Source organism: Taudactylus pleione, unplaced genomic scaffold (genome assembly GCF_031769625.1).
Source record: "Taudactylus pleione unplaced genomic scaffold, aTauple2 ptg002591l, whole genome shotgun sequence".
Classification (NCBI taxonomy): domain Eukaryota; kingdom Metazoa; phylum Chordata; class Amphibia; order Anura; family Myobatrachidae; genus Taudactylus; species Taudactylus pleione.
In genome coordinates, this window is record NW_028286970.1 from 1 (window position 1) to 212500 (window position 212500).

At 45.4% G+C, this 212500-nt stretch overlaps 3 protein-coding genes and 1 pseudogene across 5 annotated transcripts; 1 reads left to right on the forward strand and 3 right to left on the reverse strand.

Annotated features, from left to right (window-relative positions):
- Positions 1-35312: 35312 nt before the first annotated feature.
- Positions 35313-35431, reverse strand: LOC148431245 (5S ribosomal RNA; annotated as a pseudogene).
- Positions 35432-46120: 10689 nt separating this feature from the next.
- On the reverse strand, positions 46121-113826 carry LOC148431246 (uncharacterized). Of its 3 annotated transcripts, none has more exons than XM_088466161.1 (7): positions 113591-113826; positions 108776-108923; positions 105478-105669; positions 104298-104376; positions 104083-104180; positions 103698-103947; positions 46121-48380 (listed from the first exon to the last, which is right to left on the reverse strand). In XM_088466161.1, exons 2-7 carry the CDS (start codon positions 108851-108853, stop codon positions 47824-47826), a joined length of 1254 nt encoding a protein of 417 aa, XP_088322287.1. In that variant the 5' UTR covers positions 108854-108923; positions 113591-113826; the 3' UTR covers positions 46121-47823. The 3 variants fall into 3 exon arrangements, with proteins under 3 accessions (XP_088322287.1, XP_088322285.1, XP_088322286.1); XM_088466159.1 differs by having other exon boundaries at positions 46121-48383; positions 113591-113825; XM_088466160.1 differs by lacking the exon at positions 113591-113826 and adding an exon at positions 113321-113371 and having other exon boundaries at positions 46121-48383.
- A 153-nt stretch (positions 113827-113979) lies between these two features.
- LOC148431247 (uncharacterized) lies at positions 113980-187028 on the forward strand. The gene is made up of 7 exons (XM_088466167.1): positions 113980-114066; positions 115479-115527; positions 122876-122952; positions 123068-123165; positions 123295-123691; positions 131411-132634; positions 184345-187028. The coding sequence occupies exons 3-7, from the start codon at positions 122919-122921 to the stop codon at positions 185208-185210; spliced, it is 2619 nt and encodes an 872-aa protein (XP_088322293.1). The 5' UTR covers positions 113980-114066; positions 115479-115527; positions 122876-122918; the 3' UTR covers positions 185211-187028.
- On the reverse strand, positions 157850-168262 carry LOC148431248 (uncharacterized). The gene is made up of 2 exons (XM_088466158.1): positions 167980-168262; positions 157850-160494 (listed from the first exon to the last, which is right to left on the reverse strand). The coding sequence occupies exons 1-2, from the start codon at positions 168260-168262 to the stop codon at positions 159077-159079; spliced, it is 1701 nt and encodes a 566-aa protein (XP_088322284.1). The 3' UTR covers positions 157850-159076.
- Positions 187029-212500: the final 25472 nt, after the last annotated feature.

Genomic DNA, 212500 nt, shown 5'->3' on the forward strand with positions numbered 1-212500 from the left:
GCTGACCGGCTCGGCTCTGGATTTGGGCCTCCCCACTCTGGGAGTGTTCAGACTCGCAGCTGGATAACTATACAGACTTTGTATCTTCATTCAGGAGGATTTTCGATGAACCTGGATGCACAGTGTCAGCATCGTCCAGCATCATGACCCTGAGACAAGGAACCCGTCCTGTCAGCCAATATGCCGTACAGTTTCAAATCTTGGGATCAGAGCTTAAGTGGAATGAGGAGGCCCTCACCTCAGCCTTTTGGCATGGCCTTTCCGACCGATTAAATGATCTGATTACCCGTGAGCTCCCTACCAACTTGAATGATATGATCTCACTCTGCAACAAAATTGACCTACGCTTCAGAGAACGTCAGGCTGAAAAGCACAGAAGTGACCGGCAAAGATCATTTACGTTTCCCTTGCCTACCCGTCCACCCCATCCTCCTATAGATGAGGAGCCCATCTCTCCAAGGAGGAACGTCAGAGAAGGATGCTAAAAAACCTCTGTCTGTACTGCGGAGATTCGGGTCACCTGGTGGCCTCCTGGAAGTCGGGAAACGCCCGTTCCTAACTGACCTCGGGGACATCAAGTTAGGAGTTATGTGCCCGTCCCCAAATACTGAAGAATTCAAGATTTCCTTAGCTTTGGATCTCAAGTCCAAACCTGTCTTCGTCTCTGCTCTATTAGACTCTGGAGCAGCTGGAAACTTCATGACTTCCAGCCTAGTTGATAAACTACAGATTCCTTGTTCATCTCTCAAGCACGCAATCTCCCTGACTTCTGTAGATGGACGTCCTCTAGCTAAAGGAGTGGTCACCAAGGAAACTCAACCCGTATTAGTTTGTGTTGGGGAACTCCACTCAGAGTCTTTCAAGTTCTTAGTGATACCAGAGGCTTCTCAAGAAATCATCTTAGGACTTCCCTGGTTACACCAACAAAATCCCAGGATAGACTGGTGTTCAATGCAGATTCTTTCATGGGGAACTGACTGTCAGAAATCCTGTCTTCCCAAAATACTACCTGTAAGAAAGACAGCTTCGTTACCATCTCCAGCTATACCCGAGGAGTACCAGATGTTCTCTGATGTTTTTTCAGAGCAACAGGCGAACTTCTTACCTCCCCACAGAGAATGGGACTGTCCTATCGAGCTGCTGCCTGACAAGATGCCACCCCGTGGTCGCACCTACCCTCTATCAGTGCCTGAGACTCAAGCCATGTCAGAGTGCATCCAGGACAACCTAGCAAAGGGGTTTATTCGACCTTCCATCTCTCCCACTGGAGCCAGCTTCTTTTTCGTTGGCAAGAAAGACGGAGGCCTAAGACCTTGTATAGATTACTGGGGCCTCAATGATATAACGATTAAGAATTGGTATCCTCTTCCCCTGATCACAGAATTGTTTGACAGAGTTAAAGGGTCCATCATATTCTCAAAGCTGGATCTGAGAGGGGCTTATAATCTCATCCGCATTCGTGCTGGCGATGAATGGAAAACCGCCTTTAATACTCGAGATGGACACTTTGAATACCTTGTGATTCCCTTTGGGTTGTGCAATGCCCCTGCCGTGTTTCAGGGCTTTGTTAACGAGATTTCCCGGGACCTGTTGTACGTCTCGGTTGTAGTTTACCTAGACGATATATTGATTTTTTTCATCTTCTGTAACAAAACATCATGAACATGTGAAGGAAGTATTGTCCCATCTGAGAAAGAACCACCTTTATTGCAAACTGGATAAATGTGTCTTTGGGGTTCCCAGAGTGCCATTCCTTGGTTACGTCATCTCTGGCTCCAGTCTAGAAATGGACCCCAAGAAGGTGCAGGCGATTTTGGATTGGTCCTGTCCTCAAACTTTGAAAGCCATCCAGAGATGGCTTGGGTTTGCCAACTACTATAGACGTTTCATTAAAGGATTTTCATAATTATTGGCTCCCATTACCGTGTTGACCCGAAAAGACGCTAACCCTGCCCTATGGTCACCTGAGGCAGAGGCTGCCTTCCAACTTTTAAAACAGGCATTTATTTCAGCTCCAGTCTTACGACAACCAGATCTGGATAGGCTGTTTCTAGTGGAAGTGGATGCGTCATCTGAGGCCGTGGGTGCAGTTCTTTCCCAGTCATTATATATGTCATTTTAATTCTTTATCATTTCATTAACACTTATTGATTTATCTTTACACATCTTTTCTACATACTTCACTATCACCTTTTTCCCTTTTTCGTGTGATGCCCTGGGGATGGCCCTTGGTTGGAATTTTTTTGGGGTGCCTTGCTTCTCGGATGTGAGCCCCTTAATATTAGGGACGCCAGTATAGAGGAGCCTTGACGATTGGACTGGCGCTTATTCATATATTTGCAAATATGTGTAACCAATACCTCTAAATCTCTATTATTATGTAGGATTTAAGTATTGTTTTTGCTGCAGTGTGCTGGGGGGCAAATCTCTCTTTTTTTCTGTGTTCAGATTAAACCCCGCCCTTTACAAGCAGCTGTGTTATGCAATTAAGCTGATCTGAGCAACTACCATTTTTCTTTGTAAATTTGGAGAGGCATGAAGGCAGTCAGCATTAGGAGGAGGTGCTGATGCTTATAGTGCCATGTGGAGGTTTTTTTGGGGTACCTCCAAGGTAAGTTAGCTCTCAGCTTACATATGTACTGTTATCATGCAGTACATCAATTGTAATTATATGACCCAGAGTGGGTGCTACCATTATGTAGCAATAATTATTTTGGGGTGAGCGTTTGGGAGTGGGGCCCCCGGGGGGGTTCTGACTGGGCCTTTCTCATGGCATCACCACTTAATTCACATAGAATACTTTTATCACTTCTCTATTTGTTTGTACATTATATATGTCATTTTAATTCTTTATCATTTCATTAACACTTATTGATTTATCTTTACACATCTTTTCTACATACTTCACTATCACCTTTTTCCCTTTTTCGTGTGATGCCCTGGGGATGGCCCTTGGTTGGAATTTTTTTGGGGTGCCTTGCTTCTCGGACGCGAGCCCCTTAATATTAGGGATGCCAGTATAGAGGAGCCTTGACGATTGGCCTGGCGCTTATTCATATATTTGCAAATATGTGTAACCAATACCTCTAAATCTCTATTATTATGTAGGATTTAAGTATTGTTTTTGCTGCAGTGTGCTGGAGGGCAAATCTCTCTTTTTTTCTGTGTTCAGATTAAACCCCGCCCTTTACAAGCACCTGTGTTATGCAATTAAGCTGATCTGAGCAACTACCATTTTTCTTTCCCAGTCACCACCTGGGACTCGGGAAGCAAAAGAGGAAAAATTCTTCAACGGGGTGGTACCTTCCCAGGCAGTAAGTCTATAGCACAATCCCATTCTCGGTGAGAGGGTAGCGTCTCTGCTGCTTTTTTACTGAACCCATCTCTAAAGGATTGATAAGGAACTGGAAGTTGATCTTATGGAGATACGACTGAGCTGCGAATGGCACGGTGAGGAGGCTGAACCGATGATAAACAGAACCCATGGCATTGAGAACCCTATGACAGTATTTGAGGTTCATTCCAATCTAAGACGGGAGCATGCTTGCGGAGCCAGGGGAGATCTAGAATGACTGGACTCTCGGCTGACGGGAGAATGTAGAATGTTATCAACTCTCGATGAAGAGCCCCTATTTGCATGGTGTCTTCCGTCATCTCTGAGTGAATGGTAGCCGTAGGAAGTTTGTTCCCATCTACTCCGATGATGGAAAGGGGTTATTTTGGAGGCATGCTAGCAATACCCAACTCTTGGACCTTTTTTGCCGTAATGAAATTGCCATCGGCACCCGAATCTAAGAAGGCCTTGACTACTTCAGAGGAGTTTCCCATGGCCAGGGTTACGTCGATGGAAAACTGAGGAGTAACTTTGTTTTTTGGGGTGTATTTCAACGCACCTAAACTGACCACCCCTTGATCATATAGGCCTTCTCGTTTCCTGGACACTTTGGACAGCCAGAGAGAAGATGTCCTGATTCACCACAGTATAAACAAAGCTTATTTTTGAACCTCCTTTTTCTTTCTGCAGCAGGGAGGTGAGATTTCCCAATCTGCATGGGTTCTTCTGGAGTCTCAGTAGGTGCTGTGAATCGTGGGGCCAGCTTAAAAGTGAAGCGACAAGACTGTTCTCTTTCTTGCGCCCTCTCTCTGTGGCAAAGGTCTACTCGGATACACAAGGAGATCAAGTCGTCCAAGGAAGTTGGCAACTCCCTAGATGCAAGAACATCTTTAATTTTCTACGACAGTCCCTGCATACAGTAAATGCGGCAACCAAGGCTTCATTGTTCCACCCCAACTCTGAAGCAAGGGTTCAAAACTGCACAGAATACTGTCCCGCAGATTGGTTTTTCCCTGCTTCAGCTGCAAGATGGCCGAGTCTGCGGAGGATTCTCGCCCAGGCTCATCGAAGACCTTCCGGAAGGCTCTCGGAAACTCGGCACTGTTGTTGACGAGTGGATCATTTCTTTCCCACAATGGAGAGGCCCAAGCCAATGCTTGACCTGACAACAGCGAGATCATATAAGGCACTTTTGTCCTATCTGAAGGGAAACTTGCTGTATGGACTTCAAACTGGATCGAGCACTGGTTCAGGAATCCACGACAGCCAGTCAGATCCCCATCATACTTTGTTGGATTCGGAATCCATATTGGTGCGGAAGCCCCTGCGGCTGGTGCCGTAGTAGATGGACCCGGTAGTACAGGAGGTGCTTGAGCGACACCGACTTGCTGCATCAGGGTCCGTAAACACTGCATAATCTGAGCCTGGTCTTGTTGTTGTTTCTCGACTCTAGCAAGTAAGTTCTCGAGCAGGTCTCGTGGTGACAGGTTACCAGTTGCATCCATTTTTTAGGCCAGAGTATTCTGTCACAATTCTCGCATGGATTATGGATGCGGCCTGTATTTAGGGAGTTGGCTAGCCCTATGCCTGAGGCGCGGAGTCTAATGTGCCAGCGGTATTCACCAGGGACCCTCGCAAGAAGGTATGGAGTTGGCTGCGTCCGACACACAGGATAGGTTCCCTTATACAGGTGCTGGCAAACTCTGGACGCAGTGGAGGAGACGTATAGCTAAGTCGACGGGGCCGGGTCAGAACCAAACGGACTAGACGGTACCAGGGAGTAGGCGTAAACATGTCACAGGGGATAGCCGAGGTCAAAACCAGATATCAGATGCAGTACCAGGGGTCAGGTAAAATCAGGGTCACAAAACGAAGACAAGGTCAGGAACAGGTCACGGAATATCACAGGAACACTGGAGTATGGGAAATGAGGCTATACTCTGGCACCTATGTGCTGCCAGAGACTCCCTCTTATAGGGTAGAACTTGAATTCTTGCGCCAAATGTGATTAGCATTTGGCACACCTGCCCCTTTATATCTAGAACAGGATGGCACGCGCGCTACCTAGGAGAGCCGCGGCCACCTGTCAGCCGCTGGGGGGAGCCGGTGACACTGGTCTGTCAGGCAGCGGGCGAGGAGTCCAAGGCGCCCGCTGCCTGACAGACCAGTGTCGCCGGACCCGGTAAGTGCACCCTGGAGTCCGGCGCACTGTGACAATCCTTTTGCACCATCCTCATTCTGAGGAGACTAAATAACTATGTCAGTGTCAGACCATTTTCCATGGGAATAGTGAATTGGATCCTCTCTACTATCGGCCAAGAGGAACTCCTCACACCCATAGACCTGCAGGACACTTCCTCTTATGTTGTAGTTTAGCACAGGAAGTGACTCAGGTGCTGGATCAGGGACACCATTACCATCTCACCGGGCTTCCTTTTGGCCTGGCAACTTCTCTATGAACCTTTACAGAAATGCTGATGCAGAGATAAGAGATCTGGGGCCCAGGTGTGGCCACATCTATACATCATCCTGGTTGTAGGAGAATCAGAACATGTGATAGACACCAAGAACATACAGGTGATGACCTTATTGCAGAAACATGGCCGAATCGTGACCAGGATAGAAAGTCAGCTTGTTCCCTCACAGCAAATACGTCTGGGAGCACAAATACCATAGCGTACACAGTAACTCTGTCAGAGGAAAGGTGTCTCACACAACAGCACTTAGTGCATGATGTACGGATTCATCACTGGTCACCAATGAGGAGAGTGCTGCAATTATCGGGAATGTTCTCAGCCATAGGAATAGTTCCTTGGGCTAGATGGCACATGCACAGTCTCCAGCTGGGATTGGTTACTCTGTGGTATCACAAACAGGCTGTCATCACCTACCAGGAGATCTCTAATCTGGTGACAAGACCCAGGACTGAGGACACCGCAGTGGCGGAACTGTGGGAGACAATGGAGTCAGTTGCCGCCTGGCGCTAGCCCTGAAAGGGGCACCTCCTCCATTGTCCCCCACTCCATTGTTCCCAGTTCTATTGTCCGCCGCAGCCGTTCCGTTTTCCTGCAACAGAGAGGAGCCGCTGAGCTGAAGCTAATTGGCGCTCCTTCTCCGTGAGCTGTGTGATCTGGGTCGCGGTCCGCGGAGGACTTGTACCATGTGACCGTGACCCTGCCCGACTGAGGAGGGAAGTGGATAGATCCCCTTCAGTTTTGGTACCCTGAGATCAGAGATACAGTGCGGCTGGGACCAGGTGTATATACAAACTGAGCGTCGGCTGTCACTGGGGAGTGGAGAGGACTGGGAGTCAGTGCGTGAGCGTGGAGCCGGCGGCTGTCACTGGGCAGTGGATGGGAGTCAGGAAGGCAGAGCTAGCGGATAAGGATAAGCAGCAGTGGCTGAAAAACATAGTAAGCTGTGCTGGGGGAGGGGAAAGGGGAGCATTCCATATTTACATTTAAAGAGCAAGATAGTGTAAATACAGTCAGATGCACCTTCAGGTTTTAAATGGGGGGTGGACTCCAACATTTACCTTGCCTCCGGGCAACTGGTACAAAGTTACGCCACTGGGACACCAGGTATGTCACTCTCAGATCCATGGGCAACATGGATGACAGATTCCAGCTCATGTAACTAATATAACACAAAGGACTTGGTCACAGAAAGAAAGGAGACTCCAGGTAAATGTACTAGAAATGAGAGCTGTATGGGATGCAGTTCAGCAATTTCATTCATAGTTACTGGGAAAGTATTTACAGAGAAGATAACAGGGATGCCAGGAATGTTACAGCCAAGGAGGCACCAGAAGCAGAACTGTGATGTTGGAAGTAGAAAAACTAATACCTTGGGCAGAAGAAAATCTTCGACCTCTTCCAGTATTCCATGTCTCAGGTACAGAGGATACAGTGGCAAATTGCCTGAGCCATAACCAGGAGAATGGTGACTGCTTCAGGAATTCTTCCAAAAAGGTTCTGTCTTCTACAGGTGGACAATATGGGAACAACCCAGAATGCCAAAATACCAGTATTCTCTCAGCACAACGTTCCTAGGAGTGAGTAGATGCATGGACAAAGCCATGGAAGGTTCATCTAGCCTATATCTTTTCCTCTCATTTATCGCCAGCAGTAAGGGACTGGCCTTATATACACACACACGGTACACGTATCATCAGTAAGTGCTTTCTTACATGCTAATTTGGTTACAGGAGAATTATATGTTGTCTCCAGGTGGTGATGAGTATCCGCCTGTCTGTAAGATCCTTTGTGGTCCCATGGGCTCTCAGTCTAGCACTGGGTACTTTAATGGAGTGATTCTGGATCTCCTCATGAGAAGGATGACACTGATGGTGGCTAATTGCAGCTGCCAGGAGAATTACAGGCACTGTGGGAATAAAGGAACCTTAGCTAATGTCTATAATTATACAGTGTCTGTAATCACCATCCCAGCTTCTCTCCCCAGGTGCTGTCTATATATCACATTACCCAGGAGAGTTACAGGCACTATGGGAATAAAGGAACCTTATCTAATGTCTATAATTACACAGTGTCTGTAATCACCATCCCAGCTTCTGTCCCCAGGTGCTGTCTATATATCACATTACCCAGGAGAGTCTTCTACCGTCTTACCCACAGCCAGTGAGGAGCAGAGTGAGGAGACATCAGTCACTGGGCTAAGTGTGAGCGATTAATATGTGTCCTCCCAGGACAGAGTGTCCTAAGTATACAGAGTATTTATTGGTGATTCCCTAGGGACCTCAGAAAGTTTGTGCCCCATTCCCTGTAATCAGACGGATACAAGAAATGTGCACATAAGTTACCAGGGGTAACAATAGGCCCCTATACTGGGGCAGAGGTAACTTCTGGGACAAAGGAAGCTCAGCCCTCAGTGACTGAATGTAGCAGAGGCTGCTGGATGACCTCACTAGTCATTACCACTTGGATGTATTATCCTCTGCTCGGTCTCAGTGTGCGACATGTTCTCCATGTAATAAATGTATTATTATTATGCAGCATTTACATTTTTCTTTGTGACCATTGCTATTGTATTGTCTTGGTGCGTCCCATGGTCTGGGCTCCCAAGGAGGACTGAAGGCGAAAAACAGTGATTTATGTACCTGATAATTCCTATTCCCCTAAGCACTCCATGGTGGCCCAGTGTTCCCACCCATCTTGGTTCATATTATATATATTTCAGAGACAGTTTGTGAAGTTTCTCAAAGACACAGTGTGTCACATGACCTGGGTATAAACTTACCCATTGAGGTTCATGGGATTATTCCAGTGGCAGGAGCTGGTCCAGGTATGGCAGTGAGAAGCAAGTAACCCACACAATGTTTTGGATGCAGTGAGGAAACAAGGATATGTGTAACACTGTTCAGCAGAGTCTGGGTGGTCCTGAGGTCTGCATACTAGCAGCTATCTGGTGTAAGCTTGTCCTGCAGGTCTGATACACTAATAAGCAGTTCATTGGCCAGTGCACTAAATTGTAGCCAAGAACAGAGCCAGGTTTGGAACAACATATAAGCAGGAGGATTAGAGCAGAGGTGAATAGTCTCACACAAGCCGGAATCAGTGTATCGGCAGCAGGAAGATCGGAGAAGAAGTGAGTAGCCACACACCAGCTGGGATCTGTAGTAGGTAGTCACACCAGCTGGGATCTGTACATTGTATCCGCAGGCAGAGCAGAGGCAAGAAATCAACACAAGGGGGGGGGGACAGAGCAGAAGTGGGTAGTCAAACACCAGCTGGGATTTATACACAGTATGAGCAGGAGCAGCAGAAGATGGTAATCAAACAAGCAAGGAGTGGAATACTTTATCACCTAGCATTGTGTGCAGGAATAGCTTTGATAGCACTAGCAATCACCTAGAATCAGCTGCTAGGTCTGCCCCTACTTTACAGTGTCAGAGGATGCAGATCTAAGGGCATTAGGACTAGCAGACCACTTGCACATGCACAGATGAACTTCCATAATGCTGGGGACTCAAAATACACCTGTCACACATCTACTCAACCAAGATACTTTAACAGCTTCTCATACTGCTGAAATGGTATAGTTTACACAAAACATATGTAACATGACATGAAATGAGGAGCCGCATTATAGGCCTAAATGTGCAATTCAGAATGCAGATTCCTGATGATCAGGAATCTGTGCAGATGCCAGACCCGTTATGCGCAGATGCAGAATGTGTCTGGGGGCCCGCATGGAGACTGCCAGCAGAATGTCATTGATTGACACTCTGCTGCGGTTTGTGGGTGGGGAGGGGGCGTCAACAGCCTCCGTTACCCAAAACTGAGTTGTGTCACCACTATTGGGGGGAGGGAAGAGGCCAGGATCTCCATAGCCTGATTGAAATTCTCTGGCCTCTTCCTCGCTGCTGCGATGGCCGGCTGCATGACTCTATTAGCAGGCCGATCGTTGCAGAGTATCTGATGCTGCATTTGACAACGCAGCTTGGATAGGTAATGCGGCAGGAGGCGTGATGCTTGCTTGTGAGCAGCTTTGCAATTCCGTCCGCCCTTATACCATCCTATTGGGTGTGTTTTTATAAACTTGTCTCTAGCTAAGTTAGATGGAACTTAACCCACTGTAAGAGCTGCCATGGAGAACATCAATGAAAAGTACTTTTCAGGTACATAACTTGCTGTTTTCTCTAACATCCACTTGGAGGACTCTGGATACTATGGGGAAGAGACATCAGGAGTATGAGAGTTTCCAGTTAATATAAAGTGACCATGCTCCTGTTTCCACACTCCGTACCTCATAGTATCCAGTGTCCATCAGAGGGAGAGAAGGATTCATAATGCAAGTGCAAAAATCCAATGTTTCATTATATGACCTGTGTGCATCTAATACACCAATATTCTTCTAGATAATCTCAATCAGTGGAACTGAAATTACTAAGTATTATTTTATTATTTTTGTGGATTATTTAGAGTGAAAATCTGACTAATATGAAGGCAGAATATACAGAGGGAGAAGAAGAGACGTATGTGACTGATATGAAGGCAGAAGATATAGAGGGAGAAGAAGAGACGTATGTGACTTATTTGAAAGCAGAAGATATAGACAGAGAAGAGACGTATGTGACTGATATGAAGGCAGAAGATACAGAGGGAGAAGAAGAGACGTTTGTGACTGATATGAAGGCAGAAGATACAGAGGGAGAAGAAGAGACGTATGTGACTGATATGAAGGCAGAAGATATAGAGGGAGAAGAAGAGACGTATGTGACTTATATGAAAGCAGAAGATATAGACAGAGAAGAGACGTATGTGACTGATATGAAGGCAGAAGATACAGAGGGAGAAGAAGAGACGTTTGTGACTGATATGAAGACAGAAGATACAGAGGGAGAAGAAGAGACGTATGTGACTGATATGAAGGCAGAAGATATAGAGGGAGAAGAAGAGACGTATGTGACTGATATGAAAGCAGAAGATCCAGAGGGAAAAGAAGAGACATATGTGACTGATATGAAGGTAGAAGATATAGAGGGAGAAGAAGAGATGTATGTGACTAATATAAAGGTAGAAGATATAGAGGGAGAAGAGACTTATGTGATGGGTGATCAGCAGTGTAAGGAGGAGGAAATCCCTACAGATATCAGCACAGGTGAGTAGTAAACACTAATTACAAAAGAGTATCAAATATTCTCTCCATACACCATGATGACAGTGTTCATCTTAATGTTAACCAGTGTCTGTTATATGTGGAGTGTTTGTTTGTACTCTCTATGTGGCTTTGCTTTCCCAGTTCAAAATATACTTCTATGCTAATCATTCAGTATGTACAATAATCTCTTTCTACACCCTCTTCTGCCCCTATTAGACTCCTGCTCTCCTCCTCACATCATGTCACTGTGTGTTACCAGCCCAGAGATCTGACCAGTCTCCTTCCCACACTCTCTGGTATATCTCATACATCAGGAGCCATCAATCCCTATTATACTCCTGCTCTCCCCCTCACATCATGTAACTGTGTGTTTCCAGCCCAGAGATTTGACCAGTCTCCTCCCCACACTCTCTGGTGTATCTCTTACATCAGGAGCCATCAGCCCCTATTATACTCCTGCTCTCCCCCTCACATACTGTCACTGTGTGTTACCAGCCCAGAGATCTGACCAGTCTCCTCCTCACACTCTCTGGTGTATCTCATACATCAGTGTAGGGGACGTAGCTATAATGATTAAATCACTGGTCAGTGTGATGAAACCCCATGTAACATAATCCTACTGACTTGCTTCTGTTCCCTGCTCTGCCTTTCTGCTTTTTTTCCTCTTTCTGCTGTTGCCCATCTGTGCTCTTCACCATTCTCCTACCCGTCCTGCTGCCTCTCCTCCTCTATGCCCTGCGCCATTCCCCTACCCTGTCCTGCTGCCTGCCCCGCACAGTGCCATGCGCCATTCCCCTATCCTGTCCTGATGCCTCCCTCGCTCTGTGCACTCCACCATTCCCTACTCTGTCCTACTGCCTCCCCCCTCTGCGCCCTGCACCATTCCCTTACCCTGTCCTGCTGCCTCCCATGCTCTATGCCCTTCACCATTCCCCTACCCTGTCCTGCTGCCTCCCCTGCTCTGTGCCCTGCACCATTCCCCTACCCTGTCCTGCTGCCTCCCCCGCTCTGTGCCCTGCACCATTCCCCTACCCTGTCCTGCTGCCTCCCCAGCTGTGCCCTGCACCATTCCCCTACCCTGTCCTGCTGCCTCCCTGCTCTGTGCCCTGTACCATTCCCCTACTCTCTCCTGCTGCCTCCCCCGTTCTGTGCCCTGCACCATTCCCCTACCCTATCCTGCTGCCTCCCCCGCTCTGTGCCCTGAACCATTCCCCTACGCTGTCCTGCTGCCTCCCCCGCTCTGTGCCATCATTCTGTGTAGCTCTGTCCTATCGCTCTCCTTCCCTCTCAGCGGTTATATACAGTGACTCATTACCCTAAGTTAGTAACATGACTCTGTTGGGGCTACTCTCCCTGAGGATGACCAGAGGACCATATAGAGGCTGCTTTTGCTACATATATATCCACCTGGAGAACTTTGTGTAGTGTGGACGCAGTTGTTGGTAATTAGCCCACAAGTTTCCCGTGTGTATGTGTGAGAGCGTTCTAGATGGGTTTTGTGGTTCACCAACGTCACTGACTAATGAGGCTTCCTGCTCTGTGATGATGGCTAGGGAACGTTACCCAGCAAAGTCTGCATTTGGGGCGGAGATATACATTGGTGATGTGCTATCTGCCTGTCCCTTGGGCTGGGTCTCTGGCATATGCTGATAATGTGGGTGTGGTATTTTATCTGTTTAAAGAGAATCTTATTTGTTGGTTCATTTCTAAATGAAATAATGTGGTCATAGCTCATACCTGCAAATTAAACAAATAAACGCTTTATTTATTATAGTAACATGGTGGAGTGATGGTTAGCATTACTGCCACACAGCACTGAGTTCAATTCCCAGCCAAGGTGCTTTGTGGAGTTTGTATGTGTTTCTTCCAAAAATCATACTGGTAGGTTAATTGGCTTCTGACACAAATTAATCATAATGTGAGTGCGAGTAGATATGGTGGGAATATAGATTGTAAGCTCCATTGGTGCAGGGACTGATGCGAATGTCTAAATATTCTTTGTAAAGTTCTGCTCAGTATGTCTGTGCTATATAAAGATCTCTTACTAATAATACAGTTATTGTATTTCCAGCAGATGGACGCACAAGCAGGAATACCTTGGAGAGAGATCTCATCTTGACTACAGATATTAAAACAGAAGATAACTTAACACAGGAATCTCCAAGAGATAATCCCGTTACACTAAATTTACATCCAGTACCTCACAGTGCAGCTATATCATCTGATTTTTATAATTATCAGGATTGGTCTCCTGATACCTCAGCTTTTGTTACAAATAGTGCAGCTCATACACCTGATAAATTATTTCCATGTTCTGAGTGTGGGAAATGTTTTAAACATAAATCATATTTTGTTACACATCAGAGAAGTCACACAGATGAGAAACCATTTTCATGCTCTGAGTGTAGGAAATGTTTAAAGATAAATCCAACCTTATTGCACATCAGAGAAGTCACACAGGTGAGAGGCCATTTTTATGCTCTGTGTGTGGGAAATATTTTACACGGAAATCACATCTAGTTACACATAAGAGAAATCACACAGGTGAGAAACCATTTTCATGCTCTGAGTGTGGGAAATGTTTTAAAGATAAATCAAATCTTGTTACACATCAGAGAAGTCACACAGGTGAGAAACCATTTCCATGCTCTGAGTGTGGGAAATGTTTTACAGTGAAATCACATCTTGTTAAGCATCAGAAAAGTCACACAGGGGAGAAGCCATTTTTATGCTCTGAGTGTGGGAAATGTTTTGCACATAAAGCAAATCTAATTACACATCAGAGAAGTCACACAGGTGAGAAACCATTTTCATGCTCTGAGTGTGGGAATTGTTTTAAAAATAAATCACATCTTGTTACACATCAAAGAAGTCACACAGGTGAGAAACCATTTTCATGCTCTGAGTGTGGGAAATGTTTTACATTGAAATCACATCTTGTTAAGCATCAGAAAAGTCACACAGGGGAGAAGCCATTTTTATGCTCTGAGTGTGGGAAATGTTTTACACATAAACCAAATCTAATTACACATCAGAGAAGTCACACAGGTGAGAAACCATTTTCATGCTCTGAGTGTGGGAAATGTTTTACACAGAAATCAGATCTTGTTAAACATCAGAGAAGTCACACAGGGGAGAAACCGTTTCCATGTTCTGAGTGTGGAAAATGTTTCACACAGAAATCAGATCTTGTTACACATCAAAGAAGTCACACAGGTGAGAAACCATTTCCATGTTCTCAGTGTGGGAAATGTTTTACCCAGAAATCACAGCTTGTTATACATCCAAGAAGTCACACAGGTGAGAAACCATTTCCATGTTCTCAGTGTGGGAAATGTTTTACCCAGAAATCACAGCTTGTTATACATCAGAGAAGTCACACAGGTGAGAGGCCATTTTCATGCTCTGAGTGTGGGAAATGTTTTACATTGAAATCACAGCTTGTTACACATCAGAGAAGTCACACAGGTGAGAGGCCATTTCCATGCTGTCTGTGGGAAATATTTTACACGGAAATCATATCTTGTCACACATAAAAGATCACATAGGTGAGAAACCAATTCCATGCTCTAAGTCACACCTTAGCAGACATGAGATTTCACACAAGAGAAAAGCATTTATATGAGCTGACACAAAACAGGGTTGCAGGAACACTCCAGTCACGCAGTATTTAACATTTGAAATGATCCATCTGCAGATAATTGGTATGTGTGCCATTAATATAAAAAGAGGAGAAATGTACGTGCTAGGGAAATTTTAACAATAAATAATGAATGTAGGGTTTGCTAAAGATGCAAGACAAATATATCATATTTTAGTATGAACTGTCCCAGGGGCAGTGACAGATTTCACTATCGAGGTTATTTGGATGTTGCTACAAGCCGCTGTTGCAGCTTACCTTCTTGCTCCCCAGCTGTCACTCCCCATCCGGGATGCCGTGTTCTTCTGCCTGCAGCTTCAGACAGCCTCCTCTGTTGCCAGGCAACATAGATGCCGAACTAAGATGGTGCTTGCTGGGAGATCAGGACACTGGGCAGCCGCACATACTTCTGGAACCACTGGATGACGGCCATTGGCTCAGCTGTTGGCCATTAGTTAATCTTCAGCCTTGCTTGCTATTGGTGCAATATCATTGAAAAATGTGCCAGTCCAGCGCCATCTTGCCGGTTATAGCGTACCCTTAGCACGTGTACTCCAGTTCTGTCAAGTCGGACTTTTGATCATGAGACTCTTCTGCATGGCTATGACTCCTGTGGAACATCTATTTGTTCACTCGCAGTTGTCATCTAGAGCAGTGTCACCCACGTGTAAGACCAGACGGCAACCTAAGTACAAGTGAGCATTTCCAGCTCTAAGGGAATATTCATATCAAAACAAGGGGGTGGAAAGGGACGGGTTGTCTTGAGTGGTGCATTGTTATCAAGTAAAATATAACCTTTACTAAGTCAAATATAAGGGAATGGGGAAAGGGGTAATAGGTCACACAATGCCTATTGTGATTGCAAGACTACCCTGGTTATAATGACATGTTTATTTTAGTATCGTATAGTCACATTCAGGGGTGCTACTCAGGGATATATCACTACTACATTACACATCAAGAAAATCCCAATACCAGATTATAGATTACAATCAGTATAATATAGTGTGTGTATACCTCTTGGTACAATAGATATTAGATTATAGCTACTTAATAGTCATGTTTGTTATCTTCATATATAAACTCCATCATATGGAGATCAATATACTGTAATAAACACATTTAATCTAGCATATTCTCCGTGTTTCTTATTGAATGTGCATGCCTGGAAAGGCCCATGCTACATATTTGTGTGTTATTTGAATGAGATTTATAACACAGGTCTTCAAAATTTAAGGTATTGAAAGCTTTTTTAATAATACTTTTTTATTCTTAATTATACTGTGTACATCAAGAAATAGTTTATTAAAAAAAATTAGCACATCACATTTACCTATAAGGGGTTTACAAACATTTTTAAGAAAAAACAAGAAGTTTAATTGTTTTTGACATTTATTGTGAAATGTGATGTGTAGATGATATCACTGTTTTTGTCTTAATTACATAATAAAATAACAATAAAATCAAGCAATAATAGAAACAAAACCATACTTATTGAAAAAATCGTTAATATCTTGTTTTTTTTGTCTTCAAACTTCATTTTGTCGCTTTTCGCTTATAAGCTTATAAGTTGTTGTGTGTGCAATGTACCTTTAGACAGTATGGGGTTTAGGCCCTTTGTAAATTTCAGCTCCAGGCACATGTGGACCTTACTGAATAACATGATGTGATATGCAAAATCGGGAGTCATTTTCGTGTTCAGAAGCCAAAAATCTATACATATCACATAAATTTGTTAAAAAAGCTTTTTCATTGCGGACTTGTGTTATTAATCTGGCGATCGCAGACCTGTGTCACTGTAACACTTGTGTCCTCTATACTGTGTCACTGTAACACTTGTGTCCTCTATACTGTGTCACTGTAACACTTGTCTCTATACTGTGTCACTGTAACACTTGTCTCCTCTATAATGTGTCACTGTAACACTTGTGTCCTCTATACTGTGTCACTGTAACACTTGTGCCCTCTATACTGTGTCACTGTAACACTTGTGCCCTCTATACTGTGCCACTGTAACACTTGTGCCCTATATACTGTGTCACTGTAACACTTGTGTCCTCTATACTGTGTCACTGTAATACTTGTGTCCTCTATACTATGTCACTGTAACACTTGTGTCCTCTATACTATGTCATTGTAACACTCGTGTCCTCTATACTATGTCACTGTAACACTTGTGTCCTCTATACTATGTCACTGTAACACTCGTGTCCTCTATACTGTCACTGTAACACTTGTGTCCTCTATACTATGTCACTGTAACACTTGTGTCCTCTATACGATGGGCCTGAGTCAGAGCCGCTCGTAAGCGGCCGCTCGTTCGTTCTGAGCGATGTTTGCCCAACTGCGCATGCGTACGGATCGTAATACGCATGTGCGAACCAGTCAGTGCGGCCGAAAATCGTTTGTTCGCTAAATAGCGAGTGCCTGCTATTTTGAGTGACAGGAGAGAAGGTGCTATGTGGGTGGTAACAGGGGAAGGTGCTTGAAAACGGGGAGTGGAGAAACGAACGCAGGCGTGCTTAAATGTCAAAACGGGTGTTTTAAGGGTGTGCATAATTAAAACAGCAGCGTCATTGACCACGTCACTGGGTTATTTTATAGCCAGAACTGCTCGCAAAATTGTGGTAGCAAAAACCAACCACAAGAATAGCGAGCAGTTCATACGCTGGTGGATGTACTCGATTAATCTAATAAATAGCGGACATGACGTAGGATGTGAGCGGCCAGGGGATGTTTTGTACCAAAAAACGACCGCAAGTTTTGTTCGCTCGTTCAGACATAGAGGCGTGAACAGACCGCAAAGAGCGAACGGTTCATTTGAATAGCCACCCCTTTTTTCTGAACAAACGACCCCAAATAACGACCGGCTCTGAATCAGGCCCTAAATGTCCAATTTTTATTGTGGTTATTGTATAGGAACGCCAAAGAAGAGCAGTAAAAAAAAATCCACACCAACAAAGGAAACGATTACAAGAAAGAAACATGCAATGACACCATCAGAAACTGAAGGTAAATAACATTATTTACTTTGCTTTAAAAAATGTTGAACATTATACATAAAATGATTAAATTATATATATAAAAAAATATATACACAGGAGAAAAGAGAAAAAGAAGAATTTCTTTTGTTGAGGAAGAATATGACAGTGAAAGTGAACCAAGGACAGCGGACGCGGCAATGACCATATTGGACACAGGTATGCATGTTTAACCAAAATGTACAATGTATTTACTTAGTAGAAACATTGAATAATTATTGATTATAATTTTTAAGCTATAAAACTTAAAGGAGAGTTTTGTTCATTATGGTTGTGCTTGAAATAGTCAGTCAGAATTACAATGCAAACATTACCACACATTATTGTTGATATTATATGTCTCACCCTCTCATTACTCTAACCCTTATTTTCTAGTGTTAGTCGATGGTGCCCAAGTGCGCATGCGCACGACGGAGGAGGCTCCGTCGTGCGCATGCGCGAGACCCGAATAACAACGGCCAAGCTGTCGTTATGGGTCTTGCACCAAAGTGCTGTCGATGTTGATTGAGAGCACGCCCCCTTTGGTGGGCGTGGCTGCCCAGACAGAGGCGTTCCCATGGGAACGCCTACCATCTGGGTCCGGCCCCACTGACATCACTAGTGATGTCAGTGGGAGTGCTTTTGGCTCTGATAGAGCCAAAATCACTCCTGAGCCTGCGGCAGCGATACCCTACTGCAGGGTCTCGTTTCAAGCCCGATGGTTGTGATGGTCTTGACCATCGCGACCATCATTTTGGCCGCTCGCTATAGCTGTGGGTGGTCACCCACAGCTATGCGAGCGGCCAGGAGGCCGCTCTAAAAAACCAGAGGGCTGGCCCTGATTCAGAGCGAGCGCTCTGTCAGAGCATCCGGCTCTGAATCAGGGCCTCTGTCCCTTAGTGCCTAAATCCAACCCTACCCCCAACTACATTAGTTAATTGGAGTGGGGAGCATTTATTACATTTAAGTCTTAGAAAGTTCATTCACGATCTAAAGAAAATTGCATTCTGGATATATATATATAAATTGGATATAAATATGTAAAAACTCGATATGGTTAACTTTTAATCTTCGTCGTGGTTAGTTCATCCAAAACAAGACAGATGTTCTATTCCCATAAAAGTATCTTTCATTGCTAAGACAATTTTGTCAATTAAAGACTTGTGGATAAAATGTAACTGTGAAACGGGGAAGCTGTGCACTCGAACACTTTGCTCCAAATGTACTAAGCTCTGGAAAGTGATTAGCTGGACAGTGATAAACTACCAGCCAATAAGCTCCTAACTATCATTTTTCTAACACAGCCTGAAACATGACAGTTAGCAGCTGAGTTGTTGGCTGTTTATCACTTTCCAGTGTATAACTTTTCACAGCTTAGTACATCTGTCCCTCAGGGACAAGCACAGTGAGAATAGTATTCTTGTTTACTATTAAATGATTGCAGCATGATGCAAGATTATATAATATACTGGACTTCAACTAAGGTACAGGAAAATACTGTTTTCTTATTTTCAGTAGATTGTAAAAGTGTATGAGAACTCCTGTTATCTGTTGTGCTTACACCCAGCAGTATATTTTTTTTAATGAACGCTTATGATTAACTCTGGTGAATATCCACAATATTTTTTGGGAAATCACAAAGCTGTCTCATCAATGAAAAAGACTTATGGAAATAGAACATCTAGATTGTATGTGAGTACAGTACACATTTGTATAAATTAAACTTAAAATACCTGAGAACACCTATTGCATAGTGAGTGGAGTACACCACTTTTTTATTCATCAACTCTTCATTGTGGGATTCTGCAAGAACTGATGATTACATAAAGGGAATCTGATTTAGTACATATTTAGTACACACTCCACTAGTGATTTTTCTTGGGTTATCAATATTCATAACAGAATATGATTTTATGACATTGGTAAAACATTAATATGTTGGAATCGTAAAGCAGAAAACACAGAAAGAACAGTTCCTTCTGACCAGGAAGAAACCGTAGGTGAAAGAGCAGCCAGGACTATAACCACAGTACAAGATTTTCTTGACACAGGTATGTCTGTTTCAAAATAATCAAAGACTATCTAACTTTCATTCACTGTACTGTTCTACATCGACATAATCACTACATACCGTTGTTATAATGTAATGTTATAAAATTTTCATTTTTGAAATTGTTTATTTTTTCTATTAATCAACATAAAAAAATATATATATATATTTTTTTTTAAATATACTGTATGTATATATATATATATATATATATATAAAATTGTTTTTTATAATTGCAGGAGGACAAAGTACAATAGATAGTAACATAGATACTGCATCTGGAGCATCATCCTCACCAAACTTGCAATCAAATGAAGAAAATGCACCTCAAAGAGAGACTATTAGTAGGGACCCAATAAATATTATACATAAAAAAAGTAAGAAGTTTTTATTTTTTAATATCTTTGCGTTTATTTACATAATTTTAAATTTGTTATATTAATACTGCAATAATAGAGCATCGTGAATGGAAGGAACAGAAAATAAGAGAAGATCACAAATGGTTTGAACAAAGGAGAAGAGAAGATCGGGAATGGTTTGAACAAAGGAGAAGAGAAGATCGGGAATGGTTTGAATAAAGGAGAAGATCAAGAATGGATAGAAGAACAAAGGACAGAAGATCTGGTATGGATGGAACAACATTTTAACAGCCTGGCGCAGAGCATGAACCAGATTTCAAATATACAGCTAAATCACTCATGCAGTTGGAAAATGGTAGGCCAGTACTTTGGTCAAATGACTACAATGATTGATGTGCTTTTTAGTCATCTCCAACAGATGGACAGCCACTTTATCCATATGGTAGTGTGACAGCATCAAGGCAACACAAACACAAGATTGATTGCCAACCAACTGTAGCTGTTGACGGACAATATCAAAAGAAGATCCTCTGAAGTAGATCCACATCTACAAACTGAACAGGTTGTAATGCCATCAACATACAGTGTAGTCCAGCAAATACATGAAGAAAATAGAGAGCTTCAGATGAGGATGGAAATGGAACGGATGCAATTCTCAAGCCAGGAAGAACAGGACCCGGAACCAAGAACTGATGAACCATGATTTTTAAAAGTAAAATAGATTTTTGATTGTAACCCTATAAATATATTGATTTTTTGTCAGGGGTTGAGGATGTGTTTTGTTACACTCCTTTTTTTTGGTGGGGTAAAAGATGTTTTGTTGGGGGTATTTTTTTTTTGAGTTAGACTGGGCGTAAGGGTGCGCAGGACCCTGGTGCGCAGGACTCTGTGATGACAGCACAAGGATATCGGGCTGAGAGTAGGACTTGGGGACCAGGTGCTGGTTGTTTTTTCTTTCTGGAAGATTGAAGTTTCATGCCATGTTTGTTTTCCTCTGCCGTTGTGTCCAGGAGAAGTGGGGCGGCATGAAGGGACCAGCCTGCCACTAGACGTGGAGGAACCAACGAGGCTGGCATAGAGCTGAAAAGGCGGTGGACAGACGGTAAGCGCAATATATTCTCTGGGGCTTCCCCCACAACATTTTGTTTTAAAATAAATACTTGAATAAAAAAGGGATAGTCATCATCCCAGCTTAAGGGATGCTCACTGTAATTACCATTACTAGAATACAAACAGTGGCCCTAATTCTACAAGTAACACAAGTGCAACTCTGCAGTCAGACGATTCTTGCATTCTTCGTATATACATCTTAGTTACAGTGCACGTATGCAAACTAGTCACTAAAATAGGGAATGTGATTGCAATGTATACACAGGCCCACCTGGAAGTGATTGACACCAAGTATCATTGGTGGGTGGTGTGGGAGTGTGGTCAAGCAAGTGCAGGCGTGTCACTGTATATGAATAAAGTTGCAGGGGTATGTATAATTTATCCATTGCAAACCTATATGCAGCCTGAGCAATCACTGTGTGAAGGGGGAGGATTTATGTTGTGCTGCGTCTCTAAGTATTGAGCCAAGTGTATTGTGATGGCATTCATTTCAAAAACTTTTCAGCGTGCGTGTGCAGGATTGCTATCTGTGCTGAATCAAGCCCAGTGTCAGCTACCCAGCTACAGAATGCAAAACATAGGCATGCAGAAGGTAAGTTTCAGAGGTTAAGGGAGTGTTAGGTCTAGGCACAACCGGTGCGTTAGGGCTAAGTTGCGGGAGGGGGATTTTAGGTTGAGGCACCACCAAGAGGGACTTGGGGTTAGGCACCCACGACAAGGGGGTTAGGCACCACAGTGGGGGAGTTAGGTACCATAGGGGGGAGGTTAGGCACCACTAAGGGAGGGTTCCAGTTAGGAGTTGGGGGAGAAGGGGAGGGTTAGTATACTTTCCATGCCCAGTCAGGATCTTCAGAGTTTGTGATTGCAACATCAGTATTTTGTGAGATACTTACCAGCCGTCAGAATTTCATACACAAAGCTATAGAAAATAGTTGGCTAAATATTTATTATACGAAAGAAGAACTGTTTCAATAATTTAGGACTGTGTGTTATTGTTTTAAATAACATATTGGAGTATAGTTAGATTTTAATCTTATTTTTTTTTCATAGCTAATAGAGGAATTTGAACTAGTGAAAATGGATTTAAAAAATACAAGTCAATAAATAAAAAACATTTATACAAATACAATAACAAAATTATACAAAGAAAAACATGTAATGTATTGTTTAATTTGTCTTAAGCAAAGTATTTCTTTTTTATTTGCATCAATACGAAATAATGTATATTTCATATTTTTTAGCTTGTAAATAAACTAAAATGTTATGTTGATTTGCTAAATTTATGTTGATTTGCTTTGTGAATAAAACATGGCTTGCATTATTTTTTTAACTTTAAATAAAAAATAATAAACATAAGTCTTTATTGTATTTTTTATCAAGATATGTAATATCGACTTGCCATATAAAATTAAACATGCGTGTGTTTGTGTATACAAACACAAATGCAGGTCCGTTTATAGGGGCAGGTGACCCGTGCAATTACAAAGGGCGCTCCGCTCCTACCCCTGCTTACAGGAACGCTGGCCTCTGAAGCTACCGGAGGCTAAAGAAGCATTTACTTCAGAGAACAGCAGCATTCCCAGTAGTGCACTGCGAGGGTGAAATCATTGTTACCCACGCGGTGCAGAGCCTACCCTGCACACCAGATGGATAAAGTTAGATCAAGACAGAGGCGCAAGGCAGCAGCAGCAGTAGCGGCGCTCGGAGGTTGGAGAAGACAAAGTGGTCAGGTAAGTAATACTAAGTAGGCTGGGGGCGCGGCATATGGGGCACTACTATATGTGAAAAAAACAACGGGACAATGCATAAGTGGCACTGCAAAAGGGTCAAAGCTACAGGAGGCAGTGCATAAGGGCCAAAAATATAGGAGGTACTGCATAAGGGCCACAAATACAGGAGGCGCTGCACAAGGGCCACAAATACAGGAGGCGCTGCATAAGGGGCATAAATACAGGAGGCACTGCATAAGGGCCACAAATACACGGGGGCACTATTGCCTGAGAGCCAGTGGGGGGGGCAGCCTGTGAGCTGAAGGGTTGGAATGGCAAGGGAGGGGACTGGAGTGACACATGTAGGAGCTGAAGTGTGTATTAGGTGAACCTTGCTCTTTCAATGTATTTTATGTGGTTCTGGATTTCAAAACATTTAATTTACCTGCTGTTAAATTTTTTTTGTGACGGCTTCCACAATTGCTATATTGGACTCCACCAGGGATATTTAAAGAAGGCACTGGGACACGCTATCGATGGTTAATGGAGTGCACCCTTATCTGTGTGTGTATATATATATATATATATATATATGTGTGTATTAAAAATGCCCACAGCAGAAAAGCAGGCCTACTACATATTTGCTTCTAAAGCTAGAGGCAGGACTAAAGACAGACGTCTATATTCAAAGGTCTGTCTAGATCTAGATGCCAGAACCCCGACGGATGGCTTCCAGAATGAAGGTAAGCAAAACTATAGTAGCTGTTAGCTATGGGGAGGGTTAGTTTTAGGCCCCCCATGAGGTTTAAGATTAGGCTAGGGGAAGGGGGGGATTATGTTTAGACATCCCCCTTGTAGGGTTAGGATACGTATCCCGTATATACAGTATGTGATTACAGGAAGCGTGTTTAAAAACTTTGATTAAAAACAAACAAACAAGGGTATAGTTAGGTATGAAAATGGGATTTTGTTAGCATTCTCTATTTGGTTTCTCGGTATATTATCTATCTAACTTGCCCTCTAATAAGGGACAGGTATGGTCGTTGTAAACGGGATGGCCGGCTATTTTTAGATGGTGTATGAAGGCAGAACTCGTGCATTCGCCTGGGGTTAGCCATCTACATTGCTGTCTGTTACATGGCGGATCTGGACAATTACGGGACTTAGCGAGACTCATCTGACTGATGTGACTTCTTGGTTGGCTTTTGTCGGTATTGTGACAGTGAAGGGAGATTGTTTACTTACTATGTATTGTGATCGGTATTGTCATAGTTATGGATGTTTATATGGGAAGTGGGCTTCAGACTGCACACCTTGAACATATATATATAATTGGAGGTTCTACCTGTGGAGACAATTGATATATGCACAAAAAAAAGAAGTACAGGTGCTCAACTCCAAATTAACTGTATATAAATACATTTTTGCAATGAATAGTTTTTTGGCATAATCTTGGCCAAGGTTATGGGCCTATCCACCGCTGCCGGGTAGGTCCCTAACATACTAGGATTCAAATCCACAGCGCAGGACACCCCCAAACTGGCCCAGCAAAGCCACCCCAGGGCACCGCCATAGTAAGAAAAGTGCAGTGTAAAAGAGATAGTTAAGAGCAGCCTAGGCTGCATATAAAGAATGAAAATAAAAAGTGAAGTACATATATAATAAACAGTGAAGGGTTAAAATGTGTTATAACACATTTTAACCCTTCACTGTTTGTTTACAACACACTATGGGCCTGATTCAGCAAAGGACACAGATGCGAATTTGCACGCACCCAGTTGTTTTGCACTGCGCATGCGTATGAGTGGCAGTGCACCCGCGCAAACTGCCCAATGCAATTGGATACCGATCGCAGTGAGCACGCAGTCTCATTGTACATTGATTGACAGGAAGTGACCGTTCGACCATTACAGGCACATTAATAATTAAGCCCCTGCGATGGAAGATGCAGCCTGAGCTCTTACTGCGTGCAGGAAGTTTAGCAATTCTGCGAGAGGGTCAGGTCAACCACTATTGTGTGCATGGGTCCGATGTAGAGACAAACTTCTAAACGGAAATCCCAGTGAAAAAATTGAATATATAAAAATCATGATACAAAGATCAGTAAATGATGAGATAATAAGTGAAGAAGAATCCAAATATGTAATTAAGTAAAATCCAGTTCTCCCAGTAATTTATATCTTACCAAAGATACATAAGGATCAACAAAACCCACCGGGATGCCCCATTATTGCGGGAACTGACTCAGTTTCCTCTAACCTATCACACTTCTTCGATTCATTTTTACAACCAGAAGTTATCAAACTAAAATCCTATGTAAAGGATACAATGGATGTAATTAGAAAAATATAGGGAATTAATCTTATGGAAGAAGCTTTTTTGGTTACAGCAGATGTAAGTGCAATGTACACCATTATTGACCATGAGGCAGGAGTTAAGGGTGTAGAATATGCATTGAGAAAGAATCCACTTTTTAATGATAAAAAGATAAATTTTATTAAAGAAGCCATTCATTCCAGCTATTCATTCCAGCTATTCATTTTACAAAATAACTATTTCTGGTTTGATGGACAGTTCTATTTACAACTTAGGGGGACTGCTATGGGCACCCGTTTTGCACAATCTTATGCCAATTTATTTATGGGATGGTGGGAGGAGTCAACAATATGGGAAAATAATGATTTTATTCACAATATAGTTTTATGGGTTAGATATATCGATGATATATTTTTTATCTGGAACGGGACAGAAGACAACCTTCTTTTATTTTGTGACATTTTAAAAAACTCTTAATATTAATTTAGTTTTTAACAAGAATAAATATGAGATTAATTTTTTAGACTTAATAATTTATAAAGGAGATAAATTAAACACCAAAAATTACAGTTTACAAACTGACAGTAACGCCACATACACATATACACCACCAGTAATCATCACCCGCATTGGCTAAACAATTTCCCAAAGAGCCAGGTTCAGAGAATTAGAAGAAATTGTACCAACGAAAATGTATTCCAACAAGCAGAACTCAAAAATAAGTTCATTGTAAAAAGATATGATACAAAATCAATTGAAGAAAAGATTGAAGAGATGAAAAAAATCCCCCAGAGAAATTTGCTGGAATGCAGAAAACAACAATCGCAAAATAATCATCCAAGACTCCTTTTCGTGTCCACTTTCAACAATCAGTATCATTCAGTGAACAGATTTTTAAAAAACATTGGCATATTTTAACCTTTTAAAAGATATTATTACCCCTGTACCTGCTTTCACATAAAGAAAAGCGTAAAATATGAAAAATAAATTGTGAAAAGTGCAATCCCAGAAAAAAGGAGCAATAGAGTAAAAACCACTGGATTCCATTGATGTGGAAAGTGCATCCCATGTAGGACCCATCAACATCAAAAATGTAAGGAGACCTATTCATCAACAACCACGATAGGTTTTTAAAATACGGGATTTCATTACCTGTGAAAGCACTAATTGTATATACATTATAGAATGCATTTGTAATCTCCAATATATTTGAAAAACAAAAAGAAAATTAAAAGATAGATGGGGGAACATGAGCAGTATTAAAAGAGGGTACGAAAATTACACACTATCTAAACATTTTAAATTAAAACATGCATTTTCTACGTCAGGTATCAAACATATTATAGGTATTAAAAAAGTTGAGGGAAACTGGAGAATAAAAAAAATCAGATATCTGTCTAGCCAAAACGGAAATAAAAACCATATATGAGCTGAGGACCCTGGAACATTTAGGGTTAAACAGCGATTTTGAGCTTAAATGGTTTTTATAAATTCATGAATTATCTTATCGGCTTCTTGTTTTTTTTAAATATTTTTTACTCATACTTATAAGTATGTAATCGTATGTAATGCTAGATGATTGTTCTCTATAGTAGATATGGAATTCACTATGACAAATGTATTCTTCTTTTATATATCATTTAAATGTTTATTTTTAAACCATGGTGATGTAATTTTAATGTGGGAGGTTTTTATTATCTATCCCATTTCTTATAGAAAAGTGTTGTCTCCTAAGTACATTACCCATCCTGTCTAAATAGATGGAAGGTCTTCCGCCCATACTGCCCATGTGACTTGATGGGCGTGATGCCACACACATGCGTGATACATTCCAGGCGTGTGGACATCACGTGAGCGGAACGATCCACGTGTTCACAAAACGCTCAATGGCGATGACGCACTTTAGATTATGTATTTCCGGTGCTCCACGACATGGTGGAAGCGTTTCAAGTGTTGGAACGCACTCGGTGGTAAAGATTCGATCGAGAATTATGGCCACTATTAGATTCTCCATTTTTAGGAATAGAGAACGGGAGCTTTAGCACTTATTCCTTTCATACCAAATTGGTTAATACTTGATTAGAATAAGTGGTTTCTCACCTGTGTGACTTCTCTGATGTGTAACAAAACTTAATTTCTGTGTAAAACATTTCCCACACTCAGAACATGAAAATGGTTTTTCACTTGTGTGACTTCTCACATGTGTGACAACAGATGATTTCTCTGTAAAACATTTCCCACACTCAGAACATGAAAATGGTTTTGCCCCTGTGTGACTTCTCTGATGTGTAATTAGATATGATTTCTTTGTAAAACATTTCCCACATTCAGAACATGGAAATGGTTTCTCACCTGTGTGACTTCTCTCATGTGTAACAAGTTGTGATTTCATTGTAAAACATTTCCCACACTCAGAACATGGAAATAGTTTCTCACCTGTGTGACTTCTCTCATGTCTAACAAGTTGTGATTTCCGTGTAAAACATTTCCCACACTCAGAACATGGAAATGGTTTCTCACCTGTGTGATGTCTCTCATGTGTAATTAGATGTGATTTCTTTGTAAAACATTTCCCACACTCAGAACATGGAAATAGTTTCGCACCTGTGTGACTTATCTGATGTCTAACAAGAGCTGATTTGGACGTAAAACATTTTCCACAATCAGAAGTGACTTCATCACTGCTATGATCTGTACTATGTGCAACAATATGTGAGTAACCAGAAGTACATTCTTCAAAAATAGAGGGATCAGATGGTATATCTGCACTAAGAAGTGATGGATGTATATTTAGTGTTATGTAATTTTCTTCCGGAGATCCTTGTGTGTGGTTATCTTCTAATTTAAAATCTGGAGACAAAACGAGATGTCCCTCTGAGGTCTTCCTTGTATTCTCTCCACCTGGTAGAAATAAAATAGTTATCCAAGTATCCCACAGAAAAGGCATCATTAATATTATTCTCACCCCTATTCCCAGAGGTTTGTGCTTAGTACAACATCATGCAGAACACTCTGGGCTTCTACTGTTCACACTCATACAAATAATATAGGAGAAGAAACAAACCTTACTACATAGAGCAGAACCCTAGGACTCTAGGTTCTTTTTACTATCCCAGGAGCCGGCCAGCCCTAGATAATGCCCAAGGGGGAACTTTCACCCGGTTCCCAAGTTCTAGGCAAAGGGTGATAGATCTATCCCTCACTTTTGACACAAAAGGCAGAAAAAATTCCTTAGTGCTAATAAAAAACGTACAAAATACTAATAGATTAAGGATGTAATATATCCTATATATAAATTTAATAGAAAATTGTATATTAGTCTATAGGGAAAAAAATAGCAGCTAAGTAAAATGAGGAGTAGTGATAGTCCCACAAAAAGTAAAAAAAAAGATGAAAACTGTGCTAATAAAGATATACGAACCCTGCGAGGCTGGCACTCTGTGTGGTTTCAATCATATATCTTGCTGTGGTGCCTTCCTAGAGTGTCTGCCCACTCAATATATAGATTCGGAGGTATAGGCGGCACTTATCCAGACTTGTAATAAGTATAAAATACGACCTTTCTTTCCAACTTTTCGGAGGGAGTACCTCCATCTTAAGATGGAGGTACTCCTTCCAAAACGTTGTAAATAATGGACGTATTATATACTTATTAAAAGTCTGGATGAGTGCCGCCTATACCTCCGAATCTGTGTGTGTGTGTATATATATATATATATATATATATATAAATAAATAACTTTATCTGTCTAGTTATATAGCTCTACCTATTGTAATAAGATTGGGGCAGGAGGTCCCACTCCTGGGGTAGATGCAACCTGCAAACACACAGCAGTTAGGAAACAGTACACGAGTCCAGGGTTTTCCTACAAGCTAGCCTCAGCTAGTTTTTATTGTGCAGTATAAAATGGAAAATATACAAATAAATCCTAGCACTAAACAGATTCCCCCTCTCAAAGTGATAGGGCACAGTATTTAAAAGAGCCAAACTTGACACAGCTTATATGAGCCTCTCACAGCTGCAGGCACTAATTAGCCTGTTCTCAAGTTGAAGGCCGGAAAATCCCAAAACTCTCAAGCATAAACATACATTTCCTGAGGGTTTAAAATACATAGGTCAGAAACCTTGGAGAAATATAATTTGCCATTTAGCACTTTACCAGTGCTTCTGTCACAGTATATCTATTTTACAAGTCGTCCTGAGTGCTGATGTAGATGCTATATATTTATTCCTCTCCTGACTGGGAAAGGTAATTGGAGGTCACCGGGCGCAGTACCGGAGGCAAGCGTGGGTGTGCCAGCATTACCGAGTATCATGCATATGGTAGGGCAGTGAGAAATCAGGAAGCACCCATGTTGTTTGCAAATGAATAATATCAATTTAATAAGAATATACAAAGACAGAAAATATATATTTCAAAAAAATGATTCAAGACTATAAGAACTTCTAGCTTATATAAGCCTCATGAAATACAATAAAAAGCATAGATGCTGGTATCATTGCATTATCTACAAAGATAAAATTGTGAATAGGTATAGTATATAGACCATCTGTTTTTCATCTGGAATTGGTCCTGTGACCAGATGGCTGCAGCCTCTACTCCTGATCACAGATTACTGGACCTTAAGGTATCAGGGATCCCCGCTTACCATCAGTGACCGCTTGTCACTGACTCCAACCACTGCGCAGTGGGTGGGTATATAGCTGCCACCTCCGAACTCCCACCATCGTCGTTTCCGCTTTTCCTTATTTACACTCAGGCTCCTATCTCCAGCACCTGGAACCGCTTCTGCTGCGTATGCGTTAGCTAGCTGCAGCCACACCCCCCGATTGGTGTCGGCTGATTCCTCCTGATCCCACGCAAAGGACCAGGCTCTGCACGGTAGCTGGCAAAGGCCTTGAGCTTTGGATACGTTTGGATCAATCCAGAACAGCCGGAGAACGGAATAGCACTTTTTGCAATTCTGTTGGTCGCAAGATTCAGATGCAGTTGTACGGCAAAGATGTTTATTGCTCACAGTCTTGAAAAAGATCTTCCCTTTAGCTTCACGGGGGTATAGCATACATAGATGATACAGCAGTCTTGATATTCCAAAGATATACAAGGTTGGACATTTTTACCAGGTATGCAGCCTTCTTTTATGCCACTCAAATACACATTGCCACTGGGGTAAGTCCGCCCTGTGGTTTCCAACCAATCACCTTAAGTGCATATCCTGTGCTGGCCACATGCACATTTAACATTGTCCCCTATTGACAAGGGGAAGTTATCACTCCCCTGTGCCCGAGCCTACCTGGTATTTTAGTCGCCACCCAGGAGTCAGCTCATCTAGGGCCGGGGGAGGTTTCCCCCCAAAAGCGTCTTCCAGGAATCTGCTAAGGGACCAAGCCTGCCACCCCTGCCTGAATCTGAGCTTCAGAGGTGGACAAGCAGGGTCCCTAGGCATGGTTTCCTGGCCACAGAGGGGAAGCTCTTTTGGAGCTCGCTGAGAACAATTAGCTGGCTGCATTAGCCAGCTTCCTATGCACCCTCCTCATACCACTTCCAGGCATGAGGCTGCATAGGTGGAACGTTTATTGCTCTGGAAGGGTCTGGAGGATCCAGCAGCCCACTGAGAACTCTGGATTCCTTGGCCATCCAGGGAAATCAAAGGTAAGTGCAATTTTCCTTAAATTATACATTTAAAATCGCTCCCGATCCCCAGCGTGCAGCTGCCATCCACGCTGGGAGCTGTGCTTCCGGCTCCAATCAGTCAGCACACAGCACCGCAGCCTCGCTATGTAGCTGTGGCACCAGGAGCTAAGCTCCCAGCCCCAGCATGGAACACTCAATGGCTCCTTATAGAAGACGCCATGCACCGAGGGGTTAACACTGCCGCGGCCATCTGAGGAGGTCCAGGCAGCGGAAGATCACATAAATACATTTTAATACACACCGGGCACTTAGCGCCAATAATACATTTAAATACTGAGTGCCTAGCACCTATTGTTACATTTAAAAATGGCGCCGCAGCACAGGGGGTTAACCCCTTCTGTGCCATGGCCATGATCCACGTGTGATGTGGGATAACCGGAAGCTGGCACTTGAATAAATTTGAATAGAAGCTAGCTCCTCCCCCTCTATACCCCCTACAGGTCAGACTAAATAAACTGTGCCCGAGGAGAGCTGGAAAATAAATCATAGAGGAGAAGAGAAGCTAGAACATACCTGAACAAATAAACATATATGCAAACAAATCAAGGAAACCTTGAAGAAAACATCTGTCCAAACCTGGAAGAACAATAGCGAATGCAGGTGGAACAGCACTATGTGGGCATCCAGTGTCCCCTGTGGAATCGGAGAAAGGGATTTATCGGTAAGTACCAAAATCCTGTCTTCTCCTTCATCCACTAGGGGACACTGGAGTCTCAGTACAGTGGGGACATCCCAGAGCTCACATCCCGGGCGGGAGAGGGCTAAGAACCCTGCAAAACAGCACGGCCATACTGTGAAGCAGATGCCGCAACTGTGTTAAAACGGGAAACATTTTTGCAAAAGTATGCCGGCCTGACCAAGAGGCCGCCTGACAAAGCTGAGTTAGGGAAACACCGAGGGCAGCCGCGCACGAAGGACCCACCGAGCATGTGATTGAAGTAGGAGGTTGATTCGATGCAGCCAAATAGGCCTGTCTGATAGTCAGACGAATCCATCCTGAAATAGTCTCTTTTGAAGCCGGCCCACCAGGACGCGCCATATCATATCGAACAAACAGCGTATCCGACTTTCTGAGGGATGCAGTCCTATCAACATAAATCCGAAGAGCCCAAACCACGTCTAGGGATCTGGATGCTGAAGAATCGTCTTAATACACCGGAACCACAATCGGTTGGTCGATGTGGAACGCAGACACCTTAGGTAAAAAAGATAACTGTGTACGGAGCTCAGCCCTATCCTCCTGAAAAATGAAGTAAGGTGGACGACAAGAAAGCACCCCTAGCTCCGACACACGCCTAGCAGACGCGAGCGCCAAAAAGAGAACCTCTTTCCAAGTTAAACATTTTAATTCCACAGTCTGTAAAGGTTCTAATAGTGAAGACTGGAGAAAGGAGAGGACTAAGGAACTAATTCAGACCCGCTCGCGAGCGTTGAGCGCTCGCAAGCGGGTCGATGTTGGGCAAGTGCGCATGCGCACGACGGAGGCTGCTCCGTCGTGCGCATGCGCGAGACCCGGATAGCGATGGGCAAGCCGTCGCTCCGGGTCTCGCACCAAAGGGGGCGTGCTGTCGATGGTGACAGCACGCCCCCTTTGGTGGGCGTGCCGGGGGCGTGGCTGCCCAGACGGAGTTGTTCCCATGGGTACGCCTACCGTCTGGGTCCGGCCCCACTGACATCACTAGTGATGTCAGTGGGAGTGCTTTTGGCTCTAATAGAGCCAAAAGTACTCCAGGGCTTGCGGCCAACGAGACCCTACCGCAAGGGTCTCGTCACAAGCCCGATGGTCGCGATGGACGCTCGCTCGCACAAGCTGTGGGTGGTAACCCACAGCTATGCGAGCGGCCAAAAGGCCGCACTATGGAAAAAAAAACCGCCCTGATTCAGAGCGGGCGCTCGTTCAGAGCGTCCGGCTCTGAATCAGGGCCTAAATCCAAATTCCATGGGGCCGTAGGAGGTAAAAACGGAGGTTGCAACCTGCAAACCCCCTGTAGAAATGTCTGGACATCCGGCAATAATGCTAGTCTCCTTTGAAAGAAAATTGACAGAGCCGAAATCTGAACCTTCAAAGATCCCAGACGATGGCCCGCTGATAAACCAGCCTGTAGAAAAAGAAGCCTTGCTATCTTAAATTCTGACGGTGGCGAACTCCTGCGTTCACCCCAAGATACATACGCCTTCCGTATACGCTGATAGTGCTTAGACGTAACTTCCTTTCTAGCCCTCAGCCGAGTAGGAATTACCCTTGAAGGGATACCTCTTCTTCTTAGGATAGGCCTTTCAACAGCCACGCCATCAACTAATCCGCTTTAAGTTCTGATAAACGGACCCTGGTGCAGAAGGTCCTTCTGCAGAGGAAGAGGCCACAGGTCGTCTTATCAGCAGCCAACATGGTTGGAATACCACGCCCGCCTGGGCCAGTGTGGGGCCACCAACAGTACCTTTACCCTTTCTCGTTTGATTTTTTGAAGCTTACGAGAAAGAAGTGGGAGTGGAGGGATAAGGTAAACAAACTGAGACCTCCAAGGAGTTGTAAGAGTATCCACTGTCACCGCCTGTGGGTCTATTGTCTGTGAGCAGTAGAGAGGCCATTGATGGATCAACCTTGACGTCATGAGATCTACCTGAGGAAGACCCCAACGCTGAATCAGTTGTTGAAACACCTGTGGTTTGAGCGTCCATTTCCCCGGATGTCTTGTCGACTGAGGTAGTCGCCTCCCAATTTCTGCTGAAATTGCTACTGCTAATTCCTCTGCCCAGAGAAGAATGCGGCTTACCTCCCTCATGGTGGACTGACTCTTGGTGCCGCCTTGTCTGTTTATGTACGCCACAGCTATGGCATTTGTTGGACTGCACTCTGATTGCATGGCCCTTCAACAGGGGCTGTGCCATCCGAAGAGCATATAACACTGCCCTTATCCTTATGGGCAGTACCGCCTCCGGTCGAGTCCAGCGGCCCTAAAAGTGTCCTCCCCGAGTCACTGCCCTCCATCCTCTCAGACTGCTGTCTGTGGTGAGGAGAATCCATTCCCACATTGCAAACCTCTTGCCTACCAGTAAGTGTGAGGAATTCAGCCACCAATGAGAAATGTTCGAGCCTTGGGTGACAGTTGTACTCGCTGGTAAAGAAAAAAATGGGACCCTGACCACTGAGAGATGAATGGAATGGACGGGTATGGAACTCCAGTCTTGAATGGACTCGAAGGTCGCAAACATATTCCCCAAAGGAGGAATACGCAGGTGTACTAACACCCTGCGATGGCGTAGTATCAACCACACCATGTGTTGGATGGAGCTGTCTTTTTCCTGCGGAAGAAACACCCTCTGCTCCACCATGTCCAAAAACATCCCTAGGAAAAGCAGACACTGAGTAGGCTGTTGGAAATTCAGGATCCATCCCTCCTGCCGTAATTGAGTGACTGACGGAGCCTTGAGACATAGATCGTCCAAGTACGGGACTATAGTGACACCCTGAATCCGAAGAAAGGCCATCATTACAGCCCTGACCTTCGTGAACACTCTTAGTGCTGATGAAAGACCAAAGGGTGAAATTGAAATTGAGTCCCGCACTGCGTGATGAAACCAAATGGGAATGTGGAGATAGGCATGGTGCCGTGACTTGGAAGCGAACAGAGGTTGCTGCGGAAGAGTACTAACCACTGTACAATCACGGCCTCCCTCTCGAGACCTGCAATGACAGACTGCACGGACTCTATCTTGAACCTTAAGTTCCGCAAATAAAGTTGAAATGTTTCAGGTTCAGAATGGGTCTCACTGAACCGTCCGACTTGGGAACTACAACCAAGCTGGAATATAAGCTTTGACCCTGATTGTATAACAGTTTGTCTGCTGACGCCTGAAATTGCAAAAGCGAGCTCCCACCTTGGGGTCCCCCAGGGGAGAAGGTAGTGCGTCATGCCGGAGGCTTAACTGCTGGGAGGAAGATGCAGTGGCTCTACCCCTGCCTCTGGGACCACGGGACATAGCGGGAGCTACTCTGGAACGACCCCTGAATTTCCTTGGGATCCGCAAGGACCGAAAGGACGGTCCAAAGAGGAGTTGCAGATGGGAGATAAGTGGAGTTAGCACCTGTGGCTTTAGAGATCCACTTGTTCTTATCCAAACAGAGCTTCCCCTGTGAATGGAAAAGCTTCCACAGCTCTTTTAACTTCCTCATCCGCCTGCCATTGTCTCAGCCACAGGGCTCTGCGGCTGAGATAGCCAAAGCCGAGGATCTAGAGGAAAGATAATAAATATCTTTTGAAGTCTCCCTGATAAAGGGAAGCAGACTCTGCAATCTGTTCCATTAAAGGAACCAGATCCTCCACCGGAACACCAGTTTTAAGGCCCTCAGCAAGCTGCGTAGCCCAAGCTTCCACAGCATTGTTGACCCAACAACTGACTAGTGCGGGTCAAGTTACAGTGTACCTAGACGTTTGAACTCGGGTTGTCTGGGGATAAAGTCTGCAGCACCTGGTATTCCCAGGCGGACTCTCATCCAAGTACTAACCAGGCTTGACCCTGCTTAGCTACCAAGATCAGATGAGATCTGGCGTGTTCAGGGTGGTGTGGCTGTAGGCTGCCAGACAGATGTGCCCTGAGCTATTCCCTAGGCACACTAAAGTATGGCAGTGGCGAGAACTGCTCCCATACAGGGAGCACCGTCTTTTTAAAAGACATGACATCGACTTCCGGTGGGCGGGGCACCCAGAGTGGCCGCATTTTACTTGGGCTCCAGCCTTATATGCTATAAATGACCCAGGATTGGGTTTCTTTACCCGAATTAATCACCCAAAAGCTGCCTACTACAACGCCACTGCACTACAGAGTGACTTGTTTCAGTTATTGGGTCTGGAGCCAGAATCTATCCACCGGGATCCAAGCCTGAAGAGGTCAGGCGTTCATGACTGCCCCCCGCCATTTTGGGCATGAAAAGCCTGAGAGAAGACTCTCCTTCTCCTGCTAAAGCGGCCATCTCTGCCTTCTCAGGAGTCGCACCGCAGAGATTGCTAGCCCCCTTGAAGACTACACCTGCATGGGATAATTATATGTGGCAGCAGAAGACTGGCAAGCGTTCGCGGACCATCCGTTTTACCCGCTGCTGACGTCCTGGCCTGAAGTGGTTAACACGCGGAGGCGCTGTACCTGTGACCGCTCCCTTGGATTGGCAGTGTGGGTGATCAGGTCGTGCGTTGCGGTCCGGAGCCTCTCCTCTGGTCATTGGCAGCGGTGATCATCGATCCCCTCCGGTACTGCAACATAGCCTGAGGTTACACTTGTTCTAATTAGCGGAGCTTACCTGCCGGATGCGGGCTGAGGTTCCGGGGGGCGATGTCCGGGTGATAGGGATGTGCCTGCTCGGTATATCTCCTAGACCCCACTGCATACTCAGCCGCTGATGGGACAGTCCTTCCGGGTACTTCTGCTGCAAGCTACGCGGCCTGATACCCCCTCCACTGCTGTTCCTGACACGGTGTCTCCCCGAGTGTGACTGTCAATATAGCTGGGGATCTATCTGGCTCCGGTCCTTTGCTGGATGTTGGCAGCTATTTGCTGAAGACCGCTGCACGCCTGGAAACCTGTTTGATGCCCTTGAGATTGCGCGGGCAATGAAGGACCTGTCATAGATCCTGGATCCCCTTTTGCTGCATTTGAAGGAGACGATCTGATCTTAAGTGCCTTGTACCCTGATGTGATAATCGGAGAATACTTACTTGGAAGCTGTCGCTTATCTCTCCCTCCTCCCAGGGACCCCAACCTCTACACAGAAGTCTGATTTCCGGTGTGTGCCAGCAATCCATTGTCTTTCTGGTTGAAGACTACTTGTAATAATTATCCGACCCCCTCTGCTTCTCCCCGACCTCGATTACCTGCTTGGTTGTTAACCCCATCCCTATACCGCGGTCTCTGAGTGCTGAGGAGGCATCGCTGATTCGGACACTGGGCTGCTGATGTCCGGACTTTCTATTTTTGCTGTTCTGGGAAGGTGCGGAGGCCGAGGTGCTCATTTTGCTGCACTTGGCTAATACCCCGGTTGATCCTGGACTTTGTTGTGCCATGCTGAAAGTCTGATAAGTAACACAGCTAAATATTTATACTTGTTTTTCTTTTTGTGAGCTTTTAGTATATTGTACTTTGAACAGTGAAGATATACCTTTGTCTATCATATGTATTATATCTGACCTAACACTAGTACATCGCTGCCATCTGCTGGTCAAAGTGACAAACAACAGTATCTAATTCTAGCCTCTATGCTGATAGGCATTTCATAAATTATCTGTATATCATTGTTGCCACATACTGGCAGCAACGGAAGCAAATTTTGTTAGTTTCATGTTACAGGTACACGGTGTATCATGGAACCTTGGTAGGGCTTCATCATATAGAGGAATGTAGCTCAATTATTCTTGCTCAGATTATAAGACATAGGTATTAGACAGAATGATGTATATTTTTGAATCTTCATAACATGTCTGCAATTTAGGGGTGGTCCGTGCGCATATATGCCTGTACCTTGCTATATCTCTTGCTAATCTAGTGTCCTGCTGAGGAATTTGGAATTCTTCTGACCTTACTAACTGCTAAGGATCTACTTTGAGTAGAATTTTCAATGGATCTCTCACTAGGTTATGGACAGATACGTCCGTAAATCTACTCCCGCTTCACAAGGGTCGACAGGTAAAATGGGCAAAGTGTCTAAGACTCCAGCTAAAGTTATTCCCCCTTCTCCATCACGTAGTGACACTGCTGATATGGAACCTGAGGAAGCTACAAATTTCAGTCATCACTCTCAGGGTCCCTCGTCAGTTGCTGAAACGGCTCAGGAAATTTCTAAAATACTAATGCCTCTAATAGATAAAAAACTGGATTCCCTCCAGTCATCTTTTGACGCTGCACTTGCTAAAATAGATTCCAATACCTCCAGACTCGCTGCCTTAGAGCAGCGAGTTAGTGATGTGGAGGATCGCTCCCATGATATGCAACACACTGTAGATACGCAATTGAACAGCGTTCAATCGCTATTAGTCAAAATTGATGATATGGAAAATCGACTTCGAAGAAGTAATTGAGGTTTATTGGGGTACCTGAGCAAATAACTGGCCAGGCTCTGGTTCAACTGGTAGCCCACAAAATCCCTGCAGCCCTAAATTTGTCGGAAAATTCCATCTTGCCCCACGTAGAGAGGGTCCATAGAATAGGTCCGGAAAGACCAGCGCCTAATTCACGATCTAGACCAGTGATTGCAAAGTATCTAGACTATCGAATGAAGGAAAGGATACTTGCTGAATATAGGAAGATACCCACACTAATGATAGATGGTTATAAGGTGCTCATATTCCAGGATTTTTCAGCAACGGTAACACAGAAAAGACGGGAGTTTTCAGATGTGTGCAAATTATTGTATGAGCGCAACACTAGATTTGCTCTGCTATATCCTGCCAAGCTGAGGGTGGAGGATGGGGGTCAAACATTGTATTTTTCAGACCCTAAGATTGCTAAACATCATTTTGGTGTGGGTATAGACAGGGAGCGCCCGCCGCAACGGTCACCAAATAGATGATTGGATAACTGTTATAACACCAATTTAAGGTACGATTCTAATTTCTAAGCATCCACGATCATCCCTGAGAGTAGATTGTTCATTTACATTTGATGCTAATCTGTTAAACGAGAAACTAATATTGAATGCCATCACGTCTGATTGACATAAAGGAGCATTCCTCGTTCCAGTGAAGTTTTTCTAGTGTACTGATACACGTTTTGTTTGCTACTTTATAAGTGATATTTAGTAGTTCAGGTGTGAATCACAGGTTGCGAGTGATGAACACCACATTGAAATGTTGGAGAGAAAATAAAAGAAAAGGGTGTAAGAGACATTGCGCAGAAATGTATAATGCATTTATTTTTCTATGGTTTTTCATTTTTATTATTTTTATTTAAATTTTTTATTTTGTTGGCTCTCTCTCGTTTTCTCTCTCCCCCCCTGGGGGAATTCGGTGCCGGGGGTTTCGCATTCTTTAAATAAGGTGGTCTCCGCATGCTGGGACGGAGTACCACGTTTTGACTTCATTTTGTTCTTAAACTGTTTTGTCCCACAGCAAGGTATTGGATAAGACATGTCTAACGATATGAATACTGGTAATACTGGGGCACCGGTTTGTTAAGTTGAAATTTTTATCTTGGAATGTTGGGGGTTTGAACTCTACTATTAAGCGCAAAAGAGTAGTAACTCATTTAAAAAAATTTAAGTCAGATGTAGTTTTTCTGCAGGAAACGCATTGGGCAGAGGGAGATATTTCCACTTTGAGGACCCCATGGATAGGGGAATGTATTAAGGCTAGCTGCGGTAGAAAGATCAGGGGGGTGGCCACAATATTTCAAAGGAATCTGCAATATTCTATTATAAATACCATAGCTGATCCTAATGGAAGATTTTTGATTATTGATGTAGAGATTCAGGGTGCCTGTTATACTCTGGTAAATCTGTATGCACCAAATGTTTCACCTCAAGAATTTATGAGAAGTGTGATGGACATCTTGGCACAACGTACTAACTATGCATTGATAGTGGCGGGAGATTTCAATTCAGTAGAGAATCCCTCATTAGACAACCGACTCCTCAATCATCTAATATGACAATATGGAGACAATTCCAATCTTTTAAAGCAAATCATCAACTTACAGATGTTTGGAGGCTATTGAACCCTACAGATAAATCATACACCTTTTACTCTGCTGTCCATAAATCTTGGTCGAGAATTGACTTGTTTCTGGTCTCAGATAGCCTGGTATCTAGAACACAGGAATCCAGATTGCATTCAATTCTAATATCTGACCACGCGCCTATTACAATTTCGTTGAGTGTAACGCAGTCTCCGAGAAACTTGAAACATTGGAGGTTTCCATCTTATTTGTACAAGTCCACTAAATTTAGAGATCACCTACTAGCACAGTGGATGAATTATCAAGACGATAATATAGAGGCATGGGATACACCAACAATTTTTTGGGGTGCATCGAAGGCTGTAATGCGGGGACAGATCATAGCTTTTGTCTCATCCCAGCGAAAGACAGAGGCTGCTGTGTATAAATCAATGTCAGAGGCCCTAACTTTAGCGTTACAAAATTATATAGTAGACCCTACTGATGTATCTCGGGAAACGTATGTTCAGGCGAAACAACTCTTAGAATCACACCTGTTATCCCAAGCTAAAAAGGATGTATTGTTTACTAAGCATAAATTTTACAGATGGGGGAACAAGGCTGGAAAGTTGCTTGCTAACGTGTCTAAGCCCTGGTGTAGAAGAACATATATCACAGCCATTAAAGATCCGCATACCAATGCTTTACTCACAACGAATAATGAAATTATAAATAAGTTTGAAGAGTACTATAAGGACTTATATAGAGATCTTCCTTTTGATCAGTCTCGGTATGAAGCTTTGATCCCCAATGACTTGTTGCCTTTATTAACTATAGAACAGCAGGAGGCACTCTCTGGGAAAATAACTCTAGATGAAATGCTGTCGGCTATTTCACAGTTACAACTCGGGAAATCACCGGGCCCAGATGGTTATTCAAACGAATATTATAAATTATTGCGGCACCAGGTGGCCCCGATTCTAGTGGATTTATTTAATGACATGATAGACAACAATTCTCCATTCCCATATTTTACAAATACAACTACAATATTGATCCCTAAACCTCAAAAGGATGTACAAAAATTAGAATCGTACCGACCTATTAGTTTGTTGAATACTGACGCGAAGTTATTAGCTAAAATTATGGCAAGTCGCTTACAAACTATTTTGACAGAATTACTAACTCCTCATCAACTGGGTTTTGTAAAAGGGCGTCACTCAGTTCGAGGAGTTAGAGCGGCCATTGCTGCAGTGGCAGTATCAGCTGGGACATCTCCAATTACCACTAATACTCTATTAAGTTTAGATACGACAAAGGCATTTGACACAGTGTTATGGCCCCACCTATTTAATGTGTTACAAATGCGTGGGTTCGGCTCTTCATTTATCGGACTGATCAAATATCTTTATTTATCCCCAATGACGTCCCTAATGATAAATGGTTGTACTAGTGCACCTATAGAGATGTTTAGAGGTACTAGACAAGGGTGTCCTCTGTCACCCCTCTTATTCGATCTAGCTATAGATCCGCTGATTAGAATATTGGAGAAGGACGATCTTTTTAAGGGAATAAAGATTGGTTCTAAAACAATAAAATTAACAGCATTTGCAGATGATATAATGCTTTACATTGCAAATCCTCATGACTGCTTAACGCATATACTGGGGCTTTTGAAAAGTTTTGAAGAAATATCAGGGTTCGCGGTGAACATAGGTAAATCGGAGGCACTTTATTTGGGTTCGCGCAATTCATTGCCACGTCTACCTAGTGATGTTCCACTTAAGTGGGCCAAAGACAGGATTACATACTTAGGTATTGTGCTTCCCAGCAATTTGGCAAATTTATATCCTTTTAATTATAGACCCATTATAAAAAAGATTTCGGACGAATTGGATGGCTGGAGGAATATCACTCTGTCATATATGGGTCGCGCGAGCTTAATCAAAATGATTTAATTTCCAAGATTAATGTACATGCTCCAAATCCTACCTTTGCTCATTACAGTTAAGGATCTGAGTCTTTTAAATAAGATATTTAGATCCTTTATATGGAATGGTAAACGGCCTAAGATTAGTTTGTTAAAATTGCAACAAACCAAATTGAATGGAGGAATAAGCTTTCCAGACATTAGATTATACAATAAAGCAGCTATGTTCCGTTATTTGTCGGATTGGATAAATGGATCAGAGAATTATGCCAATACTTCACTTGAGCGAGAGTTCTTAGACCAGTGCCGATTTGATTACATTTCTTCACTCCCCTGATCAGGAACTACCCACCACAATTAAAAATAATCCATTACTGTGGAATACAAAACGAGTTTGGCACTTAATAAGACAAGAGGCAGGCCTTAACTCACACAAATCATTATTTCTTCCTCTCGTAAGAAATCCGCATTTTCAGTCTGGGCAGGCGACATATCCATTCACAATATGGCGAGTGGGTGGCATTCAGAGAATAGGATGTTTGGTAGATAAAGAAGCATGTCGGGTTTTATCTTTTAGCGAAGCTGCAGAAAAGTATAATACTCTGTTGGGGTTCCCCATGGCCTTCCTGCAGGCAAAGCATTATATCAACTCAGTAATCCAGGTGTTTGTGGCGAAAGATTGGAATAATCCAGTAGATGACCTTCTTTCCAAACCTCCAATACTCAAGAAAGCTATTTCTAATTATTATCAATATTTTAAAATAACTTTGGATCACGCATCCAATGGTAGGGGACTTTCGCAGTGGATTCAAAAATTTCCCTTGTATACAGTTGAACAGTTATTGACTGCCCTAAATTATTCTTGTAAATCTTTAACATCAACAATATATGTGGAGATGTTTCTAAACATTTTTCACAGAGCCTATTTGTCTCCGCATAGAAGTTTTTTAATGGGACGTTCGGTTTCTCATTCCTGTTATAGGTGCGGAGAAGATAATGCGGACTTATATCATTGCTTTTGGTCGTGCCCTATAGTCCGAGGATTTTGGTTACGGATCAAGCGATATGCGGAGTCAGCTTTACTCAATTATGTCCCTTTCACTCCAGAGTGGGCTATTTTTGGCATTATACCTGCAGATATAAGGGCTAGCAAAGGAAGCAGAAGACTGTTATTGGCAATTAGCGCGGCTGCTCGTAAAACGTTATTGCAGGAGTGGATTTCGACTTCCTCCCCCTCTTTTGTGTTATTTAAGACAAAATTATACAAAATATTTTAAATGGATTGGGTAGAGGTAGTCTTGGAGAAGGAAAAGAAAGTAGAGAAATTTTTTGATATGTGGGAATCATATATATCTACATTATCCCTCGACATAAGGCGCCAAATATATTATAGTGTGAAGGATACATCTTGGTTTTTACTCCAGACTATTGGGAATAATCCACCAATAGACATCAACTCTACCGCGACATAATGTGTTTACATCAGATGCAGGTGGCTGTGGTTCCTTTGGGGGAGGGGGGGGGGGGAGGATTGGGAGAGAGCTCTTTTTTTTTTTTGCTTGTTTGTTTATATTTGTTTTTGTTTGTATCTGTCAAATGTTGAAAGTTTCAAATATTATCTGATATATAATATGATCTGATAACTAGGATGTATGCAGTGTTTATATGGTGGAATACTGCTATCATAAGCTATATATATGTATATGGTTTTTGATTTGTTTTTAGGTTTTTCTTTCTCCTTAGGTAGACACACTGTTACTATATTATGTCCAAAACAATTATGATCTATATGTCTACTGTACTCTATGTATATCTATATTTTTCGTGACTGTTATTTTGATGTATTTGATTGTGTTTATGTGCGGTGTCTCAATAAAAGAAATTGTTTAAAAAAAAAAAAGTAGGTTTTAAAAAAGACTCCGATTGAAATAATCTGCATCCAGTGTACCCGTTTTCCAATCAGGAAGCCACCATGGGTGTATAAAAGTTCACCCTGTCACGGACCTGGCATTATTGGTGTGTAAGGTCTGTAACTGTGAAAGGGGTCTTACATGGGATGTAGGCATTTACAAATCCCCAGTGCAACCCACCTTCTGCGTTGTGAAAGAAGTTATCAGTCCTATAGAAATATTTCTGTAAATGATATCCCCTTTCCTTTAATAGTGTGTGCATTATTTATTCACGCCCCTGAATGGACACAATCTATTATGTAGTAGTGACAGTGTTTGATAGCCAAGTATAAAGCAGTCATTTAATTTTAATCAAATAATATACTGTAAAATGTGTGAACCATTAATTCAATGTTATAAGATTATTAGGGGTAATTTTACTAAGAATCGAGTTTGTGTGAGTTTAGCCTGTTCTTCAAACTCGCAAATTTACTAAGAAAAAACAGGTGTGTTTTATCAAAACAAACATCAAATCTTGTACGTGTTTTCTAAAATCCCCCAAATACACCATCGCCAAAACTCGCAATTACTTCCCATAGGAAACCATACAACTCGCAAATTTACCAAGAATCGAGTTTGTAAACTCATTAGAGAAAATAACAAACTCACCACTAAATACTTTTCAAATAGACGACCTCCTGAGATGAGTGTTTGGGCGAGTTTGGAAGTGTTCACAGGTGTTTGTAGTTTCACTTATTGGCAACACAATGATGATGCCTATAAAAGTGGCTAAAGCTGCAGCGTACATTAGTCTGGAGAGTTCTGCAGCACTGCCGGGAATATGATGTGGCTGGGATTTATGGGGCTCTACCAGCAGGCTGAAAGCAACCAGGAGCAAGAAACTGAGCAAGCTCAGGAGGTAATGCCGGTTTCCCAAAGCTTGCGCATGGCATGTTTCTTTAGGTGTTTGAACCTGAACGCATTGGCCGATGGTGAGGTCATACAGATGTTCCGGCTGAACCATAACATCTTCCATCTGTATGACCGAGTCAAACTGGACCTAGACCCTGACACAGCACGTTCCCACTATGTCTCAGGCCTGCATAAGCTTCTGGCTGTGTTGCAGTTTCTGGCTACTGGGAATTTTCAGTCTGTTACTGGTAGAGTTCTTGGTATATCCCAGTCCACATTCTCCAGATACTTCACCCAGGTACTGGCCTCATTTAGGACACTTATGGATTCCTGCATCTGCTTCCTTAGCCATGAGACACAGTGGCAAGGTAGCTTTGTATGGCATTGCAGGCATGCCAAATGTCTTGGGTGCTATTGACTGCACACACATTGAACTGAGACCACCTAGGGCCAGGGCACATGAATACCTAAATAGGCACCATGCCCATTCTAACATGCAGGTGGTGTGTGATGCAAAAATTTAAATCATGAGTGTAGTCGGCTACCCTGGCTCATGTCATGATGCCTTCATCCTCAATCAATCATCCCTTCATAATTGTTTTGATGCCGGAGGGATGGTTGCTGGGTCAGTACCTTAGACATTGCCACTTTAGTAATGTTACGCATGTTTAGATCTGTTCACTAAATATATTTTGAATTTATTTACAGGTGATTCTGGGTATGGGTGTCTTCGTTGGCTTCTGACCCCGTTGGCACTTCCAGTTTTTCCTGCTGAGCATAGTTATAATCGAACACATACTGTAAGTCTACTAGATCTGTGATAGAGCATACATTTGGGCTGCTTAAATCTCATTTCCGATGTCTGGATAAATCGGGTGGTCTTTTGTTATACGCTGTTGCTAAAGTTTCAGATATTGTGCTCAGCTGCTGTCTATTGCATAATGTGTTTTCAGCAGCCAATCCCGGCTGATTTTGCTTTAGACAGTGAGCAGGCAGGAGACTCTGGGCCCGATTCTGACCCGCTCATGAGCGCACAGCGCTCGCAAGTGGGTCAATGGTCCCTCACTGCGCATGCTGGAGCTGGCCCCGTGCAGACTGTTCTCCGGAGGTCTGCGATCTCCAAACAGATTAATAACACAGGTCTGCGTTGAAAAAGCTTTTTTAACATACGTATAGATTTTTGGCTTCTGAACACGAAAAATGACTCCCGATTTTGCATATCACATCATGTTTTTCTGCAAGGTCCACATGGGCCTGGAGCTGAAATCTACAAAGGGCCTAAACCCCATACTGTCTAAAGGAACATTGCACCACACAACTACAAGGTGAGCTGGCGAAGGTGGAAACAGATGCAACACAGTTTTGCCCTGTGCCGGCTCATTTTAACCCCTGCCTACTACCACATACACAGTACACACTACACACACACAGTACATACACAGTACACACCACATACAGTACAGTTTAAATTTTTAGGCAATGTCAAAGGATCTAAACTACAAAGAAATAGACAGGGAAATGCTTAATAATGACAGAAACCTTGGCTGCAATATGAGTTTAAAGGTACATTTTTTGAATTCCCATATTGAGCATTTCCTGAATAATCTCGGACACTACAATGAAGAACAGGGTGAACGGTTCCATCAAGAAGTTAAAGATGTAGAAAGAATATACCAGGGTAATTGGGACGTCAGCATGATGGCTGACTACTGCTGGATGATACACAGAGACGACACAGAAAAAGCTTATAAGCAAAAAACAAAGTTTGAAGACAAAAAACCCCCCAAGATATTCACGATTTTTTCAATAATTATGGTTTTATTTCTATTATTGTTTGATTTTATTGTTATTTTATTATGGAATTAAGACAAAAACACAGTGATATCATCTACATTTCGTATTTCCCAATAAATATGTCAAAAACAATTAAACTTCTTGTTTTTTCTTAAAAATGTTTGTAACCCCCTTATAGGTAAATGCGATGTGGTAATTTTTTTTTAATATACTATTTCTTGATGTCCACAGGAGTATAATTAAGAATATAAAAGTATTATTAAAAAAGCTTTCAATACCATAAATTTCGCAGACCTGTGTAATAAATCTCATTCAAATTACACACAAATATGTAGGATGGGCCTATCCAGGCATGCAAGTTCAATAAGAATCACGGAGAATATGCTAGATTACATGTGTTTATTACAGCATATTGATCTCCATATGATGGGAGTTTATATAACAAATATGACTATTAAGTAGCTATAACCTAATATCTATTGTATCAAGAGATATACACACTTACACTATATTATACTACTGATTGTAATCTATATAATACATATACTTACTTGGTAATTATAATAGTGATTCTCACAATATTGTCACATACAGCAGCGCACTAGTTAGTGTATGAGTTAGACACTGGTGACTGAGCACGATTGAGTGTTTTGCTGTGTTTTAACCCAAGCACTTAGGTGGAAATTAATGATTAGTAATAAAAGTGATATTATAGCATTATTGGGACATTGAGCACTGGTATTGGGATTATTTTCTTGTTGTGTAATTTAGTAGTGATATATCCCTGAGTAGCACACCCCTGAAGGCGACTAGACGATACTGAGATAGTCATGTCATTATAACCAGGGTAGTCTTGCAATCACAATAGGCATGGTGTGACCTATTAACCCTTTCTCCATTTCCTTATATTTGAATTAATAAAGGTTATATTTTACTTGATAACAATGAGCCACTCAAGACAACCCCTGTCCCTTTCCCCCCCCCTTTTTTGATATGAATATTCCCTTAGAGCTGGAAATGCTCACTGGTACTTAGGTTGCCGCCTGGTCTTACACACGGGTGACACTGCTCTAGATGACAACTGCAGCGATTGAACAAATAGATGTTCCACAGGAGTCATAGCCATGCAGAAAAGTCTCTCACGATCAAAATTTTGACTGACAGGAACCGGAATACACATGCTAAGGGTACGCTATAACCGGCAAGATGGCGCTGGACTGGAACGTTTTTAAACGATATTGCACCAATAGCAAGCAAGACTGAAGATTAACAAAAGGCTAACAGCTGAGCCAGTGCCCGTCATCCAGTGGTCCCAGAAGTATGTGCGGCTGCCCAGTGTCCTTATCTTCCAGCAGGCGCCATCTTAGTTCTACATCTATGCTGCCTGGCAACACAGGAGGCTGTCTGAAGCTGCGGCGGAAGAATATGGCATCCCGTAAGGGGAGCGAGAAGGTAACAAACCTCGACAGCGGCTTCTGGCAACATTAAATAACCCCCTGACAGCATAGATAGCGAAATCTGTCACTGCCCCTGGGATAGTTCATATTAAAGTATTATACATTTGTATTTCATCTTTAGCAAACCCTATAATCATTATTTATTAAGATTTCCTTAGTGCGTACATTCCTCTTTTTATATAAATGGCACACATCCCAATTATCAGCAGATGGATAATTTAAACTGTTAAAATACTGTGTGTCCAGAGTGTTGCTACAACCCTATTTTGTGTCAGCTCATATAAATGCTTTTCTCTTGTGTAAAATCTCATGTCTACCAAGGTGTGACAGAGCATGGAAATGGTTTCTCACCTATGTGATCTCTGATGTGTAACAAGAGCTGATTTCTGTGTAAAACATTTCCCACACACAGAGCATGGAAATGGTTTCTCACCTGTGTGACATCTTTGATGTGTAATTAGATTTGATTTCTGTGCAAAACATTTCCCACACTCAGAGCATGAAAATGGTTTCTCACCTGTGTGACTTCTATGATGTGTAACAAGATTTGATTTATCTTTAAAACATTTTCCACACACAGAGCATGAAAATGGTTTCTCACCTGTGTGACTTCTCTCATGTGTAATTAGATTTGATTTATTTTTAACACATTTCCCACACACAGAACACGGAAATAATTTATCAGGTGTATGAGCTGCACTATGTGTAACAAAAGCTGGGGTATCAGGAGAACAGTCCGGATAATGATAAAAATTAGATGATATAGCTGCACTGTGAGGTACTGGATGTATATTTAGCATAACGAGATTATCTACTGGAGATTCCTGTGTGATGTTATCTTCTGTTTTAATATCTGTAGACAAGATGAGATCTCCCTCCAAGTCATTCCTGCTTGTGCGTCCATCTACTGGAAATACAATAACTATTATTAATTACAGCTTTTTATATAGCATAGACATACTGAGCAGCACTTTATATAGCACAGACACACTGAGAAGCATTTTATATAGCACAGACACACTGAGCAGCACGTTATATAGCACAAACATACTGAGAAGCACTTTATATAGCACAGACATACTGAGAAGCACTTTATATAGCACAGACATACTGAGAAGCACTTTATATAGCACAGACATACTGAGAAGCACTTTATATAGCAGACATACTGAGAAGCACTTTATATAGCACAGACATACTGAGAAGCACTTTATATAGCACAGACATACTGAGAAGGACTTTATATAGCACAGACACACTGAGAAGCACTTTATATAGCACAGACACACTGAGAAGCACTTTATATAGCACACACATAATGAGAAGCACTTTATACAGCACAGACATACTGAGAAGCACTTTATACAGCACATACATACTGAGAAGCACTTTATATAGCACAGACACACTGAGAAGCACTTTATACAGCACAGGCACACTGAGAAGCACTTTATATAGCACAGACACACTGAGAAGCACTTTATACAGCACAGGCACACTGAGAAGCACTTTATATAGCACAGACACACTGAGAAGCACTTTATATAGCACAGACACATTGAGAAGCACTTTATATAGCACAGACACACTGAGAAGCACATTATATAGCACAGACATACTGAGAAGCACTTTATATAGCACAGACATATTGAGAAGGACTTTATATAGCAAAGACACACTGAGAAGCACTTTATATAGCACAGACACATTAAGAAGCACTTTATATAGCACAGACATACTGAGAAGCACTTTATATAACACAGACATACTGAGAAGCACATTATATAGCACAGACATACTGAGAAGCACTTTATATAAAACAGACATACTGAGAAGGACTTTATATAGCACAGACACATTGAGAAGCACTTTATATAGCACAGACATACTGAGAAGCACTTTATATAACACAGACATACTGAGAAGCACTTTATATAGCACAGACATACTGAGAAGCACTTTATATAACACAGACATACTGAGAAGCATTTTATATAGCACAGACATACTGAGAAGCACTTTATATAACACAGACATACTGAGAAGCACTTTATATAGCACAGACATACTGAGAAGCACTTTATATAGCACAGACATACTGAGAAGCACTTTATATAAAACAGACATACTGAGAAGGACTTTATATAGCACAGACACATTGAGAAGCACTTTATATAGCACAGACATACTGAGAAGCACTTTATATAACACAGACATACTGAGAAGCACTTTATATAGCACAGACATACTGAGAAGCACTTTATATAGCACAGACATACTGAGAAGCACTTTTTATAGCACAGACATACTGAGAAGCACTTTATATAAAACAGACACACTGAGAAGCACTTTATATAGCACAGCAACACTGAGAAGCACTTTATATAGCACAGACATACTGAGAAGCACTTTTTATAGCACAGACATACTGAGAAGCACTTTATATAAAACAGACATACTGAGAAGCACATTATATAGCAAAGACACACTGAGAAGCACTTTATATAGCAAAGACACACTGAGAAGCACTTTATATAGCAGACACACTGAGAAGCACTTTATATAGCACAGACACACTGAGAAGCACTTTATATAGCACAGACACTGAGAAGCACTTTATACAGCACAGACACACTGAGAAGCACTTATATAGCACAGACACTGAGAAGCACTTTATATAGCAGACACACTGAGAAGCACTTTATATAGCACAGACATACTGAGAAGCACTTTATATAGCACAGACACTGAGAAGCACTTTATATAGCACAGACACACTGAGAAGCACTTATATAGCACAGACACTGAGAAGCACTTTATATAGCACAGACACACTGAGAAGCACTTTATATAGCACAGACACTGAGAAGCACTTTATATAGCACAGACACTGAGAAGCACTTTATATAGCACAGACACTGAGAAGCACTTTATATAGCAGACATACTGAGAAGCACATTATATAGCACAGACATACTGAGAAGCACTTTATACAGCACAGATATACTGAGCAGAAATTTACAAAGAATATTTAGTTATTCACATCAGTCCCTGCACCACTGGAGTTTACAATCTATAATCCCTACTGTATCTACCTCGCACTCACATTATGATTAATTTGTGTCAGTAGCCAATTAACCTACCAGTATGATTTTTGGAAGAAACACATACAAACTCCACGAAGCACCTTGGCTGGGAATTGAACTCAGTGCTGTTTGGCAGTAATGCTAACCATCACTCCACCATGTTACTATAATAAATAAAGCGTTTATTTGTTTAAATTGCAGGTAAGAGCTATGACCACATTATAACATTTACAAATGAACCAACAATAAAGACTCACGATGAACAGATAAAATATTGACATAAACTGGCACAAGCACATTATCAGCACATGTCATAGACCAGCACCAGGGACAGGCAGATGGCCCATCACCAATGTATATCTCCCCCTAAATGCAGACTTTCCTGGGTAACGTTCCCTAGCCATCAACACAGAGCAGGAAGCCTCAAAAGCCAGTGACGTTGGTGAACCACAATGCCCGTCTAGACCACCCTCACACATACACACAGGAAACTTGTGGGCTAATTACCAACAACTGCGTCCACACTACAAAAAGTTACCAGGTGGATATATATGTAACAAAAACAGCCTCTATATGGTCTTCTGGTCACCATCAGGGAGAGTAACCCCACCAGAGCCATGCTACTAACTTAGGGTAATGAGTCACTGTATATTACCGCTGAGAGGGAAGGAGAGCGATAGGACAGAGCAACACAGAATGATGGTGGCACAGAGGGGGGAGGCAGCAGGACAGGGTAGGGGAATGGTGCAGGGTACAGAGTGGGGGGAGGCAGCAGGACAAGGTAGGGGAATGGTGCAGGGCACAGAGCGGGTTAGGCAGCAGGACAGGGTAGGGGAATGGCGCAGGGCACAGAGCAGGGGAGGCAGCAGGACAGGGTACGGGAATGGCACAGGGCACAGAGCAGGGGAGGCTGCAGGACAGGGTAGGGGAATGGTGCAGGGCACAGAGCGGTGAAGCAGCAGGACAGGGTAGGGGAATGCTGCAGGGCACAGAGCGGGGGAGGCAGCAGGACATAGAGCGAGGGAGGCTGCAGAACAGGGTAGGGGAATGGTGCAGGGCACAGAGCGGGGGAGGCAGCTGGACATAGAGAGGGGGAAGCTGCAGGACAGGGTAGGGGAATGGTGCAGGGCACAGAGCGGGGAGGCAGCAGGACAGGGTAGGGGAATGGTGCAGGGCACAGAGAGGGGGAGGCAGCAGGACAGAGTAGGGGAATGGCGCAGAGCACAGAGGGGGAGGCAGCAGGACAGAGAAGGGGAATGGAGCAGGCCACAGAGCGGGGGAGGCAGCAGGACAGGGTAGGGGTATGGCGCAGGGCACAGAGCGGGGTAGGCAGCAGGACAGGGTAGGGGAATGGTGCAGGGCACAGAGTGGGGGAGGCAGCAGGACAGGGTAGGGGAATGGTGCAGGGCACAGAGTGGGGGAGGAAGCAGGACAGGGTAGGGGAATGCCGCAGGGCACATAGCGGGGAGGCAGCAAGACAGGGTAGGGGAATTCCGCAGGGCACAGCGGGGGAGGCAGCAGGCCAGGGTAGGGGAATGGTGCAGGGCACAGAGTGGGGGAGGCAGCATGAGAGGGTAGGGGAATGCCGCAGGGCACAGAGCTGGGGAGGCAGCAGGACAGGGTAGGGGAATGCCGCAGGGCACAGAGCGGGGGAGGCAGCAGGACAGGGTAGGGGTATGGCGCAGGGCACATATGGGCAACAGCAGAAGGAGGAAGAAAGCAGAAAAAGTAAAACAGAAGGACAGAGCATGATATAGAGACAGGTCAGCAGATAAAACGCAACAGTACAGAGCATCCAAGCACAGAGACTGGATGGAGCCATTGTGGAATAAAGGGTGTGAGGTTATAGCTCTGTGTGTGATGTTTCAATGGACTGGTAGTTGCATGATATGAGGGGGAGAGCAGGAGCATAAAAGGGGCCGATGGCTCCTGATGTATGAGATACACCAGAGAGTGTGAGGGGGAGGAGACTGGTCAGATCTCTGGGCTGGTAACACACAGTGACATGATGTGAGGGGGAGAACAGGACTATAATAGGGGCTGATAGTTCCTGATGTATGACATACACCAGAGAGTGTGGGGAGAAGACTGCTCAGATCTCTGGGCTGTAACACACAGTGACATGATGTGAGGGGGAGAACAGGAGTATAATAGGGGCTGATGGCTCCTGATGTAAGAGATACACCAGAGAGTGTGAGGGGGAGGAGACTGGTCAGGTCTCTGGGCTGGTAACACACAGTGACATGATGTGAGGGGGAGAGCAGGAATATAATAGGGGCTGATGGCTCCTGATATATGAGATACACCAGAGAATGTGAGGGGGAGGAGACTGGTCAGATCTCTGGGATGGTAACACACAGTGACATGATGTGAGGAGGAGAGCAGGAGTTTAATAGGTACTGATGGCTCCTGATGTATGAGATACAACAGATAGTGTGGGGAGGAGACTGGTCAGATCTCTGGGCTGGCAACACACAGTGACATGATGTGAGGGGGAGAGCAGGATTATAATAGGGGCTGATAGCTCCTGATGTATGAGATACAACAGAGAGTGTGGGGAGAAGACTGGTCAGATCTCTGGGCTGTAACACACAGTGACATGATGTGAGGGGGGGAGAACAGGAGTATAATAGGGGCTGATGGATCCTGATGTAAGAGATACACCAGAGAGTGTGGGGAGGAGACTGGTTAGATCTCTGGGCTGGTAACACACAGTGACATGATGTGAGGGGGGAGAGCAGGAATATAATAGGGGCTGATGGCTCCTGATATATGAGATACACCAGAGAGTGTGAGGGGGAGGAGACTGGTCAGATCTCTGGTCTGGTAACACACAGTGACATGATGTGAGGGGGAGAGCAGGAGTATAATAGGGGTTGATGGCTCCTGATATATGAGATACACCAGAGAGTGTGGGGAGGAGACTGGTCAGATCTCTGGGCTGGTAACACACAGTGACATGATGTGAGGGGGAGAGCAGGAGTATAATAGGGGTTGATGGCTCCTGATGTATGAGATACACAGAGAGTGTGGGGAGGAGACTGGTCAGATCTCTGGGCTGGTAACACACAGTGACATAATTTGAGGGGGAGAGCAGGAGCATAAAAGGGGCCGATGGCTCCTGATGTATGAGATACACCAGAGAGTGTGAGGGGGAGGAGACTGGTCAGATCTCTGGGCTGGTAACACACAGTGACATGATGTGAGGGGGAGAGCAGGAGTATAATAGGGGCTGATAGCTCCTGATGTATGAGATACACCAGAGAGTGTGGGGAGAAGACTGCTCAGATCTCTGGGCTGTAACACACAGTGACATGATGTGAGGGGGAGAACAGGAGTATAATAGGGGCTGATGGCTCCTGATGTAAGAGATACACCAGAGTGTGGGGAGGAGACTGGTTAGATCACTGGGCTGGTAACACACAGTGACATGATGTGAAGGGGAGAGCAGGAATATAATAGGGGCTGATGGCTCCTGATATATGAGATACACCAGAGAGTGTGAGGGGGAGGAGACTGGTCAGATCTCTGGGCTGGTAACACACAGTGACATGATGTGAGGGGGAGAGCAGGAGTATAATAGGGGCTGATGGCTCCTGATGAATGAGATACACCAGAGAGTGTGGGGAGGAGACTGGTAAGATCTCTGGGCTGGTAACACACAGTGACAAGATGTGAGGGGGAGAGCAGCAGTATAATAGGGGCTGATGGCTCCTGATATATGAGATACACAGAGAGTGTGGAGAGGAGACTGGTCAGATCTCTGGGCTGGTAACACACAGTGACATGATGTGAGGGGGAGAGCAGGAGCATAAAAGGGGCCGATGGCTCCTGATGCATGAGATACACCAGAGAGTGTGGGGAGGAGACTGGTTAGATCTCTGGGCTGGTAACACACAGTGACATGATGTGAGGGGGAGAGCAGGAATATAATAGGGGCTGATGGCTCTTGATATATGAGATACACCAGAGAGTGTGAGGGGGAGGAGACTGGTCAGATCTCTGGGCTGGTAACACACAGTGACATGATGTGAGGGGGAGAGCAGGAGTATAATAGGGGCTGATAGCTCCTGATGTATGAGATACACCAGAGAGTGTGGGGAGAAGACTGGTTAGATCTCTGGGCTGGTAAAACACAGTGACATGATGTGAGGGGGAGAGCAGGAATATAATAGGGGCTGATGGATCCTGATATATGAGATACACCAGAGAGTGTGAGGGGGAGGAGACTGGTCAGATCTCTGGGCTGGTAACACACAGTGACATGATGTGAGGGGGAGAGCAGGAGTATGATAGGGGCCGATAGCTCCTGATGTATGAGATACACCAGAGAGTGTGGGGAGAAGACTGGTCAGATCTCTGGGCTGTAACACACAGTGACATGATGTGAGGGGGAGAACAGGAGTATAATAGGGGCTGATGGCTCCTGATGTAAGAGATACACCAGAGAGTGTGGGGAGGAGACTGGTTAGATCTCTGGGCTAGTATCACACAGTGACATGATGTGAGGGGGAGAGCAGGAGTATAATAGGGGCTGATGGCTCCTGATGAATGAGATACACCAGAGAGTGTGGGGAGGAGACTGGTAAGATCTCTGGGCTGGTAACACACAGTGACAAGATGTGAGGGGGAGAGCAGCAGTATAATAGGGGCTGATGGCTCCTGATATATGAGATACACAGAGAGTGTGGAGAGGAGACTGGTCAGATCTCTGGGCTGTAACACACAGTGACATGATGTGAGGGGGAGAACAGGAGTATAATAGGGGCTGATGGCTCCTGATGTAAGAGATACACCAGAGAGTGTGGGGAGGAGACTGGTTAGATCTCTGGGCTAGTATCACACAGTGACATGATGTGAGGGGGAGAGCAGGAATATAATAGGGGCTGGTGGCTCCTGATATATGAGATACACCAGAGAGTGTGAGGGGGAGGAGACTGGTCAGATCTCTGGGCTGGTAACACACAGTGACATGATGTGAGGCGGAGAGCAGGAGTATAATAGGGTCTGATGGCTCCTGATGTATGAGATACACCAGAGAGAGTGGGGAGGAGACTGGTCAGATCTCTGGGCTGGTAACACACAGTGACATGATGTGAGGGGGAGAGCAGGAGTATAATAGGGGCTGATGGCTCCTGATGTATGAGATACACCAGAGAGTGTGGGGAGGAGACTGGTCAGATATCTAGGCTACTAACACACAGTGACATGATGTGAGGGGGACAGCAGGAATATAATAGGGGCTGATGGCTCCTGATATGAGATACACCAGAGAATGTGAGGGGGAGGAGACTGGTCAGATCTCTGGGATGGTAGCACACAGTGACATGTTGTGAGGAGGAGAGCAGGAGTTTAATAGGTACTCATGGCTCCTGATGTATGAGATACAGCAGATAGTGTGGGGAGGAGACTGGTCAGATCTCTGGGCTGGTAACACACAGTTACATGATGTGAGGGGGAGAGCAGGAATATAATAGGGGCTGATGGCTCCTGATATATGAGATACACCAGAGAATGTGAGGGGGAGGAGAATGGTCAGATCTCTGGGATGGTAATACACCGTGACATGATGTGAGGGGGAGAGCAGGAATATAATAGGGGCTGATGGCTCCTGATGTATGAGATACACCAGAGAGTGTGGGGAGGAGACTGGTCAGATCTCTGGGCTGGTAACACACAGTGACATGATGTGAGGGGGACAGCCGGAATATAATAGGGGCTGATGGCTCCTGATATATGAGATACACCAGAGAATGTGAGGGGGAGGAGACTGGTCAGATCTCTGGGATGGTAACACACAGTGACATGATGTGAGGAGGAGAGCAGGAGTATAATAGGGACTGATGGCTCCTGATGTAAGAGATACACCAGATAGTGTGGGGAGGAGACTGGTCAGATCTCTGGGCTGGTAACACACAGTGACATGATGTGAGGGGGAGAGCAGGAGTATAATAGGGGCTGATGGCTCCTGATGTATGAGATACACCAGAGAGTGTGGGGAGGAGACTGGTTAGATCTCTGGGCTGGTAACACACAGTGACATGATGTGAGGGGGGAGAAAAGGAATATAATAGGGGCTGATGGCTCCTGATATATGAGATACACCAGAGAGTGTGAGGGGGAGGAGACTGGTCAGATCTCTGGTCTGGTAACACACAGTGACATGATGTGAGGGGGAGAGCAGGAGTATAATAGGGGCTGATGGCTCCTGATGTATGAGATACACCAGAGAGTGTGGGGAGGAGACTGGTCAGACCTCTGGGCTGGTAACACACAGTGACATGATGTGAGGGGGAGAGCAGGAGTATAATAGGGGCTGATGGCTCCTGATGTATGAGAAACACCAGAGAGTGTGGGGAGGAGACTGGTCAGATCTCTGGGCTGGTAACACACAGTGACATGATGTGAGGGGGAGAACAGGAGTATAATAGGGGCTGATGGCTCCTGATGTAAGAGATACACAAGAGAGTGTGGGGAGGAGACTGGTTAGATCTCTGGGCTAGTATCACACAGTGACATGATGTGAGGGGGAGAGCAGGAATATAATAGGGGCTGGTGGCTCCTGATATATGAGATACACCAGAGAGTGTGAGGGGGATGAGACTGGTCAGATCTCTGGGCTGGTAACACACAGTGACATGATGTGAGGGGGAGAGCAGGAGTATAATAGGGGCTGATGGCTCCTGATGTATGAGATACACCAGAGAGTGTGGGGAGGAGACTGGTAAGATATCTGGGCTGGTAACACACAGTGACATGATGTGAGGGGGAGAGCAGGAGTATAATAGGGGCTGATGGCTCCTGATGTATGAGATACACAGAGAGTGTGGAGAGGAGACTGGTCAGATGTCTGGGCTGGTAACACACAGTGACATGATGTGAGGGGGAGAGCAGGAGCATAAAAGGGGCCGATGGCTCCTGATGCATGAGATACACCAGAGAGTGTGAGGGGGAGGAGACTGGTCAGATCTCTGGGCTGGTAATACACAGTGACATGATGTGAGGAGGAGAGCAGGAGTATAATAGGGGCTGATGGCTCCTGATGTATGAGATACACAGAGAGTGTGGAGAGGAGACTGGTTAGATCTCTGGGCTGGTAACACACAGTGACATGATGTGAGGGGGAGAGCAGGAATATAATAGGGGCTGATGGCTCCTGATATATGAGATACACCAGAGAGTGTGAGGGGGAGGAGACTGGTCAGATCTCTGAGCTGGTAACACACAGTGACATGATGTGAGGGGGAGAGCAGGAGTATAATAGGGGCTGATAGCTCCTGATGTATGAGATACACCAGAGAGTGTGGGGAGAAGACTGGTTAGATCTCTGGGCTGGTAACACACAGTGACATGATGTGAGGGGGAGAGCAGGAATATAATAGGGGCTGATGGCTCCTGATGTATGAGATACACCAGAGAGTGTGGGGAGGAGACTGGTCAGATCTCTGGGCTGGTAACACACAGTGACATGATGTGAGGGGTACAGCAGGAATATAATAGGGGCTGATGGCTCCTGATATATGAGATACACCAGAGAATGTGAGGGGGAGGAGACTGGTCAGATCTCTGGGATGGTAACACACAGTGACATGATGTGAGGAGGAGAGCAGGAGTATAATAGGGACTGATGGCTCCTGATGTAAGAGATACACCAGATAGTGTGGGGAGGAGACTGGTCAGATCTCTGGGCTGGTAACACACAGTGACATGATGTGAGGCGGAGAGCAGGAGTATAATAGGGTCTGATGGCTCCTGATGTATGAGATACACCAGAGAGTGTGGGGAGGAGACTGGTCAGATCTCTGGGCTGGTAACACACAGTGACATGATGTGAGGGGGAGAGCAGGAGTATAATAGGGGCTGATGGCTCCTGATGTATGAGATACACCAGAGAGTGTGGGGAGGAGACTGGTCAGATATCTAGGCTACTAACACACAGTGACATGATGTGAGGGGGACAGCAGGAATATAATAGGGGCTGATGGCTCCTGATATGAGATACACCAGAGAATGTGAGGGGGAGGAGACTGGTCAGATCTCTGGGATGGTAGCACACAGTGACATGTTGTGAGGAGGAGAGCAGGAGTTTAATAGGTACTCATGGCTCCTGATGTATGAGATACAGCAGATAGTGTGGGGAGGAGACTGGTCAGATCTCTGGGCTGGTAACACACAGTTACATGATGTGAGGGGGAGAGCAGGAATATAATAGGGGCTGATGGCTCCTGATATATGAGATACACCAGAGAATGTGAGGGGGAGGAGAATGGTCAGATCTCTGGGATGGTAATACACCGTGACATGATGTGAGGGGGAGAGCAGGAATATAATAGGGGCTGATGGCTCCTGATGTATGAGATACACCAGAGAGTGTGGGGAGGAGACTGGTCAGATCTCTGGGCTGGTAACACACAGTGACATGATGTGAGGGGGACAGCCGGAATATAATAGGGGCTGATGGCTCCTGATATATGAGATACACCAGAGAATGTGAGGGGGAGGAGACTGGTCAGATCTCTGGGATGGTAACACACAGTGACATGATGTGAGGAGGAGAGCAGGAGTATAATAGGGACTGATGGCTCCTGATGTAAGAGATACACCAGATAGTGTGGGGAGGAGACTGGTCAGATCTCTGGGCTGGTAACACACAGTGACATGATGTGAGGGGGAGAGCAGGAGTATAATAGGGGCTGATGGCTCCTGATGTATGAGATACACCAGAGAGTGTGGGGAGGAGACTGGTTAGATCTCTGGGCTGGTAACACACAGTGACATGATGTGAGGGGGGAGAAAAGGAATATAATAGGGGCTGATGGCTCCTGATATATGAGATACACCAGAGAGTGTGAGGGGGAGGAGACTGGTCAGATCTCTGGTCTGGTAACACACAGTGACATGATGTGAGGGGGAGAGCAGGAGTATAATAGGGGCTGATGGCTCCTGATGTATGAGATACACCAGAGAGTGTGGGGAGGAGACTGGTCAGACCTCTGGGCTGGTAACACACAGTGACATGATGTGAGGGGGAGAGCAGGAGTATAATAGGGGCTGATGGCTCCTGATGTATGAGAAACACCAGAGAGTGTGGGGAGGAGACTGGTCAGATCTCTGGGCTGGTAACACACAGTGACATGATGTGAGGGGGAGAGCAGGAGCATAATAGGGGCTGATGGCTCCTGATGCATGAGATACACCAGAGAGTGTGGAGAGGAGACTGGTTAGACTTCTGGGCTGGTAACACACAGTGACATGATGTGAGGGGGAGAGCAGGAATATAATAGGGGCTGATGGCTCCTGATATATGAGATACACCAGAGAATGTGAGGGGGAGGAGAATGGTCAGATCTCTGGGATGGTAACACACAGTGACATGATGTGAAGAGGAGAGCAGGAGTTTAATAGGTACTCATGGCTCCTGAAGTATGAGATATAGCAGATAGTGTGGGGAGGAGACTGGTCAGATCTCTGGGCTGGTAACATACAGTTACATGATGTGAGGGGGAGAGCAGGAATATAATAGGGGCTGATGGCTCCTGATATATGAGATACACCAGAGAATGTGAGGAGGAGGAGAATGGTCAGATCTCTGGGATGGTAACACACAGTGACATGATGTCAGGAGGAGAGCAGGAGTTTAATAGGTACTGATGGCTACTGATGTATGAGATACAGCAGATAGTGTGGGGAGGAGACTGGTCAGATCTCTGGGCTGGTAACACACAATGATATGATGAGAGGGGGAGAGCAGGAGTATAATACGGAAGGATGGCTCCTGATATATGAGATACACCAGAGAATGTGAGGGGGAGGAGACTGGTCAGATCTCTGGGATGGTAGCACACAGTGACATGATGTGAGGAGGAGAGCAGGAGTATAATAGGGACTGATGGCTCCTTAAGTAAGGGATACACCAGATAGTGTAGGGGGGAGACTGGTCAGATCTCTGGGCTGATAACACACAGTGACATGATGTGATGGGGAGAGCAGGAGTATAATAGGGGCTGATGGCTCCTGATGTATGAGATACACCAGAGAGTGTGGGGAACAGACTGGTCAGATCTCTGGGCTGGTAACACACAGTGACATGATGTGAGGGGGAGAGCAGGAGTATAATAGGGGCTGATGGCTCCTGATGTATGAGATACACCAGAGAGTGTGGGGAGGAGACTGGTTAGATCTCTGGGCTGGTAACACACAGTGACATGATGTGAGGGGGGAGAAAAGGAATATAATAGGGGCCGATGGCTCCTGATATATGAGATACACCAGAGAGTGTGAGGGGGAGGAGACTGGTCAGATCTCTGGTCTGGTAACACACAGTGACATGATGTGAGGGGGAGAGCAGGAGTATAATAGGGGCTGATGGCTCCTGATGTATGAGATACACCAGAGAGTGTGGGGAGGAGACTGGTCAGATCTCTGGGCTGGTAACACACAGTGACATGATGTGAGGGGGAGAGCAGGAGTATAATAGGGGCTGATGGCTCCTGATGTATGAGATACACCAGAGAGTGTGGGGAGGAGACTGGTCAGATATCTAGGCTACTAACACACAGTGACATGATGTGAGGGGGACAGCAGGAATATAATAGGGGCTGATGGCTCCTGATATGAGATACACCAGAGAATGTGAGGGGGAGGAGACTGGTCAGATCTCTGGGATGGTAGCACACAGTGACATGTTGTGAGGAGGAGAGCAGGAGTTTAATAGGTACTCATGGCTCCTGATGTATGAGATACAGCAGATAGTGTGGGGAGGAGACTGGTCAGATCTCTGGGCTGGTAACACACAGTTACATGATGTGAGGGGGAGAGCAGGAATATAATAGGGGCTGATGGCTCCTGATATATGAGATACACCAGAGAATGTGAGGAGGAGGAGAATGGTCAGATCTCTGGGATGGTAACACACAGTGACATGATGTGAGGAGGAGAGCAGGAGTTTAATAGGTACTGATGGCTACTGATGTATGAGATACAGCAGATAGTGTGGGGAGGAGACTGGTCAGATCTCTGGGCTGGTAACACACAGTTACATGATGTGAGGGGGAGAGCAGGAATATAATAGGGGCTGATGGCTCCTGATATATGAGATACACCAGAGAATGTGAGGGGGAGGAGAATGGTCAGATCTCTGGGATGGTAATACACCGTGACATGATGTGAGGGGGAGAGCAGGAATATAATAGGGGCTGATGGCTCCTGATGTATGAGATACACCAGAGAGTGTGGGGAGGAGACTGGTCAGATCTCTGGGCTGGTAACACACAGTGACATGATGTGAGGGGGACAGCCGGAATATAATAGGGGCTGATGGCTCCTGATATATGAGATACACCAGAGAATGTGAGGGGGAGGAGACTGGTCAGATCTCTGGGATGGTAACACACAGTGACATGATGTGAGGAGGAGAGCAGGAGTATAATAGGGACTGATGGCTCCTGATGTAAGAGATACACCAGATAGTGTGGGGAGGAGACTGGTCAGATCTCTGGGCTGGTAACACACAGTGACATGATGTGAGGGGGAGAGCAGGAGTATAATAGGGGCTGATGGCTCCTGATGTATGAGATACACCAGAGAGTGTGGGGAGGAGACTGGTTAGATCTCTGGGCTGGTAACACACAGTGACATGATGTGAGGGGGGAGAAAAGGAATATAATAGGGGCTGATGGCTCCTGATATATGAGATACACCAGAGAGTGTGAGGGGGAGGAGACTGGTCAGATCTCTGGTCTGGTAACACACAGTGACATGATGTGAGGGGGAGAGCAGGAGTATAATAGGGGCTGATGGCTCCTGATGTATGAGATACACAAGAGAGTGTGGGGAGGAGACTGGTCAGACCTCTGGGCTGGTAACACACAGTGACATGATGTGAGGGGGAGAGCAGGAGTATAATAGGGGCTGATGGCTCCTGATGTATGAGAAACACCAGAGAGTGTGGGGAGGAGACTGGTCAGATCTCTGGGCTGGTAACACACAGTGACATGATGTGAGGGGGAGAGCAGGAGCATAATAGGGGCTGATGGCTCCTGATGCATGAGATACACCAGAGAGTGTGGAGAGGAGACTGGTTAGACTTCTGGGCTGGTAACACACAGTGACATGATGTGAGGGGGAGAGCAGGAATATAATAGGGGCTGATGGCTCCTGATATATGAGATACACCAGAGAATGTGAGGGGGAGGAGAATGGTCAGATCTCTGGGATGGTAACACACAGTGACATGATGTGAAGAGGAGAGCAGGAGTTTAATAGGTACTCATGGCTCCTGAAGTATGAGATACAGCAGATAGTGTGGGGAGGAGACTGGTCAGATCTCTGGGCTGGTAACATACAGTTACATGATGTGAGGGGGAGAGCAGGAATATAATAGGGGCTGATGGCTCCTGATATATGAGATACACCAGAGAATGTGAGGAGGAGGAGAATGGTCAGATCTCTGGGATGGTAACACACAGTGACATGATGTGAGGAGGAGAGCAGGAGTTTAATAGGTACTGATGGCTACTGATGTATGAGATACAGCAGATAGTGTGGGGAGGAGACTGGTCAGATCTCTGGGCTGGTAACACACAGTTACATGATGTGAGGGGGAGAGCAGGAGTATAATAGGGGCTGATGGCTCCTGATGTATGAGATACACCAGAGAGTGTGGGGAGGAGACTGGTCAGATCTCTGGGCTGGTAACACACAATGATATGATGAGAGGGGGAGAGCAGGAGTATAATACGGAAGGATGGCTCCTGATATATGAGATACACCAGAGAATGTGAGGGGGAGGAGACTGGTCAGATCTCTGGGATGGTAGCACACAGTGACATGATGTGAGGAGGAGAGCAGGAGTATAATAGGGACTGATGGCTCCTTAAGTAAGGGATACACCAGATAGTGTAGGGGGGAGACTGGTCAGATCTCTGGGCTGATAACACACAGTGACATGATGTGATGGGGAGAGCAGGAGTATAATAGGGGCTGATGGCTCCTGATGTATGAGATACACCAGAGAGTGTGGGGAACAGACTGGTCAGATCTCTGGGCTGGTAACACACAGTGACATGATGTGAGGGGGAGAGCAGGAGTATAATAGGGGCTGATGGCTCCTGATGTATGAGATACACCAGAGAGTGTGGGGAGGAGACTGGTTAGATCTCTGGGCTGGTAACACACAGTGACATGATGTGAGGGGGGAGAAAAGGAATATAATAGGGGCCGATGGCTCCTGATATATGAGATACACCAGAGAGTGTGAGGGGGAGGAGACTGGTCAGATCTCTGGTCTGGTAACACACAGTGACATGATGTGAGGGGGAGAGCAGGAGTATAATAGGGGCTGATGGCTCCTGATGTATGAGATACACCAGAGAGTGTGGGGAGGAGACTGGTCAGATCTCTGGGCTGGTAACACACAGTGACATGATGTGAGGGGGAGAGCAGGAGTATAATAGGGGCTGATGGCTCCTGATGTATGAGAAACACCAGAGAGTGTGGGGAGGAGACTGGTCAGATCTCTGGGCTGGTAACACACAGTGACATGATGTGAGGGGGAGAGCAGGAGCATAATAGGGGTTGATGGCTACTGATGCATGAGATACACCAGAGAGTGTGGAGAGGAGACTGGTTAGACTTCTGGGCTGGTAACACACAGTGACATGATGTGAGGGGGAGAGCAGGAGTATAATAGGGGCTGATAGCTCCTGATGTATGAGATACACCAGAGAGTGTGGGGAGAAGACTGGTTAGATCTCTGGGCTGGTAAAACACAGTGACATGATGTGAGGGGGAGAGCAGGAATATAATAGGGGCTGATGGATCCTGATATATGAGATACACCAGAGAGTGTGAGGGGGAGGAGACTGGTCAGATCTCTGGGCTGGTAACACACAGTGACATGATGTGAGGGGGAGAGCAGGAGTATGATAGGGGCCGATAGCTCCTGATGTATGAGATACACCAGAGAGTGTGGGGAGAAGACTGGTCAGATCTCTGGGCTGTAACACACAGTGACATGATGTGAGGGGGAGAACAGGAGTATAATAGGGGCTGATGGCTCCTGATGTAAGAGATACACCAGAGAGTGTGGGGAGGAGACTGGTTAGATCTCTGGGCTAGTATCACACAGTGACATGATGTGAGGGGGAGAGCAGGAATATAATAGGGGCTGGTGGCTCCTGATATATGAGATACACCAGAGAGTGTGAGGGGGATGAGACTGGTCAGATCTCTGGGCTGGTAACACACAGTGACATGATGTGAGGGGGACAGCAGGAGTATAATAGGGGCTGATGGCTCCTGATGTATGAGATACACCAGAGAGTGTGGGGAGGAGACTGGTAAGATATCTGGGCTGGTAACACACAGTGACATGATGTGAGGGGGAGAGCAGGAGTATAATAGGGGCTGATGGCTCCTGATGTATGAGATACACAGAGAGTGTGGAGAGGAGACTGGTCAGATGTCTGGGCTGGTAACACACAGTGACATGATGTGAGGGGGAGAGCAGGAGCATAAAAGGGGCCGATGGCTCCTGATGCATGAGATACACCAGAGAGTGTGAGGGGGAGGAGACTGGTCAGATCTCTGAGCTGGTAAAACACAGTGACATGATGTGAGGGGGAGAGCAGGAGTATAATAGGGGCTGATAGCTCCTGATGTATGAGATACACCAGAGAGTGTGGGGAGAAGACTGGTTAGATCTCTGGGCTGGTAACACACAGTGACATGATGTGAGGAGGAGAGCAGGAGTATAATAGGGACTGATGGCTCCTGATGTAAGAGATACACCAGATAGTGTGGGGAGGAGACTGGTCAGATCTCTGGGCTGGTAACACACAGTGACATGATGTGAGGCGGAGAGCAGGAGTATAATAGGGTCTGATGGCTCCTGATGTATGAGATACACCAGAGAGTGTGGGGAGGAGACTGGTCAGATCTCTGGGCTGGTAACACACAGTGACATGATGTGAGGGGGAGAGCAGGAGTATAATAGGGGCTGATGGCTCCTGATGTATGAGATACACCAGAGAGTGTGGGGAGGAGACTGGTCAGATATCTAGGCTACTAACACACAGTGACATGATGTGAGGGGGACAGCAGGAATATAATAGGGGCTGATGGCTCCTGATATGAGATACACCAGAGAATGTGAGGGGGAGGAGACTGGTCAGATCTCTGGGATGGTAGCACACAGTGACATGTTGTGAGGAGGAGAGCAGGAGTTTAATAGGTACTCATGGCTCCTGATGTATGAGATACAGCAGATAGTGTGGGGAGGAGACTGGTCAGATCTCTGGGCTGGTAACACACAGTTACATGATGTGAGGGGGAGAGCAGGAATATAATAGGGGCTGATGGCTCCTGATATATGAGATACACCAGAGAATGTGAGGGGGAGGAGAATGGTCAGATCTCTGGGATGGTAATACACCGTGACATGATGTGAGGGGGAGAGCAGGAATATAATAGGGGCTGATGGCTCCTGATGTATGAGATACACCAGAGAGAGAGTGTGGGGAGGAGACTGGTCAGATCTCTGGGCTGGTAACACACAGTGACATGATGTGAGGGGGACAGCCGGAATATAATAGGGGCTGATGGCTCCTGATATATGAGATACACCAGAGAATGTGAGGGGGAGGAGACTGGTCAGATCTCTGGGATGGTAACACACAGTGACATGATGTGAGGAGGAGAGCAGGAGTATAATAGGGACTGATGGCTCCTGATGTAAGAGATACACCAGATAGTGTGGGGAGGAGACTGGTCAGATCTCTGGGCTGGTAACACACAGTGACATGATGTGAGGAGGAGAGCAGGAGCATAATAGGGGCTGATGGCTCCTGATGCATGAGATACACCAGAGAGTGTGGAGAGGAGACTGGTTAGACTTCTGGGCTGGTAACACACAGTGACATGATGTGAGGGGGAGAGCAGGAATATAATAGGGGCTGATGGCTCCTGATATATGAGATACACCAGAGAATGTGAGGGGGAGGAGAATGGTCAGATCTCTGGGATGGTAACACACAGTGACATGATGTGAAGAGGAGAGCAGGAGTTTAATAGGTACTCATGGCTCCTGAAGTATGAGATACAGCAGATAGTGTGGGGAGGAGACTGGTCAGATCTCTGGGCTGGTAACATACAGTTACATGATGTGAGGGGGAGAGCAGGAATATAACAGGGGCTGATGGCTCCTGATATATGAGATACACCAGAGAATGTGAGGAGGAGGAGAATGGTCAGATCTCTGGGATGGTAACACACAGTGACATGATGTGAGGAGGAGAGCAGGAGTTTAATAGGTACTGATGGCTACTGATGTATGAGATACAGCAGATAGTGTGGGGAGGAGACTGGTCAGATCTCTGGGCTGGTAACACACAGTTACATGATGTGAGGGGGAGAGCAGGAGTATAATAGGGGCTGATGGCTCCTGATGTATGAGATACACCAGAGAGTGTGGGGAGGAGACTGGTCAGATCTCTGGGCTGGTAACACACAATGATATGATGAGAGGGGGAGAGCAGGAGTATAATACGGAAGGATGGCTCCTGATATATGAGATACACCAGAGAATGTGAGGGGGAGGAGACTGGTCAGATCTCTGGGATGGTAGCACACAGTGACATGATGTGAGGAGGAGAGCAGGAGTATAATAGGGACTGATGGCTCCTTAAGTAAGGGATACACCAGATAGTGTAGGGGGGAGACTGGTCAGATCTCTGGGCTGATAACACACAGTGACATGATGTGATGGGGAGAGCAGGAGTATAATAGGGGCTGATGGCTCCTGATGTATGAGATACACCAGAGAGTGTGGGGAACAGACTGGTCAGATCTCTGGGCTGGTAACACACAGTGACATGATGTGAGGGGGAGAGCAGGAGTATAATAGGGGCTGATGGCTCCTGATGTATGAGATACACCAGAGAGTGTGGGGAACAGACTGGTCAGATCTCTGGGCTGGTAACACACAGTGACATGATGTGAGGGGGAGAGCAGGAGCATAATAGGGGCTGATGGCTCCTGATGCATGAGATACACCAGAGAGTGTGGAGAGGAGACTGGTTAGACTTCTGGGCTGGTAACACACAGTGACATGATGTGAGGGGGAGAGCAGGAATATAATAGGGGCTGATGGCTCCTGATATATGAGATACGCCAGAGAATGTGAGGGGGAGGAGAATGGTCAGATCTCTGGGATGGTAACACACAGTGACATGATGTGAAGAGGAGAGCAGGAGTTTAATAGGTACTCATGGCTCCTGATGTATGAGATACAGCAGATAGTGTGGGGAGGAGACTGGTCAGATCTCTGGGCTGGTAACACACAGTTACATGATGTGAGGGCGAGAGCAGGAATATAATAGGGGCTGATGGCTCCTGATATATGAGATACACCAGAGAATGTGAGGGGGAGGAGAATGGTCAGATCTCTGGGATGGTAACACACAGTGACATGATGTGAGGGGGAGAGCAGGAATATAATAGGGGCTGATGGCTCCTGATGTATGAGATACACCAGAGAGTGTGGGGAGGAGACTGGTCAGATCTCTGGGCTGGTAACACACAGTGACATGATGTGAGGGGGACAGCAGGAATATAATAGGGGCTGATGGCTCCTGATATATGAGATACACCAGAGAATGTGAGGGGGAGGAGACTGGTCAGATCTCTGGGATGGTAACACACAGTGACATGATGTGAGGAGGAGAGCAGGAATATAATAGGGGCTGATGGCTCCTGATATATGAGATACACCAGAGAATGTGAGGGGGAGGAGAATGGTCAGATCTCTGGGATGGTAACACACAGTGACATGATGTGAAGAGGAGAGCAGGAGTTTAATAGGTACTCATGGCTCCTGAAGTATGAGATACAGCAGATAGTGTGGGGAGGAGACTGGTCAGATCTCTGGGCTGGTAACATACAGTTACATGATGTGAGGGGGAGAGCAGGAATATAATAGGGGCTGATGGCTCCTGATATATGAGATACACCAGAGAATGTGAGGAGGAGGAGAATGGTCAGATCTCTGGGATGGTAACACACAGTGACATGATGTGAGGAGGAGAGCAGGAGTTTAATAGGTACTGATGGCTACTGATGTATGAGATACAGCAGATAGTGTGGGGAGGAGACTGGTCAGATCTCTGGGCTGGTAACACACAGTTACATGATGTGAGGGGGAGAGCAGGAGTATAATAGGGGCTGATGGCTCCTGATGTATGAGATACACCAGAGAGTGTGGGGAGGAGACTGGTCAGATCTCTGGGCTGGTAACACACAATGATATGATGAGAGGGGGAGAGCAGGAGTATAATACGGAAGGATGGCTCCTGATATATGAGATACACCAGAGAATGTGAGGGGGAGGAGACTGGTCAGATCTCTGGGATGGTAGCACACAGTGACATGATGTGAGGAGGAGAGCAGGAGTATAATAGGGACTGATGGCTCCTTAAGTAAGGGATACACCAGATAGTGTAGGGGGGAGACTGGTCAGATCTCTGGGCTGATAACACACAGTGACATGATGTGATGGGGAGAGCAGGAGTATAATAGGGGCTGATGGCTCCTGATGTATGAGATACACCAGAGAGTGTGGGGAACAGACTGGTCAGATCTCTGGGCTGGTAACACACAGTGACATGATGTGAGGGGGAGAGCAGGAGTATAATAGGGGCTGATGGCTCCTGATGTATGAGATACACCAGAGAGTGTGGGGAGGAGACTGGTTAGATCTCTGGGCTGGTAACACACAGTGACATGATGTGAGGGGGGAGAAAAGGAATATAATAGGGGCCGATGGCTCCTGATATATGAGATACACCAGAGAGTGTGAGGGGGAGGAGACTGGTCAGATCTCTGGTCTGGTAACACACAGTGACATGATGTGAGGGGGAGAGCAGGAGTATAATAGGGGCTGATGGCTCCTGATGTATGAGATACACCAGAGAGTGTGGGGAGGAGACTGGTCAGATCTCTGGGCTGGTAACACACAGTGACATGATGTGAGGGGGAGAGCAGGAGTATAATAGGGGCTGATGGCTCCTGATGTATGAGAAACACCAGAGAGTGTGGGGAGGAGACTGGTCAGATCTCTGGGCTGGTAACACACAGTGACATGATGTGAGGGGGAGAGCAGGAGCATAATAGGGGTTGATGGCTACTGATGCATGAGATACACCAGAGAGTGTGGAGAGGAGACTGGTTAGACTTCTGGGCTGGTAACACACAGTGACATGATGTGAGGGGGAGAGCAGGAGTATAATAGGGGCTGATAGCTCCTGATGTATGAGATACACCAGAGAGTGTGGGGAGAAGACTGGTTAGATCTCTGGGCTGGTAAAACACAGTGACATGATGTGAGGGGGAGAGCAGGAATATAATAGGGGCTGATGGATCCTGATATATGAGATACACCAGAGAGTGTGAGGGGGAGGAGACTGGTCAGATCTCTGGGCTGGTAACACACAGTGACATGATGTGAGGGGGAGAGCAGGAGTATGATAGGGGCCGATAGCTCCTGATGTATGAGATACACCAGAGAGTGTGGGGAGAAGACTGGTCAGATCTCTGGGCTGTAACACACAGTGACATGATGTGAGGGGGAGAACAGGAGTATAATAGGGGCTGATGGCTCCTGATGTAAGAGATACACCAGAGAGTGTGGGGAGGAGACTGGTTAGATCTCTGGGCTAGTATCACACAGTGACATGATGTGAGGGGGAGAGCAGGAATATAATAGGGGCTGGTGGCTCCTGATATATGAGATACACCAGAGAGTGTGAGGGGGATGAGACTGGTCAGATCTCTGGGCTGGTAACACACAGTGACATGATGTGAGGGGGACAGCAGGAGTATAATAGGGGCTGATGGCTCCTGATGTATGAGATACACCAGAGAGTGTGGGGAGGAGACTGGTAAGATATCTGGGCTGGTAACACACAGTGACATGATGTGAGGGGGAGAGCAGGAGTATAATAGGGGCTGATGGCTCCTGATGTATGAGATACACAGAGAGTGTGGAGAGGAGACTGGTCAGATGTCTGGGCTGGTAACACACAGTGACATGATGTGAGGGGGAGAGCAGGAGCATAAAAGGGGCCGATGGCTCCTGATGCATGAGATACACCAGAGAGTGTGAGGGGGAGGAGACTGGTCAGATCTCTGAGCTGGTAAAACACAGTGACATGATGTGAGGGGGAGAGCAGGAGTATAATAGGGGCTGATAGCTCCTGATGTATGAGATACACCAGAGAGTGTGGGGAGAAGACTGGTTAGATCTCTGGGCTGGTAACACACAGTGACATGATGTGAGGAGGAGAGCAGGAGTATAATAGGGACTGATGGCTCCTGATGTAAGAGATACACCAGATAGTGTGGGGAGGAGACTGGTCAGATCTCTGGGCTGGTAACACACAGTGACATGATGTGAGGCGGAGAGCAGGAGTATAATAGGGTCTGATGGCTCCTGATGTATGAGATACACCAGAGAGTGTGGGGAGGAGACTGGTCAGATCTCTGGGCTGGTAACACACAGTGACATGATGTGAGGGGGAGAGCAGGAGTATAATAGGGGCTGATGGCTCCTGATGTATGAGATACACCAGAGAGTGTGGGGAGGAGACTGGTCAGATATCTAGGCTACTAACACACAGTGACATGATGTGAGGGGGACAGCAGGAATATAATAGGGGCTGATGGCTCCTGATATGAGATACACCAGAGAATGTGAGGGGGAGGAGACTGGTCAGATCTCTGGGATGGTAGCACACAGTGACATGTTGTGAGGAGGAGAGCAGGAGTTTAATAGGTACTCATGGCTCCTGATGTATGAGATACAGCAGATAGTGTGGGGAGGAGACTGGTCAGATCTCTGGGCTGGTAACACACAGTTACATGATGTGAGGGGGAGAGCAGGAATATAATAGGGGCTGATGGCTCCTGATATATGAGATACACCAGAGAATGTGAGGGGGAGGAGAATGGTCAGATCTCTGGGATGGTAATACACCGTGACATGATGTGAGGGGGAGAGCAGGAATATAATAGGGGCTGATGGCTCCTGATGTATGAGATACACCAGAGAGAGAGTGTGGGGAGGAGACTGGTCAGATCTCTGGGCTGGTAACACACAGTGACATGATGTGAGGGGGACAGCCGGAATATAATAGGGGCTGATGGCTCCTGATATATGAGATACACCAGAGAATGTGAGGGGGAGGAGACTGGTCAGATCTCTGGGATGGTAACACACAGTGACATGATGTGAGGAGGAGAGCAGGAGTATAATAGGGACTGATGGCTCCTGATGTAAGAGATACACCAGATAGTGTGGGGAGGAGACTGGTCAGATCTCTGGGCTGGTAACACACAGTGACATGATGTGAGGAGGAGAGCAGGAGCATAATAGGGGCTGATGGCTCCTGATGCATGAGATACACCAGAGAGTGTGGAGAGGAGACTGGTTAGACTTCTGGGCTGGTAACACACAGTGACATGATGTGAGGGGGAGAGCAGGAATATAATAGGGGCTGATGGCTCCTGATATATGAGATACACCAGAGAATGTGAGGGGGAGGAGAATGGTCAGATCTCTGGGATGGTAACACACAGTGACATGATGTGAAGAGGAGAGCAGGAGTTTAATAGGTACTCATGGCTCCTGAAGTATGAGATACAGCAGATAGTGTGGGGAGGAGACTGGTCAGATCTCTGGGCTGGTAACATACAGTTACATGATGTGAGGGGGAGAGCAGGAATATAACAGGGGCTGATGGCTCCTGATATATGAGATACACCAGAGAATGTGAGGAGGAGGAGAATGGTCAGATCTCTGGGATGGTAACACACAGTGACATGATGTGAGGAGGAGAGCAGGAGTTTAATAGGTACTGATGGCTACTGATGTATGAGATACAGCAGATAGTGTGGGGAGGAGACTGGTCAGATCTCTGGGCTGGTAACACACAGTTACATGATGTGAGGGGGAGAGCAGGAGTATAATAGGGGCTGATGGCTCCTGATGTATGAGATACACCAGAGAGTGTGGGGAGGAGACTGGTCAGATCTCTGGGCTGGTAACACACAATGATATGATGAGAGGGGGAGAGCAGGAGTATAATACGGAAGGATGGCTCCTGATATATGAGATACACCAGAGAATGTGAGGGGGAGGAGACTGGTCAGATCTCTGGGATGGTAGCACACAGTGACATGATGTGAGGAGGAGAGCAGGAGTATAATAGGGACTGATGGCTCCTTAAGTAAGGGATACACCAGATAGTGTAGGGGGGAGACTGGTCAGATCTCTGGGCTGATAACACACAGTGACATGATGTGATGGGGAGAGCAGGAGTATAATAGGGGCTGATGGCTCCTGATGTATGAGATACACCAGAGAGTGTGGGGAACAGACTGGTCAGATCTCTGGGCTGGTAACACACAGTGACATGATGTGAGGGGGAGAGCAGGAGTATAATAGGGGCTGATGGCTCCTGATGTATGAGATACACCAGAGAGTGTGGGGAACAGACTGGTCAGATCTCTGGGCTGGTAACACACAGTGACATGATGTGAGGGGGAGAGCAGGAGCATAATAGGGGCTGATGGCTCCTGATGCATGAGATACACCAGAGAGTGTGGAGAGGAGACTGGTTAGACTTCTGGGCTGGTAACACACAGTGACATGATGTGAGGGGGAGAGCAGGAATATAATAGGGGCTGATGGCTCCTGATATATGAGATACGCCAGAGAATGTGAGGGGGAGGAGAATGGTCAGATCTCTGGGATGGTAACACACAGTGACATGATGTGAAGAGGAGAGCAGGAGTTTAATAGGTACTCATGGCTCCTGATGTATGAGATACAGCAGATAGTGTGGGGAGGAGACTGGTCAGATCTCTGGGCTGGTAACACACAGTTACATGATGTGAGGGCGAGAGCAGGAATATAATAGGGGCTGATGGCTCCTGATATATGAGATACACCAGAGAATGTGAGGGGGAGGAGAATGGTCAGATCTCTGGGATGGTAACACACAGTGACATGATGTGAGGGGGAGAGCAGGAATATAATAGGGGCTGATGGCTCCTGATGTATGAGATACACCAGAGAGTGTGGGGAGGAGACTGGTCAGATCTCTGGGCTGGTAACACACAGTGACATGATGTGAGGGGGACAGCAGGAATATAATAGGGGCTGATGGCTCCTGATATATGAGATACACCAGAGAATGTGAGGGGGAGGAGACTGGTCAGATCTCTGGGATGGTAACACACAGTGACATGATGTGAGGAGGAGAGCAGGAGTATAATAGGGACTGATGGCTCCTGATGTAAGAGATACACCAGATAGTGTGGGGAGGAGACTGGTCAGATCTCTGGGCTGGTAACACACAGTGACATGATGTGAGGCGGAGAGCAGGAGTATAATAGGGTCTGATGGCTCCTGATGTATGAGATACACCAGAGAGTGTGGGGAGGAGACTGGTCAGATCTCTGGGCTGGTAACACACAGTGACATGATGTGAGGGGGAGAGCAGGAGTATAATAGGGGCTGATGGCTCCTGATGTATGAGATACACCAGAGAGTGTGGGGAGGAGACTGGTCAGATATCTAGGCTACTAACACACAGTGACATGATGTGAGGGGGACAGCAGGAATATAATAGGGGCTGATGGCTCCTGATATATGAGATACACCAGAGAATGTGAGGGGGAGGAGACTGGTCAGATCTCTGGGATGGTAGCACACAGTGACATGATGTGAGGAGGAGAGCAGGAGTATAATAGGGACTGATGGCTCCTTAAGTAAGAGATACACCAGATAGTGTAGGGAGGAGACTGGTCAGATCTCTGGGCTGATAACACACAGTGACATGATGTGAGGGGGGAGAGCAGGAGTATAATAGGGGCTGATGGCTCCAGATGTATGAGATACACCAGAGAGTGTGGGGAACAGACTGGTCAGATCTCTGGGCTGGTAACACACAGTGACATGATGTGAGGGGGAGAGCAGGAGTATAATAGGGGCTGATGGCTCCTGATGTATGAGATACACCAGAGAGTGTGGGGAGGAGACTGGTTAGATCTTTGGGCTGGTAACACACAGTGACATGATGTGAGGGGGGAGAAAAGGAATATAATAGGGGCTGATGGCTCCTGATATATGAGATACACCAGAGAGTGTGAGGGGGAGGAGACTGGTCAGATCTCTGGTCTGGTAACACACAGTGACATGATGTGAGGGGGAGAGCAGGAGTATAATAGGGGCTGATGGCTCCTGATGTATGAGATACACCAGAGAGTGTGGGGAGGAGACTGGTCAGACGTCTGGGCTGGTAACACACAGTGACATGATGTGAGGGGGAGAGCAGGAGTATAATAGTGGCTGATGGCTCCTGATGTATGAGAAACACCAGAGAATGTGAGGAGGAGGAGAATGGTCAGATCTCTGGGATGGTAACACACAGTGACATGATGTGAGGAGGAGAGCAGGAGTTTAATAGGTACTGATGGCTCCTGATGTATGAGATACAGCAGATAGTGTGGGGAGGAGACTGGTCAGATCTCTGGGCTGGTAACACACAGTTACATGATGTGAGGGGGAGAGCAGGAGTATAATAGGGGCTGATGGCTCCTGATGTATGAGATACACCAGATAGTGTGGGGAGGAGACTGGTCAGATCTCTGGGCTGGTAACACACAGTGACATGATGTGAGGCGGAGAGCAGGAGTATAATAGGGTCTGATGGCTCCTGATGTATGAGATACACCAGAGAGTGTGGGGAGGAGACTGGTCAGATCTCTGGGCTGGTAACACACAGTGACATGATGTGAGGGGGAGAGCAGGAGTATAATAGGGGCTGATGGCTCCTGATGTATGAGATACACCAGAGAGTGTGGGGAGGAGACTGGTCAGATATCTAGGCTACTAACACACAGTGACATGATGTGAGGGGGACAGCAGGAATATAATAGGGGCTGATGGCTCCTGATATATGAGATACACCAGAGAATGTGAGGGGGAGGAGACTGGTTAGATCTCTGGGCTGGTAACACACAGTGACATGATGTGAGGGGGAGAACAGGAGTATAATAGGGGCTGATAGTTCCTGATGTATGAGATACACCAGAGAGTGTGGGGAGAAGACTGCTCAGATCTCTGGGCTGTAACACACAGTGACATGATGTGAGGGGGAGAACAGGAGTATAATAGGGGCTGATGGCTCCTGATGTAAGAGATACACCAGAGAGTGTGAGGGGGAGGAGACTGGTCAGGTCTCTGGGCTGGTAACACACAGTGACATGATGTGAGGGGGAGAGCAGGAATATAATAGGGGCTGATGGCTCCTGATATATGAGATACACCAGAGAGAGAGTGTGGGGAGGAGACTGGTCAGATCTCTGGGCTGGTAACACACAGTGACATGATGTGAGGGGGACAGCCGGAATATAATAGGGGCTGATGGCTCCTGATATATGAGATACACCAGAGAATGTGAGGGGGAGGAGACTGGTCAGATCTCTGGGATGGTAACACACAGTGACATGATGTGAGGAGGAGAGCAGGAGTATAATAGGGACTGATGGCTCCTGATGTAAGAGATACACCAGATAGTGTGGGGAGGAGACTGGTCAGATCTCTGGGCTGGTAACACACAGTGACATGATGTGAGGAGGAGAGCAGGAGCATAATAGGGGCTGATGGCTCCTGATGCATGAGATACACCAGAGAGTGTGGAGAGGAGACTGGTTAGACTTCTGGGCTGGTAACACACAGTGACATGATGTGAGGGGGAGAGCAGGAATATAATAGGGGCTGATGGCTCCTGATATATGAGATACACCAGAGAATGTGAGGGGGAGGAGAATGGTCAGATCTCTGGGATGGTAACACACAGTGACATGATGTGAAGAGGAGAGCAGGAGTTTAATAGGTACTCATGGCTCCTGAAGTATGAGATACAGCAGATAGTGTGGGGAGGAGACTGGTCAGATCTCTGGGCTGGTAACATACAGTTACATGATGTGAGGGGGAGAGCAGGAATATAACAGGGGCTGATGGCTCCTGATATATGAGATACACCAGAGAATGTGAGGAGGAGGAGAATGGTCAGATCTCTGGGATGGTAACACACAGTGACATGATGTGAGGAGGAGAGCAGGAGTTTAATAGGTACTGATGGCTACTGATGTATGAGATACAGCAGATAGTGTGGGGAGGAGACTGGTCAGATCTCTGGGCTGGTAACACACAGTTACATGATGTGAGGGGGAGAGCAGGAGTATAATAGGGGCTGATGGCTCCTGATGTATGAGATACACCAGAGAGTGTGGGGAGGAGACTGGTCAGATCTCTGGGCTGGTAACACACAATGATATGATGAGAGGGGGAGAGCAGGAGTATAATACGGAAGGATGGCTCCTGATATATGAGATACACCAGAGAATGTGAGGGGGAGGAGACTGGTCAGATCTCTGGGATGGTAGCACACAGTGACATGATGTGAGGAGGAGAGCAGGAGTATAATAGGGACTGATGGCTCCTTAAGTAAGGGATACACCAGATAGTGTAGGGGGGAGACTGGTCAGATCTCTGGGCTGATAACACACAGTGACATGATGTGATGGGGAGAGCAGGAGTATAATAGGGGCTGATGGCTCCTGATGTATGAGATACACCAGAGAGTGTGGGGAACAGACTGGTCAGATCTCTGGGCTGGTAACACACAGTGATATGATGTGAGGGGGAGAGCAGGAGTATAATAGGGGCTGATGGCTCCTGATGTATGAGATACACCAGAGAGTGTGGGGAGGAGACTGGTTAGATCTCTGGGCTGGTAACACACAGTGACATGATGTGAGGGGGGAGAAAAGGAATATAATAGGGGCCGATGGCTCCTGATATATGAGATACACCAGAGAGTGTGAGGGGGAGGAGACTGGTCAGATCTCTGGTCTGGTAACACACAGTGACATGATGTGAGGGGGAGAGCAGGAGTATAATAGGGGCTGATAGCTCCTGATGTATGAGATACACCAGAGAGTGTGGGGAGGAGACTGGTCAGATCTCTGGGCTGGTAACACACAGTGACATGATGTGAGGGGGAGAGCAGGAGTATAATAGGGGCTGATGGCTCCTGATGTATGAGAAACACCAGAGAGTGTGGGGAGGAGACTGGTCAGATCTCTGGGCTGGTAACACACAGTGACATGATGTGAGGGGGAGAGCAGGAGCATAATAGGGGCTGATGGCTCCTGATGCATGAGATACACCAGAGAGTGTGGAGAGGAGACTGGTTAGACTTCTGGGCTGGTAACACACAGTGACATGATGTGAGGGGGAGAGCAGGAATATAATAGGGGCTGATGGCTCCTGATATATGAGATACGCCAGAGAATGTGAGGGGGAGGAGAATGGGCAGATCTCTGGGATGGTAACACACAGTGACATGATGTGAAGAGGAGAGCAGGAGTTTAATAGGTACTCATGGCTCCTGATGTATGAGATACAGCAGATAGTGTGGGGAGGAGACTGGTCAGATCTCTGGGCTGGTAACACACAGTTACATGATGTGAGGGGGAGAGCAGGAATATAATAGGGGCTGATGGCTCCTGATATATGAGATACACCAGAGAATGTGAGGGGGAGGAGAATGGTCAGATCTCTGGGATGGTAACACACAGTGACATGATGTGAGGGGGAGAGCAGGAATATAATAGGGGCTGATGGCTCCTGATGTATGAGATACACCAGAGAGTGTGGGGAGGAGACTGGTCAGATCTCTGGGCTGGTAACACACAGTGACATGATGTGAGGGGGACAGCAGGAATATAATAGGGGCTGATGGCTCCTGATATATGAGATACACCAGAGAATGTGAGGGGGAGGAGACTGGTCAGATCTCTGGGATGGTAACACACAGTGACATGATGTGAGGAGGAGAGCAGGAGTATAATAGGGACTGATGGCTCCTGATGTAAGAGATACACCAGATAGTGTGGGGAGGAGACTGGTCAGATCTCTGGGCTGGTAACACACAGTGACATGATGTGAGGCGGAGAGCAGGAGTATAATAGGGTCTGATGGCTCCTGATGTATGAGATACACCAGAGAGTGTGGGGAGGAGACTGGTCAGATCTCTGGGCTGGTAACACACAGTGACATGATGTGAGGGGGAGAGCAGGAGTATAATAGGGGCTGATGGCTCCTGATGTATGAGATACACCAGAGAGTGTGGGGAGGAGACTGGTCAGATATCTAGGCTACTAACACACAGTGACATGATGTGAGGGGGACAGCAGGAATATAATAGGGGCTGATGGCTCCTGATATATGAGATACACCAGAGAATGTGAGGGGGAGGAGACTGGTCAGATCTCTGGGATGGTAGCACACAGTGACATGATGTGAGGAGGAGAGCAGGAGTATAATAGGGACTGATGGCTCCTTAAGTAAGAGATACACCAGATAGTGTAGGGAGGAGACTGGTCAGATCTCTGGGCTGATAACACACAGTGACATGATGTGAGGGGGGAGAGCAGGAGTATAATAGGGGCTGATGGCTCCAGATGTATGAGATACACCAGAGAGTGTGGGGAAAAGACTGGTCAGATCTCTGGGCTGGTAACACACAGTGACATGATGTGAGGGGGAGAGCAGGAGTATAATAGGGGCTGATGGCTCCTGATGTATGAGATACACCAGAGAGTGTGGGGAGGAGACTGGTTAGATCTCTGGGCTGGTAACACACAGTGACATGATGTGAGGGGGGAGAAAAGGAATATAATAGGGGCTGATGGCTCCTGATATATGAGATACACCAGAGAGTGTGAGGGGGAGGAGACTGGTCAGATCTCTGGTCTGGTAACACACAGTGACATGATGTGAGGGGGAGAGCAGGAGTATAATAGGGGCTGATGGCTCCTGATGTATGAGATACACCAGAGAGTGTGGGGAGGAGACTGGTCAGACGTCTGGGCTGGTAACACACAGTGACATGATGTGAGGGGGAGAGCAGGAGTATAATAGGGGCTGATGGCTCCTGATGTATGAGAAACACCAGAGAATGTGAGGAGGAGGAGAATGGTCAGATCTCTGGGATGGTAACACACAGTGACATGATGTGAGGAGGAGAGCAGGAGTTTAATAGGTACTGATGGCTCCTGATGTATGAGATACAGCAGATAGTGTGGGGAGGAGACTGGTCAGATCTCTGGGCTGGTAACACACAGTTACATGATGTGAGGGGGAGAGCAGGAGTATAATAGGGGCTGATGGCTCCTGATGTATGAGATACACCAGATAGTGTGGGGAGGAGACTGGTCAGATCTCTGGGCTGGTAACACACAGTGACATGATGTGAGGCGGAGAGCAGGAGTATAATAGGGTCTGATGGCTCCTGATGTATGAGATACACCAGAGAGTGTGGGGAGGAGACTGGTCAGATCTCTGGGCTGGTAACACACAGTGACATGATGTGAGGGGGAGAGCAGGAGTATAATAGGGGCTGATGGCTCCTGATGTATGAGATACACCAGAGAGTGTGGGGAGGAGACTGGTCAGATATCTAGGCTACTAACACACAGTGACATGATGTGAGGGGGACAGCAGGAATATAATAGGGGCTGATGGCTCCTGATATATGAGATACACCAGAGAATGTGAGGGGGAGGAGACTGGTTAGATCTCTGGGCTGGTAACACACAGTGACATGATGTGAGGGGGAGAACAGGAGTATAATAGGGGCTGATAGTTCCTGATGTATGAGATACACCAGAGAGTGTGGGGAGAAGACTGCTCAGATCTCTGGGCTGTAACACACAGTGACATGATGTGAGGGGGAGAACAGGAGTATAATAGGGGCTGATGGCTCCTGATGTAAGAGATACACCAGAGAGTGTGAGGGGGAGGAGACTGGTCAGGTCTCTGGGCTGGTAACACACAGTGACATGATGTGAGGGGGAGAGCAGGAATATAATAGGGGCTGATGGCTCCTGATATATGAGATACACCAGAGAGTGTGAGGGGGAGGAGACTGGTCAGATCTCTGAGCTGGTAAAACACAGTGACATGATGTGAGGGGGAGAGCAGGAGTATAATAGGGGCTGATAGCTCCTGATGTATGAGATACACCAGAGAGTGTGGGGAGAAGACTGGTTAGATCTCTGGGCTGGTAACACACAGTGACATGATGTGAGGGGGAGAGCAGGAATATAATAGGGGCTGATGGCTCCTGATGTATGAGATACACCAGAGAGTGTGGGGAGGAGACTGGTCAGATCTCTGGGCTGGTAACACACAGTGACATGATGTGAGGGGTACAGCAGGAATATAATAGGGGCTGATGGCTCCTGATATATGAGATACACCAGAGAATGTGAGGGGGAGGAGACTGGTCAGATCTCTGGGATGGTAACACACAGTGACATGATGTGAGGAGGAGAGCAGGAGTATAATAGGGACTGATGGCTCCTGATGTAAGAGATACACCAGATAGTGTGGGGAGGAGACTGGTCAGATCTCTGGGCTGGTAACACACAGTGACATGATGTGAGGCGGAGAGCAGGAGTATAATAGGGTCTGATGGCTCCTGATGTATGAGATACACCAGAGAGTGTGGGGAGGAGACTGGTCAGATCTCTGGGCTGGTAACACACAGTGACATGATGTGAGGGGGAGAGCAGGAGTATAATAGGGGCTGATGGCTCCTGATGTATGAGATACACCAAAGAGTGTGGGGAGGAGACTGGTCAGATATCTAGGCTACTAACACACAGTGACATGATGTGAGGGGGACAGCAGGAATATAATAGGGGCTGATGGCTCCTGATATGAGATACACCAGAGAATGTGAGGGGGAGGAGACTGGTCAGATCTCTGGGATGGTAGCACACAGTGACATGTTGTGAGGAGGAGAGCAGGAGTTTAATAGGTACTCATGGCTCCTGATGTATGAGATACAGCAGATAGTGTGGGGAGGAGACTGGTCAGATCTCTGGGATGGTAATACACCGTGACATGATGTGAGGGGGAGAGCAGGAATATAATAGGGGCTGATGGCTCCTGATGTATGAGATACACCAGAGAGAGAGTGTGGGGAGGAGACTGGTCAGATCTCTGGGCTGGTAACACACAGTGACATGATGTGAGGGGGACAGCCGGAATATAATAGGGGCTGATGGCTCCTGATATATGAGATACACCAGAGAATGTGAGGGGGAGGAGACTGGTCAGATCTCTGGGATGGTAACACACAGTGACATGATGTGAGGAGGAGAGCAGGAGTATAATAGGGACTGATGGCTCCTGATGTAAGAGATACACCAGATAGTGTGGGGAGGAGACTGGTCAGATCTCTGGGCTGGTAACACACAGTGACATGATGTGAGGAGGAGAGCAGGAGCATAATAGGGGCTGATGGCTCCTGATGCATGAGATACACCAGAGAGTGTGGAGAGGAGACTGGTTAGACTTCTGGGCTGGTAACACACAGTGACATGATGTGAGGGGGAGAGCAGGAATATAATAGGGGCTGATGGCTCCTGATATATGAGATACACCAGAGAATGTGAGGGGGAGGAGAATGGTCAGATCTCTGGGATGGTAACACACAGTGACATGATGTGAAGAGGAGAGCAGGAGTTTAATAGGTACTCATGGCTCCTGAAGTATGAGATACAGCAGATAGTGTGGGGAGGAGACTGGTCAGATCTCTGGGCTGGTAACATACAGTTACATGATGTGAGGGGGAGAGCAGGAATATAACAGGGGCTGATGGCTCCTGATATATGAGATACACCAGAGAATGTGAGGAGGAGGAGAATGGTCAGATCTCTGGGATGGTAACACACAGTGACATGATGTGAGGAGGAGAGCAAGAGTTTAATAGGTACTGATGGCTACTGATGTATGAGATACAGCAGATAGTGTGGGGAGGAGACTGGTCAGATCTCTGGGCTGGTAACACACAGTTACATGATGTGAGGGGGAGAGCAGGAGTATAATAGGGGCTGATGGCTCCTGATGTATGAGATACACCAGAGAGTGTGGGGAGGAGACTGGTCAGATCTCTGGGCTGGTAACACACAATGATATGATGAGAGGGGGAGAGCAGGAGTATAATACGGAAGGATGGCTCCTGATATATGAGATACACCAGAGAATGTGAGGGGGAGGAGACTGGTCAGATCTCTGGGATGGTAGCACACAGTGACATGATGTGAGGAGGAGAGCAGGAGTATAATAGGGACTGATGGCTCCTTAAGTAAGGGATACACCAGATAGTGTAGGGGGGAGACTGGTCAGATCTCTGGGCTGATAACACACAGTGACATGATGTGATGGGGAGAGCAGGAGTATAATAGGGGCTGATGGCTCCTGATGTATGAGATACACCAGAGAGTGTGGGGAACAGACTGGTCAGATCTCTGGGCTGGTAACACACAGTGACATGATGTGAGGGGGAGAGCAGGAGTATAATAGGGGCTGATGGCTCCTGATGTATGAGATACACCAGAGAGTGTGAGGGGGAGGAGACTGGTCAGATCTCTGGTCTGGTAACACACAGTGACATGATGTGAGGGGGAGAGCAGGAGTATAATAGGGGCTGATGGCTCCTGATGTATGAGATACACCAGAGAATGTGAGGGGGAGGAGAATGGTCAGATCTCTGGGATGGTAACACACAGTGACATGATGTGAAGAGGAGAGCAGGAGTTTAATAGGTACTCATGGCTCCTGATGTATGAGATACAGCAGATAGTGTGGGGAGGAGACTGGTCAGATCTCTGGGCTGGTAACACACAGTTACATGATGTGAGGGGGAGAGCAGGAATATAATAGGGGCTGATGGCTCCTGATATATGAGATACACCAGAGAATGTGAGGGGGAGGAGAATGGTCAGATCTCTGGGATGGTAACACACAGTGACATGATGTGAGGGGGAGAGCAGGAATATAATAGGGGCTGATGGCTCCTGATGTATGAGATACTCCAGAGAGTGTGGGGAGGAGACTGGTCAGATCTCTGGGCTGGTAACACACAGTGACATGATGTGAGGGGGACAGCAGGAATATAATAGGGGCTGATGGCTCCTGATATATGAGATACACCAGAGAATGTGAGGGGGAGGAGACTGGTCAGATCTCTGGGATGGTAACACACAGTGACATGATGTGAGGAGGAGAGCAGGAGTATAATAGGGACTGATGGCTCCTGATGTAAGAGATACACCAGATAGTGTGGGGAGGAGACTGGTCAGATCTCTGGGCTGGTAACACACAGTGACATGATGTGAGGCGGAGAGCAGGAGTATAATAGGGTCTGATGGCTCCTGATGTATGAGATACACCAGAGAGTGTGGGGAGGAGACTGGTCAGATCTCTGGGCTGGTAACACACAGTGACATGATGTGAGGGGGAGAGCAGGAGTATAATAGGGGCTGATGGCTCCTGATGTATGAGATACACCAGAGAGTGTGGGGAGGAGACTGGTCAGATATCTAGGCTACTAACACACAGTGACATGATGTGAGGGGGACAGCAGGAATATAATAGGGGCTGATGGCTCCTGATATATGAGATACACCAGAGAATGTGAGGGGGAGGAGACTGGTCAGATCTCTGGGATGGTAGCACACAGTGACATGATGTGAGGAGGAGAGCAGGAGTATAATAGGGACTGATGGCTCCTTAAGTAAGAGATACACCAGATAGTGTAGGGAGGAGACTGGTCAGATCTCTGGGCTGATAACACACAGTGACATGATGTGAGAGGGAGAGCAGGAGTATAATAGGGGCTGATGGCTCCTGATGTATGAGATACACCAGAGAGTGTGGGGAGGAGACTGGTTAGATCTCTGGGCTGGTAACACACAGTGACATGATGTGAGGGGGAGAGCAGGAGTATAATAGGGGCTGATGGCTCCTGATGTATGAGATACACCAGAGAGTGTGGGGAGGAGACTGGTTAGATCTCTGGGCTGGTAACACACAGTGACATGATGTGAGGGGGGAGAAAAGGAATATAATAGGGGCTGATGGCTCCTGATATATGAGATACACCAGAGAGTGTGAGGGGGAGGAGACTGGTCAGATCTCTGGTCTGGTAACACACAGTGACATGATGTGAGGGGGAGAGCAGGAGTATAATAGGGGCTGATGGCTCCTGATGTATGAGATACACCAGAGAGTGTGGGGAGGAGACTGGTCAGACGTCTGGGCTGGTAACACACAGTGACATGATGTGAGGGGGAGAGCAGGAGTATAATAGGGGCTGATGGCTCCTGATGTATGAGAAACACCAGAGAATGTGAGGAGGAGGAGAATGGTCAGATCTCTGGGACGGTAACACACAGTGACATGATGTGAGGAGGAGAGCAGGAGTTTAATAGGTACTGATGGCTCCTGATGTATGAGATACAGCAGATAGTGTGGGGAGGAGACTGGTCAGATCTCTGGGCTGGTAACACACAGTTACATGATGTGAGGGGGAGAGCAGGAGTATAATAGGGGCTGATGGCTCCTGATGTATGAGATACACCAGATAGTGTGGGGAGGAGACTGGTCAGATCTCTGGGCTGGTAACACACAGTGACATGATGTGAGGCGGAGAGCAGGAGTATAATAGGGTCTGATGGCTCCTGATGTATGAGATACACCAGAGAGTGTGGGGAGGAGACTGGTCAGATCTCTGGGCTGGTAACACACAGTGACATGATGTGAGGGGGAGAGCAGGAGTATAATAGGGGCTGATGGCTCCTGATGTATGAGATACACCAGAGAGTGTGGGGAGGAGACTGGTCAGATATCTAGGCTACTAACACACAGTGACATGATGTGAGGGGGACAGCAGGAATATAATAGGGGCTGATGGCTCCTGATATATGAGATACACCAGAGAATGTGAGGGGGAGGAGACTGGTCAGATCTCTGGGATGGTAGCACACAGTGACATGATGTGAGGAGGAGAGCAGGAGTATAATAGGGACTGATGGCTCCTTAAGTAAGAGATACACCAGATAGTGTAGGGAGGAGACTGGTCAGATCTCTGGGCTGATAACACACAGTGACATGATGTGATGGGGAGAGCAGGAGTATAATAGGGGCTGATGGCTCCAGATGTATGAGATACACCAGAGAGTGTGGGGAACAGACTGGTCAGATCTCTGGGCTGGTAACACACAGTGACATGATGTGAGGGGGAGAGCAGGAGTATAATAGGGGCTGATGGCTCCTGATGTATGAGATACACCAGAGAGTGTGGGGAGGAGACTGGTTAGATCTCTGGGCTGGTAACACACAGTGAGATGATGTGAGGGGGGAGAAAAGGAATATAATAGGGGCTGATGGCTCCTGATATATGAGATACACCAGAGAGTGTGAGGGGGAGGAGACTGGTCAGATCTCTGGTCTGGTAACACACAGTGACATGATGTGAGGGGGAGAGCAGGAGTATAATAGGGGCTGATGGCTCCTGATGTATGAGATACACCAGAGAGTGTGGGGAGGAGACTGGTCAGACCTCTGGGCTGGTAACACACAGTGACATGATCTGAGGGGGAGAGCAGGAGTATAATAGGGGCTGATGGCTCCTGATGTATGAGAAACACCAGAGAATGTGAGGAGGAGGAGACTGGTCAGATCTCTGGGCTGGTAACACACAGTTACATGATGTGAGGGGGAGAGCAGGAGTATAATAGGGGCTGATGGCTCCTGATGTATGAGATACACCAGAGAGTGTGGGGAGGAGACTGGTCAGATCTCTGGGCTGGTAACACACAATGATATGAGAGGGGGAGAGCAGGAGTATAATACGGAAGGATGGCTCCTGATATATGAGATACACCAGAGAATGTGAGGGGGAGGAGACTGGTCAGATCTCTGGGATGGTAGCACACAGTGACATCATGTGAGGAGGAGAGCAGGAGTATAATAGGGACTGATGGCTCCTTAAGTAAGGGATACACCAGATAGTGTAGGGAGGAGACTGGTCAGATCTCTGGGCTGATAACACACAGTGACATGATGTGATGGGGAGAGCAGGAGTATAATAGGGGCTGATGGCTCCTGATGTATGAGATACACCAGAGAGTGTGGGGAACAGACTGGTCAGATCTCTGGGCTGGTAACACACAGTGACATGTTGTGAGGGGGAGAGCAGGAGTATAATAGGGGCTGATGGCTCCTGATGTATGAGATACACCAGAGAGTGTGGGGAGGAGACTGGTTAGATCTCTGGGCTGGTAACACACAGTGACATGATGTGAGGGGGAGAGCAGGAGTATAATAGGGGCTGATGGCTCCTGATGTATGAGATACACCAGAGAGTGTGGGGAGGAGACTGGTCAGATCTCTGGGCTGGTAACACACAGTGACATGATGTGAGGGGGAGAGCAGGAGTATAATAGGGGCTGATGGCTCCTGATGTATGAGAAACACCAGAGAGTGTGGGGAGGAGACTGGTCAGATCTCTGGGCTGGTAACACACAGTGACATGATGTGAGGGGGAGAGCAGGAGTATAATAGGGGCTGATGGCTCCTGATGTATGAGATACACCAGAGAGTGTGGGGAGGAGACTGGTCAGACCTCTGGGCTGGTAACACACACTGACATGATGTGAGGGAGAGAGCAGGAGTATAATAGGGGCTGATGGCTCCTGATGTATAAGAAACACCAGAGAATGTGAGGGGGAGGAGAATGGTCAGATCTCTGGGATGGTAACACACAGTGACATGATGTGAGGAGGAGAGCAGGAGTTTAATAGGTACTGATGGCTCCTGATGTATGAGATACAGCAGATAGTGTGGGGAGGAGACTGGTCAGATCTCTGGGCTGGTAACACACAGTTACATGATGTGAGGGGGAGAGCAGGAGTATAATAGGGGGTGATGGCTCCTGAAGTATGAGATACACCAGAGAGTGTGGGGAGGAGACTGGTCAGATCTCTGGGCTGGCAACACACAATGATATGACGAGAGTGGGAGAGCAGGAGTATAATACGGAAGGATGGCTCCTGATATATGAGATACACCAGAGAATGTGAGGGGGAGGAGACTGGTCAGATCTCTGGGATGGTAGCACACAGTGACATGATGTGAGGAGGAGAGCAGGAGTATAATAGGGACTGATGGCTACATAAGTAAGGGATACACCAGATAGTGTAGGGAGGAGACTGGTCAGATCTCTGGGCTGATAACACACAGTGACATGATGTGATGGGGAGAGCAGGAGTATAATAGGGGCTGATGGCTCCTCATGTATGAGATACACCAGAGAGTGTGGGGAGGAGAATGGTCAGATCTCTGGGCTGGTAACACTCAGTGACATGAAGTGAGGGCCAGACAAGGAGCATAATAGGGGCTGATGGCTCCTGATGCATGAGATACACCAGAGAGTGTGGGGAGGAGACTGGTAAGATCTCTGGGCTGGTAACACACAGTGACATGATGTGAGGGGGAGAGCAGGAGTATAATAGGGGCTTATGGCTCCTGATATATGAGATACACCAGAGAATGTGAGGGGGAGGAGACTGGTCAGATCTCTGGGATGGTAACACACAGTGACATGATGTGAGGAGGAGAGCAGGAGTATAATAGGGACTGATGGCTCCTGATGTAAGAGATACACCAGATAGTGTGGGGAGGAGACTGGACAGATCTCTGGGCTGGTAACACACAGTGACATGATGTGAGGGGGAGAGCAGGAGTATAATAGGGGCTGATGGCTCCTGATGTATGAGATACACCAGAGATTTTGGGGAGGAGACTGGTCAGATCTCTGGGCTGGTAACACACAGTGACATGATGTGAGGGGGAGAGCAGGAGTATAATAGGGGCTGATGGCTCCTGGTCTATGAGATACACCAGAGTGTGGGGAGGAGACTGGTCAGATTTCTGGGCTGGTAACACACAGTGACATGATGTGAGGGGAGAGCAGGAGTATAATAAGGGCTGAGGCTCCTGATGTATGAGATAAACCAGAGAGTGTGGGAAGGGGACTGGTCAGATCTCTGGGCTGGTAATTCACAGTGACATGATGAGAGGGGGAGAGCAGGAGTATAATAGGGACTGATGGCTCCTTAAGTAAGGGATACACCAGATAGTGTAGGGAGGAGACTGGTCAGATCTCTGGGCTGATAACACACAGTGACATGATGTGATGGGGAGAGCAGGAGTATAATAGGGGCTGATGGCTCCTGATGTATGAGATACACCAGAGAGTGTGGGGAACAGACTGGTCAGATCTCTGGGCTGGTAACACACAGTGACATGATGTGAGGGGGAGAGCAGGAGTATAATAGGGGCTGATGGCTTCTGATGTATGAGATACACCAGAGAGTGTGGGGAGGAGACTGGTTAGATCTCTGGGCTGGTAACACACAGTGACATGATGTGAGGGGGGAGAAAAGGAATATAATAGGGGCAGATGGCTCCTGATATATGATACACCAGAGAGTGTGAGGGGGAGGAGACTGGTCAGATCTCTGGTCTGGTAACACACAGTGACATGATGTGAGGGGGAGAGCAGGAGTATAATAGGGGCTGATGGCTCCTGATGTATGAGATACACCAGAGAGTGTGGGGAGGAGACTGGTCAGATCTCTGGGCTGGTAACACACAGTGACATGATGTGAGGGGGAGAGCAGGAGTATAATAGGGGCTGATGGCTCCTGATGTATGAGAAACACCAGAGAGTGTGGGGAGGAGACTGGTTAGATCTCTGGGCTGGTAACACACAGTGACATGATGTGAGGGGGAGAGCAGGAGCATAATAGGGGCTGATGGCTCCTGATGCATGAGATACACCAGAGAGTGTGGAGAGGAGACTGGTTAGACTTCTGGGCTGGTAACACACAGTGACATGATGTGAGGGGGAGAGCAGGAATATAATAGGGGCTGATGGCTCCTGATATATGAGATACACCAGAGAATGTGAGGGGGAGGAGAATGGTCAGATCTCTGGGATGGTAACACACAGTGACATGATGTGAAGAGGAGAGCAGGAGTTTAATAGGTACTCATGGCTCCTGATGTATGAGATACAGCAGATAGTGTGGGGAGGAGACTGGTCAGATCTCTGGGCTGGTAACACACAGTTACATGATGTGAGGGGGAGAGCAGGAATATAATAGGGGCTGATGGCTCCTGATATATGAGATACACCAGAGAATGTGAGAAGGAGGAGAATGGTCAGATCTCTGGGATGGTAACACACAGTGACATGATGTTAGGAGGAGAGCAGGAGTTTAATAGGTACTGATGGCTCCTGATGTATGAGATACAGCAGATAGTGTGGGGAGGAGACTGGTCAGATCTCTGGGCTGGTAACACACAGTTACATGATGTGAGGGGGAGAGCAGGAGTATAATAGGGGCTGATGGCTCCTGATGTATGAGATACACCAGAGAGTGTGGGGAGGAGACTGGTCAGATCTCTGGGCTGGTAACAGACAATGATATGATGAGAGGGGGAGAGCAGGAGTATAATACGGAAGGATGGCTCCTGATGTATGAGATACACCAGAGAGTGTGGGGAGAAGACTGGTCAGATCTCTGGGCTGGTAACACACAGTGACATGATGTGAGGGGGAGAGCAGGAGTATAATAGGGGCTGATGGCTCCAGATGTATGAGATACACCAGAGAGTGTGGGGAGGAGAATGGTCAGATCTCTGGGCTGGTAACACTCAGTGACATGAAGTGAGGGCCAGACAAGGAGCATAATAGGGGCTGATGGCTCCTGATGCATGAGATACACCAGAGAGTGTGGGGAGGAGACTGGTTAGATCTCTGGGCTGGTAACACACATTGACATGATGTGAGGGGGAGAGCATGAATATAATAGGGGCTGATGGCTCCTGATATATGAGATACACCAGAGAGTGTGAGGGGGAGGAGACTGGTCAGATCTCTGGGCTGGTAACACACAGTGACATGATGTGAGGGGGAGAGCAGGAGTATAATAGGGGTTGATGGCTCCTGATGTATGAGATACACAGAGAGAGTGGGGAGGAGACTGGTCAGATCTCTGGGCTGGTAACACACAGTGACATAATTTGAGGGGGAGAGCAGGAGCATAAAAGGGGCCGATGGCTCCTGATGTATGAGATACACCAGAGAGTGTGAGGGGGAGGAGACTGGTCAGATCTCTGGGTTGTAACACACAGTGACATGATGTGAGGGGGAGAACAGGAGTATAATAGGGGCTGATGGCTCCTGATGTAAGAGATACACCAGAGAGTGTGGGGAGGAGACTGGTTAGATCACTGGGCTGGTAACACACAGTGACATGATGTGAGGGGGAGAGCAGGAACAAAATAGGGGCTGATGGCTCCTGATATATGAGATACACCAGAGAGTGTGAGGGGGAGGAGACTGGTCAGATCTCTGGGCTGGTAACACACAGTGACATGATGTGAGGGGGAGAGCAGGAGTATAATAGGGGCTGATGGCTCCTGATGTATGAGATACACCAGAGAGTGTGGGGAGGAGACTGGTAAGATCTCTGGGCTGGTAACACACAGTGACATGATGTGAGGGGGAGAGCAGGAGTATAATAGGGGCTGATGGCTCCTGATGTATGAGATACACAGAGAGTGTGGGGAGAAGACTGGTTAGATCTCTGGGCTGGTAACACACAGTGACATGATGTGAGGGGGAGAGCAGGAATATAATAGGGGCTGATGGATCCTGATGTATGAGATACACCAGAGAGTGTGGGGAGGAGACTGGTCAGATCTCTGGGCTGGTAACACACAGTGACATGATGTGAGGGGGAGAGCAGGAGTATAATAGGGGCTGATGGCTCCTGATGTATGAGATACACCAGAGAGTGTGGGGAGGAGACTGGTCAGATATCTAGGCTACAAACACACAGTGACATGATGTGAGGGGGAAAGCAGGAATATAATAGGGGCTGATGGCTCCTGATATATGAGATACACCAGAGAATGTGAGGGGGAGGAGACTGGTCAGATCTCTGGGATGGTAGCACACAGTGACATGATGTGAGGAGGAGAGCAGGAGTATAATAGGGACTGATGGCTCCTTATGTAAGAGATACACCAGATAGTGTGGGTAGGAGACTGGTCAGATCTCTGGGCTGATAACACACAGTGACATGATGTGAGGGGGAGAGCAGGAGTATAATAGGGGCTGATGGCTCCTGATGTATGAGATACACCAGAGAGTGTGGGGAACAGACTGGTCAGATCTCTGGGCTGGTAACACACAGTGACATGATGTGAGGGGGAGAGCAGGAGTATAATAGGGGCTGATGGCTCCTGATGTATGAGATACACAGAGAGTGTGGGGAGGAGACTGGTCAGATCTCTGGGCTGGTAACACACAGTGACATGATATGAGGGGGAGAGCAGGAGCATAAAAGGGGCCGATGGCTCCTGATGTATGAGATACACCAGAGAGTGTGAGGGGGAGGAGACTGGTCAGATCTCTGGGCTGGTAACACACAGTGACATGATGTGAGGGGGAGAGCAGGAGTATAATAGGAGCTGATGGATCCTGATATATGAGATACACCAGAGAGTGTGAGGGGGAGGAGACTGGTCAGATCTCTGGGCTGGTAACACACAGTGACATGATGTGAGGGGGAGAGCAGGAGTATGATAGGGGCTGATAGCTCCTGATGTATGAGATACACCAGAGAGTGTGGGGAGAAGACTGGTTAGATCTCTGGGCTGGTAACACACAGTGACATGATGTGAGGGGGAGAGCAGGAGTATAATAGGGGCTGATGGCTTCTGATGTATGAGATACACCAGAGAGTGTGGGGAGGAGACTGGTCAGATCTCTGGGCTGGTAACACACAGTGACATGATGTGAGGGGGAGAGCAGGAGCATAATAGGGGCTGATGGCTCCTGATGCATGAGATACACCAGAGAGTGTGGGGAGGAGACTAGTTAGACCTCTGGGCTGGTAACACACAGTGACATGATGTGAGGGGGAGAGCAGGAATATAATAGGGGCTGATGGCTCCTGATATATGAGATACACCAGAGAATGTGAGGGGGAGGAGACTGGTCAGATCTCTGGGATGGTAACACACAGTGACATGATGTGAGGAGGAGAGCAAGAGTTTAATAGGTACTGATGGCTACTGATGTATGAGATACAGCAGATAGTGTGGGGAGGAGACTGGTCAGATCTCTGGGCTGGTAACACACAGTTACATGATGTGAGGGGGAGAGCAGGAGTATAATAGGGGCTGATGGCTCCTGATGTATGAGATACACCAGAGAGTGTGGGGAGGAGACTGGTCAGATCTCTGGGCTGGTAACACACAATGATATGATGAGAGGGGGAGAGCAGGAGTATAATACGGAAGGATGGCTCCTGATATATGAGATACACCAGAGAATGTGAGGGGGAGGAGACTGGTCAGATCTCTGGGATGGTAGCACACAGTGACATGATGTGAGGAGGAGAGCAGGAGTATAATAGGGACTGATGGCTCCTTAAGTAAGGGATACACCAGATAGTGTAGGGGGGAGACTGGTCAGATCTCTGGGCTGATAACACACAGTGACATGATGTGATGGGGAGAGCAGGAGTATAATAGGGGCTGATGGCTCCTGATGTATGAGATACACCAGAGAGTGTGGGGAACAGACTGGTCAGATCTCTGGGCTGGTAACACACAGTGACATGATGTGAGGGGGAGAGCAGGAGTATAATAGGGGCTGATGGCTCCTGATGTATGAGATACACCAGAGAGTGTGAGGGGGAGGAGACTGGTCAGATCTCTGGTCTGGTAACACACAGTGACATGATGTGAGGGGGAGAGCAGGAGTATAATAGGGGCTGATGGCTCCTGATGTATGAGATACACCAGAGAATGTGAGGGGGAGGAGAATGGTCAGATCTCTGGGATGGTAACACACAGTGACATGATGTGAAGAGGAGAGCAGGAGTTTAATAGGTACTCATGGCTCCTGATGTATGAGATACAGCAGATAGTGTGGGGAGGAGACTGGTCAGATCTCTGGGCTGGTAACACACAGTTACATGATGTGAGGGGGAGAGCAGGAATATAATAGGGGCTGATGGCTCCTGATATATGAGATACACCAGAGAATGTGAGGGGGAGGAGAATGGTCAGATCTCTGGGATGGTAACACACAGTGACATGATGTGAGGGGGAGAGCAGGAATATAATAGGGGCTGATGGCTCCTGATGTATGAGATACTCCAGAGAGTGTGGGGAGGAGACTGGTCAGATCTCTGGGCTGGTAACACACAGTGACATGATGTGAGGGGGACAGCAGGAATATAATAGGGGCTGATGGCTCCTGATATATGAGATACACCAGAGAATGTGAGGGGGAGGAGACTGGTCAGATCTCTGGGATGGTAACACACAGTGACATGATGTGAGGAGGAGAGCAGGAGTATAATAGGGACTGATGGCTCCTGATGTAAGAGATACACCAGATAGTGTGGGGAGGAGACTGGTCAGATCTCTGGGCTGGTAACACACAGTGACATGATGTGAGGCGGAGAGCAGGAGTATAATAGGGTCTGATGGCTCCTGATGTATGAGATACACCAGAGAGTGTGGGGAGGAGACTGGTCAGATCTCTGGGCTGGTAACACACAGTGACATGATGTGAGGGGGAGAGCAGGAGTATAATAGGGGCTGATGGCTCCTGATGTATGAGATACACCAGAGAGTGTGGGGAGGAGACTGGTCAGATATCTAGGCTACTAACACACAGTGACATGATGTGAGGGGGACAGCAGGAATATAATAGGGGCTGATGGCTCCTGATATATGAGATACACCAGAGAATGTGAGGGGGAGGAGACTGGTCAGATCTCTGGGATGGTAGCACACAGTGACATGATGTGAGGAGGAGAGCAGGAGTATAATAGGGACTGATGGCTCCTTAAGTAAGAGATACACCAGATAGTGTAGGGAGGAGACTGGTCAGATCTCTGGGCTGATAACACACAGTGACATGATGTGAGAGGGAGAGCAGGAGTATAATAGGGGCTGATGGCTCCTGATGTATGAGATACACCAGAGAGTGTGGGGAGGAGACTGGTTAGATCTCTGGGCTGGTAACACACAGTGACATGATGTGAGGGGGAGAGCAGGAGTATAATAGGGGCTGATGGCTCCTGATGTATGAGATACACCAGAGAGTGTGGGGAGGAGACTGGTTAGATCTCTGGGCTGGTAACACACAGTGACATGATGTGAGGGGGGAGAAAAGGAATATAATAGGGGCTGATGGCTCCTGATATATGAGATACACCAGAGAGTGTGAGGGGGAGGAGACTGGTCAGATCTCTGGTCTGGTAACACACAGTGACATGATGTGAGGGGGAGAGCAGGAGTATAATAGGGGCTGATGGCTCCTGATGTATGAGATACACCAGAGAGTGTGGGGAGGAGACTGGTCAGACGTCTGGGCTGGTAACACACAGTGACATGATGTGAGGGGGAGAGCAGGAGTATAATAGGGGCTGATGGCTCCTGATGTATGAGAAACACCAGAGAATGTGAGGAGGAGGAGAATGGTCAGATCTCTGGGATGGTAACACACAGTGACATGATGTGAGGAGGAGAGCAGGAGTTTAATAGGTACTGATGGCTCCTGATGTATGAGATACAGCAGATAGTGTGGGGAGGAGACTGGTCAGATCTCTGGGCTGGTAACACACAGTTACATGATGTGAGGGGGAGAGCAGGAGTATAATAGGGGCTGATGGCTCCTGATGTATGAGATACACCAGATAGTGTGGGGAGGAGACTGGTCAGATCTCTGGGCTGGTAACACACAGTGACATGATGTGAGGCGGAGAGCAGGAGTATAATAGGGTCTGATGGCTCCTGATGTATGAGATACACCAGAGAGTGTGGGGAGGAGACTGGTCAGATCTCTGGGCTGGTAACACACAGTGACATGATGTGAGGGGGAGAGCAGGAGTATAATAGGGGCTGATGGCTCCTGATGTATGAGATACACCAGAGAGTGTGGGGAGGAGACTGGTCAGATATCTAGGCTACTAACACACAGTGACATGATGTGAGGGGGACAGCAGGAATATAATAGGGGCTGATGGCTCCTGATATATGAGATACACCAGAGAATGTGAGGGGGAGGAGACTGGTCAGATCTCTGGGATGGTAGCACACAGTGACATGATGTGAGGAGGAGAGCAGGAGTATAATAGGGACTGATGGCTCCTTAAGTAAGAGATACACCAGATAGTGTAGGGAGGAGACTGGTCAGATCTCTGGGCTGATAACACACAGTGACATGATGTGATGGGGAGAGCAGGAGTATAATAGGGGCTGATGGCTCCAGATGTATGAGATACACCAGAGAGTGTGGGGAACAGACTGGTCAGATCTCTGGGCTGGTAACACACAGTGACATGATGTGAGGGGGAGAGCAGGAGTATAATAGGGGCTGATGGCTCCTGATGTATGAGATACACCAGAGAGTGTGGGGAGGAGACTGGTTAGATCTCTGGGCTGGTAACACACAGTGAGATGATGTGAGGGGGGAGAAAAGGAATATAATAGGGGCTGATGGCTCCTGATATATGAGATACACCAGAGAGTGTGAGGGGGAGGAGACTGGTCAGATCTCTGGTCTGGTAACACACAGTGACATGATGTGAGGGGGAGAGCAGGAGTATAATAGGGGCTGATGGCTCCTGATGTATGAGATACACCAGAGAGTGTGGGGAGGAGACTGGTCAGACCTCTGGGCTGGTAACACACAGTGACATGATCTGAGGGGGAGAGCAGGAGTATAATAGGGGCTGATGGCTCCTGATGTATGAGAAACACCAGAGAATGTGAGGAGGAGGAGACTGGTCAGATCTCTGGGCTGGTAACACACAGTTACATGATGTGAGGGGGAGAGCAGGAGTATAATAGGGGCTGATGGCTCCTGATGTATGAGATACACCAGAGAGTGTGGGGAGGAGACTGGTCAGATCTCTGGGCTGGTAACACACAATGATATGAGAGGGGGAGAGCAGGAGTATAATACGGAAGGATGGCTCCTGATATATGAGATACACCAGAGAATGTGAGGGGGAGGAGACTGGTCAGATCTCTGGGATGGTAGCACACAGTGACATCATGTGAGGAGGAGAGCAGGAGTATAATAGGGACTGATGGCTCCTTAAGTAAGGGATACACCAGATAGTGTAGGGAGGAGACTGGTCAGATCTCTGGGCTGATAACACACAGTGACATGATGTGATGGGGAGAGCAGGAGTATAATAGGGGCTGATGGCTCCTGATGTATGAGATACACCAGAGAGTGTGGGGAACAGACTGGTCAGATCTCTGGGCTGGTAACACACAGTGACATGATGTGAGGGGGAGAGCAGGAGTATAATAGGGGCTGATGGCTCCTGATGTATGAGATACACCAGAGAGTGTGGGGAGGAGACTGGTTAGATCTCTGGGCTGGTAACACACAGTGACATGATGTGAGGGGGAGAGCAGGAGTATAATAGGGGCTGATGGCTCCTGATGTATGAGATACACCAGAGAGTGTGGGGAGGAGACTGGTCAGATCTCTGGGCTGGTAACACACAGTGACATGATGTGAGGGGGAGAGCAGGAGTATAATAGGGGCTGATGGCTCCTGATGTATGAGAAACACCAGAGAGTGTGGGGAGGAGACTGGTCAGATCTCTGGGCTGGTAACACACAGTGACATGATGTGAGGGGGAGAGCAGGAGTATAATAGGGGCTGATGGCTCCTGATGTATGAGATACACCAGAGAGTGTGGGGAGGAGACTGGTCAGACCTCTGGGCTGGTAACACACACTGACATGATGTGAGGGAGAGAGCAGGAGTATAATAGGGGCTGATGGCTCCTGATGTATAAGAAACACCAGAGAATGTGAGGGGGAGGAGAATGGTCAGATCTCTGGGATGGTAACACACAGTGACATGATGTGAGGAGGAGAGCAGGAGTTTAATAGGTACTGATGGCTCCTGATGTATGAGATACAGCAGATAGTGTGGGGAGGAGACTGGTCAGATCTCTGGGCTGGTAACACACAGTTACATGATGTGAGGGGGAGAGCAGGAGTATAATAGGGGGTGATGGCTCCTGAAGTATGAGATACACCAGAGAGTGTGGGGAGGAGACTGGTCAGATCTCTGGGCTGGCAACACACAATGATATGACGAGAGTGGGAGAGCAGGAGTATAATACGGAAGGATGGCTCCTGATATATGAGATACACCAGAGAATGTGAGGGGGAGGAGACTGGTCAGATCTCTGGGATGGTAGCACACAGTGACATGATGTGAGGAGGAGAGCAGGAGTATAATAGGGACTGATGGCTACATAAGTAAGGGATACACCAGATAGTGTAGGGAGGAGACTGGTCAGATCTCTGGGCTGATAACACACAGTGACATGATGTGATGGGGAGAGCAGGAGTATAATAGGGGCTGATGGCTCCTCATGTATGAGATACACCAGAGAGTGTGGGGAGGAGAATGGTCAGATCTCTGGGCTGGTAACACTCAGTGACATGAAGTGAGGGCCAGACAAGGAGCATAATAGGGGCTGATGGCTCCTGATGCATGAGATACACCAGAGAGTGTGGGGAGGAGACTGGTAAGATCTCTGGGCTGGTAACACACAGTGACATGATGTGAGGGGGAGAGCAGGAGTATAATAGGGGCTTATGGCTCCTGATATATGAGATACACCAGAGAATGTGAGGGGGAGGAGACTGGTCAGATCTCTGGGATGGTAACACACAGTGACATGATGTGAGGAGGAGAGCAGGAGTATAATAGGGACTGATGGCTCCTGATGTAAGAGATACACCAGATAGTGTGGGGAGGAGACTGGTCAGATCTCTGGGCTGGTAACACACAGTGACATGATGTGAGGGGGAGAGCAGGAGTATAATAGGGGCTGATGGCTCCTGATGTATGAGATACACCAGAGATTTTGGGGAGGAGACTGGTCAGATCTCTGGGCTGGTAACACACAGTGACATGATGTGAGGGGGAGAGCAGGAGTATAATAGGGGCTGATGGCTCCTGGTCTATGAGATACACCAGAGTGTGGGGAGGAGACTGGTCAGATTTCTGGGCTGGTAACACACAGTGACATGATGTGAGGGGAGAGCAGGAGTATAATAAGGGCTGAGGCTCCTGATGTATGAGATAAACCAGAGAGTGTGGGAAGGGGACTGGTCAGATCTCTGGGCTGGTAATTCACAGTGACATGATGAGAGGGGGAGAGCAGGAGTATAATAGGGACTGATGGCTCCTTAAGTAAGGGATACACCAGATAGTGTAGGGAGGAGACTGGTCAGATCTCTGGGCTGATAACACACAGTGACATGATGTGATGGGGAGAGCAGGAGTATAATAGGGGCTGATGGCTCCTGATGTATGAGATACACCAGAGAGTGTGGGGAACAGACTGGTCAGATCTCTGGGCTGGTAACACACAGTGACATGATGTGAGGGGGAGAGCAGGAGTATAATAGGGGCTGATGGCTTCTGATGTATGAGATACACCAGAGAGTGTGGGGAGGAGACTGGTTAGATCTCTGGGCTGGTAACACACAGTGACATGATGTGAGGGGGGAGAAAAGGAATATAATAGGGGCAGATGGCTCCTGATATATGAGATACACCAGAGAGTGTGAGGGGGAGGAGACTGGTCAGATCTCTGGTCTGGTAACACACAGTGACATGATGTGAGGGGGAGAGCAGGAGTATAATAGGGGCTGATGGCTCCTGATGTATGAGATACACCAGAGAGTGTGGGGAGGAGACTGGTCAGATCTCTGGGCTGGTAACACACAGTGACATGATGTGAGGGGGAGAGCAGGAGTATAATAGGGGCTGATGGCTCCTGATGTATGAGAAACACCAGAGAGTGTGGGGAGGAGACTGGTTAGATCTCTGGGCTGGTAACACACAGTGACATGATGTGAGGGGGAGAGCAGGAGCATAATAGGGGCTGATGGCTCCTGATGCATGAGATACACCAGAGAGTGTGGAGAGGAGACTGGTTAGACTTCTGGGCTGGTAACACACAGTGACATGATGTGAGGGGGAGAGCAGGAATATAATAGGGGCTGATGGCTCCTGATATATGAGATACACCAGAGAATGTGAGGGGGAGGAGAATGGTCAGATCTCTGGGATGGTAACACACAGTGACATGATGTGAAGAGGAGAGCAGGAGTTTAATAGGTACTCATGGCTCCTGATGTATGAGATACAGCAGATAGTGTGGGGAGGAGACTGGTCAGATCTCTGGGCTGGTAACACACAGTTACATGATGTGAGGGGGAGAGCAGGAATATAATAGGGGCTGATGGCTCCTGATATATGAGATACACCAGAGAATGTGAGAAGGAGGAGAATGGTCAGATCTCTGGGATGGTAACACACAGTGACATGATGTTAGGAGGAGAGCAGGAGTTTAATAGGTACTGATGGCTCCTGATGTATGAGATACAGCAGATAGTGTGGGGAGGAGACTGGTCAGATCTCTGGGCTGGTAACACACAGTTACATGATGTGAGGGGGAGAGCAGGAGTATAATAGGGGCTGATGGCTCCTGATGTATGAGATACACCAGAGAGTGTGGGGAGGAGACTGGTCAGATCTCTGGGCTGGTAACAGACAATGATATGATGAGAGGGGGAGAGCAGGAGTATAATACGGAAGGATGGCTCCTGATGTATGAGATACACCAGAGAGTGTGGGGAGAAGACTGGTCAGATCTCTGGGCTGGTAACACACAGTGACATGATGTGAGGGGGAGAGCAGGAGTATAATAGGGGCTGATGGCTCCAGATGTATGAGATACACCAGAGAGTGTGGGGAGGAGAATGGTCAGATCTCTGGGCTGGTAACACTCAGTGACATGAAGTGAGGGCCAGACAAGGAGCATAATAGGGGCTGATGGCTCCTGATGCATGAGATACACCAGAGAGTGTGGGGAGGAGACTGGTTAGATCTCTGGGCTGGTAACACACATTGACATGATGTGAGGGGGAGAGCATGAATATAATAGGGGCTGATGGCTCCTGATATATGAGATACACCAGAGAGTGTGAGGGGGAGGAGACTGGTCAGATCTCTGGGCTGGTAACACACAGTGACATGATGTGAGGGGGAGAGCAGGAGTATAATAGGGGTTGATGGCTCCTGATGTATGAGATACACAGAGAGAGTGGGGAGGAGACTGGTCAGATCTCTGGGCTGGTAACACACAGTGACATAATTTGAGGGGGAGAGCAGGAGCATAAAAGGGGCCGATGGCTCCTGATGTATGAGATACACCAGAGAGTGTGAGGGGGAGGAGACTGGTCAGATCTCTGGGTTGTAACACACAGTGACATGATGTGAGGGGGAGAACAGGAGTATAATAGGGGCTGATGGCTCCTGATGTAAGAGATACACCAGAGAGTGTGGGGAGGAGACTGGTTAGATCACTGGGCTGGTAACACACAGTGACATGATGTGAGGGGGAGAGCAGGAACAAAATAGGGGCTGATGGCTCCTGATATATGAGATACACCAGAGAGTGTGAGGGGGAGGAGACTGGTCAGATCTCTGGGCTGGTAACACACAGTGACATGATGTGAGGGGGAGAGCAGGAGTATAATAGGGGCTGATGGCTCCTGATGTATGAGATACACCAGAGAGTGTGGGGAGGAGACTGGTAAGATCTCTGGGCTGGTAACACACAGTGACATGATGTGAGGGGGAGAGCAGGAGTATAATAGGGGCTGATGGCTCCTGATGTATGAGATACACAGAGAGTGTGGGGAGAAGACTGGTTAGATCTCTGGGCTGGTAACACACAGTGACATGATGTGAGGGGGAGAGCAGGAATATAATAGGGGCTGATGGATCCTGATGTATGAGATACACCAGAGAGTGTGGGGAGGAGACTGGTCAGATCTCTGGGCTGGTAACACACAGTGACATGATGTGAGGGGGAGAGCAGGAGTATAATAGGGGCTGATGGCTCCTGATGTATGAGATACACCAGAGAGTGTGGGGAGGAGACTGGTCAGATATCTAGGCTACTAACACACAGTGACATGATGTGAGGGGGAAAGCAGGAATATAATAGGGGCTGATGGCTCCTGATATATGAGATACACCAGAGAATGTGAGGGGGAGGAGACTGGTCAGATCTCTGGGATGGTAGCACACAGTGACATGATGTGAGGAGGAGAGCAGGAGTATAATAGGGACTGATGGCTCCTTATGTAAGAGATACACCAGATAGTGTGGGTAGGAGACTGGTCAGATCTCTGGGCTGATAACACACAGTGACATGATGTGAGGGGGAGAGCAGGAGTATAATAGGGGCTGATGGCTCCTGATGTATGAGATACACCAGAGAGTGTGGGGAACAGACTGGTCAGATCTCTGGGCTGGTAACACACAGTGACATGATGTGAGGGGGAGAGCAGGAGTATAATAGGGGCTGATGGCTCCTGATGTATGAGATACACAGAGAGTGTGGGGAGGAGACTGGTCAGATCTCTGGGCTGGTAACACACAGTGACATGATATGAGGGGGAGAGCAGGAGCATAAAAGGGGCCGATGGCTCCTGATGTATGAGATACACCAGAGAGTGTGAGGGGGAGGAGACTGGTCAGATCTCTGGGCTGGTAACACACAGTGACATGATGTGAGGGGGAGAGCAGGAGTATAATAGGAGCTGATGGATCCTGATATATGAGATACACCAGAGAGTGTGAGGGGGAGGAGACTGGTCAGATCTCTGGGCTGGTAACACACAGTGACATGATGTGAGGGGGAGAGCAGGAGTATGATAGGGGCTGATAGCTCCTGATGTATGAGATACACCAGAGAGTGTGGGGAGAAGACTGGTTAGATCTCTGGGCTGGTAACACACAGTGACATGATGTGAGGGGGAGAGCAGGAGTATAATAGGGGCTGATGGCTTCTGATGTATGAGATACACCAGAGAGTGTGGGGAGGAGACTGGTCAGATCTCTGGGCTGGTAACACACAGTGACATGATGTGAGGGGGAGAGCAGGAGCATAATAGGGGCTGATGGCTCCTGATGCATGAGATACACCAGAGAGTGTGGGGAGGAGACTAGTTAGACCTCTGGGCTGGTAACACACAGTGACATGATGTGAGGGGGAGAGCAGGAATATAATAGGGGCTGATGGCTCCTGATATATGAGATACACCAGAGAATGTGAGGGGGAGGAGACTGGTCAGATCTCTGGGATGGTAACACACAGTGACATGATGTGAGGAGGAGAGCAGGAGTATAATAGGGACTGATGGCTCCTGATGTAAGAGATACACCAGATAGTGTGGGGAGGAGACTGGTCAGATCTCTGGGCTGGTAACACACAGTGACATGATGTGAGGGGGAGAGCAGGAGTATAATAGGGGCTGATGGCTCCTGATGTATGAGATACACCAGAGATTGTGGGGAGGAGACTGGTCAGATCTCTGGGCTGGTAACACACAGTGACATGATGTGAGGGGGAGAGCAGGAGTATAATAGGGGCTGATGGCTCCTGGTGTATGATACACCAGAGTGTGGGGAGGAGACTGGTCAGATTTCTGGGCTGGTAACACACAGTGACATGATGTGAGGGGAGAGCAGGAGTATAATAGGGGCTGAGGCTCCTGATGTATGAGATAAACCAGAGAGTGTGGGAAGGGGACTGGTCAGATCTCTGGGCTGGTAACTCACAGTGACATGATGTGAGGGGGGGAGCAGGAGTATAAGAGGAACTGAGGAGGATGTAGAAGAAGATGATTGTACTGACTGAAATATTATTTATTTATAATTAGCCAATTATAGTGATGTATGCAAGATATGTAGGCATTCCCAAGTTCCATACACATAGGAGTTTACTATCTACATACCTGAACACACAGGTGCATTGTGTCAGAAATCAATTAACAAACTAGTATATTTTTGGATTGGGGAAGGAAAGTCACACAAACCTGGGAGACCATACAAACTCCACACATATAATACACTGGTTAAAACCGAACACTATATCATGGTGCAGAGAGAGAATGTGACTTTTTTCTGTAATAAGTGTTTATTACTCACCTGTGCTGATATCTGTAGGGATTTCCTCCTTCTTACATTGCTGATCACCCCTCACATACGTCTCTTCTTCTCCCTCTATATCTCCTGCCTTATTATCAGTCACATACATCTCTTCTTCTCCCTCTGTATCTTCTGCCTTCATATCAGTCACATATGTCTCTTCTTCTCCCTCTGTATCTTCTGCCTTCATATCAGTCACATATGTCTCTTCTCCATCTATATAATTTTTCTTATTAGTCAGATCTTTACCCTAATTAAATCAGAGAATAAAATAATGCATAATGTCTGATGTCATTACTTGCAATTACACAGTATAATGTCAGTGGATAAGACACACACAGCTTCTGTAAAGATCATACAGCGACAGTCACTAATTCCCATCTACCTGAAGCTCCTGTGGGATCCTGTGATTCTCCTCTATACACCGCTGTGAGTAATGAGGACGGGGACATCTCTGTGGGTTATTTCTGTTACTGGGTCCATCTGTAGAAGACACACAGTGACTGAGTACATTGTATATATGTGATTATCAGATAATGTGTATATAGGAGACCCTCATACATGCTCTCCCCTGTACAATAAGTTACAGAATCCTCCTACCCAGTGATGTGAGGGGCCGGTGATTCTCCATCATCACGTCCTTGTACAGACTCCTGTGTTCCTCTATATACTCACCCTCCTGCATGGAAACATAGACAGTGACATCCTGACACCTTATAGGAACCTGACACACACAGTGATACAGTCATCACCCAGACACATCCCCTGGTGTTATTGTATAATGTCCCATTCCCAGCAGTCACCTCTCTAGTCATCACCCAGACACATCCACCGGTGTTAGTATAATGTCCCATTCCCAGCAGTCACCTCTCCAGTCATCACCCAGGCACATCCCCTGGTGTTACTGTATAATGTCCCATTCCCAACAATCACCTCTCCAGTCATCACCCAGACACATCCCCTGGTGTTACTGTATAATGTCCCATTCCCTGCAGTCACCTCTCCAGTCATTACCCAGGCACATCCCCTGGTGTTACTGTATAATATCCCATTCCCAGCAGTACTCACCTCTCCAGTCATCACCCAGACACATCCCCTGGTGTTACTGTATAATGTCCCTTTCCCAGCAGTCACCTCTCCAGTAATCACCCAGACACATCCCCTGGTGTTACTGTATAATGTCCCATTCCCAGCAGTCACCTCTCTAGTCATCACCCAGACACATCCCCTGGTGTTACTGTATAATGTCCCTTTCCCAGCAGTCACCTCTCCAGTCATCACCCAGACACATCCCCTGGTGTTACTGTATAATGTCCCTTTCCCAGCAGTCACCTCTCCAGTCATCACCCAGACACATCCCCTGGTGTTATTGTATAATGTCCCATTCCCAGCAGTCACCTCTCCAGTCATCACCCAGACATCCCCTGGTGCTACTGTATAATGTCCCATTCCCAGCAGTCACCTCTCCATTCATCACCCAGACTCATCCCCTGGTGTTACTGTATAATGTCCCATTCCCAGCAATCACCTCCCCAGTCATCACCCAGACACATCCCCTGGTGTTATTGTATAATGTCCCATTCCCAGCAGTCACCTCTCTAGTCATCACCCAGACACATCCCCTGGTGTTACTGTATATTTTCCCATTCCCAGCAGTCACCTCTCCAGTCATCACCCAGACACATCCCCTGGTGTTACTGTATAATGTCCCATTCCCAGCAGTCATCACCCAGACACATCCCCTGGTGTTACTGTATAATGTCCCTTTCCCAGCAGTCACCTCTCCAGTCAGCGGCTGAATGATCTTGTTGGTGAGTTCCAGGATCTTCTGGTCATTGTGTCTCTCATGTATCAGTGAGTGAGGTGGAGGCACCGTGATGGGGCTCTGGGTCCTGCTCAGTCCTCCTGACACACGGGGATGGCTGCTGGGTGTCTCACAGTCACCGGATGTCTTCTTCACTACTGTGTAATCCTGTGTATTGGGGAGACAACAATGAAAAGGTAAATTAAACTCCACCTAAATGTGGGTGTTTATTCAGGTGTTAACTTTGCATAATATACAAGAAGACTATTTCACCATATCAAGTCTTGTAACAATCTCCTATATATAGGAAAATGTTGAGTATGTCGTATGCAGATCTGACATATTTGTGTCAGTGACAAAAAGAAAAGAACATACTGCAAGCAATGTACCAAATCCCAACTCCATTGAGGACTGTCGGACTTATAATATATCTGAGACCGGCTACCTGTTGCTCATTTATTACTATAGATATAAGTGATGTCACTGTGACACTCCCAGATCCCCTCACCTCCCCAGTCATTTCCCTGTATTATTACTATAAATATGTGATATCACTGTGACACTCCCAGACCCTCTCACCTCCCCAGTCATGTCCCTGTATTATTACTATAGATATAAGTGATGTCACTGTGACACTCCCAGATCCTCTCACCTCCCCAGTCATGTCCCTGTATTATTACTATAGATATAAGTGATGTCACTGTGACACTCCCAGATCCCCTCACCTCCCCAGTCATGTCCCTGTATTATTACTATAGATATAAGTGATGTCACTGTGACACTCCCAGATCCCCTCACCTCCCCAGTCATGTCCCTGTATTATTACTATAGATATAAGTGATGTCACTGTGACACTCCCAGATCCCCTCACCTCCCCAGTCATGTCCCTGTATTATTACTATAGATATAAGTGATGTCACTGTGACACTCCCAGATCCCCTCACCTCCCCAGTCATGTCCCTGTATTATTACTATAGATATAAGTGATGTCACTGTGACACTCCCAGACCCTCTCACCTCCCCAGTCATGTCCTTGTATTATTACTATAGATATAAGTGATGTCACTGTGACACTCCCAGATCCCCTCACCTCCCCAGTCATGTCCCTGTATTATTACTATAGATATAAGTGATGTCACTGTGACACCCCCAGATCCCCTCACCTCCCCAGTCATGTCCCTGTATTATTACTATAGATATAAGTGATGTCACTGTGACACTCCCAGATCCCCTCACCTCCCCAGTCATGTCCCTGTATTATTACTATAGATATAAGTGATGTCACTGTGACACTCCCAGATCCCCTCACCTCCCCAGTCATGTCCCTGTATTATTACTATAGATATAAGTGATGTCACTGTGACACTCCCAGACCCTCTCACCTCCCCAGTCATATCCCTGTATTATTACTATAGATATAAGTGATGTCACTGTGACTCTCCCAGATCCCCTCACCTCCTCAGTCATGTCCCTGTATTATTACTATAGATATAAGTGATGTCACTGTGACACTCCCAGATCCCCTCACCTCCCCAGTCATGTCACTGTATTATTACTATAGATATAAGTGATGTCACTGTGACTCTCCCAGATCCCCTCACCTCCTCAGTCATGTCCCTGTATTATTACTATAGATATAAGTGATGTCACTGTGACACTCCCAGATCCCCTCACCTCCCCAGTCATGTCACTGTATTATTACTATAGATATAAGTGATGTCACTGTGACACTCCCAGATCCCCTCACCTCCCCAGTCATGTCCCTGTATTATTACTATAGATATAAGTGATATCACTGTGACACTCCCAGATCCCCTCACCTCTCCAGTCATGTCCCTGTATTATTACTATAGATATAAGTGATGTCACTGTGACACTCCCAGATCCCCTCACCTCCCCAGTCATGTCCCTGTATTATTACTATAGATATAAGTGATATAACAGTGACACTCCCAGATCCCCTCACCTCCCCAGTCATGTCCCTGTGTTATTACTATAGATATAAGTGATGTCACTGTGACACTCCCAGATCCCCTCACCTCCGAAGTCATGTCCCTGTATTATTACTATAGATATAAGTGATGTCACTGTGACACTCCCAGATCCCCTCACCTCCCCAGTCATGTCCCTGTATTATTACTATAGATATAAGTGATGTCACTGTGACACTCCCAGATCCTCTCACCTCCCCAGTCATGTCCCTGTATTATTACTATAGATATAAGTGATGTCACTGTGACACTATCAGATCCCCTCACCTCCCCAGTCATGTCCCTGTATTATTACTATAGATATAAGTGATGTCACTGTGACGTTCCCAGATCCCCTCACCTCCCCAGTCATGTCCCTGTATTACTACTATAGATATAAGTGATGTCACTGTGACACTCCCAGATCCCCTCACCTCCCCAGTCATGTCCCTGTATTATTACTATAGATATAAGTGATGTCAGTGTGACACTACCAGATCCCCTCACCTCCCCAGTCATGTCCCTGTATTACTACTATAGATATAAGTGATGTCACTGTGACACTCCCAGATCCCCTCACCTCCCCAGTCATGTCCCTGTATTATTACTATAGATATAAGTGATGTCACTGTGACACTCCCAGATCCCCTCACCTCCCCAGTCATGTCCCTGTATTATTACTATAGATATAAGTGATGTCACTGTGACGCTTCCAGATCCCCTCACCTCCCCAGTCATGTCCCTGTATTATTACTATAGATATAAGTGATGTCACTGTGACACTCCCAGATCCCCTCACCTCCCCAGTCATGTCCCTGTATTATTACTATAGATATAAGTGATGTCACTGTGACACTCCCAGATCCCCTCACCTCCCCAGTCATGTCCCTGTATTATTACTATAGATATAAGTGATGTCACAGTGACACTCCCAGATCCCCTCACCTCCCCAGTCATGTACCTGTATTATTACTATAGATATAAGTGATGTCACTGTGACACTCCCAGATCCTCTCACCACCCTAGTCATGTCCCTGTATTATTACTATAGATATAAGTGATGTCACTGTGACACTCCCAGATCCTCTCACCTCCCCAGCCATGTTCCTGTATTATTACTATAGATATATACGTGATGTCATTGTGATACTCGCAGATCCCCTCCCCAGTCATGTGCCTGTATTATTACTATAGATATAAGTGATGTCACTGTGATACTCGCAGATCCCCTCACCTCCCCAGTCATGTCTCTGTATTACTATAGATATAAGTGATGTCACTGTGAAACCTCCAGGCCCTCTCACCTCCCCAGTCAGCTCGTAGATGATCTCCAGGGTGAGATGTAAGATCCTCTCAGTCCTGTGACTCCCGTCCTTGTCCATCCTCAATAAATCAGTGAGAAAACAGAACGTGTGATGTGTAATAGACTCTGGTTCCTCACAGCTGGACTGTCTAGGAATAAATATAACAGTTATCACAGAGAACACATGTAACACAGTCAGACATGTAACAATAAGTGACCAGTAAGTCTCCCCTCTCCCCCCAGCCATAGAGCCCTGGCCATTGTCTATCAGACGTTCCTGTGACCCAGCCCCATAAGGCTCCTCAGAGGCCATCACACAATGTTGTACTGTATAAGGTTACACCAATGCTTCTGGCCGGGGGTCTTATTCCTCCCAGACACATATCACATGCTCTTTGCATCACTGGATATAAGTTACATCGGTGGAAGGATACTGGGCCTCAATCAGACCCGGTCGCAAGCTCTGAGCACTCTCAACCGGGTCGATGTTTGCCCACTGTGCATGCGCACGTCGGAGCCGGCCGCTCCGGGTCTCACACCAATCATCATCGATACCTTGCCCCGTTTGGGAGGCGTGCCGGGGGGGGGGTGCCCGGCCAAATGGAGGCGTTCCCGACAGAACGCTTGCCGTTTGGGGGCGGCCTCGCTGACATCAGCAATGATGTCAGTGGGGAGCTTCCTGCTCGATCAGAGCAGGAAGCTCCCTGGGACTTCGTCGCAAGCCCCGATGGTCGCGATGGTCCTGACCATCGTGACCATCACCCTGGTCGGTCGCTAGGCTGTGGGTGGTAACCCACAACTTAGCTAGCGACCAAGAGGCTGCACTTCAAGATGCAAGTGGCCACCCTCAATCAGAGCGACCGCTTGCATCTATCGACTGGGTCTGAATGAGACCCACTGTCCTTTATTTTGTATCTGGCCTGCAGTACCTCTCTGTCACCAGAGGTGCTGCTGATGTATTCTGACATTGTTTCCTCACATGCAGATGTTAATATCACTCCCCTGTTTAACTACCTGCATCTGCCTCACAGACTATTTATTCCTGCCCATCACCATGCCCCCTGCTGGTCATTGATTGTTATCCCTGGATTGTATTCCACGGCCTGAACCTGATCTCCTGTCTACTGGACTTTTGCAAACTGCAGCTCCATTGATGTCTGTGAGTCTGTCTCATCTACTCTGCAGCTTTTCGCCTTTGCTTGTATCCAGTCTGTATATCTCCAACCTATAGTATGTGCAGCTAAAGCCAGCTGGGCCTCTGCAAGCTGTCCCTCCTATTACTGCATGTGACTCTGACTCATCTACTCTGCAGCATATGGTTCTTGTTTGTATCCAGCTTTGCAGGCCTCCAAGTTTCTGTTACCACCAGTTCCCGTCCGGTTCATGTATCACTCCTGGCTTCTCTGCATTGTCTGCACTATGGTTTTGTTTCAATAAACATTTTATATTTCACTATGCTCCTGACTCCACAGCTATCATTACAGGTATCCAGTTACATAACAATGGGACAGAAACGGGGGATTTCCAGATAATTTGGATTCTATTTTAATTTCACCCTTGAAAAGGACAATGTCAGACCCCATAATTACATATAATATAAATTACATAAATGACACTATTCACTTTTTTTCCTAGAGACATATTATATACATACATATATACATACATAGAAATAACATCCATGCATAAATAAATACATAATTGCAGAGGGGCTTTGCGGAGGTTTTGCAAAAGATTTTCCTGAAATGCCCCATAACTCTTTTCTGGGACATTACCAATATATATAATTCCTAGCACATATATACGATACATTGTTCCATTATATATAATTCCTAGCACATATATGAGCATTACCCCTATATGCTCCTTATTGCGCCTGTAACTAATAAATTATCTGGTTTCCTAAGCAAAAGACATAAGAAATTCAGCACCCTTGAATCTTTTTTCATCAGCTGTGAGGACCATAGACAGGACCTGGATCGCTCAGAGCAGCTGTGAGGGACACAGGCGGGACCTGGATTGCTCAGAGCAGCTGTGAGGAATACAGAAGGGACATGGATCGCTCAGAGCAGCTGTGAGAAATACAGAAGGGACATGGATCGCTCAAAGCAGCTGTGAGGAACACAAACGTGACCTGGATCGCTCAGAGAAAACTATTCTGGATAATACAAAATGGAGATCTCAGAGAGACAATAATGTTTCTCTCACTACAATGTGGCTGAATCAGAGGTAGGCGCAAAAGAGCCTGTAGCTGGTCTATTTCCGTGTAACACATGTGCCATAGGAGGATTTAGGGATTATTGCACAGGAACAAGAACATTTTTTTCAACATTGATTGAAGAGACTGGCGGGGAGAGACTGGAGGGAAGAAGCTGGAGAGAAGATACTGGAGGGAATATACTTTAAGAAAGAGACCATAGGGAAGAGACAAGAAGAAAAATGCTGGAGAGAAGATACTGGAGAGAAGATATGTACTGGAAGGAAGAAACTGGAATGAAAATACTGAAGGGAAGATACATACTGGAATGAAAATACTGGAATGAAAATACTGAAAGGAAGACACTGGAAGGAAGACACTGGAAGGAAGACACTGGAAGGAAGACACTGGAAGAAAGATACTGGAAGGAAGATACTGGAAGGAAGATGTGCCACCACCGAAATGTTAAACATAAAGAAATAATAAGCAATTTTCGAATTAGGGCCCTGATTCAGAGCCGCTCGTAAGCGGCCGCTCGTTCGTTGTGACCGATGTTCGCACATCTGCGCATGTGTACGGATTTTAATACGCATGCGCGAACCAGTCAGTGCGGCCGAAAATAGTTTGTTCGCTAAATAGCGAATGCCTGCTATTTTGAGTGACAGGAGGAGGCGTATGTGGGTGGTAACAGGGGAAGGTGCTTGAAAACGGGGGTGTGGAATTCAAACGCAGGCGTGCTTAAAGGTCAAAACGGGCGTTTTAAGGGAGTGCATAATTAATACAGCAGCGTCATTGCCCACGTCACTTGGTTTTTTTTTACTCAGAACTGCTCGCAAAATAGAGGTTGAAAAAAACAGCCACAAGAATAGCGAGCAGTTCATACGCTGTTCGGGAACATCGGACCCCCTGACCACTCCCCTCACCACACCCAAATGCTGACCTGAAGTCACTCACTCTGCGATGGCTTTGTATCTGTGAGAGTGATCGCAGAGCAATAGCAATGCTAACTCGCAAATGCATGCGAAGTGCACACCATCGACCGAGCAGCGTACGCTATCGCAAAAGCGATCCATTCTGAATCAGGCCCAGTGTGTGCTGGGACTAGTGTTATCTAGCGTTCCCGCTAGGCTGTTTTAGCGGGGCGCGGCGCCCTGCCCTCCTTCTGGAGGGCAAAAAGCACCCTGCCCTCCAGGAGGAGGGCAAAAGCGCCCTGCCCTCACAGCCTGCGGGAGCCGTTCTCACCCGCGGGATGCAGTGTCCCGCGGGTGGAGAAACATGCGGTGACCCTGTCACCGCCGGAGAATAGACGCCGGGCGCATGCGCCCGGCATCTATTCTCCCTGTCTGCAGGGCTTGGGGGCTGCCCGGCGTGTCCGTAAGTGCCGGGCACGCCCCCAAGAGTGACGAAAAGGGGACGCGTCTTATAGACACGCCCCCTTTTCCGATGACCACGCCCCCTTCTCAGTCGCACGCGCCTTTGGTGCGCGCACGGGCATGCCCTCTCTAGCTCCGGCGCCCTGCCTCCCGCCGGATCTAGAGGGAACACTAGTTATCCACCTCATTTATCACTGTACAGTTACCTCCCCCTATATAATAATAATACCACATATCAGTGTGTGCTGGGAGCTGTGTTATTCCCCTCATATATCACTGTACAGTCCCCTCTCCCTATATAATAATACCACAGCAGTGTGTGCTGGGAGCTGTGTTATTCCCCCTCATATATCACTGTACGTTCCCCTCTCCCCTATATAATAATAATAATAATACCACATATCAGTGTGTGCTGGGAGCTGTGTTATTCCCCCTCATATATCACTGTACGTTCCCCTCTCCCCTATATAATAATAATAATATAACCACATATCAGTATGTGCTGGGAGCTGTGTTATTCCCACTCATATCACTGTACGGTCCCCTCCCCCCTATATAATAATACCACATATCAGTGTGTGCTGAGGGCTGTGTTATTCCCCCTCATCTATCACTATACAATCCCCTCCCCAGGGGAGTTTCTAGAGAGGAGGGGGCCTGTGTGCAGTCTCCGACACGGGCCCCCACCTCTCTATCCAGCAGCGCACTGAGCTGTGCGCGGCCAGCACCAGAGTTATATACTCTGGGCAATAGCGTGAGCCCAAAGTCTATAGAGTTTGCACAGGTCACTGGGAAAATGACCACGGCGGCCATTTTCCAGTCGTTTTTACAGCACCGAACACCCGCACCGATGTTGGACTCCAGAGAGGTAAGTAATACTATGGGTGCAGGGTCTGCGGTGTGGGGCCCCCCTGGACCGAGGGGCCCTGCACCCATTATAGATACATCCCTGCCCCTCTCCCCTATATAATAATACCACATAGTGTTTGCTAGGAGCTGTGTTATTCCTCCTCATATATCACTGTACAGTCCCCTCCCCCCTATATAATAATAATAATACCACATAGTGTTTGCTAGGAGCTGTGTTATTCCTCCTCATATATCACTGTACAGTCCCCTCCCCCCTATATAATAATAATAATACCACATAGTGTTTGCTAGGAGCTGTGTTATTCCTCCTCATATATTACTGTACGGTCCCCTCTCCCCTATATAATAATAATATAATATATAGAGGACACGTTACCTGGATCCGTCTGTCAGGAATGTCTATGACAAAATGGCCTACTAAAGACCAAGTAGCCCGTCCCCTCTGCTCTGTGACTGGGAGACTATAAGAATATGGCCGCCGGTCACCGTACATGAGGACACCATTAGACTGTACAGCTGTTACTCTAGTGATGAAGCTGTGAGCGGCAGGTGCAGGTGGCTTCTAGTTACAGGACGTCCTTCCTACTTTGTGCCGCCTGATTGGCTACTCACTTCTGCCAATCACCGCCCTGAGGGGAAAGAGAGGAGGGCGGTTTCTTAGATAAGAGGGGCGGGGCAGACAGTAGCCATAGCTACACGGAGAGAGAGGGGCGTGGCTATATAGAGGGGCGTGTCTTCTTGTATAACTGCAGCTTCCGGGTGACGGTCCCAGCAGGAAGAAGCAGCAGGTGATGGGACTTATTGTTATCATACAGGGGGAGCAGACTGTGGTGCCTCATTATTATCATACAGGTATGTCAGACACCAGTGTTCTATATAATACAGGTGTAACAGACCCTGGTGTTACTACAATACAGCTGGAGCAGCCTTTAGTGCTGCACTATGTATATACAGGTATAGCAGACGCCAGTGTTGGTATAATACAGGTGGAGCATAACCTTTTGATACTATAATACAGATGGAGCAGACTCTGGTGCTGCATTATCATTCTACAGGTGGTGCAGACCCTGGTGTGGGTATAATACAGGTGGAGCAGAACATGTTGTTACTAATATACAGCTGGAGCAGACTCTGGTGCTGCATTATCATTATACAGGTAACAACAGAAGCAGGAAGTTCTCTCTATATATTTGGGGCACTCACCCTACTAATAATAACACGTAACCTGTAATAGTGTCAGTAAGAAATGACCGAGGTGTTATCCGTATAGCGCAATAAGTCAGGAAATACACAGAAAGTAACAGAAAGAGGATATAAAGCCTGGTCTAACCAGGGCCAATAACCCCTCAGCACTGACCAGCTGTGTGATGGGAGACGTATATAGTGATAATCTGTATCATTTATGGTGAGACATATATATCATTACCCAGTGCTCAGAGGTTTGGGGAATTTATATATATATATATATATATAATCACACTAAGTGTAAGCAGGATGATTCCCTCTGTGTAATAAAGCATCGGCTACAAAAAAGATTATATATAAATGTATGTATATATATATATATATATATATATATATATATATATATATGTGTGTGTGTATATATGTGTATATATATATATATGTGTTTTTAGGTGAGAGATGTATAGGGGCAGCGCACAGTAAATACTGATTCCCTCAGACTGAATTAAGTAGCGTGATAATAAATTATTTGTACATAAATAACGTGCATCTAGTGCAATATGTGATTGTAGGTGTGGTATTTTCCGTAAAGTCACTGATCCTTAATTGAAAGGCGGCAGCAGTCTTCTTGGGGTCCGTTTGGCTAACGGATGGAGTGGTTCTGGAAGAAAGGTTTAAGAAGACAGCCTCTATATATAATCACTTTATTGATTGTAAGGAAATACTACACTATATATACTCTCTCTCCCATGAGCTTGTATAAGCTTTTTATAAGGTGATCCAGCGGACGACATCCCATTTAACCCATCCAGTGTGGACCACTTATTTCTGGACCTCAGATGAGCTTAAAAGATTTTCTCTCTAGTACGCACATTTATTTTTACGAGCACCGGTTACTATTTTATTTTAAATACTACACTCAGGCGCATGTCTTCTTAAACCTTATATATATATATATATATATATATCTCCCTATATCTGTGTGTGTAACCAGCTTTAGTGTTGGGGGCTCTGATCATATGGTAACAACCTGTGTTGATAATATTTTATCTATTTCTCTCCTTGTGCTCCCAACTCAGCCTCTGATGATTGCAGACACCTGAAGTGGACATAAGAACATTCCCACAGGTAAGATTATCAATATCCTGTGATTTATTATTATTCCCATCTCACAGCCGTCTCCTTGTACAGGATATCACACATTAATAAATAACGCAATAAAGAACATTATATTAGTATGGTTCTTTTCTCCCTCACAAAGTCTGGCCTCTGGGTATACGGTAGACGAGGGTGAAACAAGGGACCCGATTGCCAGGTTACCTCACAGATGTGGCCATTAGTACATCCCATACATTTTTAGCCAATTTAAATGCACATGTAGGTAACAATTTCCTCTTGGTTGGCCAATACCACTAATATCATTCTCAATAATACAGATCAGTGGTAGATGGAGCATCAGCTGTAATAACCCTGTAGTTATTAGGGAATAACAGGAGACATGTATTACTAGTGGTGTTATATGGAGATGTGACTAAGGGCTGATTCTCAGTAATACAATAATACAGATCAGTGGTAGATGGAGCATCAGATGTAATAACCCTGTAGTTATTAGGGAATAACAGGGCACATGTATTACTAGTGGTGTTAGATGGAGATGTGACTAAGGTCTGATTCTCAGTAATACAATAATACAGATCAGTGGTAGATGGGGCATCAGATGTAATACCCCTGTAGTTATTAGGGAATAACAGGACACATATATTACTAGTGGTGTTATATGGAGATGTGACTAAGGGCTGATTCTCAGTAATACAAAAATACAGATCAGTGGTAGATGGAGCATCAGCTGTAATATCCCTGTAGTTATTAGGGAATAACAGGACACATGTATTACTAGTGGTGTTAGATGGAGATGTGACTAAGGTCTGATTCTCAGTAATACAATAATACAGATCAGTGGTAGATGGAGCATCAGATGTAATATCCCTGTAGTTATTAGGGAATAACAGGACACATGTATTACTAGTGGTGTTAGATGGAGATGTGACTAAGGACTGATTCTCAGTAATACAATAATACAGATCAGTGGTAGATGGAGCATCAGCTGTAATAACTCTGTAGTTATTAGGGAATAACAGGACACATGTATTACTAGTGGTGTTAGATGGAGATGTGACTAAGGCCTGATTCTCAGTAATACAATAATACAGATCAGTGGTAGATGGAGCATCAGCTGTAATAACCCTGTAGTTATTAGGGAATAACAGGACACATGTATTACTAGTGGTGTTATATGGAGATGTGACTAAGGGCTGATTCTCAGTAATACAATAATACAGATCAGTGGTAGATGGAGCATCAGATGTAATATCCCTGTAGTTATTAGGGAATAACAGGACACATGTATTACTAGTGGTGTTAGATGGAGATGTGACTAAGGACTGATTCTCAGTAATACAATAATACAGATCAGTGGTAGATGGAGCATCAGCTGTAATAACTCTGTAGTTATTAGGGAATAACAGGACACATGTATTACTAGTGGTGTTAGATGGAGATGTGACTAAGGCCTGATTCTCAGTAATACAATAATACAGATCAGTGGTAGATGGAGCATCAGCTGTAATAACCCTGTAGTTATTAGGGAATAACAGGACACATGTATTACTAGTGGTGTTATATGGAGATGTGACTAAGGGCTGATTCTCAGTAATACAATAATACAGATCAGTGGTAGATGGAGCATCAGCTGTAATAACCCTGTAGTTATTAGGGAATAACAGGACACATGTATTACTAGTGGTGTTAGATGGAGATGTGACTAAGGGCTGATTCTCAGTAATACAATAATACAGATCAGTGGTAGATGGGGCATCAGATGTAATACCCCTGTAGTTATTAGGGAATAACAGGACACATATATTACTAGTGGTGTTATATGGAGATGTGACTAAGGGCTGATTCTCAGTAATACAAAAATACAGATCAGTGGTAGATGGAGCATCAGCTGTAATAACCCTGTAGTTATTAGGGAATAACAGGACACATGTATTACTAGTGGTGTTAGATGGAGATGTGACTAAGGGCTGATTCTCAGTAATATAATAATACAGATCAGTGGTAGATGGAGCATCAGATGTAATATCCCTGTAGTTATTAGGGAATAACAGGACACATGTATTACTAGTGGTGTTATATGGAGATGTGACTAAGGTCTGATTCTCTATCATCATATTTCTTAGAGCTGATATAGAGTGATAAAAAGAAACTAACCTTTGTTGCAAAATATAACCCCTCACTTATCACCCGACCACCTACACACACACATACACATATTGCCTCTTACAGTAACTACCTGAGTAAATAGAGGGTTTTTTGTAATTTAAAACAACCTTTACCATGAGAGCTCTCAGATTTCAAACTACATCTTTCGGTGGTGCACGTTTAAGTATGATCCCTGTTTTTTTAAGTGAGCTTATCTAGTGTATATGCTATATTAAAGACAAAGACAGGAGTGAAATGACTGGGAATACTATGGCTTTGATTCAATTAGACGCAAAGGGGTGAGTTACCGCTGCGACGGCATGAAATCGCAAACCAACTTACCCGCAACCTGCTCCGCTCATGGCCCGATCTAACCCCACAACCGTGGATATTTATGTGAGTGTGGTGACACCGTAAGTGTGGCATATAACTGTGGATACTAATACTAACATAATACTTGTGGATGCGACTGTACCTCAATCTAGATGACTGTCAGGACCAGCTCGTGCAGTGCGAACTGTATGTGGTTGGGTGTTCAAGAATATTGAAAAATGGCGCTGCTTGTGTATAGTACTTTTGTGAACAGTGGAAAGAATAAATATACTTATCGTATAAATGCAGTTATAGACGTCAGTCCTAAGGTCCTCTCTTTGTCTTTACCAGAGGTCCCGCAGATATAGGGAAAAAGGGTATATATATGACGTCAGTGTGAGATGTTCTTAAAAATTATAATATACACTGTTTCTTCAAGACTTAATTTGAAGAAAGAGAAAGATGAGGCGTACCCCAACTCACTGAATATAGAGATGGGTACACTCCTATAATTATATCTTTGATCTATCTAACTTACAGTCCTATCAAGCGGTGCAAAACATATAAAGGTATCTTTAGTTTCAAACAGAATACTTGAAAGCAGAGAAGTGTACCAGTACTCATAAAACTGTAAGTTGTCCTCCACTTATAAAGGTATCTTTTCATTCCTCCATAATCAACAATGGGTATTGCAAAGTTTTTCCATAAAAATAAATTTATTATAATGACAAAAAGCATTAAAACATATAAAACATTCTCAGAGGGATATAAACTGCAATGTGAACAGCTGAGGTATAAATATGGTGTGGAGGTAATTGGATCCGGATCCCAAACACATGTCCAAATAACTAAACACCTCTCCGCACCTACCTCCAGTATGTTCGCAACATGCAGTAGTCCAAGTGAGAATGTCCCCTTCTATCCAACGCGTTTCGAGACTGAGTCTCTTTATCAAGGCATGAAGGTAAATTGCTGAGTTTCCAGTTTATATACCAGTCTCCCTGGAATCCAAAAGATGGCGTCTTCGCTACTTCCGGTCCGCACGAAAATGACTCCTCCTTCTCCACTGGTTAACAGCGGACCCTCCTTTATCCACTTAGTCCCCGCTGTCTTCCCCATAACAAAGTGGGACCGACTGCACACGCGTAGTCCACATGATCGCGGGTCGTCAGAACACCATCTCCGGGTCTCCACCGGAAGCTGTAATCCAACTCCAAAGGATTCTGGGAGATGTAGTCTTTTCCTTTTAGACACAGTCCCAGACCGAGTATTCTACAAGTCTCCAACGTAACTTCCGTTTAAAACATAGTGGATTCTGGGAGATGTAGTTTCTCTTTTTGAAAACGGAATGGTCACAAGTTTGGATGAATCTATTAGACAGAATCAAGTGTTAGTATTAGGTAAATCAGATCTTTAACAATATACAACTGGACCTTAAAAGTGATATCCCATATTAAGAACAGATAGTAGTTTAACACATTAAAACTCAATTGGATGTGAATAATTACTAATAAAAATAATATTAATAGCAATAATTAGGATTAAGAATAAAAAATTGAAATACTTCACAAAAACCATTTTAACTCAAAATCTTGATTGAGTCCTCTTGGATGGAGGGTTTTAAGTTTAAATATAGTCTTCATCTCCGTTTTAGCAAGATTTTGTTCGACATTTTTATCCCTCCAGGACGCTTTCACATGTATCAATCCTAAAAAAACGTTTGATATGTGAAACTGAACAATCGTGTGATTTTAAAATGATTAGACCGAGAATGTGTGGTAAGTCCTTTTTTGATGTTCCTAAGGTGTTCGGAAAGTCGCACTTTTAAAGGTCTTGTGGTCCGTCCATTATACACCAATCCACAACACATTCTACAAGATAAATTACATTTGATGTGTTACATGTTATAAAATCTTGTATTTTAAAATTTACACCATTGATTTGTACTTCTGTATGTTTCATGTTGTTATCCTTGACATGCCTACAGCCCATACACAATCCACACCGATGGAAACCCTTTGTCCGTACAAGGGGCCTGATTCAGACCCACTCGCGAGCGGCTGTCCGCCCGCAAGTGGGTCGATGTTATGGACTGAGCATGCGCACGACGGAGGGAGCTCCGTCATGCGCATGCGCCAGACGCGACGAGCGAAGGAAAGTCCTTCGCTCGTTGTGTCCGATCAAAGGGGGCGTGTTGTCAATGTTGATTGACAGCACGCCCCCTTTGGTGGGCGTGCCGGGGGCGTGCCTCCCTGACGGGGGCGTTCCCACGGGAACGCCTCCCGTCAGAAGCCGGCCCACTGACATCACTAGTGATGTCAGTGGGAGTGATTTTGGCTCTGATAGAGCCAAAATCACTCCGGAGCTTGCGGTTGAAAACCTCAACCACAGGCTCCGGCTCGCAATTTCGATGGTCGCGATGGTCACGACCATCGCGGCCATCACAATGCACGCTCGTATAGCCTGTGGGTGGTGACCCACAGCTATACGAGCGTCCAGGAGGACGCTCCATTTTCATGGAGCCCGGCCCTCATTCAGAGCGTGCGCTCTGCTCAGAGCGTACGGCTCTGAATGAGGGCCAAGGTTCCTTGTTGGTATAGGTAACATGCTTTTTACCAAGAAGTTCTTAAAATTCTTAGATTTACGATAAATAAAAGTAGGATGGTCTGGGATTACTTCTCGTAATACAGGATCCCTTTGTAAAAGGTGCCAATGTTTCCGAAAGATTTTTTCTACTAGTTTATGTTGTGAATCATAACCAGTAATCATAGCCCATTTAAGCCTATCATTTTTACTGTCATCTTTCTTTACCCTGTTAATACCATATAAATTCGATCTCTCTTTCTCCATTGTCTCTTGTATAGCCTTATCCAGACCTTTTGATTCGTACCCCTTAATTAAAAAGTCATTTTTCATCTGAGAAATTTGATCTTTGTGTATATCCTCTCTGCTGCAATTACGCTTAACCCTTAGAAATTGACTTTTTGGTACTTCTTTTAACCACTGCCTGTGATTTTGACTATCTATCGGAATAAAGGAATTGATATCCGTGGATTTTTTATAGGTTTTTGTGTGAATCTTATTCTCCTCTATGTAAACAGTCAAATTTAAGAAATGTATCTCCAATTGACTGTATGTCAAAGTGAGATGCACATTTACATCATTCACATCCAGGTATGAAAAGAATTGGACGAGATCATCTTCTGTACCTTTCCATAGCAGCATCACATCATCGATGTAACGGTACCATTTAATGAGGTTTGTGCCCCAAGCTATGCCACTGTACACATGAGTCTCTTCAAAGAACCTCATGAACAGATTGGCATAGCTTGGGGCAAACTTAGTCCCCATAGCTGTCCCTGTGCGTTGGAGAAAAAATTTGCCATTAAAAAGAAAATAATTATTTTCTAAAATAAACTTAATGGCTAACAACACAAAATCCTTCCTTTCTGATGATAACTCCATTTTCTCCAAAGACCATTTTATCGCCTCTAGGCCTTTTACATGTAATATACAAGTATATAGGGACGTAACATCGGCCGAAGCCAACCAGATATCTTCTGCCCACACAAAATCATTATTTTCCTCCAAAATGTCACCTGTATCTCTTAAGATGGATTAGCAATTACCAATGGCTGTAAAATACCATCTATGAGTGATGACAGGTTGGAAGTCAAACTATCCGTCCCCACTATGATAGGTCTTCCCGGGGGATTTCGTAACACTTTTGTGCACCTTAGGTAACACATACATCGTGGGAATTATGGGATTTGTATGTGGTTGGCTCCAGAGGACATCCCCACCCTCCACCCAGCCACTGGTGAGGAAGCTTTATGATGAAGGAAAAGTGAGGGGGGAGGGAAGGGGTGGCAGTGTTGCACAGAGCGCAGTGCACTGTCAAACACATACTGACCTGCAGAGTGCTAACAACCGGAGCCGCCACTGATGGCTGTCATTCCTGGACGGATGCGGGTCTGGTACCTATCACCCCCCAGTCCAGAGGTCAGTTACAGTGTTCCTTGCCCTGTGCTCCCTGCCCCCAGTCCAGCGTTCCCTCACAGACCAGTGTTCCCTGCCCTCCCCCCATTTGTACAGCATTCCCTGTAATGTGCCCACCCAGGTCCACCCTTCCCTACCATGTGCCCTCCAGTCCAGCATTCCCTACCATGTGGCTCCCCCATCCAGCCTTCCCTGCCCTGTGTCCCCCATTAAGTTCCAACCTTCCCTTTCATTTGCCACCCCCGCACCATGTCTAAACATCCCTGTGCCTCCAATAGATCCAGCCCACCCTGTTTTGCACTTCCTCTTAGTCCAGCCCTTCCTGCCCTGCATACCAGCTTGGTCCAGCACTCCCTACCCACAGCCCAAACTTCAAATTTAAAAAAAAAATTGGTTACACACCAGCTGATGCCCCACCCCAATTTTAGCTCTGCCCAGATTGCCCACAGCCCCTTCCCCCAAGAATGGTTCCACCCACCTATTTTTCTACCAAAATAGCACTGGTAATAATACAGGGACATGACTGGGGAGGTGAGGGGATCTGGGAGTGTCACAGTGACATCACTTATATCTATAGTAATAATACAGGGACATGACTGGGGAGGTGAGGGGATCTGGGAGTGTCACAGTGACATCACTTATATATAGTAATAATACAGGGACATGACTGGGGAGGTGAGGGGATATGGGAGTGTCACAGTGACATCACTTATATATAGTAATAATACAGGGACATGACTGGGGAGGTGAGGGGATATGGGAGTGTCACAGTGACATCACTTATATCTAGTAATAATACATGACAGTACAACTAGGGGATGTGTCTGGGTGATCACTATATCATTGTGTGTGTCAGGTTCCTATAAGGTGTCAGGATGTCACTGTCTATGTCTCCATGCAGGAGAGGGTATATATAGAGGAACACGGGTCTGTACAAGGACGTGATGATGGAGAATCACCGGCCCCTCACATCACTGGGTAAGAGGTGACTGTCATTTATTGTACAGGGTAGAGCAGGTATGGGAGCCCTATATACACACATTACCTGATGAGCACATATATACAATTTACTCAGTCACTGTGTTTCCTATAGATGGACCCAGTAATAGAAATACCACAGAGAGATGTCCCCATCATCTTTATTCACCGGATTGTACAGAGGAGAGTCACAGGACCCCACAGGAGCATCAGGTAGATACCAGTATACCAAAGTGATTGTGACTATATGATCTATAGAGAATCTGTGTGTGTATTATACACAGATTATTTTACTGTTTATTCTCAATTAAATTAGACTTGATTATTTTATGGGTCATTTAGAGTGAGGATCTTGCTGATATTAAGGTAGAAGATACAGAGGGAGAAGAAGAGACGTATGTGTCTGATATGAAGGCAGAAGATATAGAGGGAGAAGAAGAGACGTATGTGACTGATATGAAGGAAGAAGATACAGAGGGAGAAGAAGAGACGTATGTGACTGATATAAAGGTAGAAGTTATAGAGGGAGAAGAGACGTATGTGACTGATATGAAGGCAGAATATATAGAGGGAGAAGAAGAGACCTATGTGACTGATATGAAGACAGAAGATATAGAGGGAGAAGAAGAGACGTATATGACTGATATAAAGGTAGAAGATACAGAGGGAGAAGAAGAGACATATGTGAGGGGTGATCAGAAGTGTAAAGAGGAGGAAATCCCTGGAGATATCAACACAGGTGAGTAATAAACACTTATCTCAGAAAAGAGTCACATACTCTGTTCAGTCACTACAGCAATCTATTATCCTACACCCTCCTCTGTCAGTACAAACTAATGAGTAAAATGTATATGCACAGGGGGGGAAGCAGGAGCCATCTGCCATTATTATACTCCTGCTGTTCCCCCTCACATCATGTCACTGTGTGTTACCAGCCCAGAGATCTGACCAGTCTCCTCCCCACACTCTCTGGTGTATCTCATACATCAGCAGCCATCAGTCCCTATTGTACTCCTGCTCTCCTCCTCACATCATGTCACTGTGTGTTACCAGCCCAGAGATCTGACCAGTCTCCTCCCCACACTCTCTGGTGTATCTCATACATCAGCAGCCATCAGTCCCTATTGTACTCCTGCTCTCCTCCTCACATCATGTCACTGTATGTTTCCAGCTCTTAGATCTGACCAGTCTCCTCCCCACACTCTCTGGTGTATCTCATACATCAGGAGCCATCAGCCCCTATTATACTCCTGCTCTCCCCCTCACATCATGTCACTGTGTGTTACCAGCCCAGAGATCTGACCAGTCTCCTCCCCACACTCATCATATCTTTGTCTGCTACAAGCTACTTATGTTCTTTACTGTCCACTACAAAAATGACCTTTGTCGATGGTCCTCCCCATGCCCTTCAATGGGGTATTACCCATGATCCTTCCTGACCACTACTGCCTGACATGATCAATGATCACTAATGGTAATAACATCTTTGCATGTGATTTCTTGTACTGATTTTATTCTGTTTTACCAGAGATATGAACCAGACCTGTATAAATATCTTTTAGGAAAGTATTAAATTTTCTGCCTGGAGGTCCACAGCGAGAGCAATGGTGGATCCCGATTGTTAAAAATGTGGATTTTTCTGTTCCATTGTGCATGTTCCAGTAGATCCCCTTAGAGGCTAGAGCGTATCTAACCTCCAGTAAAGATATTAATTCCTAGAGAGATACAAACTGGTTATTTTACATTTACTGAGATAGAGATCCGGAGAGTGTGAGGACACAGCAGGATGCAACTAGTATGACCTGTGTGTGATATAATGTATAGACCATGCCTGCACTCTGTTACACATACTGAGATGGAGATATGGAGAGTGTGAGGACACAGCAGGATGCAACTAGTATGACCTGTGTGTGATATAATGTATAGACCATGCCTGCACTCTGTTACACATACTGAGATGGAGATATGGAGAGTGTGAGGATACAGCTAGTATGTCCTGTGTATGATATAATGTATAGACCATGCCTGCACTCTGTTACATATACTGAGATGGAGATCCGGAGAGTGTGAGGACACAGCAGGATACAGCTAGTATGTCCTGTGTGTGATATAATGTATAGACCATGCCTGCATTCTGTTACATATACTGAGATGGAGATCCGGAGAGTGTGAGGACACAGCAGGATACAGCTAGTATGACCTGTGTGTGATATAATGTATAGACCATGCCTGCACTCTGTTACACATACTGAGATGGAGATATGGAGAGTGTGAGGACACAGCAGGGTGCAGCTAGTATGTCCTGTGTGTGATATAATGTATAGACCATGTCTGCACTCTGTTACACATACTGAGATGGAGATATGGAGAGTGTGAGGACACAGCAGGATACAGCTAGTATGACCTGTGTGTGATATAATGTATAGACCATGCCTGCACTCTGGCCCTGATTCAGAGCCGTACGCCCTGACAGAGCGCTCGCTCTGAATCAGGGCCATCCCTCTGAAATTAAGAGCAGCCTCCTGCAAGGCTCCACCGCAACAGTCTGCCAATTTCCCCTGTGGTGTGTTGTAGACACTTTAAAGGGTTGTGATCAGTCACCACAGTAAATTACCGGCCATACAAATGGAGCTTTAGCTTCTTCACAGTCCAAGCAATTTTCAAGCATTCCTTTTCAATTGTGGCGTACCCCACCTCCTGGAAAGACACAAATTATTCTAGCGCCCGAGTCAGACCAATGGGGAAATCACCTGCTGCAGTCATTTATATTGTGACCCCCACAAAAGCAACAGAAAATTAAAAAAACTCCTCTGGTCATTTCATATCAGTCAGAGGCTCTTATCAATTCTGAAAAATATTTTTTAGTTTATTTGTAATAAATACTTAGGGGTTAATCTAATTATTTGTTAATTGCGAGGTGCAATTTGCTGTTTTCTCTTCGAATTAGCACAGCTAATTAATTTTGCAATCCAATTAGCAACTTGCACTGAACCAGAGTAAATTTGCATTTTTCCATTTGCAACTCCCTGAGGGTGAGAGATGGTAAGGAAAATCTTTATTTTAAGAACCCCTTGGACATCCCCCCTAATGACTAATCAGGCATTTGGAAATTTCAAGTTAGCTTAATTAGTCCAATAATTACATGTCATTTTTGAGGGTAAAAAAATGGCCTCAAATTACCCCAAAATTAACTTTTTCGTTAGTTTAGGAACCCCAAATGTAATTAGTTTTTTTTTTTATTGAAAAATAATTGTTTACTTCATTTTTTTTTACAATTTTTTAGTTTCCACAATGTAGCCCAAAATCTCTGTGTTTCCTACTTTTTTTGCAATTTTCATTTAATTAATTTGAGATTAAACAAAAAAGTTTGCTTTTTTATCATTTTTTTGCATCTTTTTAAACAAGAACACAAATCAGCCATTCACACCATTTAAAGGCCTTCAGTACTTTCCTTATGCCCACAAACAGCCCTATACGGTCCTGCTAAAAAAATTATCAATTTTGGGTGGTCCAGGATGGTCTCCCCACTTTTTCATGCACTTCTCTTACGTCGCATTTGGCAGTCAGTTCGCACCCCTCCACTGCGAGCACCGTGAATAGGCATTTTTCATTGGATTGGAGAATTCTCGGGAGCGCGCATTTGTGCAAAGTCTGTGAGTTTCATGAAACAAACTCGCTACTCGCAATTAGCACCTAATTGGAATGTCCCCTTATATTGAGGATTAGAAAATAAACACAAATAACTACAATGTTGCTAAAAGAATGACATGGCATGAAGTCATCTCATAAAGGATTATCCTACACTGATAATCAGATTAGTAAATTCAACACAGGAACCACATAAAAAATTAATAATAAAAATAGTTTCTCAATTAGATGAGATTCAAAAGACAATGTCCAAAGTCATGAAATGATCCCATGTATTTCCTTAAGGTGACCATATCTCTCTCTTAATATTTCAGAAGAAGTTTAATGGGTTACCTACTCCTTACTTAGCCGACACAAGGAAAACCAGATAAGCGCTGGATGGCTGTATATTGTTGCCGCACTGAGTCTGGACTTCAGTGTAGTACATCCGCGGCTGTCACAGATTTTTAGTCTCTGTGGTTCCCGATCACGGCGTACTTGAGCTGCAGGACCCGCCTCCTCTAAGCTTTTTTGCCGGCAACTGTCACAAATATAGCCGCTCGGGCTCCCCATCTCTAAGCAGTGTGCTCGGGCTGCAGGACCAACCAGCTTCACCAATATAGCCGCTCGGGCTCCCCATCTCTAAGCAGCGTGCTCGGGCTGCAGGACCCACTGGCTTCACAAATATATCAGCACAGACTCCCTGTCTTTAAGCTGCGTGCTCGAGCTGCAGGACCCACCGGCTTCACAAATATAGCCGCTCAGGCTCCTGGTCTCTAAGCATCATACTCGAGCTGCAGGACCCACCGGCTTCACAAATATAGCTTCCTGGGCTCCTGGTCTCTAAGCGCCGTGCTCGGGCTGCAGGACCCACCGGCTTCACAAATATAGCCGCTCCGGCTCCTGGTCTCTAAGCAGCGTGCTCTGGGTTGTAGGACCCGCCAGCTTCACAAATCTATCCGCTCAGACTCCCTGTCTTTAAGCTGCGTACTCGAGCTGCAGGACCCACCGGCTTGACAAATATAGCCGCTCGGGCTCCAGGTCTCTAAGCGGCGTGCTCGAGCTGCAGGACCCACCGGCTTCACAAATATAGCTGCCCGGGCTCCCAGTCTCTAAGCGGCGTGCTTAGGCTGCAGGACCCACCGGCTTCACAAATATAGCCGCTCGGGCTCCCAGTCTCTAAGCGGCGTGCTGAGGGCTGCAGGACCCGCCGGCTTCAAGGGCCAGTGTAATTTCAGGCAATAATCTGACCCTTGTCCTTCTTGGTTAATAAAGGAGAATAGTCCCAATTCGTGGCTCACCATAGGAAAATTATAGAAGATAATGTGGACACCAATTGATGCGGACAGCGATGCGTTTCATCCACAACTGTGAATATATTTAAGTTGAAACCTCCTGCTGTAGCAGTTTCCTTCTTAAATAGGCCACAAGATGCTCCTGCCCATCTGGTCCCTTCTGGCTCAGTACTTCTCCGTCCGTACTGTGACCATTCAGTCTGTACAACAAAATTCTTACTGTAGTCTGGCACCAGCAGTACTGGAGCTCTTGTACCAGAGACATTTTAAATGACTGAAATTCCAGCTCACAAGAGTGTGTCCAGTCAACTACCTTGGGGAGCTTCTTCTTAGTCAAATCTATAAGGGTTTTGGCTACAGAACTGAAGTCAGGGATAAAGCATCAGTAGTACCCTGCCATTTTTAATAAGGCCAGGGCCTATCTCTGGGTTGTGGGCGGGGCCAGTCTCTACTTTCGCTGGTTCAGGCTTCACCTTACCTCCCACACGGTGCCCCAGGTACTGTACATCCCCATTTGGCACTTGTCTGCCCTGATGGTCAGACCTGCCCACCGAATCCTTTTTAACACCAGCCCCACATGCCTCAGGTGATCTTCACAAGTTCCACTGAAGATGGCGGTCATCCAAGTAGGCCTAAGCAAAATCTCCGTACCCCTTCAGTATGTCATCGACAATGCTCTGGAAGGAGGCTGGCGCATTCTTCATCCCAGATGGTCTTGAACTCTTAACAAGCCAAATGAGGTGATGAAGGCAGATCGCTTTTAAGCCTCGGGGGTCATTGCTATCTGCCAATGCCACTTGCTCAATTCAAAAGTGGAGATGTATTTTGCTCCTGCCAACTCGTCTAACAACACATCAATGCGGGGTAAGGAATAAGTATCAGATTTGGTTACCTCATTCAACCGGCAGATATCTACACAAAACCACGTGGTACGGTCCATCTTAGGAACCAATACAATGGAGGCAGGCCAGGGACTGTTACACCTAGCACTAACATCTCCTGCACCTCATTGTAGATTTTCACCTGCGCCTCTGATGAGACCAGATATGCAGGTTGCCGAATTGGCCTATGCTCACCAGTGTCTGTGGTGTGCACGCAAAGAAGCCAGACCAGGCTTCCCACTGAAATGGGCTTCAAAGGACTGCTGAACTGACTCAAGATCTTGAAAAAAGTTCAGTAAAGAACTGAAACGTTGACTAATTGTGTGTCACGTATCGTTTATCCATTGAGATTATGCCGCGAGTGCCGCACCTTGGCTATCTGTGTGTATATATATATATATATATATATATATATAATAATGTATGTATGTGTGTGTGCAATGCATTTGTTAAAAATGTTTAAATACATTTTCAATAAATTGCACTTACCTGTGTTTCCCTGGAAGTCCGGGGGATGTAGAGCTCTCTGTGGGCTGCTGGATCCCCAGCCACTTCCAGAGAAAAATGGACTGTCCCCCCCCCCCCCCCCATGCAGCCTCATGCCTGAAAGAGGTGCATGGGGAACTGGCCAGTGCAGTCAGCTAATTATTTTCAGCGAGCTCCAAAGTGACCAGGAGACTACTGGCTGGGGATCTTGTCTGCCTTGTTCTGGAGCCCAGATTCAGGTAGAAGGGGTGGACAAGTCCCCCTCAGCAGAATCCTGGAAGTACATATCGTAGGGAAGTTTTTTCTCATCCCAAACATGCCGGCACCTGGGCGTCTAAAATGACGACAGGTGGGCTCAGGCATAGAGGAGTAAGCACTCACCACTGTCCATTAGGGACAATGTTAAAGTTGAGCATGCCTTGTGCATGCAAGGCAAATGCACTTGATCAGGTAATAACTACAGGGTGCACTAACCCCTTGTGGTATTGTGTATTGGAGTAAGATAAAAGAAGGCATGTGAGCCTGTTTCGTTTGAATTTTTTTGAACATCAAGAAGGTATGAACTGCCATATCATCTGTATGCTGTGATACTCCCGAGGGGAAATGTCTTTTTTAAAACTATTTGAGCAATAAACATCTTGACTTTGAGATGACTTCATCTGTATCCTGCGACATCAGAATTGCACCAAGCGCTATTCCATTTTCTGACTGCTTTAATTTGAGCCCAGTGTCTCCGAGTTCAAACCCGCTGCCAGCTACCCTGCTGGGCCTGGTCCATTGCGAGGGACCAGTGGGTATCAGCCAACACCAGTCAGGAGGTGTGGCTGCAGCTAGTCTAAGCATATGCAGCAGAGGCAGTTCAGGTGCCGATGTAGGAGCCTGAGAGAAGTGCTTTTCAGGTGCCAGTCCAAGATCTTGGTGGTGGCAGCAAAGTTGCATGCCAATGGCACAGTGGGCAGAGTCAGTAACAGGTGGTTACTGATGGTAAGAGGGAATCCCTACAAGATCCAAGATTGAAATGGGATCCCCCCCCAAGATCCAGTGGGATCAAAAAAATATCTGTGGCTGTTGGCGTAGGCAAGGTTATCCGGTCACAGTTACCTATTTGCTATCTGACTTCTACATTCACAACTGAAACTTGGAAATAACACTGACTGTATGAGATGTTGGGGTACAGCCGGGCATGTCTTATTATGGTTACACAGTATGGAGATGTTGGGATACAGCTGGGAACGTCTTATTATAGTTACAGAGTATGGAGATGTTTGGGTACAGCCAGGCATGTCTTATAGTTACACAGTATGAGATGTTGGGGTACAGCCGGACACGTCTTATAGTTACACAGTATGGAAATGTTGGGGTACAGCCTGGTACATCTTAGTTACACAGTATGAGATGTTGGGGTACAGCCGGGCACGTCTTATAGTTACACAGTATGGAAATGTTGGGGTACAGCCTGGTACATCTTAGTTACACAGTATAGAGATGTTGGGGTACAGTCGGGGACATGTAGTTACACAGTATGGGGATGTTGGGGTACAGCCGGGCACTTCTTATAGTTACACAATATGGAGATGTTGGGGTACAGCCAGGAATGTCTTATAGTTACACAGTATGAAGATGTTGGGGTACAGCCTGGTACATCTTAGTTACACAGTATAGAGATGATGGGGTACAGTCGGGCACATATAGTTACACAGTATGGGGATGTTGGGGTACAGCCGGGCACGTCTTATAGTTACACAATATGGAGATGTTGGGGTACAGCCGGGCATGTCTTATAGTTACACAGTATGAGATGTTGGGGTACAGCCGGGCATGTCTTATAGTTACACAGTATGAGATGTTGGGGTACAGCCGGGCATGTCTTATAGTTACACAGTATGAGATTTTGGGGTACAGCCGGGCACGTCTTATAGTTACACAGTATGGAGATGTTGGGGTACAGCTGGGTTTGTCTTATAGTTACACAGTATGAGATGTTGCGGTAGAGCCAGGTACATCTTATAATAGTTACACAGTATGTAGATGTTGGGCTACAGCCAGGCACGTCTTATAGTTACACAGTATGGAGATGTTGGGGTACAGCCGGGCATGTCTTATTATAGTTATACAGTATCGTATAGTTCTGAAGTGATGCTAATTCCCATATAATTTTTCTGTTCACAGCAGATGGACACAGCAGCAGGAATAACTCGGGGAGACATCTCATATTATCTTCAGATTGTAACCTAGCCGATAACTTGTCACAGGACTCTCCAGGAGAAAACCCCATTACCCCCAGTATACATCCAGCATCTCACAGTGCAGATATCTCATCTGATCCCTCTAACCATGGGGAATGCTCCCCTGATACTCCCAGTAGTGTTACACACAGCTCAGATCACACATCTGATAAACCATTGTTATGTTCTGAATGTGGGAAAAGTTTTACCAAGCAGATCAGTCTTTCTGTACATCAGAAGAAAGTTCATGCAGCTGAGAGGCCTTTTCTATGTTCTGAGTGTGGGAACTGTTTTACACTGAAAAGATATCTTACTAGACATATAAAGCTTCATACACGTGAGAGAACATTAGCATGTTCTGAGTGTGGGAAATGTTTTGCGCAGCAGAGCAAACTTGGTATCCATCAGAGAACTCACACAGGTGAGAGACCATTTCCGTGTTCTGAATGTGGGAAATGTTTTATAGAGAAGTCGGGTCTTGTTACACATTATCGAGTCCATACAGGTTTGAAACCATTTTCATGTTCTGAGTGTGGGAAATGTTTTACCTGTAAATCAGCTCTTGTGACACATCAGAGAACTCACACAGGTGAGAAACCATTTCCATGCTCTGAATGTGGAAATTGTTTTACACATAAATCATATCTTGTTACACATCAGAGAAGTCACACAGGTGAGAAACCATTTCCATGTTCTGAGTGTGGGAAATGTTTTACCTATAAATTAGCTCTTGATACACATCAGAGAAGTCACACAGGTGAGAGGCCATTTCCATGTTCTGAGTGTGGGAAATGTTTTACATATAAAATAGCTCTTTTTACACATGAGAGAAGTCACACAGGTGAGAAACCATTTCCATGCTCTGAATGTGGGAAATGTTTTACACTGAAATCACATCTTGTTACACATCAGAGCAGTCACACAGGTGAGAGGCTATATTCATGCTCTGAGTGTGAGAAATGTTTTTCAAATAAATCACATCTTGTTACACATCAGAGACATCACACAGGTGAAAAACCATTTCCATGTCCTGAGTGTGGGAAATGTTTTAAACAGAAATCACATCTTGTTACACATCAGAGAAATCACACAGGTGAAAAACCATTTCCATGTCCTGAGTGTGGGAAATGTTTTAAACAGAAATCACATCTTGTTACACATCAGAGATATCACACAGATGAGAAATAATTTCTTCAGGGCCCATAGGGGAGACCTTGGGATGTAGGTGGTAGTTGAGGACCGAGCACCAGACAGATAAAGCTTTGCTCCCAGGATGCAACGGTCCTTTTCCCAATACCTTGCCCCGAGACAGAGGCACTTCAATTTCGTTGATGCCTGGCCGGAGTCGGGTCACCATTTTAACTGGGATGTTTCATGCAGTCCAAAAGCTTTTATCATTTTTCTTTATTTTTTATGCTTCTGAGCGGGCAGCAGCAGACTGTGGGATGTCTGTGCTGCCGCTCCAACACCCCTATGGGCACCACAACGTCAGCTCCGCCTTGTGCTCTCGGCGGGCATCCCGTGGACATTGCTAGCCAGTTCCATGGACAGACTTAGACTGCAACACAGATTCTAAGGGGACAGGTAAGGCGGGTCGCCGCTATGGTGTTGCCACAACAGGTAAAAGCAATACAGGTACCTCCTATGCATTCTCCATGGGTAGACACTCAGTACAGAGTCTGGTGGCTACCTCTACAGCCTTTCAAAATATGTTCCAAGGTGGGAAGCCGCTACCCAGTGAAGCTAGGTACACACTGACTGATATATTGGCCGATCAATTGATTGGCCAATATCTGCTGGCCATCGCCAAGTGTGTACCTGCGATATGTCTGTGATCCACATAGTTCTCAGACATATCGCATTGGCTGTGCTGCACAGCTGATGGATAGATATGTCTGCAGACATACCTGTCCATCGGCAAGTGTGTACTGGCGGTCTGCATACTGCCCGTACACAGCGGCAGCCGCCAAGGAGGGGGGTGGGACACGCCGCTTGGCTGCTGGGACCCACGGCTAGAAGCAGATGGCCATTCAGTGTGTATGAACAATCATCTGCAGATATATCTGTATAGTGTGTATCCAGCTTAAGTCTACTAAGCGTCCTGTGTTATCTTCACAGTCCACGCAGCTGTCATCTGAGGAGGCAGAAGATACTGATCTCTACTGCGGAGTCTCCTTCGGGGGAAGAAGCATAGAGTCTAAAATTAATATACCTGCTTTGGTGCGAGCAGTTAGATCTATCTTACAAAGAGAAGATGAGCCCGCCCCCACATCAAAGCACCCACTATTTAAATGATAAAACGTGGCTTCAGCAGAGTTTCCGCTCTCGGATCAACTAGTTGAGCACATGGCAGCAGCTTGGCAGATTCCTAGTAAGAGGTTTCAGCCCCAAAAACGCCTGACCTCTTGTTATCCTTTACCTCCAGCTCATTGTACAAGATGGGAGACTCCCTCAGCAGTTGATTGCCATGTTATGCATTTGATTAAAAGTGCTACATTACCTATCCCTACAGTTTCCTCACTGAAGGACCCTATAGATAGAAAGATTGAAACTGGCCTTAAATCTGTGTACTCTCTTTCAAATGCCATTACTTGCCCAACCATGGCTACTGCATGGGTGGCTAAAACAATTGAGAGCTGGGCACCCTTGAAGAATCTTATCCCTCAGATGCCTCTTGGGATCAGATGTCTTATGTAGCTCACATAAGAGATGCAGCTTCATATATTCGAGAAGCATCCTTAGATTCCAGTCTCCTAGCTTCTATATCTTTGGCCATGGCGGTGTCTGCCCTCCGAATTCTGTGGCTGCAGTCATGGATGGCGGATTCAGATTCTAAGAGTCTTAGAAGCATTACCTTACAATGGGAAGATCTTGTTTGGCCCCGACTTGTACAAGATTGTGGCCACATTAACAGCCTCAAAAACCGCCTTTCTGCCATCAGCAACTACTGCAAGGTCTCGGACAACGTCCTTTAGGTCCTTTTATCCCAAAGGCAAACCTAAAGGTCAGTCCTTTCCTAAGCAATCGGCTTCCACTAGGGCCACAAAGCATAGGACCAAGCAGACCTGGCCCACCAGACGTCCTGCTTCAAAATTCGAGGACAAGCCTTCAGCCTGATGGGGCGGGCCTCCCCCTGGGGGACCCCAGAGTAGGAGGCCAACGTCTTCAGTTTGCCCAGGAATTGCGTCGAACAACCACAGACGTGTGGATAAGAGACTTCTCACAGGTATGCCCTCTCATTTCAGAGATGGCCACCCCACCAATTTTTCTACACAGGCGCTCCATCAGACCTGAACAGGGCCCTGCTCATCCAGAAAGCCATTAAAGTGGAGATAATAGTTCCAGTTCTTCCTGTCAGTGAGGGAACGGTTATTATTCTACCCTGTTTCGGTGCAGAAACCAAATGGGTCTTATCGGCCTATCCTCAACCACAGATCCCTAAACAAATTCATCAGGGTGCCTACATTTTGCATGGAAACTCTGCGCTCTATTGTACTGGATATGGAGCCTCTGGACTTTAAGGTATCTGGATATTCAGGATGCGTACCTACAGCGTCCTCTTATCAGCGATCTCTGGTTTGCTGTGCTACAGCAACATTTTCACGGGTCTTTACCAAAATTATGCCGGTCATGGCGACCAACCTGTGCTGTCATGGAATCAGCCTGCTGCCATATCTTGATGACCTATTGCTCTTGGCAAGCTCCCCAGTGGTTCCTCAATGCCACCTTCAGGTAACCCATGCCTTCCTGCAGAGGCACACTTGGTCAATCAACTGGAAAAAGTCCTCCCCGAACCCTTCACAGAGGATGGTCTGTCTGGAGCTCTTTTAGGTTCTCCGGGTCAGAGAATCTTCCTGACAGCAGACAAGATCTACACACTGAAAATAAGTGTGCGCAGATTCCTACGCAGTTGCCGAATGTCAGTCCACTCAGCAATGCAAGTTTTAGGATCCACTACATGCCCCTGCAACAGCTAATCCTATCCAGGTGGAACGGGTTGCCCCTTTGGATCAAAGCTCAGACAATGGTTCTTTTTCCAGAGTTTCGTCTGGTGGCTACAGACATCCCATTTAACCAGAGGTCGCCCCTTTTGGATCCCGGAATGGGTACTCCTTACAACGGACGCCAGTCTCCTTACAACTGGAGCGCAGTGACCGGTCACCACTCCTTCCATGAGCGTTGGACATCGGCTAAGTACGCATTCTCACATGGGCTGAAGGTCACCTCCTGGCCATCTCCGCAGTGTTCATTCTGAGTTCTAAATTGGGACGCACTTCCTCAGCCGTCACAACGTGCATACTGGTAAATGGTCTCCACCCAGAAGTCTTTCAACTCCTAGTGGACAAGTGGGGCCTACCAGAGGTGGACCTCATGGCTTCCAGACACAATCACAAACTGCAAGTGTATGGGTCCAGAACATGGGACACCGAGGCAGCCTTCTTAGACAAAATGTCCGTGAAATGGACCTTCCATCTGGCGTATCTATTCCCTCCAGTCTCTCTTCCTCGAGTTCTTCAGAAGTTCAAACAAGATGGAGGCACTGTTCTGCTGGTGGCCCCAGCCTGGCCCAGACAACATTGGCACTCAGATCTTTGGAGCCTCTCCATAGATGCCTTGTTCCTGCTACCTCAGCAGCCATACCTGTTGTCTCAGGGTCCTTGTCTTCACCCACACCTGGAATGTCTGTCTTTGATGGCGTGGCTCTTCAGAGATCCCTCCTGAGGTCTAAAGAGTGTTCTTGCTCTGTAGTCAAGACTAGGCTGAGCGTGCAAGCCAGCCTCTGCCCGGATTTACCATAGAGAGTGGCATACATACTTTCAATGGTGTGATGCCAAAAACTATGACCATCAGGTGTTTAGGGTTTCTAGAGTGCTGGCCTTCCTCCAAGCAGAGTTGGACCTTGGACTCTACCTTACCTCGCTGAAGGAGCACGTCTCTGTTCTGTCCATTTGGTTCCAGCATAGAATTGCTTTACTGCCGGATGTCCATACCTTCCTTCAAGGTGTCCTCCGCATACAACCTCCCTTTGTCCCTCCTGTGATGTTGTGGAATTTGTCAGTGGTTCTTCAGGCCCTACAGGGCACTCCGTTTGAACCTTTTGGAATCTGTGGATCTCAAGTGGCTCAGAGCGAAAACGTTTACTTCTGGCTATGGCGTCCACCCGAAGGGTGTCTGATTAAGGGGTGCCCTCATCCCATTCCCCATTTCTAATCTTCCATCAGGACAGGGTAGTTCTCCGAACTCAACCTGGCTTCCTATCCAAGGTGGTTACTCATTTCCATATTAATGAGGAAATCCTAGTCCCGGCCTTTTATTAACCTGACCTCCTTCGATGTGGTCCATGCTCTCAGGATCGACGTAGACCGTACCAGTTCTCTGAGGAAAACAGACTCCCTATTTGTGCTCTATGGATTTCACAAGAAGAGATGGCCAGCTAATAAACAGACATTGGACAGATGGCTTTGCATGACTATCTCCCAGGCTTACACGCAGACAGGCCTTCCTGTACCGGCTACTGTCACTGCCCATTCCACTTGCTTTGAGTCCCTCGGCAGCTCAACGTGGAGTCTCAGCTGAACAGCTTTGTAAGTGTGCCATATGGTCCTCTGTCCACACCTTTCTTAGGTTCTATGCCTTCGATACACTTGCCTCTAGGATGCTTCATTTGGACACCAGATTTAACTCTCAGGAGTGTCCCCACCATTGAATAACTGCTTTGGGACATCCCCAAGGTCTCCCGGTGGAGCCCTATGGACCCTGAAGAAGAAAACAAGAGTTATGGTAAAACTTAACAAAGTTAACTCTTTCTTCAAAGTCCACAGGGTACCCGCCCTGATGCACCTGGCTTCTATGGGCTATGTTTCCCGGTCACATGTTTTCTGTCTGTGTGAGTGTGATTCTTCTGTGCACCAGTCTTCTCTCCTCTCCTCCGGCCTTAGGCCTGTTATAAACTGAAGTGGCTCGGGGGCAGGGTATAGGGGGAAGGCCTGTTGAATCTTGGGGGCAAAGCTTTAACTTTTTGGTGCCCGGTCCTCAACCACCACATGTGGACCCTATGGACTTCGAAGTAAGAGAGTTAACAGGTAAGGTAAGTTTTACCATAACTCTCGTTTTCCATGCTCTGAGTGTGGGAAATGTTTTATAAAGAAATCCGCTCTTATTAGTCATCAGAAACATCACACAGGAAAAAAACAATGTGTATGAGCATCTAGAAATATATAGAATTTGCAGCGGTATTTGCAGTACTGTATTGTTATTGAAAATATTCAAAACAAACATGAATACAATGTTAGCCTAGATTGCTGTCCCTGCTTAGCGAAGGGTAAATGACATTTGCATTATCTCACTATATACTAATATATAACACTTTTATTTAGGGATGTGCAGGCTCGGTTCTACTCGGTTCCGTTCGTTTTTTTTTTACCGAATCTTATTGGCTATCCAAAACTCGTGACAGCTGAAACCCAATAAGATTCTGGAAAAAAAAACGAACGGAACCGAGTAGAACCGAGCCTGCACATCCCTACTTTTATTATATATCCACACGGATGTCACCATCCTAGCTCTCCAACAGCTTTCCTAATGTAATGGTTTTCAGTTTCCTTATTCCATCAGATCAGAGTTTTCCAAACTTCGCTATTACAGGCCAGGTATTAAGGATATCCATGCTTGAGCACATGTCACTTAGTACCTCAGTCAGTTTGATTTAACATGGATATCCTTAAACCCTGGTCTGTAATGGCAGAGTTTGGGAATCTCTGTATTAGATTATTATTATTGTGCTATTGGCCTATTTGTGCAGTAACAAGACCACATGATGTAATATAGGGACATAACTAATCTGTCATCATAATGTCCTGGGGATGTAATATGGGAAGTGGGAAACTATGACATCATGTGATGACTGGGCTGTAAGTGATGGTGTGAGATGGGTGATATAATGACATCTGTAACCTCTGATTTTATCTCACTGGATCCAGTATTCTCTGGTTGGGTTTCCTGGTAAATGGATCTCTAATCTCCTTACAGCAGTCTGATGTCTGGTTCCTCCTAATTAGATACTCTGTAACCTACTATTTACACTATTCCATAAGATAAGGACATTAATATCATGATCACTTATGTAATTTATACATTATTAGATAATGTAATTAGTGTTGGGACACAGGAAGCTGCTGGTCCTGGTATAAACCACTAACAGTAATGTCCATTAAGTGCATCAGGCTCCCGATATCCCCAGCAGAATACAGATGTGAGCAGGGTATGTAGTAATGGAGGAATAATACAGGGACATCACAGGATAAGTAGGATCAGTACAGATTGTCCTCAGTATGTCCTGCACTGTCTCACCTCCCACAGTGGTGACACCACCAGTAATGTGCAGGGTCAGGAGATGGAGATTATTTGGTAGTGAGGAATTCACAGAAAGGACAATACAAGCTTTGTTATACACCTACAAATATATGAGATAAAGAGTTTGGTAACAAGTAAGAAAACCGAACGCTGTACGGACCTGTCTGACGTCCATGTGGGGTAACACAGCTGCGTGTGGCACTTGTTAGTATTTACCACACTTTTTTTACCTGAAAGTTTTTGTACATTGTTAGTAAAGCTGGAATGGACTCCAGTTGTCCTCTCGGTGGTGCACATGTTCTGTGATGGCCTAGGTGTAAGATCTAGTGATTTGCTGTAAGACAGGATTTAGTGGAAACTCTGATGTTACCAGAGATGTCACAAGGAAGTATAGAGGTTTCTGCATGAGGGTGAGTTGTGTCTCACGGGCTGGTCACACTAGGCCACAGCTGGCAGGAGAAAATAACAGAGATAGGGACAGGGCAGTCAGCTATAGACCAGGGTATGAGGTCAGGGCCACAGGAGAACAAGCTTCAGGCATAAGCCGGGTCAGTATTGGTCAGTCAGACATTTACTATGACTCATTCAGAACTGGATATAAACTGACATAAAGCTGTATTACTCTGTCACTTTAGGTACCGGTGATTATAGGTATATATATTGGGGTGATTATAGGTATATATTGGGGCTGCACCAGCTCTTCCTATTCCCAGGTTCTTGTAATGCAGTTTTTATTCTTTTGTGTTTTAGCTTTATCCTAACTTTGCTCTTAGTATCTTTATACTGTGACTGTCTTAGTGTCCATTTCTCATACCCAAACAAGGAAGGTTTTGTCTTACACGTGTGCCCCTCTCTCCTGTCTCCTGTCACTGTGACACCGCTCTGGTGTTGGGGATTTGCTCTCTGATGGGCACCTGCATGGATACACTGGCCTGTCCTGTTATTACCTCCTATCATGGTATATATCAGCATTATGTTAGTACATATGAATTAGATAATATGTCATCTCTATTGTATGTGTGCCATGGAGGGAATGACAGCACTGTGCGAGTATCATATCCTGCAGCTTATAATACATGAGTAATACAGAAATGACACATTGTACACAAGCCATGAATAATAACAGGAATTGCTCTGTATGAGTAACTGGACATTACAGGACTATTATGTGCAGGATGTTACTCTCATCATTAATGTAAGGACCATATTATACCAAAGAGAGAAAGCCAGAACAGCTATTCCTCATGGATGGCTCCTAATACGTACAGACCCCACCTGATGGAAAATGCCAGGATGCTGCACATCTCTGAGCGTTGGATGTATGATCTGTTATCTATATACAGGTGCACAGCACAGCGTCACTGCACCAGTATGCCGGGAGCCTGACATCATTACTCTGTACTGTTACCTAGCTGTATCCATGTCAGTCTTGTCTGATCATAGCTGTAATGGAGTTGTATGAGCTGACATACTCTGTGCTGCTGTTACCATTCTCTTTGTAGTTACAGATTTCCAGCACCACCCACATTATCTGCTGCTTGTGTGTCTGCCCCCAGGTTTGCAGGATACAGCAGCTGCTCATTTTATAATCTGCTTTTCTTGCACTATTCTAGCAGCAAAACATTCACACAATATTATAGTAAATAAAGTAATAAATATTCAATAAAATAACTTTCCAAGTGTTACTACAGGAGGAAACTATATTGTAATCTTGCAATAAAATGACTCTGTTGTAGAAAATTCTGCCTCACTGCTGTGTTGAGTATAACTTGGGTGTAAAGGGGCCTATCCATTAGCAGATCTTTCTGATAGACTAAAGATTTATCTTTTGAAAACTCCTGGGGCTGCTGTGACAGATTTTTTGCAAACGACGAACGATATCGCATGACATCATTCTGGGAGTGGATTTTTTTTTTTTATGTTTCTATTCATTTACATTAAAAAAATCGTTTGTCGTTTACCTCAATAGATATTTCTAATATCTGTCAGCGATAAATGATAATTGACCAACATATTGGAGAGACAAAAGACAAAATTTGTCAGCCGCGGGAGTCCGCAATTTTATCATTCAGAGCCTACTATCCATTAGCAGATAAATTGAACGATAAATCGTTCATCTTTCAAATTTATCTGCTAATGGATAGGCCCTTTAAAGGAAAGGGCGAGGTGTGGGGGAAACGAGGGAGAAGGTGATATATAATAATATAATGGTCAGTAATCGGGAAATATAATTAATTGAAAAAAAAACTACAAATGTACGTAAAGCCCATAACGTGGTGTAACGGGTACGAGGACCTGTGTATAATGTGGTGTAACGGGTACGAGGACCCGTGTATAATGTGGTGTAATGGGTACGAGGACCCGCGTATAACGTGGCGTAACGGTACGAGGACCCGTGTATAGTGTGGTGTAACGGGTACGAGGACCCGCGTATAACGTGGCGTAACGGTACGAGGACCCGTGTATAGTGTGGTGTAAAGGGTACGAGGACCTGTGTATAACGTGGTGTAACGGGTACGAGGACCTGTGTATAACGTGGTGTAAAGGGTACGAGGACCTGTGTATAACGTGGTGTAACGGGTACGAGGACCCGCGTATAACGTGGGGTAACGGGTACGAGGACCCGCGTATAACGTGGCGTAACGGTACGAGGACCCGTGTATAGTGTGGTGTAATGGGTACGAGGACCTGTGTATAATGTGGTGTAATGGGTACGAGGACCTGTGTATAATGCGGTGTAATGGGTACGAGGACCTGTGTATAGTGTGGTGTAATGGGTACGAGGACCTGCGTATAAGTTGGTGTAATGGGTACGAGGACCTGTGTATAATGTGGTGTAATAGGTACGAGGACCTGTGTATAATGTGGTATAATGGGTATGAGGACCTGTGTATAATGTGGGGTAATGGGTACAAGGACCTGTGTATGAGCCTGTCTGGGTCACAGCATCTCCCTATGTCAGTAATGTCTATCTGCTCTGTCAGTCATACTGATATAATAGGACAATACCACCTTATACATGGACACATGTAGCTGCCCCTATGCACATTCCCCACCTTTAGTTACAGGACTGGAGGAAGTTACATTATTGCTGGAACCATCTATGATAAATCTCCACATTTTCTCACATGATAACGTTAATAACTAGTGTTACAGATGTTTGTATTATAGTAGGGATTGGACATAAGGAGAACATAGTGTCAGTGTAATTAGCATTCATCACACAACATTGTTTAGGCCTAAGTACTGATCCCGGAACATCGATGGTTTCCGATGTTTCCACACAAGACTCCTCATCGTCTCCTCAGGGCTGGCTGAGCTGACTCCTCCTGTTACTAATAGTGGTGGACTGGCTGCTGCTGTGCTTCATGCTCTGCAGTGATCACATATTGCTCCGCAACCATCTGACTGCCCTGACAGACTGTGAGCATAACCAATCAGCCGGGCACTCAGTCACTGGCAGGCAGTGATACGCTGAGTACCACCATCACGTCATAGACACAGTGATAGGCTCAGAGTGACTGCCCGCCACCCAAGACACCTGCTCCTGTGCTGCATGGCTGACTGATAATCCTCTGCATTAGGCAGGGAAAGGCCGCGGGAGCGAGTTACACTGACCCAACATCGGAACAACACTATTGTGAGGAAACATCGGAACCTCACCACCTTTGGATAAACCATTAACCACTAAAAACAAACCAATCAACTCCCATCATTACCATATAGCTGACCATAGTGTTAGAGCCACTCAGCTATATTTGGTGAGGTAAAGCCTTTAGGTCCATTCATGGCTCATTTGGTTTCCATCACGTTTTTTTTTTTTTTTTCTAAACCTTTTTTTATTGGTATCCAAAATACAATACAAAGAAAAAAAAAAACATGGAGATTAGTCAACATAATGGGTAATATACATTAAAAAAAAAGAATATTTTTTTACTAGAAACAGAGCGTAGTATAAACAAAATACACCAGTATATAATTAAAGTAATAACAATCATTGCAAATCATACAATATGGAGTATTAGTGGCGTATGATGAAAATCGAAAGAAGGTTTAGTATTATCCTCTATCTCACACTCCATAGCAACCATAAAAATAAGGTCCAAATACCAATATTTCAACATTAAAAAAAGAGGGACAAATAAAAATAAGGGAAAAATTGAGAGAGAAAGAAATTGAAGAAACTTTATATTGTTACTTTACTATAGATACAAATGGCATAGAAAGCGATTATCATTTGGTTGTTAAGAAATATTCCATAGACAAAAAACTTACGGTTTCACATGTCCCATTAAACTTCAAAAAGCAATAAAATTACGATCATTAAGGCTGACGCCTTAATGGACGTGTTCCTTGCATAATACAGATATGGTATGCCATCACACCCTGTGGTTAACTAGAGATTCAGCACTCTCTTCCCTGGCCCTTCCCCATGAGGTCATGGCCTTTTTTCAGGTGCACTATCTAATGTCTATTTATAAAATGGTGGAGGGAGGGCACCAATGCTCTCTCTGGCAAAGGGTACCAAAAAGTTTAGTTACGGCTCTGGTGTATTCCAATGAGCACACAATTCTGTGAATTAGCAGCTCCACCATTTTGTGACAAACAGCAATCTCATTCTGTGAGAGTGCTGAATCTGCCATTAACCACAGGGTGTGTTATAACGTAATTAGCCCTTTGTACAATCCTTCCTATACCTTCTAAACCTTTATACGCTCCTGCCTATACCTTCTAAAATTGTCGCTATTTGCGTACGCATACAGTAAATAAATGCCTTCAGACTTTGAAATGTGTTTCCAACGCACAAAGGATATTATTCAACATAAAAACAGTAGGATACACGCTGTGATCTAAAGACAATTTAGGGCAAAGAAATTATACAGACCCAAGGTACAGCTATACATACGCACGCGCTCTGAGACCAGTTACCGGCATCAACAAGAAACCTCCGTCAACAGCATCAGCATGAAGACTCCAGATTGGAGTCTGTACGCACATTTATACCCTTACAGGGATAAGCAATACAATAAGCAAGTTTGGCATGATTCCATTGCTTCTCCGTCACGGTGCTTCTGTTACAGGACATTTAACAGGTCGATTCAAATGGACACAGGTCAGCCTCCGACAGCCTTTTGTCTCCTTTTTCCTGCTGCATGCAAATCTAAGCTGCTAACATTACAAAGTACATTTTAGTGCTTTAACTCTCTACAGTCCATAAGTTGAGAACGCATGTTGCGATCTTCTCCCCAATGACACCGGATAGCTGTTGAGACAGAGTAGATCAGTACAACACCAAACATGGCTTATCATTTACTAAACCTTAGATATCAAATAGTCTTTATTTCACAACATTAGTAATAAATGAATAAACCTTGAATATTTCACTTTGAAGCTATGGAACCTTTTATGTGAGTGTGCAGTGTGTAAGTATGAGGGGTTTGGGAAAAGACGCTAGTTAGATTTATGTAGTGAGGACTTTATACTTGGGGCAGATGTGTACGCATGAAGCTAATTAAAGGAACGATCATAATTTGTAGGGGCATAAATATCACATAAAGTGTAAAGGACACCAGAAAGCGTAATCTGAGGAATAACAAATCGGGCATTTAGGTCAGATATCTGCTTTTCAACTACAAATGGGAGCCCTTTCCGTATAAGAATAGCAACTCCACGCGCTTTAGAGGTAAACGATGAAAAAGCTACAACCCGTTGTCGCAACACAGATAATTTCACATGTTCCGAATCTGTCAGGTGTGTTTCCTGTAAAAATGATATATCGGCTTTTTTCAAATTGAGATATGAAGTTATTTTGTGACATTTCACAGGGGAATTAGGGCCTGATTTAGACCCGCTTACGAGCGCATAGCATAGCGCTCGCAAGCGGGTCGATGGTGGCCCAGTTCACACGTGCGGTGCGCAAGCCCCGTAGCGAGTGAGAACTTCACTCGCTCCGGGGCTCGCAACAAAATGGGGCAGCTGTCGATGTTGATCGACAGCTCGCCCCATTTTGTGGGCAGGTAGGGGCTTGCCCCTACCCACGGGTAGGGATTCGCCCCATTTTGTAGGCGGGTAGTGGACTTCCTGCTCTATTACAGCAGGAAGTCCACTCGGCATTGAGAGTGCTGAGACCCTACCTTAGGGTCTCCTCGCAATGCCGATGGTCGTGATAATCGCAACCATCTCCAGCCCCGCTCTCACAAGCTGTGGGTGGGCACCCACAGCTTAGCGAGCGGGCAGGAGAAAAAAATAAATAAAAATCCCGCCCTGATTCAGAGCGAGCGCTTGCAAACAGCGAGCGCCTCTGAATCAGGCCCTTTATGCCTTGGACATTCCAAGAACACACTCTAATATTATTCAATATTTAGGGAGTTTAGAGAAAATAGCGCAGACATCCCACCCAAAAAAGCACACCATCGCATTGCTATAGAACAAAAAAACATCGATTTTATTAGTTGGAACATCTCCCCAATCTTGGAAAAAAAGAGGAAATCAGAAGAAAAAAAAAGGAAAAGAAGGAACCAGAGAAAAAAAAAAAGGAAAAAATGTAAATAAAACAGAAATAATTCACGGTATGAATACAGTTAGAGACATACGAGAACAAGGAAGAGCCGCGCCCCCCGTAATAATGTTGATAAAAATATATAGAGCAGTGGTGTCAAACTCGGGCCCTTCAGCTGCAATGGAACTACACATCCCAGCATGCACTGTCAGAGTTTTGCTATTAGGACTTGCTAAAATTGTGGCAGGGCATGCTGGGATATATAGTCCCACAGCAGCTGGAGGGCCCGAGTTTGACACCACTGATATAGAGTATCAGAAAGAAATCTATACATAGGCATATCAATATCAGATGTTCAAATAATAATATGCCGGAATATTTCTAACATGAAAAGCACAAAAGTCTAAAGAGAAAAATCGGTTAGAATTAAACCAATTTTAAATATGCTGCAAAGTTCCAACAATGATATCCCAGGGCAGCAACATAAAAGTGCAATAATATAGAAACACCATCATCGGAAAACACACAACAGAATCAAAGTATTAATTGTATTAGAGCAAAGCAGTATCTGAGAGTCCAGTACAAGAATCTGACAATAAGCAGAAAATGATATTTAGCAGGTATATCAAAGAAATCTTATCAGTCAGGATTAGCCATGCGCTCTTCCTCCTCCTCTTCCATGTATGCTCGGGCATCGGCGGGCACAGTAAAGTCTTTAAAATCTTTACCTTGCAAGATTCTGAGCTTAGCGAGATAAAGAAGAGCGAATTTCCTCTGTGTCTGGACAAGCTTTGAGCAGATAGGGTTCATCTCCTTGCAGGCCCAAGTGACTTCGGCCGATTAGTCTAGAAAAATGAGCAGGCGATGGTTATTCCACATGATCCTGTCCATCTTACGAGCAGCAGACCATAAAGTCATTTTATGAGCAGAGGGCCTGATTCAGAGCTGAACGCTCTGACCAGAGTGCTCGCTCTGAATCAGGGCCCTCCTCCATGAAAATGGAGCGGCCTCCTGGCCGCTCTCATAGCTGTGGGTGACCACCCACAGCATATGCGAGCGGCCAAAAAGATGGTCGCGATGGTCTTGACCATCGGACTTGCGACGGAGACCCTGCGGTAGGGTCTCCCTGCCACAAGCCCTGGAGTGATTTTGGCTCTATCAGAGCCAAAATCACTCCCACTGACATCACTAGTGATGTCAGTGGGGCCGGCTTCAGACGGTAGGCGTTCCCATGGGAACGCCTCCGTCTGGCAGGCACGCCTCCGGCATGCCCGCCAAAGGGGGCATGCTGTCAATCAACATTGACAGCACGCCCCCTTTGGTGCGAGACCCGGACGATGGAAAGCCCGTCGCTCGTCGGGCCTCACGCATGCGCACGACGGAGCACCCTCCGTCGTGCGCATGCGCAGTGGGGAACATCGACCTGCTTGCGAGCATCCTGCCGCTCGCGAGCGGGTCTGAATGACCCCCAGAGTACAAGCAACAAAGTATCATTGTGCGTGGGCGTGAGGAATCGGTGAAAGATCCTAAACTGTGCGCCCTTTCAACAGTAAAGTCAGGTATAACATCAGCAACTCCCAAAATCTGTGGTAGATCAGAGGGTAGGAATTTGATGAGGTCAGGGCCCCTCAGACTTTCTGGAAGGCCTACCTTATGCAAATTATTCTGGCGGGAATGATTTTCCAAGTCATCTACTTTGTCGATCAGCTGGTAGCTGGATTTTTGCAGGGACACTGCCTGTTGTTTCAATTCGAAGATATCTTGTTCATGCTCACTAATCTTCTGTTCGTTAGATACCGGTGGAATCAAGTTGGGATTTTACCTCTTTCAGAGCTGCCGCAGACGTAGCAGACTGCTGTTGCATGATTGGGGCCATTGTATCCTTAATCGCTCTGACCATGTCTTCATAGACTAATGGAAATGCAGGGGGAGCATCTGCTTGGGGCAGGGTGGAGAGTGGTAAGTTGGTGGTACTCATAGAGGACGTCTGAGAAGGCTGAGAGGACATCACGACTAGCGATGAAGGCTCTGCAAGGATAGCAATATCTCCACGTTTACCCGATTTGTTTCTGAGGGTTTTTCCTGGGGTAGGAACCATTACGAATTTCTCCATGTCCCGTATTGATAATATTGATAATTAGGAATGTACTATATAGATTATGAGCACCACTAGTAGCAGATGAGGTGTAATAAAGCAAAACAGAAGTAGGTCCAATAAATAGGCAAGATATAGATGAGGATGGATACCCTTGTGCACAGAGTATGTGTTTGTGTAACTAAGGTAAGTGCTGCTGCCATGAGTGGGGATACTAGAAAATTGGTTTGTGTAGCGCTCAGACATATTGCTAAGTGGTATTGTTATAAATGATTGGGTGATGTGTAAAAGAAGAATGGACCCAAAATGTTGTAAGATACAGTAATAGTTTACTGGTCTCAATAGACAGCAGCAGTACACAGAATATTGGTTATGTACAGAGAGATGTAGCAATCATAGATGTGGGTTGGTTGGTATGAACAAATATTATAATGTGCACAATGACACAAGTGGGGCTATCTCGGACATGCAGGATGCAGCAAATCAAAAGTCAATGTGGCATGTCCAGTAACAATGGTAGTGTGGTAAAGTGGAAGGTGGTAGTGGGCATTATCAGCACCCAGGATGGTCTATTCCGGTATTCAGAGAGTCCAATACGTGGTTAAGCAGAGTGTAATTTCCACCTAGTGTTGCGGTCTTTTTAGAGTTAGGGGCAGCGTCCCGCTTACCTGTCTGGTCGTCCTGGTTATGCGTGGTCAGTGCCTGGATACTTGTGTATGTGTAGCAGAGAGACGTGGGCACGGGTGGCCTTGTGTGGTAACCGTGTTATGTTGATCTTGCACAATGGGGACCTTCAGGAGATGCTTCCTCCGGCAGTTGAAATGTAGCCTGACCGTGGTGTATCCATCCTTCTTGTCTGTAACATCCAGGTACGTTCCTGGCACGGTGTGATGAGGCATGATTCCCCAATCCTGGGGTTTTGCGGGTTGATTCCTGCTGGGTGGTGCTCTGCGTTGATATCGGCTCAGACCGGTCGGTAGCACGGCCCGCTGTGGGTGTGGGTGTTCATGCTAGCTGTGGTATAGTGTAGTGTTTGGTATAGAAGATGTGGATGCAACTCCAACGCGTTTCTGCCCAGTGCGGGCCTTCCTCAGGGAGTATGAGTGCATACTGGACATTGTCACATTGACTTGTTTTGCTGCATCCTGCATGTTAGAGATAGCCCCACTTGTGTCATTGTGCACATTACAATATTTGTTCATACCAACCAACCCACCAGGGACGGTTCTAGGGTTTGGCTAACTGGGCCGTCGTCCGGAGCACCGACCCCTGGAGGGCGGCACTGAGTCACCATATAAAAAAAAAAGGTCTTTGTCTTTGTTTATTGGCGGGCAGTGCTGAGCCCTGAGCACTCAGCTCAGATGCTGCCCGGCTGTGCGCGGCACCTTGGTGTGACGTCAGAGGTCACGCAGCATTGCGCAGTGCAGCACAATGCAGCCTGTCTTCCTTCAGCCATGCCCGCAGCAATCTTAAGTGGAGGAGGATGGAGCGGCATTGCTGTGGGGGTTAGTGTGGTGTCAGGCAGCCAGCCCGGCCCCTGTGAAAATAAAAGCCTCTGACACAAAAATAAAAGTGCCAGGGCCAAACTATTCAGGAGGAGGGAAGGAGCCCTGCTGCACCCCCACCCCAGGAAAGGAGCCCTGCTGCACCCCCACCCCAGGAAAGGAGTCCTGCTGCACTGCCCCAGGAAAGGAGCCCTGCTGCACCCCCACCCCAGGAAAGGAGCCCTGCTGCACCCCCACCCCAGAAAAGGAGCCCTGCTGCACCCCCACCCCAGGAAAGGAGCCCTGCTGCACCCCCACCCCAGGAAAGGAGCCCTGCTGCTGCATCACCACCCCAGGAAAGGAGCCCTGCTGCTGCATCACCCCCCCAGGAAAGGAGCCCTGCTGCTGCATCACCCCCCCAGGAAAGGAGCCCTGCTGCTGCATCACCAGGAAGCCTGTACCCCCACACAGTGCCTGCTGGAGCACCCCATGCTGCCTGGCTGCTGATTTGGAGGAGACTGGAGAGTTATACATGCGTTACTGGCCTAGGTGAGTCTCCTCTCTGAGGATGATGTACATTATATTTGCAAATTCATCATACGCCTGCTGTGCTGTGATATGGTGAAAAGGGCGGGCTGGGGACCTTTGCTGAAAGTAATTTATTCCTGTCGGAGGCTGGGGACAGGGTTGGCCATATATGTCAATATACTTCTGCTGCTGACTGTTGGGGCCCGGCCAGGGGCCATGAAAGATTTATTTTTTCCTGTGGGCCTGTGCTGGGCCATGAATAATGTTTATTTTATAGTACCTGTGGTGTTGGGGGCCTCTGGCTGAGCCCTAACACTACAAAAATAAAAGTACATTCATGGCCCAGCAAAAGCTCAAAAGAAAAAAATATTTTACTTGACCAACTCAATGCCGGGGATCCCATGATTGAAAAAATGGCCCAGGATTGGCCTCCCTGTGGCGGCCATGACAGCAGGTCTTATCAGCTGCAGCTCATTATCCCCTACCCCACTGTGAAGGATACCACATTACACACGGGTCCTCGTACCCGTTACACCACATTACACACGGGTCCTCGAACCCGTTACACCACATTACACACGGGTCCTCGTACCCGTTACACCACATTACACACGGGTCCTCGTACCCATTACACCACATTACACACGGGTCCTCGTACCCGTTACACCACATTACACACGGGTCCTCGTACCCGTTACACCATATTACACACGGGTCCTCGTACCCACTACACACGGGTCCTCGTACCCGTTACACCACATTACACATGGGTCCTCGTCCCCATGACACCACATTACACCCGGGTCCTCGTCCCCATGACACCACATTACACACGGGTCCTCGTACCCATGACACCACATTACACACGGGTCCTCGTACCCATGACACCACATTACACACGGGTCCTCGCACCCATGACACCACATTATACACGGGTCCTCGCACCCATTACACCACATTATACACGGGTCCTCGTCCCCATGACACCACATTATACACGGGTCCTCGTCCCCATGACACCACATTATACACGGGTCCTCGTCCCCATGACACCACATTATACACGGGTCCTCGTCCCCATGACACCACATTATACACGGGTCCTCGTCCCCATGACACCACATTATACACGGGTCCTCGTCCCCATGACACCACATTATACACGGGTCCTCGTCCCCATGACACCACATTATACACGGGTCCTCGTCCCCATGACACCACATTATACACGGGTCCTCGTCCCCATGACACCACATTATACACGGGTCCTCGTCCCCATGACACCACATTATACACGGGTCCTCGTCCCCATGACACCACATTATACACAGGTCCTCGTACCCATGACACCACATTATACACAGGTCCTTGTACCCATTACACCACATTATACACAGGTCCTTGTACCCATTACACCAAATCATGGACTTTACTTACATTTGTAGTTTTTTTTCCCATGAATTATATTTATTGATTACTGACCATTATATTATTATATATCACCCTCTACCTCATTCCCCCCACACCCCGCCTTTTCCTTTATACACAAGTTATAACTAAACACAGCAGTGAGGCAGAATTTTCTACATCAGTCATTTTATTGCAAGATTACAAGAATATAGTTTCCTCCTGTAGTAACACTTGGAATGTTATTTATTGAATATTTAATACTACAGATTACTATAATATTGTGTGAATGCGGCATGAAAAGCAAATTATAAAATGAGCAGCTGCTGTATCCTGCAAACCTGGGGGCAGACACACAAGCAGCAGATAAGGTGGGTGGAGCTGGAAATCTGTAACTAAAAAGAGAATGGTAACAGCAGCACAGAGTAATTCAGCTCATATAACTCCATTACAGCTATGATCAGACAAGACTGACATGGATACAGCTAGGTAGTACAGAGTAATGATGTGAGGCTCCCGGCATACTGGTGCAGTGACGCTGTGCTGTGCACCTGTATATAGATAACAGATCATACATCCAATGCTCAGAGATGTGCAGTATCCTGGCATTTTCCATCAGGTGGGGTCTGTACATATTAGGAGCCATCCATGAGGAATAGCTGTCCTGGCTTTCTCTCTTTGGTATAATATGGTCCTTACATTAATGATGAGAGTAACATCCTGCACATAATAGTCCTGTAACGTCCAGTTACTCATACAGAGCAATTCCTGTTATTATTCATGGCTTGTGTACAATGTGTCATTTCTGTATTACTCATGTATTATAAGCTGCAGGATATGATACTCGCACAGTGCTGTCATTCCCTCCATGACACACATACAATAGAGATGACATATTATCTAATACATATGTACTAACATAATACTGATATATACCATGATAGGAGGTAATAACAGGACAGGACAGTGCATCCATGCAGGTGCCCATCAGTGAGCAAATCCCCAACACCAGAGCGGTGTCACAGTGACAGGAGACAGGAAAGAGGGGCACACGTGTAAGACAAAACCTTTCTTGTTTGGGTATGAGAAATGGATACTAAGACAGTCACAGTATAAAGATACAAAAAGCAAAGTTAGGATAAAGCTAAAACACAAAATAAAAACTACATAACAAGAACCTGGGAATAGGAAGAGCTGGTGCAGCCCCAATATATACCTATAATCACCCCAATATATATACCTATAATCACCGGTACCTAAAGTGACAGAGTAATACAGCTTTATGTCAGTTTATATCCAGTTCTGAATGAGTCATAGTAAATGTCTGACTGACCAATACTGACCCGGCTTATGCCTGACGTTTGTTCTTCGGTGGCCCTGACCTCGGCTCATACCCTGGTCTATAGCTGACTGCCCAGTCCCTATCTCTGTTATTTTCTCCTGCCAGCTGTGGCCTAGTGTGACCAGCCCGTGAGACACAACTCACCCTCATGCAGAAACCTCTATACCTCCTTGTGACATCTCTGGTAACATCAGAGTTTCCACTAAATCCCGTCTTACAGCAAATCACTAGATCTTACACCTAGGCCATCACAGAACATGTGCACCACCGAGAGGACAACTGGAGTCTATTCCAGCTTTACTAACAATGTACAAAAACTTTCAGGTTAAAAAGTGTGGTAAATACTAACAAGCGCCACACGCAGCTGTGTTACCCCACATGGACGTCAGACAGGTCTGTGCAGCGTTCGTTTTTCTTACTTGTTACCAAACTCTTTATCTCATATATTTGTAGGTGTATAACAAAGCTTGTATGGTCCTTTCTGTGATTTCCTCACTACCAAATAATCTCCATCTCCTGACCCTGCACATTACTGGTGGTGCCACCACTGTGGGATGTGAGACAGTGCAGGACATACTGAGGAAAATCTGTACTGATCCTACTTATCCTGTGATGTCCCTGTATTATTCCCCCATTACTACGTACCCTGCTCACATCTGTATTCTGCTGTGGATATCGGGAGCTGGATGCACATTACTGGTGGTGTCACCACTGTGGGAGGGGAGACAGTGCAGGACATACTGAGGACAATCTGTACTGATCCTACTTATCCTGTGATGTCCCTGTATTATTCCCCCATTACTACGTACCCTGCTCACATCTGTATTCTGCTGGGGATATCGGGAGCTGGATGCACATTACTGGTGGTATCACCACTGTGGGAGGTGACAGTACAGGCCATACTGAGGACAATCTGTACTGATCCTACTTATCCTGTGATGTCGATGTATTATTCCTCCATTACTACGTACCCTGCTCACATCTGTATTCTGCTGGGGATATCGGGAGCTGGATGCACATTACTGGTGGTGTCACCACTGTGGGAGGTGAGACAGTGCAGGACATACTGAGGACAATCTGTACTGCTCCTACTTATCCTGTGATGTCCCTGTATTATTCCCCCATTACTACGTACCCTGCTCACATCTGTATTCTGCTGGGGATATCGGGAGCTGGATGCACATTACTGGTGGTGTCACCACTGTGAGAGGTGACAGTGCAGGACATACTGAGGACAATCTGTACTGCTCCTACTTATCCTGTGATGTCCCTGTATTATTCCCCCATTACTACGTACCCTGCTCACATCTGTATTCTGCTGGGGATATCGGGAGCTGGATGCACATTACTGGTGGTATCACCACTGTGGGAGGTGACAGTGCAGGACATACTGAGGACAATCTGTACTGATCCTACTTATCCTGTGATGTCCCTGTATTATTCCTCCATTACTACGTACCCTGCTCACATCTGTATTCTGCTGGGGATATCGGGAGCTGGATGCACATTACTGGTGGTGTCACCACTGTGGGAGGTGAGACAGTGCAGGACATACTGAGGACAATCTGTACTGATCCTACTTATCCTGTAATGGCCCTGCACTATTCCTCCATTACTACGTACCGTGCTCACATCTGTATTCTGCTGGGGATATCAGGAGCTGGATGCACATTACTGGTGGTGTCACCACTGTGGGAGGTGAGACAGTGCAGGACATACTGAGGACAATCTGTACTGATCCTACTTATCCTGTGATGTCCCTGTATTATTCTTCCATTACTACGTACCCTGCTCACATCTGTATTCTGCTGGGGATATCGGGAGCTGGATGCACATTACTGGTGGTGTCACCACTGTGAGAGGTGACAGTGCAGGACATACTGAGGACAATCTGTGCTGATCCTACTTATCCTGTGATGTCCCTGTATTATTTCTCCATTACTACGTACCCTGCTCACATCTGTATTCTGCTGGGGATATCGGGAGCTGGATGCACATTACTGGTGGTGTCACCCACTGTGGGAGGTGACAGTGCAGGACATACTGAGGACAATCTGTACTGATCCTACTTATCCTGTGATGTCCCTGTATTATTCCTCCACTACTACGTACCCTGCTCACATCTGTATTCTGCTGGGGATATCGGGAGCTGGATGCACATTACTGGTGGTGTCACCACTGTGGGAGGTGACAGTGCAGGACATACTGAGGACAATCTGTACTGATCCTACTTATCCTGTGATGTCCCTGTATTATTCCTCCATTACTACGTACCCTGCTCACATCTGTATTCTGCTGGGGATATCGGGAGCCTGATGCACATTACTGGTGGTGTCACCACTGTGGGAGGTCACAGTGCAGGACAAACTGAGGACAATTTGTACTGATCCTATTTATCCTGTGATGTCCCTGTATTATTCCCCCATTACTACGTACCGTGCTCACATCTGTATTCTGCTGGGGATATCGGGAGCTGGATGCACATTACTGGTGGTGTCACCACTGTGGGAGGTGAGACAGTGCAGGACATACTGAGGACAATCTGTACTGATCCTACTTATCCTGTGATGGCCCTGCATTATTCCTCCATTACTACGTACCCTGCTCACATCTGTATTCTGCTGGGGATATCAGGAGCTGGATGCACATTACTGGTGGTGTCACCACTGTGGGAGGTGAGACAGTGCAGGACATACTGAGGACAATCTGTGCTGATCCTACTTATCCTGTGATGTCCCTGTATTATTTCTCCATTACTACGTACCCTGCTCACATCTGTATTCTGCTGGGGATATCGGGAGCCTGATGCACATTACTGGTGGTGTCACCACTGTGGGAGGTGAGACAGTGCAGGACATACTGAGGACAATCTGTACTGATCCTACTTATCCTGTGATGGCCCTGCATTATTCCTCCATTACTACGTACCCTGCTCACATCTGTATTCTGCTGGGGATATCAGGAGCTGGATGCACATTACTGGTGGTGTCACCACTGTGGGAGGTGAGACAGTGCAGGACATACTGAGGACAATCTGTGCTGATCCTACTTATCCTGTGATGTCCCTGTATTATTCCCCCATTACTACGTACCCTGCTCACATCTGTATTCTGCTGGGGATATCGGGAGCTGGATGCACATTACTGGTGGTGTCACCACTGTGGGAGGTGACAGTGCAGGACATACTGAGGACAATCTGTACTGATCCTACTTATCCTGTGATGTCCCTGTATTATTCCCCCATTACTACGTACCCTGCTCACATCTGTATTCTGCTGTGGATATCGGGAGCTGGATGCACATTACTGGTGGTGTCACCCACTGTGGGAGGTGACAGTGCAGGACATACTGAGGACAATCTGTACTGATCCTACTTATCCTGTGATGTCCCTGTATTATTCCTCCATTACTACATACCCTGCTCACATCTGTATTCTGCTGGGGATATCGGGAGCTGGATGCACATTACTGGTGGTGTCACCACTGTGGGAGGTCACAGTGCAGGACATACTGAGGACAATCTGTACTGATCCTACTTATCCTGTGATGTCCCTGTATTATTCCTCCATTACTACGTACCCTGCTCACATCTGTATTCTGCTGGGGATATCGGGAGCTGGATGCACATTACTGGTGGTGTCACCACTGTGGGAGGTGAGACAGTGCAGGACATACTGAGGACAATCTGTACTGATCCTACTTATCCTGTGATGTCCCTGTATTATTCCTCCATTACTACGTACCCTGCTCACATATGTATTCTGCTGGGGATATCGGGAGCTGGATGCACATTACTGGTGGTGTCACCCACTGTGGGAGGTGACAGTGCAGGACATACTGAGGACAATCTGTACTGATCCTACTTATCCTGTGATGTCCCTGTATTATTCCTCCATTACTACATACCCTGCTCACATCTGTATTCTGCTGGGGATATCGGGAGCTGGATGCACATTACTGGTGGTGTCACCACTGTGGGAGGTCACAGTGCAGGACATACTGAGGACAATCTGTACTGATCCTACTTATCCTGTGATGTCCCTGTATTATTCCTCCATTACTACGTACCCTGCTCACATCTGTATTCTGCTGGGGATATCGGGAGCTGGATGCACATTACTGGTGGTGTCACCACTGTGGGAGGTGAGACAGTGCAGGACATACTGAGGACAATCTGTACTGATCCTACTTATCCTGTGATGTCCCTGTATTATTCCTCCATTACTACGTACCCTGCTCACATCTGTATTCTGCTGGGGATATCAGGAGCTGGATGCACATTACTGGTGGTGTCACCACTGTGGGAGGTGAGACAGTGCAGGACATACTGAGGACAATCTGTGCTGATCCTACTTATCCTGTGATGTCCCTGTATTATTCCTCCATTACTACATACCCTGCTCACATCTGTATTCTGCTGGGGATATCGGGAGCTGGATGCACATTACTGGTGGTGTCACCACTGTGGGAGGTCACAGTGCAGGACATACTGAGGACAATCTGTACTGATCCTACTTATCCTGTGATGTCCCTGTATTATTCCTCCATTACTACGTACCCTGCTCACATCTGTATTCTGCTGGGGATATCGGGAGCTGGATGCACATTACTGGTGGTGTCACCACTGTGGGAGGTGAGACAGTGCAGGACATACTGAGGACAATCTGTACTGATCCTACTTATCCTGTGATGTCCCTGTATTATTCCTCCATTACTACGTACCCTGCTCACATCTGTATTCTGCTGGGGATATCAGGAGCTGGATGCACATTACTGGTGGTGTCACCACTGTGGGAGGTGAGACAGTGCAGGACATACTGAGGACAATCTGTGCTGATCCTACTTATCCTGTGATGTCCCTGTATTATTCCTCCATTACTACGTACCCTGCTCACATCTGTATTCTGCTGGGGATATCAGGAGCTGGATGCACATTACTGGTGGTGTCACCACTGTGGGAGGTGACAGTGCAGGACATACTGAGGACAATCTGTACTGATCCTACTTATCCTGTGATGTCCCTGTATTATTCCCCCATTACTACGTACCCTGCTCACATCTGTATTCTGCTGGGGATATCGGGAGCTGGATGCACATTACTGGTGGTGTCACCACTGTGGGAGGTGACAGTGCAGGACATACTGAGGACAATCTGTACTGATCCTACTTATCCTGTGATGTCCCTGTATTATTCCTCCATTACTACGTACCCTGCTCACATCTGTATTCTGCTGGGGATATCGGGAGCCTGATGCACATTACTGGTGGTGTCACCACTGTGGGAGGTCACAGTGCAGGACAAACTGAGGACAATTTGTACTGATCCTATTTATCCTGTGATGTCCCTGTATTATTCCCCCATTACTACGTACCGTGCTCACATCTGTATTCTGCTGGGGATATCGGGAGCTGGATGCACATTACTGGTGGTGTCACCACTGTGGGAGGTGACAGTGCAGGACATACTGAGGACAATCTGTACTGATCCTACTTATCCTGTGATGTCCCTGTATTATTCCTCCATTACTACGTACCCTGCTCACATCTGTATTCTGCTGGGGATATCGGGAGCCTGATGCACATTACTGGTGGTGTCACCACTGTGGGAGGTGACAGTGCAGGACATACTGAGGACAATCTGTACTGATCCTACTTATCCTGTGATGTCCCTGTATTATTCCTCCATTACTACGTACCCTGATCACATCTGTATTCTGCTGGGGATATCGGGAGCTGGAAACACATTACTGGTGGTGTCACCACTGTGGGAGGTGACAGTGCAGGACATACTGAGGACAATCTGTAAATAGTCATGATGACAGATTAGTTATGTTCCCATATTACATCATGTGGTCTTGTTATTGCACAAATAGGCCAATAGTACTATAATAATCTAATACAGAGAGTTTTCCAAATTCCGCCATTACAGGCCATGGTTTAAGGATATCCATGCTTGAATCCATATGGTTAAATCAAACTGACTGAGGCACTAATTGAGTAACCTGTGCTCAAGCATGAAATTCCTTTAAGTCTGGCCTGTAATAGTGGAGTTTGGGAACCTCTGATCTGATAGAATAAGGAAAGTGAAAGCCATTACATGAGGAACCTGTTGGAGCCCTATGTTGGTGACATCCGTGTGGATATATAATCAAGTGTAATATATTAGTATATAGGGGCTGATTCACCAGAGGACACAATGACGATAGTTACACAGATAGAGCGAATGTTTGCCATCACACCTGCGTATAAGTCACACAGCGATCACACTGCGATTACAGAAGCAAAGAGGAATACATCACATAGTGAGTGGCAGGGTGACCGTTTGGGGGAGGTAATGGGGGTGGACAGAATTCTACAGTGTGTGTCTGTCCGTGTCTGTACGTGTGTCTGTCCGTGTGATCGCCATGTCATGGGCGTGTGTCTGTGTGATCATCATGTCATGGGCGTGTTTGTCCGTGTGGTCGCCATGTCATGGGCGTGTATAAATTAGCCATAGAGATGGCAGCTGCAGCATGAGACCTCTCTGTGTGTCAGGAGAGCTGCAGTGTTTGTGGCTGGTCAGACCTGATGTAAATGTTGTGTGCCTGCTTGATGTGCGGCGATGGTACCGATGATTACACAGGAGGGTGACATTGGATAATAATGAGAATGCAGCAGTGGGCGTGGTTATGGCGGCTGTGCCTCGGCATTAGCATATATTATCACCTGCGATCTGTAAGAGACTGCAGCTGCATTTGCTTCCGCTGCTGAATCAGACCCATAGTGTGATAATGCAAATGTAATTTATTCTTCATCAAGCAGGGACAGCAATCTAGGCTAACATTGTATTTATGCTTGTTCTGATAATTCTCAATATTACAGTACTGTAAATACCGCTGCAATTTCTATATATTTCTAGACGCTCATACACATTGTTTTTCTCCTGTGTGACGTCGCTGATGTGTAACTAGATATGATTTCTGTGTAAAACATTTCCCACACTCAGGACATGAAAATGGTTTCTCACCTGTGTGACTTCTACGATGTACTACAAAATGTGATTTCTGTGTAAAACATTTCCCACACTCAGGACATGAATATGGTTTCTCACCTGTGTGACTTCTCTGATGTGTAACAAGAGTGAATTTCTTTGTGAAACATTTCCCACACTCAGGACATGGAAATGGCCTCTCACCTGTGTGACATCTCTGATGTATAACAAGATCTGATTTCTTTGTAAAACATTTCCCACACTCAGGACATGGAAATGGTTTCTCACCTGTGTGACTTTTCTGATGTGTAACAAAATGTGATTTGTCTGTAAAACATTTCCCGCACTCAGGACATGGAAATGGCCTCTCACCTGTGTGACGTCTCTGATGTATAACAAGATCTGATTTCTCTTTAAAGCATTTCCCACACTCAGGACATGAAAATGGTTTCTCACCTGTGTGACGTCTCTGATGTGAAACAAGAACTGATTTGTGTGTAAAACATTTCCCACATTCAGAACATGAAAATGGTTTCTCACCTGTGTGAATTCTCTGATGTATAACAAGAACTGATTTGTGTGTAAAACATATCCCACATTCAGAACATGAAAATGGTGTCTCACCTGTGTGACTTCTCTGATGTTTAACAAGAACTGATTTGTGTGTAAAACATTTTCCACATTCAGAACATGAAAATGGGTTCTCACCTGTGTGACTTCGCTGATGTGTAACAAGTTCTGATTTCTGTGTAAAACATTTCCCACACTCAGAACATGGAAATGGCCTCTCACCTGTATGACTTCTCTCATGTACAGCAAGTGCTCCCTGCTGTTTAAAACATTTTCCACACTCAGAACATGCATATGGTCTCTCACCTGTGTGACGTCTCTGATGTATAACAAGAGATGATTTCTGTGTAAAACATTTCCCACACTCAGAACATGGAAATGGCCTCTCACCTGTGTGAATCTTTGTATGTCTACTAAGATAACTTTTCAGAGTAAAACATTTCCCACACTCAGAACATAGAAAAGGCCTCTCAGCTGCGTGAACTTTCTTCTGATGTATAGAAAGACTGATCTGCTTGGTAAAACTTTTCCCACAATCAGAACATGAGAATGGATTATCACCTGTGTGATCTGAGCTGTGTGTAACACTACTGGGATTATCAGGAGAACATTCCTCATGGTTAGAGGGATCAGAGGATAGATAAGCACTGTGAGATGCTGGATGTATACTGGGGATAATGGGTTTTTCTCCTGGAGAGTCCTGTGAGAAGTTATTGTCTAGGTCACAATCTGTAGATAATATGAGACGTCTCCTCAAATTATTCCTGCTGCTGTGTCCATCTGCTGGGAACAGAATAATTATATGGGAATTACCATCACTGCAGAGCTATACCATACTGTGTAACTATAAGACATGCCCGGCTGTACCCCAACATCTCCATACTGTGTAACTATAAGACGTGCCCGGCTGTACCCCAACATCTCCATACTGTGTAACTATAAGACGTGCCCGGCTGTACCCCAACATCTCCATACTGTGTAACTAAAAGACGTGCCCGGCTGTACCCCAACATCTCCATACTGTGTAACTATAAGACGTGCCCGGCTGTACCCCAACATCTCCATACTGTGTAACTATAAGACGTGCCCGGCTGTACCCCTACATCTCATACTGTGTAACTATAAGACGTGCCCGGCTGTGCCCCAACATCTCCATACTGTGTAACTATAAGACGTGCCAGGCTATACCCCAACATGTCGATACTGTGTAACTATAATAAGACGTGCCCAGCTGTACCCCAACATCTCCATACTGTGTAACTATAAGACTTGCCCGGCTGTACCCCAACATCTCCATACTGTGTAACTATAATAAGACGTGCCCGGCTGTACCCAACATCTCATACTGTGTAACTATAATAAGACGTGCCCGGCTGTACCCCAACATCTCCATACTGTGTAACTATAATAAGACGTGCCTGACTGTACCCCAACATCTCCATACTGTGTAACTATAAGACGTGCCCGGCTGTACCCCAACATCTCCATACTGTGTAACTATAATAAGACATGTCCGGCTGTACACCAACATCTCCATACTGTGTAACTATAATAAGACGTGCTTGACTGTACCCCAACATCTCCATACTGTGTAACTATAATAAGACGTGCTTGACTGTACCCCAACATCTCCATACTGTGTAACTATAATACGTGCCCGGCTGTACTCCTACATCTCCATACTGTGTAACTATAATAAGACGTGCCCGGCTGTACCCCAACATCTCCATACTGTGTAACTATAAGACGTGCCCGGCTGTACCCCAACATCTCCTACTGTGTAACTATAAGACGTGCCCGGCTATACCCCAACATCTCCATACTGTGTAACTATAATAAGACGTGCCCGGCTGTACCCCAACATCTCCATACTGTGTAACTATAAGACGTGCCCGGCTGTACCCCAACATCTCCATACTGTGTAACTATAATAAGACGTGCCCGGCTGTACACCAACATCTCCATACTGTGTAACTATAATAAGACGTGCCCGGCTATACCCCAACATCTCCATACTGTGTAACTATAATAAGACGTGCCCGGCTGTACCCCAACATCTCCATACTGTGTAACTATAATAAGACGTGCCCGGCTGTACCCCAACATCTCCATACTGTGTAACTATAAATAAGACGTGCCCAGCTGTACCCCAACATCTCCATACTGTGTAACTATAAGACGTGCCCGGCTGTACACCAACATCTCCATACTGTGTAACTATAATAAGACGTGCCCGGCTATACCCCAACATCTCCATAGTGTGTAACTATAATAAGATGTGCCCGGCTGTACCCTAACATCTCCATACTGTGTAACTGTAATAAGACGTGCCCGGCTGTACCCCAACATCTCATACTGTGTAACTATAATAAGATGTGCCCGGCTGTACCCCTACATCTCATACTGTGTAACTATAAGACGTGCCCGGCTGTACCCCAACATCTCCATACTGTGTAACTATAAGACGTGCCCGGCTGTACCCCAACATCTCCATCCTGTGTAACTATAATAAGACGTGCCCAGCTGTACCCCAACATCTCCATACTGTGTAACTATAAGACGTGCCCGGCTGTACCCCAACATCTCCATCCTGTGTAACTATAATAAGACGTGCCCAGCTGTACCCCAACATCTCCATACTGTGTAACTATAAGACGTGTCCGGCTGTACCCCAACATCTCAACTGTGTAACTATAAGACGTGCCCGGCTGTACCCCAACATCTCCATACTGTGTACCTATAATAAGCCGTGCCCAGCTGTACCCCAACATCTCCATACTGTGTAACTATAATAAGACGTGCCCGGCTGTACCCCAACATCTCCATACTGTGTAACTATAATAAGACGTGCCCGGCTGTACCCAAACATCTCCATACTGTGTAACTATAATAAGACGTGCCCGGCTGTACCTCAACATCTCCATACTGTGTAACTATAATAAGACGTGCCCGGCTGTACCCCAATATCTCCATACTGTGTAACTATAATAAGACGTGCCCGGCTGTACCCAAACATCTCCATACTGTGTAACTATAATAAGATGTGCCCGGTTGTACCCCAACATCTCATACTGTGTAACTATAATAAGACGTGCCCGGCTGTACCCCAACATCTCCATTCTGTGTAACTATAATAAGATGTGCCCGGCTGTACACCCAACATCTCCATACTGTGTAACTATAATAAGACGTGCCCGGCTGTACCCCCAAAATCCCCATACTGTGTAACTATAATAAGACGTGCCCGGCTGTACCCCCAAAATCCCCATACTGTGTAACTATAACACATGCATGCTCTATACATTATATCACACACAGGACATACTAGCTGCACCCTGCTGTGTCCTCACACTCCATATCTCCATCTCATACTGTGTAATAGAGTGCAGGCATGGTCTATACATTATATCACACACAGGACATACTAGCTGTATCCTGCTGTGTCCTCACACTCTCCATATCTCCATTTCAGTATGTGTAACAGAGTGCAGGCATGGTCTATACATTATATCACACACAGGACATACTAGCTGTATCCTGCTGTGTCCTCACACTCTCCATATCTCCATCTCAGTATGTGTAACAGAGTGCAGGCATAGTCTATACATTATATCACACACAGGACATACTAGCTGTATCCTGCTGTGTCCTCACACTCTCCATATCTCCATCTCAGTATGTGTAACAGGGTGCAGGCATGGTCTATACATTATATCACACACAGGACATACTAGCTGTACCCTGCTGTGTCCTCACACTCTCCATATCTCCATCTCAGTATGTGTAACAGAGTGCAGGCATGGTCTATACATTATATCACACACAGGACATACTAGCTGTATCCTGCTGCGTCCTCACACTCTCCATATCTCCATCTCAGTATGTGTAACAGAGTGCAGGCATGGTCTATACATTATATCACACACAGGACATACTAGCTGTATCCTACTGTGTCCTCACACTCTCCATATCTCCATCTCAGTATGTGTAACAGAGTGCAGGCATGGTCTATACATTATATCACACACAGGACATACTAGCTGTATCCTGCTGTGTCCTCACACTCTCCATATCTCCATCTCAGTATGTGTAACAGAGTGCAGGCATGGTCTATACATTATATCACACACAGGTCATACTAGCTGTATCCTGCTGTGTCCTCACACTCTCCGTATCTCCATCTCAGTGTGTGTAACAGAGTGCAGGCATGGTCTATACATTATATCACACACAGGACATACTAGCTGTATCCTGCTGTATCCTCACACTCTCCGTATCTCCATCTCAGTATGTATAACAGAGTGCAGGCATGGTCTATACATTATATCACACACAGGACATACTAGCTGTATCCTGCTGTGTCCTCACACTCTCCATATCTCCATCTCAGTATGTGTAACAGAGTGCAGGCATGGTCTATACATTATATCACACACAGGTCATACTAGCTGCACCCTGCTGTGTCCTCACACTCTCCTGATCTCCATCTCAGTATGTGTAACAGAGTGCAGGCATGGTCTATACATTATATCACACACAGGACATACTAGCTGTATCCTGCTGTGTCCTCACACTCTCCGTATCTCCATCTCAGTATGTGTAACAGAGTGCAGGCATGGTCTATACATTATATCACCCACAGGACATACTAGCTGTATCCTGCTGTGTCCTCACACTCTCCATATCTCCATCTCAGTATGTGTAACAGAGTGCAGGCATGGTCTATACATTATATCACACACAGGACATACTAGCTGCATCCTGCTGTGTCCTCACACTCTCCATATCTCCATCTCAGTATGTGTAACAGAGTGCAGGCATGGTCTATACATTATATCACACACAGGTCATACTAGCTGTATCCTGCTGTGTCCTCACACTCTCCGTATCTCCATCTCAGTATGTGTAACAGAGTGCAGGCATGGTCTATACATTATATCACACACAGGTCATACTAGCTGTACCCTGCTGTGTCCTCACACTCTCCGTATCTCCATCTCAGTATGTGTAACAGAGTGCAGGCATGGTCTATACATTATATCACACACAGGTCATACTAGCTGCACCCTGCTGTGTCCTCACACTCTCCATATCTCCATCTAAGTATGTGTAACAGAGTGCAGGCATGGTCTATACATTATATCACACACAGGTCATACTAGCTGCACCCTGCTGTGTCCTCACACTCTCCATATCTCCATCTCAGTATGTGTAACAGAGTGCAGGCATGGTCTATACATTATATCACACACAGGTCATACTAGCTGTATCCTACTGTGTCCTCACACTCTCCATATCTCCATCTCAGTATGTGTAACAGAGTGCAGGCATGGTCTATACATTATATCACACACAGGTCATACTAGCTGCACCCTGCTGTGTCCTCACACTCTCCATATCTCCATCTCAGTATGTGTAACAGAGTGCAGGCATGGTCTATACATTATATCACACACAGGTCATACTAGCTGTATCCTACTGTGTCCTCACACTCTCCATATCTCCATCTCAGTATGTGTAACAGAGTGCAGGCATGGTCTATACATTATATCACACACAGGACATACTAGCTGCACCCTGCTGTGTCCTCACACTCTCCATATCTCCATCTCAGTATGTGTAACAGAGTGCAGGCATGGTCTATACATTATATCACACACAGGTCATACTAGCTGTATCCTACTGTGTCCTCACACTCTCCATATCTCCATCTCAGTATGTGTAACAGAGTGCAGGCATGGTCTATACATTATATCACACACAGGTCATACTAGCTGCACCCTGCTGTGTCCTCACACTCTCCATATCTCCATCTCAGTATGTGTAACAGAGTGCAGGCATGGTCTATACATTATATCACACACAGGTCATACTAGCTGCATCCTGCTGTGTCCTCACACTCTCCGTATCTCCATCTCAGTATGTGTAACAGAGTGCAGGCATGGTCTATACATTATATCACACACAGGACATACTAGCTGTATCCTACTGTGTCCTCACACTCTCCATATCTCCATCTCAGTATGTGTAACAGAGTGCAGGCATGGTCTATACATTATATCACACACAGGTCATACTAGCTGCATCCTGCTGTGTCCTCACACTCTCCATATCTCCATCTCAGTATGTGTAACAGAGTGCAGGCATGGTCTATACATTATATCACACACAGGTCATACTAGCTGTATCCTGCTGTGTCCTCACACTCTCCATATCTCCATCTCAGTATGTGTAACAGAGTGCAGGCATGGTCTATACATTATATCACACACAGGACATACTAGCTGTATCGTGCTGTGTCCTCACACTCTCCGTATCTCCATCTCAGTATGTGTAACAGAGTGCAGGCATGGTCTATACATTATATCACACACAGGACATACTAGCTGTATCCTGCTGTGTCCTCACACTCTCCATATCTCCATCTCAGTATGTGTAACAGAGTGCAGGCATGGTCTATACATTATATCACACACAGGTCATACTAGCTGTATCCTGCTGTGTCCTCACACTCTCCATATCTCCATCTCAGTATGTGTAACAGAGTGCAGGCATGTTCTATACATTATATCACACACAGGACATACTAGCTGTATCCTGCTGTGTCCTCACACTCTCCATATCTCCATCTCAGTATGTGTAACAGAGTGCAGGCATGGTCTATACATTATATCACACACAGGACATACTAGCTGCACCCTGCTGTGTCCTCACACTCTCCGTATCTCCATCTCAGTGTGTGTAACAGAGCGCAGGCATGGTCTATACATTATATCACACACAGGTCATACTAGCTGCACTCTGCTGTGTCCTCACACTCTCCATATCTCCATCTCAGTATGTGTAACAGAGCGCAGACATGGTCTATACATTATATCACACACAGGACATACTAGCTGCACCCTGCTGTGTCCTCACACTCTCCATATCTCCATCTCAGTATGTGTAACAGAGCGCAGGCATGGTCTATACATTATATCACACACAGGTCATACTAGCTGCACTCTGCTGTGTCCTCACACTCTCCATATCTCCATCTCAGTATGTGTAACAGAGCGCAGACATGGTCTATACATTATATCACACACAGGACATACTAGCTGTATCCTGCTGTGTCCTCACACTCTCCATATCTCCATCTCAGTATGTGTAACAGAGTGCAAGCATGGTCTATACATTATATCACACACGTCATACTAGCTGCATCCTGCTGTGTCCTCACACTCTCCGTATCTCCATCTCAGTATGTGTAACAGAGTGCAGGCATGGTCTATACATTATATCACACAGAGGTCATACTAACTGCACCCTGCTTTGTCCTCACACTCTCCGTATCTCCATCTCAGTATGTGTAACATAGTGCAGGAATGGTCTATACATTATATCACACACAGAACGGAATCGGTATGAAATACCGCCGGGCGCATGGCCGGCAACAGCAGAGTTCCCGGCAGCGGAAGCCCGACAGCGCTGGAAATCCCGATCGTGTATAGGTAAGTACTGACTAACCTAACCTAACCCCCTAAGCTAACCCCCTAACCCTAACCTCCCCCTCAAGTGCCTAACCCTAACCCCCCTTACACGCTGCCTAAACCTAAGTCCCCCAGGGGGGTTCCTAACCCTAAGTCCCCACGGGGGTGCCTAACCCTAACCTTCCTGGGGGGGGTGCCTAATCCTAAATCCCCCCGGGTGCCCTAAACCTAACCCTCCCCCCCGCGGATGCCAGCTCGCGGCGCCCGGCATCCCTTCGATTGGGATGCCGGGCGCCGGTCTCCCGGCGTCAGGGAAATGTCAGGTGTCTAACAGAGAGCAGGCATGGTCTATACATTATATCACACACAGGTCATACTAGCTGTATCCTGCTGTGTCCTCACACTCTCCGGATCTCCATCTCAGTATGTGTAATAGAGTGCAGGCATGGTCTATACATTATATCACACACAGGTCATACTAGCTGCACCCTGCTAGGTCCTCACACGCTCTGTATATTCATCTCAGTATGTGTAGTAGAGTGCAGGCATGGTCTATACATTATATCACACACAGGTCATACTAGCTGCACCCTATGTCCTCACACTCTCTGTATATTCATCTCAGTATGTGTAATAGAGTGCAGGCATGGGCAATGTATTATATCACACACAGTGACAGGAACATTTCCCTCATTAGTCTGTACTGACAGAGGAGGGTGTAAAATAAGAAATTATATTAGTGGTTGAAAAGAGAGAATATGTGATGCTTCTGTAATCAATGTTTATTACTCACCTGTGCTGATATCTGTAGAGATTTCCTCCTTACACTGCTGATCACCCCTCACATATATCTCTTCTTCTCCCTCTAGATCTTCTGCCTTATTATCAGTCACATATGTCTCTTCTTCTCCCTCTATATCTTCTGCTTTATTATCAGTTAAATACGTCTCTTCTTCTCCCTCTATATCTTCTTCCTTTATATCAGTCACATACGTCTCTTCTTCTCCCTCTATATCTTCTGCCTTCATATCAGTCACATACGTCTCTTCTTCTCCCTCTATATCTTCTGCCTTCATATCAGTCACATACGTCTCTTCTTCTCCCTCTATATCTTCTACCTTCATATCAGTCACATACGTCTTTTCTTCTCCCTCTATATCTTCTACCTTCATATCAGTCACATACATCTCTTCTTCTCCCTCTATATCTTCTGCCTTCATATCAGTTACATACGTCTCTTCTTCTCCCTTTATATCTTCTGCCTTCATATCAGTCACATACGTCACTTCTTCTCCAGCTATATCTTCTGCCTTCATATCAGTCACATACGTCTCTTCTTCTCCCTCTATATCTTCTGCCTTCATATCAGTCACATACGTCTCTTCTTCTCCCTTTATATCTTTTGCCTTATTATTTGTCACATATGTTTCTTCTTCTCCCTCTATATCTTCTATCTTAATATTAGTCAGCGCTGCACACTAAACAGAAATAGTTTTTTAATAATGTTTGATATTGTTAATAGACATTACACAGTAGAATATCATTGTATAAGACACACACAGCTTCTCTACAGATCATATAGTGACAGTCACTGTGGTATATTGGTGAGCCCCTAAATCCCATCTACCTGATGCCCCTGTGGGGTCCTGTGATTCTCCTCTGTACAAACCTGTGAATAAAGAGGATGTGGACATCTCTCTGGGGTATTCCTGTTACTGGGTCCATTTGTAGGAGACACACAGTGACTGAGTACATTGTATATATGTGATTATCAGATGATGTGTATATATAGGGGGGCCCATATCTGCTTTCCCCTGTAAAATAAATTACAGTCTCCTCTTACCCAGTGATGTGAGGGGCCGGTGATTCTCCATCATCACGTCCTTGTACAGACCCCTGTGTTCCTCTATATACTCCCCCTCCTGCATGGAGACATACACAGTGACATCCTGACAGCTTATAGGAACCTGACACACAATGATACAGTCATCACCCAGACACATCCCCTGGTGTTACTGTATAATGTCCCATTCCCATCAGTCACCTCTCCAGTCATCACCAAGACACATCCCCTGGTTTTACTGTATAATGTCCCATTCCCAGGAGTCACCTCTCCAGTCATCACCCAGACACATCCCCTGGTGTTACTGTATAATGTCCCATTCCCTGCAGTTACCTCCCCAGTCATCACCCAGACACATCCCCTGGTGTTACTGTATAATGTCCCATTCCCAACAGTCACCTCTCCAGTCATCACCCAGACACGACCCCTGGTGTTACTGTATAATGTCCCATTCCCAGCAGTCACCTCTCCAGCCATCACCCAGACACGTCCCCTGGTGTTACTGTATAATGTCCCATTCCCAGCAGTCACCTCTCCAGTCACCACCCAGACACGTCCCCTGGTGTTACTGTATCATGCCCCACTCCCAGCAGGCACCTCTCCAGTCATCACCCAGACACGTCCCCCGGTGTTACTGTATCATGTCCCATTCCCAGCAGTCACCTCTCCAGTCATCACCCAGACACGTCCCCCGGTGTTACTGTATCATGTCCCATTCCCAGCAGTCACCTCTCCAGTCATCACCCAGACACGTCCCCCGGTGTTACTGTATCATGTCCCATTCCCAGCAGTCATCTCTCCAGTCATCACCCAGTCACATCCCCCGGTGTTACTGTATCATGTCCCATTCCCAGCAGTCACCTCTCCAGTCATCACCCAGACACATCCCCCGGTGTTACTGTATAATGTCTCATTCCCAGCAGTCACCTCTCCAGTCATCACCCAGACACATCCACTGGTGTTACTGTATAATGTCCCATTCCCAGCAGTCACCTCTCCAGTCATCACCCAGACACATCCCCTGGTGTTACTGTATAATGTCCCATTCCCAGCAGTCACCTCTCCAGTCATCACCCAGACACATCCCCTGGTGTTACTGTATAATGTCCCATTCCCAGCAGTCACCTCTCCAGTCATCACCCAGACACATCCCCTGGTGTTACTGTATAATGTCCCATTCCCAGCAGTCACCTCTCCAGTCATCACCCAGACACATCCCCTGGTGTTACTGTATAATGTCCCATTCCCAGCAGTCACCTCTCCAGTCATCACCCAGACACATCCCCTGGTGTTACTGTATAATGAAGATTAATATATTTTGTAAATATACAAAATATAACATTCAGGCGCTCACAATGGGTGATAATAGCTGACAATATGATATCATTGCAAAATATTATTGGGACTACTTATTGCCGACAGAGCGAACTACTCCATATACCAGCCGGCCGGCGGTAAGCATTAGTGCTCTGCATGAGTGGGGGAGAACTGACTATGATGAAAAAAAAATAAAAAATAATAATAATAATAGTAAGAGGACACCACAGGCTGCTCCCCCTGTACAAAAATAGTAGTAGGACACCACAGGCTGCTCCCCCTGTATAATAACAGGACACCACAGGCTGCTCCCCCTGTATAACTATAATAGCAGGACACCACAGTCTGCTCCCCCTGTACAATAATAGTAATTGGACACCACAGGCTGCTTCCCCTGTATAATAACAGTAATAAGAGGACACCACAGGCTGCTCCCACTGTATAATAATAGTAATAGGACACCACATGCTGCTCCCCCTGTATAATAATAGTAACAGGAGGCCACAGGCTGCTCCCCCTGTATAATAATAGTAACAGGACACCACAGACTGCTCCCCCTGTATAATAATAGTAACAGGACACCACAGGCTGCTCCCCCTGTACAATAGGAACAAGACACCACAGGCTGCTCCCCTTGTATAATAATAATAATAACAACAGGACACCGCAGGCTGCTCCCCCTATATAATAATAATAAAAGGACACCACAGGCTGCTCCCCCTGTATAATAATAGTAATAATAGGACACCACAGGCTGCTCCCCCTGTATAATAATAGTAATAGCAGGACACCACAAGCTGCTCCCCCATATAATAATAGTAACAGGACACTAGAGGCTGCTCCCCCTGTAGAATAATAGTAATAACAGGACACCACAGGCTGCTCCCCTGTATAATAATAACAGGACACCACCGGCTGCTCCCCCTGTATAATAATAGTAAGAGGACACCACAGGCTGCTCCCTCTGTATAATAATAATAGCAGGAAACCACAGGCTGCTCCCCCAAAAATAGTAGGACACCACAGGCTGCTCCCCCTGTATAATAACAGGACACCACAGGCTGCTCCCCCTGTATAACTATAATAGCAGGACACCACAGTCTGCTCCCCCTGTACAATAATAGTAATTGGACACAACAGGCTGCTTCCCCTGTATTATAATAGTAATAACAGGACACCACAAGCTGCTCCCCCTGTATAATAATAGTAACAGGCCACCACAGGCTGCTCCCCCTGTATAATAATAGAAACAGGCCACCACAGGCTGCTCCCCCTGAATAATAAAAGCAGGACACCACAGGCTGTTCCCCCTGTACAATAACAGTAACAGGGCACCACAGGCTGCTCCCCCTGTATAATGGTAGTAACAGGACACCACAGGCTGCTCCCCTTGTATAATAATAACAGGACACCACAGGCTGCTCCCCCTGCATAATAATAATAACAGGACACCATAGGCTTCTCCACCTGTATAATAATAATAACAGGACACCACAGACTGCTCCCCCTGTATAATAATAGTAAGAGGACACCACAGGCTGCTCCCCCTGTATAATAATAGTAACAGGACACCACAGGCTGCTCCCCCTGTAGAATAATAGTAATAACAACACACCACAAGCTGCTCCCCTGTATAATAATAACAGGACACCACACGCTGCTCCCCTGTATAATAATAGTAAGAGGACACCACAGGCTGCTACCCCTGTATAATAATAGTAACAGGACACCACAGGCTGCTCCCCCTGTATAATAATAATAGGACACCACAGGCTGCTCCTCCTGTATAATAATAGTAATAACAGGACACAACAGGCTGCTCCCCCTGTATAATAATAGTAATAGCAGGACACCACAAGCTGCTCCCCAGTATAATAATAGTAATAGCAGGACACCACAAGCTGCTCCCCCATATAATAATAGTAACAGGACACTAGAGGCTGCTCCCCCTGTAGAATAATAGTAATAAGAGGACACCACAGGCTGCTCCCCTGTATAATAATAACAGGACACCACCGGCTGCTCCCCCTGTATAATAATAGTAAGAGGACACCACAGGCTGCTCCCCCTGTATAATAATAGTAATAACAGGACACCACAGGATGCTACCCCTGTATAATAATAGTAATAACAGGACACCACAGGCTGCTCCCCCTGTATAATAGTAATAACAGGACACCACAGGCTGCTCCCCCTGTATAATAATAATAACAGGACACCACACCACAGGCTGCTCCCCTTGTATAATAATAGTAATAACAGGACACCACAGGCTGCTCCCCCTGTATAATAATAGTAATAACAGGACACCACAGGCTGCTCCCCCTGTATAATAATAGTAATAACAGGACACCACAGGCTGCTCCCCCTGTATAATAATAGTAATAACAGGACACCACAGGCTGCTCCCCCTGTATAATAATAATAACAGGACACCACACCACAGGCTGCTCCCCCTGTATAATAATAGTAATAACAGGACACCACAGGCTGCTCCCCCTGTATAATAATAGTAATAACAGGACACCACAGGCTGCTCTCCCTGTATAATAACAGTAATAACAGGACACCACAGGCTGCTCCCCCTGTATAATAATAGTAATAACAGGACACCACAGGCTGCTCCCCCTGTATAATAATAGTAATAACAGGACACCACAGGCTGCTCCCCCTGTATAATAATAGTAATAACAGGACACCACAGGCTGCTCTCCCTGTATAATAACAGTAATAACAGGACACCACAGGCTGCTCCCCCTGTATAATAATAGTAATAACAGGACACCACAGGCTGCTCCCCCTGTATAATAATAGTAATAACAGGACACCACAGGCTGCTCCCCCTGTATAATAATAGTAATAACAGGACACCACAGGCTGCTCCCCCTGTATAATAATAGTAATAACAGGACACCACAGGCTGCTCCCCCTGTATAATAATAGTAGATGACATTACCAGGGATACAGCAGGAGCCGCCGCTAGAACAGGATCACACGGCAGCCGGTCATGTGACGCTGATGCTGCTGCTGGAGTAAGGGGGAGGAGCTCCGGGCACTAGAGCAGGACTCTATGTACAGCTACAGTAAGTGTCCCCAGTGTGCAGAAGAGACGGAGGCGGCGGCCATTTTCCCGAGGCCCAAATCACTTCATGAAGAACAACAGGTGACTATAGATCCCCTTCAGTGTTTGTTCCCTGGAAGTGACGTGGTAGTGAGGGCGGAAGTGACGTTACACGCCCATACAGTCTTTCTATCATTCCCAACGACTGCAGATACAGGAAGCAGCAATTGTTGTGTTTGGCAGGAGGTAATTATGTTATTATTCTATAGGCTGAGCAGACTCTTGTGTCACTTTACTGTAGTACAGATGGAGCTGACCCTGGTGCTGCATTGTCATTGTGCAGGAGAGTTGCAGTCAAGTCTTCTATAATACAGGTGGTGCAGACTTTGTTGTTACTATAATACAGGTGGCGCAGACCCCATTACTATAATACAGGTGGTGCAGACCCTGTTGTTAATATAATACAGGTGGAGCAGGCCCCATTGTTACTATAATACAGGTGGAGCAGGCCCCATTGTTACTATAATACAGGTGGAGCAGACCCCATTGTTACTATAATACAGGTGGAGCAGACTTCGTTGTTACTATAATACAGGTGGAGCAGACCCTGTTGTTACTATATTACAGGTGGCGCAGACTTTGTTGTTCTTATAATACAAGTGGCGCAGAACCCGTTGTTGCTATAATACAGGTGGTGCAGACCCCATTGTTACTATAATACAGGTGGTGCAGACCCCGTTGTTACTATAATACAGGTGGTGCAGACCCCGTTGTTACTATAATACAGATGGTGCAGACTCAGTTGTTACTATAATACAGGTGGTACAGACCCAGTTGTTACTATAATACAGGTGGTGCAGACTTCGTTCTTACTATAATACAGGTGTCTGATCAGGTCCGCATCCTTAGGCAAATTGCATCAAGTATGTGTCGTGGAGGTCCTGGACTCTTGGCCATGAGAGGACCATTTTTGTGACCTCCAGCAATGCCGTCTGGTGGTCACTGAGCAGCCCTATGAAGCTGGGTCTGAGGGACTTCTGAGAAACACTGACCAAGACTATGTCTCCGGGAATGAGGGGATTAGTGGTCACTCAGTGTACTATTATGTTTATATAGGCAACACTATAGCGTAGTGGACAGCACTTCTACTCTGCTCTGGGGTCGTGACTTTAATTTCAAACCAAGGTGCTGTATGTGTGGATTCTGTATGTTCTCCCCCTGTTTGCATTGGTTTCTTCCAGGTGATCTGGATTCCTCCCACTCTCCAAAGCCACACTGGTAGGTTAGTTCGCTTCTTTCATAAATTGTGTGTGTGTGTGCGTGCGCTGTCCATGTGGTAGGAAATGTAGATTGTAAGCTCCCCTGGGGCAGAGACAGATGTGACTAAATATCCCCTGTAAAGCACTGTGTAATATGTGCTCACTAGATAAATAACTGGTAAGAAATAGCTTCTAATAATTATATTTATTTCTAGATTTCTGTGCAGGGTGCAGTCAGATCCTTGTTACTAGAAGTCATGTGAGGGTGAGACGTGCCCTGTATAAATTACTGATCACTGATGATGGACAAGGACAGAATTCAGATGACTGAGAGGATACTAAATCTCACCCTGTAGATCATCTACCTGCTGACTGGGGAGGTGAGAGGGTCTGGGAGTGTCATAATGACATCACTTATATCAATAGTAATAATACAGAGACATGACTGGGGAAGGGGAGGGGATGTGGGAGTGTCACAGTGACATCACTTATATCTATAGTAATAATACAGGGAATGACTGGGGAGGTGAGGGGGTCTGGGAGTGTCACAGCGACATCACTTATATCTATAGTAATAATACAGGGACATGACTGGGGAGGTGAGAGGGTCTGGGAGTGTCACAGTGACATCACTTATATCTATAGTAATAATACAGGGACATGACTGGGGAGGTGAGGGGATCTGGGAGTGTCACAGTGACATCACTTATATCTATAGTAATAATAGAGGGATATGACTTGGGAGGTGAGAGGGTCTGGGAGTGTCACAGTGACATCACTTATATCTATAGTAATAATAGAGGGACATGACTTGGGAGGTGAGGGGATCTGGGAATGTCACAGTGATATCAGTTATGCACAATTAACTATTAAAAACTTCCATATAGGTGAATTATAATTTTAGCCTTCTATTGATGGCTTCTGCACTACCCAGGATTACACAGTAGTGAAGAAGACATCCAGTAAGTGTCAGACACCCAGCAGCCGTCCCTGTGTGTCAGGAGGACTGAGCAGGACCCAGAGCCCCATCACGGTGCCTCCACCTCACTCACTGATACATGAGAGACAATAACCAGAAGATTCTGGAACTCACCAACAAGATCATTCAGCTGCTGACTCGAGAGGTGACTGCTGGGAATGTGACATTATACAGTAACACCAGGAGATGTGTCTGGGTGATGACTGGAGAGGTGACTGCTGGGAATGGGACATTATACAGTAACACCAGGGGATGTGTCTGGGTGATGACTGGAGAGGTGACTGCTGGGAATGGGACATTATACAGTAACACCAGGGGATGTGTCTGGGTGATGACTGGAGAGGTGACTGCTGGGTATAGGACATTATACAGTAACACCAGGGGATGTGTCTGGGTGATGACTGGAGAGGTGACTGCTGGGAATGAGACATTATACAGTAACACCAGTGGATGTGTCTGGGTGATGACTGGAGAGGTGGCTGCTGGGAATGGGACATTGTACAGTAACACCAGTGGATGTGTCTGGGTGGTGAATGGAGAGGTGACTGCTGGGAAAGGGACATTATACAGTAACACCAGGGGATGTGTCTGGGTGATGACTGGAGAGGTGACTGCTGGGAATGGGACATTATACAGTGACACCAGGGGATGTGTCTGGGTGATGACTGGAGAGGTGACTGCTAGGAATGGGACATTATACAGTAACACCAGGGGATGTGTCTGGGTGATGACTGGAGAGGTAACTGCTGGGAATGGGACATTATACAGTAACACCAGGGGATGTGTCTGGGTGATGACTGGAGAGGTGACTGCTGGGAATGGGACATTATACAGTAACACCAGGGGATGTGTCTGGGTGATGACTGGAGAGGTGACTGCTGGGAATGAGACATTATACAGTAACACCAGTGGATGTGTCTGGGTGGTGACTGGAGAGGTGACTGCTGGGAATGAGACATTATACTGTAACACCAGTGGATGTGTCTGGTGACTGAAGAGGTGACTGCTGGGAATGGGACATTATACAGTAACACCGGGGGATGGTTCTGGGTGATGACTGGAGAGGTGACTGCTGGGAATGGGACATTATACAGTAACACAGGGGATGTGTCTGGGTGGTGACTGCTGGGTAAGGGACATTATACAGTAACACCAGGGGATGTGTCTGGGTGATGACTGGAGAGGTGACTGCTGGGAATGGGACATTATACAGTAACACAGGGGATGTGTCTGGGTGATGACTGGAGAGGTGACTGCTGGGAATGGGACATTATACAGTAACACAGGGGATGTGTCTGGGTGATGACACTATCATTGTGTGTGTCAGGTTCCTATAAGATATCAGGATGTCGCTGTCTATGTCTCCATACAGGAGGGGAGTATATAGAGGAATACAGGGCTCTGTACAAGGACTTGATGATGGAGAATTATTGGCCCCTCACATCACTGGGTAAGAGGAGACTCGTTTTCTGTACTGGAGAGCAGGTATGGGGGCTCCTTATATACATGTAATCTCTTAATCACATATACAGTATGTATGTATATATATATATATATATATATATATATATATAGTACCCAGTTACTGTGTGTCTCCTACAGATGGACCCAGTAACAGAAATACCCCAGAGAGATGTCCTCGACCTCTGTATTCACAGGATTGTACAGAGGAGAATCGCAGGACACCACAGGAGCATCAGGTAGATGGGATTTAGGGTCTCACCAATATACAACAGTGACTGTCACTATATGATCTGTAGAGAAGCGGTGTGTGTCTTATACACTGATATTCTATTGTTTTATTTCATGTAATTACATCAGACTTAAATAATTTTTTTGTGTTATGGGTTATTTAGGATGAAGGTCTGGCATTTATAAAGGTTGAAAATATAGAAGAAGAAGAAGAAGAAGACACTTATGTAAGTGATATAAAGGCAGAAGATATAGAGGGAGAAGTAGAGACGTATGTGACTAATATGAAGGCAGAAGATATAGAGGGAGAAGAAGAGACGTATGTGACTGATATGAAGTCAGAAGATATAGAGGGAGAAGAAGAGACATATGTGACTGATATAAAGGCAGAAGATATAGAGGGAGAACAAGAGATGTATGTGACTGATATGAAGGCAGAAGATATAGAGGGAGAAGAAGAGACGTATGTGAGGGGTGATCAGCAGTGTAAGGAGGAGGAAATCCCTACAGATATCTGCACAGGTGAGTAATAAACACTTATTACTGAAAAAATGTCACAAATTCTCCTCATTCAGTCACTACAACAATCTCTTATCCTACACCATCTTTTTTCAGTACAAACTAAGGCATTAAATGTGTCTGCCAAGTGGGGAAGTCAGGACTCATCTGCCCCTCTTAAACTCCTACTCTCCCCCTCACATCATGTCACTGTGTGTTACCAGCCCAGGGATCTGACCAGTCTCCTCCCTACACTCTCTGGTGTATCTCATACATCAGGAGCCATCAGCCCCTATTATACTCCTACTCTCCCCCTCACATCATGTCACTGTGTGTTACCAGCCCAGAGAACTGACCAGTCTCCACGCACTTTCTGGTGTACCTCATACATCAGGAGCCATCAGTCCCTATTATACTCCTGCTCTCCCCATCACATCATGTCACTGTGTGTTACCAGCCCAGAGATCTGACCATTCTCCTCCTCACACTCTCTGGTGTATCTCATACGTCAGGAGCCATCAGCCTCTATTATAGTCCTGCTCTCCCCCTCACATCATGTCACTGTGTGTTTCCTACTTAGAGATCTGACCAGTCTCCTCCCCACACTCTCTGGTGTATCTCATACATCAGGAGCCATCAGCCCCTATTATACTCCTGCTCTCCCCCTCACATCATGTCACTGTGTGATACCAGCCCAGAGACCTGACCAGTCTCCTCCCCACACTCTCTGGTGTATCTCATACATCAGGAGCCATCAGCCCCTATTATATTCCTGCTTTCCCCCTCACATGTCACTGTGTGTTACCAGCCCAGAGAACTGACCAGTCTCCACGCACTTTCTGGTGTACCTCATACATCAGGAGCCATCAGTCCCTATTATACTCCTGCTCTCCCCCATCACATCATGTCACTGTGTGTTACCAGCCCAGAGATCTGACCAGTCTCCACGCACTTTCTGGTGTATCTCATACATCAGGAGCCATTAGCCCCTATTATACTCCTGCTCTCTCCCTCACATCATGTCACTGTGTTACCAGCCCAGAGATCTGACCAGTCTCCTCCTCACACTCTCTGGTGTATTTCATACATCAGGAGCCATCAGCCCCTATTATACTCCTGCTCTCCTCCTCACATCATGCCACTGTGTGATACCAGCCCAGAGATCTGACCAGACTCCTCCCCACACTCTCTGGTGTATCTCATACATCAGGAGCCATCAGCCCCTATTATACTCCTACTCTCCCCCTCACATCATGTCACTGTGTGTTACCAGCCCAGAGAACTGACCAGTCTCCACGCACTTTCTGGTGTACCTCATACATCAGGAGCCATCAGTCACTATTATACTCCTGCTCTCCCCCATCACATCATGTCACTGTGTGTTACCAGCCCAGAGATCTGACCAGTCTCCTCCCCACACTCTCTGGTGTATCTCATACATCAGGAGCCATCAGCCCCTATTATACTCCTGCTCTCCCCCTCACATCATGTCACTGTGTGTTACCAGCCCAGAGATCTGACCAGTCTCCTCCCCACACTCTCTGGTGTATCTCATACATCAGGAGCTATCAGCCCCTATTATACTCCGGGTCTCCTCCTCACATCATGTCACTGTGTGTTACCAGCCCAGAGATCTGACCAGTCTACTCCCCACACTCTCTGGTGCATCTCATACATCAGGAGCCATCAGCCCCTATTATACTCCTACTCTCCCCCTCACATCATGTCACTGTGTGTTACTAGCCCTGACCAGTCTCCTCCCCACACTCTCTGGTGTAACTCATACATCAGGAGCCATCAGCCTCTATTATAGTCCTGCTCTCCCCCTCACATCATGTCACTGTGTGTTTCCTAATTAGAGATCTGACCAGTCTCCTCCCCACACTCTCTGGTGTATCTCATACATCAGGAGCCATCAGCCCCTATTATACTCCTGCTCTCCCCCTCACATCATGTCACTGTGTGTTACCAGTCCAGAGATCTGACCAGTCTCCTCCCCACACTCTCTGGTGTATCTCATACATCAGGAGCTATCAGCCCCTATTATACTCCTGGTCTCCTCCTCACATCATGTCACTGTGTGTTACCAGCCCAGAGATCTGACCAGTCTCCTCCCCACACTCTCTGGTGCATCTCATACATCAGGAGCCATCAGCCCCTATTATACTCCTACTCTCCCCCTCACATCATGTCACTGTGTGTTACCAGCCCTGATCAGTCTCCTCCCCACACTCTCAGGTGTAACTCATACATCAGGAGCCATCAGCCCCTATTATACTCCTGGTCTCCTCCTCACATCATGTCACTGTGTGTTACCAGCCCAGAGATCTGACCAGTCTCCTCCCCACACTCTGTGGTGTATCTCATACATCAGGAGCCATTAGCCCCTATTATACTCCTGCTCTCTCCCTCAGATCATGTCACTGTGTGTTACCAGCCCAGAGATCTGACCAGACTCCTCCCCACACTCTCTGGTGTATCTCATACATCAGGAGCCATCAGCCCCTATTATACTCCTGCTCTCCCCCTCACATCATGTCACTATGTTAACAGCCCAGAGATCTGACCAGTCTCCTCCCCACACTCTCTGGTGTATCTCATACATAAGGAGCCATCAGCCCCTATTATACTCCTGCTCTCCCCATCACATCATATCACTGTGTGTTACCAGCCCAGAGATCTGACCAGTCTCCTCCCCACACTCTCTGGTGTATCTCATACATCAGGAGCCATCAGCCCCTATTATACTCCTGCTCTCCCCATCACATCATGTCACTGTGTGTTACCAGCCCAGAGATCTGACCAGTCTCCTACCCACACTCTCTGGTGTATCTCATACATCAGGACCCATCAGTCCTTATTATACTCCTGCTCTCCCCCTCACATCATGTCACTGTGTGTTACCAGGCCAGAGATCTGACCAGTCTCCTCCCCACACTCTCTGGTGTATCTCATACATCAGGAGCCATCAGCCCCTATTATACTCCTGCTCTCCCCCTCACATCATGTCACTGTGTGTTACCAACCCAGAGATCTGACCAGTCTCCTCCCTACACTCTCTGGTTTATCTCATACATAAGGAGCCATCAGCCCCTATTATACTCCTGCTCTCCCCATCACATCATGTCACTGTGTGTTACCAGCCCAGAGATCTGACCAGTCTCCTTCCCACACTCTCTGGTGTATCTCATACATCAGGAGCCATCAGCCCCTATTATACTCCTGCTCTCCCCATCACATCATGTCACTGTGTGTTACCAGGCCAGAGATCTGACCAGTCTCCTCCCCACACTCTCTGGTGTATCGCATACATCAGGAGCCATCATCCCCTATTGTAGTCCTGCTCTCCTCCTCACATCATGTCACTGTGTGTTACCAGCCCAGAGATCTGTCCAGTCTCCTCCCCACACTCTCTGGTGTATCTCATACATCAGGAGCCATCAGCCCCTATTATACTCCTGCTCTCCCCTCACATCATGTCACTGTGTGTTACCAGCCCAGAGATCTGACCAGTCTCCTCCCCACACTCTCTGGTGTATCTCATACATCAGTGCAAAGGATGTAGCTATACTAAGTAAATCACTGGTCAATTTGATGAAAGCCCATATAACAGCCATGATTCTGGCTTGTGCACTACCACATGTGACAGCACCCACTATGTTTTTTGAATATTATGTGATTGTCAGTATACTGTGTACTACCCATCACACACACAGATACAACCACACACCCGTAATTGCACAGTTCCTTCTTCACTTTCTGTGCCTAGATGCTCTGTACTGTTACACTTTATCTGCTGACCTGTCTCTGTATCCTTCTCTGCCCTCCTGCTGTCTTCCTCATTCTGCTGTTACTTATCTGTGACCTGCACCATTCCCCTATCCTGTCCTGCTCTCTCCCCCGCTCTATGCCATTCCCCTCCCCTGTCCTGCTTCCTCCCCCGCTCTATGCCATTCCCCTACCCTGTCCTGCTTCCTCCCCCGCTCTGTGCCATTCCCCTACCCTGTCTTTCTGCCTCCCCTGCTCTGTGCCCTGCACCATTCCCCTACCCTGTTCTTCTGCCTCCCCTGCTCTGTGCCCTGCTCTATTCCCCCTAGCCTGTCCTGCTGCATCTCCCACTCTGTGCCCTGCGCCATTCCCCTAGCCTGTCCTACTGCCTTTGTGCCGTTCCCCTACCCTGTCCTGCTGCCTCTCCTGCTCCGTGTCATTCCCCTACTGTGTCCTGTTGCCTATCCCACTCTGCCCTTGGACATTCCCTACCCTGTCCTGCGGCCCCCCCGCTCTGCCCTTGGACATTCCCTACCCTGTCCTGCTGCCTCCCTCGCTCTCTATACACTTGGGCATTACCTTACCCTGTCCTGCTGCCTCCCCCACTCTGTTCACTTGGGCATTACCTTACCCTGTCCTGCTGCCTCCCCCGCTCTGTACGCTTGCGCATTCCGCTACCCTGTCCTGCCTCCCCCGCTCTGTACCCTTGGGCATTCCCCTACTATGTGCCATTCCCCTCTCCTGCTGCCTCCTCTGCTTTGTGCCTTTCCTCTACTGTGTCCTGCTGCCTCCCCCGCTCTGTACGCTTGCGCATTCCGCTACCCTGTCCTGCCTCCCCCGCTCTGTACCCTTGGGCATTCCCCTACTATGTGCCATTCCCCTCTCCTGCTGCCTCCTCTGCTTTGTGCCTTTCCTCTACTGTGTCCTGCTGCCTCCCTCGCTCTGCCCTTGGACATTCCCTACCCTGTCCTTCCGCCTCCTCCGCTCTGTACCCTTGGGCATTCCCCTACCCTGTCCTGCTGCCTCCCCTGCTCTGTGCCTTTCCTCTGCTGTGTCCTGCTGCCTCCCCCACTCTGCCCTTGGATAGTCCCTATCCTGTACTGCTGCCTCCCTCGCTCTGTGCCATTCCCCTACCCGTCCTGCTGCCTCCCCTACTCTGTGCCCTCTGCCGTTCTCCTACCTTGTCCTGCTGCCTCCCTTACTCTGCGTACTGCTCCGTTCCCATAGCCTGTCCTGCTGCCTCCCCCGCTCTGTGCCCTTCTCTATTCCCCTACCCCGTCCTGCTGCCTCTCCCGCTCTGTGCCCTGCTCTATTCCCCCTACCCTGTCCTGCTGCCTCTGTGCCCTGCTCTATTCCCCTACTATGTCCTGCTGCCTCCCCCGCTCTGTGCCGTTCCCCCTACCCTGTCCTGCCTCCCCCACTCTATGCCGTTCCCCTACCATGTCCTGCTGCCTCCCCTGCCCTGTGCCCTGCTCCATTCCCCTACCCTATGCTGCTGCCTCTGTGCCCTGCTCTATTCCCCTACCCTGTCCTGCTGCCTCTGTGCCCTGCTCTATTCCCCTACCCTGTCCTGCTGCCTCTGTGCCCTGCTCTATTCCCCTACTGTGTCCTGCTGCCTCCCCCGCTCTGTGCCGTTCCTCTACCCTGTCCTGCTGCCTCCCCCGTTCTGCCCTTGGACATTCCCTACCCTGTCCTGCTGCCTCCCCCTCTGTGTTCCATCATCATTCTGTGTAGCTCTGTCCTATCGCTCTTCCTCCCTCTGAGCAATTAAATACAGTGAATCATTACCCTAGTTTAGTAGCATGACTCTGGTGGGGCTTCTCTCCCTGAGGATGACCAGAGGACCATATAGAGGCTGCTTTTGCTATTTATGTATCCACCTGGAGAACTTTGTGTAGTGTGGACGCAGCTGTTAGTAATTATCCCACAAGTTTCCCCTGTTTATGTATGAGGGCGGTCTAGATGGATATTGTCCATCACTGGTTGAGATTGTCCTTGTGGCTGGATCTATGACTTGTGCAGATAATGTGCTTGTGTCATTTTATCTGTTCAATGAGAGTCTTGTTTCTTGTTGGTTCATTTGTTAATGTAATAATGTGGTCACTGTTTGTATATGCAAATTATACATAAAATTAAACAGCTAAACCTCTTAATTTATAACATGGTGGTGTAGTGGGGTTAGGATTGCTGCCTCACAGCACTAAGTTCATGAGTTTAATTTTCAACCAAAGTGATGTGTGGAGTTTTGCATTTTTTTTCCTGGAAAAATCATACTGGTGGGTTAATTGACCTGTGACCCAAATAAAGCATATTGTGTGTGCAAGTAGATATGGTTGTGAATATAGATTGTAAGCCTATTGGCCAAATATTCTCTGTAAGGCGCTGTGAAATGTGTGAGCTTTATGAAGAACTCTGAATAATAATAATAGTTATTGTATTTCCAGCAGATGGACGCACAAGCAGGAATGACTTAGAGGGAGATCTCATCTTGTCTACAGATATTAAAATAGAAGATAACACCACACATGAATCTCCAGGAGATAATCCCGTTATGCTAAATATACATCCAGTACCTCACAGTGCAGATATATCATCTGATCCCTCTAATTGTGACCAATGTTCTCCTGATACCTCAGCTTTTGTTACACATAGAGCAGCTCATACACCTGATAAAATATTTCCCTGTTCTGTGTGTGGGAAATGTTTTACATATAAATCAGATCTTGTTTTTCATCAGAGACGTCACACAGGTGATAAACCATTTCCATGCTCTGAGTGTAGTAAATGTTTTACACAGAAATCAAATCTTGTTACACATCAGAGATGTCACACAGGTGAGAGGCCATTTCCATGTTCTGAATGTGGGAAATATTTTAAACTGAAATCACATCTTGTTACACATCAGAGAAGTCACACAGGTGAGAAACCATTTCCATGCTCTGAGTGTGGGAAATGTTTTACACAGAAATCATATCTTGTTGCACATCAGCGAAGTCACACAGGTGAGAAACCATTTCCATGTTCTGAATGTGGGAAATATTTTACACGGAAATCATATCTTGTTGTGCATCAGAGAAGTCACACAGGTGAGAGGCCATTTCCATGTTCTAAGTGTGAGAAATGTTTTACATATAAATCAGATCTTGTTATTCATCAGAAAAGTCACACAGGTGAGAAACCGTTTCCATGCTCTGTATGTGGGGAATGTTTTACACAGAAATCTGTTCTTGTTACACATCAGAGAAGTCATACAGGTGAGAAACCATTTCCATGTTCTGAGTGTGGGAAATATTTTACACGGAAATCATATCTTGTTGTGCATCAGAGACGTCACACAGGTGAGAAACCATTTCCATGTTCTGAGTGCAGTAAATGTTTTACACAGAAATCAAATCTTGTTGTGCATCAGAGAAGTCACACAGATGAGAAACCATTTCCATGTTCTGAGTGTGAGAAATGTTTTACATATAAATCAGATCTTGTTATTCATCAGAGAAGTCACACAGGTGTGAAGTCATTTCCATGTTCTGAGTGTGGGAAATGTTTTACACGTAAAACGAACCTTGTTACACATCAGATGTCACACATGAAAAAAGTTTTTCTATGAACTAATACAAAACATGGTTTTAGTAACACTCCAGTCACACAGCATTTTAAGTTCTTCATCCACAGATAATTGGTATGTGTCATTAATATAAAAAGAGGAGGAACGTGCAGCGCTAAAGAAATCTCAACAACAATAAATAATATAGGGCTTGGTAAAGATGCATTAAAATGTATACTATCTAATATTAATACACGCAGGAAAATATATATTTATATAAGTATGATTCCAGTATCAGAATATACCGTGATACTTTCCATGTGGTTCTCATTATGCCTAAATCTAAGCTCTTCATATTCTAAGTATTTGCAGAATAAGTCTCCAATAGTGACCTAGGACAAATATTAATTTGCTTAGATAGATATCTATCTATCTGCCCTCATTAGTGTAATTGGGCGCGTGGGTGTGATCATATCATGTGACTCACTAGTGGACACTATCGCACGTTATTACTAATATTATCAACCTTATAACTATGCAATATGATATTATAATGTGTTTATAACGTGATCTTGATTCCGGATGATGCTGCCGCTATACAGATCACAAATCCGTTATCTTTACTATATCATGTATGTAATTTATACCTTATGGTGTTATAACTTAGGAGAATCGCTATGATATATATAACATGTGATAATTGGAATTGGTCAGCTCCATCATGTGACATTGTACACATGCTATGTTCCTGGAGACCTGTATTTCTATATCTTCCCCATGACAACTCTTACTCACTGTTACTGGTGTAACCGGTCATGTGATTGCGGTTTACCATGTGACTGGGTGGAACAAATCATCAAAGCCTCTTGCTGGTTTTTCTACAGATATCTCCTTGATTGGTCCATTCCAGTCATGTGTGTGTGTTTATATCACATGACCGGGTGGATCTGATTATCCAGACTCCCTCTCTAGTTCATTCTGGAACTCTGCAGAGATTAACATGATTGGTTCGTTCCGATCATGTGCTGTTGAATACATCATGTGACACGGACTTGGGCCCGGCTGCTGTGCTGCATTAATTGGTAAATGGACCTTTTTATTCTTAGGGTTTATATTGTTTTTACAAACTCATTTGCTGATTATACATTAGATACTGATTGTTTTCTATGTAATATATTTATTGGTCTTACATATCACATGACTAATTATGGTTCCCCCCTGATGCTTGTTTGATGTGCTCCTTGGGTATATAAGGCAGCCATATTATACTGTATAATACATGCTTCTGATGAGGTTGTGGGTCTAATTCCACACCAAAATGCGTTAGTAACTTTATCCACTGGACACGGTTGGGACACTTGTCCTTCCTTATCTGGACCAGGAGTGAAAGCAGGAATATGGGAACATCCAGCGATTACACCGGCCAGCCATCACCCACTGCGAGCTTTCCTGCTAAAGACTGGACGGACTTCTGTCACAGCAACCTGGTAATATAACTATCTGCCAACTGGCCATTACCCGGATGCACCAAACTTCTTTCCATCACCTATTAGCTTGTGACGTCACCATTTACATCTGGTTCTCTATTTACTATTATTGGTGCCCACTTATTTGTAATCAGAATTAGCCTGAATATCAGTGACCTGTGTTTTATATGATCTATATGTATTATGTTTGTAATTTCTATCATTAATATTTTCATATTAAATACTGTACATTTCATTTATAATGCATCTTTATTAAGCCACATGTGAATTAATTATTGTTTTTAGATTTGTATAATGTGTTATATCTTATTAGAGGATGACCCCCCATCTATGTATAGCTGCTGTATAACTCCTCATACATCACCTATCAGATCTAATCTTTCCTAATCCTCCATGTGTCCTTACTATAAGACTGGAATAGATCACTCGAGTGACACTTATAGTATTGTCTTTATTCTATTAGATATCAGCATCACTCTCTGCAGTAATAACAGACCACGTCGTTGTTATATAGGAGATACATTTTATGTATATCAGTCATACACAGAGAAGATAAATACATTATTATACTATTAGATATCAGCACCACTCTCTGCAGTAATAACAGACCACGTCATTGTTATATAGGGGATACATTTTATGTATATCAGTCATACACGGAGAAGATAAATACATTATTATACTATTAGATATCAGCACCACTCTCTGCAGTAATAACAGACCACGTCATTGTTATATAGGGGATACATTATATGTATATCAGTCATACACGGAGAAGATAAATACATTATTATACTATTAGATATCAGCACCACTCTCTGCAGTAATAACAGACCACGTCGTTGTTATATAGGGGATACATTTTATGTATATCAGTCATACACAGAGAAGATAAATACATTATTATACTATTATATATCAGCACCACTCTCTGCAGTAATAACAGACCACGTCATTGTTATATAGGGGATACATATTATGTATATCAGTCATACACAGAGAAGATAAATACATTATTATACTATTAGATATCAGCACCACTCTCTGCAGTAATAACAGACCACGTCATTGTTATATAGAGGATACATATTATGTATATCAGTCATACACAGAGAAGATAAATACATTATTATACTATTAGATATCGGCACCACTCTCTGCAGTAATAACAGACCACGTCATTGTTATATAGGGGATACATTTTATGTATATCAGTCATACACAGAGAAGATAAATACATTATTATACTATTAGATATCAGCACCACTCTCTGCAGTAATAACAGACCACGTCGTTGTTATATAGGGGATACATTTTATGTATATCAGTCATACACAGAGAAGATAAATACATTATTATACTATTAGATATCAGCACCACTCTCTGCAGTAATAACAGACCACGGCGTTGTTATATAGGGGATACATTTTATGTATATCAGTCATACACAGAGAAGATAAATACATTATTATACTATTAGATATCAGCACCACTCTCTGCAGTAATAACAGACCACGTCATTGTTATATAGGGGATACATTATATGTATATCAGTCATACACGGAGAAGATAAATACATTATTATACTATTAGATATCAGCACCACTCTCTGCAGTAATAACAGACCACGTCGTTGTTATATAGGGGATACATTTTATGTATATCAGTCATACACGGAGAAGATAAATACATTATTATACTATTAGATATCGGCACCACTCTCTGCAGTAATAACAGACCACGTCATTGTTATATAGGGGATACATATTCTGTATATCAGTCATACACAGAGAAGATAAATACATTATTATACTATTAGATATCAGCACCACTCTCTGCAGTAATAACAGACCACGTCATTGTTATATAGGGGATACATTTTATGTATATCAGTCATACACAGAGAAGATAAATACATTATTATACTATTAGATATCGGCACCACTCTCTGCAGTAATAACAGACCACGTCATTGTTATATAGAGGATACATATTATGTATATCAGTCATACACGGAGAAGATAAAATACATTATTATACTATTAGATATCAGCACCACTCTCTGCAGTAATAACAGACCACGTCATTGTTATATAGGGGATACATTTTATGTATATCAGTCATACACAGAGAAGATAAAATATATTATTATTTTTTAAAACATTTTATTATAGAAACTTATGGGTAGAATCCAGCTGTTTGCTGTTGGAATGGTGGATTTATGGTGACGTACACAAACCACAAAGTATTTCATAGTGGTGGTTAGAGAAAAAATTAAAAACATAGGCCCTCATTCAGAGCCACTCGTAAGCGGCAGCTCGTTCGCTCCGAGCGATGTTTGCCAAACTGCGCATGCGTACGGATCGTTATACACATGCGCGAACCAGTCAGTGCGGCCGAAATTCATGTGCTCGCAAATAAGCGAATGCCTGATAATTTGAGTGACAGGATGAGGCGTATGTGGGTGGTAACAGGGGAAGGTGCTTGAAAACGGGGAGTGGAAATCAGAACGCAGGCGTGCTTAAAGGTCAAAACGGGCGTTTTATGGGTGTGCATATTTAAAACAGCAGCGTCACTGACCACGGCACTGAGTTTTTTTTTAGCCAGAACTGCTCGCAAAATTGTGGTAGCAAAAACCAACCACAAGAATAGCGAGCAGTTCATACCCTGTTCGATGTACTCGATTAATCTAATAAATAGCGGACATGACGTCGGATGCGAGCGGCCAGGGGGCGTAGTTTCCCAAAAAACGACCGCAAGTTTTGTTCGCTCGTTCAGACCTAGAGGCGTGAACAGACAGCAAACAGCTAACGGTTCATTTGAATAGCCACCCCTATTTTCTGGACGAGCGAGCGCAAATAGCGACCGGCTCTGAATCAGGGCCATTGTTATTCACTTTCTTGCAATTCAATGAAAAATGTTTTTGTCTCCTTTGGGGAGATTATTTTGGCCTTTTTAGGAGAAATAAGGAAACTAATGGTATTTTTATGAATTGTGTGGGTTCTGCATAAATAATACAAAGCAGAGAGAAAATTATTGTCGGCACCACAAATCTACACTACAAGGGCCGGGAATAAAGGCCTCAGTGATCTGGCTGCTGTCTCCTAATAACACTACAAGATCCATCCCGCAGACCTTCATAGACTATGTGATATAATGTGTATAGTGCTGAAGAGCGGCGCTGCCAAGGTGGTCACTGGTGAGGGTACATAGACTATGTGATATAATGTGTATAATGGTGAAGAGCGGTGCTGCCAAGGTGGTCACTGGTGAGGGTACATAGACTATTTGATATAATGTGTATAGTGCTGAAGAGCGGCGCTGCCAAGGTGGTCACTGGTGAGGGTACATAGACTATGTGATATAATGTGTATAATGGTGAAGAGCGGTGCTGCCAAGGTGGTCACTGGTGAGGGTACATAGACTATGTGATATAATGTGTATAGTGCTGAAGAGCGGCGCTGCCAAGGTGGTCACTACTGAGGGTACATAGAATATGTGATATAATGTGTATAGTGCTGCCAAGGTGGTCACTGGTGAGGGTACATAGACTATGTGATATAATGTGTATAGTGCTGAAGAGCGACGCTGCCAAGGTGGTCACTGGTGAGGGTACATAGACTATGTGATATAATGTGTATAGTGCTGAAGAGCGGCGCTGCCAAGGTGGTCACTGGTGAGGGTACATAGACTATGTGATATAATGTGTATAGCGCTGAAGAGCGGCGCTGCCAAGGTGGTCACTGGTGAGGGTACATAGACTATGTGATATAATGTGTATAGCGCTGAAGAGCGGCGCTGCCGAGGTGGTCACTGGTGAGGGTACATAGACTATGTGATATAATGTGTATAGCGCTGAAGAGCGGCGCTGCCGAGGTGGTCACTGGTGAGGGTCCATAGACTATGTGATATAATGTGTATAGCGCTGAAGAGCGGCGCTGCCGAGGTGGTCACTGGTGAGGGTACATAGACTATGTGATATAATGTGTATAGTGCTGAAGAGCGGCGCTGCCAAGGTGGTCACTGGTGAGGGTCCATAGACTATGTGATATAATGTGTATAGTGCTGAAGAGCGGCGCTGCCAAGGTGGTCACTGGTGACGGTCCATAGACTATGTGATATAATGTGTATAGTGCTGAAGAGCGGCGCTGCCAAGGTGGTCACTGGTGAGGGTCCATAGACTATGTGATATAATGTGTATAGTGCTGAAGAGCGGCGCTGCCAAGGTGGTCACTGGTGAGGGTCCATAGACTATGTGATATAATGTGTATAGTGCTGAAGAGCGGCGCTGCCAAGGTGGTCACTGGTGAGGGTACATAGACTATGTGATATAGTGTGTAAAGGTGGTCACTGGTGAGGGTACATAGACTATGTGATATAATGTGTATAGCGCTGAAGAGCGGCGCTGCCAAGGTGGTCACTGGTGAAGGTACATAGACTATGTGATGTATATTATGGTGATACAGATAATGACTGTAACTGTACGTTCCTTATATATATTACTCATCCCGAGGTCATTATTCCCCATTTCTCTCCCATGGATGGATTATACTGATCAGCGTGTGCTCACAGATACATGTAATATATAAGAGGATCCAGCAATGTGTAGTGTTTTATGCTGATCACAGTAAGCTCAGTTGTTCATTTGGGGTATTGTACAGGTGACATGAATCACCCCCAAGGTGCATATTATAATGCGTACTGTACTCACCACTATGCATACTCTGCCTCTCATATACAGGTACCATTAGCTAGTATAAGTAATGTTACTGGTATTAGCAGTCAGTAATGATGGCGTACCTCACTTACACTGACAGTAGTGACACCAAACATGTATGTGTGTCTATGCAAATGGAAGATGTAAATCACATGTGTACCGTACTCACCACTATGCATACTCTGCCTCATACACAGGTATCATTAGCTGGTATAAGTAATGTTACTGGTATTAGGAGTCAGTGATGATGACGTACCTCACTTACACTGACAGTAGTGACACCAAACATGTATGTGTGTCTATGCAAATAGGAGATGGAAATCACATGTGTACAGTACTCACCACTATGCATACTCTGCCTCTCATATACAGGTATCATTAGCTGGTATAAGTAATGTTACTGGTGTTAGGAGTCAGTGATGATGACGTACCTCACTTACACTGACAGTAGGGACACCAAACATATATGTGTGTCTATGCAAATGGGAGATGGAAATCACATGTGTACCGTACTCACCACTATGCATACTCTGCCTCTCATATACAGGTATCATTAGCTGGTATAAGTAATGTTACTGGTATTAGCAGTCAGTAATGATGGCGTACCTCACTTACACTGACAGTAGTGATACCAAACATGTATGGGTGTCTATGCAAATGGGAGATGGAAATCACATGTGTACCGTGCTCACCACTATGCATACTCTGCCTCTCATATACAGGTATCATAAGCTGGTATAAGTAATGTTACTGGTATTAGCAGTCAGTGATGATGACGTACCTCACACTGACAGTAGTGACACCAAACATGTATGTGTGTCTATGCAAATGGGAGATGGAAATCACATGTGTACTGTACTCACCACTATGCATACTCTGCCTCTCATATAAAGGTTTCATTAGCTGGTATAAGTAATGTTACTGGTATTAGCAGTTGGTGATGATGGCGTACCTCACTTACACTGACAGTAGTGACACCAAACATGTATGTGTGTCTATGCAAATGGGAGATGGAAATCACATGTGTACTGTACTTACCACTATGCATACTCTGCCTCTCATATACAGGTATCATTAGCTGGTATAAGTAATGTTACTGGTATTAGCAGTTAGTGATGAAGGCGTACCTCACTTACACTGACAGTAGTGATACCAACATGTATGTGTGTCTATGCAAATGGGAGATGGAAATCACATGTGTACTGTACTCACCACTATGCATACTGTGCCTCATATACAGGTATCATTAGCTGGTATAAGTAATGTTACTGGTATTAGCAGTCAGTGATGAGGACGTACCTCACTTACACTGACAGTAGTGACACCAAACATGTATGTGTGTCTATGCAAATGGGAGATGGAAATCACATGTGTATCGTACTCACCACTATGCATACTCTGCCTCTCATATACAGGTATCATTAGCTGGTATAAGTAATGTTACTGGTATTAGCAGTCAGTAATGATGGCGTACCTCACTTACACTGACAGTAGTGACACCAAACATGTATGTGTGTCTATGCAAATGGGAGATGGAAATCACATGTGTACCGTACTCACCACTATGCATACTCTGCCTCTCATATACAGGTATCATTAGCTGGTATAAGTAATGTTACTGGTATTAGCAGTCAGTGATGATGACGTACATCACTTACGCTGACAGTAGTGATACCAAACATGTATGTGTGTCTATGCAAATGGGAGATGGAATTCACATGTGTACCATACTCACCACTATGCATACTCTGCCTCTCATATACAGGTACCATTAGATGGTATAAGTAATGTTACTGGTATTAGCAGTCAGTGATGATGACGTACCTCACTTACACTGACAGTAGTGATACCAAACATGTATGTGTGTCTATGCAAATGGGTGATGGAAATCACATGTGTACTGTACTCACCACTATGCATACTCTGCCTCTCATATACAGGTATCATTAGCTGGTATAAGTAATGTTACTGGTATTAGCAGTCAGTGATGATGGCGTACCTCACTTACACTGACAGTAGTGATACCAAACATGTATGTGTGTCTATGCAAATGGGAGATGGAAATCACATGTGTACAGTACTCACCACTATGCATACTCTGCCTCATATACAGGTATCATTAGCTGGTATAAGTAATGTTACTGGTATTAGCAATCAGTGATGATAGCGTACCTCACTTACACTGACAGTAGTGACACCAAACATGTATGTGTGTCTATGCAAATGGGAGATGGAAATCACATGTGTACTGTACTCACCACTATGCATACTCTGCCTCTCATATACAGGTATCATTAGCTGGTATAAGTAATGTTACTGGTATTAGCAGTCAGTGATGATGACGTACCTCACTTACACTGACAGTAGTGATACCAAACATGTATGTGTGTCTATGCAAATGGGTGATGGAAATCACATGTGTACTGTACTCACCACTATGCATACTCTGCCTCTCATATACAGGTATCATTAGCTGGTATAAGTAATGTTACTGGTATTAGCAGTCAGTGATGATGGCGTACCTCACTTACACTGACAGTAGTGATACCAAACATGTATGTGTGTCTATGCAAATGGGAGATGGAAATCACATGTGTGCAGTACTCACCACTATGCATACTCTGCCTCATATACAGGTATCATTAGCTGGTATAAGTAATGTTACTGGTATTAGCAGTCAGTGATGATAGCGTACCTCACTTACACTGACAGTAGTGACACCAAACATGTATGTGTGTCTATGCAAATGGGAGATGGAAATCACATGTGTACCGTACTCACCACTATGCATACTCTGCCTCTCATATACAGGTATCATTAGCTGGTAAAAGTAATGTTACTGGTATTAGCAGTCAGTGATGATGACGTACCTCACTTACACTGACAGTAGTGATACCAAACATGTATGTGTGTCTATGCAAATGGGAGATGGAAATCACGTGTACAGTACTCACCACTATGCATACTCTGCCTCATATACAGGTATCATTAGCTGGTATAAGTAATGTTACTGGTATTAGCAGTCAGTGATGATAGCGTACCTCACTTACACTGACAGTAGTGACACCAAACATGTATGTGTGTCTATGCAAATGGGAGATGGAAATCACATGTGTACTGTACTCACCACTATGCATACTCTGCCTCTCATATACAGGTATCATTAGCTGGTATAAGTAATGTTACTGGTATTAGCAGTCAGTGATGATGACGTACCTCACTTACGCTGACAGTAGTGATACCAAACATGTATGTGTGTCTATGCAAATGGGTGATGGAAATCACATGTGTACTGTACTCACCACTATGCATACTCTGCCTCTCATATACAGGTATCATTAGCTGGTATAAGTAATGTTACTGGTATTAGCAGTCAGTGATGATGGCATACCTCACTTACACTGACAGTAGTGATACCAGACATGTATCTGTGTCTATGCAAATGGGAGATGGGAATCACATGTGTACTATACTCACCACTATACATACTCTGCCTCTCATATACAGGTATCATTAGCTGGTATAAGTAATGTTACTGGTATTAGCAGTCAGTGATGATGACGTACATCACTTACACTGACAGTAGTGACACCAAACATGTATGTGTGTCTATGCAAATGGGAGATGGAAATCACATGTGTACCGTACTCACCACTATGCATACTCTGCCTCTCATATACAGGTATCATTAGCTGGTAAAAGTAATGTTACTGGTATTAGCAGTCAGTGATGATGACGTACCTCACTTACACTGACAGTAGTGATACCAAACATGTATGTGTGTCTATGCAAATGGGAGATGGAAATCACATGTGTACAGTACTCACCACTATGCATACTCTGCCTCATATACAGGTATCATTAGCTGGTATAAGTAATGTTACTGGTATTAGCAGTCAGTGATGATAGCGTACCTCACTTACACTGACAGTAGTGACACCAAACATGTATGTGTGTCTATGCAAATGGGAGATGGAAATCACATGTGTACTGTACTCACCACTATGCATACTCTGCCTCTCATATACAGGTATCATTAGCTGGTATAAGTAATGTTTCTGGTATTAGCAGTCAGTGATGATGGCTTACCTCACTTACACTGACAGTAGTGACACCAAACATGTATGTGTGTCTATGCAAATGGGAGATGGAAATCACATGTGTACCATACTCACCACTATGCATACTCTGCCTCTCATATAAAGGTACCATTAGATGGTATAAGTAATGTTACTGGTATTAGCAGTCAGTGATGATGACGTACCTCACTTACACTGACAGTAGTGATACCAAACATGTATGTGTGTCTATGCAAATGGGTGATGGAAATCACATGTGTACAGTACTCACCACTATGCATACTCTGCCTCATATACAGGTATCATTAGCTGGTATAAGTAATGTTACTGGTATTAGCAGTCAGTGATGATAGCGTACCTCACTTACACTGACAGTAGTGACACCAAACATGTATGTGTGTCTATGCAAATGGGAGATGGAAATCACATGTGTACTGTACTCACCACTATGCATACTCTGCCTCTCATATACAGGTATCATTAGCTGGTATAAGTAATGTTACTGGTATTAGCAGTCAGTGATGATGACGTACCTCACTTACGCTGACAGTAGTGATACCAAACATGTATGTGTGTCTATGCAAATGGGTGATGGAAATCACATGTGTACTGTACTCACCACTATGCATACTCTGCCTCTCATATACAGGTATCATTAGCTGGTATAAGTAATGTTACTGGTATTAGCAGTCAGTGATGATGGCGTACCTCACTTACACTGACAGTAGTGATACCAAACATGTATGTGTGTCTATGCAAATGGGAGATGGAAATCACATGTGTACAATAGTCACCACTATGCATACTCTGCCTCTCATATACAGGTATCATTAGCTGGTATAAGTAATGTTACTGGTATTAGCAGTCAGTGATGATGGCGTACCTCACTTACACTGACAGTAGTGATACCAAACATGTATGTGTGTCTATGCAAATGGAGGATGGAAATCACATGAGTACCGTACTCACCACTATGCATACTCTCCCTCTCATATTAAGATTTCGTTTTGTAGGACCAATAGATTTTTATTAAAAGGTAATGAAAAGAATATTATAGTGCATGGATGTGCCTGACACATTTATATATAAACAAAACGTATTACCCAGTAGGCGCCATACAGGTGACCAGTGATGCTCTTAGGAATCACTAATAACCGGTTCAAGTCCGGTTTCAAAAAACTAGATGGTGCAAACAAAGGTCTTACCTTCTTCCAGGGTACCGGTATGCCGCTCCACCTACAGCCAATGCATTTCCAGATATTATGGGCCTCATTTATCAACAAGTTTTATCATTCACGAGTGATAAATCTCATTGTGTATGATAATGATGTTCCAGCCAATCAGCTCCCAATCTGGTTCAAAAATGACAGTTGGGAGCTGATTGGCTGGAGCACCATTTATCATAATTAACGAGTTTAATCACTCGTTGTGAATGTTAAAACTCATTGATAAATAAGACACTATGGACCTCATTCAGAGGCGGACAGAGGATGCAAGCGGTCGCTCAGAAACTGGGCGGCCACTTGCATCCTGACTGCCCGCCTCTGTTGCGGTCGTTAGGTTGTGGGTTTACACCCACAGCTCAAACGACCGCTCAGGTGATGGTCGCGATGGTCAGAGACCATCGCGACCATCGGGGCTTACGACGAGACCCTAGGGTAGGGTCTCACTTGTCGTAAGCCCCGGAGAGCTTCTGGCTCTGTCAGAGCCGGAAGCTCTCCACTGACATCACTAGTGATGTCAGTGGGGCCTCCCCCAAACGGCAGGCGTTCCCATAGTAACGCCTCCATTTGGGCTGCCACACCCCCTGGCCCGCCTTCCAAACGGGGCAAGCTGTCAATCAACATCGACAGCTCGCCCCCTTTGGATCGAGACCCGCTACGACCGGTCGCTGTCGGTCGTAGTGGGTCTCACGCATGCGCACGACGGCGCCGTCGCGCGCATGCTCTGTGGGGGGCCATCGACCCGGTCCGAGCGCATCGGCGCTAACGACCGGGTCTGAATGACCCCCTATATATCTTTATCAAGGCATAGAGGGTAATTTCCAAAGTGCTCACTGTTATAGTAACAGTCTTCTCTTTAGAATGGTGCCACTTCCGGTTCCGTTGCTGTGGAGCAGATGTGGAGTCAATCTTGATGTTTGTACATTAGAATAATGGGCAATTTTGATCAGAGTATCACGGAATTTATTTCCAACATGTGGTGTTATAATAATCTAAATTTTAAAACATTTTCTACCAGTTCTATAGAGGTGACAACGATCTGATAACATGATACACAGTAATTGGATATACAATATCTCTCCAATAGAGGGTGCTATAATTATTCAGTGTACAATACATTATTTACATCATATTTCCAATAGATCAGGGTTGAATTATAGGCAGTGAGGTCCCCTAGGGGCCCCTGCACATTGCTTGTACCCAGCCCACTCTGGCCTGGCCGGCTCTCGGCAGCATTGCAGTCCCTCCCACATACTAACCTTCCAGTCCAGTGTTTCCGTCTTTCCCTCGGCCAGGGTGGATGGGATAGGCGCTCGTCTGGCTCTGTGCTCTCCCAGCCATGGCTGCTGCTCAGTTATGGCCAGTGACCAGGGGCGTATCCACCTATTGGCTGGGATGGCACTTTCCAGGGGCATCAGCCAAGGGGGGGGGGCGCCATCCAGCGGTATCACACACACAGATGTCAGCTGGTTAGTTCTTTTACCATGTCAGTGACCTGTGAAACAATGTAGCTGCAGTGTGACAGGAAACACTGTCCTGGAGCTGAGCAGCCTGAGCCCCTCCTCCCTGACTGCTCTGTGTATTGTGTGTAGTGTGTGTGTGTGTGTATTGTGTGTGTGTGTGTAGTGTGTGTGTGTGTGTATTGTGTGTGTGTGTATTGTGTGTGTGTGTGTGTGTGTGTGTGTGGTCAGCCCTAGACATAGACAAACTAAGCAAATGCCTAGGGGCATCCAAGCCCACCTACGGCCGGTGGAGGTTGGGTGCAGACATGGCCGGAGCCCCTGGCTGGGCAGAAACTCTGGCAGCTGCTACTGCCGCTGTGCAGCATCCACGATCGGAGCTCTGGTGACAGCTCCGATCGGGCCTATCAGCAGCAACAGTGAGCGGGCAATGGCGGAACAGCCGGCGGCAGTTTGCGGGGTCGGAGTACTGAACAGCGGCTGGTGTTAGCGCTGGGCCGGCTCTGAGGCATCACACAATCAGAATGAGCTTCTGCACATGGGCAGAGGCTCATTCAGGACTTTTAGTAATGGTCACGGAAGGGCTGCTGCACCATGGGCCTTTGTGGAGCTCGGAATAGCGAGTCACCTCACGGCTCTGGGTCCCGCCTCCAGCAATCATCACACACAGCTGCGGCCTGCCAGCCTGAGATGGGAAAAGCGGGTCCACCGCCCGTGCCAGCCTGAGGTGGGGAAAGTGGGTCCACCGCCCGTGGCTTGCTATACCCTGAGCCGGATTGCTCTGCAGTCTACACTCAAGTACAGTAAGTTTGGAACTGGGAGAGGGCTGGGGTGCTCACTGCTGGGAGAGGGGTGCTCTGCTGGGATAGAGGTGGTGGGTGCTGATGCAGTGCTGTGCTGGGATAGAGGTGGTGGGTGCTGATGCAGTGCTGTGCTGGGATAGAGGTGGTGGGTGCTGGGATAGGGGTGGTGGGTGCTGATACAGTGCTGTGCTGGGATAGGTGGGTGCTGGGCCAGGGCCCCTTCCTTGAGGCCACACCCCTTTTGAGGATCCCACGGGGAGGGGGGCACCACCCAAAATCTTGCCTAGAGCACTAATTTGGCTAGGGCCGGCTGTGTGTGTGTACTATATACAGCTTCTATATCACACAGCAAATCCTCCTCCCACAATGCCTCCCATTGGCTGGCAGCAAAGTGTTAATAACATAAATTACAGTACTTGAAGTCTCCGTCCTCTCTATCACCCGTCCCCCACACCCCATCCTGATTGGATGAGGTCCAGGAAGTAGGTTCAGTGGGGGTGGGTCAAATTTTAAATGACTGGCTACTAGACAAATGATTACCTGTATAGGGTTAGGTGACTAGTGAGTGGACTTGTGCTGTGTGTACACAGGAAGGGAAGTAGAAAGGAAATATGCGTTCCACCTGCACATGGATTCTACTTCCCTTTGCTGAGTCTGCATGCTGCATCTAATTAGACAAGCAGCCTGCCAGTCAGGGAGACCAGCAGCCTGCCAACCAGTGACACCAACAACCAGCACCAGCCAGGGAGACCAGCAGCCTGCCAGCCAGGGAGTCCAACAACCAGCACCAGCCAGGGAGACCAGCAGCCTGCCAGCCAGGGAGTCCAACAACCAGCACCAGCCAGGGAGACCAGCAGCCTGCCAGCCAGGGAGACCAGCAGCCTGCCAGCCAGGGAGACCAGCCCACAAGAGACCTGCCATCAATCTGTAACCCAAGTAAGTGGAGTGGGTAACCCCTGATAGCTTTGTCCATATAGTCTAGTAAGGGGGATGAACAGGTGGGTAACGGGGTAAGAATTTTGTGCAGTAGTTAATTTCCTGTTTGCCTGTTCTTCACAGCAGCCCCAGATAGCTCCATAAAGAGTTTTAGTTATTTAAAAACTTATTACTTTTGTTTTTATTTGCAAATATTTAAGTTTTAATTCTGAAGTATAATTATTCCTATAAAGAGGGGGGGGGGGCGCCAGTCCCTTACTTTTGAACTCTCCCCAAAAGAGACGTTTAGCACTGAAATATTTTCATAAGCTTAAAGCCCATATTGTAGCAATCCAGGAGATCCATTTTCAGCAGTCTACCCCTCCGAGCTTTAGCAATGCTAGATTCCCTCATTGCTACACAGCTAATGGGCCTCACAAGAAGGCAGGAGTAACCCTCCTTATTTCCCAACATTGCTCATTCTCATTGATTTTACAGCACATAGACCCACAGGGAAGATATCTAATTTTGGTAGGACTATTAGACACCGTGGAAGTCACCTTAGTTTTATATGTCCCCAACACTAGGCAACTATCTTTTTGTAGAAAATTTTGTTTGACATTGCAGAAGTACTCTAAAGAGGCACTACTACTCCTCGGAGACTTTAACATGGTTCTCGATCCAACTATGGATAGATCCCGTCCAACGACTTCCTGTTCAAGTAGACCACAGGAGTTTTCCAAGGGTTTTCAGCAGCTTTTAGCAGAGTACGGACTGTTCGATGTCTGGAGAGCCAAACAGCCTACAATAAGGGACTACTCCTTTTATTCACATGTCCATAGATCGAAATGGGACATAGGGAGTAGAAGAGTTGTCCCGGGCCCTTGGAGATTAGGTAACCACCTGTTGTCTCAGCCGGGAGGCTCATAGAGCAGTACAGGAGGCCCTTTTCCTTAGTACCAATAATCCGGAAGAGACTTCTATATTTAATTTTTGGTGCTCATTAAAGGCATCAGAGGTTCAGCGATCCAGGTTGCTGCTCGGCTTAAGAGAGAATATAAACAGCAATATGAGAAGGCGGAAGTTGAGGCGGCACACTTGGAGGCCCATAAAGCAGATCCATCTAATAGAATGCTGTATAAATGACTTATTAATGCCCGAGAGAAAGTAAATGTCTTCTCACTTAGAGGTACAGCGTAATATTACCCATTTAAATAAAAAATTTGATGTGTTTGGTAATCGAGCTAGTAGGTTGTTGGCTAGTAAATTGCATGGCCAAAGGGCTCAGGAACAGATACAGAGAATTTATACTCATCATGGGGCAAAGGTATCCGACCCTGTTGAGATAGCTAATGCTTTTGCTACCTATTATGCACAACTATACAATGTTAAAGATGACCCCAATACTACCCAGGAAACTGCTGCCCTTATTGAGCAGTTTTTGAGTAGGCTCTCCCTCCCGGTGTTGTCCTCTGAGGCCTGTCTGTCCCTTAGCTCTCCTTGGACTCTGGATGAAGTAGATGTAGCCATTGGCAATATGCAATCGGATAAGGCTCCGGGCCCAGACGGCTATCCTGCTAATTTCTATAAATCTTTTAAAACTGACCTAGCTCCAATTTTGTTGTTATTATTTAATGAAGCAACTGAATCTAAACAATTCCCTAAAGAAATGTTGGAGGCACGAATAGTTGCCATACCGAAACCCGGTACAGACCCTCATGTTGTAGCTAACTACCGCCATATTGCATTATTGAACACAGATGTCAAATTGTTCGCTAAATTGGTTGCTAATCATTTATCCCGTTTATTGCCAACTCATTAAACTGGATCAGGTTGGATTTGTGATGGACAGACAGGCCCAGACATAAAAGAGCTTTATGATTTCCTTACAGAGCTCTTGCTGATTTTGTCTCTTGATGCCGAGAAGGCATTTGACCGTCTACATTGGGGATATTTGACGGAGGTTTTGCACCATTCAGTTTCCAGGGGAGAATTTTAGACTCCATCTCGGCTCTATATATCTGCCCTTCCACAAAAGTGTTTGTCAATGGTTGTCTATCTGACAGACATGACATATCAAACGGCACACGTCAGGGATGTCCCCTTTCACCACTCATCTTTGCGCTTGCCATTGAGCCTCTGGCTGAGACGATTAGATCCCTAAATAGCATACACGGCCCTTTTCTCGGGGGCTCCTCCCACAAGATAAGCTTATTTGCAGACGATATCTTATTATGTTTACTTCACCCAGAAGAGTCTCTTCCAGCACTACATGCTGTTTTAGATCAATATACAGCAGTGTCGTATTACAAACTAAACACCACTAAGACAGAGGCCCTTCCCTTTAACATCCCGAATGCACTTTTGGAAAAGTTCAAGGAGACCTACAGATATATATGGAAATCTAATCACTTAAATACCTGGGAGTGCATTTAGCTAGAGATCATGATCTCATTGAATGTAATTTTGGGCCATTATTGAAAGCCTATGAAATTTTAACTAAGGAATGGATGCTACATGAGGTATCCTGGCTAGGACGGATTGCGGCTGCAAAAATGGTGCTCCTCCCAAAACTTATGTACTTATTTTGTACCATCCCTAGACCCCTATCTAAATTTATATGTAATAAATTTTATCAAATACTTAGTAAATATATCTGAAAAGGGAATAGACCCAAAATAGCAAGAAGCACTCTCATCCTATCCAAGGCGGTTGGAGGAATAGCCTTCCCAGACTTGGAACGCTATCATTCAGCTTATATTCTTAGTCAGGCCAGAGATTGGTTCATAATTGACTGCCCCAAACCCTGGGTACTTATTGAAAGGGAATTTATGCATCCCTTCCCCCTTTCTGATTTATTCTGGTTGCCCCCCTCTGAAATTTCCTTCAGACCGGGATTCTGTAAAGCAGTTGGGACTACAATAATGTGCTGGCATGCATATGTTTCTTTAGATGAAGAAATTTCCTTGCCTTCTCCTAATCTGTCTCTCCAATCGATAGCTAATTTGATTCCAGATTTGTATTTAGGTTCATGGGTTGGGGCCTTTCTTCCCTGAGTGACGTATTCACAGAAAATGGTCTTGTCCCATTTGTGTTTCTTCAAACTCAATTTGGACTAATGAAGCAGGACTTTTATAAATACTTACAGCTGACACATTGGTTGCAAAGCCACCTCCCTTCTCCACTTAAGAAACCTGCCTTCCCAGCGTTGCTGTTGCTTCGTCTCCAATCTCCTAATCATAAAGGAGGTATCTCTTGGTGGTATCAGTGTCAGATAAGAATAAATAAAAAGGGGAAATTACCATGCCAGATCAAATGGGAGAGAGATTTAGCTGTAGATCTTTCTGAAGATGATTGGAATATTATTTTTCGTTCTGTTTTTACAGTATCCAAATGTATTAATCATTCAGAAATGTATTATAAGCTACTTCAGAGAGCATATTTTACACCTGAGAGGCAACATAAAATATGGCCCTATGTCTCCCAATATTGCTGGCGAAACTGTGGTTTGGTGGGAGACATTCTCCATGTTTTCTGGTCACTACATCGACCACTATGGAATGTGGTGTTTTCCATGATAACTAATAAAGTTGGAACAACCATTCCTGCGGAGCCCCTAATTGCTTTATTTCATTTTTATCCTGGGACATTATCCCGTGGTGAGATACATCATGGGACATATTTGAATAGCTACGAAGGCAGCAATTGCCCAGGGGTGGAAGATTGCTTCCCTGCCCAACATCACAGTTATAGAAAACAAGGTTCATAAGCACTTTGTTTTTGAAACATTGGATAGCAAATATTCCTCCTCTGCTAACTCCGTCCATATGAAATGGTTTCAATGGGGAGAATATAGGGAAAAACAAGTTCATTGCACCATTTATAGTGCTCCTGTTGATCTAGGTGTTCTCTGCTCACCTCATTCAGACTCGGGGTAGTTCTACACATCGCTCCTTTAGTATCTTGTTTCTAATTGTTCTTATGTGTATTACAAGTTTTCTTTTATGTCTATGAATATGTTTGTAAGCTGACCAATAATATTCTGCTTTGTGATATGCAATATGTCTGGCTTCCCCTTTTTTCTTTCTGTATCCTCATTTTTTTTTGTTTGTACTAAATATTCAATAAAAACTATTATGAAAAAAGAAAAAGAAATGTTAAGTGCGTACTGTATGTGGAGGTAAGACCATCAAATTATATACTCATGTTACAAATAAAGAAAAATTATTCTATATTTAATTAATTTATTACAATATAAATAACATGTACACAATTGCAGGATTTACAAAGATGAAGAAAACAAGCCAAACAGTAGTACAAAACAATCCCCCCGAATAACTAGTACACAGAATCAATACAATATGGTTATGTATAAAGTAATAGTCTCACTTTCCTCAGTCTACATTATAACACAATATTAGACAATACAACTATACAATCAAACTAACCCTAAACTGTAGCTGGGCAATAAGGATCTCAATTGATTATAATTTTTAGTTTACGAGATGCTGAGCCCTTTATAATGAATATGATTCTATTAATCTCATATCTATCTAATATATATCTCATAAATATATTCATCTCATATATATCTATCTCATATCAGTGTACTTTTTAATTCATTTTACTTTTTTTCTATGCATTGAGATAATTTGATGATGTGATTTATGCTTATTATTCTATATTTTGGGGAGAACTTAGTGATAGATGCTTATGTCATTTGTTTATAAGTATTTTGTATTATAGCTTGTGTATGTGCATTGTGTTTGTCTTTAATTATCTTTTACACTTTATGCAAGTGTTAAGACATGTTTTTAGTAAGTATATTTGTTATTACTGCCTGGGGGTTTGATTGTTTATGCATTTTATTGTGAAACGCATTCATAACCTCATGGGTAAAGTAGGACTGAGATAGGCTCATTAACCTATAAGTGACATTTGTGCCACTTTATATGAGCACTGAATGCTACTAGAGGAACATCCAGAGTTGAGGAGGCATGTGCGCATACCAGGGTGAGGCGCGTAAGAGATGACCAGAAGAGGAGTTGGGAGTGAGATTTTTACTAGAGGAACACCCAGAGGTGAGGAGGCATGTGTACATACCACAATGAAAATGAGTTAATAGAGATTACCAGAAGTGGTGGGTGCTAGGAGTGAGACTGTTGCATACCATGGTGAAAATGCATTAGTAGAGATTACCAGAAGTGGTGTTGGGAGTGAGACTGTTACATACCACGGTGAAAATGCATTAGTAGAGATTACCAGAAGTGGTGCTGGGAGAGAGACTGTTACATGTACATACAGGTGAGCGCTACCATCAGTCATGTGTCATGCCAACAGTAAAGCATCCTGAGGCCATTCATGTATGGGGTTGCTTCTTAGCCAAGGGAGTGGGATCACTCACAACTTTGCCTAAGTACACAGCCATGAATAAAGAATGGTACCAAAACATTCTCCAAAAGCAACTTCTCCAAACCATCCAAGGGTGATGAACAATGCCTTTTCCAGAATGATGGAGCACCTTGCCATAAGGCAAAAGTGATAACTAAGTGGCTCGGGGAACAAAACATCGAAATTTTGAAACTCCCCAGACCATTGAGTACTTGTGGTCAATCCTCAAGAGGTGGGTGGACAAAACCCACAAATTCTGACAAACTCCAAGCATTGATTAGGCAAGAATGGGCGGCCGTTAGTATGTGGCCCAGAAGTTGATTGACAGCATGTCAAGGCGAATTGCAGAGGTCTTGAAACAGAAGGGTCAACACCGCAAATATTGACTCTTTGCATAAACTTAATGTAATTGTCAATAAAAGCCTTTGGCACTTATGAAATGCTTGTAATTTTAATTCAGTATACCATAGTAACATCTGACAGTATACCATAGTAACATCTGACAGTATACCATAGTAACATCTGACAGTATACCGGTATACCATAGTAACATCTGACAGTAGAACACAGTAACATCTGACAGTATACCACAGTAACATCTGACAGTATACCATAGTAACATCTGACAGTATACCATAGTAACATCTGACAGTATACCATAGTAACATCTGACAGTATACCATAGTAACATCTGACAGTATACCATAGTAACATCTGACAGTATACCACAGTAACATCTGACAGTATACCATAGTAACATCTGACAGTATACCATAGTAACATCTGACAGTATACCATAGTAACATGACAGTATACTATAGTAACATCTGACAGTATACCATAGTAACATCTGACAGTATACCATAGTAACATCTGACAGTATACCACAGTAACATCTGACAGTATACCACAGTAACATCTGACAGTATACCATAGTAACATCTGACAGTATACCATAGTAACATGACAGTATACTATAGTAACATCTGACAGTATACCACAGTAACATCTGACAGTATACCACAGTAACATCTGACAGTATACCACAGTAACATCTGACAGTATACCATAGTAACATCTGACAGTATACCATAGTAACATGACAGTATACCATAGTAACATCTGACAGTATACCATAGTAACATCTGACAGTATACCGGTATACCATAGTAACATCTGACAGTAGAACACAGTAACATCTGACAGTATACCACAGTAACATCTGACAGTATACCATAGTAACATCTGACAGTATACTATAGTAACATCTGACAGTATACCATAGTAACATCTGACAGTATACCATAGTAACATCTGACAGTATACCACAGTAACATCTGACAGTATACCATAGTAACATCTGACAGTATACCATAGTAACATCTGACAGTATACCATAGTAACATGACAGTATACCATAGTAACATCTGACAGTATACCATAGTAACATCTGACAGTATACCATAGTAACATCTGACAGTATACCACAGTAACATCTGACAGTATACCATAGTAACATCTGACAGTATACCATAGTAACATCTGACAGTATACCATAGTAACATCTGACAGTAGAACATAGTAACATCTGACAGTAGAACATAGTAACATGACAGTATACTATAGTAACATCTGACAGTATACCATAGTAACATCTGACAGTATACCATAGTAACATCTGACAGTAGAACATAGTAACATGACAGTATACTATAGTAACATCTGACAGTATACCATAGTAACATCTGACAGTATACCATAGTAACATGACAGTATACTATAGTAACATCTGACAGTATACCATAGTAACATCTGACAGTATACCATAGTAACATCTGACAGTAGAACATAGTAACATGACAGTATACTATAGTAACATCTGACAGTATACCATAGTAACATCTGACAGTAGAACATAGTAACATGACAGTATACCATAGTAACATCTGACAGTATACCATAGTAACATCTGACAGTATACCATAGTAACATCTGACAGTATACCATAGTAACATGACAGTATACTATAGTAACATCTGACAGTATACCATAGTAACATCTGACAGTATACCATAGTAACATCTGACAGTAGAACATAGTAACATGACAGTATACTATAGTAACATCTGACAGTATACCATAGTAACATCTGACAGTATACCATAGTAACATCTGACAGTAGAACATAGTAACATGACAGTATACCATAGTAACATCTGACAGTATACCATAGTAACATCTGACAGTATACCATAGTAACATCTGACAGTATACCATAGTAACATCTGACAGTATACCATAGTAACATCTGACAGTAGAACATAGTAACATGACAGTATACTATAGTAACATCTGACAGTACACCATAGTAACATCTGACAGTATACCATAGTAACATCTGACAGTAGAACATAGTAACATGACAGTATACTATAGTAACATCTGACAGTATACCACAGTAACATCTGACAGTATACCACAGTAACATCTGACAGTATACCACAGTAACATCTGACAGTATACCACAGTAACATCTGACAGTATACCACAGTAACATCTGACAGTATACCATAGTAACATCTGACAGTATACCATAGTAATATCTGACAGTATACTATAGTAACATCTGACAGTAGACCATAGTAACATCTGACAGTAGACCATAGTAACATCTGACAGTAGACCATAGTAACATCTGACAGTAGACCATAGTAACATCTGACAGTAGACCATAGTAACATCTGACAGTATACCATAGTAACATCTGACAGTATACCATAGTAACATCTGACAGTAGAACATAGTAACATCTGACAGTAGAACATAGTAACATCTGACAGTAGAACATAGTAACATCTGACAGTAGAACATAGTAACATGACAGTATACTATAGTAACATCTGACAGTATACCATAGTAACATCTGACAGTATACCATAGTAACATCTGACAGTAGAACATAGTAACATGACAGTATACCATAGTAACATCTGACAGTATACCATAGTAACATCTGACAGTATACCATAGTAACATGACAGTATACCATAGTAACATCTGACAGTATACCATAGTAACATCTGACAGTATACCATAGTAACATCTGACAGTATACCATAGTAACATCTGACAGTAGAACATAGTAACATGACAGTATACCATAGTAACATCTGACAGTATACCATAGTAACATCTGACAGTAGAACATAGTAACATGACAGTATACTATAGTAACATCTGACAGTATACCATAGTAACATCTGACAGTAGAACATAGTAACATCTGACAGTAGAACATAGTAACATGACAGTATACTATAGTAACATCTGACAGTATACCATAGTAACATCTGACAGTATACCACATTAACATCTGACAGTATACCATAGTAACATCTGACAGTATACCATAGTAACATCTGACAGTATACCATAGTAACATCTGACAGTATACCATAGTAACATCTGACAGTATACCATAGTAACATCTGACAGTATACCATAGTAACATCTGACAGTATACCATAGTAACATCTGACAGTATACCATAGTAACATCTGACAGTATACCATAGTAACATCTGACAGTAGAACATAGTAACATGACAGTATACCACAGTAACATCTGACAGTATACCACAGTAACATCTGACAGTATACCACAGTAACATCTGACAGTATACCACAGTAACATCTGACAGTATACCACAGTAACATCTGACAGTATACCATAGTAACATCTGACAGTATACCATAGTAACATCTGACAGTATACCATAGTAACATCTGACAGTATACCATAGTAACATCTGACAGTAGAACATAGTAACATCTGACAGTAGAACATAGTAACATGACAGTATACCATAGTAACATCTGACAGTATACCATAGTAACATCTGACAGTAGAACATAGTAACATCTGACAGTAGAACATAGTAACATGACAGTATACTATAGTAACATCTGACAGTATACCATAGTAACATCTGACAGTATACCATAGTAACATCTGACAGTAGAACATAGTAACATGACAGTATACTATAGTAACATCTGACAGTATACCATAGTAACATCTGACAGTATACCATAGTAACATGACAGTATACTATAGTAACATCTGACAGTATACTATAGTAACATCTGACAGTATACCATAGTAACATCTGACAGTATACCATAGTAACATCTGACAGTATACCATAGTAACATCTGACAGTATACCATAGTAACATCTGACAGTATACCATAGTAACATCTGACAGTAGAACATAGTAACATGACAGTATACTATAGTAACATCTGACAGTATACCATAGTAACATCTGACAGTATACCATAGTAACATCTGACAGTAGAACATAGTAACATGACAGTATACTATAGTAACATCTGACAGTATACCATAGTAACATCTGACAGTATACCATAGTAACATCTGACAGTATACCATAGTAACATGACAGTATACTATAGTAACATCTGACAGTATACCATAGTAACATCTGACAGTATACCATAGTAACATCTGACAGTATACCATAGTAACATCTGACAGTAGAACATAGTAACATCTGACAGTAGAACATAGTAACATGACAGTATACCATAGTAACATCTGACAGTATACCATAGTAACATCTGACAGTATACCATAGTAACATCTGACAGTATACCATAGTAACATCTGACAGTAGAACATAGTAACATGACAGTATACTATAGTAACATCTGACAGTATACCATAGTAACATCTGACAGTATACCATAGTAACATCTGACAGTAGAACATAGTAACATGACAGTATACCATAGTAACATCTGACAGTATACCATAGTAACATCTGACAGTATACCATAGTAACATCTGACAGTAGAACATATTAACATGACAGTATACTATAGTAACATCTGACAGTATACCATAGTAACATCTGACAGTATACCATAGTAACATCTGACAGTATACCACAGTAACATCTGACAGTATACCACAGTAACATCTGACAGTATACCACAGTAACATCTGACAGTATACCACAGTAACATCTGACAGTATACCACAGTAACATCTGACAGTATACCACAGTAACATCTGACAGTATACCACAGTAACATCTGACAGTATACCACAGTAACATCTGACAGTATACCATAGTAACATCTGACAGTATACCATAGTAACATCTGACAGTAGAACATAGTAACATGACAGTATACCATAGTAACATCTGACAGTAGACCATAGTAACATCTGACAGTAGACCATAGTAACATCTGACAGTAGACCATAGTAACATGACAGTAGACCATAGTAACATCTGACAGTAGAACATAGTAACATGACAGTATACTATAGTAACATCTGACAGTATACCATAGTAACATCTGACAGTATACCATAGTAACATCTGACAGTAGAACATAGTAACATGACAGTATACTATAGTAACATCTGACAGTATACCATAGTAACATCTGACAGTATACCATAGTAACATCTGACAGTATACCATAGTAACATCTGACAGTATACCATAGTAACATCTGACAGTATACCATAGTAACATCTGACAGTATACCATAGTAACATCTGACAGTATACCATAGTAACATCTGACAGTAGAACATAGTAACATGACAGTATACTATAGTAACATCTGACAGTATACCATAGTAACATCTGACAGTAGAACATAGTAACATGACAGTATACCATAGTAACATCTGACAGTATACCATAGTAACATCTGACAGTATACCACAGTAACATCTGACAGTATACCACAGTAACATCTGACAGTATACCACAGTAACATCTGACAGTATACCACAGTAACATCTGACAGTATACCACAGTAACATCTGACAGTATACCACAGTAACATCTGACAGTATACCACAGTAACATCTGACAGTATACCATAGTAACATCTGACAGTAGAACATAGTAACATCTGACAGTAGAACATAGTAACATGACAGTATACCATAGTAACATCTGACAGTATACCATAGTAACATCTGACAGTAGACCATAGTAACATCTGACAGTAGACCATAGTAACATGACAGTATACCATAGTAACATCTGACAGTAGACCATAGTAAAATCTGACAGTAGACCATAGTAACATCTGACAGTAGACCATAGTAACATCTGACAGTATACCATAGTAACATCTGACAGTAGAACATAGTAACATCTGACAGTATACTATAGTAACATCTGACAGTATACCATAGTAACATCTGACAGTATACCATAGTAACATCTGACAGTAGAACATAGTAACATGACAGTATACCATAGTAACATCTGACAGTATACCATAGTAACATCTGACAGTAGAACATAGTAACATCTGACAGTAGAACACAGTAACATCTGACAGTAGAACACAGTAACATCTGACAGTAGAACACAGTAACATCTGACAGTAGAACACAGTAACATCTGACAGTAGAACACAGTAACATCTGACAGTAGAACACAGTAACATCTGACAGTAGAACACAGTAACATCTGACAGTAGAACACAGTAACATCTGACAGTACACCACAGTAACATCTGACAGTACACCACAGTAACATCTGACAGTAGAACACAGTAACATCTGACAGTAGAACACAGTAACATCTGACAGTAGAACACAGTAACATCTGACAGTAGAACACAGTAACATCTGACAGTAGAACACAGTAACATCTGACAGTAGAACACAGTAACATCTGACAGTAGAACACAGTAACATCTGACAGTAGAACACAGTAACATCTGACAGTATACCACAGTAGTCATCTGACAGTATACCACAGTAACATCTGACAGTAGAACACAGTAACATCTGACAGTAGAACACAGTAACATCTGACAGTAGAACACAGTAACATCTGACAGTAGAACACAGTAACATCTGACAGTAGAACACAGTAACATCTGACAGTAGAACACAGTAACATCTGACAGTAGAACACAGTAACATCTGACAGTAGAACACAGTAACATCTGACAGTATACCATAGTAACATCTGACAGTAGAACACAGTAACATCTGACAGTAGAACACAGTAACATCTGACAGTAGAACACAGTAACATCTGACAGTAGACCACAGTAACATCTGACAGTAGACCACAGTAACATCTGACAGTAGACCACAGTAACATCTGACAGTAGAACACAGTAACATCTGACAGTAGAACACAGTAACATCTGACAGGAGAACACAGTAACATCTGACAGGAGAACACAGTAACATCTGACAGGAGAAC

Excerpts from the sequence above, each read along its gene's own strand:
- LOC148431247 (XM_088466167.1), top strand. The coding sequence starts at position 122,919 with ATGATGGAGAATCACCGGCCCCTCACATCACTGG. Across the intron at positions 123,692-131,410 it reads CCCTGGAGATATCAACACAG|CAGATGGACACAGCAGCAGG; the intron begins GTGAGTAATAAA and ends TTCTGTTCACAG. Across the intron at positions 132,635-184,344 it reads TCTTGTTACACATCAGAGAT|GTCACACAGGTGATAAACCA; the intron begins ATCACACAGATG and ends TTCATCAGAGAC.
- LOC148431246 (XM_088466159.1), bottom strand. The coding sequence starts at position 108,853 with ATGGACAAGGACGGGAGTCACAGGACTGAGAGGATCTTACATCTCACC. Across the intron at positions 104,377-105,477 it reads TTCAGCCGCTGACTGGAGAG|GAGGGTGAGTATATAGAGGA; the intron begins GTGACTGCTGGG and ends GTTTCCATGCAG. Across the intron at positions 104,181-104,297 it reads CCGGCCCCTCACATCACTGG|ATGGACCCAGTAACAGAAAT; the intron begins GTAGGAGGATTC and ends TGTCTTCTACAG.
- LOC148431248 (XM_088466158.1), bottom strand. The coding sequence starts at position 168,262 with ATGAAGGCAGAAGATATAGAGGGAGAAGAAGAGACGTATGTGACTGAT. Across the intron at positions 160,495-167,979 it reads CTCTACAGATATCAGCACAG|ATGGACACAGCAGCAGGAAT; the intron begins GTGAGTAATAAA and ends TGTTCCCAGCAG.